Source organism: Lates calcarifer, linkage group LG13, assembly GCF_001640805.2.
Source record: "Lates calcarifer isolate ASB-BC8 linkage group LG13, TLL_Latcal_v3, whole genome shotgun sequence".
Taxonomy (NCBI): Eukaryota; Metazoa; Chordata; class Actinopteri; family Centropomidae; genus Lates; species Lates calcarifer.
Window position 1 is genome coordinate 21,245,349 of NC_066845.1, and position 242,233 is coordinate 21,487,581.

Here is a 242,233-nt window from a genome sequence, read left to right on the forward strand (position 1 = left end):
ACGACAAAACAATCAAAACAAACAGTTGTAATGTTCCCTCATGTTGATCCTGATGCCCATCTTCTCTGGTCAATAAAAAAGACAACTACAACTACACTCTTATTCAGATTTCTTGTCCAGAAATAGCTGTGTTTGGCTGATCCTTGTCATATTGTGAATGTCAAAAATCCAACAAATTCAGATATGACTAAGATGATGATGATTATGTTGATGAAATAGCTGAATGATGGTTTCTTTGCTACTGACTCATCCATTCAACTGCTCAGGCGGTGACCACCAAGTGGAAACCAGACACACTGTATCAAACAGTTGTGTCAGTAACCATCTCTTGATTAGAATACACTGTACACAATGTACACTGGTTGCAATTACCAGCCCTTCTGTGGTGAAGAATTTGATGTAAACAGGCAGAACCTCCTAAAATAAACAGCTCAGGAGGATCCTGCACCACACAGCCCCTATCCTGGCCCTTGTTCTGAGGAAAAGAATATAGGCTTCAAAGGGCAGAGAAATGTGCATCAAAAGATCCATCATGAGACCCCATGTGGAGGATGGTGTGACACCCATTAATTCAGAATATGACCCTTCAGACTGATCATACAGGGCTTTGCTGGTGGTAGTGATGATGGTGGGGAACAATAAAGATCTCCACAAATGCGTAGGTTTTCTTTCTTGCTTGATGTATCATAAAAGAGCTTTTCAGGAAACTGGAGTTTGTTGAGGAAACTTTGAAAGGTGCTGATGAGATTTTCAAGCTATATAAACATATCTTTTTCTCACCTATGTAAAACATCCTTTGGGGACATATGTTTTTCCAATCTCAAATGCCGCACATGTTGATAAAGATTGGTGGTATGTGAGGGAAGATCCATACTAAACACCAGTGGGGTGTGTGCTGAGTGCTTCGTCTAGGCTGAGTGGAGCTTTTCTCAGCAGGGGAAATGATCCTCATCTTGTTGCTGAGAGCTGGTAGCCAGTCAGGCAGAAAAGATCCTCTCTAATCCTATATACAGCACAATGGCACATATGTAGCATGGCTATTGGGTGATAAAAAGCAAATTCAATGACTTGAGGGGCCTTAAATTCATTTTCATCCCCACACCCCAGGGAGAGGAAGGAAATCTATATAGTCCAAGGGAAAAGATTTTTTTTTTTAATGACTTCTGGCTGTAATGATATCATTTAGATGAGATGATGGGTTGAAAGCTTGGCTATGTATAGCACCTGTTTTAAATGACTGTAAATGTAGAGTCCCTGCATCTCTCCATCTGTTCCTTTTCTCACCTTCCTGTCGCACTCTCTCTCTCTCTCTCTTTCTCTCTCCTCCCTTCACAGCCTCGCCAGGCTTTGCAGAGAATTGCTGTGGGAGTTCTCCACCTTCTTGTATGTGAAGTCATACCTGTTCACTGACTTTCAGAGCAAGTGAACTGAGCGGGTTTGATTTCCCAGATGACACCCTGTATGTGCATCCTCGCCTGTCATACAATTTCTACCGCTCCAGAACCAGATGTCTGCTTTTTATTCCCATTAAAGCACAACAATGTTCAGTTTTATTGGCTGTCATTTAACATATACAGAGATGGAAAAATACTGCAATAACTACAGTGCCACAGAGAACAACAACCTGCACTGAATTGATGTTGTGTATAAGGTTAGAAAAATAAGGGACTGCAAAAGGACAGACTGTTTTCAAAAACAGATTTCCATTACACAGCCTATTTAAAATAGAATTTATGAACTGTAACGTGTGATGAAATTAATTATGAAACAATACGCAGTAACTTGATTGTGTAAGTGATATTCACAGTGTGTAACCCACGACTGGGAAACTTTATGAAGAAGCAGCAAGAGAAAACATGAGGGAAAGGTTGCCTGGAGCTTATAGTAAGGTCTTCGTTCCACTGTATAATTGATGGCATCCAACTCGAAGGAAAGAGAAGGGACTCTGTGGGAAGTGAGACGCGTTCTGTCAATGACAGTGAGACCTAATTATACTATGGAGCTCCTGCAGCCATGGAGGATGTCAAAGAGGGCAGCAATAAGGCAGCCGATGGGGAAGACACACCACCCGCCATGGGTGTGTGTGAGGTTGCAGGTGACCTGGAAAGACCTGTTTACCTCATTAAAAATGAATCACAAGATAATAAGGGGCCCCGCTCCTATTCCTCCCCTCCCTCCAAATGTCTGTCCTTCATCCATAATGCAGCAGCAAGGTGGGACGGTGTGGGTTAAGTCCTCAGGGAGGGTCACTTGGACAGAGACCCAGTCTACCTCCTCTTCCCCAAGCTATTGAAGCCCCTGCCTCAGTAATGCAATAATGAGACAATAACACAGTGATGGGAAGAATGATACTGGTGATGAGCACTGAGGTAGGGAGTCCAAGTAGAAGCAGCCATTGGCGATAAGCCTTTGGCCACAATAAGTTAAACAAGAGAGAAACAGCCTATTAGCAGTAATCCATAATTAATAACTCAGGGAATAGATGGGCCCCAAGATAGCTTTCACGAGACACAGAGACACAGAGAAACTAAGTGTTTCTGTTTTGCTCTTCTGCAGCTGTTTATATAACTATTTGCATCATTTTTGTAAAAGAAATACTCTAATATATTAGGGATAGTCTAGAGGTCAGAAAAACAGGCCTTAGATCTGAATGTCACCTTGCAGAATCTCTCAGTGGAGAAACATAGGAATCAGACAGGAGACATTTTGTGAACCACATTTATTTACTTTTTTCTAAGAGTGACAGGAGACAAAACAAACTGAGGTGAAACAGCTGTTTTCATAGAGCGCGATGAACCCAGTGAATACTACCTGCTACCTACTACTACATAGTGGCGCATTCAGCAGCTTAAGATACAGATATCTCTCTCGGGAGTTGGTGGAGACCAAACAGAGCTAAAAGGAGATTAAGTAATAGGCTATCACATGGCCAGAGACGTGACTCCAAATGAATGATAATATTGCTCAAATATCTTAACCTGTGCAGACCTGTTGTAGATGCAAGATACGGTATATAAATAAGACAGCTTTAGAGATGTTGTTGAGCGTTTTATTTTCTCACTTTGGGCAGAGCCTTGCTCACTGTTTCCCCCATCTTCCAGTTTTTAGGCTAAGCTAGGCTAACAATGTCCTAACTAATTCTCACAAATAACACAGATTTTTTAGCTCACTCTCAGAAAGAAACCAGACTAATTCACAATTTTGAACTATGCCTTCAAAATTTAACAACAAAATACCTGGTGCAAATTATGTGCATGAGAAGCTTAATTCATTCTCTGTGTTAATTTCCCCTGCTGAAGGAAACACTGCAATGCAAAGGCAGATGAGCTGCTCTTACAGACCACACACAGTCACAACTGTTATATCCATCTGTATAAATGGCCAGTAAATGTCTTCAACACAGTGTCAGGACCTGTGCTGTGGTCCATGACCTCTGACCCTATAACTATTCTCCACCCACCTTTTGTGTTGCTACAGTTGTAACCCTGTTCCCTCTGACTGCCACCTACATTTGACAACTGCTTCAGTCATCCCAGCTGACAGTGCACATACAGTACTCTTACTCTTTGGATCTGTGTAACATCTAAGACATTTCATGCAAGACAACATGGGACAAGCAACCTTTTCAGAATACAGACTGATTTACAGGCACCATGTTACAAAATAAATACCAAGCCCTCCATTATTCCACCCCTGTTTATTTGCCTTTTTTAATAAACGTCCCATTTTAACCACTGATCACCACCATCATTCTATAAATAAGCACAGGTCTAGAAGAACATGTCAAGTAAACCATTTCATCCTGACTGGCTGTCCACAAAAGACAGAAGAATGTTTTAGGTTGAATGAGAACTTCTACCAGGGATCTAACTAAGCTTTCTGCTAGTGATCACAAACAAGACTATAAATTTAAACTTCAAATATTATTCTGAACTACTCCAAGAACTTTGATTTGGAAAAGAAATGATGGGCAGAAAATAACTGGCATTTGGAAAGTGGAATTGATAACTGGTGAAACCAAGTGACAATGCTGTCCTGCCCATTGCTTGCATTCAGAAAGCACACAGTGGAATGTGTCTAGTAAGAGCTGGGGGACCACCTGGGTGAAATGACCCCTTGAGATCTGACCTCACAGACAAGCGACAGGGAGAAAGCAATTTCACACAAACCCACTGGGACACCCAAGTGAGCCCAGGTTACAAGACTCTCATCTTTCAACTCCTCTGTCCTCCTGCAGGGTTACACAAGGCTAAGAGAACTCTAAAATAAAGGTGGACAGAGTGGAAAAGATAGTACTTCATACAAGACAACAACCAAAAGCTCCTTGAAAGAGAATGAAATCTACAGCATGTTCTTGTGTTGAGAGTTTTAACAATAAATACACAACATAATTTAAGAGAACAAATTAGAATAATATGCTAACACAACTTCTTAAACTAAGCAAGTCAACCATTTCAGATCAACCAGCTAAAATCATGGGAAGTGGTGTCACTTGAAATTAATAAGGCAGTAACAGTAAAAATATTTGCCATTTAATTTAATTGAGCTTGCAGAGTAACAGATTTGTATTTGTAAAAAAGAAAAAAAGGTGCATGTAAGTGCAGAAAAGATGTGTATTTGTTAAAAAAAAACTATGTGAGACTGTGTGAATAAAATCTGTGAACAAATGAATCAGAGGGCAGAGGGCAGGTGGTTCTGTTACCTTCATCTCCGAAGCAGGTTCTGAAAGGTGTAGTAGTTGTTCAGGATTGATGACAGTGCGGGCTCTTTCACAACCCAAGTGGGTTTGCATGCATACACAGCACATTAAATGATCCCGTGCCAATGTTCTTTTTTTTTTTCATTCTTTACAAATACTAATCTTTTCTACACATGCACAAACACAAATTTCTCATGCAGATTTATTTTTACAGAAGTTGATTTACAACTACACACTTTGGAATTACTTGTGATCATTGCCGGTTTTAAATCTTTTTGACCCCGATTTGAGCCCATAGGGGTTCTGTGTGCAAGCTGAAAGTCTAAGGATATAGGGTGCTGTACCAACTAATGTCCTAGAGTACTATGATTATGATGAAACGCGTAATGTAATTCAGTAGTTTTGCTATCAAGTAGCAAGTGGCTGATTCTTTCCTATCTTTCAAAAATTGCGTATTAGTGGAAGGTATCCCATCCTTTTGGTGTCAGTGTGCATGTGTAGCTCACCTTGTAAAATGGCAGAGAGGACGGCCTTTATGTCATGGAAATATTCATAATATTTTAAATTTGTAGGAGAAAAGGAAAAGAATGTAACGAACGAAATGTAAATTGTGCTTGGGTGAGAAGCGTTTGTCAGCTGCAAAGATCTCACCTGCAAGCTGAGCACAGCTCCACAACACTGATAGCAAAGCCCAATGAGGAGGAGGAGAATGATGCTGATGCTACAGCTCTGAAACAACAACGGCTATATTTTACTTTGGATAACAAGTTACTTTTCTCATTAGGTAACAAACGTGACAAGTTGCTTTTTAATATCAGTAATTTTGTAATCCAACACTGTCTATGAGTAAATGGTAATTCTTTGTGTTGTGTGTCTTTTTTGTAATAATTTTATAATAATTTCTTTCTTCTCTTTTCTGAAAAATGTCTGCAGTCTACTTACCAAGACAGTAAGCTTGTATGCTGTATGAGGTGTAAAATCTCTTATTACTGCTTGTTAGTTACTAGCTTAAATGCTGTCAGTACACAATAATGACTGACAGTAACTCACATGTCAAAATTTGATTACTGCGGCGCTTCTCCCATCTGGATTTTGACAGTTGGACATTAGGAGAACACCGTGTAGAGATTTGTTAGTGAAAGAATCAAACTGAAACTGTAAAAATGAGAGGGAAAAATGTGGGATTTTTAAAATTCCCATCTCCAGTGGAAATTATGCTGCTGACATTCAGCTACTGTAGTCATGCCTGACTACACTGGGAATACACCTGGATGTTGTTTATTTGCTGTTGTTGGTGTTTACTTGGATGTCAACATCATTTTGTATGAAAAGGCATTTTATTTAGGGGATAATATCTCATTTTAGAATCTCACGTTTTCAGCCTGTGATTCTGCACACCTTTTCTGAGTAGAACACATATCAACCCACACCAGGTTTTTGTAATGCTATGTAACAGCATGACTGTATGCTGACACTTGGTCCTTATCTCCTCTATTTTAAGCTATGCAAAGGAGCCCCTATAGAACAGTATGGCAGATCCCACCCATTGCCTCCTAGCTGAACCCAAGCTCATATTTAACATCAAACAGGTGGAGACAGATAAACAGCTACTGTGTATGTCAGACTTTATTGCTTTGTAGATTAACATGTTGGGAAGTTCAGAGTATTTCTACAAGCCTATAAAGTCTACAGTAATATAGCTTAGGGTTTAAATATGATGTGATTTGTGCCACAGACCCTGACAGAAGTGCAAGCTGCAGGATTCAACCTGACAACAAGGATCCACAGTTGATATTTTACTATCAGAAGCAAGTTGCACCATCGCAAAAAGAATTTAAATTCCTATATCTTGCTTCTTCAGCATACTAACACAGAGCTTGCATACTCATCACTGTTTTCTGTTGTGAACCTGAGAGCTTAATGCACTGCAACTTAAGAAAACATGCAAATAGATAAGACACATGCAGATGGAGAACAGCTTCACCAATTTGACAAAGCAGAATTTAAAGACACAGCAGAGCAGAGGAGTAACATTAACATTTTGAAATTAAACAGCATAAAGAAATGTATTGCAAAAACAAACATTACAGCCAAATATAGAAAAGGAAATCAAATACAGAAACACTGAAGTGCTGAAGCTGACTACTTGTCAAAAGTGTTGGAAAATGAGCTTTTCAGCATTCTAATTACATAATTTTGATGTTATTGCACATATTTGCTAAACACCCAATATGTGGCAAATATATGTACAGTAGTGTACAGACTTACATAGCCTGTTAACACTAAGTCATTCAGTAACTCCAGCCATTAACCAGGGCAACAATTCATGTGCATGTGTGTGTAAATATCTAACAAACTAATTTACCAATAACCCCACTGAACTCAGAGAACCCAAATTGAAAGTATCACACATATTCCAATATGACCATTTTCAATACAGAAACAAAGCAAGTTATTATCTGGCAAATCTCTTACAACGCAAAAAGACATCATCTCATCCATGCATATTTCTTCTGGATACTATTACCCACAATCCACAGGACGTAAGTAATGTATTTAAAAAAAATTACGGTCCCCTATACCGAGGGGAAACTCTATACCTCTCTGATCGTGAACCCAACTCAATCAGATATATATTCCTTTCTAAAAACCCTGGATTTACCAACACTGCCTAAAGAACAAGCAAACATCTCTGGCTGGATTCTAAAGACACTTCTGGGATATTTCATCACTAATATTCTACAGATTACTTCAGAAATTAAAGCTATTTCCACCATACCCATTCACAGAGTACCAGTCTTGTGAAACTTCTATTAAAGCCCAAAAACAATCCAACCCACCCTTCCAGACAGGCTCCATGAAAAACAGACCTGCTCCAGACAACATCTGTGCTTTTTAACAAAATGTTACAACAAAAACAAAACAAAACCATAATCATATAATTAGATGCAGAGCATTTGACAAAGTTTGGCAAGTATGGCTTTGAAGAGTTCTCCATCCACTGGATAAGAACACTATACCATCTCTATTTGCATTTTTGTTGAAACCACTCACAATAAGACAAAACAATAAAATGTAAAGAATTTGGGATGCCAATTCACAACTTAAAATTAGCTTGTATGCTTAGATGATGATTTATTACTATACTTTCCTCATGTGTCACTATGGGAAACTTTCAACATCATTAACATCTTCACCACAATCTCACACTACATAGAAAACTGGAATAAATCAACTGTAGTACCACTGTCTGAAGATGCCTGGGATTCTGCAGACCAAGATTCCCCCCTCACCTCTTCAACCTCAGTTGCACCCCACTACCACAAAAAATAGAAGATGACTATTAACACTAGACCAAACTCCCATCTTCATGCTAATAGGACAAATTGCTACATTCAAAATGAAAGCTATGTCAAATTAATTGTTTATTCTTAATGCTCTCCATCACCCCCACTAACAATTCAAAAAAGCACTTAACTCATACCTACTCAATTTACCAGAAATAAACAAAAAACCCTGAATCTCACTTTCAACATCACAAAATAGAAAATCACAAGTTGGCCTTGAAGCACCCAACTTTCTACACAACTTCCTGGCAAATCATTACAAAATTTATTCAAATGGACCCAAAAACACAAACACAATAACCCATGGTTAGACTTCAATTGCATATAATTCCTTCCTACCACAATCAATCAAGAAACTAAACAATTGTAAGAATAATAAAGACTGATGGAAAATCAGTAAAATCATTAAATCATTATCACCGTGTACATCCCAATTCCAGCTTCAAACTACACAACACCCCTATCTATTTTCCATTATGGCAGCAAAAGGGAATCACTCATCTCCATCACCTATTCCAAAACAACCAATTCATATCATTCAGTACTCTAATCCAAAATTAAGGGGTGGGAGAGACCAGCTCCTCCCTGACCAGCTCCTAAAGTCCACAATCAATTCCAAAATTATACAGATCTTCTAGATTTTCCAAATATTACTGGACCAAATGGATCAACAAGAAGTGTTAAACCTGCCTATTGTTTTTATGCACTTCTTTTCCAATGATTGTGTATGGGGAAAAAACTTTTTTGTTGGTTTGTAGGTCAGTGTATGTAACACAATGAACATGGACTTGCAATGTCTTCTGTATTTTCAGCATTTCTGTTGCACTTCTTATATGTTGTCATGATGAAGGTAAAGATGTTTTCTTTACTATTGTGTAACATGTATTTGTAGCACATTTCTGTATTTGATGTGTTGTGGTGTGAATTGAGGTTTCAGAGCTACCATAGTTTAGGCTATAAGTTAAAGAAATGTAAATATGGACACAATAATTGAGGACATCCTTAGAGACAGAGGCTATGCAGTGAAATCTAAAGAGCTCCCTGTCACAGCACCGCTCCATTCAAGACGAGCATCTCCTTATGGTTGCTTTACACAGTCTGTCTGGGCAAAGGGTTCAGGCCTGTGTCTCTTCCTCTTTTGTCTACTCTCCTGGGGGACATGAATAGGAGGTTGGGGCCCGAACAAAAGGCAGATCATGGTTCTGTTGGGGGGGACAAATGAGCTTAGTTTGGGTAATGGCAGCCAAAAGGAAAGGGAGGTCTGGGGAAGTGTTGAAGCTCACCTAGGACCGGAACGGGAGGGGAGATGAGTTCTCCAGGATGAACAGCTGAGATCCTCCTTCCCACACTGCACATGCTCCATCATCTATCTAACAACAGGGCTTGTACTGTCTACAGGCGGAGGAAGGGAGTGAGGGGAGGGTACGGGTGGTGAAAGGGAGAGAAACACCAGCTGACTGCATGTCTCTCCATGGCAACTTAATGCTGTGGTCCTAAAAAATTAGGGTGAACTATGACCACTGGTGATCAAAATCCAAAGTTATTTTTTCCTCTTTTTTCTGATTTTTTAAATCATGAAAGTATCAATCCGTGAAGAAATGCACACAATCTGTATTCAGAGACTGTGGCTTAAAATGACCCATTAGGACTTCTGTAATGAAACAGTCGTCTGTCTCATTTCCCCAGGATGACCCACCCAGACCCACCGTCCAACTTTGCAGGGTTTGGTTTCTCCAGTGTTTACCAGAAATCTGCTATATTTTATTTTTTTTTGCTTTTTATCAATCTCTATTATGGACCAGGGAAATCAAAGACCAAAATGGAAGCTTAGTAAGGGGGTTCCAAGTAACCATACCCAATTTAATTCAATACCACTAATATGCATATACTGCTGATTTTCTAAACAGAATTATTGATATGTCAAAACCTTAACCAGGTTACAAAGTTACTTGTTCACATCAATGCCTTCCATTAACATACACATACACAGTTGCAAGTGCTACATAACAGCAAGATCCATCTTTTCTCAACTCCTCAGGAAGCTGAGAGGTTTTACAAAAGCATCACACATACAAAGTAATATCCACTGGTGTGTGATTCATGGGTTCAAAATTATGAGCTGCTGAAAGCTGTTTCACAGCCACAATAGACTTGGTACTCCACTGTGGGACAATGCAAGCTGAGAGAACAATTAATGGCATAAAATCAACATCAGGCACCTACACTATGGAGCCATTAGAGAAAAAAAAATTTTTTAGAGACTTTTACAAATTTGTATACAAATCAGAATATAGAGAAAATATATTATCTAATTTATATATTATACATTTGTGAAACTATGGGGATATTAAATGTAGCAATGTACTTGCACTGGGTGCTCATCTGATAGACAAATCAGTTAAATGCCATGTGACACAAAAACACCTTTGGAAAGTGCTTTTGTAGATGATTAGATAAATATATTCCTTGGCTGATTATCAGTGATCAACAAGGCTTTGTACAGAAAAAGACAAACACAATATGAGAGAAGAGTCTTGAATATTCTATATGAGATGCATAATGCAAAAGATGCAACAATGCTATCAGCAGATGTATGTTAATCATTTGATAGGATAGAATGGGATTACCTTTTTGAAGTACTCCCAATATTAACCATTGAGATCCAGACTGATAATACCACATCTAGACTCTTGACACGGTTGCCCTGTATCTCCCCTGCTATTCATGTTACCAACTGAACCTTTAGCCATGGCCATAAGAATACCAACAGGATCATTAAGCATTACAGTTGCAAGGATAGATCATTGTGTCTCTTTATATGCAGATGATATCCTATTTTTCCTGTCCCCATGGCTGCCGCCCTGGCAAAGCAAATTTCATAAAGACAGTTCTCCACTCTTGCTTTCCTAGCTGCCTTATCACCCACCCCTCTGATGTCCTCAATGGTCTTGGATTCTGCAGCCATGCACAACTCCCTGGCTTGTCTTAAAGCACATTGGCTGTACTAGTCTACCCGGAGGTGCTCGCAGCTGAGGATCATGAGCTGGATGCAGGGGCAGCAGGCTCCACCACTCCTGCATTGGATCTGGAAGCTGCAATACTACAGATAATTACCCTCACATCTCCAGACGATGCACAGGTTTGCAGTGGAAACAGGCCCAAAGCTCCAGGGTGGATTTAACTGTTTGGCTCATTTCAGCCCTTTCAACCCATTATCTGTGGTTGGCCTGGCCCTGCGTCACTCAGAAAACAGCTAGCCAATCCTGACCAACACAAAACACTCTTGCTTGAGCTTCACAGAGGACCATTAGATTAATATAGGAGATGAGAAACTACACTACTTTTTGGTACTTAAAAACACATCATCTGTATCTTATTACAGATATCAAAGCTTCAAATAAAGTTTAAAATATAGGACCGTTAAATATTACTCCTATACTGTGGCATATTCCTTTACCACTACAACTTGTGAGCAACTGCCAGACCTTTTTCAGGGATCAAGATAAAACCTTTTCATTCAAAGGAGATGGAGTTGAGATTTTGCTAAATGTCACCTTATCGCAAATGCCATTTGAATTCCACCCCTCTACCCACCTTTGCTATTTCATTTCATTTTTTGTTGTATTGCACACCCCTATGCCTCACTCATACATGCACGCTCCTCACCATCCATGTCATTGCCCTCCAACTCCCTTGTGGGTTCCCTTGTGTGCTGTTGCTTGCTTATAACCCCTTTTCCTGTGTCACTAATTCCACAGACAGCAAGAGAGAGCAGGGTATACAGTAGACCACAACCTTTATGGGCAGATGCAAAAAGCAATGTTGTTTGCATCAGTCCCTATGCATATGCATATCAGAAGTTTGCAAGTAAATATGGTCGATTTCTGATATGATGGATGTCATGGTTTGATTGATTACATGTCCACAGCTTAATTGATCTACATAGCAATAGCTTTTCTATAGGCAAGTGTTACTATCACTACATGGCCAACATTTAACTTAACAAAAGCCAAGTCTATTACATTTAAATATTACTTGAATATAAAGTTTCTTCCATAAATGTATTCCCTGTTCAAATAGCAGTAAAGATAATTAGTTTTACCTGCAATGATTGTCACACATGTGACCTACACTCAGTCCTGTGCCTGAATGCATCCTATGCAGACACAGACAAAACACTGAAGTGTCCCTGCTCTGCTAATAATACTGCTTATGCTACACCCTCTGTGTAGACATGGTGTTAGGGAGGAGGTCGAAGTGGCTAACTTAAACGTCACAGACTGCTGTTCTCATCCAATTTCCAACAAACAGTCATTGTTTGTTTTGTTTAACCATATCCACCATCTGCTTTAACTTTAACCAAGTAGTAACAGTAATATGGGCTGTTTTGGAACTTCCTGACTTCCTAATATTTATTCCCTAGGTCTAACTCCTAAAACACTGGATCCCACATTTCCTGTAATGCAACTTGTCTTTCTTTAGACCCTCTCATACTAGAAGCTGCCCATGTCTTTCAAACTGTGTTGCACCAGTTTGCAACACAGTCTCTAGGACCAAGCTGAGATAAGTCTGGTAATCATCCGGATTTTCTTTTTTTGTATTTTGAGACTTCAAAAAGTTAATCTAGAGCCACAAAAGTTGTTATACATCTGTTTCTGCAGGCTAAATAAAATGACTAGGAAACTCATCCTCGTGTATAAAATCACTACCAAGAGTCAACCATAAAGGGGCATGTCTATGAAACATGTTTTTATATACATAAAAGGAGTTCTTGGAGTCTCCAATCCTTTTATGTAAATTTCTGCCTTGGTGTTTGAACTCATCATAAAAATAGTGGGTGGACAGGGGGGTGAATCATGGACATATTTGAGTTATTCAGACATTAAAAAATCATATCTCAAAAGCCACATGTTTATCAAAGATTATTTGATAAACCTGTACAGTCCACTTTTTTCTCTGGTGGTGTCTTACTGCCCAGCGTTCCTAAGTGACAAGTAATAGCACTTGTTAAACAGATGAAAACACAGTCTAGGGCCGGCTGTAATGATGTGATGTTGTTGATGTGACTGATGACCAACAGCAACCTCTGAGTATGAGGCCAGCTGATGAGCTGACAGGTGATGTGTAAAGCGACAAGAGATGAGCTGCTGAATAATGGGCCCCTGTCAAAGCCTTTTCTCTTGCTTTGGAGTAGCTAGCGCACAAGGCAAGCACAGCCTGGGATCCCATGATTGATGCCCACCTTGGGACTGGGCTCTGATAGGCTGTTGGTGGTCCCTGAATGTGAATGAAATGTGGTTTGTCTTTCAGTCATGTCACAATGCCACAGCCGTCCACAATATCTTCATTTGCTATAGTGGTAAATGCATATAAAAATGCCATGTTTTGCAAATCTGTCTTGGCTCTGTGAGGATATCTGAGAGAGAAACTGTGGTGCAGTGAATTTTAATGAGGCTCATTCTCTTAGAAATACAATGAAAGAGGTGTTTCTAATGGAAACTGAGGCATGGGGATGTTAACTTTTATAGCTTATCGCCTCTGTTTATATTACCCAGCAGTAGAGCTGGAGGCAGACACAGCATGAGGAAGATTTGTCTTTGCATTTCCTACTCCTTCTCTTCTTTTCTGTGTCTTTTTTATGTTTACATAACCACCCTTTACCCATCTTCTCTCGCTTTGCATTTGTCAAGCAGTGAAAAAACTTAGTACGAGCCTCACTTTATATTATTTCAAAGCACTGTGTTACTTGCCACTGTCTGTCTCAAATAAATCACTTGCAAGCCAAAAAGGGAAGCCTTTACCTCTGTAGAAAACGCCCGTCCATCATAACACTGCAGCAGCTGTGATGAATAGAGGTGAGAGGTGAGGGCAAGCAGGTCAGCACAGAGCAAAAGGTCCACTGGACAGAGTGGAGAATGTAGCCCTAAGAGGCAGCTTTGGACAAATCACATTAAGCAGCTGTGAAGAGGTCTGAGTTCTGCTCTGCTCTCCACATCCATTATACTTCCTCAGTCAGCTTCAAGGATGAGCCATTAGGATACTATTCTGTGTGTCATCATTGTCTTCCTCAGGGAAAATGCCAGACTGATGCGAAAGGTAATTAGCCACTTATGAGCCTCTATTTTTCATGTCTTTTATGTTCTGCCATCTTTGTTCAGTAAAACATGTTTACATTTAAAGCTGAACTATGACTTTGAAGTTGAAGTGACATTAAATTTGTTGTTGCAAATCATTGTCTACTGTATATCTTTGTTTTGTTTTGTGTGCTAATTTGGTCACAATTGTTATTACCTAATGTCTAATAGTTTGTAATATCAACAGCTACACAGGCTGATAACCTGCAGAGGGGCCAGCATTGCTAGCTGTCTCTTAGTCCCTTTGTGGTTTTAGCATGTCCCTACATGTTACTCTGTGACTCTGTATATTACTCCATGTTATGATTCAAATCATAGGGTAACATAATAGATTTTCTGGGACTTTCCTCTTGCTCCCACTTGCTCACTTGTTTCTTATTCCCAATCACTGGAACCTGCCCACCTACCTACACACCTGTTCTTTATTTCTGTCATTTTCTTCCCCCTTTTCCCCAGTTAATCACCACACTGATTGTTCATGTCTCAGTGTGTTTCCTGTCCTGTTCATCTTGTGGACTCTTATTCCAGTTATCTGCTTGCTACCTGTTGTGTTTATCTGCCTGCCTGTGTATCTTAGCTTAGGTCCTCCCTGTCTTTGCTCCTAACACCAACCGTGACTGCACAGTTCCCAGCTACCATAGACCCAGCATACATTCTCCTGTTCTGCCTACCATTTATCTGGAGGAGTATCTTCATCTCTGCTTGGCATGGTCTGATACAATTTAAGATTATTGCCTTTATTATGATTGTTTTTTTGGTTGGTTGTTTACTTATTTGTTTATTTATTGACTGTGTGGTGGGTTGAAAAAACCTTGTTGTTTAAACTCTGCAAAAATTTAAAACAAAATTATCTGTGTGCACTCTCTCTCAGCTTGTAGTCATGTTAATCTGTAAAAAAATAAAAAACAAAAAACAACGACAAAAAACACTGTTAATGATTCATCTTCTCGCGTGCAGGGATGGAGTGATGGTGCTACAGAGGCAGGGAGGGAAGGATAGGGGAAAATGGGGACGCATAAGTGTTTATTAATGATAAACTGCTACAGAGACTCCAGAGGGCTCAGTGATCTCCTGAGGTGTTGAGCCTGCTCCATTTATTCTCACAACCTGTCAGCCATTTGAGACAAAGACAAAATATGTCTGGAGCCCTGCTGTGCTCACTTATGGAGCCATGCAAATGTCTCACAAACATGAATTATATCCAAATTTACCCCAGAGCTTTTCTGTAATGATGGTATGTTTAAATTCTGATGTATTCAAATTTTTGATGGAAACAGAGTGGAGAGGACTGCAGGCTTTCAGTTACAATAGTCAGTTTACTAGTTATACAGACACATTTTTCTTTGAAAAGAAGCCTATTGATGAGAAGCAGAAGACATTAAAATCATCCAAACATTTTCATCATAGCTTTACTCACAGCAGTAGTTCGAAACTTTGGTTATTGGAAACCAAAGTACCACTGATTTTCTATGCCACCAGGTAATTAAGTATATTCCAAACATAAAATAGTCATTGACCACATAACTACAATGGAAAGCAATGGGAGACTGATTCCTGAAGACTAAGACTGACATTAAGTGATCCTGCATAGTGACACTGACCTTCAAGGAAATAAAAACAAAAAACAGTGTATTTATGTTTATGTGGCTTCATGCAGTCATGAGAGTAGTTACTGCCATCTCTTAGCATCAAAAGCAGAAATAGCATGACTTTGTTATACCACTGCAAAAAGTCATAGGAGTCAACTAAGTGTGCAGCTTCATCATGGGAAACACTGATGTCTTTTTTATTTTATTTTATTTTATCTTTTTTTTTTTTGCTGAAAAGGTAGCATACACTGGGGTTAACAGAATGTTTTTGGTGAAAATAACTGGAGTGAACAGAAAAATTAAAGTTGAGGACCATGAAATCAAAGCAGTGAGCTGAAACACCCTAAAAGGCCTTGTAATGCTGGATTTGTCACTACACAGCAAAATCTATGGAATACATTTGCAAAACCACAAATTACAAAAATACTTAAGCTATCAAATTTGCAAAGTACTAATTATCTTCCAAGCCCGATTAATATCCACAACAGCAAACCTATGTGTGACTACTAGAAGGTATCCACCCACCACGGCTCCACAGGGAACTAAGCATGGCCACTGACATCACGGGAACAGTTGTCCCAGGCCCTGGGTCCCAGGACAATATAATACCCAAAATGTCCCTCTAACCTTTAAATAAAAGCTTGTTGTTTTTCATCTTCCTGACTTTCCTAGTGGTTAAAAGTTTTACTTTCCTTCCCTATAATACAAAAAATGGTTTGATCTGTGACACTAAAGTCAACAATCTAATGTAGAATGTGTTCAGACAATGCCAGCTCATCCAGCTGTGTACACTTCTGAACAGTAGGTAAAGTATTTGCTCTCTAGTTATTGTTTAAGTTGCACGCATTTCATATGTGTGTTTTACGCATGTGAGAGAATGGTGTGTAAGAGAGATTTGCACTGGTATTGCTGAAAATGGATTATTTGGTAGATAGCTGTGCAGGCATCACTCTGCTGTAAAGAATGTCAATCCAATAAAAAATGCATTTATTTTGCATTTAATTTGCATTTAATTTGCAGTATCAGCTTTAGCACAGTTTAAACCTATTCTTCACTGTTTTTGACCACTAGAGCAGTTTTTTGCAAATGGGTGCCCAGTTTGTTTGTATCATAGCTGTACATGATTATGCACTTGCATGTAAACAAGGACTAGAATATGGGTGATGTAACACACACTGTTGCTGGTTTCAGGCTGTTGCATTAATAGACAATCAATAAACGTAATGCTCAAAGAAACAAATGAGTGCACCAACAAAGGCAGTAAAGAAGAAAACTGCAAGCATGAATGTAAACAACTTTAAATATTTTTGAGACGTTATGCTTTGCAAATGTTTTCTGAGGAAATTAATACATTCAACATGTTTGTTAGACCTTAAGCATACACACAGTGGGTTTTGATGAGAAACAATTAATGAAAACATGAAAAACATGTTTATGAAAAAACTCCTCAGGGGAGCTTCAGGGTCAATTAGCCTGCAGTTATGCAACATGGACTCAAATATCTAGGTCTTAGTATTATAATTCCTGATTATTTGGCCATATGGTGAACACAGTTTACAGGTATCTCATGATAGGGCTTCTATTTGGAGATTGCAGAAAATCATACAGTTACCTTTTTCTGCCACTTGGCATCAATAGTGTACAATAAATAAATAGATTAGATGGACTGATAATCTAACTAAAATTTAGTAACTAAATTTTCACCAAAAAGGCAGACTATAATAATTTTTATGTCACCAGCAATTGTAGGCCCAATATAATGTATGGATTTCCAATATGGATAAAATCAGTGTGCGTGCCTGATTATGTGAACTAGCTATTTATGCCTCCCAGAGAGAGAGAGTTGTGTTATTTTATTCCTCTCACAGGTTGGACCAGGGTCTCAGCAGCTGTACTGCACATCTGTATGGCAACAGCATTACCAGCCTAAAACACAATGAATACAGCCTAGAACAGAGGGAATAGCTGAGGCTTTCTGTGTTTCAGGGTAATAATCGCACACTGCTGAGATGCACTCTTTGGAACAGTAACAGGGGAATGTAATGGCTTCCATGTGCATGTTAAACATGTGCCTCCACTGCTGCTGCAGATGCTGCGGCTGCAGTCTGAGTAGTCTCCCTCTCAGCCATGTTTTATGTTCACACTTGCAGATAACATACATTGCTTATTGTGTAGGTAGAGATTTGTGCATGTGGATGATGAGTCTATAGTTTTCCTCACATGCCTCAGCTCTGTGTGTGTGCATGGACATCTGTGTGTGCATTTCTGTGTTGCTTACACAAGACTGGTCTGCTGAAAGGCGAAGCCACAGCCTCAGTACCAACAGCCTATAATTACAGAGGCAGCTTCAGTGTGAGAGCAGAGAGCCTGCTGGGTAATTGCCACTAAGAGTACCAGAGGAAGTATGGCTCCTTTACGTCCTGCACTTATTCAAATGGATATACCCGAGCCATTCCAGAAATTGAACAGGGCCAAAAAAACTCACAAGCCAGCAGACTTGCCACGGTGATTGCATTTAAGTGGCTGAAAAAAGTCAGCAAGAGTCACTTTTATAAGTACATAATAATGAATACTTAATAAACCACTTGTAGACATGGATTTTATAAGAGACCGAATTGTCATGACAACATCCAGAGAAAAATTGCTAGAGATACAAAGGAGCGAGTTGGTATCAAAGTCTTTCTAGTTGAAGATGTATTGGGATCATTTTACAGCAAAGTTCTATGCTCTCTTGAAGAAAGTGTTTGTCAGTAAAGATGTATGTGATCAGCTGTGGTGGAAACACATGCCATACTTGAAACAGCTTCCAAAACTGTTGCTGATGCTCTCAGACTGTTGTGTAACTCAGCATTGTTGTACATCTGTGACTTTGTAATGCCACTGCCAATCAAACTTCACAAAAACACTGAGGACACCAAAATGTTTCTCTGAATTAATACTTTTTTGTTTGTTTTGTTTACCAATATCTTTCAGGAGGTGTTTCAACACCACCCACAATTTATTTAAATGTTTCCCAGCTGTGAGCTCTTTGTACATTGTGGGAGAATAGTGTCCATCAACAATGCACTCAAAAATCTTAAAAATCTATTTAGCCTGCATACTGCCTGCTTTGAGTCTATCTTAGCTGTGTGAATGCACTACATACTCAAAACCATCTGATAAGTGTTGTACAGGACACACCTTTGACTCTCAAGTTTCATACTTGGCACATGTCTGTGAAAAATTCTATAAAAACTGACACTGCAGAGGACCTTTATTCCCATGTATAAGTCAAAGTCCAGAAACACTGGATCCTACATTTCATACAATGTAACTAATAGCATCTCTAAGCACAACCCCAATGATATCATCAGGGTCATTCTTAATACAAGAACACAAATCAGTATGCCAGTTCTGTCTAGTGTGGCCTCTTCAAAGCATGCTGGACAGTTAATTACAGCACAAGGCAATAAATACACACATAGAAACACACACACACACACACACACACACACACACACACATCTTGGCAAGCTTGTAAAGTCTGAGACATCCCACATAGGATCCTAAGAACTAACAAATCTAGAACCAGCTGAAACAGCCCACAGCTCACTGTGATGAATCTGAGGAGCTATCAGAGCAGAGCTAGCAACACCATCAGCAACCATCTGTAATATGTTTGGTGGGTTTCTATGAAGGAAGATGACATCTCTTCAACTGATATAGAGCATCCTGCTGAAGTAGGTCACGTGGGCTCTGCCTCCTCTGGTACCCTTATTTTCTCTCAAGAATAACTCTATAGATCTCAAAGAGGTCATGTACTGAATACAAGAAATGCACATTTGAAGTATCTGTGTGGGTTTGTTTCCAGGACACACAGAGTTTCTGGGCACACCATTTTTTAAATTGTCATTTATATAATTTCTTTTTTTCAAAATTCTGCTCAGAAAAAGCTGTTGATATTGCTGATTCAAATACAGTCAGTTGAAAAAATCATTGCTCTCTAATGTTGGATCCTACAATTCCCATAATGCAACTATTTGGATTGGTGGTGGAAAGTAACTCAGTACATTTCCTCAATACTACACAGTTTTGAGGTACTTGTATTTTAGTATTTCCATTTCAGAAGATGACACTACTTAAAATTAAACTATTACTCCACTATTAAAAAAAACATATGATACGCCACTGAAATACCAAGTATTGGCAAAGATCAAACAAAAAATAGCAAATGTCAAAGAAAAGTCCAAATAGTGGGCTTCATGCAAGAACCACTCAAAGAAACACATTTTAGCTGCATGTTGAAAGAATTTGTGGCATTTGCCATTTTTCCCCTATCTACAATTCTCTCTTAGGAACAAATGAAATTCACAGGTAGACCAGACATGTCATACAAGTCACACACACACATACACACACACATATTATCTTCAAGTCAAGGGTTTCCAAGGGTTGGTTTCATATTTTATGGCATATTTCTGTACAGCAACTTCTACAGTTCAGTATTGTTGGAAAACAGTTGCCTCAAGGTCTTCTGTCCACTACTAAAATTATTACATTTTTGTCTGCTGAATGAAGCTCTGTGGTGTGAAAGTCTTCTTTATACTCTGAGGTAACATCTATGGGCCTGTTCTGTACACACACACACTTTGAGGTTAACTCTCTTGGGTAATAATTTGCTCTAACACACAGCCTCTTGACTGGCTTTGTCTTGAGTTACAAGCATTTGAGCTGTGTGTGCAATAAAAAACAGAGTGACCTCAATCCTTCCTGCTCTGACCCTGGACCATTTCACAAACATCAGAATCCTCAGTCTGCGTCTGTACCCCAAAAATACAAGGAGGCCACTGAAACAAAGATCTACCAAAGTCTTATGAAGGTGAAGGAGATCAGGTTCAACACTTGCATGAGGGATTTATGAGAGACATTGATGTGCATGTAAAACACAGTAGGCAGCCCACAGCTTGTCTCAGCTTTCAGCAGGGCTTTTATTAAATCAGGGCTGAAGCCCAGCTGCAGACGCAACTCCCTGACTCTCTTGACTCCTCTCACTTTCCGTATCCATGGGGTCCACACTGATCAATTACTGTATAGAGGAGAGCCTGTGAGCCCACACACTCACGAAGTGACTTGTTTGTACATGTGTTCATGCCCTCTGTGAAGCACTTTGGCATGAGTGTATAAATAAATGTATTTCAAATAAATTTGGCTTTGGGCTTGTCTTTTTCAAAAAGCTCTGTATCAATCTGTCAATCACTAAGACTACTGCTAGCACTGCGACTGTGGACAAGGATTGAAAACCAAAATACTGCAGCAGAACTGGGTATAGTATGAAATCAGCAGGGATTTGTTGAATCCAAATATTTTCAGGAGTTCAGTTTGGCAAACTGAGTCTGCAATGAGCTTTGGAGCTTTGCAGTGTGATCTCATCCCACAGGGCCACAGCAACAGTTGAAAGCCTAAACTTGAGCGAAGTTGTTCAAATACTCCACAGAGGCGAAACATAACTTTTCCCTCAACTTAAGCATTAAAGATGGCACAGTGCTGCATGTCGATCTTGGCTTTTAAAACTGCTGCCCTTAGATGACTAAGCTTGTGCTTAAATTATTCTTTAATGTTCACATAGTTTTGTGTGTGCATGTGTTCCAAGGTATTTGATTCGACCAGTCTGCATATTTAATTGAAATGTGAAGAAACATCTTTTGCCTTTTCATCGCTGACAGCTTGTAAACATGTAATCTCATTGCATGGCTGACTGGCACGATCTGTGGAGTCAAACAGAATAAGGTCTTTACATTGATATGCTAGGAGAGTCCCGGGACTGAATGGAGGGAGACCAGTGGTTTCCTCACTGTGATTTCTTCTTCTATGCCATACAACTGTGCTGGTGGAGTAATACAAAGAGCTCAGTGTATGAATGTCTAGGTGGAGAACAGCAGTCAGTGTCAAACCAAAACACTGACACTCTAAACATGAGGACACATGACTGAACAGATGGTGAAAAGATTTAACACTCCACAATGTCTCAGCTACAGGCTTTTTTTGTGAGATTTGGAGATTTTGGAGATTTTTGTCACGTTACAGCACTGGACTTCAAGGTTGTTGGATTTGGGGAACACACATTTGATGATTAGTTGCATTTGAGGATTACATTACTGTGCAAGCTGCAACTCTCTCAGAAAATACTTAATCAGCCCAAAACAAACCGATGTGGGTCTAAGATCAACTTTTGCTACAGATACAACAAGACAACTTGCAAAACCAAACACATTTGAAATAGCAGAATTAGAAGAGAGGAGATCAGAGACTTGAACCTTTAAACATTAAGATCACCTGACTGATTTATGCACAATCCAGTCTTGAGAATTACATGTTGACTAAACTGTGGATACATTTGCACATTTTTTCTAGCTGGGGGGGGATTGACTTTATTCATGCAGATTACATTCTTTATATTAAAGCTGCTCTGATCAATATATTTACATTAGGTCGACATTCATTTGATGGGCAGAAATACAAATCAAATGAAGGCTAATGTTGTGTCTACTGTATATATAAATGTAAGTAAATGTGTGCTAACCCATTAGCCATAGCAACTTCATAAAGAGATGAGATTGTTGTTTATAGTTTACAGCAAAAAATTAATTTGAAAGCTGAAAACACCACATCTGACATATTATCTCCTAATAATATTGTTATGGCTTATATGTTAGCTAACAGCTAGCATTCGTTTGGAGCTGTGTTCCCCTCATAATCCTTGTCCAACATTTATTCTCCTTTTAACTCTAATATTTTGGTCTCCACCAGCTCCAAAGGGGAAAAAAAATCTGGCTATTTAACTGCAGGTGCTCTGTTATGTTCACCAGCTAGTCAATAACTTTATCTGCCATTTGATGCTGTAGTGTATAGTGGGGCTATGAAAGCCTTTTTACTGACAGCAGCTGCCTTCTGGAAACAGACTGATGAATCTGCCTGTTTAAAACAATGAGTTGAAACAGGCTGCAGGGCTCTGTAGAGCTGAGGGGAAGTGTACAGTTGTCATTCTGTCACAACTAGTGACACCCTCCACATTACATATTGACATTTGATCCATTGTTAATATATAAATATCTTAACCCTGTTCCTGTGTTTACATGTAAGAATCCCATGGGAATCTAAAGACACACTCTCTGACTGCAGTGAGTCCCATTTTCATTTCTTCTGTGAGCACTGAGCTGTAGCCTGATTGAGGGGCTCTTCACCTACTAAGCGAAGGACCTTTTCCTGGCATCGATCCTCCATGATGACATGTCATCCTAAGCTTGGATGGATCATCCAACATCTCCTCAATGTTCTGCGTCAAATATAAGGCTGGATCGTTTATTCCCAGCCCCTATCTGAGGCTGATCTAAAATCTCCATCACAGTGAAATACAGTGCTATGATGCATGTTTCCTCTCTCCTCTCATGCTTGTTCATCTTTTCCTTCACCATACTGAGTAAAAGAGAAGTGATGAAGCACTCCCTACCACCTCACTCCTGACTCTCACACACACATTTATACCAAAGGAAGTCCCTCTGGACTGGCACATGGTTGTAATAAACCATCTGTCTTGATTTGGAGCATTGGATCCCTAAAGCTATTATTGTAACAGTACTGACAGCATTTTGTTTTGTACATGTTTAGTGTTTATAGACTGTATGTGTTACAATAATTCTGCCTATATTCTGGCAGAGGTACCATCTAGGCCTCTGTAAATATTCACATGGTTGTAATGTGCTGTTGTATGCATATGTTTAGATATCCCTGAGCAAATTACGTATTTTTAAAAAGGAAAAAAGTAAACACAATCAAATGTGCAAATGTTAATGCACAATTATTTTTTATTATTTAACCTTATTCAGTTAACTTAAATAAATTGTATTCTTTGCATACTTCAGACGTAGACTTTTGTGATGAGGTCAGAGGTAAAGTTTCCTCCTGATGACTCTTCTGATTCAGATTCTGTTTGTGCATCAATGCTGCACAGTGGAGCACTGCACCTCCTCTGCACCACCTCTGCTGGAGAAAAACCTAGGACTCATCTTTGACTCAGCTCTCAGTTTTGAGCCTCATATTAGAAAGCGAACTACGAAGGCATTTCATCATCCGAAGAGCATTGTCAGAGTGCAACTAGTGCATACTTTTATTACTTGCAGGACTGACTATTGTAATGCTCTGCTTTCTGGTCTCCTTAAAAAGAATATATCTCAATTACAATTCCTTCAAAACCGACAGACCAGAAAGAAAGCATACATACACCATTCTCCTTTCATTGGTTTATAAACTCTTAATGGTCTCGGTCCTACCTATTTGTCAGATTTTCCAGAACCCCTCCTCTGGTAGTGGCCTTTTAATTAAACTCAAAGTTTTATATTATTATTGTAGTCCTTTGCAGTCATGTTGGGGTCTGGCTTTGCCTTTGCAGTTTTATCTCAAAAATATTCTTGGTCTGCCAGATCCTATCTTCCACAGTTCCTCTTAAATGGCATTTCTTAATCACATTTTGGACAGTGGAAATTTCAAGCTGCAGGTGCCTTCATATCCTTCTATAGTTTCCCCTGCTTTGTGGCATCAGTTAATTTCATTTTAGATCCTCAGTCAGTTTAGAGGAGCCCATGGTCGTTAAGTGTTACCATGAGGTTTAATGAGTCAGGGCCTCTATGCCTTTAGACACATTGTCAGAGAGGAAAAAAAAAAAACTCAGAAACTGTGTTGCTACAGAGCAGCATTGTCCATATCTGTTCTGGGATGTTACCCATGTTGGATTGTTCAGAGTAAGTCTCATCTCTAAAATATATATGTGACGAGGGCACTTCAATAAGGTAAAGTTTCTCTCCAATTCTTCAATCCAGTTTTATATTTGTCTTTTTTTTTTTTTTTTTTTACTTTGTATTGTTCTCATCCATGTGCTCATAATTATGAGAAAAACATTTCTGATAACTCTCAACACTGTAACTGTACATTTCCATCTGTCTGTTCTTATGCACATTTTTAATCATTTTCAATTTGGGTATTTAAAAAAAACCTGAGTTGCAGGAAATGCAGCAAGTTTCCTGATCTGACAAAAACATCAGATTTGTGTGAAGCAATGAGGAGTCTGTAACTAACTTTCCTCACATTAATACATAAAATAAACAGGAATGTCTTATTTCCAACATGTTTTCTACATCGTTTTTTTTTTTTTTTTTTTGCTTGTTTGTTTGTTTTTGTTTGTTTGTTTTTTACGTTTGACTTGCAGTTTTAAATCATGTCTTATTGTGTCTTCCTCTCCCACAACAGTTAAATAGCACCTGGCTGGAGGATTAGTTCCACTAAATGTTTATTTGAACCAGCTCCACTCACAAAACAATAGTGGATGGCACTAACTTGGATTTTCTTTTGCAAATGTTCTGCAAATTTGGTTAAAATTTCCACTTCATTTGGATGGAAACCTGCCTAATTAGCCAATATGCACCTAGAAACTAAAGCTGAATCAGTTAAATGGAGTTCAGTCATCATTAATTTTATTATTTACATGTGTATTTTATTATTGTGGCTTGTCAAAATATCTTCATTGAAAAAGGATTCTGGTCACACTGTATACTCATTAAATGTACTGTCAACTTGCGCTTCTTTTTTTTAAAGACTGTCACAGTTAGGTATTGGCAAATAGCTGATTGAGAGCATTTGAATATCTATTTATATAGATATTGAAATGGTTAACTGTCTATCTATGGTTAACTGTGGAAGTGGAAGTCAGGCTCGTGCACATGTGGCCAGATTCACAATGACTGCGATTCATAAACAGAAGCATGTGTTTGCACAACTTTATAAATCTGATGAAAGGTACATCCATATGGTTGTCAAACGACAGTAATTTATTTACTAGTAGTTACTACTAGTAGTTATATTAAGCAGTTTTCAGGTAATTGTCTCCTAGATTCTTGTCTCCACCTAGATACAATGGAGACAATTGGAATTTTGTTGGTAGAAAAATAGTGAAAATAATTTTTTGAAATGTTTTCCAAACAAAGGTGTCACGGTGGTGCAGTGTTCACCACTGTGACCACACAGCAAGAAGGTTCTGGGTTCAAACCCTGGTTGGCCCCAAATTCTCTGTCTGGAGTTTGCGAGCTCTCCCTGTGCCAGTGTGCATTTTCTCTGGGTAATTTCCTCCCACAGTCCAAAGACATGCAGGTTAGGTTAATTAATGACTAAATTGTCCATAGGTATGAATGTGAATGTCAGCCTTGTGATAGACTGACAGCCTGTCCAGGGTGTACCCCACCTCTCGCCCAATGTCAGGTGGGATTGGCTCCAGCCCCTGTATGACCCTTGAAGGGTAAGTGGTATAGATAATGGATGGATGTTTCCAAGCATAATGTCTTTGATATCCTGGATAATCCACCAACCTTGCTGTTTATCATTATCAATGGAACTACTTTCCACAGGAGGAATAGTCTCCATGAAAACTGAGGGACAGTGTATTCGTTGGATTGTTTCTGATGATCATATTTCAATGCTGAAAGTACTTTATGTTTATAAGCCAGGGTCTGTGTCACATATTATTGAGGACACCCTGTGTAAGACATGGTGCAAGAGATCTCATAATATCTTCTCCAGACAGGACAATGTTTTTATTATTTCCATAATTCTTTGCCTCCCTCCATTACCTGTTTTTTAAATTCCTCATCACCCTCAGTGGCCCTAATGAAAGAGAGGGTAGATATATTGTTCTCACACAGACCTGTTGTAATTAGACAGGCAGTCTACAAACACTCATGGCTCATGAGTGAGCTTTTCAGGGCTGTGTGACGAATGCTGTAAAACACAATTGCAACAATGACCTGATGTTGAACTGTAGGTATGTGGTGACACAGTGATCTTTTCCTTCCTCCTGAAACAATCATATCATACATTTATTATATTACATCATCACAAGTATATAAACATGTGGCAGCTCTGCTTTCTGCTGAAGAGTGAAGTTGGATTCTAACAGGATCCCTCCGCACGTTAGACTTAAGGATGACATCAGAAGATTTAATGGTAGATCTAGATTTCTAGATTTCATCTCTGAGGACATGAGTCATGCAGCTGCAGAACAGACACATCTGCGTGTAGTCTGTTGAGACCGCAGTATTGTCATTATCAAAGCCAGGTTTGAGCTCAGTCACTAAGTTTAGTTAATAAAATATATAGTTTTCAAAAAGCGTGGATTCACAGACAATGAAACCATGTCTGAATCCAGTAGCTAGTAGTCTAAATCTTATTTTATGACCTGACCTGTCACACCAATTAAAAGTTGCCTTGGTGGATTATGACCTCATCAGTGCAGTTTGCCAGCACCTAGGAGTCATCATGACTGTTTTGTTAGTTCAGAAGAACTAAGGCAAAATCCTATTTGGCCTTTGGAGTGGACCAGACACTGTTATTACATCTTGGAGTGTGCAGCACTTCATCCAACATTAGTGCTAATGCAATACAACAGTGGGAGAATGACACTGAGCAGCAGGAAGCCAGGCAGGTCACACCAACACACTGGGCCACTGGCATGGCAGCCTACCGTCTGACCTTCTGCACATCATCACTTGGCCATTAACTAGGCGAAGGGGAGGAGAAGGATGTTGTTTTAACATCCCCTTAGTGAGAATGCATGGTGGAGCAGAGTGTGCTATGTAAACACATTTACATAGGATGTGTGGAGTGTGGACATACTTAGATCTACTTTGCTGGCAGTTTACTGGTGTTGGTGGTAAAGCGAGACAACACTTCACAGCAGCACTCAGATATCACTCAGGCTCATCACTGTCTAATAAATAAGAGGAAAACATCCCACGCTCCTGGGGTTTAAGCTCTGAGAGTGATCCTCTGGCATGCTTTCTGGCACATGCCTTTGGATTTGCACAGGGAAGTAGTGCCCAAAATGGACTCTGCTAAAAAGATAAATCTTTTAACGCGAACAGTAAACATATCTGTTGGTAAGTGTGTGGCCCAGTGGCCTGGCAGAGTGATAGGCGCTGCATTCTAGAGCAATGGCAGCCTGAATAATGCAGGCGTTTGTTCTGTTTGAATGAAAAGGAGTTGGCACCAGAACAACTCTGCTGGCAGATGATCCAATGGCAGAGTGCCGCCCTCTCTCAGGGAGGGGAGTGGGGGTAAAAAAAAAAATAGGTCTTGAACAGAATCCGCCTTCACATAACCACCAGACCGGAGGGGAAAGGAGAAATCACACATTCCAGCAGTCGTCAAAAAAGTTTGTGACTGATAGGTGAAAAACAAACCTACAGTGTAATTGAGCTCAGAGGAGGTGGCACCATGGTGTAGATACCTGTTACAATCTGACATCAGCCCCCCTGGAGAGCTTGTGCCCATGGAAACAGGAGCCTGAGAAAAGCGCTGTGCAAGGTGCTTTTTCCTACCCTTCTTTTCACCTTTTCTTACCATTAATTGGTTGCCAACAGCACTTGACTGTAGCGAGTTGAAGCCTCCCTCTCGGCAGGTCTTTAGCTCAGTCCAGAGAAAGCTGGGGGCCAGATGAGCACAGGGGTTTTTGCCAGCTCCCAGTGCCAAGCCACCAGAGAACTGGACTGTTTGCATTTGGCGTGATTAGATAGCTGTTATGTGTCACACATGTCTGGGCTAAGCCTGGGTCTACTCTGTCTTTGGAGGAAAGCTCAATGAGGAGCATCATATATAGGAGGAAATTATTTCATCTGTTAGTCTCAATCCGCTGCCGACAAAGTGGGGGAAACCATCAGCTGCTAACTAGGTCACTGTGTTATTCGAGTCCAGCAGGAGACTGGATGCAAGAGAAGGCTGTGTTTAAACTCCCCATCGCCCACCACTGGGGGTCTTCCTAAAAAATGCCACAGAAGAGAAGGGAAAAACAGAACAACCTTAACTTCATTTCTAGAATAAACAAATGTAACTTAATACAAGAAACCATGTCTGACTTAGCACTTTCCTATTGAGCACAATATATCCACTGGATCATGTACATAATGGGCCCAGTATGAGTAGCAAGAATAATAGTAGCTGTCAACTCCACCATTATATAAATCTAATAATAATAACATGTAAGGTTAGTATTCTCTTGATATTCTATCATTAAGCCATGTATCATTTTACAGAATTGTACACAGAGGCTGCCACTGCCAAAAGTCAGACCCTGAGACACATCAATCAGGAACCCCCCATTTTTTATCTTTTGAAATATTCATTATAGAAAAATACACTTCTTCAAAAACAGCTAACTCAGCTAGGGACAACCACATTCAGCAGCTGCCGTTCGAGGTTCTGGTGGCTCTGAAAAGAAGCTGTGAATTGCCTGTAATAAGGTCCCTCTCAAGTTAAATGGTGAGACTTTGAACACCCTCTACAGAGTTCATCTTACACCACAGTGGCCTGAGGTTAAAATGAGACTCCAGCTAAAAATGTGGGCACCTGCAAAGCCATTAAACATTCAGAATGGTTCTGGTAAGAAGTGCACAGGTAGTGAAAGGATGTTTGTAACTTTGCTATAGGCCTTAAATAGTCAAAAACTGCCAATGCTGGAATCAATAGGATTGAATCCATGTTATTCCTGACTTGACAGAGAATTTCAATTGACCACATTAATATTTACACTGATGGTATTGCTGCAAAACAGAACATGATTGTTTGTTTCTTTTCGACCCATGTTCTTTCCCCATGTGGAACTGATAGTCAGCTTTATTTCTTTTAACCATGACCATTAACCACATTTATTTTAACCCAAATCACAATCTTTTCCTCAATTCAACCAAGTAGCTTTTGTGCCTAAACCTAAATAAACCAATGTAACTGAACTGGGTCCAAATGTCAACCTGTTTCCCAACCATGTCCTGCTGTTGCCATCAGGTTCATTGGCATGTCTTACATGTTTGAAGTGAGCTGTACTACTGTCCATACAACTGCAAAAACAGTTGCATGGTGGTTGTTATGAAAGTAAAACCTGATGATGTCATCAGGAATGATTGCATAATGGGAAATTTATCCGGAGTTTGACTGATAATAGGGACAAAAAATCTGAATAGTGCAATACATTGTTAGGGTGCCCATGGTGTAGATACATGGTGCACATAGATTATATGATACTATAAACAAATAGCAAATATCTAAATATGTCCAAATATATATCATTAATATATCATTATTCTACAAGCCGAGCTATTTGGCTGTTTACTTTATCAGACGCCTGACTGTGATCAAAGTCGAGTTGACTTTTAGAAGTGTCCCATTCTCCAAAGACTCTCTAAACACAGTGCTTTGTTGACTCCCAAGCCAACAATTCCTCCCCCAAGGCTGCCCACCCCCCAAAAGTGGAGGCAGCCTGGAGGCACGCAAAGGTAATGTAGGGGGAATTCTCCAATCAAATAGCTGCAAGCGCCTAGTGGTGCTGAGCAGCGAGGGCTTCCTCTGCCTGCAGCGCTCTCCCCAGCTTTGTTCTGCCCGTTATCTTTGGTGGCAGATTATCCTGAATGTGCTGCATGGATCACAGCTGCTTCGCCAGGAATCAACCACCAGCTCATCATGCATGTTAAACTCATTACATATTCAAAAGAGAACTAAATCTTCTGCATATCTGCTCGCTGTAGGGGTGTGTGCACGTGTGTTTGCATAAGTGTGTGTGTGTGTGTGTGTGTGTCTGTGTGTACACCAGCCGCCTCTTCCATCCTCATACAGGCTTTGTTACTGGCATTTTTTACCCCCTATTTTACCTTCCTCTTTCATCCTCACCCTGGTTCCACTCAAACTCAAAGACGTGGAGGACAGTTTGACTCCAAACTTATTTTGTGGATTCTTTGGTGATGTGCTAAAATAAGTAGCTGTTGACACCCACCTAAAGACATGTCTAGATAGATAGATGGGTGTATTTAGGTGACTGGTTGTGTTACACAGGCTCATGGCTCTAACTGCCATGTATGTTCCAAAGGACATGGCAGTATCTCAGTATGAACAGAGTGAGATGATGGATCCTACAGGGGTAAAACTGACCAACCTCTGAGGTTACACATTGACATACACTGACTAGTATGGAGATCAGTTTCAGTGTTCCGAGTGGGACTTGAACACAATATGACAAAACAAACAGCTCTAATTAAAGCCAGACTTATCAATATTTGAATATTTGCAATGGCTGAAATGACTAAATATAATGTGAGGGTGGATTGTCCCAGTCTTAGTTTCTATGGAGTGTTAAGGCATCCTTTGCACAATGTTTTGTTTTTTACAGCCCACAAGTTTGCTGTTTTGGTTCAGTCTCATCAGCAGACAAACAGACAAAGTTAGTAAGTAGCTGGTGAACATTTAGCAGCTAAGGATCCTGGTATTTCCCTCAGGGGTTTGTGGAGACTAAAACTGAGCTAAGAAAGAGGGAATACTGACTTTTCAAATATTACATTTCATTTCATTACTAGTTGAGGAAAGTGATGTAAATCCCATGTTTTTAAGCAAACCCAGGGTAGGTTTTAAATTCAAATCTAGAATAACATTTACATTTGACTGAGACATGGCAGTTTAGCTAAATTATGAATCTGATGTGATATGGGTAAGATTTTTTTACCTATATCACACTTATTTGTTAACTCTTTAAATTTTCAAATTCAAAGCAGCAAGACTTTTATTTACAAGGTAAAGGTTAATGGGCTAGACATTAACTGACTGACAATTTCTTTTTAAAAATAATTATTTACAGATTAATTAGTTACTGAATGTAATTATATTTGTTTATAATTGTTATCTTTTTATTTGTAGGTTGACACCTGACAACAAACTGCATATCAACATCAAAATGAAACTTAAATGTCCAGACTTTGTCATCATGATCACTGGAACAACAACAGCTTAATATCAACCTGTGGAAGATATTTGGTTGCACAAAGTGCTCCAAATAACAGCACAGTTATTTAATATAGTTAATCAGTTACCAACAAGCTTAGATACAAAACCCAGCCCTAAATTGGATAAGATGCATATATGCTCTGTATCCCATCTAATTACACTAAATCCTAGTTATTTTATTTAGATTTCTCATAACCAGGATAAGAGCTAATCTGGGCTTTTGTAACAACAAAATGATAATGACTTGGTTAAACCAGAAAAGAAGTTGTGTGTGTTGCCTTCAATATCAACCAAATATGGTTAAAGAGATCTAGGAGCTCACTAGAGAAAACAGTCTCCAAAGAGAAAGCTCATCTGTCTATTGTTGCACATGCTGTTTATGGTTTCCCAATAGCTTTTACATTTCAAACGCTTGCAGTAATCACATCATATTCTGGGATCTGCACTGAGGGGATTAAGCAGCAGATCATTCTACAGTGGACATGTGTTCAGCAATGTTAGGTTAATTAGTCCTGTTGGAAATGCACTTGTTTGCACGCATGGCTCAGTCAGTGGCCGTTGATCTATCTGCAAGTCCTCACCTCCACACTCACCCCCTAATCCTGTCCCCAGACAGGCTGATGCCAGATCAGCAGTGACTTCAGGCTGGAGGGGATCCTATCTCCACAAATAAGCCTGCTGGCCTGAAGATCAGCCTCTATACATACTGAAACATTTATTTGTCAAGTTGTGGATAAGACGATCAGACTATACTGCTCCTTTTTCCCTGTGCATATTCAAGCAAAATCATGATCATTTTCTACATGTCTGTCATTTATTGAGCAGTATCCTATTCAAAAAGGAGGTAAATGGATCAACATTTAATTGTAAATCTTCACAATTTATTTTTCTTACAACTCCTAAAATCCTCTCCTCAAATGCAAATTATTTTTATTGTTGTTACTGTTGTATTTTACAAGTACATAAACTCCCAGTAACTTTCCTGAAAATAACTATTTAATTTGAAACTCACTTTAGATGAAATGGAAATTTCCTTGAAAGAGTTGCATCATTTAAATCCAGTTAAATGTTCAGTCTTAAATAAAATTCAAATGAATTTATCATGTATGTATATTGTGTGTGTAAAACAAATTGTCGTGGCTCACTGATGTGTATGACACGTTTCCTCTCTCTGAAAATGACAGGCACTGTGGTTAACTTATTGTTTATAAGTACAGGCATTGGTCTAATGATGATCACTTTCACAGTCTATGCTTGAACTTGGTTCATAATGTTAACTATCACCATTTCTTTAACTTCTCAATGTACAATTTATCAATAGAAAATTAAGAGCTCTTCACCTAACCTACCTGCCCTGTACCTACCACATGACAATCCACTTCTTACCTGCTTTTCCCCACATTTTGTGTTATGCTGTCCATTTATTTTGTTCACCCAGTAGAAAGTCTAACAGTCGAGGTGGTGTGTGACACTGATCCTCATCTCTTGTTACTTGCAGCTACCTCATTATCAGCCCCAGACTGTCCCACTCATTGTCTCAATTGCCATTGCTCAGCACTTACCACAGCTGCATCACCAGTCTCAGTGTGTTTCTGTTTGGGGTGCTCAGTGCCTCACCATCAGTCACTGTCCACTGCTGCCTTCAGTCTCTCCCTCTCAGCATGTCTCTGTTGCATTACAAGTACAGTCCAGACACTGTGTACGTCTTAAAGAATTTTAGGAGGTGGTAATATATAGCACAACAAGCTAGTGACACAGAAACCATGTTCTCTGCATGTGCAGTGGCCTCTTCCTCACAGGCACTATTCTCTAGAGACTATGAAAGTGATAACCATTATTACTCTGCCCATATTTTTTAATGAACAAACATGTCACCCAGTGTAACAGTCTGGCTCACTGATTTTTAACACTTTTTGGACAATAATAATTAATAAGCTAAATCTGGTTTTGGAGGCACACACAATACTTGGTTTTGTTCTTTAAACAATAAGAAACATATAGACAATCACCAGCCTTATCCATTAATTAATTAATTAATACCAGATGAACACTGTCTTCATTTTCTCTGTAATATATACAATATGACATAGTTCCTTTTGGGAAGCTTTCTAGAAAATGATTACAAAATTATTATTTTACAAGGAATGCACCATACAATGATGTACAGTGTGTGTTATAGCTTTTTTTTTTTACTATTAATGAGTCATGTAAACAGTACATGTGCTATATGTATATCACATATTACATATATAAGTTTGTTGAACTGTGTGAATAATTTACTGGCATTTTCTATAGAAGAAATATACTACAAGGCCATGTAACTGCATTTAAGAAAAAAAAGATGAAGGAATAATCTATACTATAAATATGCAGTGTACATACCAAACAATAATAATGAATTAGTTTTTATGACCGTCACAAATGCATCCTTGAACTACGAGGCATCTAAAAGTATTTTACTGCAAAATACCAACATTTAAAACAACTAAAATTCATGGCAAATCCAGTTCATTATAGCACCATCAATGGCAGTGAAGTAAATCTGCACAGATCTTTTGTGTTGCTGGACTTTGGCATGCAAATTTGCATCAATTACCAATAGTAAATGCATGTGCTGCCACATCACCAAGCTTCTAGCACTACCACCCTCAGACTCGGACACTGTCTGGCATGACCATAGGTTTACTAAAAGACTATCTGAGACAATTTGCACAGCTATTTCAGATAAGGTAATGTCATTCACTTTTTCCTTGCCCCCTTGCCACAAGGATTCAACCATTCAACCTTTCAACCTGCTTTTATAATGTACAGGCTACCATCTGAATTTGGCACATGCTCCCCAGGATCCCTAGAATCAATTCCACCTCTTGACATTTGCTTTTTACAGATGTTGGGTGAGTGATAAACAGTGGTACTTTGATGGCTAGAAAGTGTGTGAGCAGAATACAATTACAAAAGGAATACACGTGCAGGAAAAATAAGCCATTAAAAATGACAGTGCTCTGAAATTAAGCCATTGCAATTTCTAGTGCACTGGTCTCACCTCTGTCAGACTGTTAAAGTATATCTGAAGGGGTCATAGAGGTCAAAAAAAAAAACATCAGACCTTGTTTGTCGTCCCCGCCAAGTTTTTGAAATAGGTAAGATTATAGTGATAAGATGATGCCTCTTTCATTGACAGGACACATATGGGCTGGGATTCACCACCACCCCAGTACATGCTCAGAATTTCTATCAGATACTCCTGTCAGACGCCCCCCTCCTCCTTTGTCCTCAGGTCAATATAAATCTGTCTCAACACATCATCCTCCCACCACCACCTCCACACTTGCCAACATATCATTGTCCCATCATAATCCATTGTTTGAAGAGCACACAGGAAGATCAATGTCCGATTATAGCAAACACACTAAGTAAAGTGTTGTGATGAGAAAGCCTGTCAGAGCTGTGTACAAGCTGCAGAGGAAAAACTATATAGGCTACTTCTGATATATCCACTCAGCACAGGTCAGAAGTGAGGGGGTTCACAGAGCCTTTGATTACTCTACAAAGTCTTTAAAAATGCACATGGGTAAATGGAACACAAACTTAGACCAATGGTGCATCTGAATCAACAGCCTTGTGGGTTTGTCTTGTCAGCTTGATTAGATTCAGGAGGAAACTGGGTTCATGAGTAAACATGACAGCATCAATATTGCATGAGACTGAACATCCAAAGATTTCTTTCTTTAATGTTTGCAGATCTGGGTCGAATCCTGCTAACATTCATGACATGAAAATGTTTATTTTCATGGATTTAGCTGTCCACTGAAAATGAACATGGGACACAGAAACTGTCAAAACTGATAAACAATAATCAAGGAAAACTAAACCACAAAATCTGAAATGTGCAGTTTCCCAGTGCCATTTACTTTGCTGATTCAACAGCTCAATTTCACAAATTTCACCAAAGGAGTCATAATATATATATATATATTTAAATTGAAATGAAAAAAGAATTTTTGAAAGAATAAAAGACATAAGCAGCAATCCTTAACAAATCATTATGAAAGAAATGAGTCTGCACTCTCAGCCTGATAGTTCCAGAGCCACAAGAAGAAGTGGAAAAAGTCTACCTTGTTTACACGGAGTCTGGGCACTTCAGTGGCATTGTCAGTGCTGTAGCGGCAGGGTGCTTGTGCTTCCCCAGTGAACTGAAGCAGATGTCAGTAGAGACACCTGCTCTGGCTCAGCCTCCTCCTCCGTTGCCTGCCGGCCCAGATGTCAGGGGTCGCCGCCCTGCCCCAAAATACACCCATCGCTCAGCCCCCTGGCATGCTATTATCTTAAGCACAGCCACAGATTTCTGAACTCATTAAGACATTGTCACACATTTCTCATCTGTTGCATGACCATTAAATGTTGTGAATTAATGGATGGGTAGCAGATAACTAGCAAAGAGGGTGTCATGAGTGTCATTATTGTGATAAAATATGACTATGATTGCATTGATAAAAAGATCTAAATTAGAGATAAGCATGAAAAAAAATTTAAGGAGCTTATAGTCTCTTACCAAGGAACTAGGTCCGGGTGAGGGCTGGGTGGGGGTGCATGCGTGTGGTGGTGGCTGGCTGGCCATCTGTTTGGAATGTTTCATGGTGGGCTAGCACCAACTCTCATATGATTGATTGACAGTTGGGTAATCCAATCTCTGCTGTTCTAAGTGGGAGTCAGAGACACATGGGGCAAGGATTCTCTGTGACGAAGGATATTGAATCACGCAGCCTTTACAACAGCAAAAAAAAAAAAAAAAAAGCCAAATGTTGTGTAACTTGGTAGTGACAGCTAGGCACAGATCTTAGGCCATAATTTGCTGTTTCAATCAGGCCCTGCTCAGCAAAGACATGAGGAGCAGTGACCTACATTCGTCCTCATCTGAATGACAGATGTCCCCCTGTATCTTTACTGCAGAGTAGTAGTATGTGCTTGGTCTTTAGTGATTACAGCTGCACAACACACAGCTCAGGCATTCACAGCTTCTACAGCAGTCAGAGTCTTAACTATCTGGAAATGTGCTCTGGATAATTGTACCAACCCTGCCTCCTAGAATGAGGTTTGTATACAACTAATTTACAACAGCAAATATGAAAACATAAGTGCTATCAAATTATGTTTTCTGTTTTACATAATAAGTTACATATTTGGCAAGTCACATATATGTTCATACTAAAATTAGCAGTAAAATGTTCACAGGCAAAGTATTTGTTTTATATAATATCCAGTCTTACTGTACAACATCCACTTGCAGTGACTACAGCATTATTAAACTTTTTTACGGTTATGTTTTAGCACTCACAGCACATGGTTCACATCCCTGTGTGTTTCCCTTTGTGCTGTTCATGCCTGTGACTCTTGTTCCTTTTACCTTGCCTGCTACCTGTATTTTGCTACCTGTCATCTGTATCTGCCTGCCTGTCTGTTCAACCATCTGCCCGTAAACCTGGTCTTCAACATTTATTTCATGAAAGTAACTTCACAGCATCAGCCTGGCCGTGTGTCTGCACTGGGTCCTCCTTGCCCGTTCCGTCCAAAAGGCCTAGTGATCTGTGGGCGTACAGCTGGTGGGACTGCATCTGCACGTTCCAAATATACAAATATAAAAACAAATGTATGTTTCCATGCAGTCTTATACAACAACCTGCATGCACCTGCAGAAACATACACTGTAGGTCCTGATTAGCTAAACATATCCTCTGCTGCTCAGAATATCTGAAGTTCAGAAGATAATTTAACCATTTGACCTGTTGCTCTACCATTAATAATAAACACCCTCCAAGGTTATTTCTTTGTCAGTGATATTATGTGATGTCACCTGTCCTCAGAAGAAACTGACTGTACCCAGAGGAAACAGGTTTAAATTCAGTAAAGAGTGTAGAACCACAAAGAAAAGTGTAGCAATGTTTGTGTCAGTGTCATTCAAGTAGGACTGAGGCACAACGCCATATTCATAGACTCCTTTGGAATGTCAGTCTGATTTTGACGTTCCTTGTGCAGGGATAAAATCATCCAACATTCATCATTTTAACCACAGTATCAATTATGTATCAGTGTATGTAAATGTAAATGTAAATGTAGATGATCCATCCAGTATCAGCTGTCAATATGCAGCTTGATGGGGACTTAGAGGCAGCCACATACGCAGAGAATGCCATCCATCATTCAGATGTTGAATGTTTGTTGGCACCCTCTCAGTCAATCCATCTGTATGGATATTTTCCTCGTTTAACTGATCTATATATGGCATAGGCTACAGCCAAACTGATTCTAACCTCAGGTTTTCAAAGGTGTCCTGTATTGGCATTTGGCAGTTTTGCATCTGCCATGCAAGGACACTGTTGCCCCATGGGCAAAAGCTTTTTCATCTTTTCTGTTTGTGTCTGCTTTTCTCTTCCATTTTGAAGTTGTCAGATCGTTGCATTACGTGGCATCGCATGCTCGGCTTTTAATGGCAGGGAAAAGAGGTGATTTGATCGATCGTGGCTTACAACATCTATTGAAAATGTATTCCTTCCATTTAGATCTGCACCACACATGTCTGTGTCTCTGTCAACAAACTTAAAAGTCAAACTATGTCCTTGTTCTGTGTGCATTTGACTGAAATTGAGTCCTCTAAGCCAAACCTTTAAAATATGTATGTAACAAGACTGAATTTTTAAAAACCAAATGTAAGATTTTCAGTAATATCAACTAGCAGCACTAAAATCCCTCCTGAATTGTTATCTGATCAGGAAATGTTCAAGGCCCAGCAGGTTTTGCTTTTCAGCCTTAGCACAAAAGGTCATTGCTGTGTTCACACAAACTGACTAAGCAGATGGTCATTTGTTAAAATACAGTACCCACAATGTATATCCTGTGAGGGCACGAAAAGGAGAGAGCCATCTTATCATCTCGACAAGAGGTCTGCTCTTCAGTTCATGATCCTGTTTAGAATGCTTAATAGGATTTGTGGCATGTCGAGAGATTTTGCAAGAGACAAAAGTTGGTCATACCCCTCAAAGATTTAACAGACATTTAGCTAAAAGTAATGGCTGTATGATTTAAAGCAATAGCTAAAAGTAATGGAAACAATTGAAAAAGTTAGCTGAAAGTAATGGATAAATGGTGAGAAGCTAAATGTAACTGATAAACTGTTGAAACAGAATTTGAGCAAAAGAGGTATGAAGGTATGTTAGACAAAACAGTTTGGGAACCATTGTCTTACACATTACATTTCAATTCAGACAAAGACAATGTTTCATTAATAAGACATAGAGCAGCCTAATTATAACTGAATTTACACAACATGCAATTACACAAGCACAACATGACTTACATTTAAAGTAAAGTTCAAGTCATGGAAATTTAACATAAAGACTTAAAATCTGTGTTTTGTATTCAGATGTATTCTAAGGTTATCTCCCTCTATGCAACACAGTATATCCTCTCTTTCTGTTGGAAATTAATAATACACCTCTACTGAAACAAGGATTGTGGTCTTTGTTTAGTACCATGAGTCGAGATAACTGATATACACAAATCAGCTATATCCATGTTTTTTTTTGCCCTGCAGCAGTCAATATCAAGCTGGTCCTTTAATGTAATCACGTATACATTTACATCCCATCAAAATCTATCTAAATCTATATCTATATCAGGGTTGTGTGATTGGATCCAGATGCGTCCTCCACATGTAATGGGTGCATTCACACCTGTATTTACCCCATACACACTTGGTTGCCAAGTGTGAACAAGGCTATAGTATATTAATTCCATGTGTGAAAGCAGTTATAGCATATATATAAAACTTAAAAGAAGCTACACAAAGCAACCATAAAAGCTTTTTACAAACAGTATGGTTCAGGTTATAAGGGACTTTGAAGACTGACACCAGTATGTCTGCATGTAAAGTGCTGACAATCTGTCATTTTATGCCCAAACAGCACTTCCCTATAATAGAAAACTGCAGTTTATCACAACTTAGATTTTATCTCAGTTTTATCCTAGCTTAGGCCTCAGTTATTGTATATTGTATTTTCAAAGTAATAACTGAGATCTCAGAGGGCAGTAACATTGCTACCAGATCTTTTTCCGACATGTTCACCTCTATCTGACAGTTGGTAGTGTAGAGGCCGACAGGAATTAAGGGGGAATTGAGAGCCACATGAAGTGGCTATACTGTTTGTTATGAGAAGAGACTATTGGATAAAAAAATATGTATATATTTTATTAATCCAAGCTTCTCCTTATATTCTATCAGAAGTCAGTTTTGGAAAAATATTTTACACTGGGACTGAATGTGGCTCAGCCAAGGACTGGAACTATCTGCTTTGTAATACCATATGTGGCATTTACAAGCGTTCACATCATCATACAAATCAAGAATATTACACTATATCATTGCAGAATTGGTCATGTGAGGGTTAAACATGTTAACTTACATGGTCCTATAAGTGACTTTAAACAATAGATTTTTGCAGACATGAAGCACCAGTGTTTCTTATTTTTTCCTGTTCATCTTACTTAGCACCAAGCCATGGGTGTTGAGATGAAAAATAATTTACGCTGGAAATGAGTAAGAGATGAGAATTCACATGTGACACAACATAAATAATAACATCATTCACTTTGAGGGCTTCTCTACACAACCTGTGTAATTTTGATAACATTTAAAGCTGAATTAATCAATTTTTTGGCAACGATAGAACTCCACAACAAGCTAAAAAACACATGTTGGCGGTATTGTCTTCTCATAAAACTGATGCAGCTAACATCCTTTTACACATTTGGCAGACAGAGCAAAACTGCCATTCATTTGGAACCAATATTCACTCTTGTTCCAGCTCTGTTTTGGTCTCCACCAACTCCTGAGAAAAATATCTGGCTATTTGGCTGCTTAAGCCTCTGCTGTGTTCACGGCTCTCCATCTGCCGTTTGGTGCTGGACAGGTGCACGCTGACTTTATTGGAGCTTTTTCACCAAAAACAGCTGCCTGCTGCAACTAGAAACAAAACTGATACATCGAGACTTGACTAAAACAGTAAAACTGTGGGCCATAAAACCAAAACAATGAGCTGAGAGAGGCTAAAACGCTCCAGAAATCTGAGTTGTCTGTGGGTATATCACTAATAGTGACTCATTTCACATTACATGTCATCATTTGCCTGATTGTTAATATAAAAATACTGAACAGGTTTAAGATTTGTATTAGAACACAGAAAAACAACAGTATTTGCCAAGTATATAAACATGAGTTAAAATACTGACAACAATTAAAAATCTAAAGCTTAGAGTTTGTGTGATGCAAAAAACTGTTTACATCCAAGTTGTTGCTGCTGATGTAGGAGTGCTCACTCTTTCCCTTAAGACTATGTGGTGTTTGTAAGCATTTTCTGTATTGCATTGAGGTCCATAAGGAATGACATTTTGTTTCCCCATATTGTATGTCAAGTGGATATATATCAATTTGAACCTGTGATGGAGCCATTACACCTCCTAACAGAAATATTACAGAACAAATCCACAATGAGTGTAATTTTCATTTAATTTCATTTTCTATTTTTTCCATTTCCACATGAGATGAAATCGTCCTGAAAAGAAAACAGTGCCATTCGCTGTTCATTGCCAAACATGGGGGCTATGGGGAAGGACAAACGAGAGGTGACAGATGCTCACAGAAGAGTGTCATTTCAGAAACTCATTAAAATGAATGAGGGACAATAGATTGAGTCAAATGTTTTTATCTGTAGCCAACTGGAATTTAAATTGAACATGCTTAGAGAATACATGGTTCAAATGAAAATTATTGGCATTTTGTGCCTTTGACTGACACCTCACTGCTGGCTTTGCTGACAATAGAAATTTCATTTTCATTCACCGATATCACTGTCTCTGCTGCTTATTCTTAAAATGAAAAACTAAAAGGGCAGAATTCAATCATGTTCCACTGGAAGGCAATGATTTAAACATGGAGAGATTATGAGACAATGGACACCTTGGTGCAGAGACGTAAAAGGCAGTAGGAGCAAGACTGACAGATTGAAACATACTCTTTTTAGTTGTTTTGTATCTTTAGCCATTTTTTGTGTCTTTGTGGTCATTTTTAGAGGACAGAGTATGAGAGGAGGAAGGACACATGATAATGATAAATAACTGGCACCTCTTTTTTTTCCCTTTGTCCATATTTGTCAAATGCTATCACACAGCTTCTGCAGCTCATGTTCTCATAAGATTTATAGCTGCTATCACTCTCATTATATATGACTAATCCCAGGTTATCCTGAATGAAAGACAGCTTAAGATAATTATTCATCTCTGCAGTAGACTACCTATAGTTTGCTGTCAGTCACACTTAATGGTAGGATTTATGACCACAGCATTCACCCTTAATATGTATATTAAATTCTAACAGGCTTCTCTTCAAATTTACTCCACAGAGCAAATGTATCTATATAGCAAGAGGCATGCTATCTACAGCACTCAACAAAGAAAAACATACCTGAAAAGAATTGTTGTGATGTGGGGGGTTGATCTGTCCATTAACATTGCAAATGAAAGTGAATTTTGTCTAAATATAGTGAGATAGATTTTTTTTTTCTTTCCAAATTTAGGTTACTGGGACACAGGAAACTGTCTTGTCTTTAGCTGAAGTCCCTTGGGGTTTGTATTCTCAACATCAAAGCACTGCTAGTTGGAGCTTCAGAAGAATAAGCACAGTTTTCTTAAACACACACTTGCTTTTTAGATTTATTTTCAGGCTAGCTATAACCAGTAGGCAATTTTAATTCAAAGAAAATATGGGTGTTAGTATATACTGTATGCATCAGCCACTAAAAACATCTGAACCATTAACAAAAAATATGTTAATGCTTAAGATGTTTTTTTTTGTTTGTTTTTTTTTTTGAATATTCACATTACATATGTAAGTGTTACTAGTTCCTGTAATCATTCCACTTGTCCCCTTTCCTTGTTGGCCAGTAAGTGAGCCCCTCTGGATACAACTACACTGTAAAATCTGGAGTACATAATTGCTCAGGGCCACAAGACAGTGTTATGACTGTGATGCTGCCATGCTCATTGTAACAAAAAATAAACTGTTCAATACATCAACCAAAAATAGTGCACTGATTGAGAGCTCGACTTGATGAAGGTGCCAGATGAAAAGTCACAGGATGAATGTCTCAATGAAATGTGTAGTAATCCATCCTACGGTGGTCAAGACATTTGACTCTGAAGCACAAATATCCACCCAGTAGGTTTGTGGCTCTAAAGGAAAGGTCAGAGAATCCCAAAAGTCATTAGAATTCATTTTTTTGGAAGCACAACTACAAAATTGGTACTGTATTACTGTTCCCAATCAGCCAATACAATTATGCAGTACACTCCTTATCACTGACATGTGGGTATATTTATCCCAAATTTACAGAAACAGTGTTAAGTGCAGTCAAAGATATGTATTTAAGTTTGACCTCATCCTCCAGTCTTAGTACAATAAAATATGTGTTTCCTTTTCCTGGATTCAGTCTTACAACAGGTATCACAGTGCGGTAATTCAGCTCTAAGATGTGTGTGATTAAAGTGTGATCATGGCACAGTCTGAGTCACACACAGTAGAAATGTCTAACCACCAACCACAGCACATATTTTAAAAGTCATTCATGCTTTTTCCAACAGAGAACACTGTGAACATTGAAACTTTCCTCTGTAAAGACTGACTATTTGCCTTTGTCTAAAAATACATTTCAAAGTCATAAACTTGTATGGGGTACATGACATATTTCTCCTTAAATCAGTATGTCTCTCAGATTCTCCAGCTTTTGTTACTTCCCCCAAGGCTGCACAATGCTCTAAATTTCTTCCAAATCTCAGAAAACATTTCTTAGTTGACAATTGTGTTTTTTCAGTGTTTCATCTGTAAAATTTTGGTGACTATTTAAACTTCCACAGCATTGATTCATGTTGGCCTCTGTTGTATTTAACTTTAAAGTTGTGAAAACAAAAGTTAGTCAATTCATCAGTTGGACTGATACAAAAGTTTATACATTTTTTCATTTTTTTCCCTTAAGATAATCTTCACAAATGAACTCCACTGTCATGATTTTTAAAGCCTAAATACAATCACCAGAAGTAGTGAGCCAATGTTAAGCTATAAACGACACACTGTGGTCACGTGACTTCAACATCACCAGCGTTAAGCATGTAATTTAGTGCGCTTACCTCTCCTACAGAAGCCTTTTCTCTTAGAAAGTTAGTAATAGTTTGCAAGCGTGCAAGTATAAACACAACAAGGCTGTAAAGGTGGACTAGTAAGTAGATCAGGTTTCATGTGCAGTGTCTCATTTAGCTCAAAAATTCTTAAGTGGGGTATCTTCTGGCATATTTTATGTCATAGAATAAAACATGAAAATGTCTTGTGTTGCTTTATTTCAGGCATGTCATCAAAAACCCATTCAAAAAAAGCCCATTGACTTTGGGAGTGCTAAAATGCCAACTTATTCCAGGTTTTGAGACTGAAACTGCTCCTGCAAAAGACTGAACATCCAAAGAATCCAAGATTGGACAGAAATAAATGAATTTAAAAATCATTAAGCTGCCACTTACTGATTATTGTAGTGATGCTTGTTTGAATAGTAAGAGCCAAAACTGTGCCATGAGTCTAAGGCTAATGTAGACATACACATATGTGCAACACTCCAAATGTAGAGCTGTGTTGTGCTGTGGCAAATGAAGGGTCGTGGGACAATGTTGGGCCTCTGTTCCCTTAACTGGCACTTCAGTGAAGATATTTAATCATCATCTGTGTGTGAGCTCTATCAGGCCCTGCTTCCTCCTTTACAGCCAGACGACACTTTGATTTGTGCTTGCCAGCACATGTCTATGTGCCAGTATGTGTGCATTGACAAACATACACACACACATATGCATAATGTGCAATGCACATAGTAGATGTGCTGAAGCGAAGAAAATATGTACCTAAAACGATTTAGTGGCATTCAGTCACTGACATTAACTTTTTCATAAAGACGATCTCAACAAGCAGAACTCTGATGTTGGGCTTGCATTCACTGATTAGCAGCAATTGCTTCACTGGCTTGGTTACCAGCTGACTAAAAATGTCCAGTTATAATCATGCGGGTGTTCAGTGCAGCAATTACAATCTGACACTTCGTCACCATTGCTATACAGATACACTCATGCCAGTTGCATTTACCGCTGCAGCTCCCTCCTCCACCCCAATATCCCTCACCTTGTAAGATCTAATCTTCAGATATGTGACTGTTAATTTGTTTTCCCAACAGAACCTCATACACCTCATACAGCACACATTTGCCTTAAAAAGTGCTTTACAAATGGCCACAAACAAATCAGTATTTTGGACCTTTATCCATCTTTCAGAAAATTTCATACAAGTCTGCTTTTCACTATTTGTTTGTTTGTTTCATTCAAATCTGTTTCCGACTAATACAAACAAACCAACAAACAAACAATGATACTTGTGTGTTTTACTTTCTATAGCTGTTAGCATCTTACATTTTTATAAGAGAACAAATGTATAGAAAGTAAAACATTCTAACCAAAACTCTTAATCCTCATAATCCTTTGACTAAGAAAAAATCATGCTCATTTATCTCTATGTTAATGGCTTAAAACAGCAGCATACACAACATGTGGCATACTTAATTGTTGATGTCACACTGGTAATAATCACCACTAATCCATGATTTCTTTGTATACCCAGTGTCTGTATCTGTGCCAGATGGTTTTCTCATTCACTGCGTATCCTTACCAGAGAGTGCAAAAAGACGACTTCACCCATCAAGCCAGAGCGGAAAGTCCAAGGAAGGAGTGGGCTACTGAGGCCCCAGGGAGGCCATCATCCTCAGGTTACCAGGCTGAACATAACTCTCAGTTTGGACACAGAGAGGCTGATTGAAGCCAGAGACAGAGGAAGCTGTTTTGGTTCACTGTGGGTTTCCACAACAGGAGCTTAATGACCTGTAACCTAGAGCTTCCCATAAGCTGTACTTTGAAGAATCTGTAAGGCTTTAGTGTTCTGCCACGTGTTTTACTGTATTCTACAAACCACAAATTTGGTAACATCACTGAAATGACAACAGAGCTGCAGATATACATTAAAAAGCTGACACTGATCAATGTCATTATTTTCATGGACTGTTTAGTAGGCAAGTGCAGTTGTGGGACAGTTGTGTTGAAAAATCAAAGCATCAAAAGATGTTAAATTTCCAGGGGGACACCTGTAAATCAGGTATAGAACACAAGCAAACCCATGACAGCTGCTACATGTTAAGTTACAGGTAATATGTTTCCATAGTGGAGAAGTGTCTCATTACGCTCATCAGCCTGGTTTCCAGCCACAGCAAAAACCACTAGAAACTAGCATTTAGCAGCTGATGAGCTAAATGACTGGAGTTAGTCTGCAGGATTTGGTTGAGACCAAAAGCAAGTTAAAGGTAGAGTGAAGACTGGACTTCATCAAGTGTCCAGAAACTCAAGCCAGTTTTTTGAATATGAATTATTATTTTATATTTTAAATATATTTATTGAATGTTACCCGTAGTCTTTCCCTTTACAAACCGAGGGCAAGCCAGGGTTATGTCTGGCTAACTCTGCACAGTGCCTCAGAGAACAGAAGCTTGCTGACACAGTCTTTGTCATTTCTTCTTTCTCCGTCTCACCCCCTACCCATTTATGTAGATGACTGGATGTTTTTCCTGTAGTGTGACTAAAGAGAACATAAAAGAGTTTCCCATCCTAAGTTTGTAATCCTTGACCCCTGTCTGAGGAGACTAGACGTTTTAAGACTTGTGACTCACCTGGCCTCACTATTCATCTAACATGTGTGACTGTAACTAATTTGTGACCTCAGCCATTCCGAATGGAGGGAGGATGTAGGTGAGGTAATTGTACCTCAAAGAATGTAGTGTTTCTCTATTGTGTGATAAATGACAGGAGTTGTGTTTAACATCTGGCAGGAGGACAAGAAACTGAGGGAGACCTGGAGGAACTGGGTCAAGTAGTAGCTGCAAATCATGATGTTTGTTGTAATCTGGGTTCACCACCAGATGGTTGGGCTTTACATCAGCTCAGAGAAGTTTTCTCCTCAGTCATGATGGTGTGTCTGTTTGGTTTAACTGTGTGATACAGTTTCACCTGATCTGATCTATATATATTGGATGTGGAGTCATTTAATTTAAAGTTTTAGAACCTCCAGGGTTAAATATGGAAGCGAATTAAGCTACTCCTTCTTTAATGGCCATTTGATACTGGTGCCACAGAAACACAGAGCAAAGTGTCACTAAATTCATTTTTGCAGCTATTAAATTACATGTTCCTGTCAGCATGTCATGCTATCTAGTAGATTCAGGTCCAGTCTAGCGTGTCCATGACAACAGTGGTTCAAATCTGCAACGCTGCCTTCTACTTCACATTTCTGAAGTGACACTGAAACCTGTCTGATGAAGACAGGAAGTAACATAGAGGGACACAGGGGCAACAATCTGACAGAGCTGTGAGGGAGGTCATGGAGCGGGTTGATATGTGAAGAGCACCTGTTCAAACTAAAATAGGGTGGTAAGCTGCTTTTTAAAAAGTATGTTTTGAAGGATACTCTTTTGATCGATTGGTGTCTCAAATTCCTGACCTTGACATCACATGAAATGCATACTTTCCACTGTCTCTGTTTTAAAAACATATTTCTATTCAAATAAGTGAAACATTGAGATAGTAATGCTTGTATAGAAATACTAGATACAGGAAATAACAGAGATACCAAGTTCAGTATCTTGTGTTAAGGCAAAGAACCAATCATTTAAAACAAAGTAAATTTGCTTTGAAAAAAGGAATTTAACTTCATACAATATGTCATTTATTTGCTTAATATGAATGAAATGTTTTATTTCCATTTATATGACCCCATTACACTTATCCACCAGTTCATGTCAGTTAAAACAATGTATATCAGATTCCGTTCATGGATAAATGGTTTGTAATCCATGTAAAGTATGAGGATTTTATCTCTCATAAATATTCTTCTCCTCCTACTCCAGTTTTAGAAATATATTCAGAAAACATAAATACACTATCAAAAAGACATTTAACAGCCTCAGTCCCAATCTATAGTTGTTGCAAATCATACAATCATATAAATGACAGAAGAGAATAAAATCAATTTCATTTTTCACCTCAGTTCACAGTATTCACAGATCCTCTCGTCTTCATCCAACCATCTCTTCCTTCTAGAGTCAATGTATAGTGTCAGTATACACATCTTGTCTGTGCAGAGAGTGATCTTTTACTTCTATATTTCACATGTTTTTCAATTTATTTTTTTAACACTAGTCTCTCAGGTTTGGCTTCTGCCAGATTTCTTTCTGTATTTTTTGTGCATGTTCGTTTATATTTGAACTTTCCCACCTCTGTGTTTGTTTTCTGGGGGTTAATTTTCCTCAAATCCACATCCCTTCAATACATCAAATATGTTAGATACACATTCACATCCAGACGCAAAATCCCTGTAAATATTTTACTAGCAAACCAATCATCTCACTCCATGTTTCAATTAACTGCAAAAACACATTCATATGTACGAACTCAGCAAAAGAATCTAACTGTGCTCTTATGGACATGTTTAGTTATTCAAACCTTTTATAAACCTGTGTTCCTCACACATAATCTAAAACTGGAGGTAGATATTTGATACAGTTTGAAAATAATATAATACCTCTCAAGGCTCCCACTTGACTAAATGACAAAGAGCAGAACACTGATAATAAAACTCATCCTGTACAGTAACACTTTGTAAGGTTGCATGTGGTATTTACAGTTTGAAAATGTGTCTGGCAGTTGAATATGAAACAAACTTTGAGTGTCTTTGTGCACACAGGAGTATTTTTACTCCTCCTGAATTTGATTCACTAGCCTGTAATCAGACTGTCTCACTGGAGGAGAGGGGACTGCCTGTTCTGCAAAGCTGCCATATAGGCACATATGGGCTTATAGGATGCCCCTTGGGGAAGCAGTTTGTGTTTCCATTCTCTGGAGAAAGAAGGCAAACATAAATGTCGCTCCATAGATCCTGTCTGTATTTCAGACCACCTAACAGTGCTGCTAGTCATTAGAGGACACCATCTCATGGATACCACACCTCTCACTCCATTTATGTAACAACAAAGTCAGCAAAATGCACGTCCTTTTTTAGTCTTTTCTCCCTGTTGGGTTTTTCCATCTATTTTCTCCCGGTGTCAGTGTTTTTGTGTGATGTTCTTTATGAGACTAAGATGATATCCACATTTGCAGATACTGTATCCCTGCACTCAAAATGCCTGATTTTTGAAAGTCATTTAATCCTTCAGATTGGTGAATTTCAAAGCTTTGTCATTCAACTAAGCTCTCATTTAGCATTCTGATACACTAGTGAAGGGATGGATTAACATAACCCGATTACTGACTTGTCCTGCATGTCTGAGAAAGCTATTTATAATGTATAGAAGACAAAGTTTCTTGCATTCTCTAGAGGTTATTATGTAGCTACCACACCAGGAAAAGAAAAACTCTATCACATCTCAAGTTAGAATTAGCTCAAGTTAACTTATCTCATTAGAATGTTAAAAGTTTCATGAAACACAGTTAAACAAAAAATAGAATCACAAAAACCTTCTAGTTTGCCATTATGCTCTCTTTGACAGATGCAAACAAAACCTAATTTAAATAATGGATTTGTTAATTTTGTCAAACATAACTATTACTGTAAAATGCGCACTAGTCACTCTCACCCCAAAATAACTGTGATAAAATGTCAATTATGTCAACAAATAAAAAATAAGCAACAATCTGAAAGATCAACAAATAGATGAATGAACTAATCACTAAACATAGAATTAAACTTATTAAAATTAAACGACTTACATGCAGAATGGGACATTATGGTTTTGACTGATAAACATACTATCTGCTGCCCAGCTTCAAAAACTGATTTAGCATTCATAAAATGAAGAACAGCCAAATTTGATGTAAGTGATTCAATCAACAGAGTCATTGTTAATATTATTAGTAACACCTGTGTTTTTTTCTGCTATGAAAAGTCCAAATGTCATAGCAGGAATGTCATGGCACAGAAATGTGACTAAAAGTAACTGACCCCAAGGAGCCCAAATGAAAACTGGTAAATGCCTTTTCAGATCAGTGTGGCAAGAGCGCAATGTTAACTGTTTATTTTGAGAAAATATCAGTACGCTATGACTTTTGGTGCCTGCAGACTGTGCTTGCCATGCTGAAATACTTAATTAGACTTCCATGAAAAATCTCTTACGGCACAGAGTCAGCATGTACAGTCAGGGCCACACACAGAATAGTTAAGATGCCTGGATGGAGCAAAAGAAAGACAGGCTTTATATGCCACTAAAACCTGCTACCGCTCTCTTCACTCAAACCTAAAGTCAAGAAAAATACATCACAGATGTGGTGAGACATATAGGCCACGTTGAGAATCAACATCTTTCTAAATTAAGTAAACTAATAAATGGAGACTCACTTATCAAGAAAGTGGCTAAAGGTGCCTAAACATACTGCTCATTGCTCTTTAAGCTGTGGGAAGAAGAAAATGGTTGATACTCTCCTCTTGCTCTGACAGCTTAGGAAGCCAGCACTCAACTTCCTGTTTCTATGGTGATGTGTGTAGATGGTATCTGAAAGGAGCTGAAGTAGTCAAACACAGGAAAAAAAAAGAGATAATCATAACAAATACAGCACAAAAGATTTGTAATTTCCTTTGGGCTCTGGCCTGTTATGCAGTTGAACATCCTCCCATAGAAAATTGCTGAGTAAAATATGACCCTTTAAAGCGTCTCTGGTGCACACACAGCAGGTACCCTCAAGAGAATTTCAATTGAGACACATCTTATGTGGGTTCACATCAGGAAAATAGGGGGACAGCCCACTTTTTGGCATTTTCTTCTAATCATCTATTGAACTTGCCCCGGGTAATGACCTACTTCTCATTGAGCTTCCCAGTGTGCCATTGTGCCTCCATCTCTAGCCGCAGCCTCCTGCTTCCATTCACTCATCACTGCATTCATTTGACTTCCAAAAGATGCAAACACGTAAGTGAGCTGGAGGAACCATCAGCCTGATAATGGTATAAGAGGACTCACGTGAGAGAGGGGTCGGTTTAGTCCATCATGCCTGACTTCATCATCATAGGTCTGCCCAGCTGTAAGGGATGCATTGTGAAAATCAAGTCCATCGGGGCAGGAGGCACGACCTTCCTCAACTGTAAGTTAAAGGACACTGTGTGATCGAGTGGGTTCTATTTCTGTGTGTGTGTCTACACACTCACACATTGTCATTATATTCAACACTGGCCTGTCATAAACTGTAAGTGATTTACTGAAGAAAAAGAGTTCATGCAAGTGAAGTGTATGAGCTCCTTTCTTCGTCTGAAAGCCTCATCATTCCTAAGTCGTATGGCAATGTTCATGATGAAGCACCCTGTTATTCTTGCACTGAAGACTGGATGAGTAATCAAGAAATAAATTGTCCAGACTGCAGGCGACCCCCTGCCTGTCCCACTGCCTGTCATTTGGACTAATCCCCTGTCATCATTGGGGAAGTGTAATGGACGGCAATCCTGTGAAGCATTCCACCAAGCAATACTCTCAGTGATGAGACTATCTTCAAAGAAAAGAAAAACTCTGACATCCCAAATCCCCTTACTTTTCTCACCATTAATCATGTTATGTTCTTTCCTGTATACTGTAGTTTAGATTTTTTTTTCAGTGGGGGTTGGGGAGGCACATTATCAACTGCTGCTGACAAAGTGAGTGTCAGATTGATAAAGAATGTATGTAAAATGGCAGCGCTGGTGTACAAAGGGAGATCGATCATCACAATCCTCTGGAATCTCATTAGCTATTGGTTTGTCAGATTATTGCTGCAATTCAGCATAAACTGTTGACACCACACTGCTGTAGATCTTACTGCCCTCTGCTGCACCAGTGTGGAAATCTCAAATAGATTATACTTAAGCATTTTACTGTTTATCTAAGATGCAAGGGAGAAGAGTCATAACTTGTGATCAACAAGGGCATAATAAGTATCACCATTTGTTATGTACTGGCAAGGACAGTGCATCGCAGCTGGTTGATGAAAGGGCTAATAACAATGGATACAACTGATGTTGTGGTATATACAGAATGAGGTGCATTAAGGTCAGAGACAGTTCCTGTTGTGAATGGACGTAGCATGGCATGGTAATGCACATGTAGCAGGTGCAAGTCATAACTGTTGTGGGTCAGTATTCCAAATTACGTCACACAGTCATTATCTGAACCTGTGTTACACACGCTTTTTGTGACCACTTGCTGGTGCGTATTTGCAATTTCACCAAGGAGCAGAGGCAGAAGTGCCTCGAATCCTGCAAAGATCAACAGGCCCAGGATGACCCAACCTCCATGTTCACCAGTGACGAGAGCTAGGTTTACGGCCATTACCCAGAGACAAACAGCAGTCTTAGCAGTGGAATGGCCCACAGTCTCCAGGACCACAGAGGGCATGTTATGCTCGCTCTTTCGACATTCACAGGGTTAAGCACCATGAATTTGTCCCCCAGGATCAGACTGTCAACGCTGAGTTCCACTGGGTTTAACAGTAATTTTAGGCCACAACAGTACAATTCTCACTCACCATTTTGACACAGTGGAGGAGATCCAATGTGTTGCCTTTTTTGCTTCATAATACAGAATACAGAATGGGATGTGGCAGCAGGGCTGGAAGCAGTATATGTCTGCACAGGGGTACACTTTGAAGAGGATGGCGGCCAAATTAAAATCAGGTAAATTTTTCGCTTGCTAGGTACAGTCTCAGAGCTCACTGATCGCACCAGTGTGCTCTAATATTGTACATTTTTACTCACTATGTATCAAATGACAATGTGAAATCAATGTGACAATGTGAAATGAGCCACTCACAATGGTGAACCTACAGAGAATTATCACCTGAATCCACCACTAGACAGAGAAGAGCTTTACCCTCTTTTACCTCATTACGTAACTGTTCAGCCTGCTGCAACAGACTCTAAAATCCCACTGTACACTACCTGCCCAGAGCCAAACAGTGTACAGACACAGTTAGCCGATAAAGACAGTGGAGCGTTGAGCAGCTAAAGAGCCAGATATTTCCCTCAGGAGTTGGTAGAGACTGAAAACTGAGCTAAAGGAGAGTAAGAGTTGGACTTGCTGAAACGCAATCCAGCTTGCCAGCCAGTCAGGTAGATAGATAGCTAGACAGTTAGATAGGTAGGTGGGTTAGCCAAAGTATTAGACACCATGAGTGTCTGTACAAAATTACATTAAAATCCATCAAATCCATGACATTGGACCAAGTGGTGGACATACTGACATTGCCATCCCTGAATCTATACATGCAACAAATGTGGTTCAAAATACTAGACAATAAAGCAAAAAAAAAAAAAAAAAGAAAATGGCACCAAACCATAAAGAGGTGCAGAATATCACATGATGACAGATAAAGTTATTTATATGTTTTTGCATTAAATAAAATTCCCCAAAATCTAATGGCCAGATATTGAAAACTTGCATCATAACATTTTATGTCAATTCCACGGGACTTGTGTCACAGAATGTGTGTTTGTAACTAATAAGTGACAGAGACAGACTGCACAGCTTGACTCTCTGAAATCACATTTCTAATAGCACTGTTACAAACACTTTTCCATCTGTGTAGGGCAGTGTGTTGCCAGTTTTGTGTCTGCAGGTACAAAGTATATAAATGTCTGTTCCATGTGGATTATCAATTCCCTTACATTCACTACACTTAGAAAAGGTCTTATGTAACAGTGGCAACTCCCTTGATGACTGTCCAACACTTCCGCAGCCCAGACATGCATGAAGGACTGTATGTATAGTAGCAGGAACTGGCCTCTGGAGGCAAGGCAGGGGAAATTATGTACAGCTCTCTGTTCTCTCTGCCGTGATAATAACTGGACCAGACTTCTGGAGAAAAGCCGACAACGTCCCACTGGATCAGGACCAGGGCCAGAGGGCTGTGCACTGTCCACAGAGAAGATCAAGTACAACTGGTACACAGATAGATAAAAGGATAGTACTATGTTAGAAAAACAAAATGAGAGCCAAAGTTGCACTGAGAATTTTTTTAAATAAAAAATGAGCCATGGCTGACTAACTGATCCACCCTGTGCATTGTTAATGTCCCCAGTCAACTTCAAGGGCTTATCAGGTACAGTGTACAGAGTAGCCAAGAACTTAATTATATTTTTCCCATAGCCTCAGACAGAATACTACCAGGTTTCAGGTTTAGTGTCAGCCAGATAAATTTGTGGTTATTTGATAAAACTCCCTTTACTCAACCTGTGGCTGTGGGGATGTGTGTCTGCACAGCAGCACCACAGAGGACTGTCCTCACAACTCTGAGCCCCTGTCATCTGCAGAAGTTTTCAGATGACAGAGCTCCAGTTGTGGGGTGTGTGTGTGTTAGCAGTGGACAGAAGGCAGAGGACAGAGACCTAGTGGACAACTTTGTGGTGTGTTACAGAAACAATCACCCGCTCTTGAATCAGCCGAAGACCAATGAGATGTTGTGGACTTTGGACTTTGGACAGGACTTTGTTAAACACCATTATCATAGTTTGAAAGGCAGTGGATCTAGTGGAGGGATACAGATACCTTGGAGTCCACCTCAACAATAGACTGGACTACTACAACACAAAGCTTTCTACAGGGAGGGACAGAGTAGTCTCTACTTTTTGGGGAGACTTAGGCACTTTAATGTGTGAAGCAAGATGTTGCAGATCTTTTACCAGTCTGTTATGGCAAATGCAATATTATTTGTCTGCTGTGGTAGCAGCATCAAAGCCAGTGACACCAACAAACTGAAACATCTGTTGTATATCACATTAATCTGATATATATGTATATGTCCACCCAACTTACTCTAATGTACAATGTATTAGAGAATATTACCACCATATTATAGTATATTCAGCACACAGTATTGCTGTGGGTCTATCTTTAGTCTCTATTTTTTTCTATTATTTATATATGACATCACTTTGGAAGCTAATTGTGGTCCAGTACTTTTCTGTACTACAAAGATCTACTTTATGCAACAGTTGATTTGTGAAGTAATTCACCAACTGAAACAGAATGTCAGAGTGTGTATGTGGAGGAGGTATCAGTGTTCGTCTGATATTTAACATAGTATTAAAGTGACCTAGAATCTAATTTAATCCCAAAGATGTGTGTTAGTGTGTAAATCCCTGTGCAATATACTACCTTTAATCTCATGATGACTGTTCTTAAAGTAACACATGGAAGTCTAGAATTGGGCACCAGGCTAAAGAGAAATGAGGCAGCTTCCTTTATTGCCACAATCATTTTATAATGGGTTCAACAGGATGCTAAGTTTGTGGCTGACAGACGAAAGACTGAGACAGACCAAACTCAGTAATCCTGTTCCCCTTAGCTGTGGGGAGTTGAGAGCAGGTCTGGGTACAGTGGCAAGGAGACAATAGTGGCACTGTGAGACAGACAGCTGGGTTTCCACCACCCCCTTGGCCCCCACCAGCCCCCACCGACGTGGCTTTGTTCCACCAGCTTAGACTGTGGCAGACCGAGGGCTTTCCCAAACCCTCTGACATCACTGCCCAGCTGATAGGAAGCACAAAGAATCCTGCAAAAAAAGGATGCCTTCTATTTATAATCCATGAATGAGCACCATGATTCAGCTGCCTCAGTCATTTGTGCTGGACCTTCAGGCCAAACACTGTATTGCAAAACATAAAAAAAGGAGCAATAACCAACAAAAAAGCTTTGGTGATCTCCAAAGGGAAACTGTCATATTGAAAACATCTGCAGCCTGAGGGGAATTTTTTTATAAAAACACAGTACACAATAGCAGGGGTACAGTAAATGTATGCAAATGCTGTCTATACAGCCCAGGAGTCAGGTGAGGGCAGAGACATGTACTATACAAAATCTGAGAGGACAGGACATAATATATACGAGGTATGACTATGAAATAAATGAGACTGTGCTTATGAGGCTAAAACCACATGGTTCACAGTCACACTGAGTGTTATATATTAAAGGTTGGGTATTCACACACAGCTGCTGTAAGTTTCCAATAAGTGACGTCTTAAGTTCACTGCAGCTACTGATTGAAGTGCATGTGGTTTTGCTAAGGCATCAGAAAATGATTAGCTTAAAAGTTGAACAACATATTAACTTGAAATTTTTGGTGAAACTGAAAGAAACAGCAGCTGAATCTATTTGTACATTGTATGGGGAACACTGCATGTCACGTGCACGTGTGTTTGAATGGCACAAAAGATTTAGTGAAGGCAGAGAGGATGTCCAAGATGATGAACGTTCTGGGCGTCCACATCAAAAACTTCTGCAAACATTCAACTAATTGAACAAATCATTGGAAATGATCGAGGACTCAGTATGAGAGCAGAAATGGTCTCCATTGATAAAGAGATAGTTCATCAAATTCTGCATGAAAATTTGAACAAGACAAAAGTGTGTGCCAAAGTTGTCCCAAAACTTCTGACTCCTGATCAAAAGGAAAAGCAGTTTCTGGCCCAAAAACAAATCACAGTGCTTGATCACCCTCCCTGTTCACCTGATCTAGCACCATGTGACTTTTTCCTTTTTCCTAAGATCAAATCTGTGCTCAAAGGAACATGTTTTGAGTCTGTGTCAGAAGTTAAGAAATGAACAACAGAGGTTCTGAGACAACTGTCCAAAGAAGACCTACTGCACTGCTTTGATCAGTGGAAGACCAGAATGCAGTGTGTTGATGGAGAAAGATGTTAGATGAATAAAAATGTTTATGTTCAACAAAATTGTATAACAGCATTAGTCTTGTTATTTAATAGCTATACCTCATATATCAAAAACCTGCAACACAATGATTGACATAAAACTATTGGATGGATTGTCATGAAATTTTGTAAAAAAAAATATTCATGGTGCCCTGGGGATGCATCCTGCTGATGATCCCCTGACTTTTCCTTAACACCACTAAGTCAAAGTTTTCTTTTTGAAATATCTCATGTACTTGATAGATTGGCACTAAACTCATCTACATGAAATTTGAACACATTCATGTTCCCCCCAGGATTACTTTATAAATAATGACAATAGTAATAACATATTTTATTTATACAGCGGCTTTCAAAGCAAAGTTACTAAGTGATTTACATGGTAGAGCCAGGATTAAAACAGTTCAGGACTAAGGCAAATAAAATTAGGCAATAAGAATAATACAGAAATATAATGAAAAATAAATCTAAACTAACAACATTCCCATCAGCTTCAGCTATGCTGGTTTTTAATGCAAATTAGCAAATGTTAGCATGTTAAATGCAATCATGGTAAACATTATACCTGCAGTGCTGTGCCTTAGTACGGCCTCACAGAGCCGCTGGCATGGCGCATTACACTGTCTACACATGACCTGTGTCCGCCTTTCAGCTGCACTATATGCTCATAGATGGGACCTGAAGCATATTTTTATGCTTGATGTCTATTTCCTTCTGTTTAATGCACATAACATCAGTGACTGTATATCAGGCTCTGAGCACTGGCAAATTATAGGTTACCTACACTTAATACTGAACGCATCATTTGTTGGCACAGATGGAGCACTGCAAGCTCCATGGAACAAAGTTGAGTTGTGAAGAGAGTCTGACATAGCGGCCAAACCAGGTGCACTCACTGAGGGAAAATAATGGATGGATTAATGAAAGGTGAAATCCAGAGTTAAGTTCTATTATATTATTACACAGATCTCCAGATATTCACAAATCACTGTCCTAGAGGTATGAAAAAGTAAAAAAAATATAAGAAAGGTAAGAAAATATGTCTCAACAAAAACACAGACAGAAAAAAGGAATGCATTGCAACATGTCTGCTGGAAATCATTTTTACTTGTGTAGAGTTCCTGGTTAGTCTGGTGACTGATCCCCAATCCATGTGTCTGTTTTTTCAGTCATGCCAGTATATTTACGCCAGTTTCACAGCATTTTCAGTTTGAATGAGGATGGATGGCATGATTTCATAAGGTTAGACCCAGAGGTTTTGTGGAAAGGGCTAATGATATACAATAAATAAGCTAGCTGCATGGTTCTTCAGATTTGGGAGCTTGTAAAAAGGTTGCACCTGAAGATATTCATCCCTCTCCAGTATGAGAGGCTTAAGAGTAAGGCTGGTTGAAGAGCAATTCTGCTCATCTTAAATTACCTCACCAAAGAGAGGTGAGAAGTCTAATCAATAAATCTCATATCCCACTTCTCCAAAGCTGGGAGCAGTTAGAGAAGCACAACGAGCAGGTACTCTAATGATCTATCCTGGGATTTCCACCAACTTCATTCTCAGTCAGTAATCATCCATTTTTATATTGACAAATATGATATCCTGTCAAGTCCAATAGATGTATTTGATGTAGTCTGGTGGTCACACATGACTGTTTAATTCAAGAGCTCTCCATCTAAATATTGATATCCTTAAATGAGCAGCACAAGGAATAATTATGAATTTGAGAACACACTGCAATGATTGTGCTTGAATACCATCTATTTCAGGACAACCTGGGTGACTGTTCCACTATCCTCAAGACTAATTAAAGTAATTTCTCTAAGGCGGGAATGGGAAATGAGATCAGGGATAACATGCCATTTCTTTGTGAACTTCCAAATGATCCAGTAGTCTATACTTAAAGAGAGAGGCCAATCCCTCAATTCATTAAAAAAACAAGCCTTATATCTGATGTTTAATGACTCAAGGATTTTTATTTTATCACAATCATTAGCTGGGTTTAGATGTTTAAATTAAATTTGTATTTCAGACTAAATATTGTGTTTTTATGTGAAATGATCTCACTGTAAAACAGGCACAGGCCTTATGCCTGATAGTATACTATGCTAAATTACCCACAAAAGTTCCAGTTGACGTTAGCCTGTTGGAGGAGCAAACGCTTTCCTTGCATTGGGAAAGTATTCAGAGCCCTTTACTTTTTTCATGTTTCATTAAGTTGCAGCCTTATGGTAGAATTTTAAAAATTGGACTGGAGTTAATAATATTACTGCTATGTATTATCATTGTTTTTTGTTGTTTTTTTTTTTTTTGACATAGTTTTAGTTAGCATTAGTTGTTGCCCTGCATTGGACATACAAAAAACATTTTGGTTTTTTGTCATTTAGGTATGAGGATTTGTTGGAAAATGTTTTTTCAGCAGATATGCCAAATATGATAATTAAGCATTTGTTCTGCTATGAATGGTCTTGGCCTGCCTCTGACATGCAGCATACTCTAAGACCCTCTGCTACATACTTACAACTTCTTTTAGCCTGCCGCATCGTTATTACATCTCAAAACTTTATGGGTTCCAGACTTGAAGAAAATCCACTCACCAGCAGCACCAGCAGCTGGCTGTAAATTTATCTCAATTTCACAATACTCTAAAACTCAATCGTGGATGCAGGGGGACAGAAGGGCCATGGGATTGGATTGCCGACTCCAGACAAGACATCCAATTGCTCAGTGGTGCAGTGGGGGAGATTTAATTTTGATTAATGGTGGCAATTAAACAGATGTAGAGGGAGGCTTTGAAACTGGTCCCACTCACTGAAATTCCTAATTTGATAGCATAAATCACTGCAAAGGCTCAAATTAGGATTTGGTCCTGTTAAACCCTATTCAGCACTAATGGCCAACACAGAATGCCATCAGACCTCTCCAATTAGCCCTGCCAATGGGAGATACCAATTGGTAATAATTGCCATATGTTGACTTAATTTAGCCTGACCTGAAATCAATTTGTGTGCAAAGAAAAATCTGTTCAATAGCTGACAATAAAAGTGATATCATGGGGAAAGTACACAGTACTTACAGTGTATAGTGTTTAACTGAATGTCACTGGAAATAACTCAGTAGCTCTTTGAACTGAAAAGCAGAGGACGCAGAGAAATCCAGAGTCTTATCAATCTTCAGAGAGGATTAATCCTTTCCCCCAGGGCTCTTGATGCAATGGGAAAATAAGCATATGTTAAGAGGACTGTGTCACAGATACAAATCAGTCATCACGTTGCTCTGCCTGTCTGCTTTTATTGCATGTGATTTCCTCCCACACAGACTCTGGGCCAGCTACAGGTCACCACACAGGGTCTTAACTAGAAGAAGCAAGACACCAGAAGTTACCTCAGCTCCATCTGAATCAGCCTACCAGAAGCATCTCCTCAAGGTCAGCATAGTTAAACAATGATGTCAGCTGAACAACTACTCGAGCACACTCATTAGTAATGTTATTGAACAGTTGATCCAGAAAAGAAAGGAATAATTGGCTTAGTTTTTCTGTTTTTCTTTTGTTACTCACTGCTTTCTGCATGAACATCCTGCATACTTAAAACTGGGTTAGTGGCTAGTAACACCAATTGTATTTGTGTGTCCTCACGAAATACACAATCCTATTAGTTCAGGGACATAGTGACTACTTGAGGCAGTGGCTACTAGGCCTGTTACAATTTCAAAAATGAAATTTGAACAAATTAAAATTAACATAGAATTTCTTTAAATTAATTCAAATGCAAGTGCATAGTTTTAGTCTTTTGATAAAAATGCACATTAGTTTCAGTCAAATGTTTCTATTGTTTTGTGAAGGTGTCATCAGCATATACACATCAGCACATCAGCATTTCCAGGTCATTTTTACAGAGACCTCTGTCCACAGTAATTCACCTGAACAACATGAAAACCACTAATTCTCCTCCTCTTTGCCTCCTTTCAATTGGCAAACAACAAAACTGGAAGCATATAGAAGCAAGTCTTAGCCATAGTAATATGAATTTCAGCACCAAAGGAATATAAAATTTTGAAATGTAATCTCTACTGACTGCTGCGAGTTGTAATTTAAATAACACTGAATTTACTGGACTGAAATATTTGACTTTGACAGAATAACAGAAATTATAGCTCAAGTTATAATTTATGATGTTAAAAATAGGACAGCATGATCAAAAAATGCTACTATCTGCTGCTAAAACAGCTACTATTTTTAGTTTGATTACATACCCTCACTATGCCAGCTTACATTATAATTTTGAAAAAGCTCACTCTTCCCCATATACACTGAAACACTTTGGTTTGGGGGGAAAAAACCGCAGCTTTAACCTGAAACTGAGAGAAAAAGATTTGTTTCCGAATTTAAGCAGCTTAATGTGGGTGTGCTCTTGGTTCCTTGCAAAATCAATACAAAGACTGACTTTGCGTCATGGCTTTGAGATCTAAAGTAAGATCTGAACAACCATTTCCAAGATGGCCCCCATTCGTTTCCAGTAAAAGGTTTTCAAATATTAAATCTTAATGGCTTAAATATTTACAATACAAATAGCAACAACTGAACTTGTTTGTAGTAAAAGTTGTACTGTAAATAGTTTTACAGATGACTCTTTTATAAAGGTGGTCCATGAGGAAAATGGTTTTTAAGTTGCAAGGATTTTTTTTTTTAGTTGCAGTACTTACTGGGATTAGTAGACAGTATGGCTGACACACAGTATCTAGTAACACTGGTTAGTGGTATAGCTTGCCCCATGTTCTGGATTTCTCTGTTCTCTCAAATCTCAGCACAGTCAATGTGGTTAAAATTGGTCAATGACGCTGTGACGGAGCGGCTCCGTCACTGACGGCGGGGAGCGCACACACATGTACCGGCATACATACACGCACACACATAAAACTTCTGATCCATCCCGTTTTCCCCAGTTAACAAACCTTCCAATCAGTCAGTCATGTTCCCATTCTTGTTGAAGTAGAGCGACCAGGGGTGCACACTTGGTAGTTCTATGTCTCTTCAAACATACATTTACACATGTTACTCACCGGCGGCATATCAGTCGTTCCGGTTGCGGAGCATGAGGCGGCAAAACGGGGGCATAGCATTTGCCGCTATTATATGCCATGTTCTCGCGGGGTTTCGGGGTCATGTGACCAATCTGATATATGTATTTCTGGTCTTCGTTTATTTTCTCTGAAATTTTCCAGTCCTGCATTGTGGATGAAAGGAACTGCATTTATAAAAACACAGTTAATTTTTGTTTAATTTATATTTGTGTTGTGGAGCCTTTAGAGGCATTGTTAGGGGAAAAAATGTGTTTTCCTATTAATTCTGGAGCCTGGAAGGAGGGGCTATGGGTTTATAAGGGGCTGCTGTGGCCCAGGGAAGGAAGTGCTGGTTTGGTTGCAGAGGAGGTAACAACCTCCTCTCATGCTTACTGAGTTACTGTAGAACTCTATTCAGCTTAACTTTTTCTTGATGTTTTTTTTTTGCATTGTTTCTTTGGTTGGTACTAATTTTCGCACTGTAAAAAAATTATCACTACTTGCACTTTGGGGGGGGGGGCCGGCAAAATAAAGCATATAAGAGCACCATATTATCTTCTGACTACGCCTGTGAGTTTTTCCCGGGATTTTTCTTTTTTTCTTTCCCTTACCTCCACCATTTTTGGATTTTGGGGAGGTTTAAGAAAGAACCCTGTGACAGACGCAAATTTGTGGGTCAAAGTTTGTCAAACTCTTCTTTGTGTGGAGTAAATGGATCTAGATGATAAGCATGAGCAAAACAGTGGCTTACCAGACACAGGAAACGCACTCTTCTTCAAGAGGAAAATCAAAAGAAAATGATGTGAACACTGAGCAACGAGCTCCTAAAATATAGCAAGAATTAAACAAAATGTGAATAATTAGCACTGCAGAGTCATACTTCATAGCATTATGCCTCAGGAGGCTCATGCACTTATTGGAAGGTCAGTGTTTCAGTCCCCAGCTCTTCCAATCTGTAAATGCTGTTGTAAGTGGCTTTGAATGAAAGCATCTGCCGAGTGAGTGAATGGAAATATTCACAAACACAAGTTTCCACCACAACCAGACTTCTACTGTTGACTGAGGAGCAGCTTCACCAGAGCACTTGAGAGGCAAGATACAGACTCAGGGGCACCTCACCACAAGTTGTTGAGGACAGGGAAAGTATTAGTCACCTTCCCCACCCAGTCTGACGACTCGCCTTTGCAAACCCCCCTTGTTTGCTTGTTCATGGCTCCCCACTGAACTGCATGCCTCTTTGTTATGATGATAGCCTCCCACACTTTATGTGTAACAGTCATCCTTGAGTTTTGCCCCCTAGATGTCAAAAGGGCCATTTTGTCAGGAACATGATGTGTCCCTGAGGGGAGGTTGCTCTGTGTTAAGCTGGTTAAAGGTTCAATTACCAAATGTGATGTCTAGAAATATCTCTGTGCAAGTGTACAATACCTAGGCCCCAAGCAGGGCCAAACCAGAGGGTCCCAGAGCAGCCAGCAGTCAGAGTCTTTGGCCTGTAGAGGTCATTCTCAGTTGGCAGTACAGAAGATCTCTGAGAACAGAGAGCCTTTGTGCTCAAGCCACACCAGTGAACTGCTGGTTCTGTGGTGAGCCACAGGAAATCATGTAGCATTAACATGAGGTGAATTCACCCCCATTGCCACTCAGTGTATGTTTATGGAATGCAATGTGCCATCTCACCACTTTGTAGTTCCACTTTAACCATAAATTATCTCTTATGTTGTATACAGGGTTAGGGTTAGGGTTAGGGTTAAAGCTAATGACACTACTATTGAACAGATATTTTCTGCTTCTTCTGCACAATTCACACTGTTATACTGGGTCTTTCCCTAGTGACAAATCCATAGTCTCACTGCTCTCATCATTTCAATCATCAACCTATGTGGAATGGTTTACTAACAAATTCACCATATAAATTTTAAAAGGTGATATGTCATTCATTCATTCTATTTTTTACAGCTTGTTTCTGTTGTGCCCAAGAGGACAAAAGAATTGTCATATATCTGTCATATGATATATATGAATATTTACAGCTTGACTACTATGTTTTTTTCACAGTGGTTGCGCAGTAAAAAAAAAAAAAAATCCCCTGCAGCCCAAAAAAATTTTCCCACAGACCACCAGACACCTCCAGCTACAAACGTAGTTAATCAATTGTTACTTTTTGTATATTTTAAAGGCATTTTTATATCAAAAAATTCAAAAATCAGAAAAGTGGTGTTCATCTTGCTGAGCAAGTTTCATAAAGTTTTGTTGATTACCAGAGCTTATTTTTGGCAATAATCCAATACCCTAGGATAAAAAAAATCCCATTGGCTTTTTGTCGAGGGAACCACGGTGATGCTAACTTCTCAGCTGGCCTACAAAAATATGTCATCCCTGCACCACCCTGCTCTGCTTGTGTTGAGCATTAATTTATTTTTGATGTTATGGGGAAAACTATCATTAAATTATTGTTATTCAGTTGGAAGCTTTACCACAGCCTAGAATCACTGGAGTTTAAATTGTACTTTTTAGTAGCAAGCAAATTTCCACACCCTTAAGCTGGTGCCTGTGGGCCTAAAGGGTTTGGGGCCCCTGGCTAGTAATGCAGCCTTGCTGCTGTCACTGCATGCTGTTTCTCCTCTCCACCACCAGTGTCTATGGCTCCCTTGGGGGATCGCAAGAATGACTGCATTTTACAGGGTCTCACCCCTATAAATTGATTTCACTGATGGGGTCAATGTCAAGGATGTTTTAATTACTGAAATAAATATCTGTACAAGTGTGGTGTCTTCCCTGATTGAAATACAATATGTGTCTCTGTACTGGTTACACAGGTAAATGCCATTAGCTCAGGCTGCAACAACTTTACAGCAGCAATAAAAAAGTATCTGGATGGATGGGCCTCACTTAGAAACACATGCAGTTATGGAGAAAAGAACTCTTGGTCTTGGCCCTATTACTGAAATTTCTTTGATACCTAAAATACAATGTAAATAATCAGCCCATACAATGTTTCTTAATCTCTTGTGAATCCTAAATACCATTTCTGTTCTTGCAACCTAGTGGTCATGTTCAGATGCTCCATTCCACATTGACACCCAACTTTCAAACAGCAGTAAAAGAAAATAACTATTATTATCATTTCTGCCACACACCTACACCTTATAAACCATGAGGAAGATCCAGGTGCTTTTAGTGCACTGGTCTTTGAACGTGAATGATCAAAGCCTATAGGGAGGGCTTGAAATGCATAAACACTGTTCTTTATATTGTAAGCAGCAGCAGAAAAGACAGAACATTTGGTCTTTTGCATTATTAAAAACAGTGCCTGTGACACTGAAAGGTAAAAGTTAGCTAAGTAATGGTGGCATGTCTGGTGGTGGCAAGTGGCCATGAATAGCCACTTAAAGTTAGCTGTAAGGTCACAGCTCATACAAGCATCTTTAAAAAAGCTGTTAGTGTCAAGACAGTAATTTAGAGGCGAGTGCTGAAAGGGAGGCAGCATTTTCAGATTTATAGCTGTTAACTCTATCATTCACCTTCTTCAACTATGTATCCCAGCATACTACCTGTCTCCAAGCTTTTGTCCGGAGAACCCATCTATGTCAAAGATCCTTTCATAAAGCTCAATTGTTTCCTTCTCTGGAACTGTCAGGAACAGTAAGAACATGCTTGTCATTTTTTCCACAAGCCAGTCGTTCCCTGACATTGTAAGAAAAGGCAGAATAAGCACATTTAAATGTGTCATTTTAAGTAAGGATATATTATAATCCAAGGTCGACTGGAAATGGAGACACAGAGCCTGTGTCTGAAGGTAACAGAGTACACCTACCAACACCTCTAAAGGCTGATTTGTACTTTTGTGCAGTGTTTTGTGTAACAGTGTTGCCTGATGTGCAACAACATCCATGATTGGTCCGCTTGGTCAGCCTGTACCAGTTCATACATGTCTCAAAGGCCAGACAGGCACAGAAAACTCACCCTGTATTCTGCTTCAGTCATTGGTCATACACACCGTCTCCTCTCATGTCTTTTCTCTTTTCTGCATCGCAGTAACTTTTGTTCAACATTCATCAGCTCAAACTCCAACATTACTTACATGAAGGAACTCAACACAGTGTAGTTGCAGTGTAATTGCAGAGTGACACACCAGCACACAAGTAGGCTAGAAATGCAAACAACGGTGTATGCATAAGTATAAACTTAAAGCTTAAAGCTCGCTAGTCAACATGTTGTATAGAGTGTATTCCAGACAAAAAAACAAAAATGACATTTTACTGTTCAGTGCATTCAATGGAGTAGGTTTACCTGCATTTTCAGCTGCTCAGACCAACTCACAAGCAATTTTCATGGCTTGTTGGCTTACACCCAGACACTTTCCAAACACACCTGTTGTTTGGACATAGCCTACTTGTAAAGTTCCTTTGGGGCAGCTGTGACTCAGGAAGTAGGGTGGACCATACACCAATCGCAGGTTGGTGGTTTGCCTGATGTGCAATTCTGCAGTACTAATGGGACAATATTAAGTGTAGATGAAACATTAGTGGAAAAATGAAATTACAACCATCTTTTTCAGCCCTTAGGACTGTCTGCTAGTACCAGTACCACAAGGCAGCCTGTATGCAGCCCAAGATATGAGAGCCAGAACTCCATAAATGACCCACTGCTCCACACTGCTTTGGTTTAATTATGATGGAGTTACATCACTTTACAACATCTTTCATTCAGTAACTACTGGTTTAAAAATGGAGAGCGGCAGGAATGAAGCAACAATTAACTAGAAGAAGACGTGGAACCAGGGGTAGAAAAGTTTGTGACCCATTTTCCTGTTTAGGTGAAGACATGAATCTTATATTTTTTAAATAGGTTACATACATCTGAAAGATATTAAACACACAGTCGTGCCACTAACTGGGCCACAGTTAGAAGGCCAAATTAGATGTCTTAAACGACCAAACATGATTTACATCCCTCTACATTATATGCAATAGGCATTCATTTCACAAAACAGAAACATCTGTGTAGCAGTCTGTTCAGTGCTGAGCTCGTCTCATAAATTGAAGGTTCAGAAGGTGTGATAATGAGAACCATATCACAGGTTTCTTCTTTGATAAAGGATTTTTTTGTTTTGTTTCATAAATGTCAGTCCTTACGGTACGGTAGCCATAGCCACTGACAAGGAAAAAACAACCCCAGTGAGAGGCCCCTGGGCCACAGAGGATACTGCTTCCAGTAATGAAATAAAGCCTCCTATAAGTCCAGACCAGCTAGAGACAGACAGACCCAAGCTTCTACAGAAGCCAACTGCAAGGCGATCTGAGAGGGATGATGGTTACCAAACCACTGAGATAATAGAGACCTTGTAAGAGCATAAATGCCAGCACACCACAAGCACCCAGAGAACACACTTAATGGGTTTAAGAACATATCTGTGGAACAATAGAATGGTTCATAATGGAGAGGTGCTCTATTTACCTGCACAATACCAGGGGGCAAATGCAGCTTTAAGAAATTTTCTGTCTGTGCCTGTAATTTCCTGGCACCAAACAAACTTGTTTGTGTCCATTCTCATTTGAAATGATCGACGACTCAGTATAAGAATGAGAGCAGAAATAGCCTCCATTGAGAAAAAAAAGACGCACCAGCTCACACTGCACTCTCAGTTAATAAAGCAGTTTCTGGCCCCCCAAAAAATCAGAGTGCTTGATCACCCTCCCTGTTCACCTGATCTAGCAACATGTGACTTTTTCCTAAGATCAAATCTGTGCTCAAAGGAACATGTTTTGAGTCTGTGTCAGAAGTTAAGAAAAGAACGACAGAGGATCTGAGACAACTGTCCCAAGAAGACCTACTGCACTGCTTTGATCAGTGGAAGACCTGAGGAATATCATTGCATTTCTAACAAAATACAATAGGTTTCAAGCTATCAGTACCAGCTCTGTGGAGAATATTCCTTGTTATAAATGAAAAATTGCTTCCACTGAGTGTCTTCAGACAGCTGCTTTATCATCCCAATTCCCCAGAGATGCGATGCCTATATCCAACTCTAACCAACTTTCATCTCTGAAATACATCTTTTCACCATCACATTGTTGCCCTGTGTGATCCAGCCTACACAAACAATGACTTGCAGAAAGCTGCAGAACCACCTGTGGTTTCTTACTCATGCATCTGTGCAGTAATCTGACCTGGGGTGCCATGTGATAGCTGTGTTCTCTGGGGAATCACCAAATCCTGACAGAGGTATTTCACAGCTTCTGCATGTCCATGGAGGTGAACCCTAACATGACCCTGGCCTTACTCTCCACCATCTGGTTCAACAGGTCAGCCACATTCTTCCATTTTGAGGTGACCACATTCTGACTTTGCATGATGTAGGCCACTGACATCCGAAGGTTTGATGGATGCTTTTTATCTGTGGCATTTTTTGTGTCAGGGTGGCCCAAACAGGAAATTCTGTAGTGGCAGAGTGATGCTGTACCACATGGAGCCACACAAAACCACATGAACATCCAGGGCTAAAAGGGAAAGAAGTCATGGAAACATGAAGAAAACCTAAATAAATACAGAACATAACATCCCCCTCCACCACCCACGCCTGCCCACCCTGTGGGATTTGTCTAGCCATGGGGCCCCATGTTAATGATGGGTTAAAGAGCATTGACGGTTGATACATGAACGTGGTAAATCAGCTTCTGTTAATTTCGCTGCATGCTGACATACATCTGCAGACTTTACAATGACCCCACTCTCAGTAGGTAACTCTTTACTGAAAATAATGAACAATACAGCAGGTAGAAACTCTACCTGCTGAGTGCTCAGCAGCATCTCCCGATTGCCATTCATTATTTCTGTTGAGTAGTAAAACAGCTACTGGCCCAAAGACAAATAGAACAGTGTGGTATGTCTTCTCAAGGGCCCATAAAAGCAATAACAATAAGGGATTGTCTTTCAAAAAGTGATCTAAGACAAACATAAGAACTGAGTATAAGTCCTGTAAATCTCTGCCAGGACAGATACTAAGGGGAATGAGATAGTAAAACTCAATATATGTAGCCTCCACTACAAAGAACTTCTGTCCCAAAAAACTTCCTAATACAACTTTTCAAAAAGACAATAGTAAGAGTTTTATTGTAAGAAATTTATTGATACATATTTCATGATACATATTTCATGGTAGGTTTATCTATCGTTATTCCTGATCCCAGGGTAAAGCTGTTCTATAGTGAAAGTGCCTCTATTTTTTCCCTTGGGGAACTCAGCCAATTGATTACCTTCCTGAGAAGGTAAATCTCCAGGTAGGTAAGAGTAACAATATATCACATGTAAAAGATTCCAGTTTTTCATGCCATTCTTATAATATTGTCAGTATAATGTTTTTTGTTTGTTTCTTTGTCTGGGTTAAAAATCAATGAAGCAAAAGTACAGATATCATCTTTTTATTCAACACATTTTTCTTCCCTGTCAGTGCCCAGTGTCTCATTATCCACAATGCAACTTGACCATCGACAGTTCAGTGTTGTGTTATGAGGTTTTCTACAGAGGTTTGCTGACTCAAGTGACATCATTTGAGGCAGTTTATTGGACTTCACACAGTCTCTGGAAACACATTACAAGTTTTTTTTTTTTTTTTTTTCCCATGGTTGGGTATAGTATCCCTTTAGACTTAAGTAATCACTTTGTTGAATGTATATTTATGTTAATTGTGATAAAATGAAATAAAATAACATGTTTACTAAAACACTGTAATGCATACCTCATTATCTTGCCAAACATCTACATTAAAACTGAGCTAACTTTGTTTGAAAAACTTTAAGTTTACATATGACTTAACAGCTTCTAATACTTAGTCAACCTTCACTGATTCAACTGGGTGAACAGAAGATTAGAAACATCTCAGCATTATGCAAGGCAGTTCAACAGCACCACAAACTTCATTCATCCTTAAAGTCGAAACTTCAATTTCTAAACAAAGACTGATAGCCTAAAGGTAGGGATCCAACACAGCTGTATCAGACAGCAAGTTTTAGGCAGGTGTAATCTGGCAACCACTGTTTGTGTTTATTTCAATATGTAGTTGTTCTAGTCATTTAAATGGTGAAACAACGGTGTCCTAGATGTCTTGTGACCTTCAAATCAACCCTTATTGTGCATTGTAATCAACCATAGAATTGCTAAATCAATATTTACTTTTCTACTATCTAAAAAATGGCTAGCAAGGCTAATGGAATGAGCAAATAACTAATCTAATAAGGCCCTACTAATAATGTTAATATAATTAAATGTTTCTCAGATTATAACCACTATCATTGCTATATTTGTGAATATAAAGTGATTTCACTGAGGGGAAAAAAAAGGATGAAGGCCGCTACCCACAATGCCTTTTCACACTGGGGTATGGTGACCATGCTGAGGAGGTGATGGGAGGGAGGGAAGGAGGGGATTATGGGTAGATAGATGGATGGGAGCAAATGTGTCAGACAACATTAATCATTCCCTACAACTACATCAGTCTACTAGGTTATCTTTCCCCTCCACAGCTCTAACAATACACACAGGGGTATAGTGAATCACATATTGAGTTAGAGGGTGTTTTAAACAATAGAAATACACTAGAGGGACAGATTAGAACTGATCTGTTAACCATACATGAAGCAGGATAAGGTTTTGTGGGATAATAAACACAAGAAAATCAACCATATTAAAGTCACTCATATATGTGCTTGTGTTTCAGCCAAAATTGAAACAAGTCTGCCCTCTACTGAGCAACAAAGCACAGAGACGCAGCATACAAAACTTAGAGGTGGGAGAGTAGGGATCAAGCCTTTTGCATCAGTTCCATAAAACAACAAACAAAGAATTGATATTTACAATTACATTTATTTTGTTATTTCATTACATAACCCCATTAAATGCAAATAGTTACTGCCCTACACTGGGAGCAGTGCAAATTGGTAAAAGTGTACACCATGCACTGGTAGGCTACCATGTCAGGTGATAAATACATAACAACTAAACCATCTCCATCAGAAATAAGAATATTGTCCTTGTATTGAGAATTGAGAATTACACAGCTGCTCCAGCATTCTGGTTATGATCAGCTTCTGGTATCCAGCTCATGTGCGGGTAATGTTAACATCATATCCTGATTTCAGAAGCCTGGATTAAGTTCATATCCATAAAACTGGATGCTTAGCTGTAAAGATGATAATAAAGAGGCTCAAAGAATGAAGGTACGGTATCCTAATGTAAACTGAGATACTGTGGCTACTGTATAAACATGTTCTGTAGATTTCTGATTATTCTCTGCACAACAACAACATTACCAAAGTCAACAACTACCTGTAAGTAAAACAGAACTTAAAGAATGAAAAAAAAAAAGGTGTAACTGTCCAAATGCTAACAGTCTGGACTGTATATTCCAGAACTACACTGAATCCACATTTCAACTACTGGCCCTTTATTCCTTTAATGAGATCTGCACCCTAGGAAAACCTCTCAATTATCTCTCCAGCTTGGATAGTTTAAGGCAGCATATTAACCTGGATCGGTGGAGGACTGGAGGGCACATCTCACAAAGATCTGCCTGTATGAACAACCATAGCCTCATTCATAGAAACGGCAGGTAATGTTTCCTCGAACTCACCGTATTCCTGAGTGCCTGTCACTGGTCATTTCCTCAATTCCAATGGTGCTGGCTACTTCAGATGATTCCTGCCTTTGAAGCTATGCATTCGACAGAGTTTCCAACCTTTCCAAGAAAAAACCAAAAAATGGTTCTTTGTAAGGATTTACTTGCTTAAATACTTCAAGCAATGTTTTGGGGTTTTTTTATGTACCACATGGAGAACAAAATGAAGATGGATATTTGAGGAGTTCTACTTTCATGTTTAACCTCAAAGCTTTTCATGGCCCTTCATGTATGAAACAAGTTTTGTGACCTTATACCTACTTTTCTTTTTTCTGAACAGTAAAAGTAACAGTAAAACTAAAGATGTATGCATTTGAACCTTTTAGTTTTAATGTAGAGAGAACATCCAAATATATAAACCATTTAACATATTATTTTTTTATGGATGTAATTTCCATTCATGCTCACTGCCACAGAATACAATTTACAGTCTGATCTTCAATCATACACACAGAAGAAGGTCTGTCAGTGGGACGCAGGGAGATCTTTACCAGATGTGTGTGTGAAAGACATTAGCTCGTAGGGGTTCCAGGGGATAGACAAACCGCTGCTAGTAGGATGACATAATAAGGACTCAGGGATGCAGAGCCATTATTTCTAATGGATGTTAGTCTTCAAACATCTTGGATGAGACATAGTAGAGATTCTGTTTAAGTGGACGAGTCTGTGTTACCATTTTGGCATTCCCATTGAGAAATCAGCTAAATTAACATGGGCTTAGATATTAAGTTAACAGCCCCTGCTGTGTCTAAACCAAATACATTAGTTGAACAATGTGAATCTATGCTTGCATTTAACAGACTTTCATTATAAATTCACTCTTTTGGTAAATTTTAGTGTTTACTATGGCTTTTACAATTATAAAAGCACCTGCTGATTTTTCATCTTGGTGTATTGAGTTTTATCTCGAGGCATGTTCATTGATTTTAAAAGAAGCATACAGCCCAGCAACCACAACCACGAACTACTGATATTGTCAAATAATGATGCTGCCTGTAAAGAGCTCCAGCAGCGTTTGTTCTTTCTTTCTAACATGAATCTGACAGCTATAGCTACTTGTTACTTTTCATTAAATGATGATAAACTTTGAAAGTACAACCCATTGTTAAATTAAACCAGCATTTTTATGACCCAAAAACAGTGTCTAATTAGATTCCTTTGCCATGTTTCAGTTGTGTGAACAGTGAATCGCTGCTTACACACTGACACATGAGTATTAACAATCTAATATTGTAATATGTAATAAGAAATGAGTTGCAGTGGAGCAGCAAAGGGATTTTGAATGCAGGACTTTTTCTTGAGTACTTTTCCATTATTTTGTTGGTACTTTTATTGAAGTAAAAGATCTGATTACCTCTTCCACCACTGTGCTTTTCTAACTTCATTGAATCTGTTCTTGTTGACTACATTGTGGTTGGGTTTGGTCTCAGTCTGGTAAGATTGTCCTGGTTACTCACTTTCTAAGATTTGCTTAAAACAAAGATATTGTGCACTAGACTCTCTGTGATTCCTGTAGCCACTGAAAGGTTGAATCTCATAACATAATAAAGAGACTTACACAGCCATACTTTTTTTTACCTAGAATTGTACTTCACTGGATCAGTAAGGAAAAAGTAATGTGTAGTTACTGTAAATGTAGAGGGTGTACCAGTATTTGGTCCCCGTAATCAAGAGGTCTTAACAAGATATTGACATTTCACATATCTCCATTTCTGGACATGAATTATGAAGGGTAAACACTCATTCATCCATTCACTATCTATACTGCTTATCTGTTAAGGGTCACTGGGGAGCTGGAGTCTATCCCAGTACTTGTATTTACTTTACTTATCTTTGTCTGAGATGGTTCGATCTTGAGAAAGACTGATGTTAAGTCAGTATGCATGTTTTGTTTTTGTTTTTCATCCAGTCATGATAATAACATTTTATACTTCTGTACTTAAACAAAACAGTTTCAAGTTTTTTGGGAGAATCCATTCCTTCACTTGTGGGCAGTGGTCTTCCTGTGCATAAAGACCACTGCAGTCAGATCCATATTGTGCTTCCTTACTTGTTTTTATGATGAAATTAATGTTGCTTTTTTGTCTTTCACAATAGATTCCAACTGCTTATGGTCAACTGGCCACTCCTGTGATCTATGGTTTTAATGCCTGCAACCAATTTCATTTTAAATAATAATGAAGTCTTGTTTTTTGTGAGATGATTAACAAGATAGGAATGATACAGAAATGTTATCCATGCAAAAGCCCTATTATATCCACTGTAATAACAACACTGGGATGCTGATGTTCTGTCCATGTATTTGTATTTTGCGCCCCCATGTGGTACAACATGTGGGTGCAAACTACAAAGCTCCAAAATCTCCAATCTCCTGCAGTTGTAGTAACTGTGCATAAAATTTGAAATAATATGTATGTGAATAACCAGTTCACTAATCCTGAATTACATTTATCTGTCAAATCACTTCTTTCACAACAGATTTAAGTGGAATAATAACTCATGTGGATTCTCTAAGGATATAGAAAGCAAAGAGCATTTTTTTTATTCTAGTGCAAATCTGTGCAGAAATTCTGGCTTTTATTTCAGAAACCACATCAATCCAAGAATACTTTACTGCAACCTCTATGTGTGATGTCAATTAAAGCTTGAGTGCTCATGAAGGAGAAAACCTCAGGTACTTTGGTAAATATTTAGATTCTCCTGCTCATAGGTATGGCTAACAGATGGTTAGATGGATATTTCATTCTGCTGAGTAAACACTTTATTCATGTAAATTTCTGAACAGAATGAAATAATTATATTTTTAGAATCTCTTTGAAGCTGTGTCCGCTCATTTGTCAACAGTAAACAAGGCCAACTACTTCTTATTTTATAAAATGGCTAACATTACTGTGTCTAACTGGTCAGCAATATTGCATGTTAGCTGGTGTGTGTTACTGTGTTTCACTTTGAATAGATAATTTCTTTCTAATTCATTAACAATCAAACAAGTAAGAGAAATAATTATAAAATAAAATTTCAAATAAAAAATAAAATAAAATAAACTTAGGAGTAAGAGAGTAATTTTTTTAAGTTGAGCCAAAATAGTACTGAAATTACTAAAAATTGAACTGTTTGGCCATAATCACCAAAGGCATATTTTGAGAACAAGATGAGCAACATTTGTTGAAAAGAACATATTGCCAGCTGTCAAGAAAGGGGATGGAAATGTTTCACTTTGGAGTTGTTTGACAGCCAGGGGCACAGGAAACATTGCAGAGATAGAGAGAAAAATGGATTCCACTAAATATCAACACATCCTAAATGCAAATGTCCTGCAGTCAGTCAAGGCAGTGAAAGTGAAAGGAAGGAAGCTGACTTCTACAACAGGACAATGATCTAAAGCAGACATCAAAATCCACCATGAGCTACTCCAAGAAACTCAAGCTGAAGCTTTTTTTTCACAGTTCTCTGACCTGAAAATCTGTAGGTAGATCTTAAACATGCTGTGTGCAAGACTATAAATAAATAAAAGTGGGTGAAAATTGAATTCATTAATTAAATCAAAAATAGAAAGACGCAATTTGTTCTGCATTGTGTTGACCAACACATCCATTCATTTATGACACTGAAATTTTAATTATTATTTGTGTCTGTCACTGTCACTTCCTAAGTTTGTCTCAGCCAAAACTGACATGTAACTACAACCAACACAGAACACTCACCTGCTGCTTAACAACCTTCGTACTGTGATGTGTGCACTTGCATAACAGGCCGTGTTGTCAGTGGTCCAGACTTCACACGTGATAGTAATAAATTATGTCTTTTACTTTTATTTGAAAGGGAATTATTGTAAGTCTGTATTGTGCATTTTAATGTCAAGTTTAATAGTTGAAAATAAAAGTTAAGATAATGTATGTTCTCCCAGGGGGGAGCACAGCGGTGCAGTGATTAGCACGCTTCGCCCGGGACTTTTCTGTGCAGAGTTTGCATGTTCTCTCTGTGCCTGAGTGGGTTTCCTCCAGGTACTCTGGCTTCTTGACAGAGTCTAAAGACATAAAGGTTGGATTAATTGGTGACTCTACATTGCCCATAGGTGTGAATTTGAGTGTGAATGCTTGCTTGCTTGTAGCTATGTGTTGGCTCTGTGATAGACTGATGACCTGTCCAGGGAGTATCCTGGACTGGGGTTGGCTCAGTCCCCCATGACCCTCAAAAGGATAGGCAGTATAGATAATGGATGGATGGATGGATGAGCGTGCTCCCAGTCATTTAGTTTAGTAGTACAAGTGGGTGGGCTCAGGCCCATTAGGCCCACCCACAACGCTGCTCCTGATTCATATGTCACAATTACTGTTAGGATTTTAAAATATAGTTTTATGTCTCTATCTTTAAAGGTTATGAAATAAAAAAGTAACAATGCCATTACCATTTGAAGAAAGTCTCATGTTTAATGTCTGTTTGCTGCAGGGGTTGTATTTACTTCTTTTCATTTCAAATATCAACAAGATACATAATTTGCCCAGGGGCACCCAAACTTTTGCATACAACTGTACATCACATTGACATATTGTTTATTCTGTTGCAATAATAGTGAGGCACAGTGTGGCATTTGCTACAAGTCATTATTACTGATACAGCAATCAGTCAGCTCAAATGCAATTTTGTTCCTCATTCGGAGTCAAGAGAAGGTTTCTGTTCAATCCATTTAACAGTTCAAGCTACAGGAGGCAAAAACAGACAAATGTGTATGAATGCCTGTATGGTGACATTTAGCAGGTGGTAATGAACTGTGAAGCCCTTTTGTCATGTTCACCAGCTATGAATAAATCTGAAATCCCAGCACACATCACGTTTTACAAGAAACAGTAAAGGTAAACATCAGTACAGTTGCCGCTAGGCTGTGTCTATGAGCACAAATCAGCACATAGGGCCCAACAAATGTAGCAGCTAATTTATTTGTCATTCATGCGAAATGTGGTCTATGTAATTTTCACCAATAACAATATATTCTAAAGAGGGAAAAAAATGATTTATTCATCTGTATCAACACGAAAGCAGAAACTGACAACATAAGCTGCAACCTATCACGGTCAGACAGTAGATGCAGCTTGTCCTTCTTGCTGATGGTCACAATGTCCCAAACAAACCAACACATGCTTTTAAAATGTCTCAACATACAGTCAAACTTTTTTCTTCAATAAATACAATGTATATGTTATTAAGATATGTTGATCTTTCTCTCAGCAGCACACACATCATCAAACTCAAGCACACAGTGAATGTTTGTAGCAAAATTATATCACACACACTCACTCGTGCTGCATATTGATCATGAAAACATAAAAAAATGAAAAATAAAAAGTCACTGGATAATATGAACTAGTGTTCCTACTGAAACATCTCATGCACAGAGAGGTTTTGGTATATGTTGAGCATTTTAAAAACATGCTGGATGTGCTGGGATAAAGATGCCGAAAGCTGTGTTAAAGTGTTATACTGACCTCATTTAGTGCATGGTTTAACAAAGTACTGCTGTAACATTCACTAGTTTAATGTATGAAAAGGGACTATGGAAACATTCTTAGTCACTTGGATTTTATCACATCAAAGGGTCCAGTATAGGGGGTGGGGTTTCATACAGGAGAACGATTAAAAAAACAAACAAACAAACAAAGAACACACTGCACAAAATCAAAGCTTTCACATTTTGGTAGGTTTAAACTCACAGAAAAGCACATCAACAACTCAATGGGCCCAAGGAATATAAGAAAAGGTACAGGCACTTCTTTTTCTGTAAAAAGTATGTCAGTTCAAAGCCGTAAGGAAAGCAAAAAGGAAGGAAAATATCACATCAGTTGTTCCCTCTTTTAGCACCTTAGCTGTGCATCCATCTTGAGACCTTCACACATTCTCAGTTCCAGCTTCCACGTGTCTGTATGTCCAAGAACTACCAAAGGCTACACCCATATGGAAATATAACTCAGTGTCCTCACAAAGTGTTCCACAATGCAGACTCTCTGAATTTAGTAAGGAGAAATTGACTAGGTTAGATATCTAAACACACATAACAAATTCTAAGGTAATGAAGCAACTTAGCAGAATGTCTTTTGATGTCTTCAAATGAAATGACTGATCATGATTATAGAGAAAAACATGTATTGGATTGTATTGTATAGTACTGTACTGTGATGTACTGTACACACAGCGATGATGTATCAAACACGCCTCTCCACTGAGAACACTGCATTTATCATATTTTTCACTGTTCAACTCAACTTTCATCTATTTTCAACTTGTGTCTCTACTCTGCACATAGCCATCAAAACTGCACATCTAGACTCCACTGGAACTGCTCTAAATATTGGCTGAGATAACAGTGATTTCGAAGGTTAGATTCTGAAAGTATCAGTCTGAGAATTTTTGCCAATTTTTAGGCAGATTTCCTGTTTGTTTTTTTGTTTTTTGGAGACTGATATGGCCCTGGATCTGTGCGTCTTTACCAGGCAAGTAGAAATAACTGTGCCCCAAGTTTGCAGGAAAAAGTTCAGTAGATGTAGTAAAGAAAAGAGGCATTTCTAAGACAAAAATCTGAAAGATGTACAATGAATGGACCTGCTTAGCAGATGCCATGTCAGAAGAGACCCTTCATAGATCAACACTGTTCACACACAACATAACAATTAATTGCCTGTAAACTAAGCCAGTAAACACTTAAAAAGATGTTTGTCCCATCTGACGAATCTAACAACTGTACAGTTACTGTTAGTTACTATATGATTTTTTTTTTTTTTTTTTAATCTAAATAAGACAAGAGTCTAAGGGCACTGCTAGCAGGGAGGAGGTCTTAAGCCAAATAATCAACCAACCCATAGTTCCATTTTCAACACCCAACTAACAAGTCTGGAGAACTAAATTTAGGCAACACCACAAAATATAGATAAAAATTAATATACTTTGTGAAGACGCTGCAGTGGGCATATTTTTGTTATACCTCACTTGTTGGTACATATGTGCATAATTCTAATATTATAATATCATATTATATTCAATATTCAATTTTTGGCAATTTCAATATTTGTACATATGCACGTTATTTAATTTTATTTTTTAAACTGATCAAATAAAAATGAATACATCCTTGGTAAAGTGGTGGAAGAAATTGTAAATATGCAGACAACAAATATTGAAAAAAGCCAAAGTTTACTATCAAAAGATATTTATTGATTTTATTAGAACTTTTATGTAAATATAACTTTTATTGGTAATAAAATATGTCATGTTTCCATTTGGGCAAATCAGCTTGACCACCATCACTGTTTAGGTTTCTTGGACAAACAACCCAGAAACTGTTGTAAGCTATAGTGTATCTTCCACAGATCCAACATTAAACTAAAACTGCAAATCACAGCAAAGAAATGGAACAATATACTCTCTCTCAGACACACACTCACACACACACACACACACACACACACACACACACACACAATAACATTCATAATTGAAATACTGCACTCAGAATTCATGGAATTCAAACAATGTCCACGACCACAAATGATTACCAATGATTACCAATACAGGACATGAGAGTTGGAGGCATAGGTGTTAAGAAACCATCAGCAAGTTTAAAAATGAAATTTCAACTGCACTACAAACTGTGTGCAAAGCTGAACAACACTCTGAAGGCTACATGGGTGTCACACATATTTCTAAATGCAAAAAGCGCAATTAACAAAAAATGTCAGTTAATCAAGGCAGCACACGCCAACAGTGAGCACATCCGCCTAGACCTGCTTGATCTATCGCTGTGCTAGTAGGCTGTTTAATCTACATAGCTAATATTTTCATGGCTCAATATTTTCAGTTTTTACTAAAAAAATGGAAATGTATTGGTGTTTGAATTTTCAAACTTAATACAAAAATACAATACAAAAAATCCAGGTGAAATCAGGTAACATAAATACAATTTGCATCACAAGCAATTTGTAGTTTGACCTTTTTTTAAAGCTGCACTATCAATATTCTTATGTTAACAAGAAGCCAAATAACTGTAGAAATTAGATTCTGAAGTTTTCACTCATGTCTACTGAGCATTTTGTTGAACTGTTTTGATTGTATGACCCACAGTTTTACTGTTTTGAATTAGGCTTTCATTCACCTTACGCCTAGCAGCAGCAAGAAGCTGTTTTCAGTGGAAAAAGCGCTGATAAACCCACTGTACACTACCTTCACAGCACTTGACGGCAGACAAAGTTAGTTGGAGAATAGAGCAGAGAGCTAAAGAGCTAGCTAAAGATCCAGGTATTTTTCTCAGAAGTTGGTGGGGACCAAAACAGAGCAAACAGGAGAGTTTACATTGGACTTTTTCCCTGGTTGCCAAAAATGCAATTTCCATTGAACACTGTCTCTGCTGGATGTGTAAATAAGGAACAGTTTGCTCTATCAACATTTCAAGTTTCCATAGTTAAATGTGTAATTTTTACCATGACCGGTTATTAGAACTGCAATTAGCAGCAATATATAATTTTTGTCACTGGAGGACTTTAATTACTTGCAGCAAGAAACGAACATTTGAATATGAATGGTCATACTGTTCTAAAATCAGTTTATATCTTAAAAAACAAAAGGTCTTTTTTCTGTGTAAAACTGATATGGTGAGCCTCATCTATGGTATAGGAAGCCACAGAATAATCACTGGAGATTAGAAACAGTGTTATAGTTCTAGTTATTTCACACGTCTATTATTCTATCTAGGTATTGGAATGCTTCTATCAGTTCAAATGCTGTGTGTGTCTTCTGCGAGGTCTTCTCCAGTCACTTTTGCAGGTAATCAATGTTTTGTCAAATAAAAACTTTTATTGGTTAAACACAATGGTTAAGGAGGTTTGAAAACCAACAACTACTGTGACCAGTGGCCAAAAAGAAGTTGGTTTGCTGCTCTGGTCTCACATATTGCCGCCATCAATCCATACCAAAACCAAAAGAACTAGACAGACCCCAAAGAGAAATGCCAGTTACTGGTGATACAGAAGCCTGTTGATTTAAACAGGTTAGTAGCAACAAAAGGCAGGGTTGGATTCATGCCCTCATGCCTAAAGTCCAGTGAGGTCTACAATGGCCTTGATAAAGATGGTGTCATCGCGTATGTAAGAATTTTTAGAGTCCAGTTTGGAGAGTGAACAGAAGAGTGGACAGCCGCTGGCGATGTTCATATCACTGACGGGCCTCTGGAAGGATGAGGAGGAGATGTCGGGCCGGAAGGCATCGATTATATGCTCCCTGTTGTTCTGGTCAAGCAGCATTAGGGTGACCTGGGTACAGAGGTTACGAGTCTAGCCTTACATCTTCTCTGACAGGTAAACTGGAGCTGACCCACTAATGCAGTTCCAGTTTTAGCACAATGACACGTCTCCATAAAATATTGTGCATATTATACATTTATTTGCTTTCTTCTTGAGAATTAAATGAGATGAGAAGATAACAATCTCACAATTTAGCATAGAGACTGCTCCTGGGAGGAAAACAGCTTGCCTGGCTCTGTTCAAATTTTTAAAAATAGTTACAGCTTGTAACTTCTCCTGAAGTTAGAACCTGTCATTTTTAAATTTGTGTACAGGTCACACAAACAAGTTACAGTGAATTAACAGGTGTTAAAAGTATGGAAAAGCATCTTTTTGAACTTCAGAGCCAGCTGTCTCCCTGTTGTCTTAATGCTAAGCTTGGCTAACATACAAGGTATGACTATTAAATAATGAGACTGTGCTTATGAGGATAAAACCACATGGTTCACAGTCACACTGAGTGTTATATATTAAAGGTTGGGTATTCACACTTTTTATTCAAACTGAAAGAAATAGCAGCTGAATCTATTTGTACATTGTATGAGGAACACTGCATGTCACGTGCACGTGTGTTTGAATGGCACAAAAGATTTAGTGAAGGCAGAGAGGATGTCCAAGATGATGAACGTTCTGGGCGTCCACATCAAAAACTTCTGCAAACATTCAACTAATTGAACAAATCACTGGAAATGATCGAGGACTCAGTATGAGAGGACAAATGGTCTCCATTGATAAAGAGATAGTTCAGCAAATCCTGCATGAAAATTTGAACAAGACAAAAGTGTGTGCCAAAGTTGTCCCAAAACTTCTGACTCCTGATCAAAAGGAAAAGCAGTTTCTGGCCCAAAAACAAATCACAGTGCTTGATCACCCTCCCTGTTCACCTGATCTAGCACCATGTGACTTTTTCCTAAGATCAAATCTGTGCTCAAAGGAACATGTTTTGAGTCTGTGTCAGAAGTTAAGAAAAGAACGACAGAGGATCTGAGACAACTGTCCCAAGAAGACCTACTGCACTGCTTTGATCAGTGGAAGACCTGAATGCAGTGTAGTGTTGATGCAGAGGGGGAGTATGTTAAAGAGACACTGAAAAATGTTTATGTTCAATAAAGTTGTATTATAGCATTAGTCTCGTTAGTTAATAACCATACCTCGTAAATACCAATGCCAGCTCCACCCTTAATTTACAGAAATGAGCAGTGTCAAGCTTCTCATCTCACTCTCTGAAAGAAGGCAAAAACGTGTATATCCCAAAATGATTTAGTATTCCTTTAAATTATTTACTTGACTTAATTACACTATACACCTACAAAATTGACAAAATGCCTTAAAATGTTCACTTAAAAATTTGTCTTGGGAGCTTGAGTTTCACTGCACAGGATAATGAACCTGACATTAGAGGGCTAGTTTCACAATTACCTGCTGAAGAGAGAAAGTTTTTCTATGCTCATGTTAAATGTTAGATATGGATGTAAAAACAGCTAGTCCAGAAACCGATCCTGATACAACAGGAGAAGGAAAAATATAACTTCAAGTATCTTTAACTAAGTAACTCAACTTTTTTGTGGGACATAAACGACATAAACAATTATTTTAAGCATAGTATTTTTATATGTCTTAAATTCCCTGAAAACATGGTTTCAGATTTTAAATATTTCTCTTTAATATCAAATACTCTTTACTAGATGTGCAACAACTAAAGTTGTGTGACAAAAAACATCCTTTGGTATTACTGCTTTAGATTGAAAGTGTTGTTTAACAGTGGCCTGGCAACATAAGCAAACAATCTCAAATGTTATCAGATTTTGATTCAAATTTCACTAAAGCCTATTGGTGCACAGAAACACATGATATCCTTTTTTCCAACCATGTCCCTCCCAATTCAATCTACTAACTAGAGCTCAGACAAAAATTCAAAAAATCTCTCAAATTAAATGACCAAATCTGCAGAACAGCCTTCAGGGCCTTTAAAACATGTATGGAATGGGTCATTTTTCTGAATTTTCTCAGAATTTTCTGATGACATGGACAGTACATTAAACTATTTTTAATAATAAACTTTTGGTCTTTTTTATTAATGTATTCATTTCAAAATACTTACAGAAGTGCAGTATTTTTTATTTTTTTGCCTAATTCTAATGAGCATTACCTTCTGATTAAAAGGCCACTTGAGGAGTGCGTCGCTGTGTCCTCTCATCACCACAAAGAACAGAGACAAGTGGGTGCCGCGGCCCGTCCCATCTCCATTCAGGTAGATTCGCAAACACATCTTGTAGCCATATTTACTGGTATAAAAGGCTAGAAAACATAATACAAAAATAAAGTGTAATCATGTCATACAGATGTCTCGTCATTGTCTGGATTATAACTCAGATGTTAGTTATCATATGTAGTTGTTACCTGGAGAGAACATAGCAGGGGCACGGCCAGCCACGGCATCTTGCCTCTTCTTGGTGAAATCTGATATCTTCCAGACAAAGATACCGTCATATGTGGCTGCAGACATCTCCCTCATTTTCCCCTCCATCTCCACGATGGATAGGTCTCTCAGACTCACAGTCCTCTCTAGCTGACGAACCTTCAGAAGAGCAACACATGAACAAGGCAGTTTACTTAACACGTTAGCTTTGAGTCTTCAGTAAGCCCACAACTGACTCTCCCTAATAAGTGGAGGGTTATTGTGCAATGTGATGAGCTAAAATCTGATGAAGCAATTATTCTATTGAGCTATAGAATAGCTAGTATATTGAGAAAATTTACATTGTGCCTGATGGAAGATGGAACTGTCACTGAACTTCTCTGACCTATTGTCAATCTCATGGATGAATACATAGTGATGTGTATATATATATATATATATATATATATATCCCCCAGTGAAGTGATCCTTTCAAACTCTCATGTCACTACCAATATTTTAATTTCTATTGTCTTTACAATTAGAGTTGAGTGGAAAGAAAAAACAGTTCACATAAGAATAGCATTTTTTTTGTCTTCTACAACTGTGAATCAGTTAACAAATGCCAAAAATCTGTTTTTGTAATAAAGTTAATAACTTTATGTTGATGGAATGAAAGACAGAATTTAACCACGAGTGCATAGTGCAGCACCCGGACAGTCTACAGCACGCACATACTCATCTTCAAAAACTGGATTTAATGACTTATGATCAACTTTGCAAAAATGGGCAGTGTTTTGTGAATGCTTTGTGGCCCATCATGTACAGACTGACATTAGCAGAGGAGAACATTGTACTCCAGCACTAACAAATAAGACACTGGAACCAAGACACTGGAAATAAAATAAATCATCTCTGGCACCAAAGTATGATTTGTTTGGTGAGGTCCATGTCTTGATTTTGTTCCACAGTATCATTTGTGATTTTCATTTGATCAGGGGGGATTTCAGAGGTCATGTGTTTTGTTACCTTGTTGTTGAGGATCTCAATCTTGTCCTGGTCCAGTCGGTGCTGGCGGTTATAGGCCTCCATGGTGGTGCAGGAGCGCTCCATCTCCCTGTTGAGGACACAGACGATGTTCTCGAATGTGCTCACTTTGAGCTCCAGCTCCTGGCAGCGCCGGCTCAGCTCTGCCACCTTGGTCTTTTCGCTCTGGAGCTGCAGCTCCAGTGCGGCACCCATGGCGCTGGGTAGCGGGGTAAAGGAGGTGGCCAGGGTCGGGGCACATGCACCCTGCACGGGAGCAGCCCCACCCAGCTGGCTCATCTTCTGCTCCAGGTCCCTGAGGGACTGGTGGAGTTCCTGCAGCTTGTGGCTGGCCACCTCCAAACTCTGGGGCTGCAGGCTCTCCAGGCTCACTTTGATGCCCATGATGAAATGCAGGAGCAAGTTGAGGTGTTCATAGGAACACTGCCGCTCATGGTCATGAATCTTCTCTTTCTCCACCTTGGAGTCAAAGAAAGATACAAGTAGAAAGACACTAAGAGCAAAGTCCTCATCCATTACTACCATAGTAGCAGAAAGTGACATTAAAATGATGTGCGTGAAATCATGCTACAGTGTAAGAAAATAGCAAAAGCACAGGGCAAAGAAATAACAAAGCTAATAATGGATACATATGCTGTATTACGTATTATTCCATTAACAGTTTTTCCTGTTTTATTGTTTTATTGTACACTGATACTGAGCAGCAGAAAAATGACTTGATGTCAAAGTGAAAACAAATCTCACAAATTTAGCACAAATACAAACCACAGCTCATAGTAAAGGCTTCAAATACCCAACCATTACTACTTTACTAAGATATATTTTGGTAAGTCCGATATTAAGTTGAATAGAGACTATCTACGTGTAATGAAGGTATGCAATCTTATGCACCTGGTGGTCCAACAGTTCAAGAGGTCAAAACAGGTCAAAAACTACAGGGGAATCCAGAATAAGAGGCTACACCTGTCATGGTGTCCATGTCACTGTTATACAGAAACAGACTGACACACAGTAAATCCAGTAGTTACACAAACTCTGTTTGTATAAGAACTGACCTGCTCCCTCTGTCGTTCCTGCTCACCTAACCTTAACACAACGACCTGTTCTCTCCACTGCAGAGCAGTGTCATTAAGAAGCTGGATTCACTTACTCGCTGCAGCTTCATATCTAACTTTCAGTTGAAGAACTGGTTTAAATTAGATATCACTGATGACAGGGACATGATACTGAATTCAAAACACTACTGCTGTGCTAAACAGAAGCTACAACAATTCTACAGATTAATACACCTTGTTGAGTCTTGCGCTATTTTACTTACTTATATTTTTATTTTATATTTGTTGAAGAAAAATGTAATTCATTTTGTCATGGTCCTGGAATATTTTTTTTGTGATGACCTTGCAAAGTTGCATAAAGTTCTATGGTGTGATGACAACTGATACCAAGCAATGTTTGATGTCAGCCAAACACGGCAGAATCACCATCAATACAGCATCCCCAGCATGAAACCTGGTGCTGACAACATCGTGCTATGGGGATTCTTCTCCACAGCACACCCGGAGGGACTATGACAGAAAGGTCAAATGACCCCAGAGGACAACCTGTTGTATGAGAACTGCCACTTAGGACACAATTTATGTGTCAGCATTACAATACCCAAAATAAGACCAAAGTTACACAAGGAAGACATGAGAGCAACAGTGTGAATGTCCTGGAGTGTCTGAGCCAGTGTTCAGATCTCAGTCCAAATCCAGAATTTATGGCTGGACTTGAAAACTTCTGTTCCCGATTTAACAGAGCATTTAGTTTCATTCTTAACCCACGAAACAGTAGTTTGACTAAAAAGGAAATAAATAAAATGTCAAAAATCTCATGGTCCACTTTGAAGCTTTTCCAAGGCCTTCCAGGGCATCTCATGGTTTTCCGACAGTCTATTTTCATGGATTTGACAAAGTTTAAGCAGTTTTGTAAAGAAGAAAAGAGGGAAAGCTGCAGATGTTACATCTATTCTAAAGAACAACTCCATTATTTTTCCACATAAAAGTCTGTTTACACGTTTTGGAGAGTAAGACTGCATATGTAGTTCTGCAAAGTCTTTTGTGTCTCCAGGGAAACAAGGGAGACGAGAAGTCTGATAAATGTCTTCAAGTGATGTCGCTTGAGTGAGTGTTTGAAAAGTCACTAGAATCACCACTTTGCTATTGTATGCTTCCACCAACCAGTCAAGTTACAGGAAATATGGTCACAGTCTTTCTGTTCCTGAGTTAAGGCACTGAATGATGTCCAAAATGTGTCTTTGCAGAACAAGATGATGTCAGCTAGATTTGGATATAAAATGTCATAATTTTATCCTATTAAACATATGTGTGAAATTGTGTCATAATTAGCATATGAATTCTTGAGTTATGGCCAAAAATGTATTTTGTAAGGTCACAGTGACCTTCACCTTTAATCTTTTACCACCAAATTCTGGTAAATTCAACCTCGGATCTAAGTGAACATTTGTGCCAGAAATTTTCCTCAAGATGTTCCTGAAATATTGCATTCATGTCAATGGAACGGACAACCCAAAAACATACAAGGTGCGATCAGAAAGCTCAGAGACTGTGCCTATAATAAGCAAAGACCTGATTTAAATTTGCCCCTTCCCCTTCAAAGTAGTCATATTATACAGCGACACACTGCTCCCAGGATTCTGCCATGCTTGGAACGCTCCCAGAAGTTCCATTCTGTAGGTATGTCAAGCACAATCTGCAACATACACTGGATCTCCTCCACTTCGTCAAAATGAACCTTCAGCTTGAATTTATTTTTGGGGAGGAGGAAGAAGAAGCAGGAGGCAAAATCCAGAAAGCAGGGTGGGTAAGGAGCTACGACTGTGTTGGTGCAGCCAAACAACTTGCATCCAATTGCCACTGCACCACAGCTGAGGTTGTTTGTGCTGAACGTCTTACATCAGATGCTTCAGAACGACGCAGCAGAACTCAGCATTGACAGTTTGACCCTGATGGACAAATTCACTGCACACAACACAATGCTGAAGAGAAAGATGCCTTCTTCAGTCTTGGAGATTGCTGGTTCCTCCTCAACATGAAGGTCGGGTCATCTTGGGCCTCTTAAAGAGATCCTCGCAGACTTTGATATGGTGCTATGAAATTACAAATACAAATGCAAATGCAAATGCGTAACACGGAATACTGACTCATAAGAGTTTGCACATTACCGTGCCACACTCTGTTTACTTGCAACAGGAACAGTCTCTGAGCTTTTTGAGCATACCTCATAATGCCTCCAGCCTGCTACAGAGGCATACAAAATCTGGAGGTGTGGAGTTAGAAAGGTGTGAGCTTACCAGAACTCTGTAGCCTGCCTCTCATCTCTGCATCAAGTTCAGGCTACATGAGCCACACCTAGCCTAGCAGACCCGAATCGCTGACCAAAACCACCGTCAAGTTGCATCATGAGTAAAGTAGGCACCAAATTTGACCAAGGAAGAGGAATAGAAGGAATAGAAAAAGAAAGTCTTGGCTGCATTAGTCTTGATCCTCTTTTTTTAAACTGTCAATGGAGAATCAGTTTTACAAGTTACAAAACAATTTTAAATTGGCATATACTGCAGTCACAGTTATGTTTCATATTTGTACAGACAGTTCCATTTAATGATCTATACTCTTTTTAGTCTTCCTGTTTGTCAGAGCCAAAAAACCTAACCACAACCATTTCAGGAGTTAAAAACACGAGTCTATACCAGGTAAAAACTTAACTCAGGCATTGAACATATATACACAAGATGAATTTATAGACATGTAGCAACAAATTCTGTAACCAATGTTAAATAATGTAATATCCTGGCAATGTTTCTCTAAATGGTTCAAGAGGAAGAAAAATGTTTTGGCAAAATAATGTAGTTTTACTTTCTCATTAAGTATCAGTGTGATTCATGTTATTTGCATATTTTGCCTTTTTTGTTAAAACATTTGAAAATTGAATTTCTATCCTATCTATCCACTGAGTGGAATGAGTTATCAAATGATACAGTAGTTATTACATTAGTCAGTTACATATATAGCATATTATGACAAAAATGTCTACTTACAGACGTATCGCAGCCAACAACATGAAATCTGCATGGTGCTTTAAATTTACTGCAGAACTTAATATGGTCCACATACTGTAAAACAAAAAAAAGAAAGACTAATGATCTATAGAATATGTTGTAGAATTTGATCCCTAGCTAAATGGTTAATGAGATCAATCAAACAGAATTATGAAAATTCATGAGAAATTAAATTCCAGGATACCTTTTCTCTGGGGATCTTTTTCTTTGCACAACCTTCACAAATCATCGGGTACTTTGGACAGATTTCATCATGAGCCTGGGCAAAAAGTATGCAGAATTAGTTCACAATAAAAGCAATATCATATCATAGGGCAGTTGGTAATATTCAGCCTCCTTCACTTGTTCCACAAAGTTCTGAATATAAAAGCATATTTCAAGAGATCATTGTTATATATTGTATTTGTTATGAATTTTACCAAATATATGTTGAGGTATTAAGTTTCCAGTCAGGTTTTTACAGTGGAACCAATTGTCTGATTTCCACCTAAGATACCGCACTGGTATGTCTGACAATCACTTTTAAAAACAGCAGGCCACAGCAGTAGAGGGATTATTAGACTAGTGGAAAAACACTAGAAATCTGAGACAAGTAAATGCCTGTGAGAGCTGACTCAGAGAGTCCCTGTGCCCCTGTCCCTCTTGTTTCTGAAGCGATGTTTACTCTCAGTATCAGTTTCCTGCATCATTAAAGATGTGCATGTTTTTAAACTGCGACATAAATATTGACTGGAAAATGCTCTCCTGTAGCTTGCATCATATACACAGAGATAAACAAGTACTGGCAAATGGATAAACTAGATAAATGAATACATTAATATTAGTGTCGTTCTAATTTACTTTTTGCTGTGTTTATAAATTTTGATCATCACATATATTATTATCAGATTTCTTATACCCTCAAAAATTTAAATGGGCATCTGCCTTAAAACTGTACTAGCCAGGCTCTGCTACAGTTCCCATTAGCTGGGATCTTTGAAGATGTAAACAGGAAGTGTAATGTTGCCATGGAGTCAGTGAGTTAGTTGCAAGTTACAATCCAAGCCCCGGATTTGTACCCCAGACAGTGTTTGATTGTAATACAACAGAGAAGTCTGACCTTGATGTTCTTCAACAAGAAGGGTTCTTTGCAGTATTTGCAGTTGAGTGTCCTCTCTGGACATTCTCTCTCATTGTGGCGTTCCTGTTCATTTGCTCTCATCAGCTCTTTACAGGAAGGACACAGGATGATCATGAAGTCACAGTTGCCCTCATGGCTAACCTGCAGATGACCAACAAACAAAACTGTTCAACTTGTCCAGTTATTATGTGCTGAACTTGGATGTACCTTTGATTTGATGGGGTCACTGACTGTAGATTGCCACCAGGTGGAACATGCACATATCAGGATGTATCTGACACTAATCTGTAAGATGCCAGAGTGAAATGTGACTGATACAATAAAGTCATGCTAATGCCATAATATATAATTCACATTCAGCATGACAAGTTGCCAACTTTTATTTTACACTTTATTAAAGTCAATGCACTGACAAACAACAATGACAGGATGATGCCATGAAAATGACATTTCACATGTAAGGTATCTTATAAGTTTATACAAATAAAGAAAAAAAAAATAAACAGAAGATCTCATTTCAATTTTTGTTAATCTTAGAAAAGTTATGGCGGCAATCATTTTATCTTTTTTTCTTTTTATCCTTCATTGCAAAAGTCATGAGGTAAACAGTAGAAATACAGCTTTCATGTGACAGTGTCACCTACCTAAATGTATTTGATTTGCCATTATGTCACATAGCTCCACACTTAATGTTAAGCCCAACTTTTTTGCTGGACCCTCCGCATTGGCAACTCCACTGTCTCAAAAGACTGCCTCAATTCAAACTGTTGAGAGGGCTGTATTTGTCCATGCAGGGCTAGTCTGAACATGGCCTTAGGTCTTGTCTTTTTGATGCACCCTATATAATTTTCAACATTAGTGCACTCACTTGTGTGCTCATAACAGAGCAGTAGTGTTTTCCTAAGCGCAGTGATAGTGGATTTTATGCAGTTTTACTTTTATTTTGTAGAGAGGGATGTGTGTGTATATACCGTAATTTCCAGACTATAAGCCGCTACTTTTTTCACACACTTTGAACCTTGCGGCTTAAACAATGAATTTATAGATTTTTATGGGCTAACAAGCTTCATGCCGCAAAAACATTTAGCCTCGTCACATCAGACCAGTGAAATTACCGAACAGGTCACAGTGGACCAAGGAAACTGTTTGATTTAGATCAAATGGACTCACACTAAATTCCTCAGATCAGTCATTTTGCGCTTAATGCACACACCCTCATCATGGAAAACACACTAAGAAATGCATATGATGCAGCTTTTGAGTTAAAGGCAATCGATCTGGCTGTCGAAAAGGGAAACATAGCTGCTGCACGTAAGCTTGGCATCAATGAGTCAATGGTGAGACGTTGGAGACGGCAGCGTGAATGTGTAAATATCTCATGTTACAACATAGACACCTGCAACTTATAGACAAGTGCAAGTACAAGACAAGTGCAAATATATATGTGTGTGTGTGTGTACATTAGGATGTCAGGTATGCATATATTCAGGAGCCACCTCTTTTTTTTAGAGTTGGAGTGACTGAGTAACTGAATTAGTAATGTAATATAATTACTTTTCAATGCGTAATGAGTAAGTAATAACAGTTTTAAAATAGCTTGTCCAACACTGTTCACCTGATGATCTACATGCATTTTTTTTATAAAAAATATTTATAAGAAAACCAGATTATTGTTTATCAAACTTTTTATTTGTAACGTAGCACATCCATGAAGATCAGTGTAATTCTGTACATGTGGAGCTAAAGTAGCAAGAAACATTCTTTCCTATATTCTATCAAAATGTGTTCAGTGGCACAGACATTATGAATGATGAGGTGGGTGTTAATGTCCCAGCCTGTTTTGCTTAAGTACGCACCTCAAATTCTTTGATAGTTCCCGTCCACGTGCATCCCTCATTGGGACAGACAGCTGCCAAGGCCTCAACCTCTCTCCGAGCTGCATTGTCTGGGAAAGCCTGGATGGAAAAGCACAGGCTGTTGTTAGTCTTGTCTGGGTTGTGTCTTCAGTTGCAGTCTGAGGTGTAGTGTTACAAACACTCAGCGTCAGTTTATTGAGGGTCAGGATACTTGGAGCTCACTGCTCCCTTCTCCCCTGGCTCTAATTCCTCGAGCACATATGGTCTTTCTAGGAACACAGGACTATAGTTGCTCCATCTATTGTCTACGCTGCCAAAACTTACACAGCGTCACAAAGTTTTAGTGCAGCGACAGTTTTTGTTGTACTGGCTCTGTACTCCAGCACATTGGATCTGGAAATAAACATTAAATATGGCAGGGCTGACTTTGAGGGATTTTACATCCAGATAATCATCAGCAACCCAAAAATACCAAACCTGGATGGACTATACTCCTAATGAGACTCTTTATTATGTTAACAACTAGGGAATTTCAGTGCATAACAATACTGTATTTTATGTAACCATGAGCATCTCTGTAAAAAATACAATGTAAGGTAAAAGTATACTTACACCACCTTGCTTGAGAATAGAGGTGGGTTCCTCAAATAAGTCTTCTTTGATGCAAGCACTGCATTTCTGTGGTCCAGAACTTGAAAGAGGGAAAAACAGATACTGATATTAATATACTGTACCTGTGTTAAAATACCAACCCTTTGCCAGACTAAACAGATACTTGATATCACCTTCACAAGTATCTAAATATTGTTAAAGTCCACTGAGTTCAGTGAGACAACATAATCTCAAGGTTTTGTCTAAGCTTTCATCCACATGGTCTTTGAGTGAATGCCAGACCAAAACTGGTAACAAGTCCATTTGCTGATGAAGACCATGAAATATGGTTGAAAGCTTCATTAAAGCTGGTGAGATTATTTTTTCACACACACAGGGCTGAAACAGTTTTTTTTTTTAACAATGGTTTTTCAGTTTTTCTACTAATTGTTTTAGTAGCTGAGATTCTCTTTTTTGTGTAATTTTAAACAGGAAATGTTTGTGTTCTGGACTGTTGGTGGAATAAAACTTGTCTTCTGAATATGCAAATTTTGGCTGTAGGAATTTTTCTCTACTTTCCGGCAATTTATAGACAAAATAATTATCAATGAAGTAAGGGAAATATCAGCAGGTTAATCAATAATGAAAATAATCATTAGTTGCAGCTCTATACACATATTATAGTCTACATTGCCATTTTATTGAAGATACTGAAGAAGCTAGAGGCACTGCTGTTATTACCTACACCTCATGAAAATATGGAAAAAACCCAAGGTGTCTTATTATAGCAAATATGGTTTATTCTTGCGGTGGCTTCAGCAAATGTTCAGACCCATTCACCTTTTTGCACATTTTTGTGTTATGGATTTAATTTTAAATAGATACAGTTTCCATATTGCCCATCGATCTACCTTCAGTAACCTACAGTGAAAACATGTTCTTAGAAATATTTTTGCAAGTTTATGTCATCCATTTAAAATGAAATCTGATAGTGTGCAAAAAGTGAAGGGGTCTGTCTCTGTACATGGGCACAACAAAGAGGAGTACTGTCAGAACTGACATGTTAACATTGATCGTAACAGTCTAATTTCTGTGAAACTGTGTTAATACAGTTTCGCTGTGGGAGCACTGCTCTTAGATCTGTTGAGGCCAAAATGATTAGACTAAAATACAACTAAAAACTACAAAGGTCTGTATCCATCACCAAAGTCCGCATATATGCGATCTACAGTCCATCACACATCACACACATGCGCACAGTAAGAAAAAAAAAAAAAAATCAATGATCTCATTACTGAGCCTGTCTCCTCGCTGCGCTGTTGGTCCAGAGACCAGCTCATGTATTTCTGCATCATAGCAAAAAAGAAAGAAATTCAGTCATATTAGAGTCATTCTAATACTGAGAAACTATTTTTAAAGTACACGTAGAATATGGATTGGTGAAGCCTGACAGGTCATGTCATTTAGTATGGATATAAAAGTCATTCTAAACTTCTATCAGAAATACCCAATTTAATGTTGGCTCGCTTACTGACAAAGAGTGGAATATATTGTAAAAACCTTTCATAGTCCATCTAGTGAAACAGGCATGTTTATCGATCGGGAATTACTTTGATACAATACGGTGTCATGTTCAACTTCTGGAAATTTACACTGCTTGCTCCGATCAGTTAAAACAGAGGTTAGCAGGACTGGACTATGAAGACAGCTGGCTAACCCTTCACACAAGTTGAGATTTCATCGGGAAAAAGTGATTATCAATGAATTACATGTACGCCGAATTTTGCAGTGGGTCTTTGCGATATATATTCCGTTACATGTCTTTCTAGTCGGACACAGCGTTACCCGTAAAATTAAATTGGGAGATATTCGAAGGATGGTTGGTAACAAGCTCTGATTACTCGTATAGGCTACACAACTAGCTAGCTGGCTAGCAACCATGACACCACTCACCTCACAATTTTGTTGAAACAGAACGAACAAAAACGGTGACCACATTGGGCTTGCAGAGGCCTTCTCAGAATTTTCTGGCACGAATTGCACAAATGCTTGTCTTCGAGGCTGTTGGCCAAAATTTTCTTTGGGAAGCCCGGTTTGTTGCCTTCCAGGGAAGATGGTGGAGACGGTTCCTGTGCAGCCATTATTTCCCCTGAACAATATCGGGGTACTCAGTGGGGTGTGTTCAGGACAGCAAACACGGCTCAGTGTGAGTTTAGTGCTAATCACCAGCAACGACTCATCGTTCTTTTTAATTCTCAGTTTATTAGGGTATTCCTGCTGATGTTAAGACTTCACAACGATATCTGATGATCATGTGCACAGATAAAAAGAGCAGGCGTTTGTATGTGATGTGGTAAAGGTGGCAGTTGAGGATGCTGCTCCATTGTAACTTACTACGTCTACCAGTAGGCGCCGCCAGCCCAGAGGAAGACCAGAGGTGTAGTCAGATTCCCTAAATACCACGGTTCTGTTTTTACTTATCAAGTCTCCTTCACATCTTGACGTTTCCCATCGAGGTCAAGGAAAAGTGGTTAGGAAAGGGGATTTTTGTCAACTGTAAGACCGCAGCCCAGGAATAATATCTCCGGGGCTGAAATTCGCCCTTTAAAAAAACGCAAAGAAATGTTATTTAATAAAAAAAATATATATATATCAAAAGCCTGTCTGGTTTTAATAATGGAAATACTGTCTTTCAGAAGACGGTATTGGTTGACCCATTAGGTAGTCCAGGTCATGACCAGGAGGTCATCTGGAGAAGTCGATACCATGTTTTGTGCATAAACTGTGAGCAGACTAAGGATGGCAGGGAATAGTGATGGTGAGGGTGGGAGTGATAAACATAAATGAGTCAACTGAATTACAGAGAAAGAAATGACCTAGGAAGCAAAGGGAAAGTGGTAACAGTTTGGATCAGAGAGAGGAAGGTGTGGGGGGTGTGGAGGAAGGTTGTTGAGGTTGAGAATGAGGGGTTTAAACTGATTTGGAAGTTCAAGTAAAGAAAACATGGGGGAAGTTAAATGTGTACTTTTTGGGTGTGGGAATGTTTCTCTATTTTCTGACAATTTATAGACAAAATAATTAGCAATTAATTACAGAAAATATTATCAGGTTAATCAATATATCATTTATTTTTGTCTTCACTTTACCTGGTTCACTATAGCTGTTGCTGTATATGTATATGTGTGTATGTGTGTGCGCACGCAGGTGGAGGAGCTGCCTGAGCCCCATCCATGGTGAAAAGAACAGAGACTCAGAGTGACAGGTGGGTCAGATGTTGTAAAAAAACAGTTAGGTGCTGTGCTCAAGTCTTACAATGATAGTGAAAACCCTGCTGTTTATTTAGGCATCACACTGGCTAAAATATTGGTGACATTCTTATGTAAGCAAACATGTAAACCTGTGTACCTTACATCGCAGATAGGCTAGGTGATGATGGAGATCATCAGGAGGGGACAGAACAGGGAGCATACCAGGCCATGGCCTGGCTCCAGACCCAGTTTTAAGCATTTTTACAATGACGTCAAGGAATATGGCACCACAGTGAATTACTTTAAAGATAAAAAACAAACAATCCTGAGGAGGAGTCGGATGAGGTCCAGATCTCCACACCGTCGCTTGGAGCCCTGGAGAACAGGAAACGACCCTGACACTGCCCTACAAATCAGCCAATTCATGCCATGGAGAGCACCAGGAGCTCAGGTGGACACCCATGCAGCCTATTCACCTCTGGACCTGTTCCAGCTGTATTTCTCCCCAACCACAGTGCAAACCCTCTGCAGAAACACCAACAGGTGTGCAGCAAAAACAAAGAGGTGGGTAAGAAGTACAAATGGGCTGATGTTGAGGTTGAGGAGCTCTACAAGTTCCCTGGGCTCCTAATATACACACGGCCGGTGTCACCACCGAGTATGGCGGATTACTGGAAACAAAAAAATGAGGAGAAGAAGGGAACACCAGGGCATGAGAAGTTGTTCAGGATCAGGCCCCTCATCGACCACATCCTCAGTGCCTGCCAGGCTCATTATCACCCAAGGAAGGACTTGGCTGTTGATGAGAGAATGGTGGCCACCAAGGCAAAAACTGGCATGACCCAGTTCATGAATGACAAACCCACGAGGTGGGGGTTCAAGCTGTTTGTGTTGGCTGACTCGAGCAACGACTACACAATAAATTTCAACAAAACACACACACTCGTATGATGCTATGATGCATCTGATTCAGCCATCATACCTTGGCACCGGCTACCATGTTTACTTAGACAATTTTTATACAAGCCCCCAGTTGTTTTTCAATCTGGCCAGCATGACGTCTGGAGTCTGTGGAACATACAGGGACAACAGGAAAGGGTGTCCAACTGGGAGAAAAAATGCCCTCACCAGAAAATCGGAGAGAGGCACAGTGAGATGGATCAGGGAGGGCTCCCTGGTCTTTGTGAAATGGATGGACACATGGGAGGTGTCCATAGGCTCCACAATCCATCCAGCAGTTTCTAGGGAGGTGGTCAAGAGGAGGGTGAAGGAGAAAGATGGACACTGGGCAGTGAAGAACATCTCCTGCCCTGCCCTAATCATTGCCTGCATCATGGGGTTGACCTGTCTGACCAGCTGATCCAGTATTATTCTACCTATCGCAGAACCGCATGCTGGTACCGCACCCTCTTTTTGCACCTTGTGGATATTGCCACCACAAGTGCATACATTCTGCACCGTGACATCAGTGCCTCAAATCAGGTGAAGCCCATGTCCCACAGGGACTTCCAAACTGAACTGGTATCCCAGCTGTGTGGGGTGGACAGCACAGGCGTGCCCACCAAGAGGAGTGCTGATCACATTCCCATTGCCATTGCCATGGTAATAGATGCCAGCCTGAAAGTCACACAAGGCTGCAGGATTTGCCAACGCTGCCACCAGGTGGACAAAAAAAGAAATCTCACTTCCTGGAAGTGCCAATCCTGCAATGTGGCTCTGTGTCTCATTGTGGACAGAAACTGCGTTGCAGAGTGGCATAGATAAAAAACAAAAAAACTGTGCCCCATTGTATATAGTTTGAAATATTTGTATATAGTTTGATTACATCTCAATTTTACCTTTTATGTTACATTTGCACTATTTGGAACTCTAGGAATACAAAGCACTGGTGTAGCTCTCGGTATAATTTTGCACATAGTTTGTTTTGAAGAGTTGCAGCTGACAAGGTAAAAACATCTATAAATAGGCCCAGACTCTGGCTCTGGTTCTGGCTCTGAATCAGGGGAGGCTGCTGCTGAGACAGGAGGGTTCTCTCCCCAAGCTGAGACAATGAGGCACAGAGGCTGAATAGATGACCTGCCACCTATTGCCACATCTATAAGGGAGAACCATTTCCATGTCCCAGCTAAGGGCTCCCCTGATTCAGTTCCACTCCCAGTTGGTGGCTTCCTGAGCTCCTGCACACATTGCAATTTATATCTGTAGTGCTCAGGTCACATATTGTTCATTTAACAATGCTAAACACAGCAAGGAACATGTTAAAAGAGCTTTCATCTGTGCTCTTACTGTACAAGACTATAGTTAAATACAATAAATGAATCCAAACCTTGTATGATTTTTTTCCTTCTTGTTTTTTTTAGGTCCTTCTTCTTGACTGGCAGGGCTCACATTCACAGCAAGATCCATCTCTTTCAGAACAGCTCTTTAAAATGTAACAACAAATAATTATATTAAAAACAACAAATTCATCTTTCAGTATAATTTAAAATGTTGCTAAATGGTAAGTGTAACTTTATTGTTGTTATGAATACATAAAAAACAATATTTTCCTTCACAAGAGTATGACTTAACTCCAGCTGCAGAGGCAAATTGCTTGCCTGAGAACAGCTGGTCCCTCTCTCTTATCAGAAGAATGAAATTTGCCACATGGTCATCTGTCCCTGAAGAAATTAAAATAAATTGACAATTCACATTTCTCTAGTGCTCCTGTGACACTCCAATGTACTTTTGATCCTTTCAGATAAAGAGTAGTCCATATAGCTTTAAGATGCCACTAAAAGGTACTGTATATCTGTATTAGCCTAGTGGATCTGTGTAGTAGTGAATCTGAGTAATAAGTTGTGGGTCTGTGTAGTGGTGGATCTTTGTAGAAGCCTTGTGGATTTGTGTAGTGGTGGATCTGTGCACTAGCTAGGTGGATCTGTGTAGTAGTGGATCTGTGTAGTAAGTATTGGATCTGTGTAGTGGATCTTTCCAATAATGGATCTCTGTAGTTGTGGACCTGTGTAGTAGTAGATCTCTGCATAGTGGCTCTATGGATCTGTGTAGCAGTGGACCTGTTTGCAAAATGTCACACTTCTGGCGTGTGACACATTCACAGCACAGTAGGGCGGGAGTTGCTGCATGATTTTGAAAAACCGGGGGCCGGGGAGTCAGAAAGCGGTCAGGCAAGCCAGTCACACTCCTATTTCACATGGTTTAAGGAAAGCGACTATGACACATATCGATTATGGATTAATTAATTAACGAACTCAGGGCTTACAAACTAAAACTATATAATATTTGTATGAATAAATGCTCTGTAAGGTACAGAGTAAGTTTAAAATTGCTTTAGCTATGTAAACAGTTAGCAGTTAGCTGTTTAAGGTCAAGTGCACAGCAGAGAGAATGATAGCAACATGTTGCAAAGGTAGCGTTTTCTATGCAACTTAGCTAGCTACTATGCATGTTTTCAAGAATATCTTATAAACTTTGTTATTCCAAATGATGAGTTCATTGAGATACTTTAAGAAGGTAGAGACGAGGGACTGACATTAGCAAACCATTCAGAGGACAAGCAGCAGGAATGAGAATGAGGGAAAACGGAGAAGAGGAGACTTTCACAGGTAAGTTGGCTAGCTCACTGTACCATCCACCAAAGATTTCACAATGAAAGTAGCCAAAGTCGCTAGTTAGCCCTTTTTCATTGTACCTTTGGCTAGCAAAGATCACTACACGTACATCCACGTTTTGATTCCATTATGCTAGTGATTTGTTATGGGATGTAATATGTTAAATCAGTGTTTACAATTTTGTTTAGTTCGCTAATTAAATATCCGTATCTCTTCCCCATACACCATGTAGAGAAAGTGTGTTAATGGAACTTTGTGTCCTTTATTGGATCAGTGTATGTCCAATATTGTGAAATTGTGAGTATTTGCCTAGGTGGAATTGGGAGGGCTGCGTGCTCAAATCTTAGCACCGACATACTTTTTATAACCATGATGGTAAATTGAGTCCAAATATATGCCCGTGATTTAGTGCGCATACCTGTGATTGAGCCCATGGCAGTAAAATCTCATTCCAGCCAGCAGTACCAAAAGTTGGCAACCCTGGTAGTAGTAGATCTGTGTAGTACTGGATCAGTGTAGTAGTGGATAGGTGTAGCGGACTAGGGGCCACATCGCTGTCTGGGAGGAAGTGGAGCCTGGGAGGCGGAGTTCAGGGTAAAACAGCAGTCTCAACAAAATCTGGACACCGTGACTCCGCCCTCCGCCTGTAGCTGAGAACTGAGCAGCCGAATGAAGCTCATCAGTCCCCTGAAGCGTATTATCTGTACCTGTGGAAACTAAACGCACATTAGTGTCTGTAACTGAAGAAAACTTTATCTTCTTGGATGTTTTCCTGCCGTGGATTTCCGCTGTGAGGAGCTTTGAAGTTTGGAGCCACTTTTTTCCCCAAGCGGAGCGTAAATGCAGCTTTGTGCTACTTTATTTTTGCACGGATTGAACCGTTAAGACGCTTTTCTCAGTCGTAACGAGTTCATTTTATAAAAACCAGACTACATGGAATATTCAGGTGTTTTGAAACGGACGCGGGAGCCTTCGACCTGCAGGAGCATGTAGCCCAGAGGTACAGTCTATAATCTGTTTTCATCCATGATACAGTCTGACACACTAGGAAACTGTGAGTGAACTAGTGCACTATTATTAGTAGTATTATTTTTCTGTCCGCGTGAGTTAAAGGTTCAGTTTCCACAGGGACAAAGATGAATAACGGGTGGACAGCAGATAATAACAGTCACGACACAGATCAGCTCCCAGCCTTGGGCACTGCCGTGTGACACTTTCCAAACACACATTTTCATTTGTCTCATTGATCTGATTCACTTTTGATGTGAACACATGCTGGGTTTGAAATGCATCATCACCATAACTTTAACAGTTACAAGTTGTATTAGTCAAGGCAGCCTCCAGTCAGAGACTTTCTTCCTTTGACCTCATCTTGTTTCATTTGTCAGCTTCCAAACAGAAAGCCACCTCTGTGACTGCTTTATATTCGTAAAGTAGCCTTAACGTTGATACGAGCAAGTAACAGAGGGTAAAATGATAAGATACACTACACAGACTGAACAGCGTGTGTGGGCTGTGTAGTGTCTGTTAGTTGAATAATGGTGCATCAGTTTAGCAGACACCATAAACAACATTTGGTTTTTTCCTCTCTGCCTCCTGTTTGGTGATGGGCCCATTCCGTCTGATTTTCCCTCCATCTCTGTCAGGATGAAAATGAGGCAGTGAAATGATTGTAGACTGGTTTACCTTCTGCATTCCTGCTGAGGAAATCTTTGCTCTCTCTAACTCCACTCAGACTCTTCTGACTACAGTTTCAACATGACCTCACTATGAAATAATGTGATAGCTTTTACATCTACAGGCTGCCATCCAGACTGCACTGATCGTTCCCAGCCCACCACCTTCACCAACCACACACACGTGATTTTCAGTTTACACTTGAGTTCTGGACTCTGAATATTTCTGGACTATCTACCAGAGGAGACAGTAGCTCCAGTAAACCTTTGTATTTATCTTAACATTTCTGCTCAAATCATCTCCACTTCCCTCCTTTATAAGTGACTGTCTTTTCTTCTTGAGGGAAATCCATACACAAAGTGTTCTTCCAGCTTTTTTGAAGGTGGACTCAGGAAGCAGATACACTTCCATTTGATCAGAACAGACAGACTGTGACATGTGAATGTGATGGATATTTTTATATTAAAACATCAGCTTCAGGTTGGGTTCTGCTGAAATTGTGTAGTTGTGAGGACTGGACTGGGCTGAGGTGGATCATGTCTGACTTAAGTTTCACAGTCTTTCATGACTGCATGAAACTTCTTCAGTTGACAACTCACATTAAGACAATTATTTTATGTGGTACAAGGTTTCTGAAAATAAAAAATCAAATTTAGCATACAGCATTACATATTAGAGCCAATGGTTTTTACAGAGTGGATTTTGGATATCTCTTTTTTATCACTGCTGTCCACAGCCATAAAAAAATCATGTTTTTTACTGTGATGTAGGTATAAGTGTGACTGAAGTGTTGATTTGTGACTCAGAGTAAAGAGAGAGAAGATATGTATTGTAAAATTTCATACATTTTATTGGAAACTATGTGTTACAATATTGTGGATGATAGATGATGGCCATGTTTGGGTACGATAACGTGCAGGAGAGAGACAGCTTTGCCACCATACCTGTGACAGATAATGATGCTGTACAAATCAAGAGAGTGCCTGTCAAAGTTCCACTCTTTGAAGCATCAGATGTCCTTTTTGTGTTGCTGTCGTTCAACTGGAGCTCAGCATGGAAATAACAGGAGGAGGGAACTTCATAATAAGGAGACAGAAATGTTGGAAAATATCATCATATTGACTTCAGATAACCGTAGTTCCATACAAACCATTACAACAAAATCAGTTTCAATGTGCACATGAGTATTGTTTTATGACAGACTTGAAAATATGTTAAGGTCAGAGACATGTTCAGAGAGGAGCAGTGGTTCTCAGAGGGAGGAGCACTAGTTGCTTCTTATTGTCAGAATGCAAGTTTATACAAGTGCACAGTGTTTTAAACGCGGCCATGTCTGAACAGATGATCTGTTTCACATACACGAGTGAATGACCCACCCCTCTTGTAAACAGCTACAAACATATTCCTGAAATGATTTGTCCGGCATTCATGCACAGTCATTCATTCTGTTGTGTTAACAGCAGAGAGAATCTTTTAGAAGAAATATCAAGAGTTGGTCTCCTATCACAGTGCTGTTGGTGAAGGCTAAGTAGTCATGATTTTCATACATCCACAGAGCGTTTCTGCACAGATAGACAGGTAGACAGTACACGAGCAGGTTCTGTAATCACTGCGCTCACACCACCACACATGTTTCTGCCTGTTGGTCCCCACTGAATCTGTAGCCAAATGCACACTGATTTTCCCTTAGGCCACCATGTCTTCATCCTCATTTGTGCTACCTGAAGTGAAACTGTTTCAATTTGAACTTGATTCAACTTGTTTCAAGTCTCAGTCTGTACGACTGTATGGCTCCACCTGCTTAAGAAAGAGAGCAAGATAATCAGAGATAAACTGAAATCGTTAAAAATAGAGATAGTTTTGTCTGCTCTCTCTCTCTCTCACACACACACACACACACACACACACATAGCTGGACTGTGCTGCTGTTTGTGGTTCCAGGATGCTCAGCACAGAAACACTGATGAGCTCACAGTGAGGTGAAAATACCAGTTGTTCTCCAGTTGTAGACAGAGTCAGCGTGCTCTGCTCTCTGTGCACACCGCTCACAAACTGCTGACAGCAGCTCACCACAGCCTCAAACAATAAATATCTCTAATCCCTGGCATGTTCCATCGCCCCTGTTCAGCCTCAGAGCCCTCAGTCAGTTTCACCTTCAAACAAACCACATGGTTTATACCACAGTTAAAAACTTTAAAAAGATCAAAAGTAAAATGCTAATTGATAACTAACTTTAAATGAACTTCATCTCCTTGGTAAAACGTGTCAGACTTTCTCTCCCGTTTCCCAACAGGTAAAAACCAAGAATCTTATTGTTATTACACCCTGACATTGTGATGTGCTGTTGTGAGTGCTTCTGTATAGTCAGTGTAAGATGTGATCTATCAGTCAGAGTAATTTTTGATTTGATTTGATTTCTGAAGTGTTCCAGCCTCAGTGTTATCAGCTGTGAGTGTGCCCACTACTCATTTACTTTATGAAAAAAGAAAGACAAACTTCAAACTAACATTAAGTCAGATTATTGGAAAATAATAGAAAACAGTTCTCAGACTGTATTAGAAAAAACAAGCTGCTCATTGAGTCATGCATGGCAGTAATTAGAGGCATAACCGTGTTTAGTGCATATACCTGCACAACACTGACAGTCCTGATGGTGGATATAAAAACCTGTTTTAAAGTTAATGTCAGCAATTTAAGTTTCCAGACTACAGTGGATCACACTGTCAGAGAATAAAGGAACATTTCGGATGTACTGAAATGGGTCTTTTTCTAATCTTTGGCCATATGGCGCCCAGGAGAAGTGCAGGGTAGAGGGGGAGGGGTGGGATGAGACATGTAGGTCAGCCTGAAACACACAACAAAGACTGGGAAACTAATCCTTGTTGTCAAACTATAAGCCAGAGAAATGTGTTTAGCTGACAGTAAAGCACTGGTGTATACACCTGAGTGGTGCAGCATCAAACTTAGAGAGCTCTGTGAGGAAGATCTAGACAGGAGGACAACAGAGGCCTATCTTTACTGAGTGACTGCAGTCAGTCAGTCTTCTACAGCAGTGTTGTGCGAGCTGTGGGTTGTTCCACAGTGTCACAGTACAGTGTCAGCCAGCAGTGACAGGTCCTGCTGGGACCAGAGTGCAGCTCACATGAGTATGGGAACTTTAACTGGACAGAGCACATAGACCGCAGAGGAGAGGCTGGTTACTGAGAGCAGTTTACATTTGCCGTCACTACTCTCATCATTGACAGATAATCAGTGGCTTAATACTGTCACTATATGTAAACTGCCGATCCAAATGATGAGAACAAACTTGTCCTCAGGTGTTGAACCTTAATATTTCAACTGCTTTCCTCCACAGTTCGTCATGATAAAAGTTAACCACATGATTTCAGAGTGTTTTAGCATTGTTTCCAAACAGATGTGTCTGAAATGGGTGATAATATCAGTGATGAGCTGCTGTAAATCTGTATCAATACTGACTGAAGGTCTTTAATTCTGTTACAAGTGTTGTGCCAGAGATTATGCTCAGAGGGGGAGGGGTCCATTTAGAAGGATTTAGGTCGTTACTGGAAATGTTATGTTAATACTGTTGTTATTTAACAGATTTGTGTCAGCAGCTGATGAACTGATTCTGTTTCCATCTCTCTCTCTCTCTTTCTCTGTCTGTCTGAAGATTACAGTTTAAAACCTTTATGAAAAGGCCTCATTCTGTCACTCTCACAGTAATTTCAAGGTTTCAGGTACTGTGACATTGGAGAGAGGAGACAGAAAACAGCTCCTTTACTCTGCATCAGAGAAGAACAACATGTTTCACCCCACCATAATATTATTTATAGTTAGCTAAGTATGAAGTATGAAATGATCCACAAAAATTAGCCTATTTTGTGTTTTATTTCCTAAAGGGTGCCATCACAGCTACACTACACACTGGCTCAACACCAGCTTCCCCCTCATTTCACCTGCAGCTAATACAGGAAGTGCTGCTTCTGTGATGTAGTTATCACAGAAGCATCAGGTCTGAAAGCATTAAGCTGAAAAGCTGAATATGAACAAAGTCAAGACTGTTTTTATTACATTTGTTAAGGCAGGGATGAATGTATACCCTTGGTTAATGTGGAATTGAAATATAAACATTTAAAAAGGATCCTTCTGCTCTGTGAGAAAGGATTTAGTATTTCCAATGTGTGAGCAGACAGCCTCAGCAGGCAGAACAGATCAGATCAGATTAGGTCAGAACAGAACAGATCAGATTAAATCAGATCTGGGTGCTAAAAGCACTTCTGAAATTTCATGGTCAGGCTCACCTCTTGTACCTGAGGTGTACTTGGAGACAGGATGGGATCAGAAAGAATACATTATCATACATCACAGGAGGGCGTATTAGAGGCTGAGGGGGGTTTTCTCTAAGGGTGCGTTCCATCTAAATCAGAATCCATTTGAATTTCTTCTTAAATCTTTTGAAGTAGTGTGTTTGGTGTTAATTAAAAATGCTATGTTTTTGTGGAAATGTTAGAAATGTTTATTTGTACATTTTCAGTTGTTTGTTCACTTTAAGAGATGAAAATAAACAAGTGCAATGGGAAAATATTCATTTTTAATTTAGTTGCCTAATAATCCTGCGCATCAATATTTGCCAAATAATTGTGAGCTATTCTCTTGTGAGATATTCTCTTAAGAAAGACAAAAACTGACTTTTACTTTCTTAAATATTCAGGTTTGAGCTTTATTAACATTTTGGATTGAGGGAGAGCGCTGTAGTTGTTAAAAATAAGATTAATCGTCAATGGGTGGTGGAAACAGAGGACAACGTGACTCGACTCTGAAGACTCTCATTTGAGAGTGGACTTAACATGTTTGGTAGTTTTCTCTTGTGGTGTTTGTTTATGGCCGTTTTATAGCCACCGTTCATATTAATGTATCCTGCTCTTATTGCAGTGAATTTTGCCAGTTCAGCCTGTGTGTTCCTTCCCAGAGGTTCTCTAAATAAAGGGAAGGAGAGTAGTTTGCCAGCTTTGTGGTGATGCAGAGTTGAACACTCAGCTGAATTTTCTGAACACACCCACATCAGAATAGCCACCCCCAACGCAGCTGGAACAAACAGGAGGGAAAATACAGGGACAGCCACTCTGACACTACTGAGCTCACTGAACTAGCTGGGTAACAGCAATGTATCTTTTTGATTATGAACAGTGAGACAACAGCATTGATCAGCTATGATTATATTATTATATTCTTGTCATTTATTACTGCACTTCCACAAAACCTGGGGAACTGCAAGATGCTAAGGTGCTGACTATGAACTGCAACATCCCCAGTTAGTGTCTGCTCAAGAGCTGTAGTTGCATATCATTCCTCATCTCTCTTTTCTCTCATCCCCCCTCATTGTCATCTGTTTCTATCGTCTTGTTCAGGCATAAAATGTTCCCCTAAGATTCTTTTTTAAAAAATGGTCAAAAGTAAAGCTGACTTTAAGTCCCAATGGGTCATGCTCAAAGATCCTATATTTCCTATATACATCTTATGAGCATCCCAAACAGATGATGCCTTCAGGCTTTTCCTTTCCTAATCATGACGATGACGGTGAGATGTCTTTTAGGAATTGTGCACATTTAGTTTAACCCAGAAAATCTCTCATCTTGGATTTCCTCCCTGCAGTCGTACATTATGGGATGGAATTGACTTGTAACCTGATATCATGTTTTGAAGCTTCATCCTGCTAGGATTCTACTATACCCTCATCTCCACTACTTCCTTGTAAACCTACTCCTCCCATTCTAGACCATGGTTGAGCTTAGGCCAGAACAGGGCAGGCCCTCTTTGCCTTCAGTTGGAGTGTACAGGAATAGTAGACTCAGATGGTACCACAAAGCCCAACAGTTTATTTGAAGCCCAAGCTCTGCATAGTCATTTAAGTGTGGTCTGATGGTAGCCTGTGTTTTTGTCTATATCTGCCACAGATGTGGCTGTACTCTGCTCTCTGTCTGTAGTTAAGCATGTAGATGAAGGGTCAACCCAGATTCCTCACTTCATATATGAGCACTTCATTATGAATGGAGCCCCTGAAGGACGCTGCTGGTTTAGCATGTTTCACATCATTAACAACAAACCTAACATGACCATCAGCCATGGACAAGGCAGAACTTTCTAAGTTCTACAAACCAAGCATTTTTAGCATTTCTAGATGGATTCTTATCATCCAGGCAGTCATTGGTTTTATTTTTATTTATTTATTGCAGCAGGGATTGTGGGGGGAGAGCAGTCACTTTTTTAAAATTTGGGTGTATTTCAGGATGTTTCTGTTACTATATATGTATATGGTAAGATTAAATATAAAATCTACTGTTTTTAACACAACAGTCACATGAAAAGTGGTGTCATGGTTCAAGAGAACTGCAGAGAATGGGTTTTATCATCCAATTTGTTTCCTTTAACATAATCTCAAAGTTGTATCCTCTTTAAGATGTAAATTGTAGGATACATTGTGTATACACTACATACACATACCGCAACATTTCATCATTATTCTAACCCTAACCCTAATTAACTTACATTACCTGGTAAACAAGGTTTGACTAGTTACTTCTTTTATTTTTGGTATATAATAGTATATATAATAATAATATAGAATCTTAATAATAATCACTTTCAATGAGTGCTTTCGCACTGAACGAGTTAGGTTCATTTAAAATGAACCCTTGTACTCTATATCTAACTCTATATCCCTTCTCATAAACAACTTTCTTAATGTACTTATTTATAGGACTGCATTATCTTGGGTGATATTTGTGCTTTTTTTTTTATAACAATAACATTTTGATGCCATGATGACAGCTGTGTTATGGTAATTATTTCATTATGTGAAGGTCAGCCTAAGTATGTCTGAAGGTAATTTTTTCTGTAAAACAGAGGTAGGGCATATTTATCAGATTCTCACTAAAAAGTGAGTGAATTGTAGTTCCATTGTTGACTATTTATTTATCATGACTAATGCAGGACTATCATGCATGGTGACTTCTTTAGTCAGGAAAGTGCTGTATGACTCACTCCCAGTCACAGAATGTGTTTTCTCCATGTGGCGTTAAGAAGCTAAAGCTGAAGCAGAATGACAGTGTAACTAAGAACTTACCTGTCAGCTGATCTGACTTCATGATTACTCCTCTTAGTTTGTAAAAATCAGTGTTACTACAAAACAGAACACAACTAAAAGCTAACAATGGTTGTGTTATGTTTTATGTATTTTTAAACCTCTGCATCAAATGAACAGAACTACAGGTATGAAGGTAAACTACAGATGCTTTTAACCTAACCTTTCTCTGGTTCAAATGAATTCTGGTGTGTTCATCCCTTAGAGGGGTTCTTGTAAGCTAGTGTGTGAAAAAAAATAATATCCATCCATTATCTATACTGCTTATGCTTAAGGGTCACAGAGGGTTGGAGCCAATCCCAGCTGACATTGGGTAAGAGGCGGGGTCCTGGACAGATCACCAGTCTATCAAAGGGCTGCCATCTAGAGACAAACAACCATTCACACTCACATTCACTCATTCAGGACTTGAAGAGGAAGCGTCATATTCATCTTTGCCTTTGCCATTAATAGTTGTGCAACATGGCCCTTTTAATTTCAGCTGATCTATGAATGGAATAATGGTTCTTCTCAAGACGACAAGACATTTAATTATTAAACCAGAGAGTATGCAGGAGGGCAGCTTCCTTCCACCTCAACAAAACAGGAAGGAAAGGTGGGGGCTTTATGCTCTGTGGTGAACACATGTATATCTATGAGGGTTTGGTTCAGTTTTCGTGTTTTGTGATGTGAGATACTGTCAAAAACTGCAACAAACCTTTCAACCTTAGCAAACCCCTACCCTCGGATACAACCCATAGGAGCATCTTCTGAAACAGTGCCGCTATGATGGTGGCGTATTGGACAGTCATCATCATGGTTTCAATAATAAACACAATTTAATATTAAGGAAAATAAGTATTTCGTTAAGATTAAACAACCTTGTTGTCATGGTTAAAATAATTAACACAGAATCTTAATATATTATCATTAAGAGTGGAAACAGGTTCTTTATTCAGCAGAGCTGCTGTGTGGTCAGTTGAATAAGACATATATAGCCAAACTTGTTCTCAATAAGGAGATCTTTTAAATATTAATGGCCATTGTTAAGCCTGTAGAAAAATGCTGTATCTTGTTCTGTTGGTGTAAAGAATTTGTCAAAAGGAATAGGCAATGACAAGTTAAAAGACTGAAAACCAAACGTATTAATTTGAGCCCAAACCTTTAGAGAATGTCTCACCACTGAAAAAAAGAAGAAAAAAAACTGGCAGACATGCAGCTCCCAGCAAAGTAGGGAGAAAAGCTGGTTGACACGATTTGACCTCCATACCGACTGAGGCTGATTGGTTAGGCTGCAGCATACTATATGAACCTTAAATGGTGTATAAGAAAACTATTGCTGTTCTTGATTAATATTTAGGTACATTTTTATCCAGAAAATGAACTAAAATGTTTAAAGCAGCCCGAAGTGAGACATGTAAACTGCAGCAAAATTGTAACAAATTACCTTGTGCTCAGTCATTGTTTACACCATTGTTAAAAGCAATATCCAAGGACAACTTTGCCAATTCATGGGTATAAGGCTTTGACTATAGATCGTGCGATTGTAGCTATGAGGGTTAATTAGAAATGAAAAAGAGAGGAGCTGGCAAAGTGATAAAAATCCAAAACAAATGTTCATGAATTGTATTTACCCTATTTACCTTGTTGTCTACTGCTACAGTGTGACCTGTTATTGTGTTCTCTTTAGGTAGCGTGCTGGTGCTGCAGACACCACAGCTGAAATTTCCTGCCAGTAATCCCATATTTTCCACCCTGATTCATCTGGAAATCTCTGAGTGGACTTTGCACAGTTTCTCTGCGGCCGGCCTCTTTCAGACATGTCAGCCCTGACTGGTTCCTGTGCCTGTACTAACTATCAGAAGCATCAGTGTGGCTGTTGGTGAGAGACCCACCAAAAGGCCCAGGATGCCAGGATGCCCATCACTCAGGACAACGCCCTCAGCATCCTCCCATTGCTGGAGGACTGGCAGGGGGGTCAGACCACAAGACCACAGGAGGACCACAGCCTGAATCAGGACAGTTCTGGGCACAAGGTACGTCGTCCACTTCACCCACCCTGTGTTTCCACTTAAATATGGAATATCAAATGTAACATTATGGACACCATGACAAAGGAACCTCTGCTCAGTTTTGCATTATCACTGTTTCATGATCCTCATCACATTATAACAAGATATTTTTCATCTTATGAAGACATTTTCTTGTCATTACTAAATACCAGATTGATTCAGTTTCTACCACAAAGGTTTCTTGTGATAGAAACTTATCACTGTGGTTTGTCTCTGGTCCATCGCTGCCTAAATAGACATGGTAGTTTACAACAGTCATATAACATGATAAACATATAACATGTTGATGTAGACAGTAGTTGTTTTTGTGTATGATGGTTATGGGTTGCTTTTGTTTTTGCATATTTGCATAATCACTGTGTGTGCAATTGGTGTCAGTGACTGTCAGTGAGGATCAGACCTCTGTCTAAGACCCACCTATAATTCCTGACCACATACTGTACCTCATGACACTATATGTCCCCATGTATGCAGCAAACAGTACCAAATGTCCACCATTACCCCTCCACCTCTCTCCAGGCCAGAGGCCAAACACTGCTTAGTTTGTTCCATTTGCACACATATAGTTTTACATATAGTTGTTGATGTGAACAAAATGGATTTCACTAGTAGCTGCTCTAAAAATTCCCATGTAGATGTGAGTGTGATAATGATTATCTGTGTGTCTATGTCAGCCCTGTGATGGACTGGTGACCTGTCCATGGTGTAGACACCCTGTTGCCCTGGGTCAGGCTCTACCCCACACTGATGGTGCTTCAGTCTCAACATGAAATAAAACTTATTATTATATTTAGACAACTGTGGTTTTTATTCTAGCCAGTGTGGGCTGCAATCACTCTATCTTCTTGTTTCAACGCTGTGTATCACTTTCAGATCAGTTCATCATGTTTATGAGAAAAGTTGGTTCTAACCAGATTCATTGCTTTTGTGAAATAGCCATAGGTTATTTAAATATAGTCATATGTTTTTATGATAATAAATGTTTCTTGTAAAAATAAAAACTTATCTTGTATCTTGTTATGACAACAAAATGTCATAATAATGTGACCTCTGCGTGCAGAGGACCCCCATGTCACTAAATCCGCCCTGTGTATAACCTACAGGAGTGTAAACAGGAAGCCTCATTGTCCATGATATCTATTTATGGAAACCAGATGTCTGAAAGCAGAGCACATTGGCTGGACTGGTCTCAGCCAATCACAGTGTGTTATGGATGATTGTTGAAGAAGGTCAGTCTCTACGGTCAAACTTTAAAAAATCATCTCCAGACCTCAGTCAGCTTGGATTCACAGCAGTTATACATTCCAGTGGCTACTGTATCCATTTCATTGGTTCCATCAGAGACCACTGCAGGCTCAGCACTGAGGTGCCCAGTCACGGTCCAAATGGCCAGTCAAGTGACACAGTGAAATTCATTTGTATCTCTTGAGGAGATATGCAGTGCTGGAGGCTCAGTGATGTAGTTAGTACTTCCTCATTCCCTCAGCACTGGCTTCATGGTTTGCTGTGTTGGAGATCTGCAGATCAGTTTGAACTCAAAATGTGCTGCACAGATTTACTTTGCCTCGGTGAGCAAATCCACCACTTACAACAATTGCACACATCAAAATGAACCGATCTCGGTCCAGAATCTCACTGTTAGAAATACTGAATATTGTATAACTGTAAATGTATTAGAGCTGTTTTAAAGATATCTATCTTCGGTTGGAATCATTGGGGTCAGGGCTGAGAGCCTCAGACAGAATTGGGAAGTCAGAAGATACTGAGTGATGAACTAACATGTTGCTTTCTCTGGTCTTTTCATAGAGATTGTTGACAGTATGGAAAATATAGAATACTGCACACTTTAACTCTCTGAGTCTCTTGGTAAGACTCACAGTCACAGGCGCTGACACTGGAAATGACCAGCTTTTCCAAAAGTTACACATTAGACACATGTAACTGTCAATGTGGACAGCTCATTGGTTAAAATGAAAACACAACATGTGTTTTGTCAGAAGTCAACATGCGTTCCCTGCATGAGCCTAAACATACACACTAGTGATTATCCTGGTAAAATAAAACCAGACAGTGTTTCAGAATGTTAAAGCAAACAACCAGTATTTTCATTTCAAATGTTATCTTCATCTTCATTCACTGGTCTTTCCTCTTCTCTCTCCAGCATGTGGATCAAGACTCCACCCAGAATGGGGAGGGAGACAGCATGTGCAGTAGCAGCAGTGTTAACAGTGTTCATGTGGAGGACATGTCCCTGTGTCTGGCTGCCATTCAGAAGTTGGTGGAGTACATTAAGTTCAACTTCATGGAGGGTGACACAGCTCCATCAGCCAGCTCCCCCATCTGCAGGGAGGGCGTAGATGTGGAGGTTCATGCTGTTCTCCTCAGTAAAGATGAGGGTGATACCACTGAGTTTGGCCTAAGCTTCGGGAACATCCCAATATTTGGGGACCCTGATGGACGAAAGAAGGGAGGCCCAAGGAGGAGGCGGGACCAGGGCCCTGTTATGGATGTGGGCTGTATCTGGGTGACGGAGGTGAAGAAGAAGAGTCCAGCAGCCCGCTGCGGAGGGATCAAACTGAGAGACGAACTGCTGTCACTGAATGGGCAGCTGATGGTGGGAGTAGACGTCAGCGGAGCCAGGTAGGACTACTTAACTGAAAACTGAACCCAATCTTGCAGTGATGAACTACATTATGTGCTGAAAGCCCAACTCTAAAATCCAGCAGACAGCTATCAACTAGCAGCTGAAATATGAAATAGGCTCATTGTTGAATATACAAAGTGAATCAGAGACACAAAAAGTCTCCTTAGAATTAAAGGCAAAGAAGGTAAAGATGGGGAAACTACTCAGAAACTAAAATATACTTTTTTTGGAAACCTCCGTGTCATTTTTAGTGGCCATGGTTATAGAAGAAGTCAAGCCTAAGTTTTACACCTCCCTCCTCCCTCCCCTGCAGTGATTGTACACTCGCCTCCACCCAAACAAGTAGAAATGTGAGGAAATCTGGACCCATCGTTTCCATATATTTGAACTTGTATGTAATGATTATCCCCTCAATGCTTCTCTGCAGTTACCTGGCTGATCAGTGCTGGAATGGAGGCTGTATCTATCTGATCATGCTGCGGCGAGTCAAGCGAAAGGCTCCTCTCCCTCCCTGTGATGTTAATGGCGGTGTGAGTACCTCCGTCAGCAGTGACAGCTGTGAAGAGCAGCAGCAGGCCGGAGCTTCGGAGCCCTCTGACAGATCAGCAAACTGCAAACGCACACGCAAGTTTGGCGTCATATCACGATCGTCCGTTAACCGAGACAACAGGGACAGCACTGAGTCAGAACTCCAGAGCTGCTACAATGGCTACAACTCTTCTATTCCCACTGATAAAAAGGTCAGTCCTCCAGGAGACGAGACCAGCGACATCCTCTCCTCGGAGGAAAGCCCAGACGCGTTTCCTCAGGTGAGAGCAGCTCGCCAGCATCAACACAGTGGAGGCATGGCCACCTTACCTACAAGGTGTCACAGTCAACTGTTAGAATGCAAGATGGATTCTTTCAGCAGTGAACCTCCAAACCAGGTAAGACACACTGCTGACACACAAGGCTCTGATTTATACTAGTCACTATCATACTGCCATCTTCATTCTAAAGAAACAGGGTTTGATTCTGGCCAGGAAAATGAAAATTCTGAATCACATTTTCATAAAGTTGAATAAAAAAATCCACTCCATTGAGATAAAAGTCAAGGTAAGTCAGCTCATTTCATTCTAGTTCATATATAAACTCAATCCTTTGTGAGCTCATTGTTTTTAGACAGTACATGTGTCAGAAACACTGACAGCATCAACTGGATTTGGAAATCATGCAGTGGAATAAATACTTTACTTATTTCCATCTTAATTATCAACACATCAGGTTTGTGGTCAGGAGTGGTAGTAAGGTGGGTAAACAGCAGAGATGATGAGAGAGGCCACTGAACTGAATGTCTGTTTAGTGCACCATCATTCCTTATGTCAGGACATCTGGCAGGAAGTGTGGGTAGAGTACTGCACTGTATGGACTGGTATCAGATCGCTGCCTGATCACCGAGTCTCTCTGATCTTCATACTCAATAATGATCACTAAGTGCAGTGACACTGTTGAAGGCTGTAGCTTTATCAAGCTGTGAACTCAATGTGATTGAATTCTTACATAACTCAGTTAAACAAGACTAATAATCCAGAGTCATGCCAGCAGTTCTGTGAGGCTGTATTCAGACACAGGAAGTGGTGCTTTTACATTAACATGTGATCATGCTGATGTTGACATTCAGCTCAGTCAGGGGCATGTAGAGGATCTTACACACACACACACACACACACACACACACACACCAGAAAAAAGGTACTGTGTCTCCAGGAGGCAGGTGCTGAGGATGTGTCTGTGCACGTGGCTGGTATGAGTGTGTGCAGCTGAGGCTGACAGGAATGTCATTAGTCTTGCAGATAGATGTTTGATGTCAAACCTGAGGAGGTATCTGCAGGGAAGTTAATGGAACCACAGCAGAACCATAAAATGATCAACTTCAAAAGTGAGTTGATCAACAGACATAATCAAAAAGATATCAAAAAAGCTTGGGCACGGTGAGCGGTATCAATTGAAACTGTGAACAAGAACTGTGGACATGAGCTGCTGCAGCAGGCTGCCACTGTCACACCACCATCTTTCAGATGATAGTGAAGCTGAGAAGGCCCTCTGCTGACTTTTCATGCCTCCGTTCCAGAACAGTCACAGCCTGAGGAGTTATGTTTTTAGGTTGTCTGTCCACATGTCCGTCTGTCCCATTCTTGTGAACACAATGGCTCAGGAAAAGCATGAGGCATTCAATCGAATCAACTGATTGATTTTGGTGGTCAAAGGTCAAAGGTAAACGTCACTGTGCCCTCACAAAACACATTTTTGGCCATAACTCAAGAATTATGACAGAATCTCACACAGATAGATAGACAAAGACATAGAGATAGATAGACGAAGTGATGACGTTTAAATCCAAAAGGTCAAAGGTCAACTTCACTGTGACATCATAAGAAAGACACCTGAAGAAACCTGATTTTGACTTGGTCATTACTGAATGTAAACTGCAGAGTGGCGTCTCTGCTGACAGTGATTAACCTGAGGCAGCTTTTTGAACACATTAGTGAGGCTTCATCATCTACATGACAGCTGCATGAAATGGGTATTAGTTTTGGTTCTGTTATGCAGGAATACAGGCAGTGAAGTGGATCATAAATATAACGTTAATGAACCCAAAACAACCTGTTTTAGTAGAGATGACAGATCTGTGTACAGATGTCTGAGAGGATAAATAGGATCACCACTCTGCAACAACTGGTTTGATGAAACCACAGACAGTGAAACGATAGTGGTTTAACATGTGGGTTAGAGGATTGAGAAAGACAGCTGGTGTATCATCCCAGCACATCATAGGGATTTTAAATGAAGAATCATGTCTGTAGCCAGCATGCTTGTGCCCTAGATGGAGATGACCTCTCTTATATAAATCCTTCTATGTCCATAAGTCCTCTAAATGGCTGATAAAGCTGTGAGCAGTGGCAGTGAAATTGTCAAACAAGGCTAAGAACTCAACAGTCAGCTCAGCACACTGACTGTGTGGGCATCTCCAAGCATACCTGCTATTATGGTTCATGTGTCTGCAGCAGTGTGAAGTGCAAAAGGGCTGGGTGAAGTGGAATACACAGTACAGACCATAGGTATCTGTACAGTTCAACATTATTTGTTCCTGAGGCTCTGAGCTTCAGCTTGTTCATTTTGAAACAAAGTAATGGAAACTACATTCAAGTGCCAAACCTTCAATATGAGTAGGTTTACATCTGTATTCAAACAACTGTGTCAGAGACTCAGCCCTCCTAACACATAGGTAAGTAGTACTGTCAAAAGTAATTGGACAGATGGACATGAAGTCAAACAAAATCATATTACAAACATGTTAATATTTTGTGATGTCTATGGGTCAAGGACAGATGCTTTGTATCTTTGTTGATGCTCTCTCAGGCCTTCTCCTACAGCTCCTGTCTGTTGTGGTCTCTCTGCCTTTAGTTTGGTCCTCAGATCAGTCCGACTGAGATCTGGTAATTGGCTCAGATTTAAGGTTGTTGTCGTGCTGGATGATGAAATATTTGAGTTGTGATGCACTTGGCTGTATCTGAGCACAGAACACTCCTGCATACCTCTGCATTCATCCTGTTGCTTCCATCAGAAGTGAAATCATCTATAAATACCAGTGTGTCAGTTGTATTGGCAGCCATACAAGCCCAAGCCATAACAGAACCACCATGTTTGACAGATGAGGTGGTGGCTTTGGGTCATGAGCTGTTGCTTTTTTTCTCCATGCTTTCCTCTTAGTGTCCAAAGTCCATAGAGCTTTGTTCCAAAACTCTACTGGTTTCTTTCTGTATGTTTTTGTGAACTGCAGCCTGGCCTCTGTTTTCGAGGCTTCCCAGTGGTTTGCTTCTTGTGGTGAATCCTCTTCTCTTGGTTGTTGACAAGGAAACATGTCTGCCTACATTCCAGAGAGCATTCTCGATTTGCTGTGCAGACATAAGAGATCTTTTCTCACCATGCAAATGATTACCTGGTCATCTGTAAGACATGTTATATGAATAGTGAGGAAACACATTAACTGCTTAGTTGAGTACTAATATTATCATTATTGTGGTCCCTATACTTTGACTTGTTGTAAAGTAGCTCCTAACGTCCACCTTTCTTTTTTGACTGCCATTCTGACTGAGAATATCACCAAATTAACATGTGCCACCCCTCCCATACAATGTGGGATCATCCCTTGTTGAAAACTACAATGCACAGCCCCTTACTGAATCAATGCCAGATGCAATTTGTCCCGTACATTCACAGAGCTGTTAGTATAAGGATGGTGTCTCCCTCACTCAGCCTACATGCACATCTAGTTGACAGAGCTTTTGTGTTTCTTATAACCAGTATACCCACAGCCTCTCACACATTAGTTCAATCCTATTACTCTCTGATACTGAGGTTTGACTCATAGTAGAAAACGAGATCCGTTATCCATTTGGATATTGGTAGGAACTTTAAAAACTTTTTCTTCAAGTTTGTATGACACAGGTATAACAGCCTTTGAGGGGCGGTGGTGCAGTGGTTAGGACTTTTGTTCACAGCGAGACAATTCTGGGTTCGAACCTTGTCTGTGTGGAGTTTACATGTTCTCCCTGTTCCTGTGTGGGTTCTTTTTGGTTCTCTAGCTTCCTCCCACAGTCTGAAGACATGCATGTTAATTGATGATTGATGACACCCATAGGTGTGAATGTGAGTGTGAATGGTTGTTTGTCTCTATATGTCAGCCCTGTGATAGACTGCTGATCTGTCCAGGGTGTACCCCGCCTCTCACCCAATGTCAGCTGGGATTGGCTTCAGGCCCCCCACGACCATTAAGGATAAGCAGTATAGATAATGGATGGATGGAACTACCTTTGATATCTCTCCAGTGGATTTTTAACTTCATTATTATGTTCTTCATTTGCATTGTCACCTGTTTTCCCCTCATGTTGACAGACAACTCCAATTCAGTGTAGTTCTTTTGTGCATGAACTGATGAAACGACAAAAATGTAATCTGTTGAACTTTTGAATTTATACATGAACCTGGATTCATAGTTTGCTAACATTTTGATGGATGTATATTATGACATTTGTATTTCAACCCTGCGTGATGTGTTTTTTGATGTGTATTTGTTTGTGCTCTTTTGCAGCCAAGAGAGAGCAGCCACATCTGGAAGATGCACATGGTGAAGGGTCAGGAGGGCCTGGGCATTCAGATAACAGGGGGGCGTGGCTCCAAGCGCTCTCCCCATGGCATTATTATAGCTCATATAGAAGAGGGAGGTGCCATTCACAGGTACACTTAGTTCTAATAAATGGAATATGTACATTCTTTGATATTGTGTTTTTGCAGGTGTCACGTACTGTAATGTTTGACCATATATGAAGACCTCCCCACAGTACAATTCTAATCTCTCTCCACAGTGAAATATTAAGTGTTTCAGTATTTGCTATAAGATTATTTTTTTGTCCCTGATTTTATTTACCAAAGGACAAATACTGTCTCTCCATGCTTTGTACAAACACACTTTAAGCCCTGAAAAACACACACTGTATTTACACTAACCATAATTCAAGGATGCATGATACGGCGCAACTGAGAGAGTGTTAGACAGACCAGCATGTGGATGAAGAGGCGGGGTTCTTATACTACAGAGTGGATGAGTTTATGAGAGACAGGTGTAGATGAGGGAGACCTGAACCCCTACTACAGAGAGACAGACAGGAGGTGGAGACGAGAGGGAGACACAAGGAAAAATTAGAGTCACAGCCAGAGCCATGACATTTCCTATCCTGTTTGTTAGTTTGTTTTTTGGATACTGAAATGTCTAAAATTGCATTAACAGATTATTATTAAATTTGGTGTAAAGTCAGGCTGTTTTCTAGTTGGGATGTGAAGAAGAAAAGTGCTGCCAGCTCAGATGTCTCAGATGATCTGTACAGTGTATGCGTACAGTATTTGTAAGTGTTTGTGTCTAAATGTGTGTGTTTCAGGGATGGTCGTCTTCATGCTGGTGATGAGTTGCTGATGATCAACGGTCAGTCTCTGGTAGGTCTCACTCATCAGGAGGCTGTTGCTATCCTCCGTTCCACTACTGGTCTGGTCCAGCTGGTGGTGGCCAGCAGGGTGAGTGCAGACATATACACACACACTCTCACATGTACGCATACACACACAAACACACACCCACCCCTTAACTTTCCTTCTGTTCCTGCAGGAGGAGTCAGATGTAGGCTTTGAGCGCTTCCCTTCCACCAGTCTGCCAGACCTGGTCAGCACCTGCAGCTCCTCGTCCTCCCTGTCTCAGACTGTTCTCCCTCGCTCACCACAGACTTCCAACAGCAGCACAAGTCTGCACAACCCTTTCCTGGTACACACAAATAGTATTTAGTAGAAATGTATGTATTCAGTGTGAATGTGTGTGTGTGTGTGTTTAGTGTTATTTGGGCAAAAGTTGTGATGCCAAGAGACCAGGTTTCTTTCTCCCTACCCAGTTCCTGGGCTCCATACTCCCTCCAGTGTGTTCTGGATCAGCCCAGGCTAGTTTAGATAGAGGTGTTAGGGTCACAGGGCTGGCTGTGGTACAGGGATCATGCACCAAGGTCTGTACTGTACATTCAATGTGTACATGTAAGGACAGCTAAAAGTGGAGCATGATGTGAAATAAGCCCTCTGCTAATGGAAGAAGAATCATCAGGTCATCTGTAAATGAAAATGGTTTATACACCAGAAAATAAAATAACTGTTGTATGGAAATAAGAGATAGCAGGCAGGCTGTAGCTCTTTGAGAAGAGATGAACCGAAATGTCTGTGTGTTTCTGACCTTGCAGTTGACTAACCTGGAAAAACTAGATGAACAAAGTCAGGTGGAGGCACCCAAAGGATCCTCCAGCCCCACACCCATGAAACTCTGCAGCCGATCCCAAGGTTGGTAATGAGTAATCTTTACTCTTAAGAAACAATCACATTGGTACATCTGTTCTTTTTAATAGATACAGTAGATGGAATCGGTAAATGAGAGGTGACACAGAGCTGTGTTTCCATACTAATTCTCCAGCTGCTGCAAGCAGTGCAAAATGAAACTGGTTCTTCTGTGCAGAGGAATAAAATAATTCTTTTTCCTGGATCAGGGGGGAGCAGTCGCCTGGAATCAGTTGGTGAGGATGACGAGCTGTTTGTGGAGAACGGTGTGAGCGGCTGTGAAGTGGAGCAGAAGCCTCCACCTGGGCGACGTAAACACTCTCTACCTCAACAACTAGATAGCGCTGGAGTGAGACAGGTCAGTGAATGCCTCACCTCTTTCTTTATACAACTGAAGGTGTAAAGATGTATACAATTAAAGCTGGTTCATGTATTTTATCATGAAATAATATGGAAGGAAGAGGAGTCGGGAGTTACAGGAACTCTGGAGCCCCAGTTGAAAATGTAAATACTGTACTAATCAAAAATGCAAAAAGGGACTCTCTGTCTCTTTATCAATGGAGACCATTTCTGCTCTCATTCTCATACTGAGTCCTCGATCATTTCCAATGATTTGTTCAATTAGTTGAATGTTTTCAGAAGTTTTTGATGTGGACGTCCAGAATGTTCATCATCTTGGACATCCTCTCTGCCTTCACTAAATCTTTTGTGCCATTCAAACACATGTGCACGTGACATGCAGTGTTCCCCATACAATGTACAAATAGATTCAGCTGCTGTTTTGTTCAATTTCACCAAAAGTTAATGCATTGTTCAAATTTTAAGCTAATCATTTTCTGATGCCTTAGCAAAACCACGTGCACATCAATCAGTAGCTGCAGTGAACTAAAGACGTCACTTATTGGAAACTTACAGCAGCTGTGTGTGAATACCCAACCTTTAATATATAACACTCAGTGTGACTGTGAACCATGTGGTTTTATCCTCATAAGCACAGTCTCATTATTTAATAGCCATACCTCGTATACATGTGATGTGCATTACATATTCAGTCACAAGTGCACATGTTGATGAGGTAGATAAAGAGGCAGTGAACTGTGGAGGGTGCATATCAAGTAGTACTACTACATGTATGTGTAGAGGTAGGCTACTTAGAAACAAATATGAGTCCTATCACCTCCCACACACACAGAGAGGGAGAGAGAGAGAGAAGCAGATCAAAGACAGGTCATTTATTCTGCCCTGACTGTCATGACAACAATGACAAGGGGAGCTGCACTAATTGCTGTGTTAATGAGAAGTTAATTGAGAAAAGGAAATAAGAAAGAAGAGGGCAGCATTCAGAATCACAGTGTCTTTCCAGCTCTGTGGATGATATCTCTACAGACTCTACACAGATAAGTCATCAAGATACTCATTTTCCATCAGCAGCTACAGCATCAAACCTGAATGAGAGAATAAGGTGGGAAAAAGACAGGAAGACACAGATGTTATCCTAAAGTATAAGGGAGCAAAGCAACTATTCCATTAAAAATAAATAGAAACTCTCACCACAATATAAATAACAATGTTATTTTTACCAGATGATTTTGACTGATTGTTCACTTTATATATTCATCATCCATCTAGGAATATCAGATAATTAAGAAATCAGCCCGCTCCCTGAGCACTATTCAAGTGGAGTCTCCATGGCGACTGGCACAGCCGTCTATTATCTCCAGTATAGTGCTGATGAAAGGCCAGGGCAAGGTGAGTGCACTCCTTTGACATAGAAGCATGAATAAAACTCAGAGAGTGTACTTTGAGTATGTGTGTGTAAGCCCTCACTCACCGATACATCTGTGTGTGTTGACACAGTCCATCCTTTCTGACATTGGTTGACATCTGTCTTTTATAGGGCCTAGGATTCAGTATTGTTGGAGGGCAGGACTCAGCACGCGGTCAGATGGGGATTTTTGTCAAAACCATTTTCCCTCATGGAGCTGCTGCAGCTGATGGACGACTGAAAGAAGGTAAGCACATATTTTCATTCTCTGTTGAATGGAGAGAGCAGAGGAAAGTAAAATGTGTAATATGAGAGAAACAGCCATCTCAGTCTAACTGTGTACTTCCCCATGTAGGAGATGAGGTTCTGGAAGTGAACGGAGAGTCTCTCCAAGGACTCACACACCAACAGGCCATCCAGACCTTCAAGGTAGACTGCATGTTTACAGTGGGTTCTGTCTAACAGTGTTGTTGGAAGCACTTAAATCAGACTTGAAAAGCTGAAACTTTATCCTACAACATCACATTGAAAAAAAAAATCTTTTTTTTTTCCTTGAGAAAAAAAGAATTTATTAAAGTTTCTTTTTATTTTCATAGTGCCAGCAAATAAACTGATGATCACATTTTTGGTGAAAAGACTAAGGACTTGTTGAAAGGCACTTTTAAGTTATTTTAAGAAACCTCTGAAGCTTGGTCATGAGTCAAGTCAGTTTAAGAGAAGACTGACCTCTTTATATTTATAGAGAAGCTTTTCCACTTCAATCAAATTTATTTCTATTTTTCCAACAGCAACTTAAAAAAGGTGTAGTGACACTGACGATTAGAACTCGTCTGCGTAGTCCCAGCCTGACGCCCTGCCCGACCCCCACCCTCCTCAGTCGCTCCAGCTCACCCAACTCCTACACCAGTGGGGGAACACCTGTCCCCTCAGGGTTTGAAGAGGCTGATGGCCGCAAGGGCCCTGGTCCTGGTCCAAAAGACTGTATCATCATGGAGGTCACACTCAATAAAGGTTAGCTGACTTGATAGAAAATCACCTTCATTGGAAATAAGGGGTCCAAACCAGGAAACACAGACCCAGATCAGCCAGTATGTCCTTTTAGAGAGTGTATCCTCAACTGCTTTTTGCTGTTGTTCATAGTATCATGAACTATATATTTGTTCCAGCTGTTCTTCTTTAGAGAGAGGACTTATGTTATGTCTACAGAATACTTTTTTTCTAACAGTGAGTATTGATTTATTTAGAGCCTGGTGTTGGTCTGGGGATTGGAGTTTGCTGTCTGACCCTGGAGAACTCTGCTCCTGGCATCTACATCCACAGCTTGGCTCTGGGATCTGTGGCCAAGATGGATGGCAGACTTAGGTACAAAACTTCTTTGAATTGGAAACATTTATTGGTGATGTAATGACATATGACAAATGAATGTATATGTGTTTATTACTGTTGCCATATTCACAAAAAGAGGTCCTAGAAAGTGTTGTGTTGACACCTGTTCCTCTCCTTGCAGTCGTGGCGATCAGATACTGGAGGTGGACTCAATCAGTCTTCGTCATGCTGCTCTTAGTGAGGCCTATGCCATCCTCAGTGAATGTGGCCCTGGACCAGTCAGTCTCATTATAAGCAGGCACCCTAACCCCAAGGTAAGAGGATGTCTGTTCATACAGACTGAATCATTCTCTTTTAACATGGGTGTAACATACATCTTATATTGTGTAGAATCCCCATAACCTGTAGAACAACTTGAGCTCACTGGTCAGTGTCCAATGGGGGATTCAGGTCATGTCACAGAAATCAGGCTGATAATGAACAGATTTACATTTCCCCTGTAGCCTTGACCAAACTTTATTCAAGTGAATGTCTTTAGTTAATGCTCCATTAAAGAATAATATATCTTTACTGTTACTGCACATTCACACTGTACAGTGACATTGGATGCAATCCTACCAGTGCAACATCTTCTTATGAAACTATATAAAAATATGTCTAGACTCTAAAAACATACACACATACAGGACATTTCACACTTTTTTCGCACATTGCACTGTTCCTTTAAAAGAAGCAGTCTTTAGTGCAGTTATGGCTCTTGGATAAAAGCTGTTTTTCAGTTTGTTTGTTCGAATTTTCATTGACCTGAAACATCTGGCCTCGGCTCAGGTCAGCAGTTCAAACAGAGAGTATCCAGGATGGGGTAGATCTTTTAACATAAGCACTGAGAAAATAATGTCAACCAAAACAGTTTTCCATCTATTGGCCTGTCAGCCTGTTAAGATACAAAGCAGAATACAGTTTTTTGTAATTTGACAGAGCATGTTACCCCATTCTTCTGTGAGGCAGCAGGAGGATCTGAGTGGACAGTGGGAGTAAACAGACATGTTCTTCTCAGAGATCAGTAACAGATGTTTGGAGCCAATATGCATTTGCAGTAAAAATGAAAAGTCCAGATTTACAGTAACACAAACTCCAACACACAACTTCCTATAATGCCTGTAACACAAATCATAACACATTTCAGTGTTGTCCAGAAGAGGGCAGCATAGAGCACTTAGTCTTTGTAGTTACTTAATTACTAGTGTAGTCACTGCCAGTTCAAAATGTGATTGTTATCTCATTAATAGTTGAGTATTTTATTCAATAATCTAATCATCATCATCTCATTTCTACGTCACTGCTGTATTATTATATCAATGATAATAACAGTCCCTGTTAGCAGAATAGCTCATCAGGAAATACTTGACCACAAACTCAAAAGGGCTGCTCTGACACGTGAACTCACTTGCCAGTTTATTAGGTACACCTAATACTAATGCAATATAATCCAACAGGCCTTTGATAAATCCTCCCTTCATGAAGATTTGGATGTTCTGTTTTGGATGTGTTGGAGAGAGCAGTTTATTTATGTTACTTATCACTTTGGAGGCTGTAATTTCTGCTGCTGTTGAAAATATGGCTTAAAATAAACAAAATTATCTGTTTTGCTGGCAAGTGAAGTTTTCCTGTTCTGTCATATTTCCTCTATTATATTACTTTTTTGGTTTTTGAGAGACACGTTTTTGCAGTGTGCACATTTCTTTTAAACAGTACGGTTTTAAGTAAATAAAAGTTTGTTATATATGTTTTTGTTTATTACATGTCAGCCCCTTTAATATTGACTTAATATTAATTAAAACTAAAAGCTCCTAACGTTAGCTAGCTAGCTAGCACCATTATTACTATCATCAGCTAATCTGCATTAGATCCAGGGGAGTGCATTTTTAATGTATTTATTCAGTCACTGATCACATCAGACAAAATCATAATTCCAGTAATTGGAAAAATGATAATTATCTTTCAGGCTGATGATGACCACCCCCCAGTGAACAGCAATGGACTGGATCTAGCTTCATGATAGACCTTGTTGTCTTTCTGAAAAACAAATGAGAATGGAGGGTTTGTCATGATGAGAGAGAGAGAGAGAGAGAGCACAGAGCTTTCCTCCTCATTTCACATTCTCCCCACATGCATTCAGGGTTTCATATGAACTAGTCTGTACAACATATCGTCCTACCATGTCTAAAGGTACCTGTTTACCTGTTCACTATGGCAGTTGAGGTGAAAAGCTTGCCCACTCCTTTAACTGTCTCTCCAATAACTCAATGCACAGTGTCTGTCTCTAAAAGTGTTGGTCGCAGCTCCCCATGATGTCAGAGAGGACAGTGTTTTCTTTTCTTTAACAAACAAAAACCCAGTTCTGATGAGCCTCCTGATTTTCCATGTCTTTTCTCAGGTATCAGAGCAGGAGATGGATCAGGTTATAGCTCGATCCACACACAGAGACAAAATGAGCAGGAACAGACATTCATCTCACTCCCAAGGTCTGATATCTTTACCCATAGTTTCATTTGGCTTTCCTCTTCTTTAATTTACTCCTGCACTGCATTTTACACATGTCCATGTTACAATATGCACACCATAGATCAACTTAGTGTTAAAGGAAATTGAAGAGCATGGCTCCAATGCCCAAATAAAATGTTTTTATCTGGTATCTGACCTCTGTGGGCTGTAATCTGTAGGTCAGTCCTGTAAGAGCCTGAACCCAGCAATGAAGGACAGGCAGGGAGACGGTTCCCCTGCTCTCAGCTGGACCATGAAGAGATTCCTTGAGCCTGCCAGTAGAGTAAGTGTTGATTTAGTATTATTCATATATCATAGCTGAATTCATACAGACTTGATTTCACTCTTCTTAAATGGTGCATGAGTATTAATCTGTCACACAGGCAGTCACAGGTTGGGGTATCTAACCCCAACCCCCAAAACTGATGCTTGTTTTCTTCTTTTATTTTAAGTTCAAAAAGGTGAAGGGATGTTATTGTTATTTTTATATAAGTTCAGCAGTTAAATTTCATAAGCTGTTTTATTTGTCCAAAGAGCTTATTATGGAGAACTACTTCAGAAATGTGAGGTTGTGGTTTTCATCTCTCTTCCATTTTCATGATTCTAAAGCAGGGGTCCCTGAGCTCGGAGGCAGAGTTATCTCAGTATTTCTCCCAGGATGTTTCCAGCCACTCGTTTCTGTCTGAGACCGTGGTGATGGACTTGAACAGTGACGAGGCTCTCCACCAGCAGAGCTGTACTACCTCTATGGATGACAACTCAGCACAGCCACATGGTACATTTTTAAACATTTCATAGTTTTAGGAGTGATTAGGTAGCCAGCTCTAGTGACTTTTAAAGCTAGAATGAACAGAGCTTTGGGTTACTCCAAAACTAAGCTTGAATTAAACCTCCAAGGTCACAGGATTAAGCTTCATACACATACACATGGATTATTTGGACAGTTTCCATGAAGTTCAAACCGCAGCACCAGCTTCACATACTGCCATGGCTGAGGAAGACCTAAGGCTGTTACTGATATCACATAGCACAGTAGTGTATTTTCACCTAAGGTGGAGTGACATGAAGTATTTTCACAAGTATTCACATATCACTATTTTTTCTCTAATCCATCATCACATTCAGTTCAACCAGAGGTGTTTTCTTTTCATCTTGCTGGTGAAGATATTTGAACTGTAGCTCATGGAGTCAAAGGTTTTTTCTTCTTGTGATTTATTTTTCGTACCCAGATTCACCAGATGTGAAAGGTCTAGTCTGAGGCTTTACCCACCTTAAAGATATTAAGATAAAATAAATAAGGATATTTTAAAATGAGCATATCAAGTTATAAAATTATGGTCATCATCAGATGCATTCATCTACCATCAGGTATACCAGAAGAATTTATGAATTCAACAGCAGATGTGTACTGTCGTCAGTGTTTGGATGGCTTGATAGTGTTTGCTTTAACAGTTTTTCTTTCATGTTCATTTTAAGAATATGTTGTGTATGTATGTGTTTTTGCCACATTTTCATTGATCCACATTCACTATACTGTATCATCTTTCTTTGTTTTTATTTGGCTGTAAAAGTGACTGTTCATCTGTTTCAATTTTTGTCACCATGTCTTTTTATTGAATAAACCACATTATTTGTGTCTTATTCTCAGCTTTCATCCCCTCCCTAACAGAAGTGGAGAGTGGCCCTGTGTACAGCGCATCACAAAACAAGACACCTGTTCCACTTAGTACCCATGTAGAGGCAGGTTGCCAGCCCATTGCTGTCTCCAGCCCCACCTCAGTGCGGAGCCCACTTCTCCGTCAGCGACGGGTGATGTGCTTTGAGGACGAGCTCAGTGATGATGAGGACTCAGACAACACTGGAAACACCGGGCACTTCCACAGACCAACAAAATCTGACTCGCTTAACTTCAGTGATGCCCAAGCAGCCCAAATTTCCAAAACTGACTCTGCGGTTGTCATTGCTACATCTGCTACATCATCATTAGATGTAGATGGTGACAGTGAAGATGGGGGGGATTTGCATTTGTGTGGAAGCAGTGATGTGACAACACCACTCAATGGTAGTTTCTCACAGTGTGAGGAAGGTATTACCACTAAGTCTGAGTCACCTGGTTCTGAGTCACCCTTCATGCCCATTCGTTGCCCCTTTGATTACAGAGCAGGGGTGGCAAGCAGTCTGGGCTCTGTGTCTGGTAATTTGACAATCATAAGTGAAAACTATACAAATCAAGATGACGGACAGGTGGAGTCAAAGCGCTCCCCCAAGCTTGAGCATAAAGCAGTTACACGTGTCAAAAGTATGATGAGCATTGAAGCACCAAACCTGCCTCAGCAGCTAAAGTCCAAAGTTGATGAGCCCTCTCCATGCTTGGCCCTATCCCAGCCCCCATCCCAACCCACACAGTGTGGAAGAAACCCCAGGACTGCTGGTGGGTCAGTACCCCATCAGCACTGTAAGAAGGGAGACGCCAGTGAGCTTGAAGGTGTTTGTGCCATCGACTCTGTGACCCTGAAGAGAAGTGAGGACGAGTCATTTGGTCTTGACCTGGAGATTATGTCATCCCCTCTGAAAGTTGTCATCACTGGGTTAAAGCCTGGCGGTGCAGCAGAGAGGGTAAGTCTGATTGATTTCATCTTCATACCAGTCCAGTACCACTGAATGGATACTTCTTTCTGTCTGATTTATTTAAAGAATTTAAACAATGCAATGAATGGTATTTGTGAGCACTGATGCATCTGTTGCTCAATGAAAACTTTAATGTTATCACTTTTGTTTCCTTGTATTTCCAGGGATCTTCAGCAAAGCTATGTCCTGGAGATGAGATTGTAAAAATAGGAGAAAAGCTAGTGTGCTCCTCTAGCTATCAGGAAATCTGTGAGCTGATGCACAACCTCCCTATGACACTAACGTTGGAAGTCAAGAAACCAGTTTCAGGTGAGCGATCAGTGTGGGTGCTGCCATTACACATTTACCTTAGTACTCCACATTTGATCTTTTCAAGTAGAACTGGGATGCTGTCCTTAATGCTCTTACATTTGCAACACTAGTGTGTACGACAGTGCTTTCGCCTTGGGCCTCCTCATTTTTATGAGACTGTTGTGCTTGTATAGCAGGGGTCCTGAGAGTCCATCAACAAACAAAAAGACAGGAAAGTCCAGCAAAACAAAAAGCTTAACTTTTGCCCTAATGTAATGCTGTCCAACAACATACTTTGGCAGTCAATCAGCACACTCAGAACATATCAGTATATTATTAAAGGAACATTCTGGTATATAACTTAAACAGCTGGGATCACTCTCACCCATAGACACATCTACATTTTCCAAGTCTGGAAGAATTCCTAGTGACCTGAAGTATCAGACCAGTAAATCAAAATGAAAACAACATGGGGCAGCCAAGGGCCCTTGGGGCAGCTTCTGTCACTCAGACATGCAGACCATCAGCGTCCCCGCCTGCTTTTAACCTAATGGTATGGTCTGGTATGGTGCACCCTCAGCACCTCATAACATCACAACTACTCTTCCCAAAATTGATTCTCTGTTTTAAAAAACTAATAAATTACATCAACATATAATCATATTATATGTGAAATGGAATGAGATGTGTATGCATGGAGATAATATTGAAAATAATGAGCTGTATACTCTTCTCTATCAGTTGGAAGTAGCTTCAGTTACTCTGAGCTATCAGAGCTTCATGATGATAGATACAGATCACATATACTGTGTTCACCTTTGAGAAAAATCTGCAACCAAAATGCAGAAATGTATGTTTTATATTAAGTTTCCTGATGGCTAACATCAATTTTAAAGAAAACACAGACATTATGTTTCAAAAAGGAATGACTAAATATGATTTGATAATATGATATGATAAATGTATTATTTGATGAAGTTTGCACACGTTATTGCTTTCATCAGTGCTATTTTCCAAAACCTTGCACTTGCATGTGATGTGGTGGTGTATAATTATACTTCCTCTAACTTGTGTATATATATATATATATGTCATTAGTGGCAGAATGCTAATCAGTATGCCTTTAAATAGAGCACCATGTATGTCCTTTTTATGCCAACCTAAGATGTAGGATCAACCCTCCCTCACTCACTTCCCCAAAGCAACCTCCAAGCTTCTGGCTTTCCATGGTGACTATATTATACAGCATATTGTACCTTAGATTATACTAGATTTACCCTGTAGTTTAACTTCCTGCATGCTTTCTATGTAGTTTAATAACTGTTTTTAGAGTAGCTTAATGTAAATTAGATTTTAGTGTAGTACAGACATTGTTGTGGATGGCTGTTTCTTGGTCACCAGAAGAGAGGAGTTTTAGTCCCATGTTATTATTTTAGGAGTCATCAAATGGGGCACCTTTTATTAGATTACAATCTTTTGAAGAAATTGTGAGTTAAAAATTTTGGATTGCTGGTGAAAGGTTACATTTAATTGAAAATGGATCTGATTACAAATTTATGCAGTCAAAGAAAAAAGTCTTTGTCTCTATTGCTTCACCAGCTTAATCTGTAACATAAGAGACAGCAGTAGAATAAATACTCAGGTGACATCCCAGAGCAACCACAGCAATGTCTCCAATTAAGTCTTGTAATTTAGCATCTGAATAAACATTAAAATGTGTACAAAAGTTTCTGAAATAATCAGTCATTTAAATTCTGTCTACCAGACCATAGATGTAATCACACCAACTATTGTGCGGTTGGTTATTGCTGTGATCTGAGAATATTAATTGTTTAGAATTGAACATTTACAGTCAACTCTCTCATTGATCCTTCTGTTGCCTCTATTAATGAGGTTTTGAGTTTGCCTTTGTTTGTTTAGTATCATCATCACACAGATCCTTTGACCTTTTCATGGATTTCATGCAGCTACAGTCATGTGAAAAGTAAAACAGGACATAATAAAAATCATCATCATCCTTACAAAGTCTTAAAATTAGAGAAATACAAAATGCAGAAAGCAGTGTGTGGAAAATTAAGTTAAATTAAGTACACCCTCACTGCTTTCATAGGAATTAAGAGGGTAAGTAGCAGCCAGGTGCAAATGTCCTTGATTCACTGATCATTAGCAAGTGTGAGCACCTCTATAAAAATCAGAAGTTTTGTCAGTTTGTTGGTCTGCAGCGTTCAGATGTGTGTTAGGAAGGAGGAAAGACAGCAATGATCTTAGAAAAGCAATTGTTGCTGCCAATCAGTCTGGCAACTCATATAAGGCCATTTTCAAACAAATTGAAGTCCATCATTCTACAGTGAGAAAGATTATTCACAAGTGGAAAACATTCAAGACAGCTGACATTCTTTCCAGGAGTGGACGTCCCAGCAAATTCACCCCAAGGTCAGACCATGCAATGCTCAGAGAAATTGCAAAAACCCCAAGAGCTACATTTCAGACTCTACAGGCATCAGTCAGCATGTTATGTTAAAAAGACTGCGTAAATATGGCTTGTTTGGAAGGGTTGCCAGGAGAAAGCCTCTTCCCTAAAAAGTACATTCTGCATGACTTAGGTTAGCAATTTACATCTGAACAAACCACAAGACTTCTGGAACAATGTCCTTTGGATGGCATCAAAGTAGAGATGTTTGGCCATAATGTACCGTGCCACATTTTGTGAAAACCAAAGAGAGCATATCAGCACCTCATACCAGCACCTCATACCAGCTTTCAAGCACAGTGGTGGGGGGTTGATTTGGGCTAGTTTTGCAGCTACAGGACCTGGGCACCTTGCAGTCATTGACTCAACCATGAACTCCTCTGTATACCAAAGTAAGTAGTCTAGAGGGAAATGTGAGGCCATCTGTCCACCAGCTAAACTTAGGCTGAAATTGGAATGCAATAGGACTATGATCCAAAACACACCAGAAAATTTATAACAGAATAGCACAAAAAGAAAAGAATCAGGGTGTTGCAATGGTCCAATCAAAGTCCAGACCTGAACCTGATTGAAATGCTGCGGTGAGATCTTCAGAGAGCTGTGCATAAACAAATGCCCACCAATCTCTATGAACTGAAGCGAAGTTGTAAAGAGTGGGCCAAAATTCCTCCACAACGATGTGAGAGACTGATAAAGTCATACAGAAAACCATTACTTCAAGTTATCCCTGCTGGTGGTTCTACAAGCTATTGAATCATCGGGTGTACTTAGTTTTTCACACATGGTTTCTACAGTTTGTTAAATAAATAATGTCAAAGTGGAATCTGTTGTGTGTTGTTTTACACCTGAGGTTAGATTTAAATCATTTTAGAACCTGGTAAGTACCAGGTGATTTTTATCATGTCCTGATATGTAAAACCATAGAATTCAAAGACGGCATACTTTTTCACGACTGTATATAAGCTATAAGTGAAAGAATTCTTCAGATGAGAATGGTCAGTATGCAGTGGTCTTTGTGGATGTGGAGGACATTACATAATGTTGGATATTCCTCTTATATCATTTTATTTTATGGCATGACATCAATGCAATGTAATCATGTGTTGTCCCTGCGATGAACTGGTGATCCATACAGGGTGTACCCTGCCTCTTGCCCAGTGACAGCTGGGATAGGCTCCAGCCCGGATAAGCAGTATAGATAATGGATGGATGGATGGATGGATGGATGTAATCCTGCTAAATAGCATTTTTCCTTCTTAGAGAGTGTTTTGGAAAAACCTTCAAATGTCATGTCAACTGATTAACTCAACACTTGTCTCCCTGTCACTATCAGTGGTGATTTAAACTGCCTACTTTTCATTTCTGGTTCCAGCTGTAGATCGACTGTCCAGTTTGATAATGTCATCAGGGAGCAGTGATGGAGCCATCAGACTGAACACAGCCAGACCTGTTCAGATGATGTATGATGAAGGACAAGTAATAAGAGCAAATTCAGGGAGTTCCAGCCACGCAACTCAAACAGACCATGACTTTCAAATACCCATCACTAATATAGATGACATTTTATTAGAGGTGAGCCTCTGCAGTGATAAAAATACACACACCAAATCGCCCTACAAAACATCTGATGAGCCTCTATCCTGCTGTGCAAGCCAACATACTGTGACCCCATCTGAGGAAGCTGGCATTCAAGTTCCTGTAGAAACCCATCCCTTGGACTTGACTGGACCTAATGATGCAGGAAATGAAAAATGTGCCATCCCCCCTGTGCAGAAGGCACATGTGAACCAACCAAAGGAAAATGCTGGTTCTAAATATATGTACCCCATAGGAGATGACAGTGATTCAAACAGTGACTCCACCACTGACAGCAGTCTAATGGTCAATAAGATTGCAGACAGTGGTGGAAGTCTTCATGAGCCCTGTTCAGATGAGGAAGAAGTGGAGTTTTGTTCTGATAACCAGCAACCTGCCTCTGATGGGCACTTTCCTTTAAACCAGTCACCAAATGGGACTTTACCTTTTCAGCCCACCAGCAGTCAAGATACAAACCTGGATCAGACCTTTGATATAATGCAGGTCTCCTCTGATGTCTCAGTGAGAAACAAAGAAAACTCTGTGTCAACAACTCAGTGCTCACAGTTTTCTCAGTTGTTCAGTTGTTCCTCTACAGACAAATCACGCCAATCTTCCAAGAGTACAACACATGTGTCTTCAACAGAGTGCCACATTAATAGTGCCATTGAACCTGGTGACAATGTTAAAGTATGCATGGCATCCAGTCCTGGTAGCCGAAGCATTTACAGCTGCCCTTCCCCACCAGATAACCACAGTGTCACACAGGGTACTACTGCCTCACTGACCTCAGATTTACTGAGGCATTTGAATACAAAATTACCCATTTCATCTGTGGAATCAGAGACTCCAGGTTCAAGCACTGGTGCCTCAGATACGCTGTCAGCATCAATGATAACCAATGAAAAAGTCTTGAAATGTAAAACGAATTTAAACCCCCATGCTAGTTCCTCACTTAAGAAGACCTCTGGCCTAAAACCCACTGATAATTCAGACTGTCCTGTGTGGAGCAGTATCTTAAAACTCCAGGTTGAATCTCAAATCAGACCAAACACTAGTGCTCCCAAATTGAAAGGCCTAAGTATTAAAAGTAAGAACCAACCACAGGAAGAGCCTCTCCAAAAATCTTCAGGGAGTGAAAGTCTAGTTCTTTCAAACACCAATGTTGCCTTGAACCAGTTAACAAAATTACCACCAATGGAAACCATGTCCAGCTGTGTGAAGACCAATAACAAGCCTGATATGAACAGCTGCCTTGCTTTGCCAAAAATAAGTGACAGAAGGCAAGTTACACCTGAGCATGGGCATACAGGTGGCACTTTACAAACTGTGCAACTGTCCAAGGAGGAGGGCAACCATTTAGGGTCCAAAGTAACAGCCAAATCACAGACCCAATCACACCAACCTTCCACACAGAGGACATTTATAGAAGTTCAGCTGTCTTCCTTATCTGATTCATCATCACCAGTTTTGGCACACTATGAAACAGTGAATTCAAAAGACTCTAAACACACTCAAAGAGGCACAGATGCACGATTAGCACCTATGCTTTCTCCTGCTATTTCCCCTGTAGAAAAAACTATTGCCATGGTCCGTAACACAGAATTTAATTCACTGTGCTCTGCCAAAGAGACTCAAGCAATCACAAGTAATGGCCCAAAACCCAGCACTTTTATGGAGCCGAGTGAGACCCTAAAGCCCAACACATCCAGACTATACGTTAAGACAACGGAAAGGCGAAGCTTCTCCACAGACACTACCTTAACTGCAGACTACAATCCTTTCTCTGTCCGACATAAGATAAAGTCCTTCGAAAACCTGGCTAACTTTGACAAGCCTGTGGCTAGAAGCAGTGACATTCAGTCTTATGCGCTGGCATATAGAGCCTCACTTAACCAAAGGATTGCTGGTTATATGGGCTTAGTTAATTCTATTGACTGTCGGGCACGCCAAAGGAGTTTTAGTTCTTATGTGGAGAATCTAATCCCTAGCACACCCTGCTCACCTCTTCTTGGTAAACCCCCATCTAACATAACACTGATGGACCTTGAGTTACCACCTACAAGCTGCAACACGGCTCCCCTGTTAGAGGACAATACTGAGGCTGAAGTTCATAAGGTTCCAGATGGTATTACACCACAGACCCCTCCAGTGCTGCGGAGGAAACATGGCAAACTTCCTCGCAGCAGGTTGCAACAGCTCAGGGCTCTCAGTATGCCTGAGTTGGAAAAGCTATGCACAGAGGACTTTACCAGAGGACATGGTACAGCCACAGAAAAAACTGAGACTGGCATCCACCCCACAATACTTACAAAAGCCACAGCGACTGAGAGCTTTCCAACCTCTACAGCTTCAACAAAAGTGGATGTGAACAGGGTGAGCCAAGGTTATCCTGGGTCCACTGATGAGACTCCTCAGAGAAGTCCAGAGACCCATGGTCAACAACCCAGCTGGTCCATCAGGTGGGGAGTTCAATGAAAAACTGCAAATTTTTAATAATTTCTATTCAAAGCATACTGAGGCCACTATGTGTAGGAAATGAAAATGTCTGACTTTTGCATTCCTTGTGATCGTATCGAGACAGACTGCATAGGATAGATTATTAGAGGAACTCCTGACGCCAAACAAATTGCAGAAGTTTTTCATAATATGCTGCTAATCAATAGTGCCTTGAAACACATTTACATTTTTGTCCAGAGATTTACAAATGAGTCATAATCTAAGCCACAATAGTTTCAGAAAGTTCCAAAGAGATATCAGGCGAGCAAACATCATCTGATATAACTCATGTCAATTGAATTAGAGCTAGGGATGTAATAATATCAAAACCTCACAATACAATAATACATCAATAATAAGCACACGATTTATTGCATTATTTTAAAAAAGGTAAATGAAGACTTGGAAAACATTCTGTTTATTGAACAATGAAAAAGGTATTAATTTTATTTTTAAAACAGTCAGTTAGATAATAAAGTACAAAAACAGTCGTATTCCCTGACGTGTAGGTAACTTCGGTCTGACAGTGTCTGCATATTGTTTTTTGTCACCTGTCACCTTTTCTCCTCTCTCATTTCGTGACATGGGGAAACCAGAATGCTTGCACACATCAGATGTAAAAGATGCTGGAGCAGCCACAGTTTCAAAGGCTCCGTCTTTCTCTCTCCCCTGCTCTGTTCTCCCTCGCCTCCAACACCAGCATCTGCCAACTTCACTGTAGATTTGTAGAGAGCGCGAGCAGAGCACAAAGGATTGTAGTTCTCATTTCCCTTCACTCTATTCCACTGCAGCTGTAACACAACTACAATTTCACAACTGTATCTATGGTATCGACACACTTTTGTTCTCGCGACCTCGTGAAATTGATAATACCGTTACATCCCCACTAAGAGTTCATGATTGGGAGGTGCTTATTGGTAAAGCCTTTAGTTAAATATAACTTAAGATAACTCAAAATATTACAACTTTTTACTCAAAATAAAAGACCTTTCCTCCATAACTGCAGTGTTTTTAAACTGGGTCTCTAACTTGTGTTTTTGGGTATAAATGATTGATTGGGACAAAAATCATTGCAGTATTGATCAAGAACAACCCCACCAACAGCTGCTGCAATGTAATCAAATGGACAACTGTCCTCGTCAGTCTGTCCACTAAAACGCTTGTTTTTGCCACTGACAGACTCAGATTGTTATTCTAAGTGTCTGACAACATTACATATAGGATTCCTATAGAGATAGAGCTTTTTATTAAAGAGTGAGATCCTTTTAGTTTAACCAGAAACATCACTGTATAATGGAATATGTCGATACTGAGTGAACATAATGGCAATTTATGCCTCATTACTGTTCTGTGGAGGCTGCATTAAGACCTATGCAATCATTTAGTGTTTTATATCACTTACAATAATAATACTTACATATTATCTGTCCTGTAAATAAGCAAAAATCTACCAAAGTAATGCATGTAATATCATGACAGTAGTAGAAATAAGACATAAATGGAGACACTTAAACTGTTAAATCAATTAGCAAAACAATTATCAACACTAAAAGGCACTGAAAGTCATCAGCAGTCAACTATCAGCCGAACTGCAGCAGTGACTCTGTCCAAACTCCACAGGCAACAGGAACAATGTAACTGATTGACTGATGGGGTAGCTGGATGTTCAGGACGTGTCAAGGGGAGCAGGTATCTGTTGGGGCAGCAGCCGAGTTAAGTCAGGTCAGGCTGAATACACAGGTTTGTAGTGCTGAACAATCTCAGCAGCGAGCAGCAGCCACAGTGAGCCCTGAGAGGAGAGCATGCCAGTCACCACATGCATTGCTAGGATAGAGTCACATTTTTTCAAGTCATCATTAGTTTCACTAAAAGAGTTACAGATATAACTATAAGCTTCATATTAACTGCAGCCTCAACTTTAAATTCTGTCATACATTTTCTATACAGAAATCCCTAGCTGTACTAACTCATAACATACATACAACCATGTGAGTAAACCTAAGCTTAAAGCAAGCTAGACATTACAAGCTACACATTACAGTCTGTACCACTGCTTCAGGTTTGCTTCTGTTTGTCTTTACTGGGAGCTCAGAGTTGTAACAAAATGTGTTTGGTAATATTAGTTGCATGCTAGGTTGGGCTGACACTGTATGTTCTGTTTTGTTCTTGTGTGTGTGTACAGTGTGTATGGCAGAGAGAGATGGTAGTTAGTTAGTCACTGTATCTAAAAGCCAAGGAGGCAGGAGAGGCTGAGACCAGGAATGATCATATATATATTCATATCAGTAGGAAATGTGAAAGTGTCATGTTTTTGCCAGGATACAGATATATGGAGCTATTTATACTCACAAAACAACTTCTCTACATTGAGCAGTTGAACATAATGTCTCGACATTAGAAGTCACTAAAGTCAGTATATGATATTGATTGAGTAATAAGCAGGTTTTTGATTTCTCTGGCTGACTACCCTGAATCTTTGATCACTATTTATTATATGTTAAAGATACATCAAATATTATTTCTTTGGTGTGTTGTTTGTCTTTGTTCAGTGGTGAAGACTGAGGTAGATCTCATAATGTTGATGAGATTTATAAGGAATATATTATCTTAGAAATCATCTCAACTGGACTATAAAACAGAACTATAAAAAATATTAGCTGTGCCTAATTTCACCATGGCCCTGCGATGGACTGGCGATCTGACCAGGGTGTACCCCGACTCTCACCCATTGTCAGTTGAGATAGGCTCCAGTCAAGTGAATGGATGAATGAATAATTTCATTGCATTCATTTCTTTTACCATCATGTTTAATTCCAAAGCGTGGTCTTATCTGAAATAGTAATCATGGGAAAGAAAAATACAGCAAATGTTGTCATTTGCTTCCTTTTGTCCACAGTTTAAAGGAGCTGGCTTCTTCTCCTCAGAGTCAGTGTAAGCTGCAAACACTGCTGTTCTCCCCGACAGTTAAATCCTACGTGTTGGCCCTGCTTCAGGAGGCCGAGGCCTTCTCTGAGGTAACACCATGCTGCTCACACATACATTCACAACATCTACTTCACACGTAATTAACTACCTATTCTATATTCAATATAAATACTATATTCCTTAGACTGTATTGTTTCAGTCCTACTGTCTATATGAATTCCGTATTACAGTGATTGTGTGTCTGAACTCTCAGCAGGTTAACGACAGTACTCACCTCGTCGTCTTGGGTAAAGAAGAAGGCTCAGGACTTGGCTTCAGTGTTGCTGGTGGAGTCGACCTTGAGCAGAAGGCAATAACTGTAAGAACAGTATAAAAGTACAGAAGATGTTCAGGAACATAATGTAGGCGCTTAAATTCATTACTTGTAGTATGAAAACCTTTCTTAGAAAGTGTGCACAGTACATTTCAAGATGTGAAGTTGTGACTGTCACATATTCCTGTTTGCTCACAGGCATTTTGTCAGATATTGCTTTATTAACAGTTGGTATGAATGAAACTAGAGAGGGTATGAAGCCTCCTCTCCTCTGGTCACTGCTCAAATATGAGAGCTTCAAATAGTCTCTCTTACAGTGTTTGCTTAGAATATAAATGACAACAGAAAGAATAATAGAGACGGGTTGGTTGTGGATGGTAACGCTGTCTCTCATACCTGTGTCCAGGTTCATCGGGTCTTCACCAAAGGTGCAGCCAGCCTCGAAGGCACAATCCAGAGAGGGGACAGCATTTTATCCATAAATGGCACAAGTCTGGAGGGTAAAACACATGGAGAGGCTGTGTCTTGTCTACATCAAGCCAGGTTGTCCAGTCAAGCCTTAGTGGTCATCTTGAGAGACAAGGACAGTGAAGTGAGTGTCTCTGACAGACAGGACTCAGCTTACCAGTCAAAGAGTCTGTGTTCTGCCAGGAACAAGTCTTTGGAAGCTGGAGCAGGTAAGTCTTCAGCTTACGTCTATGATAACAAAACCTGCTTTCTTCATGTGGGAAAAGTAGTTTATCTCCCCCCCAGCAACAGAACATGTTCCTGTTTACCCTCATTAACCTTTACCTTACCTCTCTGTTTGAACCTTCTCACTAACACTGGGTTTGTGTACTTGTCACCCGTGAAAGTAATTTCAGAATCCTCTGATCTGTTGTCCTGACAGTCCACTGGTCCAGCTGTACACAGCAAAATCAGCAGTGTTAATTCAACACCTATTGAGTTGAAGGCTGGAGCCTATCTCAGCTGTCATTGGGCGAGAGGCAGGGTGCACCCTGGACAGATCGCCAGTCCATCGCAGGGACAACATATAGAGACAAACAACCATTCACACCTACAGGCAATTTAGAGTCACCAATTTAGAATCAGTTAACCTCCATGTGTTTGGACTGTGGGAGGAAGCTGGAGTACCTAGAGAGAACAGAGAGAGAACGGGGAGAGAACTTCTTACTGTGCTAACCACTGGACTACCTTGCAGACTAAATGCGTGACTTTCCGTGAATAATCTCAAAACATGCTGTTACCATTTCCTCGCCTTGAAAACAAAAGTGTTACCTCCCTGTTCCGTTGCCATAAGGGACTAGCGGACTGCTAACTGCTATTTTCCCCATGAGCAAAACGTTACTAGAGCCATTAATTCACTTAGCAACACATGATACAGGATTATTCTTTTCAATTAACTGGGCAGTGCCATAGACTGTATGGGCAGTACATGACGAGTTGATTAGCTAACCAGCCAGCCAGCTATGCTCTTCATTTTTGACTAGATGTGACCAGACAACACTTCAGTTGTTGCTATGTAAAGAAACCAGGATATTTAGCATAAACCACCAGCTAAAATAAATAGTACTGGGTAGGTAATTTAAGATTAGATGTACACACATCAATGCTCCTGGTCACAACTGAAGTGTTGTCTGGTCACATCTAGTCAAAAATGAAGAGCATAGCTGGCTGGTCTCCTGCCTCCATGCAACTCTGTAGAGTTGTTAGCAGAGTCATTTAACTCTCTGTATCAACACTGACACTGTGAGGATTAACTACCTTGTAGTTGAATTAGACTTCAACAAGTGTTGAAATTAATAATATAATAATAATCTGTATTTTTACTAACACTTTTGATGAAGCATTAACCTTCTAAACAGCCCCTGCTGTTGGCAGTGTTAGCTGTCATCAGCTGGCAGTAAATCAACTTCAAATAGTAAGCAGCAGAAAGCTCTCCTTATGTTAAAATGTCACCTCTGTAACTGTGGGTGTTGAATATTTCTCAGTGGTGGATGTAGGTCCAGACGGTGCTTTAACAGTGGAGCTTCACAAGACTTCTGCTGGCCTAGGCTTCAGTCTGGAGGGGGGGAAGTCCTCAAGCCACGGAGACAGGCCTCTCGTTGTCAAACGCATCTTTAAAGGTGACTTTTTCTCTTTAATTCTCTTAGACAATACATGTTAAAGAGAATTACTCATCTAGAATCTAATAAAGAGACACTGCAGTGGTGTGTAGAGCTGTTGACAGTAGAATGTATGTATCTGTGGTCTTCAGATGATTCATAGTTTGTCTGTGTAAACCTGTCCAAGTCTACAATGTCCTTTTTCTGTAAACATGAGATAATTCTGGCTATGGCACAGGTAGGACTGGTCAAATGATGTCGTTTAGGGGCACTGAGCCTTTCAGCTTAATGTAACAGTTCACCAACACAGGACAATTCAAAATGTCAGAACATTTCATGGCCAGCACCAAGGTGCTGAATCATTGGGCAACATACATAACCGCACACACGTTACATCAAAGGTTAGCAAACGGTACAGTAACAGAAAGAAATGATGATGGATTCCTTATACAACACAGCATTAAAAATATCTGCGATGCAACAGAATAAAGAATAGGTTTCATAATGAACAGGATTAATGATCAGTTAGTCATTTGTTAAAGTAAGATTTAAACATGATAGATGTGTTCAGTCTTCAGACAGGAGTGGGGAGAGTCTTCCACTGTTGTGCAGCCTTTACAGAAACTGCAGACTGAGCAAATGAACTACTTCTGTTTGTTCTAATATTAAGAAACTGGCTGAGTAGTGGAGGGGCAGTGCTCTGCAAAATGATGTTAATAAGACACACATTGGTGTAACTAATTAGATTTTTAAGGCTGAGTAATTGATAGATATATTTTAATTTAGTAAATGTTGTTAAATGGTTTAGATCTGACACATTATAGTGTAGCCTATAATGGTTTTAACCTCGTCGTGGGAAATTATCTTAGCGGCTTCTGTAGATATGAGAATATGGAATATGTTGTTTGGTATGTATTTCAAATTTGCAAAATTCCATTTGACTGCACACTTTTTTAGTATTTAGTATTTATTTTGATTTATTTTTAGTAGTTAGTGGAGCCTCGTAAATGGAAATTTACGATGTATTACATCTCCACTTTCATCAGTCAGCTCAGCTGCATGTGCTTCATTCAGATAGATTTCCGTTTCATGCAGCACAGAAACCCAAAGCTGCTTCTCAGATCAGCCTGGTCTTGAATTTTTTGGGAAGTGCAGGCGTCACAGGAAGTAAGCCACCAGTCTCATACTACTTCCTGTTTCCTCCAAAAATCCAGATAATCCATGTTGTTGCTTAAATTCACCAAACTTCCTTCCCAGTTTTGTGGAACATCAGTGTTTGCAGCACTGCTCTGCTCAGACCGTTATTATTCTAACCCTGAGTGACTGCCTAACTGCTGCAGCTGCTCTTTGAGCTCCCCTCACTGGAACACCCTGCATTTTCTGAATTATTTATTAATGAGCCAAATTGGACTGGGGGGACTGTCTCAGTTCCTCACACAATAAATGTGCTGACCCAAAGCTTGAGTAAATTATCTGCATTAGTGAACTAAATAAAACCCTAATTAAACAAAACACTGTCCACATTCCAGACCAGCTTCCCAGTAAATGTCACAGCAGTAGTACTGGTTAAATGATTCTGTTCAGTCTTGGAGATTAGTTTCCTTTTTCGGCTCTACCAGCTATAACAAGGCTGCAGGTCTTACCTGAGCCCAGTCCCTGCAGCAGGACCAGTCCTCTCAGGTCTGCTGTAGTCCTCTGTTCATATCATCCCCTGTGCACTGAGTTTCTTTAAGTCAACAAACAGACACAGACAGAAACTCAACTAGAATACATAGAGATTAGAGCTATCATTCCACTCTCCTCTCTTCCTTCTCCACTCTCTGCTGTCTGGGTCTTACTCAGGCAGGACCCACTAATCAGCAGTGTCAGATGGTAACCTGTGTCCATGACAATAGTTTGCTGTAAATTACTGTGTCAGTATTTTGGTGTCTGGGTTATCTGCTGTCTGTGCAGACTGTAGTGGGAATAATAAAATGACAACCAGAGCTTTTATAACTTGGTTTGATACAGCAACATGGAAATGATCCTGATCTGCATCCACATTCTCTGTAGCCTGCCCTCTCAGTAACGTGCTGTCCTCCTCTGTGAACAGGAGGCGCTGCAGAGCTGTCGGGGCTTATCCAAGTTGGTGATGAGGTCCTGTCCATCAACGGCTGTTCTCTGGAGGGCCTCATGCACCATGATGCCTGGAAAATCATCAAAGCCACTAACGAAGGGCCCAACCACCTGGTCATCCGTAAGCTGAGGACCTGACTGTACAGAACAAGAATATGGAAACCTCCTGAAGGACTAATGTGAAATGGACGCGCAGTTGAAACGAGGATTTTTTTTGCCACTTTTTTTGCAAATTTTTTGATGGACTTAATTTGAGATTTTGTGTTTGTGTTGTTACATGTGTTTAAACTTATAAATAGGTCAGACTGGGTGCAGTAACTATAGTATTGTACAGTGCTTAATTCTGATTTATTTCAGATGAGGAAGTGCAGTTTGTTTACAGTAGATTTCCTTTGGAAGGCTGAAGAAAACAATGTGGCTGTCAGTTGTTTCTTTTTTTAAATAAAGTCAGTTTGTGAAAGGATTGATGGCTGGTTGTGGTTATAGCATCCATGTATTTTTCTTTACATAGCAAATGTTAATAAGCAGAAATGATTGAAATAATTCTCTGGTGTGTCTGATACATGAGGAATGTCAACCACATGTTGAATCAGGGCTGGTTTGTATAAAACAGCTCAAAGTAAAAGTAATTGATGAAGTAATCTTGACATCATGATGACATGATTTTAGAGGGTATCAGCAGATGGCTTTCCTCAGTCAGTGAGGAGGACCAGCACAGACAGCAGCTGCACACTGTACATACAGCACTGAAAGTACATACAACATGTTTTCTGCAGCCTCCAGTTTAATATTTCAGGAGGATAATGAAGCATGTTTGTGTGCCCTGCAAATGTGTCACCTGAGAGATGCACAACAGCAAGTAGTCAAAAATTGAAAATATTTGATGTATTTAGAGGTCCAGAGGTAAAATAGCTCTCAGACTTCCTGGTTTAGATGTAACGCAGACATTACAGTGCAGTGCCATAATTGACCACTAGAGGTAGACAAAGTCCACACAAGTGCAAACTCACAAACTAAATGAAGTGAGGGCAGCCTACACGCAGTATTGTGAATGCATGAATACTGATATTTCCAGCTGGTGAGACCATAATGAGCCGAAACTCATAGAACCATAAAACAGAAACATTTCATGCCATTGTGCAGTTTGCCTCCACCTCCAGCTGCTCCAACCACCTGGGCCCATATTTATCAAACTTCTAAGATTTATACCTTACACAACTGCTCTGTACGACTGCTCTGAAGAAGAAAAAAGTTCTTTCATTGAGAAGAATAACAGCATTTATTATTATTATTATTATTATTATTATCACTTTTATCCTTTTCATGTGCTTTTCCTTGTGCAGTACCTGCTGAATGTACACTACTATCAAATCAATCTGTGTCCACTGGGGACTCACTAGATAAGTCAGATGTCCTAGGATCTTTTATTCAGAGTAAAAGTAAAAGTACTCATAAAAATAACTAAAAATAAGACTTAAAAAAGTATATTGCAAAAAACTAAGTACTAAACTAAGTACTCAAGTAGTGAGTAGGTTCAGATGCAATGTATTACATCAATGTACATCAAACACAGTAATAGTTTTATTATCTTTATATTTATGTTTAATAGTGTGTGCATGTAGCCGGGCAATGTTGTTTTTGAGAGTTATATTCAGATTTTGTTAGTTTGGGTTAGTGTTTGGTGAGGCTCCATTTCCTAACCTGCTGCAAGTCAGTGTCTGCAATATAGTAGTATAGTAATGTTAGCTACCATGTAGCAGTTAGCAATGTGAATACTGTTGTACAGAAAGCTTCCAACTATATCATTATATCATTCTACTGTTAATAAACAAGAGATTGAGGAGACACAGTGTCCATGTGTAAGAAGAAGATTGGAAGAAGAACCTCTGACTGCTGATTATCAATAAGTGGAGAAATATCATGACTCCCTGTGTTGAACGTTAAAAACCATGGCTACACTTTACTTCTCCTTCATCTGTCTTTGAATTTCTGATGTATATGGATCTTATACTCATTCATCACATTAAACAGACTCTTACAGTTTTTGACGTCATTTGGGAAACTGTGAGATGTCCTTCTCTTCTATCACATCCTGACAGATAATGATGACACACATGTTAAATATTACTGTTAGGACAAACAGGATGTGTGATTCACAGTACATGCAGTGTGTAAGAGTTAAAAGGTCAACTGATAATGACCAGTTTCACAGTGAGGGCAGCGATGACAAGCACGTGTCTACCTGCAGTGGATGTAACTGATGTAAAGCTGCTCTGACGGCTGCCTCCATGTACTCATTCAGTGAATATTGTCACTAAACTTACTGCCTAATATGCACCTGTGCCTTTGTGAAGTGAATGAACAGAATACATTAGACAGTTAGCGTGACTTCCAGAAACGTACTGCATCCCATGTATTTATGCACATTATAAGATGCTCTGGTGAATGATCATTTTAAAAACATGTTATCAGACTTTGGATTTATCACTGTGTATCACAGTGTGTCTTCACTGTCAGGGGAAAACTCTAAACTTCTTTGTGTTGTTGTTGAAGTGTGTAAATAACAGCAGAGTAAACAGAACAAAGACACAGAGCAGAGAGCTGCTCAGAAACTCCACCAAAGTGCAATCCTCTAATGTTACATCATTTCCCGGAACATAAATACTGAGCACATCAGTCATGAACAGTAACAGTAACAGTGAGACTGTCCTCTTCAGAATAAGGACAGTCTCAGATGTACATACAGTGTAGGAGTTTATGAAGGAGCAAAAGTAAAATAAAGTATTACTCTAATGCTTTTATTTTGTAAATGGACACTAAGTGGATCCATACCACAGAGAGAGGGTTGTTTTATTTATTTATTAAATGTAACATTATTATTTAAGTGTTATCATTATTTCATTAATCAAACATTAAGTCTAATTAATTAAATGGCAACTTGTTTCTTCTCAATAATTAATTCAGATTTCATTCTTAATACATAATACAAAGCAGAGGATGTCCACAGCTGTACTACATGGCCAAAAGTATATGGACAGTCCAACCATGGCAGAGTTGAATGTGTGGCTGTGACACCACAGGCACCACACACTCAGGCTTTCCACCAGAGTTTGGAACCCTGCTGCAGGAAGTTTCTCCCATCAGAGCAGTCGGCCACTGATGGGGGGTGATAAGGTGTTCCAGGTCTTCCTGACAGTGTCAGGGGGTCAGCTCTCTGCAGGCCAGTCAGACTCCTCCACTCCAACCTGAGAAAACCTTCTCTTTATGGACATGGCAGCACGTTGACCTCAGAGCATCTAATGCACATGCACACATCACTAAACATTAAAATGGTGCCAAACACGGAAGTCACAGGCATTAGTGTGATGTGGAAACACACAGGCAGAGCAGAGTCTACAGGTATTGTGCCTTCAGCAGAGAGTTCCCATAGAACAAGCTAAAAGCTAAAAGTTGTCATTACATGACAAGGTGCTGAGTTCAGTTTAATGACCATAATTGCAAAATATCTCCAGTTGTGCTCATTGGTGTAATTTGGACATTTCAGATAAAGACACAGAATCGTGCTTTACATCCAGTATAATACTTTACCTTTTCATATAATGATTTAATGATGTTAAGTGTAATGAGAGCTGTGGAAAACATTGGCATGTACGTCAGCAAATTCCACTCCACTTGCCAGCAAACAAAATGTGTCTTCTAAGAGACTTGGTAGGTGAGTCATTAGCGACACATGTTAATGTGCCACGATAAGTGCGAGGCTGCTAATTGAGCAGAGGATGTGAGCTGAGGTTATTTTTTCATTCTGGAACACAAGTCAGTCACTCTGTAAAAATGAACCTCTGTGCTGTGTTTGTGTTCTCAGTAAAGCTCCTCTCAACATTATTCTGCTGGTACCAGACAGACCAGTGGTGCAATGAAACGAGCTACATTTGCTTCAGTTTTGGCTTACTTGTACTTTATTTGTGTATTTCCATTGTATGCTCCTTCATACCTCCCCTCTTGTACATGTCAAGTGTGCACTCCTCCACATGTATTTAACTTTAACCTGTAAAATACAATGAACTGTTAATAAACTACCCACAGCACATTCAAATGAGCTCCTCTCTACAGGTACACTCAGATATTCCTGTCTTTTCAGCACAGCTGCATTCAGTGGTTTTTGTCCACTTGGTGGCAAAAACAGTGTGATCATTCATCTGGACTGTGTCCACCTGATCAAAGTGTGACCAGTATTCAGCTCCATTTCTGCTCTGAGTTGGCCACCAAGTCTCTGTAGCTGCTAACACTTCATCATGTTCACCAGCTGCTCTGTCTGTCTGTCTGTCTGTCTGTGATAGCTCTCTGATGGCCTTCATCACACCACACACACTCATCTGACACACTGTTCATATTAAAGCACCAGGTGTTTTAAGGCAGAAGGTGCATTCTGACATTGTTGCATTGCTACTTTTAGAAACAAGTGAAGGATCGAAATCCTTCCCCCAGCACTGAAAGAGAGTTCACTCTGTACCTGTCAAAGAAAACCACAGGCTGTCTATGACAGATTTATCCAGTCAGAGCTCACATACATTCACCTCACATCTCAAACAAATGGGCAAAATACAGCAAAGCGTCTACCATCTTACAGACTGTATTAAATATACACTTACATGCAGAAACTTTTACACTGTCACAGTTAAACTTATTAGCATTAAAAGCATTATCCCACAGCAGACTTCAGTCACAGCTGCCATTTGTCCTCGCTGATCTGTGCGTGTGATCCAATATTTATTGGAATTTTCCTTCCTCGTACCACTGAACCATCCCCTATTCCATTATCCCCTTACAGATAATGGAGTAAAGAAATTACAGATTAATCTATAACAAGTTGTTCCTGACTTCTCATCCTTATGGATGAAATCAGCCTTAACGTTAGAGTCCTGAGGATTTTCGTGAAATCCAACCTTTTTTCTTCATTGTGTTGATGTATTTAGCCATTCAGTTCCACTCTGTGGTGAACTCTCTAGAATATACAGTAGCAGATATACATTGTTAATCCAACTCTCCTGCCCTGGGTTCAGACTGAGTGTACCTACACACACCACAACACACTGAGTGTGTTTGGCTGTAAACCTCTGTTGTTGTTGCTGCTGTTTGTCTCCGACTGAAATCTTCAGAACGACAACTTAAACTGATTCTGTTCGATTCAGATTCAGACCATTTGAAAAACTCACTCATCATTACGGGAATGGTCCCTGCAGAGCTCCAGGTCTACACTGGGTTTCTCCTGAACCACAGAGCTTTAAACTGCAGGTCTTAACAAACCTCTGAGGTTTTCACTGAGAGGAGGATGATCAGATGGAATCTGTTAGTTCTGATGTGAGACGATCTGCCTCATCAGTCAGCAGTCAGTATAATGACATTACATGAGAGAGTGTTTCAGGAGCCCAACGTGTTTTTAATGTTGAACAGATTAACATTGTTTTCAGCCTGGCTCGGCTCTGACAGATTCTGTGAGATGAACACAGCAGAGTTGTGTAGTCTGTTGCTTGTTTCAGGCTCACAGAAGCCTAATTCCCATTAAGTCCATGAAGTGGTGGTGTGTTGAAGAGGCTCATTGTGAGCTGGGCAGCAGTGTAGCTTTAAGAGGGAGGTGGGCAGCGCTCCGATGACGCAGGAATAATCCTGAGAAGATGCTTCAAAACTCCAGGCCGGAGCCAGCGTGTGTGTGGCTGCTGGCGGAGCTGGAAGGATCCCGAGCCTGGCAGGAACTGGAGCTGAGAATATTTAGAGCAGGTTCAGGAGCCTTCAGAGGAACTCTGAGTGCAGAGTAAAACACGCACATTCAACCAGAGCCGCTTCTGTCAAAGACAAATCCAGTTCTTTACCATTAAAGCAGTTAGAGACGGCGACGGGCTCTCTTTCTTTTTCTCTCTCTGTGTGTGTGCAGCTGTCTGAGCGCTGCCAAGTGGAGCCAACTTGGAGAAAGAAACACTTGAAGAACATCTGTCCAACACTGGTTCTCAGGTATCTGAAGCAGGACCTGGAAAGTAGCATCATGCCATATTTCATGTCACTGTGTGTGTACTTTCTGATGACTCTGAGCCCAGTCCGGACAGACACCATCACCGAGGACATCAAGGTTTTGGTGTTTTTGCCTCAGAATAACTCCTACCTTTTCTCACATGCCAGAGTCGCACCAGCGATTCTTTACGCGCAGCAGAGGCTGAAGGCGAACGGAGGACAGTTCTCCGGCTTCCACTTCAACATCCAGTTTGAGAACTCCGACTGTGTCAGCGTCAACGATGCCCTGTTTGTGTTAGTGGACAGGTCGTGTGAGCAGAAGCCGGATCTGATCCTGGGTCCGGTGTGCGAGTACGAGGCGGCGGTGGTGGTGAGGCTGGCGTCCCACTGGAACATCCCGGTGATCTCAGCAGGTGCCCTGGCCACAGGCTTCAGCAACAAGGACACCGAGTACTCCCACCTGACCCGCATCGCCCCGTCCTACGAGAAGATGGCAGAGATCTTCACCGCGATGTTCGAGCACTTCAGCTGGAAGAGCGCGCTGCTGCTCTACGAGGACGACAAGGAGGCGCGGGACTGTTACTTCACTCTGGAGGGAGTCTATCACCTGATGACCAACTTCAACATTAAAATATACGCTGTCAACCAGGAGGATCACTTTGACACTGACGACATCCTCCAGAACATCTATGACACTGAAGGTAATGCAGTTTTAACCCCCTACCTCCACCAGATGCTTCATATATACTCTACTGAAGTAGTCCTTTAAGAAATCAGCTTCATATCGGTTTCAGTGTTTGGCATCACATGTCCACTGATCTGCCACTGGAACTGAAAATATGGACCAGTTAACCCACAGTAAATTAACCTACTTTATTATCAGCTAAAGGCTAATGATCTCAATTCAGAGCGCAACTAAGGATTATTTTTATCACCAGTTAATCTGCCGATCATTTTCTCAGTGTTTGGTCCAGAAAATGTTCGAAAAGTCCATCACAAGTTAATGTCTTCAGATCTCTTGTTGTCTACAATCAATACTCAGTAATAGAACTTAAAGAGATGTAGTTATTCCTGATCAGTTCTTGAAGGTTTCCTGAGTCATGTAGTTTGGAGACAGTTATTCTAGTTAGTTCCAGAAGTTGTATTGAGGTTATTACTGACCTCCAGGTGAATTTGCTTGCCAGAGGGAGCAGTGAATACTTGCTGCTCATTGATGTATCATTGGAAACTGTATTTCTGTATTTTCTGCTGCATTGTACGTTCAGTTGCAGACACGTGTTGCACTCTGCCTGTGTAGATCATCTGCTGTCAAAGAAGAGGGAACTAGGAAATGTTTGACAGAAATGGTTTCCTCATCAGAATGGTTTCTGATTAATTTTCCATCAATTAATCAAATAACTGAGGTAAAACTTATTCAAAATAAACCTGTGGATGTGTGAAAATGCCACTTAGGACAATGGTGTTATTTGTCATGGCCTTAGACGGAATTAATAATTAAAAAGTAATTGAAAACAGTGATTGACTGCAGCCTGACTGTGCCTGAATAAAAAGTAAAGTCACCTCATCCTTTCCTAGTGCAGCAGGAGCTGACACCGAGGAGAAAACTGGTGATGGACATTTATGTTTCTATCCATCCTCCCCCCACCCTTCATCACCAAGACAGACTTACATAACATCCTGCGTGCTATTGGCACAGAACACCAGGTTATGTTTACAGACTTCAGTCATGAGCCACATGGGTTAGTTGCTTGAAATTGTTCAGAGGACCAGGACTTGGTGGAGCAAGCATGTGTGTAAAATAGGGTGCAGTGTTTCCTCTGTAGCCTCCAACAGTCATGTAATACCTCAAACACCATCATTGTCTTGCTATGCACCATTTTCAGGACAGTCTCTCAGGAGGACTAACTACATTTGTCAATTAAAATAAATTGTTCTTGGATAGAAAATAAGCCTGTTTAAAATGTCCTGTGGGCTTTCCAATAAGAATCCCTGTCATATAAAAGGTATAAAGTATCCTCATGACCCTCAGAACACATTGGCATTTGGGGGAAAAATCAAGAACAGAATTGCTTTTTGCCATGAACGTAAAACTGATTTTTAATATTTCACTTTTGTCCAACATCAGACAGCAGCAGCAGGGCTGTTTTCTTTGTCTACGTGAGGCAAAGGTGTAAAAACGAGCCTGCTGTACTGGTGTAGTTAAATGTAAATGTGCACATATTTGCTGTGTTAAAGCTTGGTAGCATTTTAATCCTGTTTTAAAGTCAAATCAAATGAAAAGAGATGTATGCTGAGGCTGTTCGCTGGCTGGCCCCTCAGCAGTGATGAGCAGCTTATTGACTGCAATCCTCTGGTCATGACAGTTCGTGGTTACATCACCTCATATCACAGGAGTGGCTGATGTATAAATTAGCATATATTATACATGTTAAATGCTGAAGAGCTACAAGGAGCACCTGATGGCAGGAAATTAGTATTCCTGGCATGTCAGGTGCTTAACTGAAAGGTTTGAAAAGATTGTACAGCTTGGAGGGCTGAGAAGGGACAGGCTTCTTATACTGAGGCACATGATTCACATGTGTAGGTATGTTTCATAAAGCCAAGTAAATATAACATGATTTTCTTTTAAGTCAGTGCTTCCATTCCCCAGCTCCACGTTTGGTACATTTAAATGAAGGATTTCACATTTGACCATGCTGTTGCATTTCTGAGCTTTTTCCACACTAATGATGCACACAGCCTTCAGCAGCCTGGCCCTCAGAACAGATGTGACTGTGCAGCAGGCTGCCATCAATCATACCATTACTGTCATGTTTCCTGTTCCCGTTCTACAGATACTGTAAACTTTGGTTAGATTCAAGACCAGACACCTGGGTCTCTAAGAACACAGAAACATTATCAATATATACATCAGAAAACACTGTGTGGATTGTTATTTGTCACACGTCCGTCTTCGGAATATTGTGCTCATGTTCATGAGCGTATTGCTAGTGCCAAAGTGATCCTGTAAACACTGGTAGTGTCCTTCAGCAGCACAGTCTTGTTTTCATGGCCAAGCTGCATAGCTATCTCCTGATAGTTCAGACCTCAGTGTTCCCACACTGTTGACTTGAATGTGACCAGGTGGCCTGGAATCTCAGGTATACTATTAAACTAGCCTGACTTTTACCACAGGTGTGACCACTTGATCATGATTGGACTGAAATACTCATGTGACACACAAAGTTGGAAGAAAACAAAATAGCAACCAGACTTTTGTTACATTAGTAACATCATTTGAGCTTAAGAAGATAAACCTGCAGTGGGTTGAGGTTGGGGCTGGGGGGATGTGTCACCGGTCTGGTCCATCTTTCTGAATTATTACACTCTTACAAGTTTCTGCTGTAGTGTCTGTGCTAGGGCTCGATGGTATGGCCTCAAATTCCTATCATGATATAATCTGAAGCACAGACATTAATGGTATATATCACTGTACATTTATTTTTCTTAAAACCACTGCAACCACAGTCTTATTGACATTAACATAAAACTGACACCCTTTTATCTGAATATGTCACAGACATAGAACAATCTAAACATTTTTCTAACCATTTCAACTGAGATTAAACAAAAATCACTTGACTTCTTTTTGGTTACAACGCTTAACTTATCAGACCATCATCAATGATGGATGATTATTATTATTGATGGCCATTATCCAAGACACACTTCATGCAGAAAGAGAGGGCTGCCAGTAGTATTGTCACAGCAGCACTGTTGGTGGTATGGACACACGTGTGTGAGTCCCAGCAGTTCAGTAAAGTAACTGGCACGCACAGGTGGGATAAGCCAAATCAACATCTGTGTAAAGGAGAGAACCAGCATGCCCCCAGAAACATCTAGAATCTGCATGTCTGCACTGTGTTTTTGTTTTATCATGTATTTGTCTGCCCTCTCTGGTTGTTGTGGCTTCTAATGGCTACTTCCAGCCGGATAATCTCAAACTGGTTTCATGAACATTACATTGAATTCAGTGAACTTCAGTGAGCTCTCCAGCAGCATGAGTGTGCAGCTGACAGAGATGCAGAGATGATGTGACGCAGTCACGTCAACATGGAGCAGAAGTTTCCATACACACAAACATGTATGTTCTGTTTGTCACAGGACTCTGTATCTATATCACATCAGTAGCTAATGCCATTATATCAAACATGTACATGTGCTGAAAACACAGTCAGTCAACCTTTCTATATCACATCCAGTTCATTCACAACCATGGTGGAAAGCATGCATGGAGGTAGAGATATTCTTTTTTCCCACGCTGCCCTCCTGATGCATTGAAAGTGACCCACAGAGGGATCAAGAGGGGACAAGACAAGAAGTTGTCAAATGTAACAATCATATCGCTCCTGACTTCAATAAGCCAGAGCTTTTCCTGTTTTGGCATCTGTACATATTGCCATTTGTTTGGAATAGTTAATATATTATTATTCCTATACAATAATGATGCAACTTTCTTAAAATAGAAAAATGTTTCTCAAATTCATATGATAACTTCACAGTTGTCACGACTAATTTCTAAGTTCCTTAAGTTTTGAGAGCTGAAAGAGGACAACAGAGATTAGTTATTGGATCACTGTTGACAGTAGGTTGTTTAATCTTCTTATCAAACACATTATCTGTGCTTTCACTGTGGCTTTGAGTTACTGCTCCATTTTAAACATGCTGCACATGATGTGTCTTATCATGAAACAGTTAGAAACAGAGTTATTATTAATATATTTTAGTTAACATTATTGAATGAAAAAAACATACACATTACATTACACCTAGACTGGAATAATGGTGATTGATTAAGAGATAGATAAATACGTCTTCACTCTCAGGCTGCTGCTCCAGCAGACTGGAGGTAGAGCAGTCGCCCACCAATCAGAAGGTCGGTGGTTCGATTCCCGGCTCCTCCAGTCCGCGTGCCGACGTATCCTTGGGCAAGATACTGAACCCCAAAATTGCCTCCGGGTGTGTGAATGTGTGTGTATGTGTTAGAAAGCACTTATATATATAGAACAAGTGCTGTGTGAATGGGGTGAATGTGATCTGTAGTGTGAAGCGCTTTGAGTGGTCGAACTAGAAAAGCGCTATATAAGTACAGACCATTTATGCACAGCTGTCCACTGTGCTTACCTTGATCACATCTCATGCAAATGAAAGCAGGCTGCCCATTTCTGCAGGAGACGTCTCTGTGCATCCCTCTTTTGAACTTTCTCTTCAGCAAGTGGCATCTTATGTTTTATTCTGGAAATCAGTTTCAGTGCAGAGCTTTGCAACACGATGTGAAAATTTACAACACAAACTACACTAAAATTAAAACTGCAATCAAACAACAATTTTCACTATGCATCTCTATTGTGCCTGTACTAATTAATATAATCCACACCACCTGCCTTGTGGTGTGTGTGTGTGTGTGTCCTGTGTCCAGACAACAATATAATCTCCTGGAGAAGTCAATTTAATTTGGGCTGTAGTTGTCATGCGTCACTGTGATTGGATCAGCTGTTTCAGAGCTGTGACATTAGTGATGTGATTGGCTGAGAGTGTGTTTATTAATCACAACACCCTCTGATTTATTTTCCACTCCACCCAGTCCTTTTGTATTTTGTGCTGCTGCACAGCCCTGAACCAGAATACCAGGTCCCTGTATACTTACTGTAGTGTGTTCTTGTGGGTTCTGGCCTGTTGTGTTTCTGTGTCCATCCTGAAGTGACAGGATTCCTTGATATTTCTCCAGGTGTCTGATGACCTTTGACCCCTTTCCCAGGCAATGCTGTGAGTAGTTGCAGTCCAGTGTTCATTTGGTCTCCTGATGTAGCACCATCACCTTTGATCTCTTACACCTCTGCAGTGTTGCTCTCGGGGGGTCAGTTTTGTGATCAAGTGGCTTTGTGGCTCAAAGACTACTGTGGCTAGATCTACTCTGACAGTCCAGTCATGCAAAGGAGTGTCTGTTCTGGGAGGTAGCAGTATCTGCTCTGGTCCCTTTAATGTAGTCATGCTAAATAACATAACACATATCCTGCTGAGATATAATAACAGATTTAACATTCAGTTGCTGCTTTGAATGTGTGAGGAGAAAGTTTTCAGTCAGACACTTTTGTTTTTCAGTGTGGTGGAGCTGGGCTGTCTCTTCAGATTTCTGTCAGGAAATTGAGGAACTGAAACTAATGATCTGAAAAAAAGTCTGTGTTCTTTTATTTAATTAATATTACATACTGACATGATGTTTATAATAAGAGTACCTGCTATGGATGCTACAAGGACAATACCTCCACCTTTTCAGTCTCTCACTGGTCTTTTGTCTCTGCCAGTCCGTTACGCTGTGTTATCCAGATGAGAGTCTTTCAGGTTCTTGCTGTTGTCAGTGCAGTCATCATATAATACTTCTTATAAATGTATCCTCACCTCATTGTGTTTATCATAGTTATTATTACTTTTAAGAGCAGAGATGCACAGACCAGTGTTCTCATGGTTGTGCTGCTGCACACAGGAAGAGAAATGAACAATGCTGCCAATTCCAGGAAGGACATTTGGATTGTGTGTTTGTTTTGAGAAAACAGTCCATGCAATTACATCTTATCTTTTTCCACCAACAAAAATATGGAGATTTGATTTTAAATTCCATTTTAGTCACAGTGTTTTTGGTAATAACACTGTTTGGAGATTTAGTCACAGTTATTGTTTAATGATGTCAGTTTCATCTTGTCAGGATCTTTTCTTTTTTGTTTCATTAACAAAATGACCTCTGGTATGTTGTTCTCTAGTTTTTCCATCTTCAGGTAGAAAGTCATGGCTTCAGATGGTCCTCTGTCTTTCCCAGTGACGCCTGAGTCACTAGTAAAGTATCTATCGTGTGGCCATCAGACTCTAACCCTGCTGTTACTGTCTGCCTGTGGGACGTGGATTTGGAGGAAAAGGTGTGTGCACGCAATAAAAAAATTCTTTGGTCAAAGCAGCAGTTAACAGTGAACTGAATGTGTGTGTGTGTGTGTGGTGCACGGTACCCACTGAACCGTAGGCTTCATCAGTTTAATGTCTGCTGTCTGTTGGCCAGCACCAGACGTGTTGGCTGCAAAATCACTGTCAGAAACATGTCAGGTGACGTCTCACAACTGCTGTGTGTGTGTGTGTGTGTAACAGCTGCAGTGCAATCAACACTTATCTAAAAGTACTTTTTATTTGACTGATAATCTCACTGAGAACCTGCTCCTTCCATGATATATTTCTCTGGATGAGCCTTCAGGAATGGATGAAAACTTCCACCAGGGTTTTGAATCTATGAGCTATAAGCAAGCATGGTCTCTGTGGCTCTCTGATTGTTCATGTTCAGCCAAACACACAGCTGCATTCTCCAGTTCGTGTAGTCTGCTGTCAGTGCAGACTCAATATTACCACCCTCAAATACTTTCTTAGCACATAAAATAAAGGTCAAAGGTTAAATGGCCTCTGTAAAGTTACATTTACCTGAAGTCAAAGAGCCTTGTATAGTCAGCACTAGATCAGCAGCATCATCAGACAAGTCTGACTGGATTTTCAGTCGAAATCTAAGATGATCTCACTCATGGACAGAGAGTTTTCACTTTGCTTGTCAGATTATTTACTAACAGACACACACAGAAAGTTCACGTCATATAGCCACTGTTCTTGCACATGACTGCTCCTGTAAAATGGTCAATTGTTCTTATATCCAGCTAACAGGATACAGTGTGTTAATTAGATTTAGAGATGCTGGTCCGTTTCCTCTGGTTCCCAGTCTTTGCACCAGGCTAAACTAAGTGGCTGCTTCATATTTAAAGAATAAATATGACAGTGGCATCGATCTTCTGATCATCCTGATCATGTCAAGCTTTTACTGTAACAGTGAATTCTGACTCCTGACACTGACCATCTGCAGCTCACTTCTTCCTCTCTGCACAGTCTGTCTGTTGGAGCCAACTAGAGAAGACAGGCCAGAGTCCAGCTGTAATCCAGCAGAATTCTTATTAAAAGCTCAAGTGTTGTTGTTTCTTTACAGCAGTAAACACTCTCAGCACCATCTGTTCCTCTCTGTATCTTCCACTGAAAGGTTAGCTAACACTATCAGCTTCTGTCCAACAGGTCTGGAAACAGCAGTGCCTGAGGCTGTACATTTATAACTGCATTAGAGGTGGACGTGTGGCTGAAATCAACAACATGACGTGATCAGAGCAAAATCGCTTCTAGTTAAACTGGACAGTGGTGGGACAGGAGACCACTATTTGTTACAGAGAAATGAACTTTTTGTGGACACCTGTGTAAATGGTGTTTTTACCTGTAGAGGTCAGAGCTAACTGCATTTCACATGTAATGAGTGAGGTTACCTTTATTAATGCAACAAAATCACTAACAACTAAACCATGGCCACATGCTGCAAGTGCTCCTCTGCATCATTATGTTTTTAAAAAGTTTAGAATTCAGTATCAAAAAGCAGTTGTCAGTGGTTTGTATGAATGTAACAGCCACCAGATCATATTTCTATTCACATAATGACAAGTCCCAAATACACTGATATTGAACACCACACAACAATAAATCTTCATAGACAACATGTTTGTTTTCCTCCATAATCTGATCTCTCAGCTCAGTCTCCACCTGTACTGACTCCACCTGTACTGACTCCACCTGTACTGACTCCACCATACTGACTCCACCTGTACTGACTCCACCTGTACCAACTCTTCCTGTACCGACTCTTCCTGTAGTGGCTCCAGCTTTGTCAAACAGTTTCCTAGTTCTGTTTAGACTCTCAGTACTCCCGGTTCAGGTTCAGGGACAGATCCTGGTCTGGTTTAATACAGACATAGTTCAGACACAACCTGCTTACTTAAACTGAACCAGAACTGTGACCTTTCCCTGAACCTGAACCAGAGAACTTTTCTTGCCTAAACTGTTGCACACTATGTACACTCACTCTGCTGCCATTAATACATTTAGCACTGAATTCATTCAAATGATACGCTGCTTCTGAACATGAGCCAGCCAGTGAGTATATTTCCTACAGAATGTACCTGCTGTTGTAGTTTAGTTGTATAGACATGTCATTTCTGTGTGTGTCACTGTGGGAAGCCCCAGCCGCAGCCACCTCTATCTGTCTCTGTACAAGCAATAATACATGTGGTGTTTTAAATACAGAAGAACAGGATGGACACTCACTGTCATTACACCTGTTTCACAGCTGAGAGTTCAGCCTCTAACAAATCTTGTTCAGTGGTGAATTATATTGTATTATATTGTACCTTATAAACTGTGACCACAGTGTCAAGTTCAAGCACTTGGTTTGGAATGAACTGCTCTTTCTGGAATATGATGAGACACTGGGGTGGTCAGATTTATTCAGGAAGTAGTCTACTAATGACAACAACCTACACCCTCCATCATTGTTTTATAATGTATAATATTATAATATATGAGTGAGATCATACATTTGAAATGATACATTTTGAGGCGTGTTCCTTCACATTTTAGAAACAGAATCAACATTTTCAGCTGATTCTTCACTCGCACTTTATCAGCACCTCGTGCTTCTGTCAAAATCCCCTCATCAGTCTGCTTCAGATTTTTGTACCTTTAACCACACAATATGTAAGAACCACTTGGGAGGGAAAATGAAGCACCTCTCTCACGATTGGTCCATTTCTGATGTTAATCCTCCTGAGACATGCACTCCCATCCAGAGTCTGTATGAAGTCTTTGTGTTTGGAGAGAACTCCCCTTGGGCTCCTGCATAGTTGTAAGGCAATGACTGGCTCTTACTGTATGACCACAAATGTCTTAAGGCTGAGTCTGAAAGGGCTGAGACAGTGATATGTTACCAAGGACAATACTGCTGATAACAACAGATTGGGACATCATCAGTCAGTTTAGTAATCAGCTGTGTTTGTGTATGTCAAGGTTTGGTTTCATCTACTCTCTGCTATCTCCTGTTCACCTCTGTGACAGACGGATCCAACAACTCAAATCCTTGTTTTTGGAGTAATGGCATTACAAATTTACACAACAGCCCCCTATTTGCATGAGCTCCAGCTTTTCAAGTTTATGGCCAACATAGGGGACTTGAAATACACTGTGGGCACTCAGTAAGTGCTCCATGTGCTGCCCCATTCCTGAGTTAATTTGTAACTAGCATCAGTGCCCTAGCAAAAAGGAAAATCCAGAAGTTTTAAAATGTTGCTGGCTGCGAGCGCTGCCCCGTGGAATGGCTTGCAGAGCATACACAGGGCCAGTAGTGTGTGTAGAGCTCAGTGTAATTAAAGGGTGCTATAGTGCTGGCAGGACTGAGGTGAAGTTTGTCCCACTGACTCAAGGGATATTTCAGGAGGTGTGTTTAAGTGACAGAGTTGTGAGGAATGTTCCAGCAGACTCTGAATCTTCCTTATTAACAGGGATGCGGGGCTCACTGTGTTTTCAACTGCAATCCTTGTTTGTTGGTTTATTTATTTCCAATCACTGCGACAGCAAAGGAAAATGTTATATCAGCCCAGTGAATGTAAATTTCACAGACAAGATATTTCTCCTATTTTATGTCAAACACTGCTCACTACATGACTTTAAATGAAAGTGTAGTTTATAACCTGTAGAGCTCCAAATGAGAACAGCTTCGTTACTACAGTTCTAACACAGTCAGCTGTGTATCAGTGTACTGCTCACTCTGCCTGAGACCTTGTTGGAAGCACATGGATAAACAAAGGGAAAACTCAAACTGGAGCTCATTAGTGTTGTAACTGTTTCTCCTCCTTTCTGACTCACTTCACTAGTTTCTGCAAAACCCATGAATGAGAGGAGCAGGAGGTCAAAATGAAATGAACTGTGTGGGAATTACACACATTGATTCTCTTCGTAGCTCAGTTCTCCACTGAGCTGTGGATAATGACCAGTTTTCATTTCATTCCTTTATCTTAGTTTATTTCATTTTATTTGGTAGATTTGTCTCCATAATAGTTAGCTGTCACCTGCGAGTCTTGATCAGTTGGTCTCTGACATTGTAGGTTCTGCTTTGGTGCAAAGTGCAGCTCTGAGTCGCTGTGTAAGAGCAGCACCAGCAGCCTCAGATCTTTATGGTGAAGATGAATCAGGAGTTGTTTTACAGACTGCACCGATTCCATCTCTGTTTCTGTTCTCTTAGACAGGTGTGAGATGAATGTTGACACTGTGCCAGGTTCTTTTCTCACCTGTGTTAGTTTCAGAGGAGGATGTGCTGTTGTCTGTCCAACCCAGGTACAAAACTGCCTTTCGCTCTGTCTGCCTTTTGCCTTGGAGCAGCACAGCATGCAAACCACATCACTGTTGTGTGATATTTTGTTCATTTTATTTGATGAAAGCACTCTCACACATAGAGGTGTCTCTAAGATTGCTCATTTATCTTTTTGATTTGATTTTGCTCATCTGTTGCACTCTGCAACCAGCTGACATGATTACACAGAAAATACACAGTCTTAATCAGATTCTGGTGTTGAATATGCCAGTGAGACAGAATAAAGACTGAGGTGTAATTCTTGAAAAAAAGAAGAAGCAGTATGCTATAGTTCAGTATGCTAAGTCCTTCAGCTGATTAACTTTACCTGCAGCTCTCTGAAGGTTCTGTGTATCTGTTCAATCTGCAGGCACCAATCAGAGTGATGTGCACTGGAAAGCCAGGATCACACACCACAGATCCACTCTGTGCAAAACCAGCACCAGACTGTTGCACATTAGTCACAGAGACCTCTGTGCTTATGTGCACACCAAACCTGTTGGTTCAGATTAATGATGATCAACAGGCATGTTGGACACGTATTAAAAACATGTCCCTGCCCTGATAACTCCACCAGGACCATCTGTTCCATCCAACTCTCTCCCACTGTCTTCATTTAAAAAGACAGAGAACGCAGCAAGTGTTGCCTCGAGTCCTGAATCTGTGTTTACCAGGTGTGCAAAGATTCTCCAAGTCCACAGTCAGTGTCAGACGTCTGTTGCTGACTTGTTAAACTAGCATTCTCAATCACGATAGGACCAAAATAGTCACATGGCACACACATTTGGAAGACAATAAAATATATGCAGTGTTTAATATTTCCAGAATACACAGCTCACCCTGACTGCAATTAGATCATAAGAGCTGGTTGGGGTGTTGGAGATGGGGGTGAGGGATTGTATCACAGTTTCAGTCTCGATTTCAGAATCATTACACCTCTGTGTTAGTGATATCCCATCATGTGACAGAGTCACATTGTTGGTTAAATGTCTGTGTGGTGTGTGTGGAAATAAGAAACTGTTATTACTAAAATATTCAGAAAATACTGGTGATTCTTTCCTAATTTGAGCAGGTAAAACCAACACTGACTAAATGAAGTCACAAACTATTTTTAAAAAAAATGGTGAATTCAATCTGCAACACAGCAAACCACATTCATTTTTTATTCAATTAATTTAAATGTAAATTTGATTGTTTAAATTTATGGCACCTGATTGAATTTTAACTGATTCATTGTATGAATCATCATTGTAGGCAGGTCCAGAAATGTGAATTTAGCTGAACTGAGATTGCTGGTAGGAAATCTGAACTGCTGTATGTGCATACATTAATGTCCTGGATGAAAATATCTGTTAAGAAAACTTGATTTCAAAGCTGTCAGTACATCATTGCAAGTTGACCTCTGCATTTAAAGACAATGAAATCCCCCCTCATTCATGCCTCAGCAAATGATGCTATTTAAATGAAATACATTAAATATTTTGTATTTTTGTGAGTTTTATTTAAATGTTTTAGTATGCTGTGCATGTTCTGCCTGTGCCTGTGTGAGTTCTCTGAGTACTCCAGCTTTCTCCCACAGTCCAAAGACATGCAGGTTAACTGGTGACTCTAAATTGTTTGTCTATATTTATTGGCCCTGCGATGGACTGACGATCCGTACAAGGTATACTCCGCCTCTCGCCCAGTGTCAGCTGGGATAGACTCCAGCCCCCCCTGCAACCCTTAACAGATAAGCAGTACAGATAATGGATGGATGGATGGATAGTATGCTGTGTTAAAGGTGTTGACATATGGAATGTTTATGAATATGAATGTGTTTGGGTATTGTTGTCTCAGCACTAACATTTTGCAAATTGTGATTTATTTTCATTCTTGTGGAGGCAAATGTTAATCAATTGAGGCAAGTGAAGGAAAAATAAAAGGTTTATCATAAAGTCAAAGGCCCATCGAGATATGATTAAGTTCACAGGGTCAGGTGGGTTCTGTTTAACCACTGTGAAATATCAGGATATGATCTGTAATAGACGTGGACATTCAGCAGGACAAAGCCAGAAAGACAACAGCCAGGAGTTAAAGGGGAGGAAAATAACTCAGTCACATGTTAGCACGATGGCATCAAACAGGTGTTGATATATACAGACATTGTCTTTGCTGAGATCTGTGCTCCAAACTGCTGACTGTAATGACTATAAGTGCATATGTCTGTTATTTCTCTGCAGTGGTGATCATGTGCATGGGAGCGGACAAAATCCGTGAGATCATGCTGGCTGCACACAGACGACGGTTCACCAACGGCAGCTACGTGTTCTTTAATGTCGAACTCTTCAATGTCTCGTCTTATGGTAAAGTTCATGTCACATCACTTTCACGTTTGTTTTCAAACTGAAGTTATGATGAAAATCCAACTGAATGACCAAACATTTTTGCAGTTTCAGTGGATGAATAAGCTTCTATGCATCCACAGTGCAGTCCATCAATATGTATCAGTGACAGTGTGAGAATGTGATCAGATGAGTTTGAAATGTTTTAGCTTTAATTTGAGGGTGTTTATATAATGATACTGGGTTCAGGTTTTTATTCCTCTGTGTTGGTGACAGCCATGGCTGGAGGCATTATATTTCTGGGTTGTCTGATTTCAGTAATTGCCTGAGGGAATTTCTTCATATTTGGCACAAACTTGGACTCAAAGATGAACTGATTAGATTTTCCCAGTCAAAGGTCAAAGGTCCAGGTCCTGGTGAGCTTTGGTTCTTGTTAACATGGTATATCAGGAAGTCCTTCATTACACTTTAATTATCTGTTACAAACATTCACTTGGACTCGTGGATGAACTGATTAGAATTTGGTGGTCAAAGGTCAAAGTTACTCTGACCTTAAAACAGGTTTTTGGCCTCAAGAATGCCTGATGGGAATTGCTAACATTTGGCAAAAACTCTTGGACTCACAGATGAGTTGATGAGTTTTGGACCTGTGACCGCACAAAACACATGGCCATAACTCAAAAGGGTCCCACACTAATTAACTGCAACTGGATTGGATGGATGAATTAAACTGCAGCGCATTAATTGTTTTTCCTTTAACTTGTCACCTTCTGAATACAAACAAATCTTCATGTAGCTCTTCATCTACTAGATATGGGCAACTGTCTGCTGATATGTTCTGTATACATGCTACGTGCCCACTGACCTCCTCAGCCCTCACATTTGCAACAGCAATGAACATGGCACTGACTGTAATTTGTGTGCCACAGAATCATAACGAGTATAATTCCAAGGGAAACTGGCCAGAGTTTTGTTCGGGGTTTTGTTTTTTTAAACAGTTGTCTCTGGGCTTGGAAAATATGTTTTCATTTTTGATATTGTGTTTTATCTTTTTTCTTTTCTCTTCCCAAAATATTGTGTTTTTCTGCAGACCCAGTGTAATTGATTTTGATTTAACAATAATGTTTGTCAGTGGTTGGAGAATATACCTTGCTCTGTCCCTCTTTAATGAATTTCTAGGCAATGGCTCATGGAAGAGAGGAGATAAATATGACAGTGATGCGAAGCAGGCCTATGCTTCTCTGAACACGGTGACACTCCTCAGGACAGTCAAGCCCGAGTTTGAAAACTTCTCCATGGAAATGAGGAAGTCCACTGAAAAAGCTGGCCTTCATGACTGCAAAGACTGTGGAAGTGTACGTATTCCCAGCCTTAAACACATCTTATTGAATTTCATGAATTTTGTCTCTGTTATTGGACTCTGTTGGCAAATCAGAAACTGGGAGTATATCAGTATGTCCCTGTCAAATTTCTTAGGTTCAGTGCTGAACATTTTTTATTCACAGCTAACTAAACTCAATCAGTGATCAGAAACTGTTTGTGTGTCATCTTAGTTAATGTTCACGACCTGAAGTTCCAACCTAAAAATAACAGCTGTTAAAAACACCAGTGAAAGCAACAGGCAGCGACAGCTAAAACCAGAGGCGGTGTGGAAAAAGAAACATTGTCTGCACTCTAACTATTGCAATCTCCCATTTTTTATTAATACTTAATTAATGTAATTTATCTAAATATTTTATTAGTAACAGTCTAATATATACACATAAAAAATGACAGCTCCATGATATAAAATAACACTCCTATCAGTTTGCTATGTACAGAAAAACACTGTAGAAATTTCACAAGGAATTTCTATTTCTTTAAAAAATGCATGCACGAGGAGGGGGAAATAAATCAGTATTCTTGGCACTAGGGGGTCAAATATCAAACAGAGAATAAAGGAAATTATATTTTGTTATTATTTACATTTTTTATGAGAAGGGTTTTATGGTGGTGCAGTGGTTATTACTTTTACCCCTAGTGTTCTGGATTTGAATTGGTCAGCTGGGGCCTTTCTGTGTGGAGTTTACATTTGGGTTTGTTCCGGGTATTCCAGCTTCCCACAGTCCGAAGACATGCAGGTTAAGTTAATGGGCAACTCAAAATTGCTCATAGGTGTGGCTGTGAATGTGAGTGTGAATGGTTGTTTGTCTCTATATGTCAGCCCTGTGATAGACTGCTGATCTGTCCAGGGTGTACCCCGCCTCTCACCCAATGTCAGCTGGGACTGGCTCAGGATAAGTGGTATAGCTAATGGATGGATGGAGGTATTTATGCTAAATTCCTCATTTGTACCATGGGGTGACACAGTGTACACTGTGTAAATCCAAACTGTTATGGCGCTTTGCGCATACATTCAATGGCCACTTTTTTAGGGACACCTGAGAAATCTAATGCAATCCAATACAACAGCTCAGCTATAAATGTTACCTTTACAAAGATAATAATGTTCAGTTTTGAGCTGTCGCTGTCAGAGAATCTCTCTATATTTGTTTATTATTGAGGCTGTAGGTTACAGCCGTGTGGGGATGAACTACTTTGAACACTGAGCTTTGTCCACCCCATTCACAAATGGGGCAAGTGGGGGAGAAAAACTGAAGGGATTATTAGGATTCAGCTTCTGGTGATGATAAATGTCTGTGCCAAAATTTGTTCCAATCCGTCTGAAAGATGTTGAGGTGTTTCATTTGATGAGTGAATTTCTTGACCTGATAATGGTAGAAGATGAAAAGTCAGTGAATCACCAAAGTCAGTAGGCTTGATCCCTTATGGATCATGAATGTGCAAAAATTCAGGACAATGCTCACAACAGTTGTTGAAATATTTCATGTATATGTTTCAGCCAAAGTGGTCAACTAACTAACAGACAGACAGACTTACACTGCTAGCATGGCTAAAAAGTGTACATCAGACACAACACTGTTACAAGTGATAGAGTGCTGTTGGAGGAGACACCATCACAGAGTGTGGAAAAGGAACTAGTGTCCCCCTGAGGATACATATCTGCAGGTCTGAGCAAAGGAGGCAACACCACCTCTGAAATTTCAACAATTCATTGTGCAGGTTCAAACCATAGAAAAAACAAGTAATTAAAATCCATACAAGCATAAGAGTAGTGCCACTGTAGCACATGAACAGTTTTTTTTTCTTTTTCTTTATTTTCTCTCTCTGTTTTGTTTTGGAGGGCCTCAACAACTTCTGTATTTACAAGAGGGGTAGCCTTTGGAGGCCTTTGTCCTCTGACCTTAAGTGATTAAAGAACAGATGTTGTGATGACAACCCTTTGTTGCCTCTAACTTTATAATCATTTATTATTATTTATTATTTTAAATGTCTCTCTTGCCGATCTCATAGCACAGCTGCTGTCATTAATCTGTATTTTTGTTTATTTTGATCATTAAATAATGATTTTATCTGCAGCTCAGCAGTCTGCTGATAATCATGGCATTTATGAGCAGTGACTGGATTTCATGCTTCTGCATATTTCATGTTTCTGAGAAAACAAACAAAAAATATGGTAATAGAGAACAGAAAATCGCATTGCATTCTGGGTTGTCGACAAAGACAGTAAAGAACACTGTTCAAAGAGAGAAAAAAAAAACAGAAATGAGCCCTGAGAAAATCTTACTAACTCTCTGTCCAAACAGAGAGAAAGTAAACTCAACAGTAATGTAGTCGTATACGCTGCGACAAGGACTGCATAAGTGCCAGCTAGCATTAGGTTAATTTTAATCAATCACATGTCCAGTATATTAAATGTATATTAAAAAGATGAAGAAGACTCTTAACTCTGAGACCTGAGCTACTTGGTGCGGCTTCCAGGTCAGAAAGCAGAAAAACCAAACACCATGCCATGCATTGTAATACACAACAGCTCACCATTCTGACAACGTTTTAATCTCCACGATTTAGCTTTCAAATTCAAAAGCAAAATCCATCTCCATCTACCTCCAGACGACTCTGGCTTGTGTGAACAAAGGACCCATAATGCATTGTGCTGACGTCACAATCCTGAGCTCTATAAGAACAACTGTGTTGTGAATTTGACTGCATTAAAACACAGTTTAGGTGATCTCAAAGAGCAGGAGAATGAACAGAAGTTTACTGGGCTGTCTCCTTTGCTCACTCTTCTCCTTCTCCATGCATCCATCCATCCATCCATCAATTTCCTGTACTATTTATCCTTTAAGGGTCGCGGGCGAGCTGGTGTCAATCCCAGCTGACATTGGGTGAGAGGCGGGGTACACCCTGGACAGACCACAAGTCTATCTCAGAGCTGACATATAGAGACAAACAACAAATTCACACTCACATTCACACCTATTGCCTATTTAGACTCACCAATTAACCTGCATGTCACCTTTGTCAGAGAGTTCCTTGGACATAATTTCTTGGTTTTTGTTGTGACATGCAGAGTAAATCATGGGACCTTATGTACACAGGTGTGAGCCTCTCTAAACAGTGTCCAATTCAGTTTGCCACAGGTGGACAATTTGAATACCTTTGTAAAAGAGATATTTCAGTTTTACAAAAACATTTTTTCACTTTGTCATTGTGGATTATTGAGTGTAGACTGATGGACAAAATGGCAATATTATCCATTTGAAATTAAATTTACAGCACAATGGAGTCTGCAACAAGTGAGGGGGTCTGAAAACTTTCTGAAGCCACTGTACATTTTATTACAAAAACATTGTTACTGTTGTGCATCATGCAGAAGAGTCATTTTTTTTTATATAGTGCCAAATCATGATATCATGTTATCTCACAGCACATTTCATCTAGAGCAGGTTTAGACCATACTCTTTGTAATATTATTTACAGAGACCCAACAAGTCCCAGTGTCATTCCAGTTTAATTTCATTCAGAAGGTGGCAGCTGGTGCAGTCATTTTCTCTTTATGACTACATGTTCCATTTCAGGTCAACATGTTTGTTGAGGGATTCCATGATGCCATGTTGCTGTATGCCATGGCCTTACATGAAGCCATGAAGAATGGATACAGTAAGAAGAATGGGACAGCGATCACCTCAAATATGTGGAACAGAACTTTTGAAGGTAAAACACAGTTGTCACACTAAATCAGTGATGATTCCCACACCACTATGTTCAGTGTTACTAGTGTGCTCTGGTAAAGTAATTTCAAATGAAAATAAAATGAAAATGATACACTGCATTGCAGAGTTAGTAGAGTTACTCCAAAGAAGACATTGCTTTGCATACTTGCAGATGTGTGTATAACTCTGGCCTTACAGATACAACATTAAGATTGTGGCCATCTCCAACTGCACCTGCTGTACAGTGGTGCAGGAATGAGTCCTAAAGCCCGGAAGTAACTCAGCAGTTTAGCACTCCAGCTTCCCTTGTCCCAAAGTTAATGTGTGTTTTGAATGGGTTCTTTGGTTAGATGGCAGAAATAAGGTCTGTAGTTAACACAAGATCAGGACATTTTCATGTTTTATTCTACAACATAAAATACATCAGAAAATACCCCATTTGTAATTTGTTATGTTTTTACATGCCTTAAAAAAGCCTGTTGCTAATGAATGGCTAAATAAGACTAGAGGAGTTGTCTGCATCTTAACACCACACACGAAAACCAATCTACACACCTACATTATATACCTACAACCTCATTATTTTTACATTCACACTCTTGCTGTTATTACTATCATTAACTTTCTAAGAAGAAAGGCTTTTGTATAAGAGGTGATTTAACAATCAAAAGATCTATATGCAATTTTTTTCTATCACTACATAGCCAACATTAGCATTAACGGCTTTTTACTTACCAGTCTTGAGGAAACATTGCAAGTTCAGCATAAAACTTAATTCTTTTACTCACCAGGAACTGTGAGTCTTGTTTTTGCCCTGCCCACGTCGTCACTTTCCACTAGCAAATCACTGCAAACACTGCTCAGAGGGTGTATTCTAACCTCTTGTACAATAATTGCAACAGTTAAAGCTGAAATAACCATCATAGTGAATTGGTTAAGGTTAGGACAGTGGCAGGCCGTGCATTTCACAATTTCACTGGTGTCCACTTAGCACTGTCATTATGCTGTCACAGCTGTAGAAACCATCAACAATATGCAGAAATGTAGTATAACAGAACTTTGCATCACAGATAGGCATGTCATGTAGCCAGAATAAATGCCATTACTAAAGCAATGCAATAAAAAAAACCCAATTAAGACAATTCAACAGGTCTCCAAACACTGCAGCCACAGCTGCTCCACACACATCATCTCCAGCAGAAGCATCAATATTAACTAATAAAACGACAAAGACATAAAATGCATTTTCCTAGAAAAGGACTTATTGTTGGAACTGAGACGCGATAACCTCTACAACAGAGTCATTGAACTCTTCCTCCTCCTTCAGCCTTTGTGCATTTAAAAAACAGCCATTAAATCTATACAAACATGTTTTTTGTTTTGGTTGTTTGAGCTAGTCACTATAGATGCAGTTTGCTAGCTGTGACCAGTACGCTATCTGACCATCCAATCATATGACATGAAAATGCCAATATTATTGTAGGCCTGCTGGATGGCCCCTAGTGTCACCAACTTGAAATCTGATTGGTTAAAGGATCCGCGAGGCAACAGTTTCATCACCATTCATTTTAAATTACAGGGGCCTGCACTGTTGATTCTGAAGGCCTCAAGGCAGATTTCTTTTAACTTGCCAACACAAAGCTGAAATCTTATTGGATAAAAGCTCTAACATAAAAAGACTGTATTGGAAGCAGTGCAACCAAGAGAAAAGCAATGGGATCAAGAGAATAGACTATTGGGAACAATACAGTATTAATGAAAAAGCATATATAAAAATATAATTCAGTGATTGTGACAGTGTTTAGGACAGCAGAGAAGGCCTTGCTGGCCCTGACAGCCCACCATGGGGTTTGGAAAATAACAAACTCTAGAAGCACTGCCTATGCTCGTGCTACAAAAATAGTGCTGTAAAGGTAGAAATTTGTGGTCATTAAATCTCTGTCACGCCTTCTGCTAAAAAGGATGCTATTTCCTTCTCTCTTGCCCTAAAATTCAGAGGACATCCAGGTACTGAAGGTTAAACCGTGGGAGCTGTAGAGACACTCATTAGCTTATATGGTGATGATATATTGCTATTTTTATAGAATTCAGAAAAGTCAGTTCCTCACCTTTTGTAAGTTAATCACTGCATTTGGTAAGCAATTGGCAATTGGACAAAAAGTGACTCTTACTGTTCCATTTAGCTTGTTTAAGCACAGAAACTGGAAATAGGGGGAACCAGCTAGCCTGACTCTTTTAAAAGGTAACAAAATATGTCTACCAGCACCTTAAAGGTCAATAATTAATACATGTTGTGTATTTAACTGATAAAAACACTTAAGTAGAACTTCCACATTTCATAGTTGTACGGGGTTTATGTGCTTACTTGGCTCTGGCTTGACTATAACTAAGCAGTCAGCAGAAATTCCAAGAAGTTACACTTCCCAGTGGAGTGGTAGTATTTTTCTCTTAAAGAACAAATATGTACATGAGGATGCTATTTCTGGGTTTTAGCACTGCCTTTTTCACTATCATTCTTCACAAACTGGCCAAGCAAACTGGACAGCCTGGGCCTTGGTTCTTCACTGTGTTTATGGTTCATGGACTTTCTCTTGTTAACCATACGTCTTTCACCCACATCCCAAATGCATGAGTGGTCTTTAGTCTGAAATTTGTCCCCAAAAGTAGCCTCTGAAACACACACAATTACACACCCAACAATTAATCTATATTATTCATATTTATAACACTCAACCGTAGCCTCCTAAACAGCAATTTTCTATCTGAATTTTCACATTTTATTTCTTCTGTTTTTTCTTAGTTATGACCACATTTTATTGGTTGGTGATTTTAATATCCACATTGACTGTCCAGATAATCATTTTACATTTTGTTGACAAGATAGAAAATATCCAAAAATCTGTTACTCCTGCTGACCCACTTTTACCCTTTCTTTCACCCCCCACCACACTGCAAGATGCATTTACCCATATTTCCCCTAAGGATTTGGCTGACATTGTGTTCCACACCAATCTCACTTCTTTTCAACTCAATATCCTCCCCCTTCAAGTTGTAAGCAGGCCTGTATCTAGTCTCTCCTTAAGAAACCTGATTTGGACACAACACTGCCCCATAACTACTGCGCTATATCCAAATTACCTCTGGCTTCAATTCAAAATTGTTGAAAATGTAGTCACTAAACAGCTTTTGGATATACTAGAAGGAAATAATATATTTGGCAAATTCCAATCTGGCTTTAGAAAGAACCACAGTACAGAAACTGCCACTGCAGAGTGGCAAATGACATCCTAATGAGTGCAGACGCCAGTCATACCACTATTCTCATTATGCTGGACCTTAATGCAGCCTTTGATACGACTTGGTGGAACTGCCCTTGAATGGTTTTCTTCTTATTTATCTAACAAAGCATTGAAAGTCACCATTGGAAACTTTAGTTCCTCAACTGCACTGATGTCGTACAGGGTCCCACAGGGTCAGTGCTTGGCCCTATTTTGTTCAGTCTGTATCTGTTTCCCCTTTGTATTATTTGCCACTTCACCATTGTGTCCTACCAGTGACCTCCCAGTTATATGTCTCTTTTAACCCTGAAAACTGTGATAAACAATGTTGATACCCTGCACTGCTGCCTTGCTGCCATTGAAGAGTCAATGGCTGCTAATTTCATACAACTGAACACAGATAAGACTGCAGTCCTGGTTATTAACCTGGATGATATTTCCAACATTGTCACTCCACACCTAGGACCACTAGCAGCTAATATGAAGCCCTTAGCTAAATACTTGGAGGTTGTGTTTGATCAGCACTTCAACTTCAACCAGCACATCAAGCATCTTATCCAATCCTTCTATGTACAAATTAGAAATATTGCAAAGTTCAAATTAAAGCTGCCCAAAAACATAACTGAACTACTCACTCATACCCTCATACCTTTCCTCCCGCCTAGGTTACTGCAGCTCATTATTTACCTGGTAAATAATGATTCTATTTGCCATAGAATCAAATTCAAGATTCCTCTGATTACTTTCAACACTGTACACGATTTGGCTCCACTGTACATCTCTGAACCCCCAATTCTGCACCTAGCCCCGTCAGATCAGAAGGCTAGGCTTAAAACAAAGGTGGAGCATACTTTTACTGTCCTAGAACCAACTCTGTGGAACAAACTCCCCCTCACTATCAGAACAATAGATTCAGTGCCTCAGTTTAAAAAGCTTTTAAAAACCCACCAATACAAATTAGCATTTCACAGTTTTTAATATTGTTGTTTTTTTTTTCTATTATCTCTCCTTTAAATTATTGTATGTATTGTATGGTATTGTGTGACACACCCTGTAACTTGGGTTTTGAAAGGTGCTATTCAAATAAAGTTTATTATTATTATTATTATATTACTGCTGCATTCTATTACAAATTGAATTGTACCTGAATATAATGACATATGAATATTCTATTCTATTCTATGAAGATCACTGAAAAATTAAAAACTACTCATGGAACTATTTTTGAAAGCATTCTGGCTTTACTTTTCATGCCTACATCTTTTGTACTGTACTGTCACACACACATGCATACACACACATACACACTACATATGCTGGAAGGATATTATACTACTTGGAAATTATTTTCCTCTGTATTGTTGGGAGTGAACCCAAGTGATGCTCTTATTGTTTTTACAATGGTGGACAGGAATCGCTGGCCAGGTGTCCATGGATGGGAATGGCGACAGACATGGAGATTTCTCGTTGATGGCCATGACCAATGTTGAGGCAGGGACCTATGAGGTAAGAAGAAGCAAAAATTCCTTTTTTTTTTTTTTGCTTCCAAAACATTTTAGTGGGCCCTCCCCATGGGGCTGACATCTTACCCAACAGGCAGAAGATAGTACTTTCAAAAATTCCACTGAACAATAATATGGTATATTAACTTACAGGTGGTGGCCAACTACTTTGGTGTAAATGGAACTTTTCAGCTGCTGCCTGGCTTCAACGCTGACCATTTCACTCTGAGAGGAAGACATAAAGTACACTCAGAAATGCCGGATAAATCATGTAAATGTACACTACTGTTCACTAAACCTGTGAAATGTGACTTGGAATTTGTGTTTTATCTACACTATGTATATCTATGATACATTATGATAAGTAGCTACATGTTTTAACCAATACCTGTTCCAAACAGGTGGACTAGGAGTGTCAGCTTTGACTGGAGTCATAGTGGGAGCTGTTCTGGGAACTATAATGCTTATAGCATTCTACTTTTTCAGGTAACTATAGGTGATGTTTAACTTCTCATGTATACTAATATTGTTGTGTTCAAGTACTGGTGACTGGCTCACCCCAGCTGTCAATTAAACTCATCCACCTGCCCTCCCACTCAAAAGACTTTTATTCCTGTATACAGTCTTAAAACTAATTTGACTTGATGTTCATTGTTTTAACTATCAATTCTTTTGTTATTCATAACTTTTTAACCACCAACCTTATAGCTGAGAACTTTGGATGCAGTGAGACTGCAGTCCATCTGTCTGTTAAATACAATTTTTTTTTCATAGAAAAAACTATATGCATACAGCTTTTTATGTAAGTACAGTACATGTACTGTAAGTTGAAGCTGAAAAAGAGAGTCACTTTGCAAAATGTAACTTTTAGACTTTTAGAACAGTAATTTAAATTATGTTTTTCCTGCTAAAAATATTAAGACTCTGCTAGCAACTGCGTCTGTAACTGAGTGTTTCAGTGAGTAAGACAGTAGGATAACTGAAACAAATGATGGTGAAACTACTACTAGAATAGTTTGAAAAACAAGATCCAAGAAAGGTCCAATCAAGGACAAGTGGACTTGGTTGTAGAAGACATTTAACTTCTCATCTGGGAGGTTTCTTTAGCTCTGTCCTTTTTGGATAACTCTGACCTGTATCACTGAAAGTCTTCACAGACATAATGTGATTTATTCTTCCACAGAAAAAACTACAGGATTACCATTGAGCGTCGCACACACAGTGAAGAGGACGACACTGGGAAGCACCGTCAGTTACGAGAGGACTCCATCAGATCGAACTTCTCAGCAGCATAGTCAGCAGCAGTGGCTGTCCCTTCACAGAGAATCACACATCTGAATGTGACCAAAGACTGAGATATTTTGTGTTCATATCCTTCAATGTTTTGACTTATTGTAACTCAGGACAGTTGTAACAGTCACAATGCACCACTGATTTGGATGTTCCTCCATACATACAAAGATATATGATTGTACTGGTGTATAGAAAGCTTTGGCCATATACTCTTTGAGGGGCTTCTATGTTTTTTGTATTGAGATGGTGGTTACCATGCACTAGTAGGGTTGGTGAGATCTGTTGTACTTTTACTGTACTGTACAGGTTGACAAATAGAGCCCTAATGTTTAAGGGTAGTAAACAATAATGGCAAGCAAAACTTGATACAGCTGAAGTTAACTGACTAAAAAGGGATATAGGCTAGATCTATATCTTCATGTATATGCTATAAGCTACTGATATCAAGCTACTGATATTGTAATGTTTTCACTTCACCATAACCTTGTTGAGATCCAGCAGCCTCCATACAAATGACCTTATTCTTAACTGTGCATATTGCTCCTAAAAAGAGAAATACTGGGTCACATATCATCTCGAAAGTACATGTTTTCTACACCTTTAGATTGGTTCATTTACAGTATTTACTTTTATAAATTCAGGTGCTCCCTGCATTAAAAAATGTTTACTACTTTCTGATAAAGCATACTTTGCAAAGTGTGCTTTCTAAATGGTTAATAAATTCTCCACTAATGCTTTATAGATCAGTTATAAGAACAGTATGGGTTGGGTTATGGTTATTTTGGCCTAACAGCTAACTGCTCTCCAAATGAGCTAAAGGCAAACTATTACAACTTGAGTTGTTTTTTTGTAGCTCTGGCCTTTGGTGCAGTTGTGATCATGTGACCTGTCTGATCTTCAGAGTGCTCAACTTTGCCCTGCTGGACCTTTTTTAGCAAAGGAACTATATTTTGAGATCTTACCAATTACTGTGGTGAGTACAATGTCATCAGAACTGTTCAAACTAATGGCCAGAGCTGCAAAAATAGTAGTTAAAAAACAAAAAAGATGATGATATAGAAATAGTTTTTCCTTTATAGTGTTAGCTAAAAATATATACAATGTTTTTATTGGTTTTAATGGTTCATTACTGATGCATTCATTACTGAATTATTTAACATTACCAAATACACTCATTCATTCATTATCCATACCCCTTATCCTTAAGAGTCACATGCCAATATATATATATATAGGCATACGGGCAGTTTAGAATCACCAGCCTTCTTGCTGTGAGGCAACAGTGCTAACCACTGCACCACCATGCTGCCTCTTATCAAATACATATGTCCCAAATTATAAAGCCTTGATAGACATTCCTTATCAGAAAGCGGAACAGAAATCATAATTAACTGATATTCAGACAGGTAACAGATACAAAGATACATTCCATAAACAGTAGAGACTGCATGAAAAAAATATTTCACTCTTCATTAGTGAACTTTACATTTTTATAAAAGTCTGCGTCCATTGGGCCACATTACTCACAGGATTTAAAGACAAGGTTTTTATAGAAACAAAATAAAGACAATGAACTTGGTAAATAACCTCCCAAGCCTGTTGGTTCAGTTTGTGTGTTGGAGAAAATATTCAAATTTATCGTGTACTATTTATAAAGCAGTTTTATTCTGGAGCACCACATTCACTTGCTTTATTTAACACTCTGTATAATATTACTAATGACCTTTGGTATCTGGTAGGTTATAGTTCTTAACAGTGACCTTAATGTATTTAAGTTATTTTATGTTATTTATAACATCAATATTTTAAAATATGTTTCTCTCTGAATTTATAGTGATTTTATTAAACTTCATCCTATTTGTTTTCTTCATATCATTATTTCTCCATCAAATCTTACATGTCACATAATATTAGTGTAAGGGCTGTCTGATGTGTATGACAAGTAGTGTCAAATTTGGCACCTGATTCTGAGTTAGCTTTCGTGTTTTTGTTAGAATGTATATTTTGATCAGGGTTAGAGTTACTTTTATTCAACAGAAGCCATTATTTTTTTTGTCTGCTTTCTGTCAGGCTTCAAAGCTGTGTTATTTCTAAAATATTAGCACCCATATACCTGTGGTGAAACTGGTGAGAAATTCCAATGATCCAGTAGAGGTTCTCAGTGTGTACTGTGTGCATTCTGGAAAAGTACAAAAGTAGGTATACTCAGTCAGTATGCATACTAAGTCTTTTGAATGTGCTTTTCCACATTTTTTTTAAAGAAATAAGAGAAAAGAGGTACAGCAGCAAAAAATCTAAATACATGGTGGATGGTGGGGAGACAGTTCTAGGAAGATCTTGGGAAACAAAAAGGCTCTGGAAAAATACATTTTTCTATATAAGACTATATACTATAACAATAAGTACTGACTATAGTGTATGGTGCATACCATGAGTTTGACAGAAGGAAAATAATTTTGCCTCATTTTCTGTAGGAATTGAGGGCAGCTGTCCCTATGGAGGTTAGGGTTAAGGTTACTTTTAGGTCACTGCACACCTGTCCAAAGAAATAGTAAGAGTTTGAAGCACTAGATGATTACTGCACCCTCAAAGTGGTAATACTGTAACATCCATTATTATTCTAAATACCATAGTTTCAACTTTAGATATTATAAAACTTGAATTATTGTGAAGTGTTGAGATGAATTGGGATTAAGATGAATTAGATCGAATTGATTAAGATTGAATTTGGGGTATTCGGTAATTTGTGAGCATAATGTAGTGACTGGACAGAAAAAATTAAATAACTGCATATAAATATATTTCTAAACTGAGGTAAATGCATAATCTATTACATAGAAGTTCAATCTATAAATTTGAGTCTTTATCAAAAATATTACCCCAGGCTAAAAGACCACACAAGCTTAAAAGACTATCCATCATCAGTTGCATCGTACATCAGCAAATGTGTCGATGACATGGTGATAACAAAGACTATAAAATCATTCCTCTGTCAGAAAGCCTAGATGAATGGAGAGGTGAGGGTTCCATCAGTCAGGTGACAAAGAAACATACACATCACCAAGGTGAGACTGAAGGCTGACATTAAGGATGCAAAGCAGTGAATGTGAATAAAGCATATGCATAGGTATCATATGCATAGCTTATGATACCTAAAGAATGGGGTGAGGCCGTAAGTGCCATTGAAAGGGGTTCAATTGCTCTGGCAAAAAATAGTGGGGATAATGGGTATAGCTGGCATGTGCCCCTAGATAGTATAAAATATAGGCTGGAAAACTAGACAGTGCAGACTGTTTAGGTACAGGGACAATCTCCTGTGACAGTGATATGTTAAAAATGACATTAGCTAGTTGGTATACACCTGTTCTTGGATGTTATCAGGTCTAGCAGCTTTATTCACATTCACTGTCAGCAGGGTCCCTCTCACATCCACTGTGGACACTGACGGTGGCAGGTCCTCTAGAGTCTGGGTCAGGCTTGGCAGCTTACTCTTTGATGAGATCAAATAGAGCACAGATGTTTTGAAGCTCTTTTGTCATTGTGGCCTCACACATGGTGGAGGCACTCCTTTTTTTGTAGCCTCTGATGTTCTGGATATCCTGCCATATATTCTTTGTGTTGGTGTTGAGATCTGTCTCCTGTCTCTATGGATGTCTCTGCTTTGCATCCTTAATGTCAGCCTTCAGTCTCACCTTGGTGATGTGAATGTTTCCTTGTCACCTGACTGATGGAACCCTCACCTGTCCATTCATCTAGGCTTTCTGACAGAGGAATGATTTTATAGTCTTTGTTATCACCACTCGTGTGTGTGTGTGTGTGTTAGAGTGTTTTATATATCAAGAACAAGCACTGTGTGAATGGGTAAAAGTCAGCTGTAGTGTAAAGTGCTCTGGGGGGTTGACATGTCTAGAAAAGTGCTATGTAAGTGCAGTCCATTTACCATTTATGGTTGAAGACCTCAAAACCATTAAAAAGAACAGTTGGGATGGGGATCAACTGATGTTATTATTAATGAGAGAACCCAAGGCAAAGTTATAAACCATGGAATCAAACATGTGGAGAATGCTAGAAAGTGATGACCACAAGAGGTAAAAAAGAGTAGGGACTGAAATAATAGGACAGGTGAGTATTACAAAATAAAACAGGAAACAAGATGTGAAACTAATGGGGTGTTATATGCTGCATACAATATTAATTATCTAATGATGTAATATATAATCAGTCAGAGGGACCAAACCAGTACTTTTTAAAAAAACTTTATCTAGATTATCAACTGAATGTGAAGGCATCATGTTAAAGGTGTCTATGTATTGTGTTGCAGAAATGAAATAAGCATGCTAACTACCTAGCCCAAGATAATACCACTTTGTACCTCAAGAGGTGACAGTGAGTCACTGTAGCATCCAGTTTTCCCTTAGTACAACAAGACAGGATGAAGAGACAACAGGTGAGTAGGCTAAAAACTTGTGTTGTAGCCATCTTGTCTTGGCAGCATCCCTTCACTCTTTCCTCAAGCTCAGCTATTGATGCTGCTGCTCTAGCTGCTCTCCCTCTCATGTTCCTCAACCTCTGGTGGTTCTTCCTCTGCTCCTGCCACTACTGCATTTTCCCTGTCTCTGACAGGGCAGACTGGGGGTGAAGCTGTTGTTATCAGTCTAACAATAACTGAAGAAAACAGCCTACCAGTTACATAATCAGATTTAAAGCTTAACCTGTGTGGAAAAATTTCTCCCCTATGAATGCTGGTTTGGCGACATGTCAACAATTGTCTTCTGTTGAGGTTAGATTTATTCAAGCTAATGTTAGTTCAATGTGAGGGGTGATACTAGGTTGTGAGTGGCCACACAGCACACCCTCATGTGCACCCTGAATGCCAGGTACACATAGAGGGACTTTTAATTGTTATTTTTGCATTGCAGAATTGGTACTTTTATATAAGCAAGATCTGACTACTTCTTCCATCACTGCTCTGCCCTAACATACTGTGTTACTATACTATTTTAGATTTCATCATTAGATTATCATTACTGATGCATTAAGTTATAAGCAGCATTTTCCTTTTGTAGCTGCTGGAGGTGGAAGTCATTATAACATTATCATATAGACCTGCAGCTAATCCTTTTTCTTAGAATAGTGACACCTTTACAATGCTTGCTTTGTCCAATCAATAGTCCACACTGTCTAATCTGTATTGGTATGTATTGATGTGATGTAATTACTTGCCATGGCCTATCTGAAAATTTGTGGGTGATCATTGGCTCTTCGGTGTTCAGTGGTGGTCCTCCTATCATTATCTCATCTGTTTGTTCATCCCAGGCCAAAACAGGATGTCACAATCTCTCTGTTTTTGATGTTTTTTAAGCCCATGTGGCCGATGTGAATGCATGATAGCACTTCTGCACATAATGAGGCAGGGACGATGATCTTTTCACCTTTAAACACTGTCATTTATTACAGACAGTTCATTTCTGTGATTTCAGAACCCTGCAATGCTCTGAGGACATCTTGTCCTTTCCTTAAGTCATCTGTCATGTATTGTGTTTTTTTTTTCAATACTATGAGCTTTACATCTTCTCCTGTCTCCATACTGATTTCCATGAGCCTATTGTTATTGACAGGTAAGTTGCTGTACATAGTATGTACCTGAATGTCCATGCCCTCACTGAGGCTGTCATCTTTGTCAGACAATGACTTCTTTTACATTGTGCCTGCAAGAGGTCTGTGGATGAAGGCAAAACCATATCTGTGAAGTTGGAGTATCATCCTCAGAAGTCAAGGGGGTGCTGCAGCATGTGGTTTTCATGATAGACTCTGGCTCTCTCACTCTCCACAATAATGTGTTGAGAACGTGATGAAAGTGCTTAAATCCAAACAAGATGGCGCAGAACTCTCTCTCAATCTGTAAATAGTTGACTTGCTGTCAAGCAGACATTTGGATGCATAACTCATGGGCTCGCCATCCTGCAGTAAAACTACACCTAAGTCTTATTTTGATGCATCTTGTGGTCTTAACTCTTCAATGGGATCAAAATATGTTAGTTCTGGTTTAAGCTCCTGAGTGTTGAGCTCTTTCATTTTCTGGAATTCTTTATCATGCTGTGCCTCTCACACAAAGTCATTTGTTTCCTTCAAAAGCTGCCTCAGTGGTACATTTATGTCAGCAAGGCAAGGCAAACTTGAACAGGTAGTTAATTGTTCCCAAGATGGTTTCGAGCTCATCCTTGCCTTACAGTGGTTCCATGTCCTTAATCACCTGAGTCTTGGTTGTGTCCTTATGCCATCAGATGTGATGCACTGTCCAAAGTAGCTCACCTCTGTGGCACAGATATTTTTCTCTTCTAGGTGTAGCTTGACTCCTCATTTTCTGGAATGCTGTAGCATAGCACAAAGGTTTCTGTCATGCTCTTCCTTTGTTTTGCCATAGATAAAGATATAATCCACAATATGTGATACCTTCCAGACACTCATGTCTCATCACTTTGCAGTTAAACTTATCCTAGACTAAGATAAGGTAGATAATGGATGGACGGACAGACGGATGGACTTCATAGTATGCAGCTTAACTGAGCAGGCCACCAGGTTGTGAACACTTAGGTCTTCACACTTTTCAGTTCTATCAATCAGATTTTACCATGTCCAATCCTATACTCAAAAATCTGAGAAATGAATTTTCAACAAACAAGCCAGAAAATTCTGAGACTATGAGAGAGGTCAAATAAACAGAACCAAAAGCAGACTATGATAACAAAGTAACATAAGAAGCCACTGACCTCACAAAAACTGACCCCCCACACCAGTTAAACAGAAAAGAGACTTACCAACTAAAGATAAATTAACTTAACATAACAATAGAACTAATGTACTTTGTACAAACACAAATCTAATATAGTCTTAAATTCTTATTCACAAAGGTCCACTACTCCATAGGAAGAAAGTCTCTTGCAATCTGCAGTATGGTTTTGTAGTTGTGTGTATTTGTGTGATAGTTGGATCTCACCATTTTACTTTCTGTATGCAGTATGCACTTCATTAGTGTGGATGACAGGACGTTGATGAGGTTGAAACAAACAACCTCATGAACAACATACAGACGTAACTGAAAATATACAGTTACCCATGAATGCTCTATATGCTGTACTTGTAACATTTGTCTATTTTTGCTGCAACAGTATGACACCATTTGAAGTCAGTTCATAACCTTTTTTGGGGGGATATACCAAAAGTTGAGCCATAAAATACTATATTCTGCTCTTTAGTCATGTTTTCCAGTTAGTCATAATTCTCAACATTGTATTATTTTCCATGATGCTCAATCCATATTGAATATTTAAACAAATAGTATGGTATATGTTATTTTTAGAACTGAGTGAGAGGACGCTGTGCCCCCCAACATATGGCTGTGAGGGAGCTACTGCCAAAGAGGGGGAGCTGTCAAACCCAAAGGGACATATAGACAGCTCTGATGAAGACTATGTTGCCTCTCTTTGTGTGTAGTATGTTTTGTCTGCTGTCTGGCATAACAGTAATTCAAAATGAATGATGTTATTACACTGAGGAGTAGCTGGGGAAGAGATCATGTTTTTAATTCATTCATTTCCTATCCATGGTTTTTATTATGTAGAGTAAACAGAGTGGGAGCAGGGATCCTGACAGTTTACAGTCTCCATAGTGGTCTGACTAAACTTCCATCTTTCATGTACGATGTTTAGATGGAACTGGTCTACAACTGTGGTAATTCCTTGTTATGACACAATATTATACACTACTGAATGAGAGCTGAACAGATCTGATTTTTTGTATTTTTTCCTTGTCTTGCTCAGATTTCTTGTCTTTGATAGAGGAATGGGAAATTAAGTTTTCCATCCATTAATGCTCCAGGCTTTTCCTGCAATCCTGCATCTGTGGTATGCATCCATTCATCTTAAAACTTCAACTCAATATTATTCCTGCACTGTTTCTGTCCGGTTTTTTAACCATCACTTATGTAGGTTTCTAACAAGGGTCAAAGTTATTATGTATGCAAAAATTTAAAAAAATATATAGAACAAAATCCATAAGTGTTTTGGGACATTATTCATTTGCAGGGAAACAGCAAAAACAACACATTATACAACAGCTGGGCTTAGGAGCTGACAGGAACAGGAGCAAGGAGTCTACTAGTATTCATAGTGATGGATGTTTCCTGAGAGTGGTGAGCATATCCCACAATGTTCTTGTTTATTTATACCCACCCCCAACAATCTACAGCTGAGACGGTAGCCTCATGTGGAGAGATACTCTGTAGTTACATGTTAGTGGGGAAGAGCAGTTTGAGAAGGCCTCCAGCTGTAGCAGTCTTCTCCAAAACAAAATGTGTTCAACATCTGCAAACCTGCTTACACTGTTACCACAACAAAACCATTCACAGCCTCTTACAACCTGAAGTTCTCATTCATCATTAGTGTTACCATCACTGTTGAATCTCGAGTAGGGCTCAAGTCATTATGTTCAAATCTTGATATCTCAATATTTTCATTGTCAAAAAAAGAGGAGACTAAATTACATTGACTATTTTTTCAATTACATAATCCAGTCCTTTTTTGAATGGCTGCATTGCACATTTCTCTTCCTGCACACCTGAATCATCTCTGAGACTCACTAGCAGTGAGCTCTTTAATGCTGCAGAGAAAAACTGCTACATTGCCTCAATCAGCTGAGGTGGCTGAGTTTTTTTTTACCTTGGAGTTTTAAACATGCTATCTATGCTAATGCATACACAACTTAATTGTCATACACATTTGATAGTCAGGTCCTGTCAGGTCCTCTCCTAGAAATTTCTGCTATTTTGTAATGACAAAAACATCTTTTTTTAAATCAACATTATGAGGAACCATTTTTATAAATGTATGCCGATTCCAAGTTACAAAGTGTTGATACTGGATGTAACAGCACAATGTTTACAGATTTCTTATCTCTTAGCAATTATAGTACAGTCATTTTTTTTGTTTGTTTGTTTTTTGCTCTTTTTTACTTCTCTATATTGTTTGTTTTTTATGTGGAATATAGATCATTTTACCTCTTTGGTTCATGACCAATTATTTAAAATTCTTTCTGCTAACAGGTCATAGGCATTTGCAACATGACAAAGGGTGACAAGCTAAAATGTTTGGGAATCACTAGTTTAATCTTTAATGATGTATATTTTATAAGCTTTTTCATGTAAAATCTAATTTAATCTGAATAGAACTGCTGACTGTAGCTGTTAGATAATGCACTGGGGTAAAACGTATAATATTTCCCTTGAGCTGTAGTGGGTCACAAGTAAAAGTGACATGAATTGGAAATAAGTATAAATACATCAAAGCTGTTATAGTATTCCTGTGTTGTTGTCTTTTTCATTGAAGACTGCATGCACACTTATTTAAAAGTTTACAGTTTGCAGAGAAAGATAAAACTTTATGTTGACATTATGCAGTTGCATGTGAGGTTGGAAAACAGTGGTATCCAGGCGGGATGTTTGGAGTGATGCCTGAGGTTTGATTGGCATCAATGTTGTAAACATCACAAAAGGAGCCACTCAGCGTTAGCCTCAACAAAGAAAGCTCATTTTGGCCATTTCCCTATTACCCTATCAGAAAGTCTATTATGTCGATTTGGACATTATCCATTGGGATCTGTTGACTTGGGTGACGTCAAAAACCTTTTATCAGATTGAATTCTCACACTCTTCATGGCCAAGTTGACAATTTGCAATGGAATGCATTCCCTCTCAGCTTTGGAAGAAATGCCTTCCTTCCTTCTTTACTTTATACTTCCTCTCTCATTAGTCCCGTACATGCCTTATGGTTGTTGTACTTTCCATCTGCGTAACATGCTGTTTTTTTCATATTCTTGACTGAACCAAATCAATCAGATGTCTTTACTTAATTTTGACAAATTATTCAAAAATAATATGTCTTGCCCAAAATAATAAGTAAAATATTTGGATTTCAAATGAATGTTTGTGATACACTAATCATGCTGGAATTATGCTGTTTGTGTTCAAAGTCAACAATAAAAAATAAAAATAAAGTTTTAAGCATTCTGAAATTCAGCTTTGCAAACCTAGAAAACTCACTGTGACAACAAACACAGCCACTGCAACTGACTTCACCAAGAAACAGTTCCAGCTCTCAGCTCCCACCAAAACCACAAACTGTGGTTCCTTATGATCATTTCACTCTCAGCAAGGCTGCAAATGTGAGTATTTCCCATAGTTTTGAACTGTTCCTTTTAAGTACACCTGCCAATATTAAATTATTTAACTGACCTTAGGATGGCTGAAATGAAACAAATCAAGTGCTATAATGTCAAAGGCATCAGGCATCCATGTATATTCTTAAACTTCATCAATACTGTGTTTGTGTAGGTCTGCACAGTGTCCTACATATATATGATGCAGGATTTTGCCAGTTGTTTAGTTCACATTAATTACTAGTCAGAAAAACAACTGCAATGAAACTATGAGCATAAAAAACAGCAGTTTAAAATAATGTTACTTTACACATTAAAAAATGTTTAATGTGTATTTAAAATTGATCTGCAAACTTTTAATTGACTGTAACAGAAGACTGGGGCGTGTATGAAGAGAGTCAAAGAGCACTCGGTTTCCATAGTAACTACCACACTGAGCCTTATGTGAATGCTGGATCAGATCAGAGACTGAACAAGGTGAGACAGATGCTGATCCATGCCATTTGTAAGTCAGTCAGCTGTTAAATAATTGGGGAAAAAAATCAATGACAAAATAATCATAAAATAATGAGAATTGATCTGATATCCTAAATACCAAAATGACTGAGAAGCAGGAAGATCAAACAGTAGCATTCATCCTGTGGGAAGCATACATTTCTGTTCCAAATTTCATGGTCAGATAATAGCTGTAAGGACATTTCACTCAGAGCAAGAAATGTTAATCTGCTATTCCTGGAGGAAAAGTTAGGGCTTCACCAAGGACTCATCACACAGGAACCAGAGAATGTCTGTAACTAATTTCTCATCTGGCAGATATGGATATATCACTGCATGAGTGAAACTTTGAACTGCTGTTGGTCATAGAGAAAAAGTCAGGAGGCTTCATCCTCCACTGATCCTGACTATCTGTGCCAAATTTCACAGCCATTCAATCAATTTCCATATTTCCATTTTCAATATAAATCAAATCAAAACTGTCAAGTCTCATAATAGTGCTAGAAGACATCATAGGCATCATCTTCTGGTGGCCTTAAATACTTGTACCAAATTAATCACTGCCTGTCCAGTACTTTTAGTGGATACGGGTATTACAGGTAATTTAGCCACTTTATAGGTGCCTCATCAAAGACTAACAGCCTACTGGATAAGATAACATACTTCAAATAACAAACTCCATGTCAGACGGATCGAGGATACAGCCTCAACACTCACCATTGAACCCCTCCATAGCCATTCATCCATTATCTGTACTGCTTATTCCTAAGGGAGCCAGTCTCAGCTGACATTAGGTGAGAGGGTACACCCTGGACAGATCACCAGTCCATTGTAGGGCCAACATATATAGACAAACAACCATTCACACTCACATTCACACCTACAGGCAATTTAGAGTCACCAGTTAACTTGCATGTCTTTGGACTGTGGGTGGAAGAGAACCCACTCAGGCACAGGGAGAACAGCGCTAATCACTGTAAAACCCTGCTGCCCAGACCTCCATATTCCTCTCCAAATTTTGCACATGGTCAGTTTTATTCCAGGCGGGCTTATTGCTGAACATAAAATATTCCAGAATATTGAATTATGGATATAAACTAGTCCTAAAACCTTGAAGTAAGTTAGCATGTTAGCACATCCTGTTCCTACATCCCAAAGTTATTGGGTTTATTGGTGAAATGCCTGAAATAAGGTCTGTGGTTTTAACACAAGTAATGCAGTCATGGAGCATATAACTCAATCCTGCATAAATCATGACAAACCACCAATTATCAACAGTCACATCAAAATAATTTACTTTTGTAACCTCTTTTTAATGTAGTTTCTCTGTCATGGTATGTATTGTACTGAACCTCAGAGTTTCTAATGCTTGTGTTACCAGGCAACATGTAACTTCCCAGTATCATTTCAAATTATTTATTGGGTGACTGACTCATTTGTTTTATAAAATGGATAGTTCTGGTCCTTGATTGTGATTGGCTAAGCTGTGTCTGAGCTGGCCGTAAAATACTCTATAAACACACACCTGTGACTGTACTGCATCAGTATTACTGCTCCATTTAGTCCTTCATTAAGTGCACAAAAATCACAAAGATAGTGCTTAGAAACAAATAGCAGCTGTGTCCTGAAGCTTCGTTGGAGAAAACCTCTGGTTGCTGCTGTCCAGTCCACTGGCCTTTTATCTCCATCCACAGCAAACAAACTACACCAGCAATGGTTAGTAGCTATGGTAAGTTAACCATATGTAATCATGTCAGTGATAGGATGTGATGTGAATCATCCCTGCAGCCTTACTGGTGCCCAAACTAGGTATATGTAATATTACAGCTAAGGAGGTAAGAACAAAGATCTGTTTGTCTCCACCTCCCTGGGCTTAGTGCTTTAAAATACATCTGTATCTAGGAGGTCCAGTGGTTAGCTTCAATAAAAACTTAAGCTGGCAGTGCTATCTGTGTACCTAGATATGTGTCATCTCAATAATACATCAAAGTCAGATGAAGTGAAGTGTTTCCTGTGTTAATCTTGGAGTGCATCAAGGATAAATTGCTCCCTCATGTTTCCCAAATCTGAACATCAACACAACAGCGCTGGCTGCTCATTTCCCTGCACTTAACATCTCATGGGAGAAGTGAGGAAAAGGAAAACAAGCAGTGCTCTGAAGCCTTATCAGTGATTGCCTGACTAAAGCAGGCAGCAAATAAGCAGTGTGACACTGAAAACACCACTGAAGGCAAAGAACTGGACTCAGTCAATCAGCGGTGCACAGACTTTCTCAGCCTTTCTTTTTTCATTTATCCATGCTGCATCTACTTAAATAATAATTAATAAAAACTTCACTACATAATATTACATAAAGAAATGTACTCCATGTACACTGATACCTTGTACTAACAAACTAATTAGGGATTTCTGCGTGTCACATGGTCAGAGAACAGCAAATCCCCTCCACCCACACATCTTTCCAACATCTGATAGGAGTGTGTGTCAATCATTTTCCATAGCTTTCAAAAGAATCGATAATCTGACATTCACACACACTTCATCCTGTGATTGGCCACCTGTGTGGAGGGGAGAGAGCGGTCATCATTAGACACTGCACTTTTCTCTCTAACTCAATTTTTCATTTGTTACTCAACTATTTGTGACACTTTTCATGTAAACAGGAGAAGATCCCAAGTTAGTAACATATGAACAAATACAGATGGACAGGGAGAGACTAGCTCATGTATCATGGGAAGTCTGCCTGGCAGACTAGGCCTACAGCAGTATAACTAAGGGATGGTTCAGGCCTGAGTCAGCTCTAACTATAAGCTTTATTAAAGAGGAAATTTTTAAGCTGACCCTTAAAAGTGAGCAGGGTGTTTTTGCCTCCTGGACCCAAACTGGAAGAAGGTTCCACTGTAGAGGAGCCTGATCACCTGACCACCTGTAAACCAGCATGCTGGGAGAACAGGGTTGTAGTGGGATAATAACTACTATTAGCTATAAGTTCTTTAAGATATGATGGTGTCTCACCATTAAGGGCTTTGAGGTGAGGAGGAGGATTTTAAATTCTATTCCGGATTTGACCAAGAGGCAATGTAGAGAAGCTAACACTGGAAAAATAGTTCTAGATCCTGTCAGTAATCACGCTGCAGGATTTTGGATAAACAGTAGAGTCTTTAGAGACTTGCTGGGGCAGCCTGATAATAAAGAATTACAATAGTCCAGCCTATGAGGAAACAAATGCATTGACTAGTTTTTCTGCATCCCTGAAGTTTGTTTTAAATAAGACCGAAAATATATATACTGATCAAAGATATCCTTACAGTGAGTTTAATAGCAGAAAGTTGCTGGTCATCAGGCATGCCTGAAATTTAGCCAACTGACTGATTTCATTAGGCTTCATTGACAAGTATAGTTGAGTATCATCTGCATAACAACAGAGGTTTATGGAGTGTTTCTTGATAATGCTGGAAGGAAGCATATACAAGATGAATAGAACTGGTCCAAGCACAGACCCATGGTTCAACTCCTTCATTTTTAAAAAGCCTGATTAATGCTGTTAACGTGTTTAATGCAAAACACCATCCCTTGCTTAATAAGAAAAAAAATTGAAAGGGCTCCTATACAGAAGTCCTTGTATTTGCTAGTGTTTAGAAAAACAAACAAGGTCAGTTATGGTTGAATCATGGTGTCTTGTCAGGAGATTTAAATGGTTATTGAAGGTATCCATTTTGCACCAGCTGTGCATAAAGAGTCTCATATTTATTGTATCTGACTATAGGTCAGGTCTACAGGTCTTATAGCTCAACATGAACCCATATGTTACCTGCAATTATCTCGAATTCAGTACCAGAACCAACTTGTTGATAGGGTTAGTAGGAGTTTGCAAACTGGACCTGTGCATGTTCGACTGTATGCACAGCACCTTAACTCACTGTGATAATTATCTAATATCTAATAACCTAATACTTCTATTGTGATGGAGCTCAGGACTCTTTGTGAAAACAGCCACAGTGTACCAAAAGATTTCACTATTACAGTTGCAATCTGTGAGTAATAGGTTTCTGGTCTGCTGCTTGGATACACACAGATCATTGAATACTGTTAATTAACTGTTAATTGTTTATTTATTTATTATTGCACAGCCTCTCTAAAATCAGTCACTGTAGATGAATCCATCTGACACTCTACAAGTTTTGGGAAACTCTCCCCTCAAACAGAGCAATCAGTTTTGACTGCAGAACTCCAGGCCTCTAGATTATGTCCGGTGTCTCGCGGATGACATTATTAATAAGACTCTTCCTTGGTTACATTAAAAATAGCACTTACATTTTTGTGGTTATAATAATGTGGATCTATAAATTATGTTTGATATAAAGTGAAATTGAATGAGTGAGAGGCATCATCAAAGAGGCAGACTCAACAGTTTGACTTGAGATCCCTGATGTTTCCAGTTGCTGTTCAGTGAAGGTTGCCTCCTCAGTCACATCAGCCCTGCTTACTGCTTAAAATCCTTTTCAGGATGTGTTTGCTCAGTAGAATCCCATGTGCATCAGTGAGCGAATGAAGTATTTCATCTGTTGTAAAGCCACATTTAGTGTAGTTCTCAACCTACTTACAATCCATTTAGCAGAACTTACACCAGCAAATGTTGTGTGAAAATATCTCATAATTCAATTTTTTATCTGATAGTCTTTTTTATAGATTTTTAATTTGCAAGGCAAGTTTTAATCATTTTTTTACCCGCAGAAATGGGTTTCCATATTGTTTAAGTAATGGAAGCAAACAGTCTCTGGTTTCAGCTTCTGATAAATGATCATTTCCCTCCTTCTCTCCTAGCTGTCAATTTTGACTCTGTGAACTTGTGATGGACATTCTTTCATTATTTTCTGGGTAATGATTGACTAATGTTTAATTGACTGACTAAAAAACAAGATTAAACAGATAATAATAATTGTTAGATACAGCCCCACACCATAATAAAATTTAGTTTAAACCAAACACGACAGCCAGCCAGAGGATTACTGAGCATCCTGCTTGTCTGCAGTAGACCCTGGAAGACCTGAGAGCTGCAGTCTATGAGACGACTGTGTCATTTATTTTCCAGCAACACAGCTGCACCAAATGTAAAGTCAAAGCTACATAGGAATGTATTCAAAACAAAACTGTTTATGTCCTTTGGGGCGTCCTGGACTCCAGACCTCTGCTCAAAGCCAGAATATGTGGCACTTGTAAATGGCCCTTCTGGAATGACACTGGAAAAGAAAAAAAATTTGATCATGATGAAATCTATCTATCAATAATATTTATTTAGCCACTTGTTACTTATGAAACCTAAGAGTTCCTGCTCAGGAGTAATGGAGTATATGTGTAATTCATCACCTTTTATCTTTAGATTTCTCTCTCTCTCACACACACAAACACACACGCGCGCGCGTGCACACAGACAAATGTGAGGTCTCTTAACTCAGAGACTACAAATATCTGTCTGATTTTACGTGTAGGAATCTAACATTTGACCTTTTAATTCTGATTTTTTTTACATCTCTTTGGAGCTACTGTTGTTCTGCTCTAACACATTGCACTCATAGAGCTACTCAGTCTAAATATAAAATAGTCCACTCATAACCAGTTTGAAGAGAGTTGTCACATGGCCACTGTTGAGAATTGCCTACAGCTGCCTCCACACCAACAGTTACCAAGGAAACAGTGTATTATGCTGACTAGCTTTGCAGTTTTCTCTTAACTTGTTACTTTGACAACAGGAATGTCAATTAGCTGTGCACAAAAAAGACTAAGTTTGACCAGCTTTTGTTTGCCCACCTCATTTCTTGTAAGGGTGATTGGAGCTGCAATAACTAAAAGCAGTTAACAGTTGCTGTAAATCAACATGGCTTCTCATTAACACAGTTCAACTGGCCCCTTTAGACATGCATTCCAACCTGATGCTACAACATGTCAACATGTCTGCCTGTCTTTAATGTGTTTCCTGCATGGATGAATTGTGTTGTATGTCATTCATAGTATATACTGCTTTTCTTCATCCCCACCCTGTCCTCTCCATTCTGTTGTTTCCGTTGTGTAATGAAAATTACATGTGACTTTCTTATGGGTTGCTTTTATTGTTAAGTTGATAGTTAAATCTCCTGCTTGTTTGTGAAAGAAAACAATGGATATACAAAAGAAACCATTGTCACAATATACTATTAACAAATTTGCACATATCTAAAATGTGCAGAACCTGCAGCATAGGCTGAGGTCTATCAAACACACACCATTAAAATCACAGGGGGAATGCTTCTGAGTAGATTTATGAAACACAGATGAGAGCCCAGCTGTCTCACTTCATTGTGATATACAGATACAGAAACTATAGGCTTCAACCACTTTAGTACTTGACATGCCTTTCTCCTTAATAAGACGGCATTCCTTTGTCAAACTGCCTTTCATGGCTTGTCATTCGCTATCAGCAGCCACATGCTGAGCCCACAGGTGGGCGATGGAGAAATCATAAGAGCATGCTTCACAGTTTATAAAAACCTGTCAGATGGCCAGCACATTTTAGATTCCTGCTCTGAGTCTCCTACTTCCTGCTTTGTATATAATGTGTGGTAGAGGTTTTGGTGAAGGATGAGCATGTGGTAACCTTAATGTAGGCCAGTTTACATTCTGTTACAGAACGAAAATATATGTTCACTCTCTTTTTAAATATAAACACAACCTCTCTGAGGCCTCTTTCATAAGAACTGATTTTACCATTGAGATCATTAAATTTGGCAGAATCATGTTTGGAGTATGTTTGTTCCATGCAAATAAATTTTCAAGCTTCTAAACAGTGTTAAATATTTATATTCTGTTATCCCTTCTGTGAATGTTCCTCACAGCTTTATTCACAGAACTATCACAGAGAGGAAAACAGAAGATTGTTGTGTTTTCTCACAGGCTGAATGACTCGAGGTTTCAAAACCTATTTTACAGTTGAAGCCTTAAATAATGAATCCACTGCACATTTTTCTTTGTTTTCAGCAGTTTAATCAGACGATTAACAGAGGATTCTGTTTCCTATTGTTTAATCAACAGTGGACAAACAGAACAAACGAGCAATTTTTTTCTTTTCTATTTACTATAACTTATTGTCTATGTGCTGGAAGGTCATTATTTTATCCATGAGACTTATCCAAATCACCTCGAATTCAATTCAGTTCAAAGTGTTTTCTGGCTGTTACACTGGTTTTATTCCTTGTTGTGATGATCTGCACTGAGTCTCTCTGTCGTCCTCATATCTCTGTAGCAGCAGTTAGTTCAGAGCTACAGATGTCACATGCAGTTACTCAAACATTTGACCAACAGGTATAATTGTGAACACACTGAAGTGTGAGTGTGACACATAATAATTTTCATGAGGGAGAAAGCTAAATCTCATAGCTAACAACATATCTTAATTGCTGAAAAGCTTTTTACCACATGGTTTGATTCTGGATGTATCTCTCTCTCTCTCTCTCTCTCTCTCTCTCTCTCTCTCTCTCCTGGTTTGTCTCTTCACTTCTGTCCACAAAAAAGTGTAGTGTACACACAAAGATGAGATTAATGTGGATTTTCTGATCTGACTCAGTAAGCAACGTGTGAGTTACCACAGTGATGTTGGGAATGTGGGAATGAGGAATGTGAGCCCAGTTTTTCTTCTACCCCCATGTCTTCCATAGGACACTTGTGTTTTAGAAATAGTCCACTGGACTTCTGATACATCCAGCACAACTGCAAAATCCAAATCTGAACCTGATGCTCCCCGGAGGCTCTGTAGAGGAATGTGGAGGGTGGACATATTTAGTTAAAGTGTGTAATAAGAGCACATGCTGGTTGGTCCCTTAAAGAGAACATTTCACAGTATGAAATATTGTATATTGTACATATTATATATTTCAGGGAATACAAATACTGTGACAGTTGTTGTCATGGAGCGTTGTGTTCAGGACTCTCTCAGTCACATTGTCAGTGAAGACCCAGAGGTCAGCAGATGTTCCAGGTCTTTGATTTTCATATAGCTCCACCCATACAACCCAGCCAGGGTGGAGCAGGCGCTGGTCTGTGACTGAGCAGTGCCTGTACTACACAGTTTACCTCTCTTTATCCAAAGCAAAGACTTTATGGACAGCGATGGTAAATGATGATGATGGTCAGTCAGGGGGGAGGAGGAACGCACAAGAAAGTTAAACCTTCATGGTCAAGTGAACAAAGCAACCAGCAGATATCTTAATGACCAACAACGTTCACGTGCCATCAAAATTCATGCACTACGCCAGTGAGGAGGTCAGAGTACTAAATGAGATATCTGGTTTAAAACACAGCACTTGTTTCGTAGAGGAAGGGGTTGGTAGGAGGTGGAGACCCCAGCTTTCTGATGATATGCTGCCCCCTATTTGTTTGGAGTATGAATTTGACAGTTTCTTACTAATTGCCCCTTTGAAGAAAACAGACATGATGGAAACTTGCACTGTTTCTTCAAATTACAAAAAACTGTAACTGTTAAAAAAAAGGAAACAAGCTGAACCATGAAGCAAGGTCTACTGCAGATAGAGGACATATCTATGAAGAAAGTATATGAGTCATGGGTCATTTTGTATTAGTGTATTACTAGTGTTAGTGGCCCTGGTGGTCCACATGAACTCACTGGTGGAGTACCAACAATATGTGAGCAACCACAGCAAAGCTTTACAGGAAAACTCCTTAAAGCTCAACATAACTAAGACCAAGGAGTTGTGTTGTGGGGGCGAGGGCCAAACTAGTCCACCACAACCTCTCTTTGATCCCCTGAGGTACTGACCAGGGTTATATTGTGAAGGCTTTCCAATACACTCTTATGGGGCAGCATATCAAGCCAGAGAGCTCATTAGCCTTTGGGCACATGTGAAGCTGTGTTTGCAGTGTCTATACAGCCTGGGTGGGATGTGTGGGTCAGGTGCAGCCACATAGAACAGGCCTGCCACTGATGATGAACATGTGGTCATGAGGGGAGGATAAGGGTCAGTAAGAGATAAGGGAGGTGCTGTTGGATACAGTTTGTGTAAAAAGCTGAAAGATTCAATTCAAAGTTGAAATCAAGTAAGATGAGTAAGAGCTCTGTGGTTCCACCTTGTTAATCCAGCCATACATACTGAACCCAAGTGACATGGAAATATAAAGAACATACAGTATGCTATTTCACTTGATAGTAGAGCTGTAGCTTCATGAACTTCTTCAACTCGAGTACTCTTGAGTCATTTGTGCCAAAATAGTGAAGAGTGAACAGTCCAGGCATGCATGAGTAAACAGTGGCAAAGAGATGTGACTATTTGAAGAGCATGTTTTTCAGCCTGGCTTTGTTAGGTGTCACTCTTTGTTGGAAACGTATGTCCACACAGCAGCTAGTGCCTGGGAAATGTCAACAAGTACTTCACTGCCCTGTCTTTACCTGACAGGCCACCAGTAAACTGTAAATTTTGTTCAAACAATTACCATCACACATTTCCTCTCAGCAGGCGTCAAGATGGTGTGAACTTTACAGAGTCAGGACACCCTGATGTTTCAGGGAAATGGTCTTGTTATAGAAGGGTTTGCTGGCAATCCTGCAGTCTGTGAGAAAGGTTTAAAACATGCCGTAGAGTATCCCTGGCAGTCTGTTTATACAACAAATTTATTTATATGGCCAGGTTTCTCTGTTGTGTTTTTGCATTTGCATTTTGGAGCATTATGGAGTGTCACCGTTTTCAGGTCCCTCTCCCTCTCTGATCTCTACACCCAATCCTATTTTATTTTATTTGCATAATTAAGGTGAATTAGTGTCCAACAAAGGCTGACAATGTCTGTCTGTTGCATAATAATAATTGAACCTTAGAAACTTAAAGGCACAGGTCAAATCTACATATTAAAAAATCTATCCTATTTTATGATGGTGCTGATCAGTTATTTTTGTAAATACTGTAGTAAAACTGATCAAAACAGAGTGAATTAATCATGTTTCAAATGTGTAATACAAGTATTCTTAACTGTACGGCATAACACTAGAAACAGCTTGTTAAATTAACTATTCAACAGTAATAGTTCAATTAAAATGTCAATATAAAAAAAATTTGCAGATAAAGGTCATTTCCATCCCTCCCCATGCTGGGGCCCTGGGTGCTTCACTACTTTCCTCACAAGTACACTGCTGAGAGAGAAACAAATTGTGTTTCCAATGAAAAGTTCTGATGGGAAATGTCCATGTTGCAGAGGAGTTGTGCTAAAAGCTCCATCTGTGTGCTTTCTCAGAGTCTGGACCACTCTTTTGGCTTCTCCATCACTCTGGGTGTTGCTGCTTGTCAAAGTCACAGTCAGATGCAAATAGGTGAAAATTGGAGGATGAAAATCGAGGGCTGTTATCCACTATGACCAGGACGTCTGGTATGATCTCCAGTGCCAAAGTACAACAACATAAGAGAATTAAATATGGATTATCAAATATTGGATCTCTCTGATCCAAAGCTGTATTAGTAAATGATTTAATATCAGATTATCATAATAATTTATTTTGTCTGTGTCTGGATGAGTATGTCAGCCTTCATGAATCCAATATTAATACTTACATTCCCAGAGGCATCAGCCAAGAACGTGGAGTTACAGTTATGTTCAACTCCAGTTTATTAATCAACTCTTTAGAGCCTTGATCTTAGTCTGTCACATCCAAAGTAGAAAACACTACAGCCAGTTCCCTCCTGGCCCATACTCTGACTTTTTATTCAATCAGTTATTATTATATTCAATCAAATTGTTGTGCAGCCATCAGAATAAATCACCAGCATTCAACCTCCATTAAACAATAAATCACACAGCAATAAAAATAATAAAGTTACTGCAAATACTTAAATAAACATAAAAGGGTCGGACTGGTAAAAACAATGCATCAGTATGAAATTACAGCAAGTTCTTTTTAAAAAATGATTGCAGCAGGAACAATGGAGTTCTTAAATCTATTCGCTCTGCATCTTGGCAGATTGTACTTGCGACCAGATGGAAGCAGAAACAAACTCCCCAAACAGAGGGCGGCTCGAAGCAGCCAGAATTTTCTGGGCCTTGTTCAGAGCCCTGACCTTATATAGATGGGGAAGGTCATTAAGATTTGTCCCTGCAATCATAATGCACACTTTCATGATACCATTTTAATGGTTCCTGCCCTTTAGTGAAAGTCAGCCAAACCAACTGATAAAGGAAGAAGTTAGAATGGATTCAATATAACAAGAATAAAATATATCTATATTAAAAATATGAAGTTTTTGAAGAACATGTAAGCCCTGATGTGCTTTTTTAGATGCCACATCCACTTGATGCTTGAAAGTCAGCTTTGACAACCATAGCAAGATATTTGTACTGATGTACCACCTTAATGGCTGGATCATTCATCAGTACTGGGGAGATGATTGTTGGATTTTTCACAAAATCAATAATCGTCTCCTTTTTCTTGGAGACATCTATGTCCAAGAAGGATACCTTGCACCAGGCAGTAAACTCAGACACTGCAGGGTTGTTATCCAGATCCCTGCTGCTGAGGAGCAACACAATGATAGAATCATCAGCAAACTTCAGAATGTGGCTCTGAGACACATAATAATGTGAGTTTTTTTTTTAATGAATTTTAGTCCTCATTAGTCATCACAGTAGGTGATTTTACTTTTCATGTGAATGTCAACAACAACCTTAGCTCTGCATTTATCTCATTATTAGACTCTATTGGCTGCTCTCAGTGTGTAGATAAACCAGCTGACTCTTTTAACCACAACTTCGACCTTGATCTGATATTGAACATCTAATAGTCATCCCATAGAATCCCCTTTTAACAGACCACTATTAAATTACTTTTGACTTCTTATTATTGGACTACATGCAGTTTGGCAAAAATGTCTTCACAAGAAATCTATCTGATAGTGCTGTGGTTAATTTTATGAGCTGATTCCATCAATTCTTAATTCAACAGAGGACTCCTATGCTAACGTTAGACTCTCCCAAACTGATCACCTCTCACTTTAGCCTCTTTAATGATATAATTTTAACTATTAAAGACACAATTCACCATCTCCTGCCCTCAACCAGCACGACTCATATTCAAACACAGGAACCTTAGAAACAGCTGTAAAACCTGATGTATACCCAGACTGTTTTTCTCCTATTGACCTAACTTTGTCATCAAAATCATCAACCAGTCTCTTAGACCACATTCCAACTAGACTACTTAAGGAAGTTTTACCCTTAGTCAGCATTTATTTACTAAATACAATCACTCTGCCTAACCTTGACCCATTTAGCCCTCCAAATGTCTTTAAATGTACATATGTTGATCAGTGAAATCCAATCTTTTGGGGGGCACCTAGCGAGCTCAGTTTTGTACCTTATTGTTTCCAAAATCCTGCGTACCGCCATGCTGCCAAGGGAGTGTGTGGTGGACTTGTGTGACTTTTTGACCACTGCCAGCCCAGAATGTGAGAATGTAAGTGGTGATGACCAAAGTCACTAATTTCACTACTAAGCAGCCATCTGCAGAGAGGGTAAAGGTAAAACTGGACTTCTCTGCTTCGTGGATAAAATAAATGGGTGTCAAGTTGTGAGTGAGCCATCTTGAACTGAGTATGAAAGCCAGCTGACTGGATATGTTAACATATTACAGAAGGAAAACAAACAGGGAAAACAGAGCAATGAACACGAGAGCCAGTAAGTAAAAGAAAAAATGTAGAACATCATTATTGAAATCATCTAAGGCAACTGAGTCCCTGCAACTTAAACTGTGACTGATGAGATTTGAACACAGCTTCTCACTGCTTTGAGCAGGATGCCAGCTCCCTACTCTGCCCCATATCACATCCATCCTCCATGACATAAAGAATTTAAAATATCTGGCCAAATCCATGAGCCAGGGCAGAGAGGCTGCCTCGTTTTTTCCAGCCTTGCTGTATAGAACATGGTTTAAGTAAGGACTTCCCAGAGGTGGAGATAGTGGACATTGTGGTGAGATCTATTGTTCCTTGTATGCAGCTATGGAGTTATGGTGCCTTGAGATAACTTCTGTTGTGATTTAGCACTATATAAATAAAATGAATAGAATTGAATTACCTGGAGGGAAAAACTAATGTGACACAGCCCGCACTGAAAATGGCCGTCCAGCAGAATAACAGTAAAGTCCTGAACTTAAAGAAATGTGGTCCAACATGGCTCCACTAAATGACTCAAATGGTTCAAATGTAGTGGTCTCATTGTTGATGCAGAGTTAAAACAGTCTAACAAATCTGACAAGCACCAGCTAATCCAGACTGCTCTGGCAGCTTGTCCTGGTTTCCAGGCAAGTGGTGTCCAGGCCTTTGAAGAACAAGTGAACACTGAACAGACTCAATGTACCTAAACACATTTCTTTGAAAGTTGAATGCTGCGTGCAGACATCCTCTTTCACAAAGACACCACTCTTAAATTTAAACCAGTTGTAAAGCCACAGCAGGCAGACGGGTTAAAAAATCAGTAAAACTGAGAAAGGAAGTAGAACCATTCATTGCCATATGTATGCCCAAAAATGCAGGTTTAGAAAAAATGCAGAAAAAACATTCCTGACCACCAGCTAATTCCAAGAGTGCGAGACATCATGGATGGCCTGGGAGGAAACTCTTGGTTTTCTCTTTTAGACCTAGAGAAGGGAATTGTATTCCATATCTTGATGATACAAGTGTTCAACAAGTCATTTTCAGCTTACGTGGAGTCAGAGCAGTGCTCAGGTGGCTCAGACAGAATGGGGTAAAGCTGAGGACCAGTAAATATGAGTTAAGCAGGATATACACTATCTGGGATTTCTAAAAGAGACCAAGTACTGTAGTAAAACGAAGGACCTGTCCTGAGATTTCTCCTTTATCACTGGTCCCCTCCTCAAAACATGGGCCAGAGACACTCCCACCAGCCCATTACAGGGACTGAAAACCACCAAAACCTACCTGAGAAATGAATAGGCTGTCTAATAGAGCCACCAATCCTTGCATTTCCAGACTTCAGTAAACCTTTCACGCTACACACAGATGCCTCTAATCAGGGCCTTGTACAGTTTTATATCAAGAGCAGGCAGGAAAAATGCATCATGCACACTAACAGAGTCGAAAAAGAACAATCACCTCGTGTAGTCTAAGAAGAAGAAGTGATAGAATAATAGTAGAGAGTGCAGTAAGAAATAAATAAGAAATTCAGTATCATTAATATGCCACTGAATATCTTTCATTAGGCTAGAAACTATATAGTATATAGTTTAACTAAGTGTTTCTATAGTGCCTATAACTTAGGCTAACCCATGTATTCCTTGTGCTCTGGTGTTCATCTGTGCCAATCCTGTTGTCTAACCGCCCTCTGATCCTCTGTGCTCCAGTGCATCTCCTGCGTTAGAGCTGCTGCTTCACTGCTACTCACCTGCTCACCACCTCTGGTTTCCTGAGCTCTGGTGTTGGAGCTTCACCTGCCTTCCTTGCCCTCACCACTCCTCCACATTACGTTTCCAGTATACGAACATTTGCTCAGTTTTCCATTCCTTTCTATTGAAGCCCGTTTCCTGTTTTGCCAGCTGCTCGGACAGATTCGCAGCTTGTGCTCACCTTTGTTCAACTTTGACTGAGCGTGTGTGCTCACTAATAGAAACACTGCTGAGAAGTTCTTATAGTTTACTGGCTCCTTATCAGTGATCTTTACATGAACGTTGAACAAATAAGAGTGAAGATATAAGGAAAGTAGTCACAAGAAAGTAGTTACAATATGACACAATACAGTATGAAATGATATAACACTACCACATATGTAACAAAGAAGTACATATTTATCCCGCACACATGACAGTATGGTTTGACCTGCTACCAACCAATCATGTGCTGTCCTAATCAAACCATATTCAGCCTTAGTTTTTCTGTGTGTCTCTTAGTTTTTCTTCTCACCTTTAGTTTGCACACTTTGTGGATATCTTGGCTGAAAAGTCACTGTGTTATAAATCATTTTAATTTAAACTTAAAATGCTCTTAGAATCAGACTTAGGAGCTCACTTCCCTAGAGTTTGTGGCAGTGTCATTAAGTTATACACTATCACATTTTGTTTAGCGTAGCTCACTCATTATTCAGCAGACTGGGGTTTCCTTAAATAAGCAAAAACATTCAGTCAAAATAAGTTGTCAAAAATGCGTAGATAATAAATAAATAAAATAGGTTTATTCATATAATTCTACTTGAAAAGGACGATCAGTGTTTAGTAATAGAAGTAATATCAGTGTTTTTCTGATTTTGCACCTGTCATATCAGAACCATTCCCAGCATCAGGAGGAGAGAGAGAGAGAGAGAGAGAGAGAGAGCATGTAAAGGCAGAGGGAGAGAAGTGTGAAACTTCAGATACATTTAGAAGTGTAACTGAGGCTCAGTGTTGCACAGACTGGTACCAGTGGTTGATGAGAATCACTGCTCTGACTGTGGTGATCCTCTAGCTCCACCAACAGGTTGAACAAAGTTTGAACATATTCTGTCAGACACAACATCTACCACTTGGATCAGCACCACATCTGGTGAAGATACCCATGGTTTGCTGTGACAACATATTCATGTTCCCCAGAATGTGAGTTGTAATAACCGCGCTCTCCTTGCTTTTCATTCAGCAGCATCATTTGGTCAAAATCTGATTTTCTTTATAACCAAATACCTGCAGAAGCATATAGGTCAAGTACAGAGTACAGGTACAGGTCAAGTCAGAGATCTGCTGACATGGTCACTCAGTTATTTCCTATAACAGCTGCTGTAGTTTCAAGCAGACTTTACTGAAACATTTGTTTGGGACTATTTTCATTGGTGGATTAACACTAATTTGGTTTCCAGCAACAGAGGGGTGTCTCATTGAAATGGGCTTACTTCAGTAAGTCAGGCTTTTTTTCAGGGTCCTATTCCTCTGGAACAATATGTACAATCTATTGTCTACTATCTTTCCTCCGTCATTATTAGTCTGTTGATGTAAAAAACAGAGACCTCTCTTCCACTGAGTGGAGACACTATACACCTGCTGGATCCTCCAGCTGAAGATGCCCAAGGCTCACCTGACCCATGTGTGAGTAGTCCTGGACGAGGAGACTATCTCTGCAGTCACAGAGAGGTCAGAGGTCAGACCAAATGTTAAATGTTTTCAGATTTGGTTAAACTATACATTTTGCTGCAGGATATCACCAGAGCAAATACTTCAGCAACGAATGAACTACAACTACAACATTTTCACAGGGTGTCTGTTTACAAGCATCATCTGTTAAATGGCATTGAAAGTAAGAAACTGGACATCAGAACTAAAAGAGGAAGTTTCAGTTGCATATAAAGAAACTGGAGAAGGATGCAAGTATGAACTAATACACAGCCAAAGATATTTCATGAGCCTCATGTTGACTGGCTCACAATCAAATTATCTATGACTGCATGACTGACAGAGCTGTTCTGCAGTCACCGCTAATCTAGTTAGGTAATATAATCCTGTCAATAAGTTAATATGCCAGTTGGTTTAATAGTATTTTTATTTTCAAAACCTAAGCCATGAGTGAAATTACCTCCTGGTACAGTAGAACAGGCTGGGCTGGGCTTTCAGAAATGAAAAGCACTGATATTGGGTACTATATGTTACAAAGGTCAGGTGAAGCAAAGAGAAGATCAAATTGTGAACACACACACTTACACATTAACTCAACAATATTAAGCTAGCGCCTCATTTTTATTATTCGATACAAAAACATCACTGATTCGATGCACACTAGTCACCTACTGTAATCAACACCTTACTCATCCACCCACACCATCACTACAACAACTCAAACACGTTTCAAACAGAAAACAAAATGCAGACAACATCTATACAACTACAAATTACGTCAAATAGAAAACAATCCCAGGCATTTTACAAAACGTATCAGCCAACAGATAACACCGGAAGGAATGCTTATATTCTCTTAATGGCATCGTCAATTTCTGAAATCTGGTCTTTCAGTTGGTTCCATTGTTCAGGATTCAGGGAGATACCTATAAGACAATTAGAAAGATGCTTCAAACTGGGTCTAACAACATCCATCCAGTGTAGTTTACCAGATAAATATGTACCATATGTTTGAAGACATAACTGCAGTATACACAGGCCTGACTGAAGTGATTACCTTTTTTCCCCGGCTTCATCTCCCCATCTGCGTTCATCCAGTACTCTCTGATGTCGATCAGGACTTTACCTTTGAAGTCCCTGACGCTGACATATCTCATCTTTCCAATCTGGAAGAAGCAAAGTCACAGTCAGCTGTTGCTCTGTCTCAGGTTTCCTCATTAAAGAGGTTTTTTGGGGGGATTTTCCAGACTGATGGGCTGAGGGATCTCACTATGGCCTTTACAGTACTATCCAGTGAGTATGCCATCCACACAAAGAATGAAGGTACTATCTTGAAGTTTCTAACCTAAAATATTCTTGCAACAGTAAAATGCAACAGAACAGCTAAACATTGTGCTGTGCATATATGAGTAACAGTAAATTAAAACCAAAATCAAAACATTTGATCTTCTAGTTTATTTAAGTAATCAAACTGAATGAATTTGGAATGTTACTGATATCTCAAACCTACATGTCAACCTACATGAAAGACAATTGTTGAAAATGCACAACAGCTGAAATTATTTGAAAATAAATGAAATTTCTAGGGTTTAATGTTTTCTAATTCTTCTAAAAAGCTGAAGCTATAGTGTGATACCCACCTGGAACATGTTGTCATCACTATTACTGCTGCCCTTGGATGAGCCCCCTGGCTTGGAACTCTCCCCACTCTTTGGTTTCTTGACTGGTTTCTCTGGTGTACTAGGCTTCTTTCGCTTTGCCTTAAAAAAAACAGACAGATATGAGAAATGATATGAAGAAAAGCAGTGAAAGAGAGCATGTGTGCTTAGCTTCTCTATGGCTTTTCAGACCCCTTCACTTTGTTCTCATTTTATTGTGTTGCAAGTAAAAACAGAGTTGTAGAAATTTGTGCAGATTTATTGAAAAGGAAGAAAGTAAAATAACACATTGACAGAAGATCCTTTACTATGACAGTTGAAATTTAGCACAGGTTCCTCCCATTTCTCTTGATGGTCTCTGGGATGTTTCTGCACTTTGATTGGAGTCCACCTGCAGTAAATTCAATTGACTGGACATCATTTGGAAAGATGCACCTGTCCATATAAGGTCTCACAGCATACAATTCATTCAGAGCAAAAACCAAGCCGTGAGGAAGAAGGAACTGTTTTACATGAAGGAGGTGTGTAACAAGCAAGACTCTTCCTAGAGCTGGCTGCCTGAGCCAAACTGAGAAACTGGGGTAGAAGGGCCTTAGTAACAGAGGTGATCACTGGCTGAGCTCCAGAGCTCCTGCGTGGAGATATGAGAAACTCCTAGCACAACCATCACTGCAACATTCCACCAATCTGGGCTGTGTGGCAGAGTAACCAGACAAAAGCCTCTCCTCAGTGAAAGACATATAGAATCTTCTACAGAACACTCAGACTGAGAGAAACAAGTTTCTCTGATCTGATGAAGCCAAACAATTGTAAGGTCTCACAGGGAGGAACGGCAGAAAATCCACAAATCCAGGTGAGTAAAGCTTCTCTCATCACACCCACAAAGAACCAAGGCCGTAACCACCGACAAAGGTGCTCCAACTAAGTGCTGAGTAAAGGGTCTGAATACTTATGTTGATGTGATATTTCAGTTTTTCCTTTTTAATACGTCCCTAAAGCTAGTCTGCTCCACCAGGCGTTAGCACGCCTGGGGCCCTGCCTTTGCCTGCCACCCAGCTGGCAAAGCACCCGACCCCAATGCCTATCCCCGCAGGTGGTGGGTCCACGGGGTGGCGGCTCCATGTAATTTGTTTGGGCTGAGCCCGGCCGGGCCCCATGAGCGAAAGCCCGGCCACCAGACGCTCGCCAATGAGCTCCCATCCCAGGTCTGGCTCTAGAAAGGTGCCCCGGTTTCCCTTCTCAGGGCAAGGTGGCCAACTCTCAAACATTCCATTTCATCAGGGTGATTATTTTGAACCGCTCATAGTCTGGCCCCTCCCCCAGGACCAGTTTGCCTTGGGAGACCCTACCAGGGGTCGCGTCGAAAGGAGTCAGTTAAGGTGGTTCAGGCATCTGGCTAGGATGCCTCCTGGGAGACTCCCTTTGGAGATCTTCCAGGCACACCCAACTGGGAGGAGACCCCGGGGTAGACCTAGGATGTGTTGGAGAGATTATATATCTCTTCTGGCCTGGGAATATCTTGGAATCCCCCAGGAAGAGCTGGGAAATGTTGCCGGGGAGAGGGACGTCTTGAATGCCCTGCTTAGCCTGTTGCCACTGCGACCCAGTTCCGGAATTAGCGGGAGGAACGGAACTGAACCTTTTTAATACATGAATTAAACAACTGTTACACGTTTTCAGTTTGTCTGATGCCAAGACATGGTCAAAGTATAAGGATAAAGGGAAAAAAGTGTCTTTGTGAGAAATATTAAAACACAAACCTTGGTCTCCACTTCACTGTCAGAGTCACTTCCAGATGTGGAAGACAGTACTTCCTTTGATTTTGGCATTCTGCTGACACAGAATATCACAATATCAGAGCAGATACCACCCTCATGTGTTCATGTAACAGACAGTGACATATGCAGGGACAGTTTACTCTGGACTCTCTCTGAGGAGACCGATGAAACCTCTCAGTCAAATGAGATCCTAAAAGATACTGATATTCTTTAGTCTGTGAAACCTTAACAGTTCAGAGATTTATTCTTTTTCTTTTCTTTTTGTCCATCTGCACTATGAAGGGATGTCTTTAAAATGGGGATTCATTTCAAAGACCAATGACTCTGTAAAAGTACATATAGGCATGTGAATATTGTAATTTGACAGAAGCATTTCATTTAGACATAACAACACAGAGGCAGGCAGATTAAAAAAAGATTTCCAATGTTTTTTGGTGATAATATTTGTCAGAATTTTAAACACTGGTAGATTACAGAATCTGGCTCTCTAACATACAAATACATTCTGTGGGTAAAACATGTCTTAGCTAAATATCTATTATTAAGATTTGTTTTATTGCTATCACTATATTTCTAAACAGATTGACATACTAGTTCTGACAGCCTGTCTATTGTCTGCAAGGCCACACTGAGTCAACTGTTTCAGTTTCACTTCAACTAATATCAGCTGCTCTTGTGGGGGTTATTGTTTATTACTGCATTGTAGTAGTTCACAAATGCATATGTGGTGGTAGGAGGGGGATTGGGGCTGGGTACTACTGTGCTGAACACAGCAAGTTACTTGAGTTCTAATTATTACAGAGATACTTGAACAGAAAAACACTGTGCTCCCTGATGAGCACATGTGATATTCAAATTATCCTCCACCTCTGAGACAGCTGAGTTTACACACTGTCAAACCGGTTGTTGTGCCGTGTCAGATCCAGTTGAAGTCTCTCCTGTAGTAAAGTTTCTCAGACAGATAACTACTCTGACGGCCTGACTAAACTCTTTTAACCGTGCAGCTGTCCAAATGTTTCTCCCCCATATCTTCAGAGGACTCAGGGGTTTTTGGACTTAATCTCCGACCGTCTAAGTTTTTCAAACGGCTTCGACATGGCCTATGTGAGTGTGCTGGACAGCAGTGTTTCCGTATGTGTAGAGTAATTGCGTGATACATGAAAACAGCCCCAATAACACTGTCACACAGGCTGCTACCCCACATACAGGCCCCGGCAGCCTGTAATCAGACTGGACCTGAACACAGCCGTTAACCACCGAGCTAAACGCTACAGTTTAGCCACGGCAGCTAACGTTAGCACATGTCTGCTGAGCCGTCAGGTAGAGGACATTAGCTTTCTGTAACCACTCCACTATAACAATTGTGCAGTTTAACACAGACATGTTCTTCTATCAAACCAAACACCGTCAGAAATACAGGTTTCTGATGTTCGTGTCAAACTGTTAATGCTTACATGATATGATGGAGGAGTGCGGGTTTCTTGACGGGAAGCGGAGTCTATTTCCGGTTTCCGTTTTCCCCAAAACTTTATTCAACACAGAAGTTCAGACAGGCAGGAATGCACTACAGCCCTTCTCACAACATGTACCATGCAATTACTGATATGATCAAATAATTAAGAAATAAACTAAAGTACAGTATTAATAAAGTAAATAAAAAGATAAAATGTCTCATGTCTCCTGTATGGAATTTATGGTCAATAGACCTCATTTATATGAAATTATATCTTGTTTTTGAATTTAATTAACAGAAATTATGAATTACTTTGGATTATCACATACAGGGCAGGGGGCAAAATATCTTTATGTTAAAAAAAACAAACAAACAAACAAAAAAACCCAAACCAAAAAAAAAAAACACCTACGAGAGAGAGCAAGAGAGAGATTCAGGATATATTACTGTCTGACTAAAACAAGTGTTTCTGAGGTCCTAAACACAGAGAAAACAGTGTGATTAAAATGAAACAGTCAAATTTAAATTTAAATTAAAGGACTAAACTATCTTGAGATGGGATCACACCAGCTGACCCATGACTACTCAGCAGTCATTACGCCCACTACATCATTACATGAGCAGCCTCCTCTGTACTCACGGGTCAGACTACACCTGTCTTTGAACTTGATTTTATCTACACACCTGTGAAGTTTTGTGACTGTATCATAGTGGAGTTATGATGTTATCCATCCATAGCCAGACAGATGGTTCTCAGTACTTCAGGTGTACTGAGAACCATCTCTGTAGTAGTTTCTGTTACAGTAAGTGTCTCCAGGATCAACACACACAGACTCACATGGTGAAAATAGTAAATATCACACCCACTGATTAATGTACTATCTGTGTGACCATCACCACATGAAGTGTTTCTGACTCTACCCAGTATTTGAGTCATGTCATCAACCAGCCAGAATAAAAAACCCTCACTCATATCATCAATAACCAAATCAGTTCAATCAGCTTTTCTCAGATGTTGACCAGGGCCTCTGTCATTCTCTGTATATACCACAATACACAGTCCAGACCATAAGTCTTTGTACAGTTCAACATTATTTGTTCCTCAGGTTCTGAGCTTCAGCTCATTCAATTCAAAATAATGGTGTTTAAGTTCATTTGCATAGGTTTACACAACAGTTGAAAGCAATGGGAGAGATACGCATGAAGTCAGAATAGTCATTATATTTAATATTTGGTGGAAGATTTTCTCTGCAGTCAGTGACTGTCTGAAGTCTTCAGCCCACAGACATGAGGAGATGTGTTGTATCTTCTTTGTTGATGCTCTCTCAGGCCTTCTCCTACAGCTCCTGCCTGTTGTGGTCTTTAGTATGGTGTGCAGATCATTCAGACTGAGATCAGGTGGTGGGCTCAGCTAGTCGAGGATATTCTAACTATTCACCCTGAAGCTCTTTAGTTGCTTTGTCTGTATGTTTAGGATCACTCTGCTGAATTCAGTGGAGAATTTTTTCTTTTAAAGAAACAAACAAAGAAAAAGGTCAAATATCATCTGACTTGATAAAATGTCATCCAGTGACAACAGTGGAGCTCTACCTCACAGAGGAATACAATGCAGTATAAAACACAAAAATGCTTCCACTCTAGACTGTATACAGCTTGAACCAAATGATACTGTGTATGCCTCCTTGTCTTAGTCAGCCATCAGGGACTTGGATCGAGTGTTTCCATCAGTGTCAGTACAGTACTTGAAGGACAAGGCTTAGTCTATATTATTGTTACTGTTAGCAGATCCCAAGTCCACTGGTTTTGGTTGCTGAAGATGGAAGCCCTTAAAGTATCCTTAAGTATGTAGTTTAACTTTCAATAAAAGGCTCAGCCACTTCCTGAAACAGCTGGACTCATGGAAACATTATTCAAACAGGAGGAAATAGTGCACCTGATTTTGGCCATGGATTCATCCACTTTTGGTGCTGTAGTGATTATCTGAGACAGCAGGACTACAGTGGCCACGTTTATGGTAAAGAAGACCCTTTATATTAGCCCACACTTACTCACCATTAACTAGCTGCTTATTAGCATGCACATTAGCTCTTTATTAGTCATTATAAAGCACATATTATAGAGATGTTATAGAGACTTCAGATTGATTTGGACACTATTAACATTTGTAGTTTTGTGTTTTTTTAATGTAAGAATGGACCATATTTATCAAGTGTTAATAAGGGAGAATTACTGTTATTACTACCCTATAATTCACATACAACATCTTTCTTACTATCAGTAAGCAGTGATTAGGAGGTTATTGGAGGAAAACCCTTAATTAATGTGATTGTAGCTGTAGAATATGATCATGCAGAATAAAGGATTAATAGGTGATTTATAATAAAGAGCCAATATGCATGTTAATAAGAAACTAGTTAATGGTGAATAAGTGTAGCCTAATATAGAGTGTTACCACTTGAAGGAACTGTTAAAGTTCAGGGTTAACTTAACGTGTGTGAACACATCATTAAGTTTTGAATTAGACTGAAAAGATGTGGTTGGGTACAGAACGTTTTAATAAACAGTTTGAACATACAGTGGTGAACTGTTTCCACACATTAGAGCGGGGAATGAGAAAATCACCTCCCTGTAGAATAATACAATGTCCATCTATATTTAATCAGGTTGTGGCTCTGTATGCCAGCAGCAGTCAGTAAATAAAGAACAGGTCACAGAGGTCAGTCTGTCTATCTCCCAGATCCTCCGATGTCTCTCGCAATGTTGTCGCTGGTTTCAGCCGCCTCCTTGAGTGCCTGCATCACCAGAGCGTTCCTCTTCCTCGTCTCCTCCATTCTCACCGGGTTTGACTCAGGCAGATTCTGATGGGCAGCACAGCAACAGGAACATACATGAAATCAATTATTACATTAAATCACATAAAGAAAATGTTGACCTAATTCTCTCAAACATGTTATATAATGTATTTGCAAGAATTTCACATAGTGTAACCACTATGTAAGAATTATCTGCAGAGCTCATTTCTTAACATGCAAAGGTCAAACAAACAGCTTAATGGTCCAACATGGAAACATATAATAAAGTTAAACCATCAATCTCTCTCTCTTCTTCTTTGTAGAAAAATGGAAACGAGATGAAATGAGTTGTTGAAAACTGTGTTTTTCTTTCAGCTCACTCATCCTCAGTGTCAGAGGTTATTCCACAATAAGCGTACAGCATACATTATCTCAAGGTGCATACAGAGTAAGGCCGAAACATGATGACATTATAAAGAGTAACCCAAAAATCCCCTGAGGGTGTCTGCATCAACCCGCTGGTTCGAGAGGAGAGAAATGGGGGGGGTAACATACAAGTCATCTGATAATCAGTTATCATTACACTGTGGGAACACCAAACATTTTATTAGGTAGTTCTAGCACCTGTTTAAAAAGGGAAATAATACATAATTTCTAATAATAGGTGAAAGACAATACAAGTAAAAATACATGAATAATAATTCTAAATATTTAACAAAAAGAAAAATTAATTCTTCAAATGACTTGAAGCAGAAAACTAGCACCTAAATGATCTGTGCATCAGATCAATGACTGAGCTTTTCATTAGTCACATCAAATCATTTTCTAATGAGAGGCTACTTTCTCTCATCAGGTACCTGCAGCTGAACGTTAAGTGTGCAGTAGGTTATGGAGACTCTGCTCTCTGCTCATGTTATTCAGTGGTCATGAAAACCTAAATTTAGAGGAGCGTCTTAATATTTATGCAACTTTGTGTATTAAATCTCTGCGGGGTTTCAGAGCAGACAAGTTCACAGTCCCAGTTTTCTCAGTTCTACCTTGTGTGTACAGCTCTGAATGTATTCAGCTTCTCTGACTGATGGAGGCACCATCAACTGTGTTAACACAGTAAACCTTCACAGTGCCATGTTGCTGATTCAGCATCTAAACCAATCAGGTTTTATATCAGAGGACAGCCAAGAGTTTCCCATCGTGTCCCCAAGTCGTGCACCTTGACCTTATGAGCTTATAATTTCCTACATGTTCACGATGTCAGAGGTGGACAGACATGTGACAGAAGTTAAGATGCACAACATGCACCAAAATATGACTTATAGAGGGGTGAAGGCCTCTGTGACACCACAATGCTTCATCCATAAGTGTGTTGTGAACATAGACTGTACGTAAAAATTCATTCATTCATTATCTATACTGTTCAGTCTATCACAGTGTATACATAAATATTATATCTTCACATACAGTCTGTGGCTTTGACATATTTTACCTTTATCTAAAGACTGGAGCTCGTGTGAGCTGGATATTATATTTATGCTGTGCTGATTTCATTAGCTGTTCAGTCTAACCACACACTGAACACTGGAGTTTTTGTTTTGTTTTTTGTAGTTTTGAGGAGGACAGGTCCAGCAGTCAGGTCTGCTCAGCTGATGTGTTGAGCAGTCATATGATGGCTGCTCATCTGAACCGTCATGTAGAATAATTCAGTCATATGGAGTTTAACCAGAAACACAGATCACAGCATTGCCTGACGAACACTGCAGACTGAGGACAGGCTCTGGTCTGATGGTCCTCAGTGTCTCTAACCTCCTGTACAGACACTGAGGGCTGATGGTGTCTGTCTGCTTTCTGTCTACTCTCCAGGAGGGGTGCAGGGACTACCGGGACAACCTGTGAAGACCTGACCCCAGGTCTGTAACCGGCAGTTACCTCTGAGGATTATATTACACTTCTATTACCAGCTTATAAACACTCTGACTGACTGACTGACTGTTACACAACACACACTCAGTGTGAACAGTGACTTCACCTTGAGCAGCTGTTTCCTCCGCTCCTCTTCTGGAGATATGATAGACCACGTCCCGTAGCCGACTGCCAGCACAACGACCATGGATATGGAGCCCACGATGGTCCGCAGGGCGCTCATTCTGAGAGGGTGGACACTATACAGTCTACAGTTTCACAGCGAGGTTCTCTCCCTCGCAACACCGTCTGTTCGTCAAATAACGTCGGACACTCCGGCAGTGGAGGAGACTTCTTCTTTGTCACTTTTATTGGCGGTTGGCAAACAGCGTACTGGTGCAACACTGCCACCACCTGGTCTGGAGTTGAGCTACAGAAGCAATTCAACTATCAAAACGTTCAGCTTTTGAAGGACATATGTGCTTGTAATCAACTTTTTTCTTTATTTTTTGTTGTTGTTGTTGAAATTTAAAGTTTTTCTCAAAGATTTTTGCCATTCAAATGAATGAAGGTTAATCCACATCTCAGTGTGGATTAACCTTCATTGCAGCTGCCTATACACAGGCGATGGATATTAAGTTACTAATACCTTCTCTGCGCTCTGTGTTGTTTACACACACAATCAGACAAACAGACAAACACACACTTCAAGTATTTACTTATGTAAAGGAAGAAATGAATAAATGATTGTGGGACACACAATTATCTTTTGTAATGTAAGTTGAATCAAATTAACAAAAGAGTAAAATTTAAAAAACTTAAAATCTAAGATATTTTGAACAATTTGGTCGGCATCAAAATCCGGTAAGATCTGGTATCTGGAGCACCAGACCAAGTCATCAAGGCTATCTTGAAGACCCACAAGAAGGAGGAGGCCATTGATACTGGTGGTAAGAAAGTCAGCTGATATACTATTAGGATGTATTTCATACATATACACACTGTGTTGCTTCATGTAGTCCAGTGGTCACTTCGAGTGTTTTTATTAACACTCTTTAAACAAGATTCACACGTTTCTAATATTGACAACTCTGATTTTCTGTTTCTTTCAGACGACACTCCTGAGATGAAGGAGATCTGCATATGGAGGCAACAGGGCAAGAGGAGGAAGCTGCTGGAGAAACTACAGAAGATGGAGGAGAGGATAAAGCGCAAAAGGAAGAAGCGGAGGGAGAGGAAAGATCAAGAGGAGGCAGAGGAAGACGATGAGAAGAAAGCTGATCTCTTCCTAGTGACTGGATTCTTCGTGGGGTATGGTGACCTGAACATGGCTGTTCTTTAAAGTGCAAATTAGACTTTAAACATAAATTAGAAAAATAAGATGTATACAGATAATAACAGTAATGTTAGGCCACACGATTTAATATAATCCAGCTTAACCAAACAATGTTATTTGACTGAATCTCAAATTGAATCCAAAGCATTATTATTAATATTATTAGTTGTAACTAGTCATTAGCAATATAATCAATTTTGTCTTTATTACTTGATATTTAATATTTACTTAATATTTAAATAAAAAGTCTAATATAATGTAATATAATATAACTGAAGAAAAACAAATCACTCAATGTAATTCTTTAGGTTTAACTAGCTGATAAATCATTTCAAAGTAGGATGAAAGTATTTAAAAATTATTTCTAAAACAGTAATTGTAATACAGAATAAAGTTATTTGTCCTCCTACAAGGGGGGTGGTGGCGGGTTAAATAAAATAAAATAACATTTTAAAAAGTAATTCAAATAACTGAAGGTCATGGTTAAGGTTAAGGTAGTAGGTAGGTAGGTTAAGGTTCCACATACACAATTTACATACAGACTGGCTAGTTTCATATAGCAGTGTTCAAGACCAGACATCACAAAGTGTTTAACAATAAAAGAACAGAAAACAAGAGAGAGAGAAAAAAAAACAAAAAAACACAAAAACAGAACAAAATTTTAAAAAGCGAGTCTAAACCAGAGGTTAAAGTAGTTAGAAGAAGAAAAGGCTAATATAGTTATTATAGACATAATAATAGTCATTTAGAATAAAGTAATTTAATTAATCCATATTTTTTGTAAGTCATGAGAAACATGCAGGAGAGAAGCATACTTCAAGTAACTGAAGTAAGGTTCCACATTAACATGCAGCCTGGCTGGTTGTATGTATATAGAGGCATTCAAGAGCAGACATCACAAAACAAATGAGAGGAGAGAAAAAACAACACAAAACAAAAACTATCATGTTGAGTCTGTTAGTATAAAGGGATGGTGAAACAGCTTGACAGTCTTGTCAAATTAGGCCCTGCTCCTGAGAACTGCCAGAATGTTTAGTTTAGTTTTAATCTTTGAATCTTTCTTATTCTTTATTATGTATCCCCAACATTCATTATTATTTCATTATTATTTCAAAATCTAGTCATTAATATTATTGTTTTAATTAATGTGTGTCTGTCATTATCAAACTGAATTTTAAAGATGATATACTAGTCTGTGCTTGTCATGCACAGCAAAACATATAAATATGACCACCAGAGGGTGCTGTTGGATGGTTCATGTGGAGCCCTAAGTCGCAATATTACCAGTCAGTAGAGTTCAATCACAGGTCTCAGCAGCACATTAATACAACAAATACTGTGTTGTTGAGTAATCTTGCCACAGTGACATGACACTGAATCATGTTCAGGGGCTGCTGCTTAAATTGATGAAATGTCACATCACCAGTTCGAAGGATTTAATCACAGACCTTGACTCTGCAGAGAGATACAGAATAGCAACAACTGGCTCATTGGTCTGTGGGGTATGGTTTTTGCTTTGGGTGCATGAGGTCCTGGGTTCAAGTCCCAGATGAACCTTGTGAAGACAGAAAGAAAATCTGAGGAGAATGAGAAAGTGGAGAAAAGAATATGATTAACCCAAGGATACAAAGAAAGCGATGGGAGACTGTAAGCGGTGTTTGGCACCTTATACCTCTTTCCATTATAATTGTTTAAGTTTGAGTCAAACCCTCAGCAGCTGATTTTACCTTTACAGTTAACAGGATTTATCTGCTTTTATTAAAAGAGAAGATTGTTTGTCATTTAAGTGTCTAGTTGAGCTCAGGAATAAAAAATGTCAGTGCTTTTTGTGTTCATGTTGTGAGTTCATCTTACAGAGGACTCTGTTCCCTCTTTTGGCCTTAGTCCTCTGTCTGTTCACACTACAGTTCATCTGAAGCAGTTTTTTATGTGAGTCTACACTTTAATTGTGTGTGGTAAAATACATTTGGTGGGTTTTTTACTTTGACATGATACTGCAGTGCAGTCCTAATGAAGCGTTTCTGTGAGCAGCAGACGGCTGTTTGATTTATTGCCTTAGTTTCTTCCTCGGACCAACCTCCTCCTCATCCATTAGTCTTGCTATTGTTACCAGCAGCCATCTGTGTGTTTCTTTGAGTGTCTGACTGCAATAGCATGTGATCTGTCTATGGCAAGCCTAGAAGGCTAAAATACAATGACAAAAGGTGAAGCAAACCTAGACAGCCAGATTAAACACGTTAGAGATCAACTGTTTAATCAGCACCAACACTAACTCTCTATAGTAAATACACCAAACTTTGGCTGATGGCTGATTACTGTGTGACTGTCACTGGTGGAAGAAGTATTCAGATCCTTTATATAAAGGTAGAGGCACCACACAGTAACACAAACAAACTGACAGATGGAGGCAGTGGTATTCCAGCAGCTCCTATGTTCTGCTCAGGAAAATTCCTGTTTTTGTCAGTGGAGCCTGGTAGTGATATATAGTGATGTTTCTGGTTAAACTATAGGATCTTACTCTTTAATAAAAAAGCTCTATTTCTGTAGGAATCCTATCTATAGTGTTGCCAGACACTTAGAATAACAATCTCAGCCTCTCAGTGGCAAAGACAAGAACTTGGGCTGTTACCTGAAATTACAGTCTGAAAATTAACGGAAATATTTGGGATAATGTAGGTACACAACTCAACATAGCATACAACAGTGTTTTCTTTTTTTAACATTTGAATGTGGAAAAGTAACATATTCTACCTTCAAGTGAACCACAATGCAGAGTTCAAGAAAACTAGACTGAGATGACCTCAAGAAGTGGCTAACAGCTAACGCTAACCAAATATCTCCTGTTGCTGGAACCACAGGCCGAACCGAACCGCACCCTCTACTGCATCCTCACTACTCCTTAACGCGCATGCGCTAAGACTGAATTTCCGGGTAGGACATGTAATATAAATAGGCTGGTCTGCTACACGGGCGACGGTAGAACATACGAAACCAATGATTCCCATATGTCCTGTAGTCTCCTTCACCTATGGTGAGTATCTTTAAAACGTGGAGATTGTTTTACAGTCAGCTAGAAAGACTTGAGTAACTGTACAAGTGCAAATAATATGAAGCTGGTGAAGTTAATGGATAGTCCTTGGACCGCTCGTTTTAGCCTGCTGCTAACGGTTAGCTTAGCGTTATTCTGTGTGTCTGTCCTCTGCAGTGCCCAGCCGGCTTGGTGAAGATGCCAAAATGGCTACCGGCAATTACTTTGGATTTACCCATGGCGCTGCCGCCCAGTACAGGTAAGTGGACCCTATTTGCTCTGTTTTTGGCTACAGTGTGCTGCATAACGTTTTAGTGGTCAGACGTTAGCTTAGTGTGTGTGTTGTGCAGGTAAATCCAGGCTGCCTCCATTGTTCAGGCTGGGGGAGGGGGCACTTATCCCTCTGCTGCGGCAGTTGGATGTAAGCAGTTCACACTGAAAATGGCACTGCGTTAATAAACCAAAGAGGCTACGCTGGTTCAACTTGCTTGCCAGAGCACACCGTGATCTTTATGTAAGTGAATGAGGCTGCGTCAGATGTTGCAGTATCACTATGGGTCTGAACTCTGGCTGGCCAAGAGTGAAAACAACCCTGCATCTAAGAGTTAGGACCAGGTAACACTACAGAATACCTGGTTTTCATTTAGGGTGTTGTTTGACAACTTTATATAGGTTCATCTATTCATGGTGTGAATGTGCTGTTGTCCACTATAGAAAGTTACAGGAATGGCAGGACGCAGCCTCTTCAGTTCTGATGAAGGAAAGGACCAGTAGCTGTGATGACGCATACTGGCATACACATACGCATACGCATACAGTTTAATGGTGGGGTTATGTCAGAAAATAACTGGTTGGTATGATGCGTCCCTAGACCAGGTAAAGAGGCTAAATAACCACTATACTTGCAGACAGAATGAAAAGCAAGCTGTCATAAGTAAGGACTGAGTACAGTCATCAATTACAGACATATATATATATATATATGCACTGTGTGTGTGTTTGATCAGTATTTCATGTCCTTTGCTGCACTGTCTGTAATTTAGTTTAATTTAGGAGCACTATTTACATTGACATTCAGCGCAACACACTCATTGTTTTCTTTTCCCTGTCCTGTGTTAATGATAAATGGACAAATTACAGAAATAACAATGTGCTATTGGATTTTAAAGGGAAGTATTATTAAAGTCTACATGAATGATGTAAACTTGCATTCAAATATGGGAGCTAATGGGGTAATCCTACACATTTTTGTGAGTGATCGCACTGTGCATGGGGGGAAAAAATCACACACAATCACCGGTTAAACAATGTTTACATTGAAGGGGTTTGAAGGTACTAACCAGCTCTATGGATTAATATTGTTAGATTTGATCTTATCCAGATCCTTATCATAACTTTGCAAAATTTTAAAATTTGTGGCAAATGACAACACACAGACAGCTTCCCTTTTAACTTCTTTGTAACAATTTGTTATTAGCTTAACCAGTGCGCTGTGGTTGTGTAAAACATGCCGGAAGACTGCAGACAAAACAGGTGGTTTGATAAAGAAGTATTCTTCTTTTTCTTATCATTATTATTATTATTATTGACCTTTTTCTTTTTATTGCACTTAGAGTAAGTGTAGTTGTTGTTGACCTATCTTAACTTCTCCTGGTTCATTGTGGTATGGGTATGGGTCCACCAAAGTCTCTCTGCTTGGCTGATTGCTCCCTGTGTGTGGGTGTGTGTGTACGGCTTGGCCCCGGACAGAGAGCAGACGTCAGAGAAGCAGCATGACCATAAATAATAAAACAGAAGATCAATGTATTGCCATTGTGGCAGGCTGCAACAGATAAATCATTGTATGGGAAACAGTGGATGAGACCTATGGACCTGACATGGAGCATATTTGCAGGTTGCACTGGTGCTCCTAGTCCTAATATCTAGTCACAAAATGTGAATAAGTAACTAGTCACAGTCTGGAGCCCTGCCTTGGCTTAACACGCCACTCAGTTGATCATGGTCAATCATGGGTTTGTTGAATTGATATGGTGCTTAAGTGGTCATTCAGATAATGTGCAAGTTGCTTTCATGGGGTCATGTTGCTTCAGGTACAGATTGAGATGATGAAATACTCATACTGGACATTCAGGATTGTAAGTGATCTAGGAGTTGGAAGGCTTACAAGACAGTGTAACTGAGACTGGACTTGAATAACTCTGGGCAGTTATTACCCTGGGAATTGTTTTATCTTGCAATGTGTTAATCTCTTTGTAAGCTGTAGAAATACATAAATAAACCACAGTATTTATGGCCATTATGGTCATTAACCACATATAACAGTAATGTATGTTTAAATAGCCATACAATAAACTATAAAACAAAAATAAAAGACAAACCTTCCTCTGGGCCTGGGGTGTCTGTAAGCTGAGGTTTGCACTATCAGCAGGATGTTTGCTGAATTAAAATCTGCCCTATGGAAACTCATTAATTTTGATCATCACTGTGTTGGTAAAGCAGTGCTTCCCCTACCATTGTCTTGGCAGGGCAGGCATTGTCTTGGATGGACTGGCGCCAACCCTAAACGTCTGAAAGTCAGACCAAATTATCTGCCTTTTTATTATGCATGCTATCTGCCAACGCTAGCTTTGCTGGCAAGTAGGCTAGCCCTAGTCCTCTCCTCCTCCCTCCCATCACAGTCATTCTAGGGGAAACGCTGTAAAGGAATTGCTTGAATCTGACTGAGAAGTCCATGACTTTGCAAACTGCCATCAGCAGCCTCCATTTAGCTCCATTATGAGTGCAGGCCAGTTAAGCTTTATGGCATCCACTGCCTTTCCCAAAGAGAGCCAGCTCACAGAGATTTGTTGTTTTAGGCTCATGTCCTTGTTGTTTAGGGAAGCACTGAGTTAAAGAAGATGATTTGTCCTGTGTACATAGTGTTTGTAATATGAATACACTGAATTCAGCATGTTTCAAAAATTGTATCACAAATCAAATCACAATAGCTGTCAGAAAAATCGCATTGAGATATTTTCCTAAAATTGTTCAGCCCCAGTGGTCAGAGCACTGACTATGTTCTGCAAGTACAGGGGATTTCAGATTAACTGACAAAGATTCTACCTGTCCTCTCACAGATGGTGCAGAACATTTTGTTAATTCCATCTACCTTTTCATGTCTTAACCATTTGAACTTTGAACAAACATTGTTTGGCTTTTTTGCAGTCATGTCTTCCATGTCTTAATGAGTGTGATGCTTGCCTGTAGTCTTGCTGGTCTTGGCTGTTTTTTTTTTTTTTAACTGACAGAGGAGTGTCTCCTTTCACATGTCGCAATGCCTGGTCTCTTCCTCTCCCCACAAGTATTCACCAGATGATGAAAAAATACTGCCTTTAACAGTGTATTTTTCAGAGTTTACACTGACTTTTTTGACGGCCAATATATTTGTTATTATTCAAGAGTTCCGGTCATATAGAACAACTGCCGGACATACGTTTTAAACGGCTAGTTAACAGCCTACATTTAAACAACAGTAAAACACAAACATTATGATCCAACAAATGTAATTTATTTAAAATAGTTAGCATGACTGAACTCTGAGGGATGTCTGCTTAGACATGTCGGAGTCGTGCTAAATGTTAATGTGAGTTGAGACAGAGATGTGTGAGATGTCCAAACACTGAATGAAACGGCAGGTAAAACCAAACTTTTGCATAATATGTTTATATGTAAAAAGAGACAACTCTGTTTTTGAGCCTGGGTCATGTGGGTGTAAATGACTGATAGGGACAAAAGTTTTTGGAATCGGTGCAGTATTACCAGCGAACAGAGACACTGCGAACAGCTGCTGCAGTGTAAACAAACGGTACATGCATCCACATCAACAGGTCAACTCTGATTTTGTGACACCACAATATAAAGAGTAGAGAATAATATGAAGTGATAGACTTATTTTATTTCCTAATGACTCAGACTGATTGACACCATGTCAAAGAAGTTGTTGGTGTGGCTGCATTTTGTCAAAACAGCTGACCAGGAAGTTGAGTGTAAACATTGTGAACAGCAGTTTGCATATCATCTAAACTTGTTTGCATTAGGATGCTCTGTCAACCATGCCAGCAGTGCATTACTTTCATTACAGCACAACAACCACAACACAACAAGTAAACAAACTCCATCTTCTGTGGCTCTCCTTCCAGTCACTATAGAGCACATCCCCCTGAGGGCCACTTGGGTTAGCCCCTCCTCTAAAGGTCAGCCCTTGTATATGGACCCACTTAGCTCTTTAACTCTTACTGAGGTACATCTGTACAGTTAGTTAGTTCCCTAAAGACGTAATATAATCAGCCCCCCCACTGTGTCCATATGCAGGAACTTCAGACATTAGATTAAATCCTCTTCTGTGCTGATGATGTCCTTTCACACAAACTCTGAGAAGACAAATTTAATCTCTTCCTCTATAATGTGATAGTGTTTCATTATCGATTTTATTGTCATTTCACTGTAGTGGCACTGGAAGATCTGAATGATCTAATCAAAGGTTTGTTTCAGAGAACTCAGAGTTTCCTTTTGTTCAGTGTAGGGAGTTTTCGTTCATTCACACACACGATACACCAGGGGAGGTTTGAGGTTCAGTGTTTTAGTTGTTGGGCAATAATGATAACAATGGTAATACATTTGCTATTCCCAGTAATGCTACTAGTCCCATGTCCTCATTTACAGTGACACACACACTTGATGAAGCATTTAAAAGATATGCTGCATTTGTGTATCAGAACATTTTCAGCACATTTTAATCATACTATGATAACCATGATTTTGGTCATTTTTATACTGGAAATTTTCATTGTGATGTATAATTATTTCAGTGATAGGAGACTGTCACATGCTTCCAAATTAATGAAATTTGTTTCTAACTCTGTCACAAAAGACACAAAACTATAAGTTATAGGCACTATGTAACGGAAACAAGGGGTCCCATTACCTTACAGAGAGCAGGAGTACTAGTTGTTGGATGATTGGTATAGAGAATGGACACACATGTTGATTTTGTGATTCTTGAAGTATATATTTGAAATAATAGTTTAGGTTTAGTTCATTTATTCTTTGTGTTGTATTTATTTTGTGTGGTTTTCTGTAAATACACGGCTCAAAAAAGTAAGGGAACATTTAATTATCAAAGTATAACACCAAGTCAGTTAAATGTCACGCATATCAATCTGTCCATTTAGGAAGCACAAGTGATTGTGATTTGGTGCAAATCAAAGCGAAAACAGGTGGACAGGCAAGACAATCCTGCAAAAAGGGAATGGTTTTGCATCAGGTGGCCACAAACAGGTGCTCTCTCCTTTATTATGAAATCCTCAGAGCGATTACCAGAGCTTACACTGGTGCAGTGAGCCCTGGGTTCCTCTTGGTGCTGGACAATGCCTGTGTGTAGGAGATTAAGTGTTCCTTTAATTTTTTTGAGCAGTGTATTTTGGGGTTTATATGATCCTGGTCCCACCTAAGTGGGCTCTTCTAATCAATCACTGGTATTAATGAGGGTATAAAAGGCAGCAAGTTGCTCTCTGTTGGTGTATCTCAATAAATGCTACTGTTGGTGTTTGAACTTTTACCCCAGTTTCATGCCTCTGACACACGACCATAACTGTTGTTCTCCCTTCCAGGGCATGTGCACCACTCTGTATATGGGGCAGAGTGCACACAGACACAGACACACACGCACACACACACACACACAAACACATGAAATAGGAGTAAAACCAACAAAATGTGAATGGCCAGCTAATCTTTGACCTTTCTTTTTTGTGTTGCCCTACCAGCCAGCAGCCAGCTGCCGGGGTAGCATACACACATCCCACCACAGTGGCCAGTTACACAGTTCATCAAGCACCTGTGGCGGCACACACTGTGGCAGCAGCCTACGCTCCCACCGCAGCCACAGTAGCTGTAGCTAGGCCTGCACCAGTTGCCGTGGCAGCTGCTACTGCTGCAGCTTACGGAGGATACCAGCCAACCCATGCTGCCACTGACTATGGCTACCCTCAGCGCCAGCCTGAAGTCCCTCCACCACCACCACCCGTTACCTCTCAGAACTACCAGGTACAATACAGGTTTTTCCCTGAGAGCCACAGAGATTAGAGACATTTATCATTTTTAATTGGACAGTTACAACAGGAATTAATAATAGTTCTTATAAGTCAAATACTTCTATATCTAAAAATCTTAAATCTATAATTTATTTCTTATGAACTTGAAAATGGATGAACGAATGCCTAAATAAATGGAATTTTAGAATCAAATTAAAAATTTCATATTAAGAGAAATAACAAACTCAATTTACAATTTGAACAAGAGCACAGGTTAGAAAAGTGATTCATTTTTACCTTTTGCATTTCCATTTTTTTCATTTAAAATTTATACCACTCATCACCTGTACCCACATGTCATATGCACAGTTTGTGGTTTTTCACAGTAAAGGCTTGTTGTATTTCATAAGTTCAGTTTGTCACATTATGCGTATGGTATTGCTTGTTTGTGGTTTATGTCAACATCTTTAAAGTGGGTAGGGCTAACTATGAGTATTGATCACAAAGTGTCTGTTCTCCCTGTGGAATGTTAACTAGTTGATTTTAACAGTAACAGACTCTAGCAAAAGGGAACTGCAGTAGGACTGTGCTTTCAGTTGCTTGATTTAAAATCTGTAATTAACTTTGTGAATTCACTGTTAAAACAGAATTTTCAAGTTGATTTTAAAATCAAAATAAAGCAATTATCTAGGTATTCATCAATCTGCTTTTAATTGGTTTAGTTTGTTTTAATAAACCTTATTGAAAGAACATGTTTATAGTATGTTCCTTTGTAACCATAATGCTATTAGAGCAATTATAATAATAATTTGTAAATATGTAATATTTTATTTCCTATTGAAATATGTATTACTGAAGAAATACCTGGTAATATAGTCTCTGTCGATTGGTTAATTCATTTGTAAAAATGCTGGGTGTTTTTTGGCTAATTTGATATCAATTGATCAAATGCTCAATAACCATTTACATGACACTTGTAGTCTTCCAAACTTCAGACTTTTCACTGGTCTCACTAAATGTAACTTTCCAGCTAAGATAAGTAATGGGTAGAAAAAGCAATTATCTATACTCTAACGTAGGGCTGTCGCCTAAAGCTTGACCGTTAGATGCATCAGTCAGGAAGTTCCTGATTCGACTCTGCTCACTGCTGTGTTCTTTTGCAGGACTCCTACTCCTATGTCCGTTCCACAGCTCCAGCTGTAGCTTATGACAGTAAGCAGTATTATCAACAGCCCACTGCTACAGCAGCTGTTGCTGCTGCACAGCCACAACCCAGTGTGGCAGATTCCTACTACCAAACGGGTATGCCGAATACACACTCAGTGGTCAGTTTATTAGGAACACCTAACTAAAACCAATGCACTCTATCCTATCCTATCCTCATGAAGGTTATAATGTTTAGTTAATATTGTGTTAAAGAGATATTGATTCAACTGTATGATCATTTTAGACAATGTAGTCTATGGTGCTGTTGAAAGACAATGCATTATGTTGATTATTATTATTATTATTATTACTAACAACAACAACAATAATAATAATAATTTTGTCCACCCTGTTCAAATCAATGAGGGTAGGCTGGGAATTTATTACAGAACTGTTGGAATTACTGAATTGAAATGCCTTGATTGGCTATTGCAGAAAAAAATGCAGTATCATAGGATCTGAGTGTATGAAAATCTTAAAGCAGCATGTATTATCAATATGCATCAACAGGAACATACACACCACATGACATGGACTGCTCCTTCAGTTCTGGTTTCTCATTTATATTTTCCATATGAGCCATACATGTGCTAACCTGACTACCATGGTCGACCTAAGTGACCGCTGTCAGGTCGAGAATTTACACTCCTCACATGCCAGGACTTGGGTGTAGTTGACAAGTTGATTTAAGTCAATTAAGTACCCTTACTCAGGGAATCATATATTTGTAAATATTTTTATTTTGCAATACATTAAAGAAAATATTTTGAGAGAGATTTATATCCACTTTTGTGTTTTCTAGCTCCTAAACCAGGATATAGCCAGGGGGTAACATCATACACCCAGAGCCAGCAGACTCGACAGGTGACCGTGATAAAGCCAGCTGCTCCCAGTCCAGCCTCTTCCACGTTCTCCATCTACCCTGTGACCTCCACTGTCCAGCCTGTGGCTGCTGCCGCCTCTGTGGTCCCGTCTTACTCCCAAAGCCCAACCTACAGCACAAATGCTGTCACCTACTCTGGTAAGTTGGACACTGAATTGAAATGGTACCAAAGTTTGTTCTGAGAAAACCAGGAAGCAGTTTTTGTGTGTGTTTTCCACTCTTAAGCACAACATGAATTTTCCATGAATTAAATTTTAGTTTAGAATTTAATTTTAGAATTAAATATAGTGAAGACACTGAAACTGATATTCCACCCATTTTATCCACAAGGCATCACCAATAGCGACTAAAAAGCCTGAGTCTACAGCCTGTTGTGTCTTAGGGAGACTGAGACTGAAACTGAGGCTGAGAATACTTTTTGATTTTCAAGCAGGGCTCCAGACCAACTTTTTCCACTAGTAGAAAAAATGGAAAAAATTATTCATTAGAAAATCATAGGAGCACCACTTTTAATGCACATGCTCTGCTTTATTTGGAAGGAAAAAATCTTTAATCTTTAAAATCTACATGAATGATTTAAGTTGCACTTTGAATGAAGAATGAAGTAATCCAACATATTTTAGTGAGCGATCACATTGTGTCCCATGAAAAAGTCCAGATCCACACCTGCTCATAAAGTTACTGGTTCTTTATCACTATTTTTTTAAATGATCATTTCAAAAACAAATTAATCCAGAACATTATTAGATTTAATTTATTTTAGAAACAACAGAACATTGTTTCTAGAGCACCAACAGTGACACCACCACCAAACACCAAAGTCACTATAAACTCAATAATGTCTTACTGGAAAGAAATCTGAAATGTTATTAAAATAAATGATATTCCTGACATCAGAACACAGACATCAGCTCAGTCCCCCTCTCTCTGCTGATTCACTGTCTGCAGCAACAGAGGGAGCAGAGTCTCAGCCAGTAAAGTTTACAAGACTCAAATGTTAAGGTTTGTAGCAAACCAAGCTCATCAGTTTGACAACACACAGACACTTTTAGCTTCTAAGTAACAATTCACTAATAACTAGTAGAGAGTATCGCTTTTCTTGTTGAACAGGTGGTTTGATAAAGTTCTTGTTGGCCTTTTACTTTTTATTGCGCTTACAGTAACAAGAGTTGTTGTCATTGTTGTTGATGTCAATATTCGTTATCTTCACCTGGCTCTGCCTCTCTGTTCAGCTGGTTGCTCTGTGTGTCCTCTCTTCCGCTCTCTGCCCTGTACTAGACAGAGGGGCAGTGACCATAAATGATAAAATAGAAAATCAGTATGTGATGGTCAGTGTTGATATTGTGTTGGACCACCACAGATAAATCAATGTCTAGGACCCCACCTGAGAATGGGAGTGCATATTTGCAGGTCTCACAGGTGCGCCTAGTTATAAAATTTAGTCGTGCTGTATCCAAAAATGGTCGCAAAATGTGTCTGGTTTGGTTTATCCTCTCTAGGAACTTCATACTCAGGCTATGAAGCAGCAGTTTACTCAGCAGCCTCCAGCTACTACCAGCAGCAGCAGCAGCAGAAGCAGGCAGTAGCAGCTGTAGCAGCAACAGCAGCATGGACAGGGAACTCTTTCACCAAGAAACCACCCTTTCAGAGTAAACAGCTTCGGCCCAAGCAGCCGCCAAAACCCCCTCAGATCCACTATTGTGATGTCTGTAAGATCAGCTGTGCTGGCCCACAGGTGAGTTCAGTCCAATGACATGAAGACACCATATAGTCCAATGTGCTCAGTATAAGTTTTTACATGTTAATGTTTGAACTGTGCAGACAGACGAGAGTTGTGCAGCCTCTCACATCTTGCATACAAATCTTATCTTGTTGTCGACCTAAAATATACCCCAGACACAGTTATTGGTACCCCTTTAATGAATTTAAATGAGTTCATCACCCTAACCCTAAATAAAAAAACAAGGCTCAAATGTGCTTAATTTCAGCATTCACATGACCCGAATTAACCAGTGAATGATTGTTTTAATGCATACAAACATACAACAAACAAGAAAGCTGTCTGAGATCATCAGAAATGCTCTTATCAAAAAACATAACAATTCCAAAGGCTACAAGGCCAAAGATCCTATTTCAACAGTTCATGTTATCATGAAGTTTCACAGCCATAAAACTGTTAAGATGCTTCAAGGAGGTGGTCCTAAGAAGAAACTCAATGACAGATGTCTGCAGTGGTTGGTGTGGATTGTGGAAAATACACCGCACAAGACCTCTAAAGAGCAGGCTGATCAGTCCGGCTGACCTGGACCAATCGAGACTGGAGGTTTCATATGCCATATGCCAATGAGTAGGGGTGCATGGGTAAAGGCAACCACTAAAAACGTACAAAAAGGCAAGACTGATGTTTGTAAACATCTGGGATAATGTTCTGACTGATGACATCAAAGTAGAGCTCTTTAGGAATTCTGTTCAGTCTGTTTATAGGTGACAAAATTCCTGGCCTAAATCCCTCTGAAAACCTTCAGAGAGAGCTGAAATGTGCCACTGCAGAGGGACCCCTGCAAACTTAAAGAGCTTGAAGTCATAGTAAGGGAAAAGTGGCAGAAACTACCAGCAGACAGCTTCTACATGACTACAAGAAACGTTTAGAGGCTTATTGTTGCCAAAGGTCCTGCAAACAAATAATAGTGAGGGGTGCCAATAATTGTGTCTGAGGTATGTTTTATGTCAGTATTTTTTATTTCATCATATGAAAGCACTTTTTGTTGTTGTTTATTAACTTGAGATATTTTCTGGTTCATTTGCATTTGTTACTGATAATGTTCTTAATTATTTACTTAAAGTTCAAAGGTGCCAATAATTTTGACCAGCACTGTATACATATTTGCAGTCAATGTGATCCTAGAGTAGTTCCTTTACTGGGGCTCTAAATGTTATATTTGTATATACACTCTAATCCTCCCACTACATCAGCTATCTGAAACGCCCCATTATGCTCTGTTGAAACGCTGTCTGTTAACATACAGTGATATGAAGGAGTTAAACGTGTGTGACCTACAGAATACATAACAACCATCAATAGTATCAAATGTGAGTATTTAACAAGTGATCCAGCAGAGCAGTTCTGGGTTAAAAAAAGGTTACCTTCACTTTTTCTCAGCATAGTTGAGTAGAGGAAGCTACAGTTAAATGATGTAGATTAAATTATGTTTTTTTTGTTTGTTTTATTATATATATATTTTTTATTTGTCTAAAAATGACAGTAATGGAATCATTTGTGGGCCAGACAACTACTTGTTCAGCAATGCAACTAATGTCTCTGTCTCACCCCAAACACTGAATGCATTAGACTTACAAGGAACATTTGGAAGGACAGAAACACAAGAAGAAGGAAGCAGCATTGAAGGTTTCCCAGAGCAGCAGCAGCAGTGGTAGTGGTGGAGGGGTGCTGGCCCGCAATGCTCAGAACCAGCTTCGCTGTGAACTTTGTGATGTTTCCTGCACTGGGGCCGATGCCTATGCTGCCCATATCCGCGGAGCAAAGCACCAGAAGGTAAGGATATGAGTGGGCCTAAAGGTGATGCTAACCCTTGTTAGATGGTAGAAAGACAAGGCAGTCCTCTGGGGCACTGTCATCTATGTTTGAATTTTAAATACAGTATATGATCATGACAGCCTTTCACACCCTACGGACAGTTATAAGTTGCTAACTAACTTAACCTGCATGTCTTAGTCTTTGGTAGGAAACTGGAGCACCCATAGAAAACCCTCACAGACACCTTAAGATCATGCAAACACCAGAGAGGAGAGGTGACAACAAGGGAGAATATTAAAAACAAGTAGATGAGTGTGCAGACTACACAATTAAAAGTTAAATCAAGAATAAAACCTCTGTTTTTAATCCTTGAAAAATTAATTTGCTTGGAATCAGTAGTCTAATGTGTATGGAAACCTCAAATCAGCTGCTCTTTCTGTACTCTGAATTCTCTTCTCCAGGTTGTGAAGCTTCATACCAAACTTGGTAAGCCCATTCCATCTACAGAGCCCAGTATGGTCACTCAGACATCGTCCTCCACTACAGCTGCCCCCAGCAAGACCACCACAGCCACCCTGAACAGTTCCAGCAGCACCAGCTCTCTGTGTGTGGCTGCCTCCTCCTCCCCTGCCACCAGCTCCAGTCCTCCCTACCTTAAACCTGTCAACATAGTCAGCAGTGGTGTTGCAGGTGTCAAGAACTCATTAGCCAATAACCTCTCTGCTGCCAACTCTGCCTCAGCTGGGAAGAAAGTCAGCACCCCCAAGATCAATTTTGTCGGTTGGTAAACACATGTAGATGCATTTCGATGCTGTTTTAAATACACACAGTTTGGTTTATACATACAAGAATGGTCACCTAGTAGCAAGTGTGAGTGCTGCCATTAAACTGGAGCCCAGCTGAACCACGGATTTTGTCTTTTACTACATGCAAGTACACATCACATATTTCATCAGATGTTTACACTACGGTTCTAATTAAATCAGTGTTCAACAGGAGCACTGCCTGTGATTAAACTACATTGTAATCTCTGATATGCAGGTGGAAATAAATTACAGACCACAGTGAAGATGGATGAGGCCAGAGCAGAGGCCAAAGTGGAGTCCTCTAAGCCTGCAACACCCTCATCAGGTTCTCAGGACCCCAAGACTGAAGTTTCAGATTCTCTGTCCACATCAGCCCTGGCCGGACTGCAGAGTGATGTCCAGCCTGTCGGTCATGACTATGTTGAGGAAGTAAGTTTTGACAGAGCTGCACATGGGCTTGAGACAGCCGACACTTATGGATCATAAATATATTAAAATATTGAGTGTAATATGTGAAACTCGTTCCTAGGTCCGAAACGATGAAGGCAAAGTCATCCGCTTCCACTGCAAGCTGTGTGAATGTAGTTTCAATGATCCAAATGCAAAGGAAATGCATCTAAAAGGTCGTAGGCATCGACTGCAGTACAAGGTTTGTAGCTGACATGTCTTGTACCTCCTCACAGAATTTTGATACACCTCTGTGTCTATTGGGTTGTCTCAGAGCAGGAGATGCAACAGCAGTTCTGCATTTCAAGTATATCAGGCAATGTTCTCAGATTGATGCATACTTCATCTTGTGTGCTACATTTTGGCTGAAATTGTTTTTTTGTTTTTTTTTTTTTAATTCTTCATGTTTTTTGTAGAAAAAGGTGAACCCAGATCTGCAGGTGGAGGTCAAGCCCAGCATCCGAGCCAGAAAGATTCAGGAGGAGAAGATGAGAAAGCAGATGCAGAAAGAGGAGTACTGGAGAAGAAGAGAGGAGGAGGAGCGCTGGAGAATGGAGATGCGGTATGGTTACAGTAATTACTTGCCAATGGTTAAGGGCTGGGCGGGTGGGGCTGTGTTGTGCAGCTGGACTTAGGCTTTAGTTTATATTTTCAGGCGTTATGAAGAAGACATGTACTGGAGACGTATGGAGGAGGAGCAGCACCACTGGGATGAGCGACGTCGTTTACCAGACGGAGGGTATCCACAAGGGCCCCCTGGCCCTCCTGGTCTACTTGGAGTCCGGCCTGGCATGCCTGGTCTGCAGCCTCAGGGTCCCGTGGTAGGGCTTTATGATGGTTACTATGCAGTGCGGTTCAATATGTTGCTAGGGACCATAACTATTTCTTAAAGGTAACTTTAGGAAATTGTTTGGTTTGTAATTGTTGCCCCATGGTTACACTACAAACGTGTTGTCCTACTTGGCTGATGACATATAAACCCCACATCAGCAGTTTTTCTACAGAACACAAATGGTGGTGTGTGTGTGTGTGCACAAGAGGGGGCAGGGGAGCGGTGTAACAACCCATATTGTAACAGAGGGTAGAGCAACAAAACCTCTCTAAAAAGAATCAACTGTGAAGAATGGAACACCTCACCACAGATATTTGCAATACTGATATCACCCATGCCCAGGAGGATCTAATCTGTCATCAAAAATAAAGGCGGGCATTCAAAATATTTTTCTAAAATGTACATGTACACTGATCCCTGTTAGCAATGTTTAACCATTTAAAAAATGCCCCATACTTAAATTAAACAAAGATGTAATGCATCATCTTCAATTATAACATTTCATTATCATAACATTTTATTAGATTTTAAGTCTTCGACTCACCACTGTTTGCTATAGAAGTTAGGAGGCTCATTGACTGAAAAACCGGACATGGTAGTTTCAGCTCCTGTATATTTGCAGGCGAGTAGTTTGCACATTGACATTTTTTTTATTACCGTTGTGCTGTGTGTGTAAAGACCTTTTAAAGATCAGTGAAACAGAATTACACATTAGTACACTGAATATTCTGACTTGGAGACAAAATACTGATAACACACTCAGTATTAAGCAAAGATGTAATGCACCATTGTTGTATTTATTTATAAGTCTTTTTTGTTTAATTATATTGGACAGGGTTAGCTATATTGTGTGCTCCCCCTTTACCTCATATTACTCTAACTACAGTTGGATATAAATAATAGATGTCAGAAGGAACACACAATACAAACTAGAAGCATAACTGACCTACAATACAACTGTAAAAATGACTCCTGGAGAGAGGGTTAAAATCAGGGAGATCATGCTGTTTACAAGTCACCTGTTATGTTAGGAAGGGCTTTGGTTTAATGACATGGTGGTTGTGAGAAGAGATGAACATTCAACGTCTGATCTCTATTGGTCAAAATACTGGTGAATAATTAAGGCAACGCTTATCTTCATTACGTACATGTTAAAGGTATTTATGGTATTCAGTCTTAAAGTTGCAGAGTTGCCTTTATTAATCATAGAAACTGAGATGTAAGTTTATAATGTGTTGTCAGCTGCTTGCTTTAAGCTTTAGTTTTCATGAACTGTGTGGCGTGTTAATGATGTTTTCTTTGAGAAGTGTCCAAACATCATAATCGAGCTAAAATGACCATCTGAAACACAGACGTGAATCTTTGTGTCTTTCAGCCCCCACGTCGGCCTGATTCTTCAGACGATCGCTATGTCATGACCAAGCATGCAGCCATCTACCCCTCAGAGGATGAGCTCCAGTCCATTCAGAAGATTGTGTCAATCACAGAACGTGCCCTCAAACTGGTCTCGGACATAATTACAGACCAGGACAAGGCCAAGGAAGAAGACAAAGAGAAGAAAGAATCCTGTAAAGACAGGTGAGATACCTGCTTTTACTTTTCAGATTGTCTACTGAATGCAGTAACATTAGAATGGTTAGCCTTCCTTTGCATAGAAAGACATACAGTCAGTACTGGAAGTGACTCCCAAAACTACATGACGTTGCACATCAAAAAACAACTTAAGCGTCTTTATGGCAGAGTCTGTTCTGAGTGAACAGCTGATTCTTACCAAAATGCCATTAACAATAGTTTGAAGAATATGAAGGTTTTTTTTTTTACTATTATTATTTCTGTTAGTTAAATACGTGTAGCCATCATACAGCAGCAGGCATTTATGTTTTATCTATAGTCTCTAAATTTGGAGACGTTCTGCATGGTTCTCGTGACCTGGATAGTTTTTTTTTTTTTTATATCTTCCAACACAGCAGCAGTATGTGATGGTATTTGATCATCCGTGCTTTACTTTACTCTGGTGAGCTGTTCCACAGATTGCAATTTTATACAGCTCATTTAGACCATGGCAACTGACTTCTTTTAGTCTTTTAAGTCAATAATCCAAACCCCACTGGGAGATCTAAGTGGATAGACTATTGTACTGTTTGTTTTCCTACATTTACTGTAGTGTCATTATTTTACAGAAGTAAATGCACAGTACACATTTCAGGTCTGTCCAATTTGGCCTGCATGTGGTACACACTGTCAGTTCAAAGTATTCTACTATTTGAGCTTGGCCCACAATCGGTGTAACCTCACATGCACTGTGTAGATGTATGATAGTGCTCACTGAAACTGAATTCATTTACTCATGATGATCATGAGTTCTGATGGCAGCTGCACGGAGCTGCGCACCTTCACAAGAGCTGCACCCGGCCTCCCTCTCTGTGTCTACACTGAAAACGTGGAGGGGGTGGTGGCAACTGCTTACTGTCTGAAAGTACCCTTATTTGGATAAATGGATAAATCTAACAGCAGAAACAAGTGACATGTTGCTTTGTTTTGCACATTTCACCTTTCCTCCAAACATGAGCATTTTTTTATTTGGCTGTTTAGAATGCTAAGGTAACCAAATTTCTTTTGGTCACAAGAATATTTTTTTAAAAATTCTTTTAAGCAGTGATATACATTATTTATTTCAATAAGCCAATGGAATTCTGTATTAGAATAAATTTAACTTTTAAGAGTGATACCATTTTAATTGTTGCTTGTTTTGGTTTTCTCCCATCCTCCTCGTGTAACTGTCTAGAGCCCTGAAGGGAGTGATGAGGGTCGGAGTCCTGGCCAAAGGCTTGCTTCTTCGTGGAGACAAAAATGTCAACCTAGTCCTACTCTGCTCTGAGAAGCCCACCAAGGGCCTCCTGACCCGCATTGTGGAGCACCTCCCCAAACAACTAACAGTACTGTCTTTGCAAATGTCACACCACAGATGATTTCTCTAGCAGCCACTTAAATCAGTACCTACCTCATGCTTACTAAGATACCTCATTGCCTTTGGTTTAGGCGTCAAATTTTAGTAATTTAAATCGTAAAACTTTTATTAGGGGATTACTGTCACAGTAATGTACTAGGGCAAATATTAAACTGAAAGTCTGATGTTAGATAACACATAGTTTTTCATTATGTTTGCAACCTGGTTTTGAGCAAACCTAAGACAATTGTTTTCTCCAGCAAAAATCTTTCTCTGTTGAAGTTAAGGAAACAGCCTTTTTAAAATTGTTATGTGAGATGAAGTCACAGTGGCGCAAACATGATTAAATAGAAAAACGTTTTATAATGTCTCTCAGTTATCAGTAAAACAGGGCCCTATTGAGCACCTCTTTATGAAGTGCCCTTATAGGTGCCCTTTCATTTTTTGGAATATGTGATGCAGTTGCTGGTGTAATGGGGGGAGCTACAGGTTCTGTATGGGTGCTTTTTAAGTAAAGTGTCCTGCACTATAGTGGAGCTAAGCATTGTCAAGTGCTCTCATAGTGAAGAATATGGGATACTGTGCCCTATAAGATGCTCTTACTCTGTAGAATGTCAGCTAAATATTAGGTAAAGCCCATTTTAAAATTGATTTTGGTGTAATACTACTCACTGATTTTCTCAGCCACATCCTCTTTTCATTGATCTTTCATCTCAACTGCATCAGTTGAGTGATCATTCTCGAAACTGCAAGTGATCATGACCCATCTTAGAAACAGATGTGGGGAAGAAAGGCTCTCGGGTCATCTGCCCTTCAGTGAGAGGGACGTCAGTTGACCTCGCTTCCCCAATACTTCTCGCCTCACTGACGATACTGAGAGATGTTTAAGAAATTAAACATTCAAAAGGTTATCTATTCTCTGGATCTTATTACAGAGACATCTGCAAAAGAAATGTTCTTAATACAGCGCTGCTGTTTCCCTTATATTCTCAGTCACCCTATAAAATGTAACTCTAATCTAAACATGTATCATTGGTCTCTGCTGATGAGGGCCCATTGAATCAGGTGCTTTATAGCTTTTCTCCCACCACTGCCTAGCAGTCCACATGAAGTAACAACTGTACCAATCAAAGTGGCTACTAAGTGTAGATGACAGCACCTAGGTGTGATGCAGTTATTACTCTGAGAAATGCCTAGTTATAAGTACAATGGACTTTGAAATAATGTCAGTGCATTTGCGTTTATACCATTTCTTCCAGATGGTCACACCAGAAAAATATGAGGTCAAGGGATCTATCCAAGAAGCGGCCATCATTCTGACATCCTGTACCGAGCCAAAGATGCAAGTGACAATCACATTGACTTCACCTGTCATCAGAGAGGAAAATGGCCGGGACGGAGGTTGGGAAACCCATCACAGCCTTTCCCATTGCACCTCTTTACTTGTCTTTCTGCTCTCTCTCTCTCTCTATGAAATCAGTTTCAATATGTTGGTTGACACCCTGAAGAGCACTGTCCTGCTGGCACTCCAAAGAGATTATTTTGTTGGGCCTTAAGTCAGATCACTCTGGCAACTTTGCACTTTATGTAGGATTGATTTGGGTTTCTGAAATTAGAAATGACAGGGCCACCAAGGAAGTGCAAGCTTGATAACATTAGTTGTGGTCTCTTTCCTCCAGGGTTTGTTGTGCACACATTTAATACTACCTCTGTTAAACAACTGAAAACCATTAGACTGGTGTTTTCCCAATTAAACATTATATTTAGATAATCTGCTTTTATTGGTCTTCAGTGGGAGTCCATGAAAAATCCCCAAGTTAGTGATTTGTCTCCATTAATACTATTTCTAATTATGTGCAGCAGATCACTTATAGTGTCAAATTTAAAAAAAGATGAAGGGGCAAGTGCCAGCAGTATTGCTCTTATGCTTTTTGCTCTTGTAACTCTTACCTCTCAAATGCTATCTTTATCCTTTAAACAAGCATGATCAGTGTTTGCATTGTGTTAAGTCTAGTTTTTCCCAGGTGAGATTCTATTTTGTTTCCTGTGTTCCAGGGGATTCTGTTTCCATTTTACTGTTGGCTACAATCAATGGGAGACGCACATTATAGTATCTTTTCTCCAAATTTTCTTTGCGACAAGGAGACAAAAATTCCTGGAGGAGATGAACAAATAGACAACAGGAGGCACTTCTGTTCCTCGATTTAATTTGGAATCAATTGTGCAAAGATGTTTGAATTTTACAACACTTTCTCAAATCAAGATCTGGCCTGAGGCAGAGGAAATTAGTTATTTTCCCACAGGAAACAAATCTTCCTTTTGTGTACTGGTGAACAGTTCACCATGCTGAGGTCCCCTGTACTGAAGTGCTCCCCTGAGTTGATTGACATCTTCCTTTATACACATAGGACTCAAAATTGGGCTCAATAGGAGTTACTATTTAGCCTAATTCAGTTTAAATGAAAGCCTTTGACAAGTTTTTGTCGTTTTGATTTCACTGACGACGGAAAGATGAGGACAGATAATTTGAAGAATTTTTCCCTTCTGAAATAATTGACCATGGAAAGATAAAGATAAACCATGAGAAGTATTGTTTGGAAATCGGATTAATTCAAATTATTCTTAGGGGAGTATTGTTAAGAGTTCAGGTACGAAGGCTATGATAGAGGAATCTTTGGTTGGACCTGAGTACAGCCTTTGGTATACAATGATTGTTGGGGTCTTATTCCAACCTACTGATGTTAGGTATGCATGCAGTGATATCCTAACCCCTTTTGTTTGCTGGTAGTTCTCATGTTTTTTTTTTCTCTTCTTCAGCACTCATTGCTTCCTCCTCTTTATATCTGTAGTAATTTTTAAAAGTCCAGCACAAAGACTCCTTTATTCCTTTGAACAAAAAAGAAAAAAAAGAAGAAATTCCAGTACATTGTCTCTCATCAGAGGTTTAGTAAGGCCCAACAGCTTCGGAAGGATTTTTGACCAAGGTTTTCTCACATCCCAAAAACTTTGCCACACCTACTATTGCCATGCCACGTTTTTATCAGGTCACTCACTATTAGCCATTTTCCCTTTTGTTTATCTTTTTAAACCAATCATCATTAGCCACAGAAACCCTCCTCTGTCCCAATGCTTGAGTGAAGAAAATTTACTGAAATTCAAAATTCTCATGGTTCTTACCGTACGATTTGCAACACAATTACCTGATAAAATGGTATTGGCTTCAAAACGTTTGTGAGCTTAAACCCATGTAATTTAGCTAGATTTTTGGTTTCCAAACACATTAGTTTATTTGTCCTAAATGTTGAGTCAGTAAATTCACACCTTTTAGAGAATATAATGACTTAACATGTTGGACAGTGCCAAAGTTACTGGACAGATACAGATTGACAATATGTTGGTTTGTGTAGTCAGTTTTTTTTGAATGTCAGTCACCTTTTTCAAACTAAGCAACCAATTGTAGGTTGTCATGGAAAAAACATTGGTATGTGTGGCATTGTGTTTGTTCTTTGCCAGCCTCGCTGACCTGGTCAAACACCCGTTCCTCATCACCATTTTGACACTTCAAATCCATTTTTAGATGTAACCTCGGGTATGGTGAAAGACCCAGCGGACGTCTTGGACAGGCAAAAATGCCTTGACGCTCTGGCTGCTCTGCGCCACGCTAAGTGGTTCCAGGTTCGGAACATCATTTTACTTTCTTATTGTAGCCTTATGAGATGCATTATTTATTTGTTTATTCATTTATCTGTGTTTTACACATTTGGTTTTCATTTTATAATAATGAGGAAAAATATTACTATTTGAAGCAAAAACAAATATTCAAGGATGCCACCCATTACAACACTGATCTGGTCAATGTCCATCACATGTATTGATTATAAATCTAAGTTTATCTGAAGCTTTTATATGGAAATAATACTCTAGCAACGAACTGGCATCCTTGTATTCCCTTTTCAATTTCCCAAGTTACTGCATTATGGTTACATGTGATTCCATAAGGCTGCACAATAACTTGCACAAAGTTGTGCCATCAAGAAGTGCTTTCATGTTCAACATTTGTATTGTTTTTATTCTATATATTTTTGTAGAATGGGGATTGAGAGAAAAAGGAACATCTGAGTAGTTTCCTGTGATTCTGCTACCTGAGCAAAAGCACAGACAAAGTAAAGCAGATTTCCTTGGCTCTTTCAGTCCCTATACTCTCCTCTCAGGTGGACTCTTGTACTTTTAAGTACCTGTTTGTGAGATACCTGGATAAACCAGGGGTCAGGGTTTAGAAGATGGCAAGAAAAGTCCTCCTTTCTTGTGCATCTTGCAAACTTTGAACTCCCTTACTAACTATGAGGTACAAGACTACTGGGAATGGCAGCTGATTGCAAACTCTTATGGCTCATACACTCGTCAAACCATACTCAAGCTTCCATTATGCACAGTAGTGTTTGGACCTCTATGACAGAACTGATTTCACTTGTTTGCTCCATCTTTTGTCTGTCTTGGTCAGTCCATAAACCTAACTTTTATTACATCAAAAGGCTAGAGCTAATGGTCTTCAGTCCTGTGTGATCATCATCCGAATCTTGCGAGACCTCTGTCAGAGAGTTCCTACGTGGTCGCCCTTCCCGGGATGGGTAAGTATATGTTATCTGAACGTGCTAATGAAACATTTAAAGGCTTCTGTGAACTAGGCTGTCCCTGAGGAGAGTTGTCATTAATGACAGAAACCTGAAACCTTTGGTCACCAGAGCTCAGTCTAGGACCATCATTTGAACAATATCAGGAATGTCCCCTCTGACAGCAGGAACATCAGGAAATATGCCTGTAGTATCATTTTTGGTTTCTTTTGACTCTAAAGATCGCTTGCAGACACAAACTTTGTCTTGAGATTGGAATCATGTTGTAATTATTGTTGTTTAAAGTCCTGGTAAAGCAGCAATACTAAATGCTGAGTTAGTCACACCAGAGAAAAAGGTGCTATTAACAACCACTCAGCTAAATCTGAATGGTTAAAAAATATATGTAAATATATACAAATATGTTTCAAAATCATAACAAAATAAGGAGCTCTCTCTGCTCTGAGACACTGGGGGCGTGTCCACTGAAACCACACCTACTCAAACAGTGCAGCACAGTGACAGTTAGCACCATGACCTGAAAAATGGGGAGATGGTCGGTTCAGCCCCGTTCAAAAGTTACAGCTGATTATCTCTGAATTCCTGTTGTGTCTGATGAAAGTTTGTAAAACTAACCAGAGTGAAGCGGTCACTGCAGAGACAGGTGTTGGTGGCGTTCCTCAGCTCTCCATCAGTGTGGCTCTTCACTAAATTAATCCACCTCCTCTTAATGCCTTTGAAAGTTTAAATAAGGCAAAGGCTGAGTTGTGCTGCAAACTCTGGCATCCAGGGAAGATGCATTTGTGGGACAACAGCATAGCTAGCTAGTAAAACCTTTCATAACTTGCAGTCCAGTGTGTCATCAAGCCACCATTTCAGACACGCCCATAAAATCCTGATGGAAAACTGAAACGGTTTAACCCCACAATGCAGTGATACGTAGATTACAGAATTTACACATTTTCAGACACTATTTTCTAACATAAATAATGTGTTTGTGAAGCAAATTCAGAGATTTGTCTATAAAGTCTTTAAGCAACATCCTTACCTTGTAGACCATTTAGTAAGGGTCCCTGGTGTTGGCTCCTGTCCTAGATCAGAACCCTGTCCAATAGCCCTGCAGTCTATCCGACCCTCATAGTGTTCAGGTTGGTCAGGGCTATGGGTTAGGGTTAGTGTTGATTTTTATCCTGTAATTGTGAAGGCCTCAGTGTTTGTTTCCTCATACAGTCTGTTTTACAGTTTTAACACGTGTAATGAAAGTATTTGGAAGCTCTCCTCATCAGCTGGTTACTGCTCAGCAGACTGTCCTCCCACACCAGTCTTCTACATAATCTGCTGAGCTGAGCTGATCTACTGAGTTCTCAACTAAACCCACAGTTGAAAGCAGTGTAGCACTGACCTGTTGTTGTGTGATTTTTAATGTGTATTATTTAATGACTTCACTGTTATCTCATCAACATCTTGTATTTGTCATGGGGGAGAAAAAGGTCAGATGAATAGATTTCATCACAATTTTCATCAGTGCAATTAACACAGATGCAGACAGTCCTGAATATTTGATTTTTCTATAAATTGACCAATGGCACAATATATATATATGGCACAATATATAGTAAATTTACCTCAGTTGAGTATCTTCACCTGTCAAATACTGCACTGTTGAACTCAGTTGAAAAGACAGTGCTGGAATGGTCTGCCTGTAAATAATAGAATATTAGCAGGTACATAACTAGGGCTTTTCTTTTCTTAACCAACACCGTGTTTTATTGTTTATTTTATTAGACATTAATGTTTTGGTCAATAAAAAGTCATTTTTAAAATGTGTATTAGTGTGAAGCATGTCTGCTTCTGACAAAACATGTTTAGATTTATGTTTATATATGATACAGTCTGTATAAATTACCCCAAATTTCTTATTTCTAATTTAATTCCAACTTCTAATTCAATATTTCCAAAATTTCCCAGCTTAACTTCCGATTGAACGTTTCTGGAAATTAACTGGAAATTTTTTTGCCCCTTTGCAACCCCATACACAACTAAGAAGTGTGTTGCATTGGTCAGAAACATTTCACTGGAGTATTGTGGAGCTGACCTTTGGAACAGTTGCTGTAATGAGTGTGTATTCACCTCACGGACTGTTGTGATACTGCAGAGGTGGTGTGTGTTTGACAGGTTTTTAAACCATCCTCACTGTTCACTCTGTGTTCAGGCCATGGAGCTGTTGGTGGAGAAGGCCATCAGCAGCGCCTCTGCCCCCCTCAGCCCCGGTGATGCATTAAGACGGGTCTTTGAATGTATTTCTTCTGGGATTTTACTCCCTGGTAAGTAAGTGTTTAGTGGGATATTATTACTGCAGGACCAGACTGTTGACTGGACCTGTCCGCTCAAAGCAACATGTCCATAGAATATGAAGGTACAGCCAGAGTAAGTTAGCTTAGCCTCACACAAACACTGGACACAGGGAAACCACTAACCTATCTGTGTCCAAAGGTAACAGAATGTGTGTGGTTTATAGTAGAGAAGAAGTGACCTCAGCTTTGATTCAGGCCTCACAGGAAGAAATCCTGAATGTCTTCATGTCTGGATTGACTGGTTTCTCTGCCTTCTATAGAGGCTGGGGGAAACCAGGGAGCTCTGTGTGAACACAGAACATTAAAAATATTCACATTAACAGGAGATGTGTGATTTAAAGAGCTGTCTGTGGAGGTCATACTTTACTTCGCTCACCAGAGAGAAAAGAATGGACTGGAGGGGTGAATTTTCAAACTTCCACACTGATGAATGCATTGATGCAGAGACACTGAAAACACAACGAACCTAATGAAATTTGATTTCTGTGAACAGGTGGACCAGGACTGGTGGATCCCTGTGAAAAGAAGCCTGTGGACACCCTGACACCCATGGGAGAGCAACAGAGAGAGGACATCACCTCAAGTGCCCAAGTATGACCTCTGATTACATAGAAACTCTGTGTGACTGAGACATGAGGACATGAACAGTGCTGCAGATGGTGAAAAGTTTAGGAGCAGGATTTTAATAATCAAAAGCCAAGAATGGCCCACCCTTGACACACCCACATTTAACCATAAATACATATAAATGAGCCATTGATCAATGGGTTTTCATGGTAAATCATAGCTGTTGTGAGGAAGTTAAGATAAATTTTCTGACACAGAAGTCAAGGTTCATGTGGGTGAGGCAGAGGTCAGAAAGGACATATTACTGGGTGGGGTCACAAGCAAAAGTAAAAACAGTGAGTGGCAACACGTTGCTGCTGTGGTCAATGCAGTGAGTGCAAGAATCACATCCCACAGTCAGAGCCTCTCTGCTTCAGGTGGGGGCAAAGATACACCTTACATCATTCCCAAAGACAGAAAGTTATGAAGATTATATATTGTTAATTATATCAGTTGCCAGAAACCCCAGTGTCATTGGTAGCCTACCTGTATTTGTACAGGACTATTCAGGCCCCATTTTGTGCATATGTAACAGTTATAAATGAAACCCCTGGTCTTTGTCATCTCTGGTACTTTGACACAGCAGCATTATCAGGTGGTAAACTGTCAGTATGTATTTCTGGCTCCAGCTCTTCACCAGGACATGTTAGGCTTCACATGAAATGTGTTCTGGGGATTTGTTAGTTCTTGAAAAGCTTGGTTTTGTGTGGTTTGATAAAGACGATCCAGGTTCTGCTCAGGTTTCCTCCACCAACACATTCACTGTTTTGATATGTTGTGTGTATTTCCTTCCAGTTTGCTCTGAGGCTGCTGGCCTTCCGTCAGATCCATAAAGTTTTGGGCATGGACCCTCTGCCACAAATAAACCCTCGCTTCAACATCCGCAACAGCCGCAAGCGTCGCCGTGACAACAGCGATGGAACAGACAGCTTTGAGGGCGAAGGCAAAAAAGACAAGAAAGATTATGATAGTTTCTAAGCTTCTCTGTTATTAATTTAAAGTAATCTGCATACGAAACTGTACTAACATGACGTATGTGTCGTCTCCTGTGTATTGGGTTTTTTTTTTTTTTTTTTGGTTTTTTTTTAAGCTACAAATGTACCAGTGTAACTGCAGCCTCACTTGGTATTACACAAACAAAAAAGTCCATTTGTGTACTGTTTTAGTTGTAGATTTCTTTGTGGAAAGTCAAGCTTCACACCCCTCTGTATTAGATAAAGCAGTTTTTACCTGATGTGTTGATGGAAGTGGCTTCTTAAGCTTCTGCTCTCACTCCCTGTGAACTGTGTCTGTTTGGCTGTAAGTTGTGGGTGAAGGAGGATGAAGTCAAACGTGTGTGTACCATAGATCAGGAGGAATGAGAAATGTCAATGCCTTCATTCATCTGTACAGCTGCATTCAGAGGTGGACTGCTTTGTTGTTACTATTGTGAAGCATTCATTTGGCCATCTGAATTTTTTTTTCAAGGTTTTCCTTTTGAATATGAATAACTGTGCTTAATGCAAGTGATGTTTGATGCTGTGCTCTTGTTATGTCCCAGTGCTACACTTGAGATAAAAGTCATGTGGGGCATCGCACAGATTCAGAGGAACTTTAACTGTTGATAGATCTTCGTTTGTAGTGAAGTTGTCAGCCCTAAATGTAGTTTTGTCTTTTCTTTTTCATATATATCAAAGTATTTGTATAATGTTTAGATAAAAACATGGCCACGTGTTGATATTGCATACTGTTTTGGCTTTTAAATTGAGTTCTCCTGGTTAATAAGGATCTTTATCGGCTTGCTTGCCTTTTAAGTTGTTTAGGTGCTAAATTAAGTTCAGTATTGGAAATAAGGATAAAAATAATGACTGACAGTGGAAGGGACAGTGATGCTATAGGTCCTGCTGTGAATGACTGCTTTGCTTTGCATTCTGTTTCACACTTCCTGTAGCAGAATAAATACATTTCCAGAATGAACAACTTTGAATCTTTTTTTTTGTTTCTTTGATGGTGTACAGTGTAAACACAACAGTTCACATTGACTTTAGATTATTAATAATTAAAAGATGAAATGTAGTGACTGTGGACCATGTGGTTCAGAAAACACAGCAGCTGCAGATCAGGAAAAAAAAACACAGGTCACAAACTTTAGGTCTGTTGCTACAGCAGTTTCCTCTGTGACCCCAGCCTGCACTCTGGGGTTACAGAGTAAACTGCTGCTGCTTTATTTCAACTTCCCCTGAGTTTCAGTGTCTTTTCCTCATCCTGAGTGTGAAGAACATGGTGGATATCTGTCTTATCAGAGCTCAAGTAATTTGCAGACTGACTGACTGTTTGGAGACTGATTAAAATCCCATTTGGAATTTACATGTATTCAGTTTACATGTGGAAGTTTTCTTTTTAACACTGCAATGCTTTGCTCATGCTGTAGATCACAGCAAACCTTTCAGTCCTCGGTCTGGCCCACAGCAGGACTGACGCCAGGGCTGAGGTCAAGGTTAAGTGATTCTGTGGCATGCATCCTTCATTAGACTGTCACAGAGGGGATTCACCCTGACTTACCCATCAACCATGCTCTGGTCAAGCATCTTTGTACAATGAATATCAGCCTTTATTTCCAACATTCCAATGCAAAACTATGAAAATACCATAAACGGTTCATCCATCCATTATCTACACAGCTTATCCTTTAGAGGTTGTGGGGGTGTTGGGGCCAGTCCAGGCTGACACTAGGGGAAGAGGTAGTGTACATCCTGGACAGGTCACCAGTCTATCACAGGGCTGGTTTGAAAAGCATTTCACTGTACAAAAAAAGAGAAAGTTTTCTCCTCTGTGCCCAGCTTGTCAGTACACACATGTCCAAAATGCCAAAATATCTGGTCTATTTTCATTAAAAGAAATCATTTAGTTGCTGGCATGTGCATGCCACAGGTCATGTTATGACTTGATAAAAGTAAACCAGTCCATCACCACCTGAAACTGAAAACAGTTGCAGAAAATCTTAAGGGAGTCTTAACATCAAGACTGGTTCATTAAGAACTTCACATTGGGAGGTGGTTCTTTTTCAAAGTTTTTGGTGAATATAAACAATAGTTTAATTTGAAAAATAAAAAATTCATTTCTGGTCCTGCAAATTATGCTGTCTGTTGTGCCAGGGTCCAGACCTCCACTGTAACATGCTGTAAATTCCATCTATCACTAAAGCCACATGCTAAAAGGACTTCTAGAGGTGAACCCCAGCAAAATCACATGGGCTGGATCTGCTGTCTCGGATTCTTGCTGGTGATGCAGTTTGTCAGGGTGACGTGATACAATGATTTGCCTTAAAGTTAGGGAAAATATTTGTGAACAAACAGTAGATTTACAGTATGGACGATCAGCATGTTTGTGCTGTTCTGTCCTCTAGATGGTGCCAAAGCCCCTCAAGCAATATTCTTGATATGGAGCAGCTTGTGCCATCCAGTTAGTGTTTGATATGACTCTGTAAATGACACTTTAAATGTTACATAATAAAGATTTGATGTGATATTTATAGGACTGAAAAATCTAAACGTTCCTAAGTCTACCTTGTTTTTGTTTCTTGATCATTAGTAACAAATGTATAACTTAATACTCTAACATTAGACTGGAGCAGCTGTGTTGCTCCTGCTTCAGTCCAGAAGGACTATATTTCATTCTGGAAGTCTAAGGCCCTGTTCATACCTGGCAGTAACATGTGTCTTGGGTGATCTGATTACAAGTGGACAGGTGTGAATGCACCCAGGATGCACTGAGATTTGACTGCACAGACCAGTAGACATACTTCAGACATACGTCAGCTGGTTTTCAAGTCATGTTAGATGGCTTTGTTCATGATGTCTGAAAACGCCTATTCTATTTTGATCAAAAACAAAAGCACTGAAGGGTTAAATGTAATTGGAAGACATAATAATAAGTTGGCTGGCAGATGACATAACTTTATTTATTTATTTTCAAATGATCTCTAATGAACTAAATGATCTAAATCTAATTCCCTTAGCTGTATAATCTACTTACCAAGCTTCAGGTCAACAATGTGACAATAACAACAATGTGAAATATTAACATGACTATCCCCTGCAGCCATCATATAATACAGAGATTAGGAAGAAGGTTAAGAAGGGGATTATTTTTAAGGATAAAACAACAACTGACAATATGAATATTTGGAATAACATAGACAAGTGTAATTCAGTTCTAAACTGGTGGCTGTAGAGAGATATCACAGTCTGTTATCCAAAATGGATAGTTTGTTCAAACTCATTTACTGTGCCTCCCCCTACCCATCAGCACCACCTCAGACTTTGCTCAAAGTTTGTCTATATGATGTTTGGGTCCCAAAACTAAGGCCTGTAAAATCAATCAAAAAGTCAAAAGTATAATTTTAGATTCTTCAAAGTAGCCACCTCTTATTTTGATGACAGCTTTGCATACTTTTGGCATTTTATCACAATGGCAGACATGAGTTTCCATATGAAACTATGCCTTAAATGTGTTCCTATTTGTGAAGGGAGCATGGGAGGACACAGGATCTTTGTTGACTAAATGAGATAGAATAGATTTTGATTGTAGCTAATTACTTTTTAAAAGTTTGTGCTTCCTATCAGCAAGTCCTTCTCTGTTGGACATTAGTAGATTTACATAACTTCACAGTGGTAAACCTGACTTCAAACCGACTAAACCCAGTTTGACCCATTGGAAGAATGAGTTAAAACTTTTGAGTAGATAACTTGAACTTGTTGAAGAAAAGAAAGCTCTTAAATTGTTTTAAAGTTAATCTGACATAGTCTGGTCTTTTTGTATTTGAATCTGTTCCTGCTTGGATTTGTCTGATTGATAAACACCTGCACCTAAAGGAAACAGGCACACATCTTAAATCTTCATCTTGTGATT

General features: G+C 39.5%; 6 protein-coding genes and 1 long non-coding RNA gene across 13 annotated transcripts; 4 read left to right on the forward strand and 3 right to left on the reverse strand.

The window, feature by feature from the left end:
• Positions 1 to 76,223: 76,223 nt before the first annotated feature.
• Positions 76,224 to 97,392, reverse strand: traf2a (Tnf receptor-associated factor 2a). 2 transcript variants are annotated; one of them, XM_051075142.1, is made up of 10 exons: positions 97,257 to 97,392; positions 91,704 to 91,782; positions 91,092 to 91,190; positions 89,215 to 89,376; positions 88,300 to 88,374; positions 88,095 to 88,169; positions 83,981 to 84,457; positions 82,954 to 83,131; positions 82,703 to 82,851; positions 76,224 to 80,523 (listed from the first exon to the last, which is right to left on the reverse strand). In XM_051075142.1, the coding sequence occupies exons 1-10, from the start codon at positions 97,334 to 97,336 to the stop codon at positions 80,305 to 80,307; spliced, it is 1,593 nt and encodes a 530-aa protein (XP_050931099.1). In that variant the 5' UTR covers positions 97,337 to 97,392; the 3' UTR covers positions 76,224 to 80,304. The 2 variants fall into 2 exon arrangements, with proteins under 2 accessions (XP_050931099.1, XP_018524804.1); XM_018669288.2 differs by lacking the exon at positions 97,257 to 97,392 and adding an exon at positions 93,636 to 94,236.
• A 1,803-nt stretch (positions 97,393 to 99,195) lies between these two features.
• Positions 99,196 to 141,976, forward strand: pdzd2 (PDZ domain containing 2). 3 transcript variants are annotated; one of them, XM_018669278.2, is made up of 26 exons: positions 99,196 to 99,541; positions 109,029 to 109,374; positions 111,572 to 112,050; positions 112,482 to 112,980; positions 117,186 to 117,331; positions 118,030 to 118,162; positions 118,254 to 118,406; positions 118,867 to 118,963; positions 119,167 to 119,315; positions 120,587 to 120,706; positions 120,855 to 120,969; positions 121,078 to 121,151; positions 121,511 to 121,733; positions 121,967 to 122,084; positions 122,230 to 122,362; positions 124,486 to 124,573; positions 124,772 to 124,875; positions 125,202 to 125,367; positions 126,241 to 127,208; positions 127,385 to 127,529; positions 131,354 to 134,018; positions 136,952 to 137,069; positions 137,234 to 137,338; positions 137,700 to 137,970; positions 139,285 to 139,419; positions 141,491 to 141,976. In XM_018669278.2, exons 2-26 carry the CDS (start codon positions 109,255 to 109,257, stop codon positions 141,649 to 141,651), a joined length of 7,485 nt encoding a protein of 2,494 aa, XP_018524794.1. In that variant the 5' UTR covers positions 99,196 to 99,541; positions 109,029 to 109,254; the 3' UTR covers positions 141,652 to 141,976. The 3 variants fall into 3 exon arrangements, with proteins under 3 accessions (XP_018524794.1, XP_018524797.1, XP_018524799.1); XM_018669281.2 differs by having other exon boundaries at positions 137,237 to 137,338; XM_018669283.2 differs by having other exon boundaries at positions 126,262 to 127,208.
• A 5,166-nt stretch (positions 141,977 to 147,142) lies between these two features.
• Positions 147,143 to 174,157, forward strand: npr3 (natriuretic peptide receptor 3). Of its 2 annotated transcripts, XM_051075245.1 has the most exons (9): positions 147,287 to 147,519; positions 147,685 to 148,217; positions 161,017 to 161,139; positions 162,298 to 162,473; positions 166,080 to 166,215; positions 170,904 to 170,998; positions 171,148 to 171,265; positions 171,396 to 171,480; positions 172,178 to 174,157. In XM_051075245.1, the coding sequence occupies exons 2-9, from the start codon at positions 148,007 to 148,009 to the stop codon at positions 172,287 to 172,289; spliced, it is 1,056 nt and encodes a 351-aa protein (XP_050931202.1). In that variant the 5' UTR covers positions 147,287 to 147,519; positions 147,685 to 148,006; the 3' UTR covers positions 172,290 to 174,157. The 2 variants fall into 2 exon arrangements, with proteins under 2 accessions (XP_018525211.1, XP_050931202.1); XM_018669695.2 differs by having other exon boundaries at positions 147,143 to 148,217.
• A 25,357-nt stretch (positions 174,158 to 199,514) lies between these two features.
• On the reverse strand, positions 199,515 to 204,122 carry sub1b (SUB1 regulator of transcription b). Of its 2 annotated transcripts, none has more exons than XM_018668890.2 (5): positions 203,996 to 204,122; positions 202,524 to 202,593; positions 200,746 to 200,865; positions 200,163 to 200,271; positions 199,515 to 200,031 (listed from the first exon to the last, which is right to left on the reverse strand). In XM_018668890.2, exons 2-5 carry the CDS (start codon positions 202,590 to 202,592, stop codon positions 199,952 to 199,954), a joined length of 378 nt encoding a protein of 125 aa, XP_018524406.1. In that variant the 5' UTR covers position 202,593; positions 203,996 to 204,122; the 3' UTR covers positions 199,515 to 199,951. The 2 variants fall into 2 exon arrangements, with proteins under 2 accessions (XP_018524406.1, XP_018524407.1); XM_018668891.2 differs by having other exon boundaries at positions 202,524 to 202,596; positions 203,996 to 204,048.
• Positions 204,123 to 206,531: 2,409 nt separating this feature from the next.
• LOC108878317 (ubiquinol-cytochrome-c reductase complex assembly factor 3) lies at positions 206,532 to 209,052 on the reverse strand. The gene is made up of 2 exons (XM_018668892.2): positions 208,810 to 209,052; positions 206,532 to 206,852 (listed from the first exon to the last, which is right to left on the reverse strand). The coding sequence occupies exons 1-2, from the start codon at positions 208,924 to 208,926 to the stop codon at positions 206,721 to 206,723; spliced, it is 249 nt and encodes an 82-aa protein (XP_018524408.1). The 5' UTR covers positions 208,927 to 209,052; the 3' UTR covers positions 206,532 to 206,720.
• Positions 209,053 to 209,179: 127 nt separating this feature from the next.
• Positions 209,180 to 210,727, forward strand: LOC127143222 (uncharacterized). Its single transcript, XR_007814490.1, has 2 exons — positions 209,180 to 209,632; positions 209,795 to 210,727. It is a non-coding gene; the product is annotated as an uncharacterized LOC127143222 (long non-coding RNA).
• Positions 210,728 to 212,928: 2,201 nt separating this feature from the next.
• zfr (zinc finger RNA binding protein) lies at positions 212,929 to 239,302 on the forward strand. 2 transcript variants are annotated; one of them, XM_018668887.2, is made up of 20 exons: positions 212,929 to 213,049; positions 213,224 to 213,305; positions 218,851 to 219,130; positions 220,281 to 220,419; positions 221,126 to 221,344; positions 222,706 to 222,941; positions 224,556 to 224,759; positions 225,203 to 225,521; positions 225,783 to 225,976; positions 226,077 to 226,196; positions 226,411 to 226,556; positions 226,650 to 226,815; positions 228,202 to 228,404; positions 229,612 to 229,762; positions 231,033 to 231,174; positions 233,351 to 233,448; positions 234,306 to 234,401; positions 236,596 to 236,707; positions 237,231 to 237,328; positions 238,139 to 239,302. In XM_018668887.2, the coding sequence occupies exons 1-20, from the start codon at positions 213,013 to 213,015 to the stop codon at positions 238,319 to 238,321; spliced, it is 3,225 nt and encodes a 1,074-aa protein (XP_018524403.1). In that variant the 5' UTR covers positions 212,929 to 213,012; the 3' UTR covers positions 238,322 to 239,302. The 2 variants fall into 2 exon arrangements, 1 of the variants encoding a protein (XP_018524403.1); XR_007814491.1 differs by lacking the exons at positions 233,351 to 233,448; positions 237,231 to 237,328; positions 238,139 to 239,302 and having other exon boundaries at positions 236,596 to 236,648.
• The last annotated feature ends 2,931 nt before the right edge of the window (positions 239,303 to 242,233 follow it).

Coding starts and splice junctions, on each gene's coding strand:
- traf2a (XM_018669288.2), bottom strand. CDS start 93,823: ATGGCTGCACAGGAACCGTCTCCACCATCTTCCCTGGAAGGCAACAAA. Junction 91,191..91,703: donor CTATTCTCAAGCAAGGTGGT/GTAAGTATACTT, acceptor TTTTCCATCCAG/GCTTTCCCAGACAATGCAGC. Junction 88,170..88,299: donor AAAAGATCCCCAGAGAAAAG/GTATCCTGGAAT, acceptor TTTGTTTTACAG/TATGTGGACCATATTAAGTT.
- pdzd2 (XM_018669278.2), top strand. CDS start 109,255: ATGCCCATCACTCAGGACAACGCCCTCAGCATCCTCCCATTGCTGGAG. Junction 122,363..124,485: donor GCAGGCACCCTAACCCCAAG/GTAAGAGGATGT, acceptor GTCTTTTCTCAG/GTATCAGAGCAGGAGATGGA. Junction 134,019..136,951: donor CAACCCAGCTGGTCCATCAG/GTGGGGAGTTCA, acceptor TTTTGTCCACAG/TTTAAAGGAGCTGGCTTCTT.
- npr3 (XM_018669695.2), top strand. CDS start 147,551: ATGCCATATTTCATGTCACTGTGTGTGTACTTTCTGATGACTCTGAGC. Junction 162,474..166,079: donor ACTGCAAAGACTGTGGAAGT/GTACGTATTCCC, acceptor GTTCCATTTCAG/GTCAACATGTTTGTTGAGGG. Junction 166,216..170,903: donor GTGGAACAGAACTTTTGAAG/GTAAAACACAGT, acceptor AATGGTGGACAG/GAATCGCTGGCCAGGTGTCC.
- sub1b (XM_018668890.2), bottom strand. CDS start 202,592: ATGCCAAAATCAAAGGAAGTACTGTCTTCCACATCTGGAAGTGACTCT. Junction 200,866..202,523: donor ACAGTGAAGTGGAGACCAAG/GTTTGTGTTTTA, acceptor GTTTTTTTTAAG/GCAAAGCGAAAGAAGCCTAG. Junction 200,032..200,162: donor GATGAAGCCGGGGAAAAAAG/GTAATCACTTCA, acceptor ATTGTCTTATAG/GTATCTCCCTGAATCCTGAA.
- LOC108878317 (XM_018668892.2), bottom strand. CDS start 208,926: ATGAGCGCCCTGCGGACCATCGTGGGCTCCATATCCATGGTCGTTGTG. Junction 206,853..208,809: donor GGAGGAAACAGCTGCTCAAG/GTGAAGTCACTG, acceptor GCTGCCCATCAG/AATCTGCCTGAGTCAAACCC.
- zfr (XM_018668887.2), top strand. CDS start 213,013: ATGATTCCCATATGTCCTGTAGTCTCCTTCACCTATG. Junction 222,942..224,555: donor TCAGCTGTGCTGGCCCACAG/GTGAGTTCAGTC, acceptor TGAATGCATTAG/ACTTACAAGGAACATTTGGA. Junction 226,197..226,410: donor GGCATCGACTGCAGTACAAG/GTTTGTAGCTGA, acceptor TGTTTTTTGTAG/AAAAAGGTGAACCCAGATCT.